Here is a 288,358-nt window from a genome sequence, read left to right as displayed (position 1 = left end):
TGAAATACCATAATATTATTATTTTTGATCACAGTCCGGTTGTCATGACATTGAAACTGTTGGGGTCGGGGGCAAACCATAAAGCCTGGAGATTAGATCCTCAACTTCTTGCAAACTCCAAATTTTGTGAATACCTGGAAGGTGAAACTAAGTTATTTTTTGAGACAAAGGACAAAGTATCCCCTCTTCCGCTATGGGAGACATTTAAGGCTTACAGTGGGAGGAAAAAGTAAGTGAACGCTTTGGAATTTCTCACACTTCTGCCTACATTGGCCACTGTGGTCTGATCTTCATCAAAATCATTAGTATGAATAAACAGTATCTGCTTAAACTAATACCACCCAAACATTTCCATTTGATCATATTTTTATTGGCCATAACATGTAAACATTCACAAGAGAGGGTGGAAAAAAGTAAGTGAACACCCAGAAATCTGAACTGCAACAGTTTTATAAAGAAGAATGGAAGATTTGTCCTGATCATTGTGAGCGTCTAATCTGCAACTACAAAAAAGCAGTTATTGCTGCAAAAGAAGAGTCAGCCAGCTATGTATGTTTCTTTCTCAGGTATCTTGATAAACTTGTGAATTAATTCTTCTTTGGATGATAGCAAGTTGTCCAGACCCTGAGGCAACAAAACAGCCCCACATCATAATGTTCCCTGCACCGCACTTCAAAGTGAGCATGGTGTTTTGATGTTGGTGTGCTGTTCCACTTTTTCTCCACACATGGCATTGTGTGTTTCTCTCAAACTATTCACTTTTGTTTGTGAAAGAGCACTTGGATACTCTACACCACAACTGGAAAAATATTCAGTAGACTGTTGGACCCAAAGTACTAGCCCGCAAATACCGGGTGCTAGGAATGTCTACCATATGTATCTGCACATAGCCCATAGCCAATCGTATCAATTGTACCCGATGACATATGACATGTCAAGTACACTGTTCTCCTTTTAAAATAAACTTTCGAGCTTAACTGTTTAGAACACGGTCTAAAGCTTGATCGAAAGTTGGCTTTGCGTCTGCTGCAGTCATGTTGGATCCATGCTGGAACAAACTACAAGCTTCTGTCTGTCGAATAGTGCGTCATCGTCTTGAAGATTTTGGCCTTGGTCTCCAGGCTCAACGCAGCATGGGTATTCCCAGACTAGCTTCGTCTCTGATAAACATAAGACAATCACTTGGGCTGTTGTCAAAGCTCTGAAGTCTGAGGTGCGAATGACGCCTTTTGTGACTTATGAAAACAGTAGATCACATAACAATATTGTTTTGAAGACCTTCTCTTGTAAACTCAGGAGGGAATAAGCTGTATAAAATGTCAAAGTAATGTCAGATGTGGGTGAAATGCTGACATGTTATTATTAGGATTGCTCATGGGAAAGCATGCAGCTGCATTACTATAAAATGATGCATGAGTCGCGTAGGCCTATTGACTGTTGAATATGGAGTCCGCGCACATAAGTATAATTGTGTAAAATCTTACAGAAAATCAGAATGTAAGCAGCTCAAACAATGTAAGCTGAAACAAAACTTAAATACAGTATTTTCAAATGTCTAAAGAGCTTAGGCTTTAAAGGAATAGGCCACCGATTTTACATACTAAGATATGCTCCTACTTCACTTTAGCCGAGTTAATATATCCCCGTCTGGTCTTTGTCCGTGCGCTCTGTCACGCAAACGGAGCACATACGCAGCCTCTCCCACATGTCATATAGCTCCAAAAAAGCTCACGATAGAAGCTACCAAGCACTTCCACGTGTTCCCTATTTAAATAAAGTTACGTGAAGTGTTTTCATGCGAAGTATATTTACACAGAAATGTAGCATGTCGATTTTATAAGCAGATAAAAAGGGGGACTATATTGTGAGGCGTAATGATACGAGGAGTAAAACATCCGCGCAGTAACTCCTAAAGGTTATTGACGGAAGTGAGCGGGGGAAGTCTTTAGGAGTTACTGCGCGGACGTTTTGCTCCTCGTATCATTACGCCTCACAATATAGTCCCCCTTTTTATCTGCTTATAAAATCGACATGCTACATTTCTGTGTAAATATACTTCGCATGAAAACACTTCACGTAACTTTATTTAAATAGGGAACACGTGGAAGAGCTTGGTAGCTTCTATCGTGAGCTTTTTTGGAGCTATATGACATGTGGGAGAGGCTGCGTATGTGCTCCGTTTGCCTGGCAGAGCGCACAGACGGGTATTAACTCGGCTAAAGTGAGGTAAGAGCATATCTCAGTATGTAAAAACGGTGGCCTATTCCTTTAAGGAATTTTTGCTTGTCAGCAAAATCTTATTTAAAAAAAAAATATTTTGAGTGCATTAAATGTATCAAATTGAATCGAAATCATGACTTTCATATCGAAATACGAATCGCATCATGACAAAAGTGAATTGTGGCATCCCTAGTTTTTATCTATTGAAAATAAAAAGTGGAAGCCTGGATCTATGATTGACAGGCTCTGGAGCTCTGGAGGCTCGTAGCCAGTCACAGGGTGGGGCTTGCCACCTTTTCGCCCTTCTAAGGAACAGGCTTCATAGCAAGCGAGCCATGTTCATTTGATAGTCCACTTGAGATCATTACTATGAAAGGGGCTGAAAGGGACCCGCAGATCTCTATTATTTAGATCCACAGGTTTCATCAGTTTGTGGCACGAATCGAAATGCAACATATTAGAAAGTCAGATCGAGACTAGATGTTAAATAGATTACTGCCGATACACTTTATAGGATTGCCACTTTTAAGCATAAGCATAGTTTCTAGAACATGGTACAAATGAATTCCTCCAATGACATCTTATTCCGTGTCCCACTGGCGTCCTAGTTAGTCATGTACAGTACACATTTCTTGTTCCTTGTTTCCCACACCCTCCCAGGTTGCCCTTGACGTGGTATTTCACCTCTTTTCTCAGATCCACACACCGCTATGAAATCAAATGTGCTTTCAGGCTGACACCTTTTCATAACATCTTTATCCCAACAATGGCGTCTGATGTTTGAAACCTGCTGACAGATAGGCCCATGCTAAGTGGTCCAAAACACAAAGGCACCGCTTGTTTGGTAGTGTTATGTTTTTATAATTACACCACAAGCTTCTGCAGAAGGCTGTATTGATGCGTTTGCCGCCAGGGCGAAAGTGGACTCCATGGTAATTATACTGTTTCCCTTCCAGACATAGCTGTCAATAGTCCTTTTTACACAATGGATGTTTACCATTGCGGGCAAAAACGTTATTCCATTAGTTGCGGTGATTACAAATGGCCTATTGGGGTCGACTGTTTTGGACTAAAAACAATCGAGCGCATAAAAAGAGGATGCTAAGAGGATTAGAAACCCCCAAACTGCTAATTCATTCCTATTTAAATTCACTTGTGCCTTTGACTGCGTTGGTTTGGTGTTTGGAGCGCTGTGAAAGGGGAAGAAGTTTAAGCAAATGGATACATTATGATCCTTAATGCAAACGGCTAAGAGAAAAGACTGTGAAGATAATGGGTGACAATGGCTCAGTTGGTGGAGCATCCTTTACTCCACAATACTAACAATTACTAACAATAGCTGAGAGGTTGGCAGTTCGAATCCTGTCAGGTGCAGATTGTCGCTGTGTCCTTGGACAAGACACGTCACTTTGAAAGGGTAATGTGTGCCAGCTTGGCATTGGTGAGCTCTTAAGACCAAAAGTAGAATTAAAAAAAACACCTGATGCCAGCTCGGCACTGGTGAGCTCTTAAAACCAAAAGTAGAATTAAAAAAAACACTTGCTGAGAGTAATGTCCAATGCTGACTGATTTATGTAAACCAATGGACGTCGCTAGGCTAGACTAACCCATCGAAATGAGTGAGCGCTAAGCTAACACACATATTCGTAAGTTTCTATAAAAACGCCTGCTCCTTTCGACCTGGCACAGCACCAGTGATCAGATCCCACACTTCCACAATGAATGCATTTAGTTTAGCAATTTTATTCTGGGTTTAAGGGAGTACTTTTAACTCTAGTTTGACGTTTGGACGCAGCCAGTTTCCTCCTTGGCTGCGCTCTGGGAGCTCACGATCTGATTGGCTGTCCATCAGCTGTTTTTCGCAGCTTTTTTACAGCAGCGGAAAAAAATGCACTGAATTTTTTAAAATATGGTGGTGAAATGCAGATGCAAAAAATTCAGTTGCATAAATTCAGTGTATAAAAAACACTTTGATAATAAAAACACATATTAACCTTCATACTCAGTACAGTACTTCTTTCACTCTGGATAATGACAAACTCTTGCCAGGTTCAGCATCTTCACCAGGTCTTTTGCATTTGTTTTTGGGGGTGATATGCATTTTCATCTCTGGGACACAGAACCCGCCTTCTTTTTGATCTGTATGATGGCTGGTCATTTTCATCATTGTTATAACCTATGAAACTGGCACCTCAAGGATGAACCAGACTTGTGCTTCCAAGGACATGACATTGTCATTTGTGCTTTCCCAAATTGTTTAAAGGTATGGTAATCTTAGTGTATGTAAACTACTGACTTTCAAATAGAAATAAGTAACACGCAGGTAAAATGCGAATGTGTCTTTTTATAAAGTGTATGTAACCGACCGAATAAGGACGGCACTGACCACAGCTGTTACCAAGAAGCCTATGATGATCCTGGATCATCAAGTGGAAGAACCTGTCCACAAGACCACTATTAATCATACACTGCACAAATCTGGCCTTTTTTGGAAGAGTGGCTAGAAGAAAAAGGAAAAAAGAAACCATAAGAAGTCCTGTTAGCTGTTTGCCAGAGGAAACATGGAAGATACAGCAAACATATTTAATGGAAGAAAGTGCTTTGGTCAGATGAAATGCAGAACGATATGTTTGGCGTAAAAGTAAAACTGCACATCACCCTGAAAACACCATTCCCACTGTCAAACATGGTGGTGGTAGCATCATGCTCAGGGGGTGCTTTTCTTCAGTGGGGACAGGGACGATGGTATGAGTTGATGGGAAGATGGATGGGGCCAAATATAGGGTATAGTGATGCGCGGGTCAGGGTTTTTTTCAACACGCGGGTCCCGCATTTGGAGCAGGTTCTAACCCGCCCCGCCCCGGCCCGCCCCGCGACGTTGTTCTATTTTTACAGCCCGCCCCGCCCCCGCAACCATTAATAATTACGTGTTACAAATATGATCTGTATGAACAGTAGGCCTGTCGGCGTGTCAGCCCCTCGTGCTCTTTCTCTCCCTCTCCCTCTCTCTCCCTCCGAAGAGCACTGGGCAAGAGGGAAAGAAGAAGAGAGCAGAGGAAGCCTAATGCAAAGTCACACACAGTCGCACATACTGTGGAAAATGGGAGAAATGAGCTCCACAAAAGCGTTCTCTGGATCACAAGCTGCAAAACGTTGCTTGTTTTATGAAAATCCGACGTATATTTACGCTAAAAACCTGCTTTTAAGATTACAGAATAAGTTGTGACTGAATTCAATTAATGCGTTTACGGAGGCATAGAGTGCTCGCGACCAGCATTTTTTGATCCGCCCCAACACACCCCGCCATCAAGGGAGAATTTCATGACCTGACCCGACCCGAACCGCGGGCTGACCCTGGGGTCCGTGGTGGAACCCGCAACCCGCGCATCACTAATAGGGTAGCCTGGCCCTAGCCATCCACAAACTCCGGTCAGTTATCATTTCCCTCCATGATATGTCTGGGTCTGATCTCAGTGGCCGCGCTACATCGATTTAATTTCAACCTACCATTCAGCGAGCGGGGGAGGCGGGTGTTGAAGGTGACGTCAAGCATTTGTGCCAGATTTGCTAGTTGTAGTTTGGCAATGGCGGCAGATATGAAAGTAAAGGAAGCTGTCAATATTTACATTTGTATCTGCTTGCTTTAAACATGATAAAAGACTGTTCGGAGAAGAATTACATGACCACTGGGTAAGGATTTTGCTGCCTAATGCTGATATCAGTGTTCTGTGGTCGTAACCTTGCAACGCTGCTCTATGTAATAATTCCTGACCTTGTTTTTCATTTTTGACCTTGTTACTATCTTGTTTTTCATGCAAACTCTTGGAAAACATCTATTGAAGGACAGTCCGTACGTAAGAGCTAGATGCTTAACTTAAGTATAAAAGGTTGGACAGAGACTTCCAATGTCAAATACTTGCTTTAGGTTTTGTGTCATTTTTGCTCTGACATTGGTCAAATAAAGACTTCTTCGAATGGATGCATTCTTCTGAGTTTTTTATGTTCCGGAGCGGAGAGGAACTCATGAAGCTCTTCAATCCGTTCTTTTTTGGCTCCCAAACATCCAGGAATTGAAATTGAAAGCTGCTTCAGTCACTCGGGCGCACTACATACATCAAGACCAAACACTAGCGATTGGGTAAAGTCAGATCAAATTGTTTCAAACTTTAAAAGGAGTTCACCCCTCCAACCTGAGAACGGACCTCAATTTTGAAGATCCAGATCCTCAGTACGAAATGAGTACGAGGGTATGGTAGGACCAGGCTAAATACAGGGCAATCTTGGACGAAACATGTTGGAGTCTACAAAAGACTTGAGGTTCTCCTTCAAGCAACATCCCTAAACATATAGCCAGGGCAACAATGTGTTACAAAGGCAAAACTCAAAGTCCAGACCTCTTACTAAGCTTGAGTTGTTTTGCAAAGAAGAATAGGCAAAAAATCCTGTCTCAAGATGTGCAGGACTAGCAGAGACATACCCCAACAGACTTGCAGCTATAATTGCAGCAAAAGGTGGTTCAACAAAGTTATTAACTCAGGGGGGTAGATACTTTTGCAAATTATTTATAAAAAGAAAAAAATCAAAATCATGTAAATATTTCACTTCACGATTGTGTGTCACTTAGTGTGTGTCTTTTACATAAAATTTCAATTAAATATTCATGTTTGTGGCCCATAGTGTGACAAAGTGTCACCTCATTACGTCCAAATCGGGAATGTGCATGTACGCTCTATTGGGAATGTGCACATGCGTGCCATCTGGTCCATTCCAACAAAGTCTGTGAAGGATACCGTCTTTCCCTTCCTGCTGCAGTGAAACTTTCCTCTTCATGAGCCACTCTCCTTGCTTCGCGTATATCAGCCTCACTGTATTTAACCACGAAGATGGTTAAATACATCGGTTTTAAGCTTGAGTGCTTCGTTATACCTTTTCAGCAAGGTGCACGTGTTCTCCAGCTCCATTAATTGACCTTGCATATCATTAATGGACGTTTCAATCTCCTGAATTGTCTTGTCGTGACTGTTAATCCGCGCTCAATCTGCTGAAAAGTGTGCCTGTAAAGTTGATTAGTTCTTCGGCTCTTGGTTGCAAGCAGTTGTTTTTTCGCCTAGAGAGATGATAACCCTTCTGAAGCTTGAGGGTTCTTCAGTTTTGGTTGACCCATGTTCGCAAATTTGTTGGGTAAGGGCTAACTACCAGATATTTAAATCTACTGCTGAAGGATTTCAACTGAGCTCTCTTTATTGGGGGAATAAACTTGATATTGTGAAAAGTTATCACATTTGTTATAATCTGTTATAATAAAGTCCTTTCAGAGGGTATTTACATGGGAAATCGGGATGTTGTCTTTCTGGTGGGCAATATGAACTGTAGGGCCAGACTCTGACGAAGCAGAAAATAAACTTGCAACGGAGCGGCAGGTGTTGACCGAAGCTGTGGAACAGACAAGAGGATGGAGCCATTCGCGTGAACTAAATAGAAAACTAAACTGAAGGATGTGGAATCTGGGGCCAAGGGGTGAAGAGTATGGATGGTTATCGTTTTGGATCTGTCAATACTTCTATTCTTACAGACATTTCTAATTCATCCGGTCCGTACAACAATTTATACATTTTTTTGCACATCTGGAAATTATTTAAATGAAAATACTTGCAAAATACTAATATCAACTTAAAAAGAGTTGTAAATATTATTAATGTGAACAACCAGATCCTAGATTAGGTTTGTAAAGGTCAGCACACACTACATGACTTTTATGAGATGACGTGCTCAGTGAATGTCTCGGACAATGGGGACCAGAAGATGAGGTGCTGGAGGTCCCGCCATTGGAGGACAAGCCCCTACACGGGATGTACCACCGAAACATAACTGAAGTGGCGGATATCAAGAAATCCTACCAATGGCTAGACAGAGCCGGACTAAAGGACAGCACAGAGGCACTCATCATGGCTGCACAGGAGCAGGCCTTGAGCACCAGAGCAATAGAGGCCCAGATCTATCACACCAGACAAGACCCCAGGTGTAGACTGTGCAAAGAGGCCAATGAGACAATCCAGCACATAACTGCAGGGTGTAAGATGCTGCAGGGAAAGCTTACATGGAGTGCCAGAACCAAGTGGCTGGTATAGTGTACAGGAACATCTGTGCAGAGTATGGGCTGGAAACCCCAAGGTCAAAGTGGGAAACACCTCCAAAGGTGGTCGAGAATGACCGAGCCAAGATCCTGTGGGACTTCCAGATACAGACAGACAGAATGGTAGTGGCGAACCAACCGGACATTGTGGTGGTGGACAAAGAGCAGAGGAAAGCCGTTGTGGTCGACATAGCAAATCCAAGCGACTTCAACATCAGGAAAAAGGAACACGAGAAACTAGAGAAATACCAGGGGCTCAGAGAAGAGCTGGAGAAAACCTGGAGGGTGAAGGCATCAGTGGTGCCGGTGGTCGTTGGGGCATTCACAGGAAATACATCAGACATCTCGGTCCAGAAAAGTGCAGTTCTAGGAACAGCAAAGATACTGTGCAGAACCCTCAAGCTCCCAGGCCTCTGGTAGAGGACCCGAGCTTGGAGGAAAAAGAGACCGCCCGCGGAGGGTGAGGAAGAGTTTTATATATATATATATATATATATATATATATATATATATACACTTTTTTTTATTTATTCGTTGACTACGGACATCACATGTACATTGGGAAAACCAGATGTGTTTTTAGCAAAGCAACAACAGTACATATTAAAACATGACATGCATGACACGCCAGTCATGACAACAGAAGAAATCATACATTTTAATCAGTTTTGTTATGAGAACAATGTTGAGTGGATTTTAAGTAGTGTTTTAATTTCATCTTAAATTTGGTATAGTTTGTTTTTTGTTTTGAGTCTGTTAGTAAATTATTCCAGAGCCTGGCTGCGACAGCTCCTTCTCAGCTGTCGCAGCCAGGCCCTGGAACAAGAGACAGACCAAAGCTCGATCTAAACATTGGAACAATACGATTACCATTGGTTACGCCTCTTGTGGTTACGCCTCTCGAAAGTATTCATACACCTTGAACTTTTGCACATTTTGTCATGTTTACAACCCTAAACATAAAGATTTTATTTTGATTTCTTACCAGTGCGCTCCCCGTTCGATCTAATATTTTAGGTGGACGGCCGTGTCTTGGTAAGTTTGCAGTGGTGCTATACTCTTTCCATTTCTGAATGATGGATTGAACAGTGCCCCGAGAGATGTTTAAATCTTGGGAAATCTTTGTATAACTTAACACTGCTTTAAACTTCTCCACAGCTTTATCCCTGGCCTCTCTGGTGCTCCTTGGCCTTCATGATGTTGTTTAGTGATCAATACACTCTGACCATAGCTCTGAGGGCCTAAAAGAACAGCTGAAATTATACTGAGAGTAGATTACGCACAGGTGGCCTCTATTTAATGGTTAGGGCATGGAGTGAACATTCTGCCATCATTAGGAATGTTTTAAAGGCAATTTAATGCACTCAGAAAAATGCTGTTTGAATACTTATGCACGCCCCACTTTCACTTTTCTATTTTTTGAAAAAAAAGAAAACAGAATCATGTATCATTTTTCTTTCATTTCACAGTTGTCTGTTACTTGTGTGCCGCACTACGGGGCGACTCGTTACATTCTCCCTCAACCCAAAGTCCCACATCAGCATTTCAGCTGAAACGCTAACGTTAACTTACTGCAATAGAGCTGTGGGAGACGGTCACGCAGGTGAGTGAAGAGGTTCGAAGTATTGCTACCTTTAGAGACACTTTTTCCTGCACGTTCCGCAAACAGGAAAACTGTCTTCTATCAACTGTCCTTCGGCTTTCTCAAAATACCCAAAACATGCCCAGACTTCAGGCTTGGTCTCTGAAGGCTGATAGATCCTGTGCACTGTCGTCTCGGACATGATTCCAGCTTTGAGAAAGTTTTGTTTTGGTTGTGAGCTACACGCGCGGCAACTTGAGAGACGGCAGCTCATGAGGCTCATTTTGCCTAAACCGCGGGCGTGGTAATCCACCGTGGTAAAATATTTTTTCAAAAACAAGACGGTAATTATTATTGTCAACATTTTCACCGGGGTTTACCGCTACACCGATAACCGTGACATCTCTAGGCCAAAGTCGCCTCCACCTTCTGAGGAGACTGAGGTCCTTTGGAGTTAGCAGACCTCTGCTCAGGACTTTTTATGACTCTGTGGTGGCCTCTGCTCTCCACTACGCTGCCGTGTGCTGGGCCCCGGGCAGCACAGAGCGGGACAAGAACAGACTGAACAAGCTGGTCAGGAGGGCCAGCTCCGTCCTGGGCTGCCCCCTGGACTCTGTGGAGGAGGTGAGTGACAGGAGAGTATTAGCCAAGCTCACCTCCATGGACAACACCTCCCACCCACTGCACGGGACTGGAGACGAGCTGCTCTCAGCAGCTCGTCTCCAGTCCCGTGCTTTCAGTCCTGTGCTTTCAGTGGAAGACTGAGACACCCTCAGTGCAAGAAGGAGTGCTACCGCAAAGCCTTCATCCCCACTGCTGTCAGACTGTACAATAAGACTGTAAAGTACTTTATTCCCTGTACCAGCATCACTTATTGACAACCTGCACTAGGACTGTAACTTTACACCCAGATCCTATTTTTATTTATTATTATTCCCCTATTGTTATAACTCTGCCCCCTAAGATTTTTGCTTTACTTATTGTACATAAGATACCTTGTTTTCTACTATTTAACTGGTTGCACATTTTCCTGTCTGTAACTCTGAGTTATCTTCTTGAATGCCGACTGTAACAAGTGAATTTCTCCATTGTGAGATCAATAAAGGAATATCTTATCTTATCTTATCTTACTTTGTTCCGCAGACTAATGTAGAGTTGATGGTCACTATTGGTTTTAGTCACCAAGGAACGTTTTAAGGCTAGGTCACCCATCCATCCATCCATTTTCTTCCGCTTTATCCGGGGCCGGGTCGAGGGGGCGCGAGAGGCGACCAGGAGGCATCCGAAACAGATGCCCTAGCCACCTCAGCTGGCTCCTTTTGACGTGAAGGAGCAGCGACTCTACTCCGAGCTCCTCCCGAGTAACTGAGCTCCTCACCCAATCTTGAAGGGTCCGCCAGTAAAACAGATTTTTGGGCATTTTATTCAAATTATGCAGTTTCTTGTCACTGCATTTATGATCAGCGGCTCGTTCGTACAGCAGGATCTGAGCGGTAAGCACAGGTTCATGAATGCCACGTGCCCTCTGGCGTGTATCGCAAATACACCTACACATACACCATTTTTGTGTGCAATATTGGCTGGTGGCTGGAAAGAAGAATCAAACAAGCCACTGTGTAGCCACGTCTGCAATGTGTTTTTGTGTAGTCATCTCTTTGATATTGAAATTAACCAAAGCTAAAAAGAGCAACAGGTGCATCGTGCACAAGCTGTGGAGGTTTTCTTGGCACCTGTGTCGTGAAATAAATGAACATACTAATTAAGCAATCATAGAAACAAATAAACACATGCGTACAATAAAACTAGCACTACAAGTACAATCAAAGTTGCACATTTTATGCTTTATTATGTATATAACCAATTGAATGTAAAAAACAAAAAACAAACAATCTTTCATTCTCAGCAAAAATATCTACAATAAATAAACAAATATAATAGACCTAATCTCAAACCTTGCAGAAAACAGGGTATGAAACTGTCCTCTCTCAACCGTTATTACTGTGTGTACTTAGGGGGATTAGCTCCGGAGGCACCACTATTTTATTATGCCCATTAAACGGCCAATGAATTATCTGCAAATGTCACTAAGTGAACCCTGCAGCCATGAGCCGATCAGGACTTTCCAAGGAGTGCTGTCTCCAAATTAAAACACATGCTTTCCTCGCTCTGATCTCAGTGAAAATTACAAATGACTAGAATGTAACGTTTGTGACATTAAATGAGCCGTTCTTAGGAAAAGGTATTGCCAGGTTGTGACTTTGTTGAATATATTTTAAGAGTTCTTCATATAAACTACTAGGTCACACCATCCATGCTATTCATATACAGTTTGTTTTTTATGAGTAGACGTCTAACGGCACTGCTAACACGTTTGCATAAAAAACCTTTGATTCTTTAGGGAATGCGCAAGATCCATGAAATTATTCCAGTGACGATATTTCCTATTAAAGTTTTTCCGTCCTAATATATATTTTTTCTTCGAATGTCTCTCTCTCAGTTTAGAAGTGTGGAGCAGGACTAGAAATGCATGGATACAGCATTTTGCCTCCAATACCAATTCTGGGGGTTTGAGTATCTGCCACTATCCGATATTATCTGATCCAAAGTCTTAGAGACTTTCTTAAAAGTGGCTCTTTACTTCATTGTGAGATCAATAGAGTCTTATCTTTTCTTGCAAACGAGATGTTACATATCAATGAATAATTACATCTATTAATAAACAAATGGAAAAACATTACACAAGGATCACTGGACCTTTCTGCTAATTACCCATGGGGATGTGTCAGACTATTAAGATACATAACTCACAGCTTAACGTGATCAGATCATTACAATATGTGCTTTACAAATGGAATATAAGTTATACTTTAACAGCATTTCAAGAACTAAAATGCAAATTCTTGGCCACTCCAGGTATCCGATGCCAGTATTGGATAAATGTGATTAATCTGTGGTTTAGTAAGAAAGGAAAATCTTTTTTCTGAGTGAGTTCTGCATGTAACAGTAAGAGCAGAAGTCACGTAAATGACTTTCATAAACAGAAAGTAACATTTACATTAAACTCTTTAGGAAAATAACATTTACATTAAACTCTTTAGTTAACAAACACAATACAACAATAGGCACTGCAAACAGGAAATGGATGAATAACTTATGTGGTCATATTGCTGTGTCATGTGGTCCTCTGGAACTGGGGGAAATGTTTCTGCCAGTTGGAAAATGCACATGAAAGCTCACTCAACTGGGGGAAAACAACTGGAGAACATGGCATCGATGGATGATGGCCAGAATCTTCCCTTGGAGCCCAGACACTGGTGGTGGTAGGACAAGACCCGGGGCGGCCGGTCAATCCGATGAGCAGCCTGAGGAGAGGCCAGGCGGAGGAGGATTGACCGGCTGGCTTAAGAAGGGGACCCTGGCCAATGAATGGCTGAAGCAGGAAGAAGCAGCTGCGATGATTGGCTGACGTGAAAATGCGGCTTGAGCAGGTTGAATTTGCGCTGAAGCTTCATTTATTATCTGTTGTGAGCTTTTTAGTTAAGCTCTTCTACTTTCTTGACTCTAGTGTGAGCTAAATAAATGAATACAAATTTAAATGATCGGCTCATTTTCCCGTCACATATCAGCCACTCCATGGCCAATGCAGAAGATTTTTTTTTCTTTTTAAAAAAACAAAACAACAAAGGATTTTATTGCCAAATTCAGTCAAAATGTTGGCATGAATCTTAAATGTAATTGTGTTAACTATGTTTTTGTGAAATGGGTAGTTTAACCTGGCATATGCACTTCAGGGCTGGCAGCGCAGGGAAAAATTACCTATAATTATGCGCAACTATAAACTAGGGCCTTTTATACAGAGTGTTTCAAGTTTACAGCGCAACCTTAGTCAGTCACAGAACGTAAGCCTTTGAAACTCAGGTGGACTTTATTGCCCTCATTTTTTTTTTTACAATGATTTTCTGTCTGACAGTAAAAGTCCAGGATGTGAATTACCCCAGGGTAGTTATTTGGGACCTCTTTTCTTCTCTGTTTTAATTAATGATTTACCTTTGACTGTGAAAAGTGCATTCGTGACATTGTATGCAGATAATGCCACGGTTTCTTACACTGGTAATTCATGAGACAAAATTAATGATGTTCTATAAACAGAACTGGACCTGGTGTGCATATGGGTTATAGGCAACAAGCTAGTCCTGAATATTAGTAAAACTAGTTAGAATATGTGAATTTAAGAAATAAGGCAGGCTATTAGTTAAAAATAATCTGAAGCATCATGTTTGTGCATGGACTCTGATATGAGTTTGTTTGCTCCTAAAAGTATTATGAATGCTTTATTCTATGAACATCTATGTACATTTTAAGTCAAATACATATACATATGTTGTTATATATATATTTTTTCAAATACTGCATATTTATATATAAAAAAAAACTCTTCTTCACCCTACGCGGGCGGTCTCTTTTTCCTCCAAGCTTGGGTCCTCTACCGGAGGCCTGGGAGCTTGAGGGTTCTGCGCAGTATCTTTGCAGTTCCTAGAACTGCACTTTTCTGGATTGAGATGTCTGATGTATTTCCTGGGATCTGCTGGAGCCACTCCTCCAGTTTGGGGGTCACTGCCCTGAGTGCCCCAACGACCACGGGCACCACCCTCCAGGCGCCTTCACCCTCCAGGTTTTCTCCAGCTCTTCTCTGAGCCCCTGGTATTTCTCTTGTTTCTCGTGTTCCTTTTTCCTGATGTTGAAGTTGCTTGGTATTGCTATGTCGACCACAACGGCTTCCCTCTGCTCTTTGTCCATCACCACAATGTCCGGTTGGCTCATTACCATTCTGTCCGTCTGTATCTGGAAGTCCCACAGGATCTTGGCTCGGTCATTCTCGACCACCTTTGGAGGTGTTTCCCACTTTGACCTCGTGGTTTCCAGCCCATACTCTGCACCGATGTTCCTGTACACTATACCAGCCACTTGGTTATGGCGCTCCATGTAGGCTTTGCCTGCCAGCATCTTGCACCCTGCAGTTATGTTCTGGATTGTCTCATTGGCCTCTTTGCACAGTCTACACCTGGAGTCTTGTCTGGTGTGATAGATCTGGGCCTCTATTGCTCTGGTGCTCAAGGCCTGCTCCTGTGCAGCCATGATGAGCCTCTGTGCTGCCCTTTAGTCCGGCTCTGTCTAGCCATTGGTAGGATTTCTTGATATCCGCCACTTCAGTTATGTTTCGGTGGTACATCCCGTGTGGACGACCTTCCCTCTCTTAGTCACCATCCGACCACACTTCTCTAGTCCGAATGACATCCCAATGTCTGCACTGTATATCCGGGTGGTATGGATCAGTGAGTCGATGTCTCGCTCATTCTTAGCGTCCAGCTTGATGTCATCCATGTAGAGGAGGTGACTGATGGTGGCCCTGTTCCTGAGTCGGCATCCATAGCCAGTCTTGTTGATTATTTGGCTGAGGGGTTCAGACCTATTTCCTATTTTCATCGAGTTTGCAATGAAGGCTCTTAGAGTCCTGTTGATGTTGTATAGCTCCAGGCATTCAATGATCCAAGTATGTGGCATTGAGTCGTAGGCCTTCTTGTAATCAATCCAGGCAGTGCTCAGGTTAGTGTGTCAGGTTCTGCAGTCTCGAGCGACTGTTCTTTCTACCAGGAGCTGGTGTTTGGCACCTCTGGTGTCTTTACCGATTCCTTTCTGAGCTGTGCTCATGTATTGATCCATGTGCCCGCTTATCTTAGCCGCTATGGTGCCGGACATGAGCTTCCACGTTGTGGAGAGGCAGGTTATTGGGCGGTAGTTGGATGGGACTGTACCCTTTGAGGGATCCTTCAGGATGAGGATTGTGCGCCCTTCGGTTAACCATTCAGGATGATTTGTCCAGGGTGCATTTGTGCTGCCAAGCGCTCATGGAGGGCCGTGAGTTTCTTAAGCCAGTAGGCGTGTATCATGTCAGGGCCTGGTGCTGTCCAGTTTTTCATACCTGAAGCTCTTTCTTGGACGTCTGCCACTGTGATGGTAACTGGATTCTGTTCAGGGAGGTTGCTGTGGTCCTCTCTCAGAGCCACCAGCCACTGTGCATCACTGTTGTGTGCTGCCTCCTTCTCCCATATGCCTTTCCAGTTTCAGTTTCCAACCTTGATGGGTCTGCTCTGTTATTGTTACCCTGCCACTGAGCGTACACCTTCGCTGGTTGAGCTGCGAACAGACGGTTTACTCGTCTGGCTTCGTTGTCTCTCGTGTACCTCTTTAGGCAGCTGGCCAAGGCTTGGAGCCTTTGTTTGGCAGTTTCCAATGCTTCAGGTATGGGCATCTGGCTGTACCTTTTGGGTACTTGATTTTTCATTGCACCTTTCAAGGCCTCTGTCAATTGACTCACTCACTCATTACATTCGCTAGGCTTCCTGGTGACCCCAAACGGTCTCCCATCCAAGTACCGACCAGGCCCTTCCCTGCTTAGCTTCCAAGGTCTGACGGGATTGGGCATAGCAAAGGCGGTATGGCCGTCTCTAGGATCACTGCTGCTGTGGAGTATATCAGCTCGTTGGTTTCAGTGATGGTTGATGTAGGAATTGCTCTCAGAGCTGCATTAACATCTTCTAGGAGACTTTCTGACAGTACTTCTCTTAGCCTCTGTAATTGGCTTCGGGGTTGCCTGCTGGACATTTTTACCATGATCTTATTTTTCAGGTCAGTCGCTGCCTTGTTCAGCGTGATGGCATTTATTGGGGCTTCGTACCCAATCTCCATTGGGGGGGGCTGGTGTTAACTCCCCTCTGACCTGGTGTCCTGGCTCCCCGTTGCCGGAGCATTGGTGTTGTACATCGTCAAGCTCAAGTTCTGATAGCAGTTGCCGTTTGTGGATGTTGGAACACTGAGCTACTAGTTGTTTCGCTGTTAGTTTGGACTGTGGGTTTTGAAGAAACCATTTCTCCCACATCCTCTGCATGTCGCCCCTCTAGACTAGGGTTACTGGAGTAGTAGCATTCCATCAGAGCCCTGTTCTCGCATCTCGCCCATTTCCGCCTTGTTCCAGTAGCCCATATATATATATATATATATATATATATATATATATATATATATATATATATATATATATATATATATATGAACATGTAAATGCTGCTTGGAATGGACCCAGGAAGACTGCTTATTGCGTTCAGCTAATGGTATCCATATAAGTAAACGAAATAAACAAATATTGAAATTTGCCCCATTATTCAATGCTTTTGGGGCAATCTGCCAGGAGCAGTGGGAAAACACAGCAGCCAGTACACATGCATATGCAACATAGGCCATCAACAAACAGGGACAAAATTTGAAGAAATAATATAAACAAACAACACAGACTCACGTCGCAGGGCCATCGGGGGATTCAGAGACAGAATACAACAGACATGAAGGAAAAGCACATCAATACAAACGCCCAAACATCTTTCATTCTGAGACATCCAAAGTGCCCCCACGGGAAGCCACACACCAAACTGACAGTCACAGCTGAAATACAGGCAAGTGAGACATTGCATTTGTCCTTGCGATTATTTAGAAGGACTTTGTGACAGGGGTTTAGATAAAAGCTTAAAATAATTGATATTGAACTATTATTCTAAACTGCCAAATAAAATAAAAAGTTGTCTAGCTTACTTTTTCCTAAATTCTGTGTTATATGTTTTATGTTGCATGATTGTGCTGAGAAAAAATCCAAGTTTGTGAGCCTGTTCTCCAATTCTTCTAAAAGTACCTTTTTATGTTTAACTCTCTCAAAGCAGTATTCATGTTTATAACGACTTAAAATGTGTTTTTCGTGGATATGTCTAGTTTCTAGTAGGGATGGGCACCGTTAAACGGTATCTATTTGGTACCGACCGGCTCGGGGGGTGGTATCGAAAAAATGTAATTCTTTCTGTACCAGTTTTAGGTTCTTTTTCTCTCCGACCCGCTTTGAGTCTAAAAAATGCACGTATGCGCAGATAATGAGCCACTTCAACGCAAATGGAGCGAAGAAAAGCTACACCTTATAGCTATAACTTGCAGGCCTCTTCATACTTCACAAGAAGCGAGAACTGGAGTATGAATTTGCCTTAAAGCGAAGCAAAGCTACAACGTACTAAACTTTTGTAATAGAGATGGCAGAGCCGCGGTCTGCGTCCGGACTGAACCAGGTCTAAACCAGGACTACACCAGGACTGAATAAGAAACTTTAGTTTTTAGGCAAATTGAAAAGCAAAACCAAGCAGTGACAACAAGAAAGACATCTCTACCTTTAGCGACAGATCTGGAGGCTGAGCTTATTTACGTGCTCTTGTTTACAACTTTACAAGCAGCTGCAGTGAGGGGAATATCCAAGATGGTTTATAGAAAAGTGAGTGCTCACTCTGTATTAGACATTGTTGGTACAGTTTTAGTAAATTATTAGTGGCAGAGTGAGCGCTCACACCATGTAAGGATCTTTGACGTGTGAAGTTGCTTTCACTTCGTCAAAGTGCAGTGTGTTTAGAAAAGTTTAGCTGAAAGAAACCGTGTCCTGATGTGGATCTGACTCTGCAACTCAGGAGGTAATAATGTCCTTTCTTTCTTTTTATCACTGCTTAAGTGAAAATTGTGCTTGAAACATGAAGTTACAGGTGACGCTGCTGCGGCCTGAGTAGCCTCTGTTGTGCTGTTTTCGGTCTTTTTCTTGAATGATTTTTATACACGTTATTTTTATTTAATTTAAACAACATAGGTATCGACATCGGTACCCATCCCTAGTTTCTAGAATTAAGTCCTGGCTGTACGTTCTGTACTCCTTCTGTCCACTTTATTCCTACGGGCACCAGTTACCCTGTTTTCGCTTTTCTTGTGATTTGGCTGAGATTATTGTCGACATTTCCATTTGTCCGGTGCTGGCAGTGGCTCCTATAGCCCTGTATATACCTTTTGTTTCTGTTTGGCTGGCTCACCAGGTAAGTAAGTAAGTGCTTGTAGGTAAGTGGGGCAATGGTGGCGCACATGGTAGAACTGGTCGTCTCATGATCAGAAGGTCGAGGGTTCAAATCACGCCACCTGAAGAAGCACACTGCAAGACACTTCACACCCACCTTGCCTCGAGTGTCTGTGTACACTGGTGGGTGGATCCTTGCTGTGAAGCGCTTTGAGTGCCTAATACAGGTGGAAAATTGCTCTGTAAATTGAGTCATTGTACAAGCGTACAACAAAATTGTGTTCAGGTGTTAGTCCTGGCTGCCTTCAGTGGTTAGTCTCCTGAGTTTATCCCTGTTTCAGAGCGCGGTGTCCTGCACTGGTCAGCTCCTCTACCTCCTCCTTCCTCTTCCTTTTCTCACTCAACTCAAGGTCCACCTTTCAGTTGTTACTTTGGTTTTCTTTGGGCATGGGCTGGTCAGAGGGGTATACTATGAAGCTTGATTATAGGGTTAGCGGGATAAGTTTAGCGTTAAACCTGGTGCTACAAAGCAGAATATCTCTAGCAGGATAGATCTCCATGGTAACATGCCTTTGCGCATAACCTGCTCCGGATGCGGTTTAGTTCTCAGCAAGTTTCCGAGCTCAAATCAGAGGAGAGAATCTGCCGCTATGTCACCCAGACTCTGCACCTTGAGCAGCGGCGAGAGAAGTCCTTTTTTGAAAGCGCACATGGATTTTATATACAGTAGGAGAGATGAAGACCTACAGCGTCCGCTGTGACACGAATCGGCCCGTGCTTGGCGTGAACCTAAAACAAAACAAATGCCCATGTTCACCCCCCACAACCCCTCCCCAGGCTGCGGAGTCGATCTGGTTGGAAGAAAATGTGTGTCTCCACCCACTCAAATGAGCCTGGAGTGAGTCTGGAGTGGCAAGATCACAAAGTGCACTCCTACTGAACGCAAAATGTCACGCTATCGTCTGCGTTTTTAGATACAAGATCTATTGTGTTGTAACTTTAGTGGCTGAAGCAAATTGTAGATAATGACATGAAAAAGGCGTATTTCTCATTCACATAATACTATGAGTGTTGCTTTTAAGTTGAAATAAAGATTGTTAACAAATTGAACATTCTTCTTATGTACTGCTTGACTCAGACTCATGGCGTGGTGTAATATATTCATCATGAGTTTGGTGATGGATTTAGATTTTTCAGATGAACTGTGTTCTTTATCTCTCTGTGATTTATGCTGACACCTCCTGTTTAAAATGAATGCACACACAAACCAGACTATACGGAGTTTAAAAATGTTAATACCATGTACAGTATTTTCCTTCCCCTACATGTTCCAGCAATGTCCTAATGTGTAGAATGAGCCCTGACCTATACACCACAACTGCCTCTAAAATCCTGCACTCTCACTCAAAAGGTGTCAATTCAGGTCCGAAGTGCCGTCATGCACGAGCTTAAAGAGGGGGTATTATGCTTTTTTCAATCACATAGCACCAGTCTATGGCACACTACAATGATGACGAAACCTTCTGTTGGTCTGCAAATGCAGTAAATTTAAATAAAAATAAAATAAAAAACTGTCTTGTATAAAATTGCTCTCTCAAAATGGCTGTAGCGAAAGTCTTGAATTAGGCCTCTGTGTCTTTAAGAACCTCTGACCCTTTACGACACGCCCCCTCCACACACTGCGTGTGGCATCATCACAACACTCTACTCCACTCGTATTGAAACTATGAGCGATTTTCGGTGCATTTTAATTTTTATTGTTGGAAAGGAGCTACGCTTTATCACTTTGTGAACAATGGCCACACACTATATGATTTGATCCAGCGTCTGACCTGGAAAGTGACTTTGGAGACGGTGTGCACGCTTGGAAGGGGCTCTTGCCTGAAAAATAACTGCTGGCTATCTAGTCCCTCTTTTCTACTGCCATGCCTTATGGATGTTTAACTATGCCCCCATGGACTACACCAGGATCTTACCAGTATTTAAGTCTACATATATCCAGCCCATACGCCTCAAAAGACGGACATTATCTGTGCAGGTGGACAATGGTTATTCGAGGATACCCCCGTTAGCTTGTTATAATCAACTACAGCTCATTGTTGATGAAAAGTCTGCAATAACCCATACATGTGTGAAGCCAGGCTCATTGTGTGATCATCGTAAAGGCTGCTTCAAGGAGTTGCCTGCTTTATTGACGTTATTTGTGCATAATATGCTGCTTGTTTTCAATGAATTTTCCGAACTAGCCGCTAGCACCTCGCGACTAGCTTGTTTGCTCCAGGTATATGGTGGTTTTATTTACTTTATTCGTGCATATCTCTCGTTTTCACGTGATGACCCGAGGTTTAGCTTAGCATTAGCTTTCTCCGGAGGCTCTGTGCATCATCAATGCCCCAAGACATTCCCAGCGCAGAACCAGTCACTGAAATAAGTGTTCTTGTCACCAGTTTTAATCCTGGGTGTAGGTAACAGAAACACTGATGTGTGTCTTTGTAAAATTCTCAGAGCTGCTGTAGCTCCGGTTCACAACACATGAAGCTAATCCTCCATGATGACTCTGACTGTTTTACATCTTCGGGCTGGACACTGTGGGGAGGGGGTTTATGGAGTCCTTTGTTCCATTGGGTCCATTTAGAAACGAGAAAATTTCAACATTGGTTCCATCTGATCACACCTGAGACAGCTGGCTGGCAAACAAACTCTTGTCAGTGATTAAAAAAAAAGAATTTATTCTTAAATGTATTCTTTTAGGGGAAAAAGCATGACCATGGACTGTCATTACTAGTATTTGATGCCATCTTGTGGGCTAATACAGCAATAGCAAATTTGAATCTGATAAAAGTGTGAGCATTCTAAACTCTTTGTCATGCAAAGTAAGGATGCATGGGCGGTGACAATTAATAGCTCTAACTAAATGCTTGTGTCTTTCTTTTGATCTTCCTACACAATCCAGATATTTTTATATATTCTTTTTTACCAATATAACCATGCACAATACAACTGTTATGACTGTTTATTGTATTGTGGAATTGTTTGTTGAACTGTAACATTTCCAGCTCATAGCGTGTGGCCCCTAAATCGACATACACCTACATTTTATCAAATGGGCCTGTTAGTAGTTCTTAACTCCTGCTGCAGACTTGGACAACCAGTGTCTACTCACATTCCTGAGGGCTGACAGGGTAGAAGACGGCCGTAAAGAGAGGTTCTTCATGATGTTCGTGGTTTGTTGGTGTCACTGTAGCAAAAAACAAATAACAGACAATATGCATTGTACAGTACGACGCTGTACACAGCATACAAGCTTCATTATGTTCACTCACTTGAGCAACAGTTCAATCTTTCAGCTGTTCCTGATGAAGATCCTTGATATCTGAAGATGGGCTCCTGGATGCAGCAGTCACCTACAGGATCATCCATGCTGGGGCTAGTTGATTACCATGGCAGATTTTGCTATGTTGCAGTCATTAAACTGAAAATATGGAGCATGATTAAATCGGTTATATTGTGGTTAATCTTTGCCAAGTACTGTTATTTATTTATTTTTATTACTAGCTGAGACCCGGCCTTCGGCCGGGCCTCGCTAGTCTCCACATTTGATATTCTGAGATTGTGAGTGATTACAAAGAAATGTCCAACCCGTCACACAGTTCAGCTGTAGACCAGTGGTTCCCAACCCATTCCAAAAACTATGGCCACTACAAATGTGTAAAAGAATGAAGGCTAAGAAAAATTTCAAACAAACTGCAATTGGAGTGTTTGATGCACCCGTGCTCCTTTCTTATAAACTACAACGACAATATTTTCGCTAAACTCGGGGAACAGAATTCAAGAGACAGTGGGATAATTATGGAGAAATATTAGGGGTTCAGCTCTAACGGTTTGGTTCACGGTGCAGGACCCGTGGTTTGGTGCATCACGGTAGTGTACAATAAAAAAAAGTAATAAGTTGGTTTTGAACTGAAATAGCCTAATGATCGTTGTTAGACAGTATTTATAACCTTACAATGAAATTGGCAATGCTTTCAAAGCTGCTTTAGAATAAAATGTACCTCTGTGCTCACAATATGTGAAAGCAAAATAGAAAACAAATGGTACAGCAGCAAAGTAAAAAAAAAGAAAAAAAACTACGCAGTGCAGGCCATGCTGTCGTTAACTGGTAGTTTCATTTTCGCTTTTACTCACACGGAGGATAAATCAGTCGGAGCAGCGCGTGTGATTAGAGGCTCGTGTTTGAACAGGTTTTGGGCACGCACGCACACACATACACACACGCACACATCGCCCTGTTTGGATGCACGCGCACACATACATACACACACTCACGAACACACACGCGCGCGCACACACACATCGCCCTGTTTGGATGCGCGCACACGCACGGCAGTCAGATCTCGTGCACTCACGTTTTTGTGACAGCGGGTTGTCCTCGGACGGACCCGTCGTCAATGCCCGCGGCCGGTGTAACGGTCACGTGGGGCCGGCCGCGGATGTAATAATAATAATAAGAGTAATAATGCATTATAGCGCTTTTCCAGACGCTCAAAGTCGCCCAACAATTTGGTGCATTATTCATGGACAGGCAACCAGTCTGCGCACATCAGCCCCCAACACCAACCACGCACACACTCAGTACTGTCGCCAGGCTTCCTGGTGTTCCCAAACGGTCTCCCATCCCAGTCCTAACCAGGCCCTTCCCTGCTTAGCTTCCGAGGAACGGTCTCCCATCCCAGTTCTAACCAGGCACTTCCCTGCTTAGCTTCAAAGTCGGTATGGGAAATAAACATGGCGGCGCCCAGGCGGCGGCCATTGAGATTGCGTTTTCTATAATAGATTCAGCTTTAATATTTTCAATATTTTGAGTGATAGTGCAATATTTTTGGCGAGTTTGACAGGGTAGTGTTTATTACACTTCCAAACAACCATAAAGCTGTTGCTCCTTTGACACAGACAACTGTATGTGAGTGAATGACCCTAAAAACACATTAGCTGTCTGTCAATATTAGGCAGAAGCATTTTCTCTTATGCAATGTTTTGTCAAAAACGCAATTGATAAAGGTTAAAGGATCTATATCATGCTATTTTAGCCATTCCAAAGTTAAGTATAGGCATTTATATGATATATTGTACCTCTACCACTATGGAGCACTCATTTTTGTGATAAATATAAGTGTTTTCTGGAGGTATTTTTCGAACCCGGAAGACACGATTCGATTCAGTTTACTCCGCCCCTTTTCTCCGCACATACAACTTTACCGTAATATAAATAAACAGCAATAAGTGAAATTGCTTCACGATGCAGTTATACGGAGTTGACATCTGCAACACAGCTTCATAAATGGCTAACACACATGCTAATATGCTAACACACAAGCTAACACGCGTTTGGACTGACTCACCCTCTGCTCCATCGCTGTTACATTGTGGTTATAAAAGTGAATCCACTTTGGTTCTGGTGAAGGTTCACCAAGCATCCATCAGTGACAGTCACAGAAAAACAATATTTTGCTGATAGTCGCTGAATCCTGGAGAAAAAAACAGCTAGACGAGTGGCCTCTCCTTGAAAAAGGTTGAATAAACTCCCGTCCTCGTAGCCGAACGCGCTTCTTTTTCTCCGTGACATTATCGTTAGGTAAGAATAAAGAACAGGTGTGTCCAGAATAGATGACAACGAGCTCCATCTTCACAGCTGCAGCGCAAACATGACGTCTGTTCAGACGCTCAGGGATGTGTTTGCTTTGGCCACAGCTGACCTGGAAGCACCTCGGGCACATCCTTTTTCTTTTTTTAATTTTTTTTTTTTTCCTCTTTGTTTCTCTCCTACAGCAGAAATAATGAAAAAGCTATTTTACAAATTAAAATCACGCTGTAAGGCATTACATTACAGACGTCGAGCACTTCCGTTCCGCTGTTACGTCCCAACGGAGCAACTCAGTCGTTCACCAGGAGAGGGCGGCGCAGCTGCTCAGAGAGCAGGATTCAGGAGGATTGCGGAGAGCTGCGTGAATGAAGCCACAAACCACTCTGGGGGTGTTTTTGATAAGGAAATAGCATAACAACATGGCTAAAATTTGCATGATATAGGACCTTTAACTAGCCTTAAGCTATTGCTATCAAAAACAGACAACCCTTTGACCGATCAGAGCTAATGCTAATTGCCAACTAGCAATCCTATTCTACCCATGGATCTATATTAAACTGTCACACTGACACCTTCCCCAATGACAAATAAACGTTCAGTTCATAGTTACAGAGGAAGAGCACACCTCCTTTTATTTGTCAGTAGAAAATGACTGGCCTGAAACCAGGAGGATACTTTTGCTTCAGGTAAGAGACGATCGATGGTGCTGCTCTTGCCTTAGCAGAGAAGGGTTTGGCTTGTTCCTATTGGCTGCAAAACCATCCATTTTACTGGCGGTCCAAACTTCAGGGTGGAGATAATTAGCATATCTATTTAAATATAGTTTTGTCGTCCTCTGCAATCCAGCTTCAGAGCTTCAGAACAGGTCACCCAAACACAGCACATCAACCAGCCTGGCAGTCAAAACTGTGGGCGGTAAAAAGTTACGCACAAATCTCTGACATGGCAGGACTGTGTCAAAAAGATTTGTGAGACTCGTAAAAACAGAGGCTTGTGAGACTTGTGTGTGGGACTTTTTTTGTTTTCAGGGTTACATTTTTTTCACAACTTGGACATTTTACAGACACATTGTTCATTGACACTTGCAAAAAAAAATTACGCACGCACGCATTTTATAGCACACGCACGCATTTTATTACGCACACACACATTTGATTACACACGCATCTTACTACGCACGCAGTGTTGTGTGTAAAAGAAAGACTTGTGCGTAGGACTTAGACATTTTCCGTTGATCTTGTTTTACAACTTGGAAATTTACACACACATTGTTTTACTGCACATGCAAATCACATTTTACGAACGCAAAAAAAAATATGCACGCACACATCTGGCTACGAACGCACACATCTGTTTACACACACGCGCATCTGGTTTTGCACAGACGCATCTGATTACGCATGCACAAATCTAATTACACACAGATAAATGTTTTTGTCTTAATATGGTCTCCATAGGGGTTCTGCTGAGGAGCAGTGGTTGGTTACTAGGTTGGTGTAACGAAAGGTCGGAGGCGTCTCCAGGAGGTGGGGCATTCCTTGGAGGACTCAGGCAAAGCTAATCCAAAAATTGGAAAACATCAGAGTTTTTACAGATTACTCAAAAATACATGAATCTGCCAAGGCAACACTTCAGGCATGTTTTTAATGAGGGAATACCTCCACTTTAATATAGAAGGTGCAGTTACACGTATGACCTGAGATAGCAGAAGTGTGTATAAAATGGCCAACTTGCATCTAGTCCCTTCAAAGGTGTGTACACACCTAACTGGACGAATCGCGCTATGACTTCTATTAGGTCACTTGAAAAGCTTGCATATGTTCACTTCAGAAGTCACTGCTGCGCGATTCTGTCTGAACTCAACACTGTTGTAGCCACTCTCCTCACTCCTGCCTCTGCCGGATATTATCTCAATATGTGGGGGTTTGGGGTTTACCTGCCATGTCATGATAAAATCCCACTGAAAACATATTTGAAATCCTGTGCGTTCTACATTGCGTCCATGTCCATGTTCATCCATCCGAATGCCTGGGCCTTTTTTAAATTTTGGTTTTAAAGCCCCTGATGGTAGCATATTGAGGAAACCTCTGGCAGAAATGTTGTGTTTGGTATGTTGTAATATTAACCATTCAAGGTTGAAAGCCTTATATCAGGAAAATAAAATGGACGGTGTTCTTTTTATGCAACAGAGACATTCTGTTCAATATAACTTACTTAAAAAAACAAAACAAAGAACAAAAGCGTTCTCTCTGTCAGCTGCAGTGCTTGTTGCATGGAAAGCTAACTGGAATAGGCTCACCCCATCTGTGTGCTCTTCCTCAGGCCAAACTCTGAGCTCGATTAAACGCAGACAAATGGAGACTTCCCGTTACAGCAAGAAGCCATCCGCATGGCACAACCTAGTTTTAGCATGGACAAGATGATTTAAACATAATGGACCAGAGTCATTATTTGTGTTTCCCAGGGAAGAATAACAAATCAATCAATAACTAAATGCATAAATTCTGCCTTCTCTGTCTCTTTCCTTTTTTTGCATTGAAAAGTTCAAAATGTTGTCTTCTGTATTGGCCTTCTTTAAAAGTGCAGATGTGTCATCTCTCATCCAGGATCCCTCCTCAGTTCAAAGTATATATTATTCATATATATTAAGTAAAAGGGAACAAGCTGGGTAACTGTTTGAGTGTGGAAGTCTTATTCATGTTTTTTTGTGTTGACATAATTTGACATACAACAAAACAAACTCAAGAAAAGTGAATAAAAAATAAAATAAATATTATCTGATATAGCCGACCCACTTCGACAGCAATGTTATACTGTAAATGTGGGTGAAGTTTAGTCTTCAGTGCCACTTTAATAAATAAATAGATAATGCCAGTTCTTGCCGTCCATTGTCAGCAGTGGAAAATTTAACCACACATTAGCAAAACCACACAAATCTCATAAATCTCCATCTTCATCTTAACCTTCGACATCTGTAATTACTTTTGAGGATGTGTTTTCAATGTCGGAGCGGACTGCAGCATGCGCTTTGTTTGTCAGAAAGGGGAAATGAGACGGCAATTAGCGCTTGTTGCGGAGGATAAGCTGCGACTATTATATCCCGCCAAGTGTAAAATGAGGGTGATTATGCACAATAATACCCATCACGAGTGTGTCCGGACCTGCGTGCATTTTGGAGAGAAATTCAAATTGTAGTTTTTCAATCAGCTCTTGTGTGGAACCGGCAAACGCAACATGTCAGAGAAGTTAATTACCTGGGCTGCTGATTCCCGGCAGACCGTGAGATACAAGGGACAATTACCTATATTTTCTTGTGTGTGTGTTCTCCCATCCCTTTAATCTTATTGCAAACCACCAAATTGAAATAGAATAACCACACGTACAACATATGTGTATTTCAAAAGGTCTTCGTGTTATATTGAAGATATTATTTTTACGGTAACAGTGCATCCATCGGTAAATTACCAAGAGCAGAGCGCAGAATCATCATCAGCGCATATGCATTACATGTATGTATGGATGTTAAGTATGATTATTGGGGAAAAATGATTTCCAAATGTAATCAGAGTTATGCACAAGCTTTTGAGCCAAGACACCCATGTATTTCATCACCATAACACGCCACACCTCGCATTTCTCACGCTGAAAAAACTGCTGTAAGATTGGAGTTTTCCACTGCATTATAGTGGCAGACAGGTCATCATGTTCTTTTGTTGTCTTAAAGCTCATTAACTCCCACTGTGTGACTGAGTGTTATATGAGCTGAAACACGGAAGTAGACCTTTATATTTACAGCCAACAGTGTGAAATAATTAATGAAGTATAAACGTGAGCACGATGAGATTGATAGGCGAGACTCTCCCCACATTCATCTGACATCTGATATGTGTTGGCAGTGTTTACACTTTTGCTGATTCCGATGTTAGCAAAAGCCTACATCGAGGCCGATACATATTCACACCAGAGTCAGTGTGCGTTCACCAGCTGCCCAAGCTGAATTTCCCTGGAAATGCAACAGGATTCACCTTAAATTGAGCGCTGTTTAATCCACGCACTGCAGCAACTCCTTGTGCGATTTTTACATAGAAATACCATCAATGGGCTTGTTTTGGTTATATTTGCGATGAATTGGCTTTCGTACAAACAATGTATTTTCAAAATGCTTGTCAAAATCTTTTCAACTATTCCCTGTCCAGTTTCAAAAGTTTACTACATTGTACTTTGAAACATTTGTACAATGTAAATTCTATCAAGAAACTCAGACAAGGCACATTCACTATATGGGAATGAAAATCCTCTGAAATGCTCAGAGTTTGAAGGAGCAGCAAATGCCCGAGGAACAGAACATCTTTAAAGGCTTCTTCAAGGACACACGAAAAAAGAGGAGATTCAATAGAAAGCAATTGGACGGAAGAAGAGAACATTAAACAACAAGTCTGCAAACACACACACACACACACACACACACACACACACACACACACACACACACACACAAATCGAAACAAACGAAAGAAGCGGATTATTTAAGCGACTTAAGCTCAGCACACACTGCACAGTTTCTTTGCCCAATTTTGCTCTAATTCTCAGCACTGAGTCGTCTTGATTAGTCGAAGGAGGACGTCTTGATCCGATAAACTCTGGGTTAGGGTTAGGACCCTAACCCAGGTCTTTTCCCGGCTTGTAGCCAGCGAAGGTGCGTACTCCTCGGCTAGCTTTGAGCCGTGGCCCGCTTGAGTCCCACTGGAGGCTCGTACCACCGATTCCCGCTTCGGTTTGAAGAGACAACTTTTTATTATAGAGGTCAGGGGTGGGAGAAACAGTGTCTCGCTTGTCTATGTTAGAGATTTCATTCATAATCCTAAATTCCTTCACTATAGTTTTTTTATTTTTTATTATTGAAGCCACTTTAAGGGACTAGATGGAGATTGTCATTTTTATACTCACTTCTGCCACCTCAGGTCTTACGTGTAACTGCAGTTTCTATATTAAGCTTGCTGCATGACAGTCCCTCGGTCCGAAGAAACAACTTTTTGAGAGAGTGCAGGATTTCAGAGGCAGTTGTGGTGAATAGGCCTTGGATCATGTTACACATTAGGACATTGCTGGAGTAGTATGTAGGGGACAGAAATACTCAATTTTAACATTTTAAAACTCTGTTTAGTCCCTTTAAAGAAATAAATTGTCCAAACAAGTAAGCTTATCGTGTTTCCTTTCATTTCTTCTTGTCCTTTTTGATCAAAGAGCAGATTATAGTTATGTTTCCAGTTCCGTGCAGTTTTATGTCAAGTTGCAATTTGTAGTAATACCAGACTGTTATCCAACAAAACGATTGCTTTATATTCACACTGTTTAACTTTTGGCAGTAATTCTTGATCTATCAGAAAAGAGTCACCCCTAACCCTAACTCGAGCCCTAACTCCAATCCCTGCCTTAACTCTAATACCAACCCTAGATCTAACTCATAACTTCAACCCTAACCCTTACCCTAACCCCAACCCTAGGGCAAAAGCTTCTCAGGGCTAATCACAATTGTATGTGTATACCAAAGTCGAACCCTTACTTCAATCCGAGCCTTAACTATAATACCACCCCTAAATCTACTCCTAACCCAACCATAACTCCAACCCTCACCCTAACCCTAACCTTAACCTTATCACATGCAAATGAGGGCCATGGCTTTTCAAGGCCAAACTAAATTTTATGTCTATACCTAGCTCGAACCCTAACTCCAATCCATGACTTAACTCTAATACCAACCCTAAAACTAACTCTAATCCAACCATTATTCCAACCATAGCCCTAACCCTAACCCCAACCCTAGGGCAAAAGCTTCTCAGGGCTAATCGCAATTTTATGTGTATACCAAACTCGAACCCTTACTTCAATCCTAGCCTTAACTATAATACCAACCCTAAATCTATCTCTAATCCAACCATAACTCCAACCCTAACCCTAACCCCTAACTTTAAGATCCCAAACCTAGCCCTAACCTTAAAACCCTAACCCTAGCCCTTAACCTTCTCTGAACCCCACCTTCAAAATGAATCTTGGCTATGACCCTTAAAACTTCACCCTGACTCCTAATCTAATTTTAAAACTTTACCTCAACCCCCGTGTTACCTACCGGGAACATACCCTTAACCCCCGCCTTTATCTGTAATCCTGATTATAACCCTTTAAACTTGAAGCTGAACCTTACTCTTAAACTCTAAACCCCTTATCTCAACTCTTAACCTAAAACCTACTTGAAACCCCAACCCAACGTCGAAACCTGCTTTCAGCTTTAAAATTTCTCCTAACTTTCTAAGAAGATTGATCCTTTGGTGAGTATCTTCGCAATACACAGACTTTCTGGAGTTGTGCGGTGTATGGAACACAGAACGATCTGACACAAGGGCCCTGGCTTTTCAGGGCTAATCGCAATTTTATGTCTATACCTAACTCGAAACCTAACTCCAATCCCAAACTTAACTCTAATACCGACCCTAAATCAACCCCTTTGAAAATGGATTAACGGCGATATTTGTTTTATCGCCCGATAAGAGTCTTGCGTTAACGCAGCACGTTTTGTGATGTCATATCGCTAAGCATTATGGGATTAGCAGCAATTTGCGAGGAGTTTGCAGACCACTTCAGGGAGAAGATAGACACAATTAGATGCAACTTTTTATCCCCTCAGAATTGTATTGTTTCAAGTGTTTCTCAGTGTCTACCTCTATCAGTGGAAACATGGGACAGTTTTGTCCTGGTTAATGCTGAGACACTTTAAAGTTTTCTCCTCAGTGAGGCCCACCACATGTCTTTTAGACCCGGTTCCAACCCCGTTTTTTAAGTCTTTTTATGGATCTCTTAGAGACGAGCTTTTGAACATGATGAATTGCTCTCTTCAGACGGAGGTCTTACCTGCTGCCTTTAAAGGGCCGCGCAGTAACTCCTAAAGGTTATTGACGGAAGTGAGCGGGGGGAAGTCTTTAGGAGTTACTGCGCGGACGTTTTGCTCCTCGTATCATTACGCCTCACAATATAGTCCCCCTTTTTATTTGCTTATAAAATCGACATGCTACATTTCTGTGTAAATATACTTCGCATGAAAACACTTCACGTAACTTTATTTAAATAGGGAACACGTGGAAGAGCTTGGTAGCTTCTATCATGAGCTTTTTTGGAGCTATATGACATGTGGGAGAGGCTGCGTATGTGCTCCGTGTGCCTGGCAGAGCGCACGGACAAAGACCAGACGGGGATATATTAACTTGGCTAAAGTGAGGTAAGAGCATATCTCAGTATGTAAAAACGGTGGCCTATTCCTTTAAGAACCTCTGACCCTTTCCGACACGCCCCCTCCACTCCTCTGCTGAGGAGCAGTGGTTGGTTACTCGGCTGGTGATGAAAGCTCGGAGGCGTCTCCAGGAGGTGGGGGCGTTCCTAGGAGGACTCAGGCAAACGTATCCCTAAATGGCTGCCATCAGTGTTTTTACAGATTACTCAGAAATACGTGAATGTGCCAAGGCAACACTTCAGGCATGTTTTTAATGAGGGAATGACATAATAACATGATGTAAAGCTTTAAAAATAATAATACCCCCCTTTAAATATTCCTTGTGTGCTCTCAAAAGTAAAACTTCTCATCTCCATGAGCTCTGCTGTGATTGACCGCCATCTCCATGGAGACTCAAGGGGAAAGGGGCGGAGTTATAAATTGCAGAACCTCGGCCATGTGTCTCGGCACTAGTGGGATATTGGCTGAAAGGATCAGACCCGGGGAAACTTTGTTTTAGCGGAGAAAACGCCACACGTGCCCTTTGTGAAGCAGCAGACACTGGGCTCTCCGCTGGCGTCATTTTCGAAAACAGTCGCTATGGAGCGTCTGAAACGCTGCTAAACTGGCAGAACAGCACACGTGAGAGGGGCATGGAGCGGCGGACACGATTATACGATTTAGCCATTTTTCACATTGTCTGTTTTTAAAAGCATGAATTAATCAAATGAATTCGATTTATTGCCCAGCACTAGCTCACCTTTTGGTTAAGGATAAGGCATACTTTATTGATCCCTGTAGGGAAATGTGTCCTCTGCATTTGACCCATACTCAATGCCACTGGGGCAACCTGAGGACCAGTAGGCAGCTAGCATAGGCCGACGCCTGGGGACCCATCTCCAGATGTGGAGCCAGAGGATTGACCCCTTGTACATGTTTTTTTAGTGGTAGGGTACTAGAGAACCTGCTGGAAACCTACAGAGACACAGGGAGAACATACACACTCCACACAGAAAGGCCCCGAGCAGGGACCAGCTAAGCTCAGGCTGGGACCTCCTCCCAAAGGCTGTCCCTGAGTGCACTGCTACCCTGCCTGGCACAGCTGACGGCTGGAGCACGCGACCGAAGCCATTTGGCACCGCCACCGGATCATTCAAACGGACTGCGGCAGGACTGAAGCTGAGAGCAGTAATGAAATGGAGCTCGAGACTTAGTCAGGGCTATTTTCTGCATGCCCTTGAGCAATCGCATTCAGTTTTGACTTCATGTGGTTAGAGAGAGGCTCAGTGCTGGACTAAATACTTTCTGCAAGGTCAACAGTTTAGTTCGTACAGTATGCTACGTCAGTTTTATGACATCTAATAATAGACAGTGGCCAGATGGTTTAGGCTACCCCACGCTTTAATTGATATAGATCTACCAGAAGGTGCTGCGTTACACCATATTAATAAGGCAATTGGACTGCAAGATTAACAGCGAATTGAATAATTTGCTAGCTTGCTAAACCTTGCCAAACCTACTTCAGGAGCCAAGCAGCAAACACACAGCTCTGCCATTGACTGCAGTGGCTGCTCGCAGGCTGAAGACTACATTAGGCTGTAGGTGTGGTGTAACATTAAGCGTTGTCTCCACACCGTTACACATGGTTTGTGTGCGATGAATCTTCGAATACGCCACTTCTGACATAAATCAGCGGCTCGCCTCAAGCACTCTGGATGGATCACGAATGGTGCACGCCATTTTGGCTGATTAAATGTCAACTACTTGATTATTAAATTATCAACAACTATTTTACTAATAATCTTTCCAAAGAAGTACATCAAAATGTTGTATTTCGCTTCAAAAATAATATCCTTATATATAGGTTATGGGTCATTCTTTAAATGCGGTGCCATTTGCGTCCCCCGCTTAAATAAAACTGTATTTTCTGTAAAAAATAAAACATATATTTTCATTTTTCAGGGGAAAGGTGGAATATCAGCTATAATCTATTACATATCAAAGTATATAACACTTCGATTTAACACATTTATTTAAAGGGACTATACGGAGTTTAAAAATGTTAAAATTAAGTATTTTCATTACCCTACATGTTCCGGCCATGTCCTAATGTGTAGAATGAGCCCGGCCCTGTTTAGCACAACTGTCTTATCAACGAGCACAACAGTAAAAAACCTCGGAGTTCTGTTTGACCAAGACCTCTCTTTTAAAACACATATAAACCAGGCTTGTAAAATAGCATTCTTTCACCTGCGCAACATTACTAAAATACGAAATATCCTAACTAAGAGCGATGCAGAAAAACTTATTCACGCATTTGTCTCTTCAAGGCTGGATTACTGCAACAGCCTGCTGGCAGCGTGCCCTAAAAGCTCCCTGAAAAGTCTTCAATTAGTTCAAAATGCAGCTGCTAGATTGTTAACCCGGACAAAGAGCAGAGAACACATTACACCTGTGCTAAAGTCTCTCCATTGGCTTCCTGTTGAGTTTAGAATAAAATTTAAAATCCTGCTCCTCACATTTAAATCCATAAAGGGTTTAGCTCCGCTTTATCTCCAAGACGCTGTCATTCCATATCAGCCAACCAGAGCTCTCCATTCTCAAAACTCAGGGCAATTAGTGATTCCCCGAGTCTCCAAAATTACTGTAGGAGGCAGAGCCTTTAGCTACCAAGCTCCGGTCTTATGGAATAAACTCCCAGCCCACGTTAAAGAAGCAGACACAGTCCCTATATTTAAGACTAGGCTCAAAACGTACCTCTTTGAATTAGCTTATAATCAGGTCAGTTAGGTAAAGCTCTAACCCACAGCCTGAAGTAAAGCTGCCTTAGGAGAAACACTGCAGTGGGAAGTACGGTCCACTGAGTGCTATCCTCTTCTTCTTACTGCAGACTTTGTTTTATCATGATACAATATTTAATTTATCTGTAGTCTGTTCATCACTATTCACATGGTGTCTCCTGTCCCACTCCCCCTCGGGAGTGCCTGTCTAGATCGAACGGAGGAACCTGGGTGAACGGAGGAACCCTGCATTCTGGAATCTGAGGACTGGACAGTCTGTGATCTTGGCCCGTCTGCTGAGGGATCCTTCGGCCCTGGGTCTCTATAGCCTGTCCGTCCATGGGAATGGATCTCTCCTTCTGTGGTTTTCCCCAAGGTTTCTCTTTTCTCCTGCCGGGTTTTGAGTTTTTTCTTGCCGTGCTGGAGAGTCTAAGGACGGGGGACGCCCACGCCGCTTGTCGCTACCTCCTATTGGACATTATATTTGCCATTATATTTACCTGAACTTTTAATTGTCATATTTATTGTTTATTGTTTTATTGCCTTGATGTTTGTTGCAGCCCTGTGAGGCGACTTCTGTTGTGATATTGGGCTATACAAAACCATTAAACTTGAAACTTGAAACTTGTCACTAAAAGCCTGCACTGTCAATAAGAAAAGTGTACTTCGGGCCGAAGTTGCAGAGCGCGTGACGTCATGCGCGTGCCCGAGCAGCTGCCGCAGGTATCCATTTCTCCGCTCTAAGGAGGTAACTTTTGAACAGTGAAACTCCATCACAGACCCCGAGAAAACACAAGAAAGTGAAGCAAAAACCTTCGAGCGCAATTAAGCGAAGTAAACTGGAGTCAGACCGGCGCAGGTCAAAGACGAGAGTCAATATTGGAGCAGCTTTTCAGCGATGGCGAGCGCTAAGAGATGCTCTCGGTATGAAAAAAGACTCACCGTTAGCTTTCTTTTTACTCGATAGGTAAGACACAATTACAGGTTTACGTGAAAAATAATATCTAATGCTAATAAATGTACAAGCTATCAGCGTATCATTGCCTTTAGCCAGTAGTACGTTTTCAAAGCAAGTTTTTTGCAACTTCAGTGAATGTTCGTTCTTATCTTATCTGTTGAGTCATTGTTATGCTAGTTTGTTAGCTATAATTATTAGAGAAATGTATAGTAGCTATGTGGGTCTGCATTGTTTATTTTGCTTAGCATGTAGTGTATTGTGGCCTGGTGATTTATCAACTGGCTACATTATGCTCAAAATTTACAACGGTGATGAGAAATTGGCAATGTGACATACATCTTGGATTTTTTCTATTGTGATGTTTGTAAAATCAATAAATCAATTTGTAAAACTACGGGGTTAGTCAAATAAAGTGTATACTACTGTCGCTGTCTCTTGTAAATTTCCATCATTGTTACGTGTTTAGTAACTGTAACTGTACTTTGTAGTTATGAGAAGCTGACAAAGGAACAGAGCCCCCTCGCGTCAACATCCCATGGGCCATCTACATCAAAGGAAAAGGGCCCAGTCACATCGACACCCATTGGGCCAGCTACTGCCTAATATACCATGAATTATGCTCTGACCTGCTTTTGTAACTTTGTTTCAGCTGATGGAAGAATGGACTTTCCTGGTAAGTCACAAAGCTTATGGAATACTAGATCTTTTCCAAAATATTAATACAAATGTACTTATTTTCCTCAAAAGGTCACTCGGCTATGTGCTGCACTTACACAACAATGGAGCTCGACACCATGGACATCATCTCTGTTGTCAATGTGGACAAAAGATGGGTTGGACGTAAAAGTGTGGCAATGGAGAAGTAAGCTTTTATAAAAACATTTGATACACTGACAAAGGAGGTGAATATTACAGAGATTGTCACAGACGTGTAAGTATAAAACATGCGTAAGTATAAAATAAATATATGTATGACTTTGAATTTGAAGCAGATTGTATACACATACATTTCTTACTTTCTAAAAAGATCCAGAAAAGGGCAGATATAAGGATAACAGTATTATCCATTCCCTTGATGTCTGGCACGTTTCCAAAAACCTAACAAAGAAGCTTCATGCGGTATGTCTCTTTTTTACACTGTATCTATATGAAACCCAGGTATGAATTTCTGTATTATAATTTTATATATATCTTTTTAAAAGGCTGGAGTGGTCTCTCGTCAAAAGCAATTACTTGGATGGATCAAGGACATTGTCAATCACTTTTGGTATTGTTGCCAGCATACAAACACAAGAGAAGAGTTTATGGTTTGTACTTACATTACATATGCAATATACAGTAATATGCTAATATAATTCTTTCAAGCGTATTCCAATGTTCTTCTTTTTTTACTTTCTGTTACATAATCTGTAATTGATTCCCCAACATATTATTATGTAATTTTAGGCTATGTGGCGAGGTGTACTACATCATGTGAGTGGAGAACATGAATGGGCCCTTGGGAGGTGCCTCCATGCTCCTTTGGGTGAGGAACAAGACAAAGAGCCCATTCCACCGGGCTCCGCTGCACATGAGGCCCTGACACATTGTACTAAACACACGGTGTTTCTCACCTTTCGGTAAGGTGCATTAGTGACATATTTTTGAAATATATGTTTTGAACTGTGTCTTACCTATAAACCAATCACAATGATGTTGCACACAGATTTGTTTATTGATTTGAGATCTTTGTGTCTCTTTGGTCTCTTTGGGTCTTTGTGTGTGTGTCTGTAGGACAACTTCGAAGCTGGAGTCGTTCCAAAATCATATCTTGATGTATGCAGGCAAGCGGTTTGCATTTTCATTCTATGTCTATGAAGCCAGGACAATTCTCGCTGCATTAGACTATAACTACCATAGCCACCGCCCAGTTCATTTGAACAGCGTAGGACGCATTTTGTAAGTCATACCTGAAAACTTTATAATCTAAAACTATATTTTTTTTTCTTCTCTAACATCTACACCTATGGTCTGCAGGCATAAAAGAGTCTATAGCAAAAAGTCCCAGCGCTACAGTGTACACACAGCGAAGGAACCGAAAGACTACAGCTATATCCCGGAACTGCAGACCAGAATACGCTCAAAGCGTCTTAGCTCTGGCATAGGACTCCCAAAACGGAGAAGTATTCAGCCGGATGACCCCAGGGCACTGGGTCCTCTGTCCGGCATCGTTCCACCGCCGACAGCTGAATTGGTGCAGACACAACTCCGCAGAGGACAGGTATTACATGTTAGTCAAATGCACACACACAAACACACAAAAAGCGTATCTACCTATATGCTGCCAGTGGTGCTTCACCTAAAATTATACACAATATCTGTATATCACTTGTGTTTCTTAACGTAATGTAACTCTCAAAATAATAAATATTTTGCTTTTTGTAGGACTTGATATCTGGTCCTTAAACAGAGGGAGACACGGATCAACATGGACACAGCATTTTTATTTATACAAATATGTAAAATATACATGTGTAAACAACGTAAAAAGCTTTATAACAAATGTTTTATAATAATAATAATAACTGTATTGTAATAATAAACATGAAAACCTTGAAGAAACTCTGAAGTGTTTACTAGTTGCTAGTTGTTTACCCTGAAGGGGGCTTCTTTAAAACCAACATAAATTCCAAACGGGTCAGGATATTTGTCTCTAATCCTCCAGACGCAACAGCTCGGTATGACACGACGGTTTCCAGCGCCCAGACGTCCATGTTGCCAGATAATGAACTGGCGATACGCACAGTAGCGGTACTCTCGGTTATCTGACTCAGGGTCTTGACTGTCACCCAGAGCCAAAACATCATTCCAGGTCTGCCTAGCCAAACGCAGGATTCCTTCGTCCAAACAAAATAGATCCATGTGAGCCCGTCTGCCCAGACAACCAGCAGGATCTTGTCTGCAGCATTTACTTTCAAGATCTGTGGGCATCACTTTACAGTTCAGACAGGTGCACCAAACTGGATGACCCCTGTTTGGCAGAGCTGGTCCCGGAGTGGCATCTCTGTAGGCCATGACATCAAAAAGTACTCCTGGCAGACGTGTCACCACCAACTGAAGCACTTCTTCTCTCTCCTGCAGAGTCAGTTGTTGCAACTGTGCCTAAAAAAAGAATTTGTTTCATAAGTTGTTATATATTGTGTTTATGAATTTTATAGTATTGTAAACTGACCAACCTGCAACTCTGCTGTTCTGGCATCAGACAGCTGAGCAACCCTTACTCTGTCCTCCTCTCTGACTGCTCCAGATCTTGCTCCTCTGTTTCCTGTGCTTTGGCCTCCCCCCTGGCCTCTTGTACTCCCACCTCTGCCTCTTGGTCTACCTCTCGCTTTTCCTCCTGCTCTGTCTCCTGTTCTCCCTCCTGCTCTCCCTTCTGCTCTTCCACCTGCTTTTCCACCTGCTCTTCCTCCTGCTTTTCCACCTGCTCTTCCTCCTGCTCTTCCTCCTGCTCTTCCTCCTGCTCTCCCTTCTGCTCTTCCTCCTGCTCTTCCTCCTGCTCTTCCTCCTGCTCTCCCTTCTGCTCTTCCACCTGCTTTTCCACCTGCTCTTCCTCCTGCTCTTCCTCCTGCTCTTCCTCCTGCTCTTCCTCCTGCTCTTCCTCCTGCTCTTCCTCCTGCTCTTCCTCCTGCTCTTCCTCCTGCTCTTCCTCCTGCTCTTCCTCCTGCTCTTCCACCTGCTCTTCCTCCTGCTCTTCCTCCTGCTCTTCCTCCTGCTCTCCCTTCTGCTCTTCCACCTGCTTTTCCACCTGCTCTTCCTCCTGCTCTTCCTCCTGCTCTCCCTTCTGCTCTTCCTCCTGCTCTTCCTCCTGCTCTTCCACCTGCTCTTCCTCCTGCTCTTCCACCTGCTCTTCCTCCTGCTCTTCCTCCTGCTCTTCCTCCTGCTCTCCCTTCTGCTCTTCCTCCTGCTCTTCCTCCTGCTCTTCCACCTGCTCTTCCTCCTGCTCTTCCACCTGCTCTCCCTTCTGCTCTTCCTCCTGCTCTTCCTCCCTTGATTGGTCTCCCTCTCTCCCCAGAGTCACTGCTCTCCTCAGAAACCGGCTCACTTTCAAAACTGGAGTCCTACAACAAAAAGATTCACATTTTAATGTGCTGTCAGGCATGTTTAGCACAAATATCACAGAAAAAAATATTGTGATGATATAGAAGGTATTTTTTTGATCTGATGGTTGTACTAGCATTGCTAAAACTGTTCAACAGATGGTAGTAGTAGTAGTTGGTCGCTAATATTGAACAAACAATGAACGTAGCACAAGCAGCAGCTGCAGTACTGTAAGTAGGCTAATTACTATATCTACAAACGGAAGTAGTAGTTTATAAGGCTTTTCAGGACAAAAACATCTAGATAACCCTTTATATAAGCATTGGAGTACAAAACGTAAACAGGTGCTCTATTTCAAGTTTCTAATGCAATGCTAACTTTTGGGCCTTAGAGAAGATGCGACAGGTATTAGCTTTTTAAAATGTTTACTAGTGCATCGCTTATAATACACCTGTTGACTACGTTTTATTTATACTTTGTCTACGTTGACAAAACGCACAAATAATACTTTCTTACCTCAGTTGAAGTCATGTCTTCAAATCTGTGCAAAACGGGATGCAAATGCTGTTGTTTCGGTTTATCCGTGCGTGTACTTGGATGCGCGCGTCATGCACGCACTTAACACAGAGATTGCAGTTACGCATTACACCTGAGGTGGCAGTAGCGAGTATAAAACTGAGAACTTCCATACAGCCCCTTTAAAAATAACATTAAAACATTTTTATTCTAGATTGTCATGTCCCAGCTAGTGCAGTGTCCACCATTTCATATAAGAAAAGTTATTTTATTAAGCTGGATAATGTAATATAAAGAAAAATCTAGATTTAAAATTGCGATATAGGGCCCAATCTTATGTTTCAAAATGCAGACTTCAGCGTAACATTTTGCTCTGAGTAGGAGCACACTATGTGATCTTGCTGCTCCTGGACTTAGTGCAGTTCAGTGGGAAGCATGTGGCGTGGAGTAAACACTTCTCCAACCAGACTCCGCGGCCGGGAAGGGGCGAGGGAGAGTGGTTGTGGTGTTTCGCGTTTTTGGACAAGTCAGGGCCGATCTGCGCCACAGCGGGACCGGCATCGGCTACATCTCTTTCACTCAAAACACGAACATTGCTTAGCTCACGATGGGGTTAATAATGTTTTTCATTTGACCTGCGAGAGCCTATAACGCTTAAGGAAGAACACAAGGCAGTGCGATGTAAACGAGGAAATGAATGCGAGGCTGCCATCAGAGCACTGCTCTTAGTGCTGCTTGTAAACCACGCTTCAGTCGACCGATAAGCAACGCCCTCTCGCAAGTGTCAGTTAGAGTTTTGCGCACTCCTTCCGCCAGGCACAAGATCTGGCCCCTGAGGTTCGTCCCTGGATTTACTGTCCACTGTGTTGTCCTTAGTAATACCTTAGAAAGCTTCACTCATTTCACAATGACTCAAGCTATTGATGTGATGTCAAACCAGAGAAGGGAAATTAAGTAAGGTTTCTCACTTTGGATCTGTGAAAAGTACAATATTTTCTGTTTTTTGAAGATGTTTTAGTGTGGTCCAAAAACCTGTTTTATGAATAAAATGATCAAATACAATTATTTTAAAAAGGTTCATGGGTAAAAATTTTGATTTCTCATCAACTATCCATAATCTTGTTACCTACAATGCTTATGAAGCTAGGTTAAAATATATTATTGCTGTAAAATAATAAATGAACGCCTAAGAAAGTAGCCATTGTTTCGTCCACTCAGCCCACCATGTTATCCTGTTCACCGTGTAAAGTTGTATTTGTTTGTATTGGATTTAAATAACTTTTTTAATTATTAGAGAAGAACTTAAACTTTATTCTAAAATTATGCAATTTGAACACGTTTAAAATGGTATTCGTATGTGGTTTACACAGTGGACACATTCCTTTTGAATATATATTTAAAATATATTTCTGCTAAAATATATTTTAGCTGAAATATATTTTCTGCTAAAATATAGATTGAGCATGACCAATATGATTTTTGTTAAGTTTGTTAAGTCAACAGATAGTACACATTTTGCTAGGTTTAGCCAACAATAAAACAAACAAAAATGCAAAAATGACTTACAGTGTATTTGCAAACACACAAAATCGCAGTCACGCACTCAAACACAGGCCATACGCACAGAACTACAGTATTCAAGTCTATTTTGCTTGAATATAAGGCCAAACCGTTGTTCATCAAACCCAAAAAGTTACGGGTGCAGGACAAACCAAGCCGGAGCCTCGAGGGTGACCTCAAGCCAACCATGTCTCTACATAAAATCGTACCCCAGGACGTGCTCACTTCCGCCCGAATGGAGGAGACGCATTTTTAAAAAATTCAAAGATTTGGAACTTTCCAGACGGACTGATAGGACCAGCTGGTGATATTGTGGGTCTTGGATAACTTTTGCTACAATGTCAACAAAAACTCGCAAATTTATGCAGAAAACTATTCAGGCAACTTTGGCTAACCAGCTAGCTTCAAGAACCAGCTAATGCTAGCATCGACCAGGCAGTTGACATGATGGATGGGATGCGGATGGTTGGAGTGCAGACGGAGGACTGAGATTGTTTTTGGCGGAACTGGATGTACGTATTAAGACAAAGATTGGGGCCGTGCGTGAGGAGCTACATGGGGCTCTGGCCACGGCAGAGATGATCTGACTGCACGGATAGAGAAACTCGCAAGCAGCCACGAAGAGTCAAGAACACACAGCAGTGTTAAAAATGGATTGCTTCTTGGAGAAGATGGCATGAGCTTCTAAAACAGAGAATTTTGAGTTCTTGAGAAAGGCAAAACACAGCTCACAGGGGACAACACTGTAGCCTGGTAATAAACCTGAACTACAAGACTGCTAGCCGTGTGTTTAGTTTAGTTTAGTTTAGTTTAGTTTAGTTTAGTTTAGTTTATTTCACAACTTCGCACATACAATCAAGAAATTCAACTTATAACCCATCAAGCAAGTGTTTACATTGTGAAAATGGACACCCAAAAAGCTAAAAGCTTATCAACAGGGGTCCATAACCCACCACCCTGGGCAAAGATACTTAGCATAAAAATGGCTCAAATAAAACTAATTCCCACTGACATCTTCCAAAAGGTGAAGGCGGACAATATCACCACAAAACAGGTGGCCTGTCAACAATATATAATGTTCATTTATACATATGTTTACATATATATGTATACACTTTCTTTCTTTTTTTTTGGCCTTCACATGAAGGAATATGTAATCCTGCCGAAAGTATCAGCAGGGCTGTACTGTGTGGGCTTTTTGACAGTTCAACTTATTATTATAATTTTTTTTTTTTTACTGGAAAAGAAAATGTAATTAGAATACATTGCATTTGTTAACCAGTCCGGTCCTAGTTACAATCCAAACAATCAATTTCGTAACCTTGTATCAATGTAATACCTCGTGCCTCAAAAATGTTTCCATGCACAGCGAGAAACCAGTAGGACCCTGGGAGTCCTAGGCCGTAAGCAAACCAGAAGCATAGCTCTCCAGAAGTTGACTCTTTAGTCTCCTTTTAAATATAGTTAAAGTAGGAGATTGTTTTAAGTTGTCCTCCAACTCATTCCATAGGTTTGGACCACTGTGACTTATGCTGAAACTAGTACATTTTAATTTCCTGTATTTCCCTGTTAACAACAACTTTTTCCTAGTATCATGTTGGTGAACGGGTGAGTTTAGCGGAATGAGTTCGCACAATCTAGGATTTAACCTGTATACATTAACATTATACATAGTACATGCATTATGATAAAGATTATTTTCAGGAAGCTTTAGGAGGCAATATCTGTGGAAGAGAGCATTTGTGCGAGAATTTCTCATGGACCTTGAAATGGCTCTTATAGCTTTCTTTTGTAATACCAGAAGTTTAGTACTGTAGGTAGAGTAAGTTTTGTTCCAAATAAAGTTACAATAGTTCATGTGAGGCTCAAACAGAGATTTATACAAGGACAAGAGCGCTTCAAGTGGGAGCAATTGGCTCAACTTGAAAAACAGACCTACAATTTTGGAAATTTTTTAACTAACTCATCAATATGTTTTTTTTTAATTTAGAAACTGATCAATGTGGATTCCTAAGAATTTTATAGAATCAACTTTCTTATTATCTTTGCCATCTATTGAGATATTTATGACCTGATCACTCTACTTATGATTATTTAATCGGAAAATAATATAAAAAGTTTTACTAATGTTTGGCGATCATTTATTACATTTAAACCAATTATTTACCTTAACCAATTGCTCATTTATGTGTTTCTCAAGCTGATCCATGCGATTATGTGACACAAAAAAATTTGTGTCATCAGCAAAAAGTACTTTGTGGATATCACTAGAACAATGTACAAAATCATTAACGTAGACAATAAACAAATGAGGTCCCAGAATGGATCCCTGTGGAACCCCAAAATCAATGTTTGCCATATTAGAATTTACCCCATTTATGTTCACATATTGCTGTCTTCCATAAACTAGTCCCTGAACCACTGGAGAGCCACGCCTCTGACACCATAGTGAGAGAGCTTATAAAGCAAGATTTCAAAATCGATCGTATCAAATGCCTTTGAAAGGTCGAGAAATACACCAACACCGATTTCTCCCCTTTCAAAAGCATCATTTATTTTTTCAGCAAGATCTAAAATTGCCATACCTGAACTGCTATTTTTCTAAAGCCATATTGTGAAGATACCAGTATGTTCTGTTTATCTAAGTAGTTTGCAACTCTTGATTAGACCACTCTTTCAAGTACTTTTGACATTGTTGGTAGAATTGATATAGGTCTGTAGTTTTGTGTATCATTTTTGTCCCCAGACTTATATACTGGTATTATTTTGCCACTTTAGTCTGGTTAGGAACAATACCATGCAGTAAAGATAGATTAATTATATAAGCAAGTGGTTCAGCTATTACATTCACAATGGCTTTAAGAATCTGACCGCTGTTACGTTTCGGGCATTTGGATGCAAGGTGACACAAGGGGGCGCCCTTCCAACCTTCTCAGTGTAAATGTGAATTGCCTTTCTTCAGAGTGAGACTTTAGGTCAGACACCATGAGTGACAGTAACATGACCCTAAATACAGTGAGCTCTTTGTTTCCAGTAAAAAGGCTGAGGCCTCATTGCTCTTCAGTGACAGACTGAGAAGTGAAGAAGGAAGTCATGGAGCTTCTGCTTTAGACAGAACTTCAGACTTCTGCTGCATGTAAGAGTCATATCAAATTCTGAAACTCAAATATGTAGTAAAAACATCAACTACAAAAAGAAAAATATTTGAAAATCCTGTATCTAATCAAAAAAATATTTTTTTTTTTAAATTTACTCTCAGTCTAAAACAAACAAACAAACAAACAAACAAACAAACAAACAAACAAACAAACAAACAAACAAACACAGGTCATTCTTATCTGCTGTAAAGTCATGTTTGTCCCAGTTCCTCTGAGTCATGGTGGGTCCTGGTGGACCATGACAGATGTGGACAGGACTGTGGTAGATCTACTTTTACGTTGGAGAAAATAGTTACTATGTTCAAGAAATAACCTCACGAGCTTCTTCTGTAACATCTGTCCACATCAGTCCTGCTGCACCACGACTCAGAGGAACTGGGACAAACATGACCTACAGCAGATACAAATGACCTGGGTTTTTTTTTTTTTTTTTTTTAGAATGAGAGTAAATTAAAAAAAACTATTTTTTGTTTAGATACAGGATTTTCAAATATTTTTCTTTTTGTAGTTGTAATAATAATTTTCCATATATTATGTTTTTACTACATATTTGAGTTTCAGAATATGATATGACGCTTACATGCAGCAGAAGTCTGAAGTTCTGTCTAAAGCAGAAGCTCCATGACTTCCTTCTTCACTTCTCAGTCTGAGAGTCCCTTGTGTCACATTGCATCCAAATGCCCGGACCATACCAGCGGGTCAAAATGACCCGCGAAGGCCACACAAGGGTTCTATTTTACAGGTGGGTGTAAAATAGCAAGAGCTGGGATAGTTACCCTTTAATTTTTTTTTCTAATTGGCACCTGCTGGTGGACAAAGTTGTTGGGACAGGTTTTTTTCCAACAGAGGAAAAAAAAAAAAAAAAACAGTTGGTAAATTGTCTTCTTCATTTTGGCTATTGTCTTTGAATGTTTTTAAATTTCTTTTGAAGACCCATCTGTTTGCACTGGCCTTCAACACAAGCTGAGCCAGATTTTCTTTGGTGGTTATTGTTATTGTTTGTTATATAATGTATTTTAGCTTTGTTGAAACTGTGTATTGCCTGTGTACAGCACTTTGGGCAGCGATAGTGGTTGTGCTTTATAAATAAATTTGACCTTGACCTTGACCTATTGGACAAGGTCATCGCAATGGTGTCAGGGATTACTAATGGTTTACTATTTCGGCCCAATATCTCATTCAACACCTTCCAAGATTTCTTCTGGTCCCCAGATGCAGCTTTGAATTGGTTGGTGAAGTAGTTCTCTTTATTTGCTCTTATTAGACTAGTCAGTTTGTTCTTATATTTGGTGAACAGAGTTCTATTGATACTATTTGGATTATTTCTGTATTGGCTATAAAGTTTATCCTTTTTTCGGACAGAATTCCTTTTGTAGTCCATGGATTGTTTGTCTTATTGTGTTTAACCGTCCTTTCAGGAATAATGATATAAATAGAATCAGTTATTTCATCAACCAAGTAACCATATGCATAATTGGGATCTGTAGAATTGTATATTTCTTCCCAACTTTTAGTTTCCAGTTCGTACTAAACTCAACAGGATAATGGTCTTAAGTGTCCGAATATAATACACCTGATTTACAGCCAGTGTTTTGTATATTGGTTATTATATTATCGATGGTTGATTTACTACTTTCAGTAACACGTGTTATTTATCAATAGTTGGATAAAAAGATGAAGAGTGAAGGGTATTTTGGAAATCAACTCCTATTTTATCCTTCTTTGACAAGTCAATATTAAAGTCACCCATAATAATAAAGTTTTTGTTCATCTGGTTTAAACAGAGTAAGAGATTGTCAAAGTGGTCTCTGAACATTTCATATTTAGAGTCAGGAGGTCGATATATTACTATATTACTACTTACTATATTACTTTTTATCTCAAGAAATAATGAGTCAGAGCAACCATCATCTATAGTCAGATCATTTAGCTCCTTTACAGAGTAGTTTACATATAAACACACCCCTCCTCCAGTTTTACCCAATCTATTCTTAAAGTACACAGAGTATCCATCTATTTTGTAAATGTCTTGAAATGATTGTTCATTCATCCAAGTGTGCTCCAAGTGCGAGATCTAAATCTTCAGTCTTGCAACTAATCCATCTTGTAAGGCTCAGACTGATATGGTCAGGCTCAGATTTAATAATAATGGCTTACACTTATATTGCGCTTTATAAACCGGTGTTACTAAGTTTCCCAAAGCGCCACACTAGTCATGATTCATTCACGCCATACTCAGTGGCGGCGTGAACTCATTCATTCTGGCTTTGATGTACAAGATTTTAGTGGTAGGGAAAACCGGAGTACCCAAAGGGAAACCTATGCCGACACAGGAAGAACATGCAAACTTCACACTAAAAGGCTTGTCTGGCCGGGAATTGACCCCAGCAACTTTCCAGCTGTGAAGGACGAGCGTTAACCGATGAGCAAGCGTGCGCCAGATTTACTGATGGATCAGAGACTTATTACGTGGCAGTATTGCCATGAGTGGGTGGGTTTTAAATTTGCCGACCACACAGGTACTTTTATCCATGGGCGTAAGTTTGCGTGGGGACCATGGGTCAAAGGCCTATATTAAATGCTTGATGTCATCAAACAGAGTGGAATGAACATCTAAACTACATACGCAGGAAACAAATCCCAATCGAGACGGGTTAGTGAGTTTCATATTACTGACGCACTTGGATACACAAAAATATATCAACAAAATAAAAACATACATTTAAACCATGAATTAAACCATACATTTAAACCATGAATTAAACCATACATTTAATCTCCTTATATTAAAGTATTGATTTTTCACACAGTGGTTGAAGTGGAGATTTTCTTCCCATAACATTTTAGTTTTCAAGTATCAAATTTGTCAAAAGTTACACTGTATGATATTTATTTTGTGATGTTTTGAAGAAGCTGCAACATCTCTGTGGCTAATATTGACATATTTTATATCCACTTGTCCTGCGAAGGGGGTCCAAGATGACGCTGTAAACCAAATATGGAGTTTTTCCTTCTGTGAGGCACTTGGTTCAGAAGAGCGGAGAAATGTTACTAAACAGTTTGGGCTTTTTATGCACAAAATGCCTTATTCTTATATGAAAACCAATGGGTGAGGAAAGCTCATCTCTTTGGTCGTTTGCACTGCTTAAAAGCCTGGCGAATTTGCAGTTACGCTTAAGACCTGAGGTGGCAGTAGTGAGTATAAAATGACGAACTTGCATCTAGTCCCTTTAAGTATAATTGTCAGGGGAGTTTCAGCCTCAGAGGCGATCATATTGAACATTTATTGTTTAAAGCAGTACAAAGCAACTCATGCCCCTAGAGGCCATAAGCGCCACTGCAGATGTCGTAGCATGTTATGTTTTTTTTACTCATTAATTGTCCGTTAATACACTGACAAAAAGGACAAAGGGACAGAGGGATATTGTACATCCAATTATACAATGGAGATCATTTTTTCACTCAAACTTGGCTGTAAATACTTTCTATTACTATAGGCCAATGTAGCCCCTTATTTGAAAGGTAAGACCTACATGATTTAACCCCTGACCTTTAGAGCACAAATCACTGAGTATGTCAAAAAGAAAGAGTCTCTCGCCCATTCCTGTGTGGAGCTATGATTTTTTTTTAACTAAGTAACCAATATGCTCAGCCATTAGGGAGACACTTAAATAAATAAAAAAGATGTCTGCGTGTCCAGCAGAGGGCACTGACATAAGAGATCAGGATATAAACACATTATAGCCACGTGTTAAATGAAGTCTCTACTTCACAATGAGGCCTGCTGCATTTTGGCTTGGGCCATACAAGTCTATGTTATAGCCAACCTGGACCGGCCCGGCCCCCCATCACAGTCAGGAACCATAATGTGGCCCCCTCAAAAGTTTGAGGACCCCTGATCTATAGCCTGTCCGTCAATGGGAGTAGATCTCTCTTTCTGTGGTTCTACCCAAGGTTTCTCTTTTCTCCCAGGTTTTTTTTTAGTTTTTCCTTGCCATGGCGGAGAGTCTGAGGATGAGGGACGCCCGGGGGACGTTTCCATCTGTTGCTGACACTTATTTGGAAAGGACCTCTATCTGGACTTTAAGTCCCATAATGTAAACACCCGATGGAGCGGCCAGGACAGAGCGGTGAGTTAATCTAAACGTGTGTTAGCGTGTGTGTTAATGTGTATGTTAGCGTGTGTGTTAGTGTGTGTGTGTTAGCGTGTGTGTTAATGTGTGTTTGTGTGTGTGTTAATGTGTGTGTTAGTGTGTGTGTGTGTGTGTGTTAGTTTGTGTGTTAATGTGTGTGTTAGCGTGTGTGTTAATGTGTGTGTTAGTGTGTGTGTTAGTGTGTGTGTTAGCGTGTGTGTGAGCGTGTGTGTGTTAGCGTGTGTGTTAGTGTGTGTGTTAGTGTGTGTGTTAGCGTGTGTGTGAGCGTGTGTGTGTTAGCGTGTGTGCTAGCGTGTGTGTTAATGTGTGTGTTAATGTGTGTGTTAGCGTGTGTGTGAGCGTGTGTGTTAGCATGTGTGTGAGCGTGTGTGTTAGCGTGTGTGTTAATGTGTGTGTTAGCGTGTGTGCTAGCAGGTATGTTAGCGTGTGTGTTAATGTGTGTGTTAGCGTGTGTGTTAATGTGTGTGTTAGCGTGTGTTAGTGAGTGTGTTAATGTGTGTGTTAGCGTGTGTGTGAGTGTGTGTGTGAGTGTGTGTGTTAGCGTGTGTGTTAGCGTGTGTGTTAATGTGTGTGTTAGCGTGTGTGTTAGCGTGTGTGTTAGCATGTGTGTTAATGTGTGTGTTAGCGTTTGTGTGAGCGAGTGTGCGAGCGTGTGGACTTTTGTGTCGTCTTCAGAATTTTCTCGCTCCTTGAGTCCAAGGTAAAACTAGTACACAGCAAAAAGTCATCTAGAACTAAGTGCAATTTTTGATACACTTTATTATACACTAACTTTGACACATTCACTAAAATAAATCCAGTACAGTGTAATCTGCTTTGTAACAACCTGTAATAATGTATTGTACATTCACAATGGAATCATAGATACAGACGGCATCTCTGGAATCGCCCATATATGGTCATGTTTGAAAACAGTTAAGGGGGAAAACAATTTGGAGAAAAATCTAGACTTTCTTTAATTATTCAAAAACTACTTTAACAAATGCTGAATTATGAATATAGTTTTCAACTAAATAAAGATACAAAGACATGGGGAGGAGAAAAGTGGTTCAACAGCCCATAAATACATAAATAACAGAGAATGCTAACCTGATGCTACATGTTAGCATCGGGCTAATGCTAACAGTTAGCTAGCGCTAGCTACAACTGCCGTTTTTTCACTTTTACTGAACAATCTGCATTGAGAAAATATCCATATGGGCCCGATTTACACTTGACTTTATGTGTGATAAATCTATTATAGAAAACGCTATCTCAATGGCCGACGCCTGGGCGCCGCCATGTTTATTTCCCATACCGACTTTGAAGCTAAGCAGGGAAGGGCCTGGTTAGAACTGGGATGGGAGACCGTTTGGGAAGACCAGGAAGCCTGGCGACAGTACTGAGTGTGTGCGTGGTTGGTGGTGCTGCTGTCCGAGGACAACCCGCTGTCACACACACGCGAGTGCACGAGATCTGACTGCCGTGCGTGTATCCAAACAGGGCGATGTGTGTGTGTTCGTGCGTGTGTGTCTGTATGTGTGCGCGCGCATCCAAACGGGGCGATGTGTGCGTGTGTGGGCGTGTGTGTATGTGTGTGCGTGCGTGCCCAAAACCTGCTCAAACACGAGCCTCTAATCAAACGCGCTGCTCCGACTGATTTATCCTCCGTGTGAGTCAAAGCGACAACTTCACGAGCGCATGGCCTGCACTGCGTAGTTTTTTTTTCTTTTTTTTTTTTCCTTTGCTGCTGTACCATTTGTTTTCTATTTTGCTTTCACGTATTGTGAGCCCAGAGGTACATTTTATTCTAAAGCAGCTTTGAACGCATTGCCCATTTTATTGTAAGGTTATAAATACTGTCTAACAACGATCATTAGGCTATTTCAGTTCAAAACCTACTCATTATTTTTTTTATTGTACACTACCGTGATGCACCACACCACGGGTCCTGCACCGTGAACCAAACCGTTAAAGCTGAACCCCTAATATTTATCCATAATTTTTCCACTGTCTCTTGAATCCTGTTCCCCGAGTTTAGCCCTATATTGTCGTAGTTTATAAGAAAGGAGCACGGGTGCATCAAACACTCCAATTGCAGTTTGTCTGACATTGTTTTTTGCCTTCATTCTTTTACTTATTTGTAGTGGCCATAGTTTTTGGAATGGTTTGGGAACCACTGGTCTACAGCTGAACTGTGTGACGGGTTGGACATTTCTTTGTCATCACTCACAATCTCAGAATATCAAATGTGGAGACTAGCGAGGCCCGGCCAAAGGCCGGGTCTCAGCTAGTAAGTTCATATTCCACCAGAAAATGGCTAAAAAGAGTGGAAAATTGTGTTTCTCTATAGATTCTATTTTCCCCCTCGGCGAAGCCACGCCCCCTTCTATGACGAGATGCCGTCTGTATCTATACGTTACCACTTAATGTAAGACATGCATAAGTGCAGTTGTGCATAAGACCTGAGGTGGCAGTAGTGAGTATAAAAATCACAACTTGCATATAGTCCCTTTCTTCATTCTCCCTTTCAGTTGAATGTATTTTTGGAAGGAACATGAAAAAACATCCAAATGGACCTTATTTTGGCTTGACTTTATTGATGTGTGATAAATATGTTAAAAGTACAAAAGAGTGAAAAATTGTGATTCCCATGAGAGTTTTTCAGCCCCCTAGGCCACTCCCCCTTGTATTGTATTGTATTGTATTGTATTACTGTAGATCTATATGGGTTCCAATGGATTACCATGGCAATGCCCTAGCGTTCTATGACAGCTGTGTGGAATGTTTACAGCTGTTCTAAATGTGATGTCATCATCTCTGTATGACCTCATACCTCAGTCAGTCATTCCTTCACACACCCACAAGCCTTTTGACGCATTTGACACATTCTGACGTATCTCCACGCATTTTGACAGTTTTCGACGCATTGAACTGCATTTTGTAGCATTTCAACGCATCTGCCACATTCTCCGACACATCTTGTCGTGCATTAACGCATTTTTCCGCTTTTTTTCACTAAAGCATTTGTGAAAAAAGCCATGAAAATGTTTGGGAAGAAGCGTTCTTCCGACGCCGCGCTCATTCAGGAGCTCCGGCTTGCGCTCTGTTCAGCGGAGAGGATCAATCTCTCTTTGCAGGAGCAGGTTCAGAGCGAGCGTCAAGTAAACTCCTCGTTAGCGAGGGACCTCGCCGACAAAACCCTTCGTTCACAGGACGCGCTGTACGTGGCCAAAGAAGCCCTGAGGCAGAGTAGAGCCGATGTCCAGTCTCTAAACGCCCAAAACCAGGGTCTGAACGAGGAGAACTTAAGGCTTCAAGTCTCCGTGTCGGAGAAAGATGCCCAAATTCTCCTCCTTCAACAGGAAAACAATAATCAGACAGACAGTATGATGCTGGTTATCAACGCCCTGAAGACGAACTACGGACAGCTCAAAGTAGCAGACGTGAGTCTTCGTAAGAAGATTAAAGACCTGGAAAACCAGGTCGGACAGAAATCGCTTTTGCTACAGCGGCAGGACGAGGAGCTGGCAGAGAATCGTCTCAAGGTTGAACAGATTATGCTGCTTGAGATGAAACACGTCGCCCTGAACGAGGACATCCACCAGATGGAGGAGGAAATGAAGACTCTTCGAGAGGAGCAGCTGTCCATGAAGGAGGCCAATAAAACCGCTGCAGAGGAAGCTCAGGAGACCATTTCTGCCTTGAGGAAAGAGGTTGAAGTCCTCAGTAAAGATCTGGACTCACAGCAGAGAGCGAACCAGACTCTGCAGCTGACTCTGGACAAAAAAACGGTCTCCTGCAAGAAGATACAAGACCAGGTCCATCAGACAAGTCAAAAACTGATAGAGGAGCAACAAAAGAACCTTGTGCTCCAAGATGAAGTCTCTAAACAGTACGACAACCTGGAAGAGAGTGTGAGAGACAGACTCCACGCTCTCCAAGAGTCTCATTGTATGTTCGAGACATTTCAACAAGAGAAATTAGCAATGAAGACGGACTGTGACAAGGCTAACGAAGAAATGGACAGGTTTAGGCAAGAAGCAAGCATTCTTCGTGGACAAGTTGAGAAACTGCGTGAGAATTTGAACTCTTCTGCAGCTGACCGAGAACTACAACAGATAAATCTTCAGGAAAAAGTTAAAATAATCAGCCACTTTGAAGAAATCAACAAGTCGCTTGTGTCTGAAAAATGCGTCCTCTCAGAAGAGCTAAAGACGTCGAAAATGCAAACATCAGGGACCATATTACAGCTGGAAACCCAGCTCCAGGAGGCCAAGATGGAGCTGGAAAAATCAAAGAACTTCCAACAGCAGCTGCAGCCGAATATGGAAACCAACCTGATCCTTAAGAAACTCGAAGAGGAGAAATTAGAAATGAAGGCGGACTGTGATAAGGCAGTGGAAGAGGCGGACAAGTTGAGAGAAGAAGCAAGGGTTCTCCAGATAAATAATAAGGTCATTTATGCGAATCTGGAACACGCCGCCAACGTCTATGTGGAAATGAAGGACGACATAGAGGCACTTCGGAAAGATAACATTAGCCTTTTACGCCAAAACATCGCTTATGAGAAGGCAGCGAAGGCAGCAACCGCACAGCAGGAGACGGACGAAAAACCACCAGATCTGCTGAAAACCGTGGAGCCAGAGAGGAGCACAGCACCTCAGGACACACGGGCCAACAGCTACGCCTCACAAGACATCAGGAACCGGAGACAGAACGAGCAGAGGAACGATTCAGACCATAACATGCCCAACAACTACGCCTCGCAAGACTACAGGAACCGGAGACAGAACGAGCAGAGGAACGATTCAGACCATAACATGCCCAATGTTCAAGGCCGGTGGAGGCAAAATGGCTTTAACAGGAGACGCCAGGAGGAGCAGGGTTAGAGGAGAAACAGTCACTGGATCTGAGGGGAACAGATCTCTCTCGAGGTCTGAGGAGGACAGATCTCTCTCGAGGTCTGAGGAGGACAGATCTCTCTCGAGGTCTGAGGAGGACAGATCTCTCTCGAGGTCTGAGGAGGACGGATCTTTATCACGAGGTCTGAGGAGGACAGATCTCCCACGAGATCTGAGAAGGACGGATCTTTCCGTCCTCCTCAGATCTCCCACGAGGTCTGAGGGAACAGATCTCTCTCGAGGTTTGAGGAGGACAGATCTCTCTTGGGCAAGACACTTCACCCGCCTTGCCTCCAGTGTCTGACGCTGGTGTATGAATGAGTGTGAATGGGTGAGTGGTTCCTTGATGTAAAGCCTTTTGAGTGCCTCAGAGCAAGTACAAAAGGTGATACATATATGGGACCATTTACCAGTTCCCCTTCTCTCTCTCCCCCTTCTCTCTCTTCTTTCATTTTTTTCTTTTTCTGGGGTGACAGCGGCGCTGGGTCGTCGCTTAAGCGGAATGTCCTGTAGGCGCACACTGTCGTTGTGTCCTTGGGCAAGACACTTCACCCGCCTTGCCTCCAGTGTCTGACGCTGGTGTATGAATGAGTGTGAATGTGTGATTTTCCCCCTCTTTTTCCCTTCTCTCTGTTCTTCCCCCTCTCTTCTCTCCATTCCTGTCTTCTCTCTTTCTCCCCCGTCCTCTCCTCTCTCCACTTCTGTCATCCATCCTCTCTTGAAAACCATCTCGTTTCTCATCCGCAGACCTCCTCTCTCCCACCAACAGATCCTGTAGTCTCTTTGTCCTCAAGCAGACCCTGTGTGTCACGCTCCTCAGATGTGGACAACTGGACGTTCTCTCACCGCGATCTTGGCCCCGCCTATAGAGGGACTCCCATCAGCCCCCGTAACTTCTCCCCTCCTCCCTTATTTGCGTTATATATAAAGAATACAAACTAATATGTCCCCCCTGCGGCAGCTGAGTAATCTTAACCTGCCAACCATCCTCATCTCCTCCATCACCGTGTGGTTCCCGGCGCCATAAACCGGGACTAGCATTGACTCTGCTGAGAAGGTGATTGACTGTGAGCTCCCACCTCTCCAGAACCTGTGTGGGTCGGATCACAGCTGACCCTTCTCACCCTGGACATGGACTATTCACCCTGCCTGTCAACATCAAACAGATGACCTCGGCTGAACGGTGGAACCCTGCATTCTGGAGTCTGAGGACTGCAGTCTTGGCCCGTCTTCTGGGGGTTCCTTCGGCCCTGGGTCTCTATGCCTGTCCGTCCATGGGAGTGGATCTCTCCTTCTGTGGTTCTCCCCAAGGTTTCTCTTTTGTCCCGCTGGGTTTTTGAGTTGTTGCTGTTTTATTGCCTTAATGTTCGGTGCAGCCCTGTGAGGCGACTTCTGTTGTGATATTGGGCGATATAAAACCATTAAACTTAAACCCCTAGGGTTTAAGGAGGCTACGGGCCACTCAGACCTATACCTCCCGCCACATGAACAGTTTATTCCCCTCCACCATCAGACTCATGAACGATAACAGGACCCAAACTCTGTATCAGACTCATGAAGATGAGTTTGCACTGCGCTATTGCACTATTGCACTATTTGTATATTTGTTTATTATTTATCTAAGTTATGTGTTAAATGTTTTATGTTTCATGCTGCATGATTGAACCAGAAAGAATTCCTGGTTGTGAACCTGTTCATTAACAATGGCAAATAAAACATTTCTGATTATGATTCTGATAAGTCTACGTCTGCTTTCTGGTCACATTAGCATCATTTTTCTTACCTGACGGCTTTACTTTTGTTTATTTCCTTTGAAACAGCTCGTCCTGGTAACAAAGGGGGACATGTCCCCACCAATATTTCAGGATGGCCAAGTTGTCCCCAACAACTTCATATGGAGATCTTGTGCGATCTTTCACAACGACTTGACTTAGATGTGGGCACTTTAGGCTTGGTAGAGGACGATCAGCATTACAACACTCTTTATTTTGCGTTTATTTGTCAAATATTTGTGAAGATATTCATATTTTCAGGTTGTTTATGGAGCCTTATTACATGAGCCACATTTACGTGTCCGACGGAAATATGCAATGTATCTCGTTTATTTATGTTGGATGTTTCACTCAACAACGATCAGAAAGTGGCTGGTATGCTGTGTTCATAACTTATTTTATTAACAAGTTAAGGGAGAGGAGAGGAGAGCAGCTTCTGTTCCATGTTCTCTGAGTGCATCAGAGACTGGTTTTCAGTTACAAAAACAAAACAACTAAAACAAAGAGTCATATAAATATGGCTAAGTGACAATGTTTGACAAGTCTGGGGGCATTATCTTTTTATTAAATAAATAGTATTACCGAACCCTATCCCTTGCTTTTATCAATACTATTGTATTACTATTATATAGGGCTGGGTGATAAATAAAATGTATTTGATTAAGTCATGCTTTTGAAAACAGACAAAGTAGAAAATGGCTAAATCGCGTCAGTCACTCATGTTACCCCTCATGTGTGCCATGCGGTCAACTTAGCAGCGTTTTAGACCGCTCCGCAGCGACTGTTTTTGCAAATGATGCCAGTGGAGAACTCCTAGCTTCCTGATGATCTCTGCTGCTTTTCAAAAACCACGTGTTGTGTTTTCGGGGTGCACGATGGAGTTTTTTTCCACTAAAACATTTTGGTTTCCCGCGGCTCTTCACTCCGTCTCTCACTCTGAACGGAGACACACATCTTTACTCCGCCCCCATTCCCCTTTCAGTCAATCAAAGCAGAACTCAAGGCATTAGGACGATAGAAGTTTCCCCTTTGTGTTTTTGTGGACTTTTGGAGCACATACTTATACCATAAAGGACTTTGAGGGACCGTTACTTAAATAAATACTTTATTGTTTTATGTAGCCAGATCATTACAGGTTGCATCAGATAATGAACCGATACCAGCTTTGGCTCTCAACGGCTTAAAAACACAACTTTAACCAACTAAATGTAAGTGAATATGGGTATGCTGCACCTCATTTTGCAGGGAGGAACCTGGAGAATGCAGTTGCTGAGTTATTTTTAACCTCCGCAAAGTTATTTTTGATCGCCGTGCAAAATGGTGCGCTAGCAACAGCATGCTAATGCTAGTGGAGCATGCTAATGCTATTGGCAACTGATCAAGGCTGGGTCAGAAACTATGATAGAAATACCTAAAGTGGCCTAATGAAATCATTGGTGTGAAGAAAGATTCGAGACCAGTAACGTGGAGTAGAGAATATTTACTGGGTAAAGAGTACAGAACATTTTCACAACGAACAACGATAGACATGGGTTTTTATCCTCGTATGTAAATGAGGTATGTACAGGGCGTATCCTTAAAGATGATAGGCTGGAGCCCAAATTCTAAGTAAAAGTTGTTATTTTCGGTGAGGCTAGTTGAGACAGACTGTCTGTCTGTGAGGCCCAGTATCAATCACTGTCACGGTGACAGGACAACCATATATGTGAGGCCATAAGATAGAAAAACACATTCCTTGTCCTATAGGTTACCAATACCTCCCACGTAGTGTAGGAAGAATACATGTGACACACTCATTACTGAACACACTGGCATGCTTATTTATTTAAAAAATAATTTGAATATAGAAATATTAAAATTGATTTCACCTGATTTCACCTAATAAAATAAAATCGACCACTGCTGGAGTGGCCAAGTGTTTATGTTTTATTTTTTGAAATGCTGATAAAGAATAACTGACCTTGCATATTAGTAATTCAAGTTTAATGATCTAGCAACGTGAAATGTTTTTCACATTTTCAACATTTTGGAGCACATAATTACAATAAAGTCAACAAAAACACAAAGGGAAACGTAGCATGCCAATGAGTGCACTGTTTAACCCACCTCTCTCCCTCTGTCACTCAAACTACTTTCAGCCAATGAGAAAGAACTATTCTAAAGCCCGCCTCCCTATCAGCTTTCCACCAAAAGCAAAAATTCATGAGTCAAAAGCAAAACTTTGAGAGTCAAATGCAAGAAAAAATCAAGAAGGCAAAAGAAGGGGGAAACAAAACCAACAAAATAAAAACTTACTTACTTACTTACTTTAAAATATAACTATTAACTTTCAAATGAAAACCTTTAAAACATGTTATGTTTTTTTATCTTTATGATGAAAATAATATATTTTATTGAAAAACAATTTTTATTCTTCATGTTTAGCATTTAAAAGTTTCTCATATTTTAATTGTTTATTTTTATGTTGAAATGAAAATAATATCTTATGAATTCCCCAAAATATATTGTAATTATTTTTTTTATTTGAGCTCCTTTTAAAAGTAATTTGAACAGTTTTGTCACAAATCTGATTCCATAGACAAGGCATATTTAAAACAGAAATAACAATTTAAATAATTGTATATTATTAATGTAAATATAAATGAGCTGGACCAGTTTTCTTCATATGAAAGATCAGGAGACCCTTTTAAGTTTAATTCCAATAAAATTTATTAAAATCGTAAATTGTCCAAACGGAGTAAAAAAAAAAAAAATCAAGGTTTTTTTGTCCAAATCGCCCAGCCCTATATTTAATCAATATTAATTAACGACACAGCAATGCCGGAAAAGCATTGCTCATTGCTGTAGTACTTTGTTGTTTAACTATTTTTTGAAACTTGGCTGTGATTAGCTGTGTGATTAGCTATAACATGTGTCAATATCTCTCCTCTTCCCAAATGGAAGCTTTCCTGATATTATTCTGCTAATGTAATTTGGACTGTAATCTGCCTTTTGCCAGGTTACAACACTGCATACAATCATAATTGTTTCCTCATATAGTGAGGCATTGGCCTTCAGTTATTGCTCTCCTTTCAAGGGAATGCATTGTGCTGTTCTTCGCACTGTGGCCCGTTGCACTGTGCGCTGCACTGCGGTTCAGACTTCATTATTTGGTTGACTAATGTAAAAGCCTTAAGCTAAAATTCGGCTCAATGCTCTTTGTCTTCCTCATTGGGGTGGGTGAGGCGCTGTAAGCCTCTGAATCAGCTCTTTGAGGGAGGATCAGGGCTTGAAAATCCCTGCAAGAAAAACACTATGCTAAGACTAAAGTGCCACATAGAAAGGCTTGTTTTACTTTGCTCAATTAACTGGTCTCTGTAATTCAAAAGGAAATATATGTACACATCACAAAGACAGGGCATTTGGTGTTAGTAGCTTCCAAAGCAGAGCAGCTGTAAAGTTGAATTGGAATGGTAAGGTAACAGAAGCAGAATCGGTTGTGTTCCCTCTGATTTTCATTCTTGTGTCCCTGTCTTATTATTGGTGTTGATTGTTTAATGTTGTTGTGAGAGGGTGCAACTCTAGAGATGTCTTTATTCAGATTTTAGAGATTTGTTGTGTTTTATTTCACTTCCATGTTTTAATATTCTAATGTTTAAACATCTGCATGTTTTGCACCCCTCTTGAGCTGGCTGCCAGAGACCCCAATCATGCAGGACCTGACCCAATCCGGAGCGGGACGTAATCAGGACACCTGTGCCCATTGGGGATACAAGAGGGGAGAGCCAGTTGGAAATTGAGGAGGATCCGTTCAGTGTAAAGCATTAAAAACAGAGGCCAAGTCAATGATTAATAAAACATGTTAAAAAAGTTGTGGCAAGAATGATCTAAAGACAGAGCTTTCAAAGGTTTTGTGGACTGATGAGATCAGAGTGACTCTGGTTGGACTTTGTCCTGTACCACCACTTGAACAAGCATCCTCTAAGAACAGGCAGGAGGTTTGGGAGTTATGTTCCAATGCCACGCCCAACTTCAAATGGTCCAACTAACTCCTCTAGGTGCTTGTACATCCCATCCCCTCCTCCAAATTGCTGGCCCCAAAATCGGAGTAGATTACTGATCCATTACTGATCCAGCCTGGAGCCCATTCATCAGTCAATGCAGTGTTACTCTGATCTCAACATTCCCTAAAAACCTTTGAAATCGCTTTAGATCATTCCAAACTCAGTTTAAACATTTCAATTTCTGTGTCTTGATCAATAGTGATTGGGTTTCTACTATTTTCACATTAGCATTGTCTCTGAGCACCTTGTACTTCTGGACACTTCAAGTCAGTTACAGCTGCGGGAAATGACACCACAGATAATGGATTCCTGAGGGCCAATAGTGGCACTTTTAACTGCATCTTAGATATCAAATTCTGGATGGCAGAAAACTTTCTCCAGCTTAACCAGGACAAAACTGAAATGTTAATCATCGGCCCTGAGGCCCAGAGAGAGAGACTTCTACCCAAACTTCAGTCACTGTCTATTAATTCTTCCTCACAGGTGAAGAACCTGTGTGTGATCTTTGACTCTGAGCTGGCGTTTATTCCACACATGAAGAATATCACAAAGATAGGTTTTCACCATCTAAAGAACATAGCCAGAGTCCGCCCCATTCTCTCTCGGGCCAACACGGAGACACTAGTGCATGCTCTTTCAGGTCTTCCCAAAAAGAGTATCTCAGGTCTACAACTTTTACGAAAATCAGCAGCTCGTGTCCTGACGAGGACCAGGAGGCGGGACCACATTACACCGGTTTTAGAATCGCTGCATTGGCTCCCCGTGTGTTTCAGGATTGATTTTAAAGTGCTTTTAATGGTTTTTAAATGTCTTAATGGTCTTGGTCTCTTTATATTTCAGAACTGCTTTTACCTTATGAACCTTCACGGCCCCTTCGCTCCTCTGGCAGGGGTCTCCTAGTTATTCCTAGAGTCAACAGAAAAACTCACGGTGAGGCGTCTTTCCAATATTACGGCCCTCACCTCTGGAACCACCTGAGGAGGAGCTCAGGGCTGCAGAGAACGTTCATGTTTTAAGAGCAGCTCAAGACCCACCTATTTAGCTAGCTTTTAACTGACTAATCTATTTATTTAATCCTAATATATAAAATATATATGGGAGGTTGTGCCAGGCGTACTGTTTTAACTGTTGTAATCTGAGCGTGGACCTGCTTCGGCCACACTTTTTCTCATTACAAACATCGCCCACTTCAATCTAACAGCCTTACAGTTTACTTTACTGGGAGTTCCAATTGTGCTTCAAAAACTCCCCAATGGGCAGGTCTTCACCAACCAGAAAGAACTTTGCCTCGCATCGCAAGAAAGTTTTCATCACTTCCGTGTCCGTCTTTTGCCTGAGGTTTACTGGAGGATGCAATCACTGGTCCGTGGTAGTTTATAGCGGAAGTATTTGTATTGTTTGTAATGTAACACTGATGAAACATAATCTAATTTTAACAGTTTATGGTGACAACAAAAACAATTGCTGAACAGTCAGTTGTTCAGTACATCGTAGCTAGCACCTATTGATAGTGCTAGTTTAGGTTTACCTCCACAGACACTCAAGCTAACAGCGGCGATCGGAGTTTAGAGTGGCCGTATTTCGGGTCTATTCCCTGGCTAGAAATGTTGAGAAGTGACACTGGTCTCAATCGTCATTTGCTGTAAATGCCTCAAAGGTAAACAACCAGTGTGTGTATTTGCTTTATTTGTTGGTGTAATGTTACGAGAGGCAGTAGTTTATAAAGCTCTAAAAGTAATAGTAAGTCAAGTTAGTATTATTTATTTATTTTATTTTATTGACCTTTATTTAACCAGGATAGTCCCACTGAGATTAAGAATCTCTTTTTCAGGGGAGTCCTGGCCCCAGAGGGGTAAAGTCACTTTTAAAGCTGTAAACTTGTTGTTTTGTATTAAGTTTGGAGGGGGTTTATTCTTAACAAGCAGAAATAAATAATACAATTATGCCTAATTAAAAAAATATTAAGTGGCAAGTCTTTGAACAAGACTAGCACAGTGGTCTGCAAAAGAGTTAATGCCAAGCTCTGGGCCTTGTTCATCCTACCCCTATTTGAAGTAAAAGTTTATACAAGCCCATAAACTCATGCCTTTCCTGCATGAGCTTTCACTTTTCATTTTGTTTTCATGGAGACATTTTCAAATAGTGCATTATATCTGAGCATCACGGAGGAAAAAAACAAAACTGTACATTACATGTACAGTTTTATTAGAAACCAATTCACTATAGAAACCAATGCACTTTAGACACGTTTAAAAACAACTTTAAAGCCTGTTTTCTAATTTTCCTAAACTTTCTACAGCTAGATATCCCTCCCGTGATAACGCTGGGTTAGTTTCAATTAAAAAAACCAGGCGGATTTTTGGAAGTAACATTTTGGAAATCTCCTATACTAATGAAGGCCGGACTTTGATTGACAGGCCGTTAGCATTAGAGCTAATGGCGCAGGCATGGCTACAACCGAACTACGTACCCCGTAAGGGCCGAGTCTACAGTGAAGATCCCGCCCTTATGCCCTAGTAAGGAACATGCTCCGTCACAGTAGGGTAGGAGTCTGTAAATCCGCCATGATTTCCCTCTCGAACGTAGTTGTTATGGCAAACGGAGTGAGGAGGAGTTGTCTGTTTTGTTTAACAGACTATGGTATAACAGTATAGTCCTAAACTTTATGCAGTGAACCTTAAAGAATTCAGTCAACTACGCTTTGATGATATTTTGAAAGTATCAGAATCAGTACAATCCGTAGCCTGATCATAACTCAACATAATTGAAGGAAATTACCTTTTTTAATTTCACAGAAAGAGTTGTCCATGATGTGGTAAAAGTTAAGCCTCGTGATAGGTTATGTTCCTTGTTTCCTGATAAGTCCATAAAGGTGTCCTCAGAGGCTCAAAACAACAAGCGCCTTTCTCCACTGTAAACGTGACGTGCTCCTGTTTAATGGTGTACAATGTACGATTTGTATGATCACTAGTCGTGAGAAAAATCTTAGGTCTTAGGTCGTACAGTGAGACAGGGACTAAGATTTTAAGGGGGAGTATTATGCAAAATTGACTTTTTCAAGCTTTACATTATGTTATTATGTCATTCCCTCATTAAAAACATGCCTGAAGTGTTGCCTTGGCACATTCACGTAGTTTTGAGTAATCTGTAAAAACTCTGATGGCGGCCATTTTAGGGATAGGTTTGCCTGAGTCCTCCTAGGAACGCCCCCACCTCCTGGAGCCGCCTCCGAGCTTTCGTCACCAGCCGAGTAACCAACCACTGCTCCTCAGCAGAGCCCCCTCCCCACTGATGCCACAGACAGCGTGTGGAGGGGGCGTGTCGGAAAGGGTCAGAGGTTCTTAAAGAGACAGAGGCCTATTTCAAGACATTCACTACAGCCATTTTGAGAGAGCAATTTTATACATGGCAGTTATTCTAATTTACTGCATTTACAGACCAACAGAAGGTTTCGTCATCATTGTAGTGTGATATAGACTGGTGCTATGTGATTGAAAAAAGCATAATACCCCCTCTTTAACCTTTCATGGGGTCAACTGTTAGATCTCTATTTTGCACTATCCATGTCGCCCCCTACTGTACAGTGTCCAACAACAACATAGTGTCCAAACAAAGACATTAAAGGAGAAAAAAAATCCAAATGATCCATACATTTCCCTTTAGTGTTGTTTTATGTCAACAGCTGTTTCATGAAGCTACAGTAGCAAATTAGCCACATGGCTTAAGTTTCTACTAAATGAAAACAAAAGCATTTAATCCGTTTCCTGAGGCGGCTCTTTAACACACTGACATGTGACTGAGCTGTGGTGACGACAACATGGATTTTGTCACTTTCATAAAGTTTAGCTTGTGCAGAATCTTTTTTTTATTTTTTTATTATTTTTATTATTAAATGTGCTCCTGTCAATCAACAGTGGTTGCGCATGAATCACTCGAGGGTGGGGGCGAGGGGAGTGGGGGGATTTGGCGCAGTGGCTTATGGGATGTAGCTCCTCAACACTGGTTAGTTGGCGCCAGAGGTCCCTATGCTAAAGTGACTATGATAGTTAGCATCGAGGCTCCTTTTCCTAACTACTTCCTAATTGAAAGACCAATTCGGAAGCATCTTGTCATGGCGGATGCTGACGCACATCCGGTTTGGCGTAAGGCCTCTTACCAATCTGCTCATTTCAGAAGTAGCCTTGCACAGTGGAGACGAGAGCAGCATCCCCACGTCGTGCAGTGCGACACCAGCCATAAGTGTCAGCCAGCTGCAGAGCGGCTCATGGGGCGTCTTTTTTTTCTTCAGGAATCTCTTATTTTTTAACCATGTCAACATGCAGCATCTATTTAATGTGTACGGGTTCAGGTTGGGTCCACAAATTGAGACACATTTTTTTCGGGTCAGGTTTGAATTTCAACGGGTCGGGTTGGGGACCGCGCGCCACCCTCGCATCTCCCTAACACTGGGGAATACAGGATCTCACGCAAGTTGTGTGGCCCATGCCTGAGGAGTCACACTAGTGTTACTGCAGCCAAATGCGTACATTACTACATTTTTCTCCTCTCATAAATCTGTTGCCAAGCCTGCATGCTCTCTGTTCCTCCCTGCTTTGACCACACGCTCTATAGGGCAAGGAAGAAGGAAAGTCTTACCTTCTATGCGTGTGCAGCTCTGAGCTGGGGGTGGGGCGGTGGTTTAGCTCGACACTCACAGACCACAGAGGCGGTGGGAAAAAGGCTATTCCACCTCTGAGCTACTTTACAGAAGAGTTGGAGAAGAGAAGATGGCTTTGCGACCTCCACAGTGTATAGCTGGAATACAGGACTCGTTGATGCTGGCACTTGTAAATTAATCTGAATCATCCATTTATTTATTTAGCTTGTATGAAACCAAATGCTGTTGTCTTTAATACTTTATTTATCCTATATGTAAATGCTTCATTTTTTATTTACTATTTTGGCCCTTGCCAAACAAATGGATTACTGAAAAGTGCAACGTAAACTGGACTCATTCTCATGGTGGTGTAAGGAGAGCTGTTTTAAATGTATCCAAGGCCAATTTTTTTTCATTTGTTTCCATGATGCCCACTCCAGCTCCACCTCATTCACTGTCAGTAATGAAGTTGTTGATAAGGTTAATTCATACAATACCTCGAGTCCATAACTCACAGTCCAACTCAACACAGAATACATCTTTTCAAAATGCCAACAGCTACTCTTTTTTTCTCCATGAGCTCCAAAAACTACAACTCCACCAATCCGGCGAGCATCCGCTTTCTTTAAATGTTTTATTGACTCCCACCTCACATTCAACGTTACCGCCTGGTTTTGTTCACTCACTCACCGCAACACACTCAATAAAAATCTAAATCAACAGCAAAATCATTGGTCAGGAGCAGCAGCCACCATCTAGAACTCCAAAGCTCTCACCCCTCACACACTCTGCACTCTCACTACACCCTGTTACCATCAGGGCGCAGGTTCGAGTCCCGCCCACTGGGGACAAAGAGGGCAACCACTTTCCTCCCTACCTTCATCTGCCTGTTGTCTAAATGACTGTGTGCACCTCGGACTATCACAGGGTTTTAATGTATTTATTATGCTGTTTTGTGCACAAAACAGCACCTAATGAATTGAAGTGAATTTGAATAATTTCTACATGTCAAAATAACATATGGGCCAAAGTTTTTTTTTGTATTGCTTTCAAAGTACTCATAATAGAATCGTTTCAACAATTGTATTTATAATCTGTATCAAAAAACATTTGATCTCCATCCCTAATAATATTGAACTTTAAATGGGAAAAAGATCATAGAGGAAAGCCCGTTTTATGACTTATCAAATAGTTATATTAACATAACCTCTCGTAATTATCTGCTCGCCCATGTGGCTTTTTTTTGTTTTAATGTGCTGTTCATTTACTCCGAAACGTGCCTTTCTGAAATCCCTCCACCACCATTTACCCACATCATCATTAGCCCCTAGCTGTCGAGGAGGGGCACCGTCCTCGGCAATAAACACTACAACATTTGGGATGGAAATTTTGTGTGGAGAAAAAAAATCGCTGCATGCACACAGTGACCCACTTCAATTAGCCGTCGTAATGAGAGACCTCGCTTCACCAAACAATCTGACAGCCTCCAGAGAGGCATTTTCAGCCGAAGCAAGATAATTTACTGTCAATATTACAATTGCTTGTGATCAAAAAGCCAGATAATTATATGTTTTGGGCCGTTGGTCAATTTGACAACCAAAAAGCTGCTTTTTGGTAGTCAAGTAAATACAATAAAATGCAAACATTTATTACCAATGAAAAATGCATCAGCGGCCACGCTTCTCCTCGGACTTGTCTCCAAACTTATACCAAACTTTTCTGCCAGCTTGTTTCCATGGAGATGTGGTTGCTTTAATTAAGTGGGTGCTCACATTTCACTGACACACCTTTTTTCAGGACGATGGCAGGCTAAAAAATAGCTCTTGACTAAAACAAATGGTAAATGGTCTCAACTTATATAGCGCCTTTATCCAAAGTGCTTTAAAACAAGGAACCACAACCCATGCACACTCTCGTTCATACACCAGTGTACACTGGAGGCAAAGTGGGTGAATGTCTTGCCAAAGGACACTACGACAGTGTAAACCTGCAGGAGCTGGGATTCGAACACGAGTCTTGTCCATAAGACAAGATGAAAATGTTGGAAATTAGTTTGTTAGATCAGGGACCGAGTGCGGCGCCGGAGCGGAGAACACAGCCGATCCACGCAAGCCCACCTTAATGTACCCATAGGGCTTAAACAGAATTGTAGGCCCCCACCCCCCCTCAGCGCAAACCCTAACCCGAATGCTAACCTATAACCATAACCCTAAATCCCACAAAAACCCTAACCCTGCTACTTACTATATGTATCCCTCTGGGCCAGGTAGGCCTACTCCAGGTACACACATACAAACCTCTCTACGTTTGTGATAACCAGCCATCATCGCTAGAGATTTGCTTGTTTGGGATTCTTGTCCTTGCAAGTTGTCCAGGACCTAAAGCAGCAAAGCAGTCTCAAACCTCCATGTTTGACTTTTGGCATGGCGTTCTTTTTATCAAATGCTGCATTGTTTTCACGCCAGATGTAACGAGTTGCAGACATGACAAAAAGTTCCACTTTGGTCTCGTCAGTTCACAGATCTCCAAAAGTCTTGGGAATCATCCAGATGTTTGTTTGGCAAATGAGAGATGAGCTGTTACTGTTTTTATTTGTCAGCAGTGGATTTTGCCTTCGAACTCTCCATGGAGGCCATTTTTGCTCAGTATCTTATAGTTGAGTCATGAACACTGACTTTGACTGAGCCCAGTGAAGCTGCAGATCTTCAGATGTCATTCTGGGTTCTTTGGTGACCTCCTGGATGAGTCGACGTTTCACTCACTCCTGGAGTCATTCCGTGGCAGAATAGGTTTTCTCATGACATTTTGTAGCCTACTTTATTTAGGTCTAACAGTGATATTTCCTTGATTCAACAAACTTGTAGGTAATGGGAGTGGCCAATGAAACTGAACTCAACTTTTCAAAAAATCTGGTTATTCACAGATAATCACAGAGTGGGCCGAGACGTTTGGATAAATGTGATCACCATTTGTAAACTGCATTTCATATTCACCGGAAACATTTAAGTGTGATAAATTTAAAAAATGTAAGAAATCAGGAAGGGGGCAAATGCTTTCTCACGGCACTGTATAAATAATTCTATTGGGCTGAGCGTCTGACGTAAAAGTGTTTTCAGTTAGATACCCTAGCGGTATGAACACAGAAAGCATGTTGATGTACAAACGGCGCCCTGTTAATACACAACTGTGAAACGATGATCAAAGGACAAGGAGTCGCTGTCAAGAAAAGCCATGTTCACAATAATGATACTTCAGCCTGTTGTGCGTGTCGTCGTTCTGTCCAAAGCTTGATGCAACCTGTCGACCGTCCTACCAATTTTCCCAGTAGTTTTCGATACTTATCCACAGTTTGTCCAAATGCCAATACTTCCCTTTTGATGCTTGGATATAACTAAATCTGTATAAGCTTGTAGATTGAAGTGTGACTCTGAAAGCAAAAGCACTTCAGGTTTTTGTTTCCTTCTGCGGAAACCGGACAAAAGCACAAAGGATGAGAGCCGAAAGGGCTTGATATCGGTGCACATATTTTCTCATGGGAAATGTCAAGCACCTGATGGAGGAGGGGTCAACAAAGGTCTCCGCAAATAGTTCAGTGTCTGCACTTTGGAGTTGGCTACTTTCGACTGAACCTGCCAGGTGAGGTTTTTTTTATAAAGGCCAAGCACAAAAAAGAAGGGAACAAAAAGCTTAAGGCAGCCACAAAGTAAAAGCCTCTTTCCAGTGCGGGATTGATTTTGGATTTTGTGGATGCAGCCCTGTTTGGCAAATCCGCTGAGATGTGTTAGTTTCATTGGTTTAGTTTTATTCATTCATTTGGTGGGCTCCTGAACTTTTGACCATTCATGCTCCTGTGAGAACCATGAGGTCTTTCTCCCAGTTCCTCCTGGATGTTCCCGGGGGTAAATTAAAGAGCCGGCCGGCCCTATGTAGAGGTGGGCGATATATCGTTTACACCTGTGTTTCTCAACCAGGAAAACAATTTGCAGTAAAATCTCTATTTAAACACGGTTACGTGAGTCGTTACACAATCTATATATAGTTGCCGATTTTCAAAGCTGATAAAGAGCACTTCAGTATCCGTGCAGAGAATTCTATAGGAGTGAAGACATTACTGCATGGACGTTGAAGTGCTCCTAAGGTGCTATTATGCCAGGCAGGTACGTATCAACTCAGCTAAGCTCAGGTAAGAACATATCTCAGTATGGAAAAACCATGACCTGTTCCTTTAACTAACGTATAGCCATTTTAGAAATGGAGCCAATCGCAATTATTACTATTTCACTCATGACCACATTTGCTATTTAAAGGATCTGTATCATGCTATTTTAGCCATCCCAAAGTAAAGTATAGGCATTTATGATATATTGTATCTCTACCGCTATGGAGAACTATTTTTTGTGAGAAATATAAGTATTTTCTGGGGGTATTTTGCAAACCCGGAAGACGCTTCGATTCAGTTAACTCCGCCCCCTCTCTCCGAGCGGATCTGCCCATGCATTATTAAAGTAAAGTAAAATAAATATAAATATCACAGCAATAAGTGAAGTTACTTCACAATACAGTTATAAGGAGTTGACATCTGCAACACAGCTTCATATATGGCTAACACACAAGCTAACACACAAGCTAACACACACGCTAACACACAAGCTAACACACAAGCTAACACACAAGCTAACACACACGCTAAAGGTGCGTACACACCAAAAGCGTCCGCGCCTCCAGCTTCCATGTTAACCCTATGTAGAGGCGCTTCAACGCGCTTCGAAATGCAAGCAAAGCTGTCCGCGCGTATTAAGCGTAGCAAACGCGAGCGGATGAGGAAGGACGCGCGTCAAAGCCAGAGAGAACAGCGCGGTGAGCGAACAGGGAGGCCACGCCCACTGCTTCATGCACTTAAGTAATCCAATCTACACGTGCGTTCATTTATGCCTTGTTAACCAATCAGGGATGCTGACTGGGCTCAGGCGTCACCTGTTACCTGCAACAAACCATGCCCGAGTCGGACTCGGTTCCGGACTTTGGCCGCTTGGAGGAGGGGGGCGGAGCGCGGCTCGCGTTTGCTCGTGTATGCGCACACGCACGGATACAAACGGCTGTTATATGGGCGGGTGCATTTGTCACGTAAAACAGTGAGAAAAGGCTGTATTTATCAAACCGTCTCCCCGGCCCCTACACCGCTTCACTCCCGGGCGGCTCCCCGGATCCCGGGCCACATACCGCTCGTCTCCCCGACCGCTCACTCCCGACGCCCTGGCCGCTTCACGCGCGTCTCGGGCTGACTTTACGGGAGCGGCTGCGCTTCTCCCGCCCTCTCTGCTGCTGTACCCGGTTTAGCCGCAGGCTTTAGTCTGACAGATAAAACCTGCGGGTGCTTTTATCGCTTGTGATTTTGGTGCGCGTTCGTGTTAAGTGCTTTGTTGTAACGTAAAGCGTAGACTTCCAGGAGTTCACCAACATAAAGCTGTTTAACCAGTGGCCGAAGCAGCAATGAATGACATAAACTGAGCGTCATATCTTCTGTTCTCGTAGCCTTTTTTGAAGGCTGTATATGACTCCCCCCCCCCCCCCCCCCCCCCGCCTCAGCTGAGCGGGACAGAGAGACGCGCACTTCTCTATTTCTCTGCTTTATTAAAATCGACTATTATATTCACCACAGCCCTTTTTGTTAAACTGTAGTAAAATGCAAAGAAAAGTGGAGTGAAGAGATTTGACAGGGCTCATAGTAGACATCATTTCACGCAGCTGTTTAGGTTGTTTTTTTCTTCTTCTGCATTATGTTGCGCTGCTGCTGCTCACGTGCACTTGTAAACAACTCCTCGTGCTCGGCCACGGCTCGGTTCGTTTGTGTAAGTGTGAGCGCGGGCCGTTCAGGGCATCCAGGCTTTTCCTCAAACGAGCTGGAGAGTGGCAGGTTCGGATATCAAGTGTGAGTGCGCCCTGAGTCAACAGACACACCTCCTATGTTTGACGCTTGCAAAACTTCACGCGCCAGCAAACAGGCGTTTGTCGTGAGTGTGAAGTATGTGAAGCTGCGTTGTTTGGCGTCCAACGAGAGGCAGATGGGGCGTGGACGCGCGTTTGGTCTGTACGCACCTTTACACACACGCTAACACGCGCTTTGACTCACCACCGCTCTGTTCTGGCCTCTCCATCACATTGGGAACTCGCGTTGGTTATAAAAGTTAATCCACTTTGAGAAGATTCACCAAACATCCCTCAGAGACAGTCACAGAAAACACTATTTTGGTGATAGTCGCTGAATCCCAGGAAGAAATTCCAACTTCTGGCGAGTGGCCTCTTCTTTAGGAAGGTTGAATAAAGTCCTGCACCTCTCGTAGCAAAATGCGACATTATCGTTAGGTAAGAATAAAGAACAGGCGTGTCCAGAATAGTTTAGAAAGAGCTCCATCTTCACATCCTTCAGTGCAAACATGACATCTGTTCAGACACTCAGGAGTGCGTTTGTTTTCAGCCCTGACCTGGAAGCGCTTCCTTTTTTTTTTTTTTTTTTTTTTAAGCTGTTTTATGAATTAAAATCAGGCTGTAAGGCATTACATTAGAGAAGTTGTGCTCTTCCTGTTTGACACTATGACGTAAAAAACGTCAGGGTCACAGCTCAGTGGTTTCCAGCAGAGGGCGGAGCAGCTGCTCAGAGAGCAGGATTCAGGAGGATTGCTCAGAACTAAGTGAATGAAGCCAAAAACCACTCTGGGGGTATTTTTGAGTAGTAAAGTAGGTAAAGAGCATAACAGCATAGCTAAAAGCTCCAAAAAGTCGATTTTGCATGATATAGGCTCTTTAAGACCAGATTCAGGCTCCATCCACACCAAGACAAATCAAAGTGTAATAAATAAACTGTAATAGATTTCCTGTTGTACACAGAGATACGATTCAATTAACATGTCATCCGATACTTTATTCTTGGACTTGGAATGTGCAGCATGTACAAAAAAATATTAAAATCTGTTTTCACAACATCTTAATAATTCATATTTCCATAAGATTGGAGCAAATAGAGGGACATCGATTACAAGTCTCAACCCTTTGGAGAGCAAGAGAAATGCCATTTAAAAACAGCTAATAACACAATTAAATAGGAAAAACAAAATATGTATGAGACCATCTACATTCTAGATGAACTGCTACAATTGGTCAAAAGGGACAAATCAGTAAAAGTGGTAAAGCTTCACATTGCATAGAAAGTCAGTGGGTCTTTCAGGACGTCGTATTTCTTCATATTATGTTTCTATATGTACAGAAGTATAATGCAAACTATCAGTGCTGCTGGTTTTACATTAAAGGACACATGTTACGCTTGTTTTTGGCTAATGCTTGGATCTCCCTTTGTTAGCACTTAGATTTGCCTTTCCTTTTGAATGCTTGGATTTGGTGTCTGAAACAGCAGGGAGAACAGCAACAACAGCATGGCAAATTGCGAACAATTTAAGAGCTGACGGGTATGGTATTTTGTTGCTCATCAGCTGCTTCGGAACAGCTCCACAAAAGATGACCGTCTTTACGAAATGGCTTGGGTCAAACCGTGAGTACAAGCACGAGAAAACTGTAGGTTGGAGACCCTCTGACAACTCCAGGTAAATTTGGATAAGGAATGAGCAATAAGATTAAGGCGAGACACTGCAGGTGAATAGGGGGAAAAGTACATTTAGAGATATCAATTTAAAACCTTGCTGGAGGTGACTGATACAATATGAGAAAGAACTATTACAACTTTTCTGTCATTTTCTGTTTTCATATTAAGAATAAATATTTTTTTCAGAGGGGATTTTGGATCTGAAAGAAGCAGGCAGGATTTAGAAAAAAAAAACATCTAAATATCGTCCCAGACTGGAAAGTTTGGAGTGGAGACTTTGTTGCAAGAGAGGAATGAAAACCTCATTTGAAGAAAATGGCCCTAAAGTAGTAACTACGCATGTGCGTGTACATTTCTGCTGTCCAGAGAGGAAATTACCATATTTGGACTACAGCGCCATCTCAGTTGCTTTTTGCATTGCACATGGATACAAACTAGGTCAATATTTGTGAATGAATATGCGTGGGAAAACAGCTGGTGTGCCTTAATGTTGTGGTCGCTTCCTGGAAATCGCAGTTGCGGACAAAACGTCATAAAATAATCATCACATCTTAGTTTGAATGTCAGAGTAAGGAAAAAGACAAAACCCATATCCTTATATGGGTTTTGTCTTTTTCCTTACTCTGACATTCAGATGTTAAGGGAGAAAACTAGCTAAAATCAAAACTAGGGATGCACCGATCTGTTACTGGTATAGGATATCGGAGCCGATACTGGAAAAAAATATGATATTGAGTATCAACTACAAATATCCGATACTGAACCGGTACCAGTTTTGGCCTTAAAAATACAACTTTCACCACCTACATCTAAGTGAATATGGGCATGCTGTAAATTGTAAAGCAGAGAATATGGGGAATTCAATCGCTGAGTTAGTTTTAACCCCCACAAATGTATTTTTGATCACTGCACAAGATTCTGCGGTTTCTAGCGCGAGCATTAGGGTGGTCCTTATCTCAATGAAAAAAATAAAAATGTTTTTTTTGTTGCTCCCACCATCCTATCAGGTACTACCCCATTAGAAACCAATTCCTACCAATTATTTTACAGATCAGAGTGTATTTAGGGTATGCTCAAGCCGGTTGAAGTTAGTAGAAACAGAGAAATGCAAGAAGACTGTGTTGTGGCGTCGTACGCGCTCAGTATACACAGCTGTCAAGGAATGCATTGAGGCTTTCTATCCGGAGAGACGAAGATGGGCCACGCGACATGCTCTGTATGAACAGGCCTTAAAATGAATGTCAAGTCTATGTGTGATCATTTAAATTTTACTTAATTATTATCCCTGCATATGTTGATCGTGGGATGCACCGATAACACTTTTTCTAAAACTGATATGAGTATGAGTACTTTGATATAAGTACTTGTCAATACCCATATGAGTACAAGGCATTTTCTTTTCTTCATACTTTTTGAAGTGAAAAGACGGTTTATAGTGCTTCTGGGAGGAGTACCATCACGTGGTATAACGTTCATGAAGCCAGGTGCCATACACCGTGCTCTTTCATGGCACGGCTGATTTACACACTAAAAATGTTTATATTCCGATATGCTGGCTTCAAACTGACCAACAGAGAAAGACAAGAACTTGGCAACTTCTGTGTGTTGGGAGTATCAGCATACGTCAAGTCATGGTTCCTATCCCATGGTTCCCCGCAGGTGACTTGCGTCTGTTGAAGCTCCTCATCGAAATCGGCTCATCATTGTCATTGGGTGCCTTCAAGAAACTTTGTGGTCACCTCTGGTACCTAAGCGAAGAGTTGGTGGCCCTTGCCTTTTTTGATCCAGAATTTGATGCAGCTGAGAAAAGGGCTATGATTAAGCAACTAAGTCACAGTGCACAAAAGGACCCTGCAAAACGAATTGCAATCAACCAGTCCACAATAGGCCATAAAAGGCTTGAGGGATTTTGGTACCAGCAACACATGCAATTTCTTTGAGATTCTTTACTCCCCAACTCTTTGCTGGCAACAAGTCCAGATTTGGGAATCAAACGCAGACTATCTGAAGAAGTGGTCCACGAACTTCGCGTTGTCAACGATACTGCCGAATGAGGAGTCGCACTGAAGCAGGAGTACGATGCCTTGATTAACAAGGATGAGAAACAGACACAGTTTGTCCTACAGGTCGTCACAAAACACCACACACTGTATCTCGATTCAATGAAGGCAACAGTGATCAAGGGTCTTGCTTCCACATCATCAAACGACACATAGAGCGGTGGAGCTATGAACATCTCGCAAGCAAACTATCACTGACATGACATTGCCAATTCTTGAGAACACTGCCTATAGCTCTTTAACTCATCGACTGCCAGTCATTTTCAAATCAGAGAGCTCCCCACTGCAAGGGGTTTGTCAGGATTTTGACTGTTTTTTCAAGACCCACAGAAAATGTAGGTCTGGGTCTATTTATTTATGGTTTATTTGGTAGGAACAGTGCAAGTTAATGAACAAGCCACACCGGATTGTAGCCTTAGGCTAGTTTTCATCCGTCGTCCCCCATGCACACTCTCAAACACACTCTCATACATCCTGGCCTATTGTACATGTTTTTAGTGGTAGGGGAAACCGGAGGAAACCTACGCAGACACGGGGAGAACATGCAAACTCCACACAGAAAGGCCCCGTCCTTGGTGGGAATCGAACACGGACCTTCTAGCTGTGAAGCACAAGCTCTAACCGCTTGTGCTTAGATGTGCTACCGTTTTGTGTCAACACAAAACCCACCAAAAGAAAGATTAGACTCTCTTCTTTCATCTAAAAAAAGATTTTGTTTGTACCTCTTTCCATTCTTTAGTAATCGTCCGTAGAAAATAGGTGAAATCACCCAAAATGCTGTTTTCTGACCAAAAAGCTGAGAAAACGAAAGAGCAATGCTGCCACCTGGTGACTCAATAAAAGAACTTGTAGTTCTTTTATTGAGTCACTAAGTGGCAGAATTAGGCAGCACAACTAAGATTTTAACTCCAGACATGCTCAAGGCTTTCCTGCAGCTTTTCCCATTGAAAAACCTAATTGACGTCTATAGACGTCACTGGCAGTCAGCGATTGGATTTCAATTGACGTCTATAGACGGCATTGGTTAATTACTGATGACTTTAACAAGCACTTTAATTGTCATTCTTGTGTTTAACAGCAATATATATTTTAACATGAAAACATGAAAATGTTTGTAATTTCGCCTATTATTGAAGCTTGAGTCGCTTTGAGCATACCCTAAATATTGACCAATCATGGAGATATTTGGTACCAACTAGTTTCTACTAAGGGAGAATCTATTGGGAGGGTGGGAGGATGAAATTTTGAAAGTCAGAATTTAAGGACCACCCTAGCGAGCATGCTAATGCTAATGAAAACTAATCAGGGTTAGAAACTATGATAGAAATACATAAAGTAGCCTAATAAAATAGAATCAGCCACTGCTGAAGCCAAGTGTTTGTATTTTAGTTTAAGAAATAACAGATCTGACATATTTGTAATGATCAGATCACTTGATGTGAGTTGTTAATATTAATGGAACATAAAGCCTGCCATATACCCAAAAGTCAACCTAATTAAATGTTTACCTTAAAATGGAGAAAAGGCACTCAGAAAGCCACTTTTAAGAAAGTCTCTTGGTATCAGTAAAGATCGGATATCGGCAGATACTCAAATAAAAAAATAAAATAAAAAAAGCTGGACCGGTGCATCTCAAATCTAAACATTGACCACTGTGTAAAAAAAATCAATGTTTTCATCTGCCACGTCTCGCCTCATTAGCAAAACACGGCATCTTTAAAATACATTTGCAATTTCCTGAACCAATTCTCAAAATATCTGGTCTTGCATAGTCTGCAAAATATTTCCAGCATTCCATCATGTTCCAGGAGTCATAAGAGAGTTTCCCATCTGCCGTGTGAGGGGATGGATGTGCAGAAGCCGCGGGTTTGACGTCCCGTGGGGGAAGGAGGTGGGAATGTCAGAACAAAACTGGCGCCTCTGGTTGGGGCTGAGCGGAGCTGTGGCGACCCCCCAGCACCAGCACACTGCCATCGCTGCAGTTTCTCAGAGCCGAGGAGGTGAGGTGTGTCCGGGACGGGCTACAACTCAGCGCAGGCTTCTGGAGAGGCAGCGGAGGGAGAAGACCTGCGGGCAAAAGTTTAAATGAAGTTACAGTTCAGCTGCTTAACACCGCACAAGCCGCACGTATCAGCATTAATATATTATTATCAAATATTATCAAGTTGTTTTGAGTAGCCAGAATATCACCAAATGGACCATTCAATAGACTCTTTTAATATATATTTGAATAATGCCAGCCAGATAAATTGATAAAAGGCACACTTTTTTAAAATGTAAATTATCTAAAATTACAATGGGACCGATATTTACGCTTAAAATAAAACATTTAAATAATAAAATTTTGCACAGCTAATAAAAAGAGGCTTCAACTGTATGACAGTTTTTTTTTGTGCATCTAGCTTTCACTTTAGTGCAAAAAGCTTTCACTTGTGTGGCCTGCTCCAATGTTGGGCTGGTTCTTGTGTTTGTTCAGTGGAGTTCTGGGTTAAACTGACTGAAAAAAAGATCCGTCTCTTTTCATAATTGAGAAGTGCCGTTCAAAAGTCACATCGCTACCATGCGTCTACTGGAGTAGACAGAATTATTTCAGGGGTGATCTCGTATACGTTCATAAACCTTATTAGTAAAAGTAAATATTGAAATCAAAAGTTTTCAATATAAGGAAAAATATATGAATTGTCCATCCTAGACAAAGATTCTTGAGTCATTATCTAAACCCTGCAGACAAAATGTAGGATGTTTCACCACCCATCCCAAAAAAATTCCCCAGAGACAGTAAAGGTTTCTGACTCTGACCACAGGCGGACTAAATAAATGAAGACCAACATCTGACACTTAAGAACCTTCGCCTCGGATGGACAACTCTTGAACGACTAAGAACTAAGAAGGACACGGTGCAAAAGTTCAGTTTAAGTCTAGTTTTCCAAATGCATGAATTCATTCAATTTTCATTTATTCCTGGAGAAGTTCTTGTTTAGCTTCTGAGCAGAGGCCATGCCCAGAACACCGCCCAAGGAAGGCGACCAGGAGGCATCCGAAACAGATGCCTGAGCCACCTCAGCTGGTGCCTTTCGGCGTGAAGGAGCAGCGACACTACTCCGAGCTCTTCCTGGGTTACCCAAAACGACTGATGACTGATTTTGTACTATATCAAGTCTTATTACAACTTTTGATGAAAAAATATATAGCTTACATTCCTATGATATCAACTAAATATGTTCACTCATTTGAAACAAAATCAAATTAATGAATATATTCAGTTGAAATGGTGCAGTGAAAGGTCTTGTGCTTTGGCTGCGAGACGCATGCTTTTCACCTCTCATTTCTAACGCGGCAAGACCTGCCCTATAATCTCCTTTATTGTGGAAAACGTAAAACAATTAGCATGTAGAGATTCTCCCTCTCTCTCCTATCTTGGTCTGTGTCGCTGTGATCAGAAGATGCGCGGGGGAGAGAGGAAACTGCAGTCGGCTCAGGCTTCACCAGCGCAGGCTCTGTGTCTGCCCAGTTTCAAGACCCACATGCATAAAAGGGATAAAGGACACATGTTTCATTTGTTTGGTCCCCGGAATGCTACAGATGTGGCGGCCTTGTGGAAATAAAATAAAAAGAGGCACGAACATTCAGACTCAGGACATGAACTGAAAGCCGGGATTGGACAATCGCACTCAGGGTTTGACTTCGTCTCTATCAAACTAAAAGCCCTACTCACCCTCGTTTTCTCCAGCCTGCGAGCACACGTCAACTGCGTCCCACTCGTAGTTCTCATCAACAGAAGCTTTCCTCTGAGAGTAGCTGCAGAAATAGCAAATTCGTTAAACAAATATAAGACCCTATGAGACGTAATGTTCCTGCCGTGTTTACTTCACCATCAGAATCAGTTGCTGATAATCTTAGAATAACTTTCTGTGTTGACTTTTCAAAACTTGCAGAGTACATCTCGTTCAGATGTGTTCTTTTCATGAGACTTTTTTCAACACTTGACAAAAATAAGATGTTGTCAACAGACGGCAGCAATTAATCTCTATAATCCTCTGCCTTTGAAACATATGCTCAAAATAACATTGTTGTTCTTTCTAAAAAACAAAAACATTCCAATTTAACTAACTGTATTTGTGGATAGAAACGTACCACATATTTGAAACTCAATTTACCATGAAAAGAAACATTTAAAGGGGATATAATGCAAAATCGACACTTTCTCGAATTTGATGATGCCATAACATCGAATGTAGGGCATGGGCCAATACAACGCTTTTACGTTTGAGTGGTGTCATGTCATGAACCGAGTTGCTGACTTGAGGGCAAAAGGAAAGAACAGTGCTTCAAACTTCTTTTTAAATTAGCCAAATAATGTGCCAAATAATGAAATCAAAGTGGCCAATACACACGTCGCTGTAGGCTCAACAAAATTGAGAATAGCATGAAGTTTCATAGATTTCTATCAGAGATCAATTTGCTCACTTCATGTCGAAGAGCAGAAGAAGAAAATAAGAAAATACTGGACTGGAAGCTGTGCTGTTTGGGTGCAAACGTTTCCATGAGCACATGTGCGGCAGAAGAGTGACAGAAGAATCCGACCACAAACCACAGGCAAAAATACACTTGCTGCCGCACCATCTCGACTTCAAAGGATGATACTACAACTTAAAAAGTATAACATCTTCATCACGCACAAGCCGGGAAAGGAAATACCGGTGGCGGATACTTTGTCACGAAAGTCAATTGAGTACTACTACGACGACAGCTTATGTGAAGGTATGGACACGCAAATACATACCCCCATGAGTAACCTACCAGTAAACGACAACAAACTACAGCAAATCAATATGGCTGCTGTTCAGGACGCTCAACTCCCAACACTGAAACAAGTCACAAAGACAGGGTGGCCCGACAGACGCAAACAATGGCCACCACTCATTAATGAATTTTGGAACCAAAGAGACCCATGACACAACTGGCCAGTCCCAACATGAGTCTAGCTATGTTACAAGATCCGGCCGAGCCATTAAGCCGAGACGAATACTTAAATGTTGTTTACTATGTTTAAAAGCCCATACTCAGACTGTAGATACAAGATCAAGGTCAACTGGATAATGCGTACATATATAGCTCCTGTCAAACTACATTCATTTGATGATAATATCCCAGATACATGTATAAAGTGCAATAATGCAAAAGGTACCCTGTACCACTGCATGTGGGAATGTGAGAAATTACAGGAATTCTGGAGGAGCATTGGACAGGCAATTAATACTATGCAAAACATTACAATACAAAGAAATCCCAAACTGTTCATATTAGGAATTTATCCAACAGATAATTTTAAATAAATTATAAGACTCTTGTCAATTTTGGTCTACTTCAGCTAAACATTTAATAGTGTCCAAAAGTAGGGCATTGGGTACGAGAAATGGCATCAGCTCTAGCATTAGAAAAAATAACCTATATTTTGAAAGGTAAAGGGAATCATTTGATCAGATTTGGCAACCTTTTATTACTTATTTGGAAAGGGTGGATCTGTCATATGTCTTGATGGAAAATGGAGATTTGTAACTTCATGATCATTGCATAGCATTTGGAGTTCTGGTGATTTTATTTCATTTTGTCTATTTTAATAAATATATTTATATATATATATATATATATATATATATATATATATATATATATATATATATATATATATTTCTTCTTATTATTATTATAATTTGTATTATTGCACCTTTGTGAAAATAGAAGATGGTGGACAAATACTCTATTTATTAACATTAGCGAGGTTGTGATGGCAACGGCACAAATTTTCTACGCAACCTTACATCCCTTCCCAGAGGCTTAGAGGGACATGGATGGGCCAAAGTCTCCTGCAGATGGTCCACTGTAATTGCACAACTGCCTGCCAAGTGGATAATTGTGACAATCCACATACTCAGCCTTTACGGGAAGAAGAGTGTGACAGTGGCTATTTGTAAATCTGGTGCAGATCAAAAGTATTTTTTCAAAAATAAATAAGAGATTTGTAAACCACTTTGTAGTTGTAATCATTTCACTATATGAAGCACACCTGATACTACAGAAAACAGTTGAAAAACCTTTTGTAGCAATTTTCTTTGGTCAAACCATATTTTCAGCCGGCTATACTAATGAATAATTTCCAACTTTTACCAAAAATAATTTACCTGTGATCCATTTGCCCATTCATCATTTTCCGCTCGTCCATCATGGCGGGTGATCCTCTGGGCGTGGGGGACATGTGACACTGGGACAGCCTATTACTGGGGGGGTCCATGCTCCCTCTGCCGCTGCTGGCGTAACTGCTGTAGCTGCCTGACCCTGGCACTTCCCTGTACCTGCCTGTTTCCCCTTCATATTCACCAAGTATGCCATCCTCCTCCAAAAATGGCTTCTTGATCGCTTCCAGGTATCGCCCGGCTGCCTTCATCGCCTCGTGGTAGTTATAATCATGGTGTGTGGTGATTGTGTCTCGCCTTGACTCGTAATGGAATGGGGAATGATTTGTCAGTCTCTCATGAGGAGAATGTGCGTGGATTTTGTGGAAATTTGCTGGAGATTTTGCCCTTTCTCGTGAACTTTGCGTCTCCCAAACAAGCGACTTTGGTCTTGGACACACTACGCTAGCACAGTTCTCCTGGCTTAACGAATGTATCCATGCATCAGGTGTTAAAAAGTTACACTCCTTCCGCCTTCGGGAGTCTAAACTTTGACTCCTTCGCTTTGATTCCTGGATTTTTGCCGTGTTTCCTGCTGAGTTGTTGCGCTGCGTCGCTGGCAGAGATGTTGGCCTTCTGGAATCCGGGCTGCGGCTGTTTAAACTTTTACTCCTCCTTATGGTGTGGAACTGCTCTTTGCGGGAAATTGCGCACCCGTTTTGCACATGTGAGGCGATTCTTTGGTGCAGCATTGGCTTGGAGGGTAGATCTAGATTTTCGGCCAAATCTGGCTCATCCACGCTCATCTCGACATCTTTAGGGACTTTTGACGAGACTGGCAATACGCCAATCACGGAATGGCATCTCTGTGGGTACTTCTCGCTTTGCAAAGACAACGTTGAAAATCTCTCATTGTTCTGTCTCCATGTCTCGTAGCATGAATCACCCAATTGCATTTTCGCTGTGGAATTCGCCGAATTACCAAAGCCCTCAGGCACCACTTCGACCCTTTCATGTCTCTTTGGGGGGAGACGTGGGAGAGTTAATCTTCCGTCTTTGCAAAAGCGCTCTTTCTCCTGACGGCTCGGAGGGGTTCGCGCCAGACGCTCTTTCTGGAAACACGATGGACTTACCGAGCCAAAACGGGTCATCTGTGGGATTGGAGTGGGAGGCATCGAGTCGAGACGGTAGGCTTCCCAATGGAGAGAGGCGGAGGAGAAGGAACCAGGCGTGTGCTGACAGCTCGCTTTGTGCGGTAAGGTGTTGCTCTTGAATTGCCATATAGCCTCTTCCTCATCTAAATCATCATCACGTGTGTATTTTCTCAACTCCCTTTCTAACTCCTCCCTCTCTTGAGCCAGTTTCAAACACTTGCTGAGATTCCCTTTTTCTCTTTCGTGCTCCATTTGCAGAACCAAAGTACTTGCTGTGGTCGTAGACTGCCCGATGCCTGATCGAATATGCGGAAGGACCGGGAAACACGGACTCGGATGTGGAATAGTTGCCAGGCTACTGTTCGAACAAAGGCTGCTAAAGTCTGGCAATGCTTCGAAAGTTGGTTTCTGGATTTGAACCAATGGGTAGATGTGGTTGTAAGGGGTGGACTGAATTGGCTTGCAAGGTGGAAGGTCAACAGAAAGAACATAAGCTGGTTCTTTTTTGTCATCGCAATCAGAATTAAGGGAAATCGACCTCCGTTCTTGGAAATCGTAGCCTCTTTTGCTATTGATGCTCAATGTGTCATACTCTGACAAAATAAATCGGCCATCGGAACCTCTGGAGATCATCTCGATGGTGTGAGAAATCGGAGAGGAAGCGGTTCGGTTGAGGCTGCTTTTGGAGAAGGATTGGTGCCCATTTTGAGCGCTGTAAGCGGAACAGTTGGTGGAGCAAGAGGAGTTGGAGGAGGTGGTGGGGTAGAGGTTGTTGGAGGGGAGAAGGGTTTTCTTCAGCACGCTGTCTGGACTGCCGCTGCCCGAGGTTCTTCTGTGAGAGGCGGAAGAGAGAGAGAGACATAGTAAGAGATAAGATCTAAACAGAAAGTAGATTTGAGTGAAGGACTGCTGCAGATAATGTAACACAGTAAAATATATTTGCTGTCTTTGATTGATTCTTTTGATTTAAAAGGGACTATACGGAGTTTAAAAATGTTAAAAGTATGTATTTTCCTCCCCCTACATGTTCCAGCAATGTTCTAAGGTGTAGAATGAGCCCATTCTACACCTTAGATCTCCTATTCACCACAACTGCCTCTAAAATCCTGCTCTGTCACTCAAAAAGTTGTTAATTTGAGTCCGAAGTGCCGTCATGCACAGGCTTTATATATAAGCTGCAGTTACGCATAAGACCTGAGGTGGCAGTAGTGAGTATAAAATGACAAACTTGCATCTTGCCCCTTTAAAAACAAATCATGTCATGAAAGACTTGCGTTACAGTCTTCTTCTACTCAGGAATCAATCTGATTTGCATTGAATAGTAATCAATAACACAGCCAGAACAAGAAAACATGTTTATAATTAAAGATATATAGATATATAGATATTTCTACATGCACCGGTTGTATTTGAGCGCAGTTCCTCTTAGCGATGCCAACTCTTTGAACTCATATAAAACCTGCAGACAGGAGCTGCTGCAGTGTCACACGTCAGCCCAGATGTCCCACACACCACTTTATGTTTTCTTTTACATTACATATAAAAGTCTCAGTTGTGGTGAAGCTTTAATCCGTGCTCCATGCAAGTCCTCTCTATTACAATAATACAGGTGCACCACTGCCTGGAATGAATGTAATGTCATTGTACATATAGGCTGGTAAAGTCACCTGTCCTTACCAGCCTATATGTACAATGACATTACATAATAGTACATAAAAGTGACTGATACGAAGTAGGTATTGAAATTAACAGATAACGTTAGGCCATTTAGAAACTGTTGACAAGGGTAGACCTACTAGCATATTAAATGCAATGTTTGTTGGTTCAGAAATAGTGTATCCAACATTAAAATACTCCTTAGAAAAAGTTCCAAAACCCAAAACTACTCATTTTTAGAATTGTATGTAAACAATTTTTAAAGGGACTATACAGAGTTTAAAAATGTTAAAACTATGTATTTTCCTCCGCCTACATGTTCCAGCACTGTCCTAATGTGTAGAATGAGCCCAGACCTGTTCACCACAACTGCCTCTAAAATCCTGCACTGTCACTTAATATAGAAGGTGCAGTTACATGTATGACCTGAGCAGTAGTGAGTATAAAATGGCAAACTTGCATCTTGTCCCTTTAAGAATGTCTGGCCATCTTTTTACAGTCAAATAAAATAAAAACAAAAAACAGATTTTTTTTTTTTTACATGGCTGACAGCTGCAATTTTGGATTTGAAGGTCAAAAGTTGATTAAATAATAAATCTGACATAAAAAATTATTTGTCAATCAAACCACTTGATTGTGGCCATTTTGGATTTAGGGCTCTCAAAAATTGAGTGGAATGGGGCTAAACTATTCATTCAAAATCTATAGATGACATAGCCACTGAGAAACAAACTTTCGCCCCCCACGGTCACAGAATTGCCATATATAACCCAACTATATTTCAATTCATCACAATACTTGCAAAGCATAAACAAATAAAAGTGCTTCTCGGGGTTGCTATCTACAGGTGCTCTTCAAGGATAGGGGCAAAAATGTTAAAGGTCCTATATCATGCAAAATCGACTTTTTGGAGCTTTTAACCATGTTGTTAAGCTATTTCCTTAGCCTCTGAGCAGCTGCTCCGCCCTCTCCTGGAAAACGACTGACCTGTGGCACTCACGTTTTTTAAGTCATGTGTAATGTAATGCCTTATGGCCTGATTTTGATGTGTAAAACAGCTTTTTCATTGTTTCTGCTATACCGTCAATGGGTGCAAGAAATAAATAAATAAAAAAATGTAAAAGGAAGGAAGAGATTGACGTGTCCGCGCCGCGTCACTTTAGCGTCTGAACAGATGCCGTGTTTGCACTGAAAGTTAGGAGCTCTTTCTAACCTACTCTGGACACGCCTCTTCTATTTCTTACCTAACGATAATGTCATGGTGAAAATTTGTGTTTGGGTATGGGAGGACAGGACTTTATTCAAGCATCCTAAAGAAGAGGCCACTCGCCAGAAGGTGGAATTTCCTTCCGGGATTCAGCGACTCTCAGCCAAAATAGTGTGTTTTTCTGTGACTGTCACTTCACTGATGGATGCTTGTCGAACCTTCGCTAGAACCAAAGTGGATTAAACTCTTATAAACACCGATGATGGAGCGGCCCGAACTGTGGTGAGTCAAAATGCGTGTGTTAGCGTGTGTGTTAGCCATTTATGAAGCTGTGTTGCAAATGTCAACTCCTTGTAACTGCATTGTGAAGTAATTTCACTTTTTGCTGTGATATTAGATTTCTCCTACTGCAAAAGTTCCATCGGCTGCATCAACTCGGGTAGAGGGGTGGAGTTAACTGAATCTAAGCGTCTTGTCTTCCGGGTTTGAAAAATACCTCCAGAAAACACTTATATTTATCAAACAAATGAGTACTCCATGGTATGGAGAAGTACAATAAATCATATAAATGCCAATACTTTATTTTGGAATGGCTAAAATAGCAGGATACAGGTCCTTTAATGCTTAACAGGACGGAGATTTGTTCAAAGCATTCTGCAGTGAAAAGGTTTGAGAAATGTGCAGAAGGAATCAGGAAAATGGACAGGTCGAGGATAGATCCAAGGCTAGTGGGCAGTATAAAATTTTCTGACGGGTACTTACATGGAGGGGGAGTGCTTGAAGACAGAAGGAGGGGGATCTGAAAGGGAAGGACAGGGACAAGGTTGGACTCTTTATTAAACGCTCACATACTGTGGACGACACGTATATTTAGCACCTGGCCACATAAAACAATATTACCGAGCCCAAGACTGTGCTCTGGTCCAAAATTCTAATCACATTTACATTAATCAGCCAACCAATGAAAAAGAAGCAACATTTAAATATAAATAACTAGGGATGCATTTATATTTAAATTCTATATGATGGCTATCCGATTGGTATCTGATACTAACCCAATACCAATACCGGTATCAGGGCCGATACTGGAAAAAATAGGATATCCGGTATTGGCCCCAAATATCCGATACTGAACCGATACCTGTTTTTTACTTGCTCTCACTTCTTAAAAAACACAACTTTCACCAACTAAATCTCAGTGAATTTGTGCATTTTGAGGCTCAGAATTAAATAGTTAGTTTTAACATATTTTTTCACCGTCGCGAGCAACAGCATGCTAATACTAGCGTAATGGCCAATTTATTTGTAGTCCTTGGATCCTTGTTTGATGCTTTTCCATTATTTTATAAATAGATAATTGATAAAATGAAAAAATGTATAATAATTTGCAAGAAAATAGAAGAATTTATTGGTCTGACTATTGAGAAAATAGGACCAATCACTTTCCCCCACAAAGTAAGCCACTTTTAAGTAAGTATGGTATCAGTTCATGTCAGCTATTGGCAGATACTCAACCCCCCAGTATCGGTATTGGTATCAGAAGCAAAAAAGTTGGATCGGCGCATCACTACGAAATAACACCAATAAATGTCATATGGTTTGTATTAGATTTTCATTCTTTTCATTTGATGGTGTTTTCAATGCACCTCATCAACGGGTGTATGATGTGGAAATTAAGCCGGAAAGACTGTAAACCATCTTGAGAATGCCCGAACTCATCTGATCTCAGAATCGAAGAGAGATCGGACATGAAAATATATGGGCTGCATAGTATCTTGCTAAGTTAGATTTAATGGAACGTACTATGTGGATATAGTGTAATATTGTCATCTGACCTCGACGAGGTTCTCAACATTGTGGGTCAGCACACAAAAGTGGAACGCAGAACCATTTTGGTGGTTTGGGCCTTGGCCAAAAACAGGGCTTGAAATTAACTTTTATTCTTGGTAGCGCAAACCAAAAAAATAACATGGAAGCTTTAACCAGGGAAGAAGGGAATTCAGCAATCTATATAACTCATTATATTTTAACACTAGGTGCTGTTAAAATGAAGTGCGCCTCGCCTCCCATGCGAAACCAGGCGGTGGCGGCCGAGGGCCGAGAAAGGCGTCTTGAACCGAGCCGTACACATCACGGCCCTGAGAACAGAGAGAAGCCTAAGATCACGCAGCGTCTCGCGTTTGTGAATAATTACAACTATTTTAAAAGTTTGTGAACGCATTTCTATTTCTCCCACTCACTAGACAGACCTCAGCACCAGAGCAAGCCCTCTTACACAAAAGCTCACTGGGAGGAATCACTGGATCCAGACAGGTGGGCGGTTGTATTCTTGGGCAAGACACTTCACCTTCCTTGCCTATGTATGAAAATGCTGTGTGAGTAAGTCATTGGTGAGGGTCAGGGGGAGGTGTTGGCGAAGAAGCTGCATAAACCTCCCTGCCCTAGCGTGAGGAGTGAATGAAAAGTGCAACATCAAATGTATACATATTAAACCAATAAGAATACATTTCTACCTGATTCCTACCTTCTGTCACCGTCAACCACAGCTGTTTACCAATCACAGTCTTCTATCTTTGCAGCTCAATTTGTGCATATGAATGCACAGTCTCTCCCCACTTTATTCTTGCCATTTAAGGTAAGTGCTGCAATCTTCCTAAAAACTGGAGATCTCTACTGCAGCAGCCTTGTCTCTACCCAATCTGGAAAGCTTCCCGATATATCCTGTCTGTCAATAAAATAATTCCTTTGAAAGACAAATGTCCATTATTTAGCGTAGGCCTCAGTAGATAACCGTGCGATTAAATGTTCTGACCATGGAAGAAGCAGAACGTCTGTAAAGTTGGCCAATCAGAGGCAGTGCTGGACATACGAAAAGAACGGTGGCCCCATCCATCGAGGCAGTCGACTCTATCTTGTTTGAGACACGGAAGAGACAAGAGAAACATGTGTGAATTATTCTAACTTGATGCCTTGTTTCGTTGGGAGAAAGATGGCAATGCGAGTAGAAGAGAGAAGCGGCCCGTGACGTCTAAAGACATCAGGGACTAAAATTACAGCAGCATTGATGAGTGCAAGGGGTTTAACATTTATTTTGAAGAAAACAGCATCATTTAGCTAATAGTGCTTGATAAAAGTGTTGTTTGGCACTTGTGTGTGGCTACAATCATCCTGCCAGTTGTTGCACTGCAGTGCATTGTGCACGTGCAGTTCTAAAGAGCTTAAGGAATGAGGGTAGTCTGAAACTAGCGCAGGTCCCTTTTGTATTTGGCGATTAGTGGCATAAACAGGCTAATTTCTTCCTCAAACAAGAAGCAGTGAATGCTTTCATTATGCATTAACTCAGTTGCTAATGCTGAAGAAATAATTAGAAACTGTGACCAGGGATGGGATACGTTGATACGTTTTTATTGATATCAGTGCCATTGATAATTTCTCTCATCGATCCGGTTCTTTATCTATTCTCTTATCCATTCCAATGAAGCAAAAAAAAAGAAAATAGGTAGGATAGGATAAAACATAAATCTTTGGAATGAATAGTGAATAATCAGATGAGTCTTGTCCAAAGACCAGGTGCCGTCCACCTCAGTCACAGCAGTAAACTGATTTATATGTGCATGCTTCTTATAGTTTTATTTTAAACAGGACTCATTTATTGGCCTATTTTGAGCGGCAGGAGACACTTGTTTCTCTAAAACGCTCGTTTGACTAATTCAACTTGCAACAACCAGTGTTGAAAATGACAGGCTGTTAGTGATTTTCCAAGCCATCTCTCTCCCTTCCTCTATGTTTATGAACGAGGGCCAATGGATATCCTTGTTAGCTCCTCTGTGTACTTTATGAATAATAACCAAACTTTAATTTGCTTTGAACTGAAAGTGGTGTGTGTATCTGCAGGTTTATAATATAAAGAGGCAATGGCACAACACTGCATCAATAAGAGGCATTGTTAATGAAGGAGACATACGATGGATTGCTCAAGTAGAACCGGTTCTCCATTCCCATCCCTAACTGTGACTAATTACATTTTAAAACACCAGTAACAAAAAGATTCTCCATCTTCTCCATCTCAGTGTTGATCCTTTTATCTTAACACTGATGTTTCGACCTGCCAAACGTTAGCCATTAAATGTACTAAATATGAATCGCACCTCTCTCACTTCTCAGTGTCTGCCACTATTAGTTGTGATGCTTTTGCATCATTTCTTGTATCACTGTAACGTCCTATGTTTGAGACAGTCATTGAATCAGTCAGCCTGTGATCCCTCCACTATAACAGTCTGTATAATCTTAAAACACCAAAGGGAACATCAAAGTGACATCGATGCAAGATTAATTCAACATTGATTTTACCTATTCACTTTATATGCTTTATATTATGAATGCATAACACGTATCAATGTCTATATTTAGTACTGTATGTTTAATTTTACCATCTCTCCTTCTGCCCTGGCGGCGGCGCTCCCTCTTGTGGCTGATCAGGCAGGCAACCCCCAGAAGAACAACAAGGGCCAGACACATGAAGGCCACACCCCCGAGAACTCCAGCCAATAGGGGCTCGGGGCCGAACTCCAGAAGGCGGGACGTGGACGGGTACATGTCCATACCTGAAAATGCAGTTATTGTTCAGATAGTGTCTGCCAGTGTTGTTTTATTTCCAAACTCATTCTATATATATATGTTTTTTTAGAATTACAACATGGGCATTTGGAGATTAAATTATTTCATAAGATGGTGAGTTTTTTAATTGTCAGTCGTAAGTCCAAGGAGCAATCCTGCCACATTACTGTAAACAACAACCAGCCTGCTAGTCCATATCCCAGATAAAAGGCTTTTCTATCGAGACGGACAACTGTTAAGATATACTGACATTTCATTCCACTACTAAACAAACACCTAAACAGACTTACTATATGTCTGTTCTGGGTGTTTGCAGTCTTATGGGTGTAGTTCAGTTTGCACGATGATGTTGCAAGAGTACATCTTAGATTTGTTTCCAGCATTGTTTATGGAGAGGGAATGACATCCTGAAAAAAAATCTGTGCATCCTCCACGGTTTGGAAGACTTTTGCTTCTTCATCAGCAATGACTCTTTGTGATCATGGAGAGTGAGATTTATTCCTGCAGCACAAATTTTTCTCTTTATGTCGGCAGCGTTTTTGGAGTTCTGCGCTGAATTCTGGGTAAATCAAGATGCGGCTGCCCTGGAATACGAGCGCTTTCTTCTCCCTGGCAAGATGTAGAATCTTGACTTTGTTTTGAAAATGCATAAACCTAGCCAGGATAGGACAAGAAGGTCTGGAGCTGGTTTTGGGGTTGGATTGGGAGAGAGCTGGGTAAGAAAGCCCACAGTGTCGGCCCCGTTGCTGTTCTCCGGGACATGGAGAAAGCGAAGATGGTTGGCCCTACTCCGATTTTCAGCGTCATCCACCTTATCTCTCAGGTATGAGTTCTCCTTTTCCAGTGCAGCAAAACATTTCGATAGGTCCTCAGCTCTGTGATTTAGAGTGGAGAGTGGTCCCTGTATAGTATTTAGGGCTGTCTGAACTGGTAATATCTTGGCATCAATATGAGCAGTCATTTCAGTTTTGCTCTTTTGTATGGCCTCCCAAATAGTTTGAAGGGAAAACTCACTTTGGGTCATCTTGTGGCTGTTTGTTTTGCGCAAATGTATCAATATTTGACCTGATTGCTTCCAAACTAAAAGAGGAAGCGTTGTAGGCTTACTCTATTTCACAAGTTGCGAGATGCTTCAGCTTTCAGGGTCAAAATTAATGCAGTAAAGCTGAGACTTTAGAAGAGCACTCAGTCAGCAGCAGCCATCTTGACTCTGATCCAAGATAGCAATGATTTTAAAATACAGACTGACTTTTACAACAAACTAAACCTCGAGAAACCTCAAACAATCCCCACACATCAGGCTTTTCCGGCCTGGCGCATGTGGTGACCTTTTGTGTCATACAATGTAAGAAAAAAACAACTAACACTTCTAGGAAAAACATGCAGCAATTTAAATTAAGGAGTATGGTTATAAAGATATCACACCTTGTAGAAGAATAACCTTTTATACGTGTGTGTGTGTGCGTGCGAACCAAAAGTTACTTTTAGCATTCTTGAGTCACAAAACTAAAGTTTAGTGTATGTTTAATTTTAACTTTGCTACTTTGCTGTCTTTTTTAATTGATAATGGTCTGCCTTTATCAACAGTGAGCTATGCATTTACTCAAGAGTGCCAAGATCAGTTGGCGCTACACTGTCTTAAAGGCACACTGCCTGACCCAAAAAAAAAATTGCCACCAAAAAAGGTCACGTGCATTCATCTTTCGTTGGACTGCCTTTAGCTTTGATTACAGCCCTGGCATGATTTCAATAAGCTTTGCAATTCTTGATTCAGGTTACAGTCAGTGTTGTTTTTGGCAGCCCTACTAAAACACCTCCTAGTTTCACGCTTTTGGACGAAAATGCTTCCAGTTTTAGTCAGTTTCATTAATATAAAAAAGGATAATTAAGTATTTGTACTGTATTTAAACAAAGTAGTTTTAATAAGAATTGTAAACGGAATTCTTTTGATAAGAATTGGAAATTAGGGTGAAGGTCATTGTGTATGGACAGACACACACATCCACACATTCTAAACCAGTGTGCTGGAGAAAATGACAAGTGGAATGAAAAAAAAAAATAGAAAAGATCCGCACAACAAGCCGTATATGCTCACCAGTTATTTGCTCACCACAGTGGTGTTTTGGGCTGAGCCCTTAGCAGCTTTTTTATTTGCTCACCACAGTGACTGAGCGTATGCAGTTGTGCGGATATTTTAGATAGATTTTTAAGTGTCATTGTGAACATGACCTTCCCCAAATGCGGCCGGCCGCTCTTCTCATCCTGTGATCATCGCTTCAAGATTTGCGTCGTCTGCACTTTAGTTCATAAACATTCTTTCTCCGTTCATACACTATCGTATTTATTTAGGGGAAAAAACTGTCCTGACAAAAGATAGATAAAAAAAATTAAAAACAACTAAAAATGCAGTACTACAGCATGAAACAATCTCTCTACTCAGGATATAAAAGAAAGATAACTGATTGACAGTGGCATTTTTATGTACTCGTAATCATTGCTTAAGAAGATAACAGTTAAAACACGGTCCCAGGGACGCACGTTTACGTGAAGAAACCCTTGAGTCAGTGTTTAAGATGCTAGCATGCTACCGGTTAGCTTTTAGCTTTAACAGCTCAGCTTCGACCTCTCCAGGAGAAAGCCCTGTACCACACTTCAGTAACAGCTCAGCTCTGATCTCTGTCACATGTTGTATCCAAGGCTGTTTGTAGGATTTCCTGTGTTCATAGATGTGAGTCACACATGTGTTTCATTATTGGGTTGAAGCCATTGAAAGTTGATTGAATCAACTGTTGCTAACGTCTGGATTAGCTTAAACACTGACTCAGACTGAAACTCTGTTGACATGACAAACTGTAAAAATCACAGAGAAAGGTTTTCTGTTTCCTCTTCGACGAGTTAATTTAGTCTGAGGAGTGAAGCAGAACTTTAGTGACAGAGCTGCTACGTCTGTGCCACATTTGCTGGTTATATTACATAAACGTGTTTTAACTGTTTACCTCTTGAGCAATGATCACGAGTACATAAAATGCCACTGTCAATCAGTCGTCTTTCATTTTCATCCTGAGCATAGATATTGTTACATGTTGTAGTACCGCATAATGCTACTTCGGTATTCAAAATGACCGGCGGAATTATGTGTGATGTCATGTGTTTCCACATGTATAAGCGCATGTGAGGCCGTGTGACCTGTTTCAGTGTCACGTGTCCGCGCACTAGCTCTTGGTGCAAACAGCCTGATGAACTACTGTCTTCCTTTTTCGTCTCGTCAAAGTACACTCATAAACGTTTGATCATGTTTCTCCAAAGAGCTATTTGTAGCTCGTCACCTTTACGTTATCATTAAAAACGTTATCTCATTATAGTCTTCGTTGACGAAAACAACACTGTGTACAATCATTACTAAAGTTCAGTCATTTTAGTCATACCATTGTATTTATTTATCAATCTATTAATTTCGGCCAATGCAACTAATTGAACCAACTTCAAATCTGATGTTACAATCTTATCTTACTATTACCCTTAACACCCCATATCTTACATTTCTAGACCAATGGACTTTGAGATGGGGGCAGTGCATGCGACAGCATTATCTGATGAAACATTCATGCTGCATTTACATAGAAAACACAAGCACAAATCTGTTCTCTTCATCCAAACGCACTCCCAGTTATTAGGGGAGCTATTTCTATCTCCCAGCCTCGTAACGGACAGCCCTCCCCAGGGGACTTGCTCTAATTCTGGTCTGGGGAAACAAAAGGACACAAGGAGAAGGAAAAAAAATAAAAAAAAGCACAAGACACAGAGAAAGTGAAGATAGATCGGGAAAGAAGGTAGGGACAAAGTGTGCCATTTGTCGAAACAAAGTGACAATGAATGTGACTATATTACTCTATGTGCATGATGGAAAATGGGGCTGGATGATGATAAGTAAGAAAACAGGAAAAGATCTCATTGCAATTTTTCTGTCTAATATCTATGTACCTTTTAGGTTGACAGCTTCACTAATGTATACAAAGAATGTAATATACAGTTTGTTTGTAGAGGTCTACACTAAAGGGTAAGCAATGGGGGTATTTAGTATTCCACCGAACATGACTGCTGCCTTATCTAACTTTATTAATTAGTAATGATAAATGCAAACACAAAAGAAGAAGGGGGAAAAAAAACACAGATCAAGAGTCATGACAAGTAAAACACAAAAAAGCAAGAAAAGGAGAACAGGAGAACAGGTTGGAGCAAGATTGCGCGGTAAGCCAATTCAAATCGATGACATCTGAAGTAAAACTACTTGAAGAGAAAAACAATGAAATCATACAAACCCACCCCTGTGGGTGTGGAAAATGAATAAATGTGAAATTAGTGTGAATAAATGACAATCCCAAAAATACACTCATATGACTCTGTAGTGTCGCAAAGAGAGAAAGAAAGAAAAAAAACACAAAAAATGTATAAAACAAAGCTGTACGAGAAGATAGTTTGGGACAGGAGGAGGGGGCAAGGTTGCACTGTATACCTACCCACAGTGGTGACATTGACGGATGGACTTGGCTCGCTCAGCATCTCCCCGCGTCGGGACAGCAGCCGCAGTCGGTACAAGCGGTCCTATACAACACACGCGTAATGAGAACCTGGAGGGAGGGTCCCGCATGAAACCACACTGTGTCAACACGCGCTATGCCTGCAATGCTAATAGGGAATATTTGAATTTGTGTAAAGTCTAAGCCATGCAGGTAGAGGGGCTCGCAGATTGGACGGAGACACAGAAGAGATGGCTGACATGCCGTTTGCATATTGGCGAAGAGCGATAAGGGAAAACGACTTTCAAGGACGATTTGTGGACGCTGTGAGGAGTATATAAATAAATAAATAAATGTAAAAATTGAAGGTTATTCTCATCATCATAAATAATAATGTTGTCAGAGCCCCAAAGATTTATGGAATTACTGGTGGATTCCATAATAATAAATATTTTTTGCTTACGATACCGATACCTATACTGGACGTTTGAGTATCTGCCGATGTCCGATATTAACCAACACCAACAGACTTCCTTAAAAGTGGCTGCTGTGAGTGAATGTCCCTCTTTTCTCCATTTCCTCTATTCCACCACAGAAGAGACCTTTTTCTAAAGGTTGTTTGAGGAGAGACAGACATCTGCCATGTTTCGTACATAATTGTGCCTTGACAGTTGGAAAGCAGTGAGCTGTAGCCCAGATGGAATCCATCGGGGCTCGCGGAGGACTGGGACTTCACAAGTCTCTGGGGGAGCCTTACCTTATGCAGACCAGGCACCACCATCTGACTGCTGTTAGAGCTGATATCTTCATCCACGTTCACCCACTCCTCCTCCTCTTCTGCGCGGGACTGCAGGACGTAAGCAGAGACTGGGGGGTACAGGTCCTGGGGTGGGGCCCAGCGCAGGAGGACTCCCGCTGGGTCCCGACTGGCCGACAGAGCGGAGGGAGGCAGCAGTGTGCTTATTCTCGGATGCGGATCTGATGGGGCAAGGTTCAGAGTGTGAAATGGGAGGGAATTAGAGGCCAGGATCCCCAAAAATACCGTGTGAACTATCCAGGACGGCCACCGCAAAAAACGATTATTAATACAGGTAATATGAAGAAAAATAATAATAGTAATAAAATCTTGTTTTGCGATTGATACATGTTTATTTACCTCAATTCACAAATCTATACTGTTTTGAATTCATAATTATATAAAATAAACAATATTTTTCTCTTTGATATCTTGAAATCATCTTGGACCCATCTCCCCCATTTATTAATTTCATATGAAAAGAAGGAATTTCATGTGTAAAAATGACCATAATTGCACATATTTTGGGAAACAAATCAGAACTGTGGATTTAAAATTTTCATTGGCATAATAGAGACAAACATTTTAACAAAGGGAAAGAAACAAGTTTATTGCAGGAATAAACAAGTCTTTGAGACACACTCAAAGAATAATAAATAACGCCACACTGCGTAGAATTTTACCGAATAAATAAAATTCAAATACAAGCATTTATTTTCATCAATGAAAAATACCTCATAAATGTACAAACAAACATTTATGAGGCTCACCTCTCCTACGATATGACTAAAATTTACTAGGAGTGGGTACGTCTCCAGCTCGTTTCCATGGAGATGTGTGAATTTGAGATTTAAACAGGTTAGCTTCTCATCCAAATCCATTCTTTTATTACCCACTGCATATATAGCATTTTCTGTGTTGAGCTAGTCATCAGGAGCATGTTTTGCTTTGCCACCAACAGTATAGTCCAAAATGTTGCGCAGTGTACCTTTAAGCACATAAACAAACATGCATGTGTGTGTGCGACGTTTAGTGGAGATGATGTCCCTAGAGCAGTAGTTCTCGAAGTGCTCTGCTCTTGGACACCACTACGCGTACACAAACCCTACAAAACATATGTATGTGATCACATTTATGTAACCCATTTCTACCTCAGTTAGGCTTTAACATCAAGGAACCATCTACCCATTCAAGTGGTATAGTGTCGGGACCAACCACCACGCCATCAGGTTAAATATTGAATTTCACCACAAACTAAATAAACTACATAAAGCTGAAATTATGATCCAAGCTACTCAGCAACAGTTATTAACAGATACAAGTTGTAAAGGCCACGTAGGTCCCTACATGTGTGTCACCCAGCAGGGGTGTACCGAGACATTTATGATGATCTATTGTGCAGAACATGGTCACAGAGGATCTTTTATAACTTGACAGGTGGATTATTGCTTCACAGAGCTGCTGGGATTGTCTGGTCCGACTTCGGGTGCATGGGAGGGCAGTCGTTCGTTTTTGTGAATAATTTGGTTTGCCGATGGCCGGATAGCCAGCTACCTGTTGCTCTAATCGTGTTTATTTTACACCTGAGTGTTATGTACCTATTTGCCTGTCTGGAATTACATGCCCAATAACTAAAGCATTTTGTTTGCTTGTTATTCACCCGTGCTGTTAAACAGATCTGATTACCTAAAAGTGTGTTGTAACTTTTTCGTCTAATAAAATACTGGTGAATTGATACAAAGTAGTGACTTTATTTTCTTATTCAGAAGATAAATATTGAAAGAAATGTTCCCAGGCAACTAAAGCTTACGACCCACTGAAAAGCATTATGCAACCCACGTGGCGGCACTCCTTTCCCTTCCGATGTTCTTGGTGGTGACATTTTTCAGCATATCTAATTTGGTCATCAAAGATTTACACTTAGAATAGAAGTCCAAGGACAACTATGAGAATAAATGAAGTCCCGAATCAACACAGGTACGATGCTTTCTTTTTTAGAAAGAAGCTTTGAGGAGTCACCTTGAAAAACAATCCCACCTGAGGGAGTTTATTAATGTACTTTCTGATAGAAGACGATGAAGGAGCAACCAGAGGCAGATAACCGAAATGACAAACATGACACCGAGCACATAATTCTTTGTATGCATCTTGCTCCATTTAAATGAAAGCACCAAGGAGACAAACAGGTTTGTATATCAGATGCAAAAGTCTCCACAAAGCAATTAATGTCACCCTGTGGGCCCAACAGCTACTGTACTGGGGGAAAATTAAGCAAAAGTGGCCTACGATGGAAAGAGAAGTTGTGTGAATTAGCAGCACAACAGCAGAGACGTTTCACTCGTTATAATCGGTGGATTTTTTTTTTTTACTACAAAGAGTCCATAATGGTCCTGAAGAAAACCCCTGCAAATGTGCTTCAACAGCCAAACCCATTTGAGACCTACACATTTCTTATTCTGAGACACTGAAGAGGCACCAAGAGCCCCCCACACCTGCAGAGGTGGGGCTGACCAGTGCAGGACACCATGCTCTGAAACAGGGACAAACCCAGTAGGTGTTGCACTGTTTCAGGGGAGCACTGAAGGCAGCCAACCAGGTTTCCTCTGGGTGCTACGGTTACCCCACCTCCAAAAGCATGCTGGTCAGGTTGACCCACAGTGGTGGCGTGGCTCAGTCGTAGCGGCTCAGGACTAACACCTGAACACTGTCATTGTACACTTGTACAATGACAAATAAAGCACTTACTTATAATTGATATAAGAGAAGCCCTATTCGCACCTTAGAATTCCTTAGACACCTCTACAACAATGAATTGACCTCAGGAAATGTGTTTTTTTTTTTTTATGAGCATTCACAGGAGATAAGGTTATTCACTAATTTTTACGGATTTTATTCTGAAAATGTAGTACATGTAGTTTCACTGAATGATGACAACAGTCCATTTATTCAGACATGGTGCGAGCGCGACCCATCTTCAAGGCTGACCATGGGTTTCTTTGTGTGAGCTTTACTTTGCTTACTTAACACTGCAACGAACTGCATCTTGTTTCTCCCATGTGGTTGTCCAACTTTGCCATGATTATGCAGCGCCTCTGAGTCACATCTGTAATATCACAGTTTTCCTCATATGGTTTTTCTCTTTTGTATCTTTTTAATGAATTAAAAACTAGGGCTGTGCAATTAATCGAAATTCGATTAAGATTTCGATTATTACACTAGACAATCACAAAAATAGCATAATCGAGAACAAACGATTGTTAAGGATGCCCTCCCGCTCGTCCATCCAAAGCGCAAAAAGTCCGTCCTGCGTGGTTTGTGTGAGGCGTCTGATCGGCTGAAATACCAGCGCAGCCTGACAGAACTGTAAATAATATCGTACTCATATTTTTTATACCTAACTCTTGAGATAACGCCACTGTTAAGAGCTCACTTTGTGCTGAAAGGAGAACAGCTGTTTTAGAAGCCTCGACATCCTTTGCTCAGGCACTTGTTTTGTTTAGTAGAAAAGTCTAAAACTCTTTTTCAGGAGCTCAAAGTAAACTCTTATTATTTCATTCTGCTGTGATGATTGTTTCTGTTCCCTTCGCATTTCACGAGCTAAAGGCTCAGGCTTTGGTTTGACATAAAAACATTAGCGCTGTGTGATGATGTGATGATGATCAGGCCGCATGGCTCTGTTGAACAGGTTTGAGGGCTGGCCAGCAGGGGGCAGGTATCCCTATAGGATTAGTTTAGAAACATGAGCATATAAAAAAAAATGCTTTTATTGTCCATAGTTGTTTTTTAAAATAATAAAAATGAATATATATATATTTTTTTAAGGCAACAAATAATCGTTTGAATAATCGTGATTCCAATTATTACTAAAATAATCGTGATTATTATGTTTTCTATAATCGAGCAGCCCTATTAAAAACAGCATATTAGTAATGCTTTGGGGGCGCAATGATATTAATGCAGCTTTCTTATGGCAAGTAAATGGACGGCATTTTGAGATAGTGCTGTCTTTAGTTCACTCGATAACGCCGGTTTAAAACCTTCAAAACTTTATTTTCCTGCTTTTTTTTTTTTTTACTTTTCCATCGCAGTATATATCTAAAATTGTAAAATGCTGTATCAGAGGGCTGTACAGTGGTCTCTCGCTATAAAGCGGCTCACCTACAGCATATGAACGCCATACGCGCATGCGTCCAGATTGACTGGTCACAGAGTGAGGCTCCTTTGTGTCTCGTCAACACATCAGCGCACACCGCAGAGTCACAGCAAAAGGCCGGGCATGAGCGGGTCCGACTCCACCTTCCCTGTACATTTCCGTGGAAATATACAACGCTTGCATGTGCGCTCGCTTAAGCAAAACACTTGCCTTCTGGTGCCGGAAACTGCTACGATAAAACTTTGGTCGTAGCTACGACAGCAGAGACGAGAGCAGCTCATGACGTTTCCATTCCCACGTCTATAATGTAAATCTAAAAATCTTATTAGACAAATAAAATCACACAGTGTACACCAGGCATAAGGGAGAACCCGTGTGAACTAGTGAGAAAAGTGTGTGGTGAGGGGTTTTACAGCCTTAAAATTTATACAATAATTGAAAAAAAAAAAGCTGACTACTTCATTTGGCACTTAAAGGTGGGTGTGTGGTGCCCAAGGACACAATGACAGTCTGCAACAGTGGGATTCAAACCGTTGACCTTTCATAAGGCCACCTTCTCTACTATCTGTGCCACTGCAATAGAGGAGAATGATACTGACCCAGCGTGCGAGCGGTGACAATCTCACTGAAAGGCCCGGTGCCCAGCTTGTTCTGTGACAGGACACTGAACTGGTAGGCGGTGGCAGGAGACAGAGACGTCACCTTCAGACTGGTCCCAGAGGAGGGGGGCACAGGGACAGAGAACCACTCCTGCTTCTCACTGTCCACTTGACCATCCACCGCTGTCAAACGCTTCACCCTGCAGGAAGGAGCCCGAGAATCAGCAATGTTACAATTAATACTGATTATATTTCACAGCATAAATGGTAGAAAGAGAAGCAGCTGATTGGGGAACATGGAGGAGCACTTCCTGGTAAAGGATGGCAGCATCTTATGACATAAACTGCTGGAACGGAGATCCTGGGAATAATTAAAAATGCAGGATCACTTTAAAAACATGAATGGCTGAAACAAAACAAATGCATTTTTCACGAGGAACATTAAAACATGGATAAACACTCGAGGAGCCGAGTGTAATGTGCGCCTTTAACACTACAGTTTGACTCCCTGCCATCCCTCCCCAGCAAAAACAGACATGAGCTCAGATTCCGGCGCTCAGAACAAAAGAGTACTCTGTCACACCACTTTTATCAAACATGACAGAAAAAGTAGGCTGCATTAAACATTCATTCTCATCACCGACTTCAGATTCTTGTGCCAGAGACAGCCTGGCCACTGAAACTCTTTTTATATGGGGTTTTCATGTTCTAACGAGAGCTGGCTCGCACAGACTTTGACCCAAGGCGGCACAAAGCTATGCACCTATCGAAAAGGTGATGCAAATTATTAATGGCGAGGAGAGAAAAGGGCTCTTTGAAAACTTTGAAGAAGATAGTTTGGACTTAATGGAGAGGCTCTGTTCTTTGTAAAATGGAACATATTTCACTTTTAGTTAGAGCACTTGGACGGGCATGTACCTTTTCTTTCATTAAGGTGAGACACTGCAGGTGATTAGGAGAGATATCATATAGAAACCTTTGCTGTAGATCAGTGTTTCCCAACCAGGGGTAAGGGGACCCACTTGAGCAATTAGCAGGGGGTACATGGAATGACCACAGATTAAAAAAGGTGAAACTAAGTAGCATTTAAAGATTACTTTAAAAGGCAAGAATACAACACTCCACTAAGCACTGTCCTCCCATAAAAACATACGCTTACGCACTGCTCGTCATGCAAATTCCGTGCATGTACACATGCATCAGAAAAATAAACATAGATATTATATATATATTGACCTTTTGCAAAAGTCCCACCCCCTTAGCAACTGTTAGCCAGCTTTGTCAAGAAGAAGAGCGTGTTAGTGACTCTTTTTGGTGAAATACCAGCACAATATCGAATCAAAATGGGTTGCTAAGGAATTAAAATATGCAAAGAAAGAGACACTACAACTATCGAGGCTTAAACATCAGTCTCTTTTGAAAAGTCCCTGGAGCCACCTTAAATCCAACAAGCACAGTCATGTGGACTAGTCATGCTCTTGTACTACCGGGTAAATTATCTTCTTATGTTAATCTTGAATTGAAAAAATATGAGTGTTATTGTTAAGTTAGTTAGCTAGCCACTGGCTGCAGTGGCTTTGTCTCCCCCGTGGCTTTAGTTCTTATTCAGCGATGTAATTAATATATCAGCTATGAGTCTCCAGTCGCGATGTCTCCTGCGCTAACAGCGCTGGAAACACCAAACCATCCGCAGCTGAAAAGAATCAGGGCTACTAAAAGCTTGTTGTAGCACTTAAAAAGTAAACGTGCCAGATATTTTAGTGGCAGACACAGCTTTTTTGTGACAATGCTCAGCAAGCTCATGATACTCATGAATAAGTTTTACAATGGCTTAAAAGTTAGCCGGTGCCGTTTCTGACTCTTTTCGGCTTGGAAAGAATAAAGTATGATTGGAAAATGACAGTTTTGGGTCAGGGTTTTGAGAATGGTCAGATAAAGTCAACAGTAGAGACCATGCATTTTGTTGTAGGCTGCTCACATCCAATGTATAAATCTCCGTCAAATAGAAGATCTCAGTGATTTTTCAGTGCCACGAGAAACCACCGCGAACAGCGTCAAATAATTATGGAAAATTCTCACACTGCACGGCCGAGTAGCTGACATCTCCACGGTGCGCTAAGTGCCAATGGCACACGCATCTGCTGCTTTGTCGATGTAATACTGCGCTTCCACTTCCTCCTTTGCTGGAAGTAATCAGGGAATGATAGGCTTATCAGATTGCTGTGTGCTCCTGATGTGAACCTCTACTCTTACACAACTTACCACCAAAAGAAATTCCAAACATTCCACTATATCAATTCAAAATACACTAGTTTAAACAAAAATGACAAAAAATGAAGTGGGAACAGCAGATACGCTAAAATACCATATATACAGTTTATCAGCAGGAAGAAGTTGCTCCAGCATCGACCCAGTTCTCTCTGCGGGATGAAGATCGCTCATCTCGTATCTGATAAGAGCTGCTAGGCTTTCAATGCGATTACAAAAGACAACTGCAGAACTTTATGCATTCAGAGTTTATGAGTTTTAACCTAATGCAATTTTACCCAAGCTCTAAATTGGACATATCTTATTACTGCCATGGAAACTTTTGCCATCTTTGCTCACAAGCAGCTTGTGTGGTTTGCCTGAGATGTGAAATTGCTCGTATAAAAGTTGACAATCATTAGTCATGTAGAGTTTTCCTCATGTGTGAGTGGTTTTCTCTGTATCTCAAGACTTCTCCCATTACTGAGGTGTCTGTGTTTTTCCAGTTTTGTAACAATAGCTTCTTACAGACTAATGAGGAACAGGGTTTTCACCAGGATCTTTTCACAGCGTAGGGCCAGCGCTCGCTGTCCAGTGCTTCCGTGAAGCGCCGTTTTACAGCCGTAAAACAATAAAACACTATTTCCTGAATCTTGAGGGCCAAACGTGTTAAAAAATAAATAAATAAATTAATTAATTAATTAATACCATGGTATCAATTCAAAAAGGAAAAAAAAAAACATAGAAAATCTCCCCGATTTCAGTTGAAACACAGCGTAGGGGGCGAAATCGCAGCATGGGGGAAGAAGTTCACAGGGGGCCCCTCAATTGCGCTGAGGAAAATATCAATTGCCTTCCAATAGGATATTTTCGTTTTTGGAGCAAGCAGGCTTCTGGTGTGAATCTGGATATGACAAATGGAAAAATATTACTCATTTACTTGTATTTTATTTGTATTTGTTTGTAAATCTAACCTGACAATGTTTCCCTTTTTTTTCTCTCAACAGTTCAACAGCTCTCAAAGGAGCTTTTCATGTCCCTCATTGCCCGTAATGGTAAACCTAAAACATGTACAACAGGCTAATCCTTGAGCTAGATAGTCCTGACCAAACCAAGCTCAAGCTTTGAAGAGGAGTCCCCAGACACTGTGGTTGAAAGATGAGTCAAATGCAGAGGACTAATTTCCCAATGAGAACAATAATATGAAACTGACTGCCATGCTGGCGACTGATGCATACACTAACGGTCAAAAGAGACGCTTTTTTTAGGCATTGTTTTTCTTTTATTTCAAGATCATTTACACTGTAGATTCTCACTGAGGCATTAATTTATGAATGAACACATATGCTATATTAAAATACATACTAAAACATTTGAAATACTTTCTTCAAAATAGGCTTTCGCTTTGATTCCTGCTTTGCACTTTTGACTTCATGATGTCGTCACCAGAAATGGTTTTCACTTCACAGACTATTTCAGGTGACTACCATATTAAATGAAGCTCATTGAGAAAATGGCAAGAATAAATGGTGGCAATTTTGAAGAATTAAAAATATAAAACATAGTTCACCCATTAATCATTCTATTCATAATTTCACCATTTATTGTTCCCGACATAATCCCATTTGTTTACTTATAGTTTCATGTCTTCAATGAGAATCACACCAGTAGTGTACATGTTTTAATATTTTTAACAAAAACCAACTGGTTAACCATGGCAACCCTGACTGACTAAAGTAGCCAAAAGAACTGTCTTGCAGTGCTGTGGAAGAGTTAACTACTTTGTCACTGTGCTGCCGTGGGATTTCATCATTGTGGCTTTAAACCTGCTTTTGGCCATCCCAGTATGAATCTTTTACCCTTTCAAACTTAAAATCAAGTGCATGGATTATAGCGTTTGGCATTTCAAAGCTGGTGTTCCCTCTGCAGACCGCACTGGGAGTTGTATGCGCTAAAAAGATTCTAAAAGGCGTAAATAAGGGGGCGCTCGTGAGCAGGACATGGAGTAAGACGCATCCTTCAGAGCTCCCGCAGAATCCGTAAATAATTTGTTATAAAACAGCTAAAATCCATGGCAGAGGCAGCATAGAGGTGACGTTCAATATCCCGTTCCAATCTGCGCATTGTCTGTGGGAGTTAATGGCGGAAAAACTGCAGAAGTACAAGTATCTCGGCAACGTTAGCAACGAAGCTAGCAGACCAGGGCCTGTCACAAGAAACACCACGAGGCAGACTACACCGAGCGAAGTGGACCAACCCTTATCTACACCAAGTGAAAACCCAGGTATGACTGCTGACAGCATCAAAGCAGACATCCTGGCATCACTAAGAGCGGACTTTAAAGAAGTAATAAGGGAAGAACTCAAAACGGCATTGGCCGAAGATTTCAGCGTCCTGAAGTCGGAAATACAAGGGCTCAAAGCTGATCTTGCTAATGATACCAAAACACTCCGAGAAGAAATGGAGCAGATGAGAACTGATATTCAAGACATGGATAGCGGCTTGTCATCATGGTCCGATGAGGTAACCTCGCTACGCGACACTGTAGCGAGCCTACAAAAAGATGTGAGTACGCTGAGAGACAAGTGTGAGGACATGGAGGGCCGAAGCAGACGCTGTAATATTAGGATCGCCGGAATTAAAGAGCAGCCTGATTCCAGCTCTCCCGCGGCTGTTGCTAACGTTCTCAAAACAATGCTACAACTCGACCGTGAGATCAAGGTGGATCGCTCTCATCGAGTGCTTGCTCGTGACAACCCAAAGGACAGCGAGAAGCCACGGGTGATAATAGCAAAACTACACTATGATGGAGATGTCGCGGTGATCTTACGGAAAGCGCGTGATAACGCCCCGCTGTCTTACAAAGGACAACGCGTCTCAATATTTCCCGACTACACTCCTAATGTGGCAAAGGCTAGAGCTGCATTCACAGATGTGCGGAATATCCTGAGAGGCCATAGAGAAATCCGCTATGGCCTATTCTTCCCTGCAAAGTTTCGGATCACATACCGAGAGGAGACCAAGGACTTCGTGGACCACAGAAAGGCCATGGCTTATGCGAAGAGCATTGTATCAGCTGGACAGCAACTGCAAGTTGAGTGAACTTATTCGCCTTTATGAAACAACCACGGACAACTGGACAATTGACAATTGGTAGCCTATTATGCAGGTTGGAGTTGTTATATTACTGTTATATTGTTTAGTGTAATAGGCTACTGCACTGATACCAGCTACCTCTATTTTATTATTTTTTTATCTTATTATTATTTTATTATTATTATTACTATTATTATTAATGTTTTTGAAGAGCTGTTTATATAAATATATATTTTTGTTGTGCGGGGGCCTGAACATTTTTTTTTTTAATTTTTTTTTATTTCATTTATCTGTTTTACTTTTGTCCTCCTCTACGCAGTCACTTCAATCCAGACTGCGCATTTTTGCCACTTGCTTAGTGGCTAGGGACTAGTTTCCCACTTTAACTAATGCCTTCTTTAAGTGTTCATGTTGGTTATAGGTTTAGTGTTTTTGTTTTGATCCCCCTGTTCCCCGGGGATCCTGAAACAAATGTGAAAGCAGCAGGGTTATTTTTTATTTTACTGTCACTCTATCTTTTACAGAGTAAAACATTCCTCTCCAAAGAGCCCAGTTACTATCTTAGTTATTTCTTTTATCATTACATATATAAATATGTCAGCACAGCATCTCCACTTCCTGTCTCACCAGCTCTTAGCTTGCAGTCAAATCATAATTATTAGTTTGTGAATATGGACATGTTAAGAATCATAAGTTACAATGTGAAGGGTCTACACAGCCCAATAAAGAAAAAGAAAATACTTCGTCAATTAAAACAAAATAACTGCCATATTGCATTTTTACAAGAAACTCACCTGTCAGATGTGGAACACGAAAAGTTAAAATCATGGGCGGACAAAATATATTACTCTTCCCACCCATCCGGGAGGAAGAAAGGAGTCTCCATACTCATCCACAGACAGATAAACTTCACCAAAACATCAATATTTAAGGACACTGAAGGGAGATATTTACTGGTAAATGGACTAATTGATGGGATTGAAGTGTCCCTTATTAATGTCTACGCACCCAATGAAGATGAGCCGAAATTTATTAGGACGCTGTTCAGTATGATTTTACAGCATAGCACTGGATTATTACTGATGGGAGGGGATTTCAACTGTGTAATGTCGCAGCTAACCGATAGACAACCACCCTCCAAGGCACCCTTAACCAGAATGAGCAAAGCCCTTAAACATTATGTTGCAGAAGCCGGCCTGGTAGACGTCTGGAGGACTACGTTTCCAAGACGAAGAGATTTCACGTTCTACTCAAGTAGACATGTATCCTACTCCAGAATAGATTATTTTTTCGCTCCCAAGGTTGATATACATCGAATAACAGACATTGAGATTATGCCTATAACTCTATCAGACCATGCACCTATTTTACTGCAATGGAACATAGGACAAAGACAAACGACTAAACAGTGGAGGTTTAATACATCTCTCCTCAATGACGAAGAATTTATATCTCTTGTCAGAACTGAGCTTAAAAACTACCTGGAATACAATAGTATACCAGAGATAAATCCCCTAATATTATGGGACTGTGCCAAAGCATATCTGAGGGGCCGCATTATTTCATATGCATCAGCAAAGAAAAAAGAAAGGAACTTCAAACAGCATGAGTTGGAAGAAACAATAAAAAATCTAGAAAATGCACACAAACGAGCAGCAACAGCTGCAATAACAAAGGAATTAAACGCGTCCCGTAGACAACTTAATAGCCTATTATCCGGAAAAATTGAAGGAAATTTAAGGTTTACAAATCAAAGGTACTATGAGGATGGAAATAGGGCAAGCAAACTATTGGCATTCAGGCTTAGGAGGCAACAATCTACAAATGTCATACAAAAAATAAAATCACAAGCAACTTTTGTCACAAAACCAAATGATATAGCTAATTCCTTTGCAGAGTTTTATAAATTATTGTACAAAAATACTGATACCTGCTTAGACGATTCAGAGCTAGCAGATTATTTGGCTCGTATTAAACTTCCAGAATTGACCGCCTCCTCTCTTGAGGAGTTAGATAAACCAATTGAAGAGTCAGAAGTGAAGGATGTTATCTCAACACTAAAGAATAATAAAAGCCCGGGTCCAGACGGATATGTTAGCGAATTCTATAAGGCTTTTAAAGATGTGTTGGCACCCTTACTATTAAAAACGTATAGATATGCCCTAGAGACAGGAACCATGGCTCCATCGTGGAATGAGGCTACCGTAGTTGTTATTCATAAAGAGGGTAAAGATCCCACCGATTGTCAGTCTTATAGGCCAATATCTTTGATAAACAAAGATTTAAGTATATTAACAACAATACTGGCCAGACGGGTTAATCGAATAATTACCCAAATTATACACCCTGACCAGACTGGGTTCATCACGGGGAGATACTATGGAGATAATGTAAGACGATTATTAAATATAATTTCTTATTTAAAAGACAAAAAATTGGAATCAGTGATTATATCCTTAGACGCACAGAAAGCATTTGACAGAGTTTCATGGCAATATTTGCTACAGACGCTAAAACGGTTTAATTTTGGACCCAATTTTCAGAAATGGATAAAAACACTCTATTCATCTCCACAGGCGGCAGTTAAGGTTAATGGATACAGATCCCAAAGTTTCACATTAGAACGTGGCTGTAGACAGGGCTGCTCCTTGTCCCCCCTGCTGTTTGCTATCAGTATAGAACCGCTAGCACAGCTCATTAGAGACGATAGCAATATTAAGGGTGTATTAATAGAAAATGAGATGCACAAGATATCACTTTACGCTGATGATGTTCTATTGTATTTAACAGAACCCTCGTCAACAATTCCTTATTTGAAAGACCTTATTGCTCAATATGGGTATTACTCTGGCTACAAAGTAAATGTAGGAAAAACTGAGGTCATGGATGTTAATAATCTTGTCTCAAACAACTTCAAACTTCAAAGTGAACTCAGATGGCCAACCGAAGGAATTAAATACTTGGGGATTTATATAACTTCACCTTTAAATAATTTATATAAGGCAAACTATGACAAAATTATTCGTAATATTAGCAGAGATCTAGAACGATGGTCCTCTCTTCCGCTCTCATTATTGGGTCGTGTTGAAAGTATACGCATGAATGTCCTGCCTCGTCTTCTCTACTTATTTCAGATGTTACCTGTGGAGATCCCAAAACAAACATTCGATCAACTCAACAAATTAATATCCTCATTCATATGGCAGAAGAAACGCCCTAGAATTAGACTTAAGACTTTACAGTTAGCCAAACCAGACGGTGGTCTTAAACTCCCAAACTTAAAATTTTATTTTTGGGCTGCCCAACTGAAAGCATTGATAGTATGGATTCAGAATGACACAACAACCCGCTGGCTTAATATAGAAAATTCTCAGTGTGTAGACCTTTTACAAAACATGCCCTTTTCAGATTCTCCTATAAAAGAAATGTCAATCTGGACAAAAAATACACTGAAGGTTTGGAACAAGATTCGATCTGTTTTTGGGTTGCCAAAGTCACTTTCATTGTTGACAAATATTGGATTAATGAAAACATTCGCACCAAACAAGTTAGATAATGCATTCAAGAAATGGTCCGATTATAGATTAACTTGTATATATCAGTTAGTTAAAGATGGGAATATTAAAACATTTGAGCAGTTAAGAAATGAATTTGGTCTTTCCAATACTGATTTTTTTAGGTATTTACAATTAAGATCATTTCTGACAACCCATAAAGACTGGAAACGGTGTATAAACCCTACTCCTATAGAACAGTTTCTTGTGAGACAATTAGTTAATACTGATAAGAAAATTATAGGCAAGCTATATACTATATTTTTAAGTATGTGCACAAATGACTCTCAGTACATAAGAACAAGATGGGAAGCGGAGATGACAATAGCTATACCAGAGGATATATGGGAGGAGATATGTACTGAGGCACATCTAACCACAAATTCGAACATTTGGAAAGAGTTTAAATGGAAAGTGATCACTAGATTTTTCAGGACACCAGAAATAACTGCCAAGATGGGTTTGCCCCACCTTGGCTCATGCTGGAGAAACTGTGGGGCAATCAATGCTAACCACAACCACATATTTTGGCAATGTCCCGCATTAATGTTATTCTGGAAAGAGGTCTTTGATGCGCTTAAAGTTATATTCAAACATGACATCCCACTTACTCCCACAGTAGCACTGCTGGGAGCAATACCTAAGGGGATTGTCAGCAGAGACCATAAGTACCTTTTAAATATATTACTTACAGTCGCATTGAAATGCATAACTATTAGATGGCTTAAACCAGAGCCACCGACTTACAATATATGGATTCAGAAAGTATGGAGTATATATCAAATGGAACAAATAACATATTCATTGAGGTTACAAAAGCCTATCTTTGATAAACGCTGGAAACCCGTTCTACCTCTACTGATACAATAAGATGTGATCTGGGTTGTTTTGCTTTATTTTATTTTAATTATTCTTGGCTTCATTTTCTCTTATATTATTCTCTTACAATTTATTTTATCTCACGTGGACAATGAGTACTTTTCTCGGATGCTAAGACCCTGCATTTAAGTGCTTGCTGGTTTGTTTGTTTTTTGTGTGTGTGTTTGTTCTTCGATGTAAAAAAAAAAAAGTGACTTAATGTTAATGTATCTTGTTTGAAAAACACAATAAAAATTAAGTTCTAAAAAAAAAAATAAAAGGCGTAAATAATCTAATAGTACTACAAATAGAAGGAAATACAGCTTGGACCACTTCTGCAGCGGAAGAGAAAATGACCAAAGCAAACAGGATCACTCAAAACTCTGTGAATGAAGCAAAAATACTACTCTTTTTTTTCCACGAGGGAACAAGGTGAAAATAATCTCCTTTTCAAATCACTGAGATAAAATGTCATCTATTAATCTCACTTGTTTGTTGTCTCTCGTGACCCTTGATCTTTTCCGTCAGATTTCAAAGGCAGCCACTTCAAACGAACCACTTGCCGTTACGGCCTTCTCCCTATAGTAGCGAGCGTGCCTTCCGAATTACATCCCTTAATCCTGGCTCTAGCATTCTATCTCTGCTGCCTGAGAGTGATAACAGACAAATGAATTTCACATCCTTGAGATCAATAGAGCAGTACATGTCCACTGTAAAGGGCTGCCATGGTTACCGGACATATTAGTTTTTTAAAAGTTTTTTTTTACACCCACCAAACTGAAAACGTCTGTTCGGATCCACCATCAAAGCCCGCCTCCCAGGACACGTTGGCCTCCTTCAGCCCGGCAGAGACGGAGAGGTCAGTAGCAGCGTGCGGACTGGTTCCTACAGGGCAGAATAGAAAGGAGCAGGTATGAAATTGGCAAACACTTCAACTAAAAGCTCCAGTGAAAGTCTAAAGGTTGGCTCAATAGTACTGCATTCATCCCATGGAGGAGGAGAGAGATGATTGCATGGAAGAAATGACGATACTGAATTCAGAATATTTGTTTGAGGAGTTTTAAGTTTTGATTTCCTATTCCTCTCTTATTTGGTTTTCAATTCACATTTCAGATTATTTTGGTCTCATTTCAACGGCAGTCATACAATCCGTGGCCTGAAGCTCACCAGTTTAATACCTTGTTTAATTATACAGCCCCGGGGCTCGGGAGTAACGTTAGCTATTCTACTCTATTGTGCACATACTGATAATGTCCTGTTATTTATTTTACTTACTTGCTCTTTTATTGCATATTAGAAGAACTGACAATGAAGCTGATGGAACTGAATTGAGTTTGTAGCGTGTGAGGGTGAACTATGGCCTATATAACACAAGACTTCCTCCCACCCTGTGACTTGCCATATTGAGTTATGACTGAATTGAGTGGTCGAGTACCGCAGAGACAAAGGGGCCGCCCCCCATATAAAGAACGGGGACATTAAGCAGTTCGGAGTTCGAGTTTTTTCCTTGTGAGTTGTCTTCTTCCAGTTCATCCAGACAGACGGAGGAAGGGGAGACGGCCGGAAGGGATAAGCACATGGCGACATCCCCCGCTGAACTCTGACCTCTCTTTGTCTCAGATGGACCACAAGAATCTTTAAGTTTGAGCCCGTCATTTGACGTGATTTGTAACTATCAGTTACTTGCATTTTTCCTACAAGACAACAACATTTTTGATCGCTGAGCTTTCAGCGCAACCATTTTGAGTCTTGCTTGTCAAGCTAAACGCCCATGGCCCAGAGGAGCTGGAGAGAGACCCCCCCCGCCTCGCCTGCATCAGCTTGAGATCGCCACCCGAGAGACCATGACAAAAGGCTGTCGGACACCAGGACTTTGGAACGCCGGACCACAGTTGGCGTGGAAAACCTTTCTCTCACGGTCGTAAGCGCATCTCACAGACCTGGCTCAATAAGACTCACTTAACTTCTCCGCAAACCACCTTACTGACTTTCAGATACAATTTTAGAACATTTTATCTGATTATTCATAATGTAAGCCTTCTAGGTTATCCTGTTTGCACTTTAATATTTAATGCCGTCTGTTAATTGATTTTGATCATTAAACCTCCATAAACCACAGTTTGCTTTGGTAATGTCTGTGTTTATTATTTCAGACTAAGGGTCAATGTGTACGTTAAAGACCTTACTTCCTTCAGATAAATCTGTAGTTCAGCCTCCTATTCTTACTTGTATTTTGTTCGCTTTTTCGAACTGGTGCCCTGTTCAATTTTAAGGCTAATCTACAACCTATTAATTAATTAATAAACAATTAATTGATTAATAAACCCTCATACCCTGCAAGTTTTTTGACGGTACTTTTTGTTAGGGATGCACGATCCCATACTGGTATCGGATATAGTAAAAAATATGATACCGTATTAAAAACCCAACTTTCACCTGTTAGGGAAATACTAAAGGAGTCCGGAGGAGATCTGGATGGAGAGACGGGACACGGTCTGGATGTCTTACATGGTAGAAGTTTATTACCGTATTACAGGCCTGGAGACATTTGAACAGTCAACACAATGTTCAGAGCATTGATCATTCAGAGTCTGGCGATACTTCCACATGAAGAGAGCTATATAGCCTTGGTTACACGTAGGCACTAACAGTCTACCTCTCGGACAATGTGCCACGTTGACTAGGCCACAAGTCATGTAGAAGGTCGGCGCCTGAATGTTCCCCTTTGACAGTACAATATGATAAGATTCGAAAGGAATGTGCCATGGCTGAATTAACTCTATAATTCTCCATCATCGCCAACTGAATCTAAGTTAATATAGGCGCTGTATGCCATTTCGAAGGGCAGAACCTGGAGTAGCTAGTTTTAATCTATGCCAACACACAAAATGCCGCAGCGAGCAACAGTATGCTATTGCTAGAGGCAACTTCAAGGCAAGGTCAGAAACTATGATAGAAATACCTAATGGAGCCTAATCAAATCAAATCGGCCACTGTCGTTTTTGAAACTTATATAACATTTTTGTTATATAGTTATTATTTTGTGTTAATAATCAACGCAAAACCCACCAAAAGAAAGATTAGACTCTCTTTTTTCATCTAAAAAAAAGTGTGTTTGTGCCTCTTTCCATTCTTTAGTAATCGTCCGTAGGTAATAGGTGAAATCACCCAAAATGCTGTTTTCTGACCAAAAAGCTAATGGCAGCATTAGGCAGCACAACTAAGATTTTAACACCAGACATGCTCAAGGCTTTGCTGCAGCTGTTCCCATTGAAAAACCTATTGACGTCTATAGATGTCATTGGCAGTCAATGAGTTAATGTAACTAAATGGATATTTAGTATAGGAAAGTTCAGTGATCATTGTTAAAAAAAAAAAGAATTTAGTTTATTAATAGATAGAATTGATAATTGATCTGTCACATCATGACAAGAAAAGATAATAGATAAAATGGAGAAAAGAGGACCATTCAATTATTCATTCAGTGACAGCTACTTTTAAGACAGTCTCTTGGTGTCGGTTAATATTGGCAGATACACAAACCCCCGTATTGGAAGCAAAAAAGGTGCATCTCTACTGTTCATGCATTAAACAATCTCTCGTCAGTCACACCTGGCCCCTGCACAGAAAGTGTGCAAATATGCGCCAACAGGTCAACTGAAGTCCAATCCCTCTTACAAGACATTCATAAACATGTATAGGTAGCATTTAGTCAAATTGCATGTTTTTAATGCCATTTTAATGGCCAAATACTTTATTTTTTATCCCATTCAAAACATTCATGCAGAAACTAAATGGTAGATTCGGTAATTCGGTAGTTGTGTACCTCTTATGTTCAAAATACAATAATCAATTGAGTCATTCTTTATTTCCCCCTCAAAAGACAGCCAGTTATCACATATCCTACAATGTGTAGCCATTGAGGAATACATTACTTAAATAAGATCAATACTTTCAAATTTCTCAGCTCATTGTGATTCTTTGCACTATAAGCACTATAATGTATGAAAGGGGCACAGAAAGGTGTGCCGCTGATGTGAAGAGCAGCAGAGGAGAGTAGGGACAGGCACATACCCAGCACATAGACCTGAGTGGTGGCGGACACGGAGGCGACCCGGTTGGCAGCGCTGCACTCCCATGAGCCCTGGTGCTCCTTGGTAAGAGGCTGCAGCAGTAAAGAGCCATTCGGAGTGATGGAGTAAGCCACACGGCGAGATACGTCCAACTGGAAAAGGCAAAGCAACATCCACACGAAAGAAATAAGTGATAATAATGTTAGATTCATCACAGGGGAATGGAGGTCTCAGTTTGAATGGTTGATGACGCGTACAGGATAGTAATGAGCAATAACTGTAGAGCTGTGTCCTTATTATTATTCAGAAAATAGATAGATGGCTTTGTGAACGCCCACAAACAGTCACGTCTGAACTATTGGGGGAAAACAATCTGCTCCACTCATACTGATGAACACATGATGAACTACATATGCATATATTAATAAAGACACAGACACCTGGAGAGGAACCAAGTGGTCAAACAGCCGAGCTTCACAAACTAAATAACAGAGAATGCTATAGCTGCATGCTATATGTAAATGTGGGTCTGAGGGTATTTTTCGAATGTTTCAGAGCCCTTACTAACCAAGGTGTTAAAGGGGCTAGACGCAAGTTTGTGATTTTATACTCACTACTGCCATCTCAGGCCTTATGCGTAACTGCAGCTTCTATATTAAGCACGTGCATGACGGCACTTCAGACCTGAATTAACACCTTTTTGAGTGACAGTGCAAGATTTTAGAGGCAGTTGTGGTGAACAGGTCTGGGCTCATTCTGCACATTAGGACATTGCTGGAACATGTAGGGGGAGGAAAATACATAATTTTAACGTTTTTAAACTCCGTATAGTCCCTTTAAGAAGAAATTACTAGCACATGCGATTCTAGAATGTGTTGCACCTGAATTGTCTTCAGCAACTGTTATATATCATCTTGGCCAGGACACTCTTGAAAAAGAGATTTTTAATCTCAATGAGTTTTATCCTGGATAAATAAAGGACAAAAAAAAATATATATGATAAGTGGCACAAATATGAAATGTGAATGAATTTGCGCTAAATCACCAAAAACAAACAAAATTCTTAAAAACTAGCACTCCTATCCACCTTCTTTTTCCACATATTGGATATTTTTAGTATTGTCTTTATTATTGTACAATTTGAAGTCTGTAGCCTTTATACTTTTTGAAATAATTGGAGTTAAAAACGCCAGTAGCGGCTAAAATGTCAATTTTTCCACAAACTTCTTTGCTTTAGGAGCCAATTTCTCATGAACTGCAGGGTGTCTGCGTGTGGAACTTTTTTGTGGAAGCAGTTTGTGTTCTAAGGACTCAGAGCTAGCCAATGGCCTTCTACTGACAATAAAAAAAAACAAAAGACAGAGCTGAGGGCAGCCTTAAGGTGCATTATTAGTGCTGTCTAACGATTAAAATATTCAATTGTGATTAATCGCATGAATGTCATAGTTAACTCACAATTAATCACTAATTAATCAGACATTTTTATCCAATGAAAAGAAACTGATATTTTATATTTTCGTATTTAAAAATCTTTTTAATACTTGAACTTGTAAACATTCACTGTTTCTAAAAAAATAAAAGGCTTTAATACTCCTTTGCATTAAAGAAATACATTGAATAATAATAACAAAACAATGTCAACTTTACTCAGGGTATCTGCAGAGTTGGACAAGTCAAATTTAAGACTTATAAGACCTTTTTAAGACCACAAAATCTAAAAAAAAGACCTGTTTTTAACGCGCAATATATAAATGGACTAAAGAAAATCACTGTCACAAATATCCAAGTGTCAAACTGTTGTTTTTGATATCACAGTGGGATGTACAAATGTAAGGACTTAATTTTTCACATTAGGCATTTTAACAACCATTTAAGTTTTAACAACCTTATCCCATAATAAGAATATTGAGATTGAATAATTACTCACAATTATCGACTGAATGAAAGAAAACAGATATTTAGTTTTTGTATTTAAAATGTAAACATTCACTGTTTCTAAAAATAAAAGCAGCTTTTCGACTCGTTTGCATAGAACATTTACAACTAATTAATTATAATAATTATTTTAATTATATTATTAGGTCAGAATCTAGTCTAGGTTTTTTGTCTTCTAAACTTCTTTGTCAGATGTTTTGATGAACAAACTGAGAAACATGTTTCTAAAGTAACAGGACTCGTGCTTGTGCTTTCACTTTCCTTCTGTCACTGAGCAGAGGAGTGTTCTGTTTACACCTGATCCAGTTATGGCGGGTGTTTCCGAACATTTGGACACACTTTATTGGGAATTATGCAGTTCATTACCTTGAGTTGGATATTTACAGCGAAGGATTAAATCCACGTTGTTTCATATTGGACGTATCAGTGCATTTTGCTGCAACTTTCCACCGACAGCAGCATTACGGACGTCCATCAGCGACACACCATGGTCATGTTTTGGATTCCTAAACACTGCTGACTTCAATCGTTTTTTTGGGCGGATAAAGCTCCGAAGGAGAGTCCTTCTGCCTCGCTCAACTAACGGTGAGTTTACGCGTTGTTTGTGGCAGCGGCCAGTGCGTCAGCGTCCCTTCGCCCTCTCGGACCATGTAAATGAGCGGCACCGGGCGGCTACTCATCAGTGCTTCTGTGCATTTATGTGTCTACTTTTTAAACAAAATTGTGCAAAAATAATTGGGTCGTTAAACGTTAATTTTTAAGACCAGTTTACCATGGATTTAAGACCAATTAGGCTGAATTTTAGACTTTTTAAGGCCTTAAATTTGGACTCTTGAATTTTTAAGACTTTTTAAGACTCCGCGGATACCCTGTTTACTACTTTATAATTATCATAATTATTTCATTATATATAATTATTAGGCCACAATCTAGGCTCGGTATGTTATCAAAACTTATGCTTCTCTGTTTAATTATTTGTCAGATGTTTTGATGAACAGACTGGGGAAAGGTGTTTCTAAAGTGCAGTAACGGGACTCGCTTGAACAGCTGATTTTCACATGTGTGTTTGCATTTTCACTTTCCTTTCTGTTATGCTGAGTAGAGTGGAGCGTGATAGCTTTTTTTTTGTATCCTGAGCCAGTTGTTTGTGGCAATTTCTGAACATTTGGACAAACTTTATAGGGAATTATGCAGTTGGTTACCTTGAGTAGTACATTTATAGTGAAGGATTATCTCCAAGAGGTTGTTTCACACACAAATCAGGTCCATAAATATTGAAACATCAACACAATTCTTATGTTTTAGGCTCTGTAAACCACCACAATCTATTCCAAATGAAACAAAACATATGTACGTAAACTGCAGACTTTAAGCTTCAATTTGAGGCTATTTACATAAAAATCAGATAAACGGTGTAGAAATAACAACCATTCTTTAGGTGAGCTTCCTACATTTTAAGGGACCAAAAGTAATGGGACCAGTGGCTTCTCAGCTGTTCCATGGCCCGGTGTTTGCTCTTCCCGCATTATCCCATTAAAAAGGAACAGATGAGACGTCCAGAGTTCATTTCAAGTGTGATATTTGCATTTTGGATATTGTTGCTATTATTTTCAATGTGAGATCCAAAGAGTTATCACTGTCAGCGAAGCAAGCCATTATTAGGCTGAAAAATCAAAACAAACCCATTACAGAGATAGCAAAAAAAATCTCTCTAATGGCTAAATCAACAGTTTGGAACATTATTAAAAAGAAAGAACACACCGGTGAGCACAACAACACCAAAAGACTCAGAGGACCACGGATGACAAATGTGGTGGATGACCAAAGAATTTGTTCCCTTGAAGCAAACCCCTTCACAACAATAGGTCAGATCAAAAACACTCTCCAGGAGGTGGGTGTATGTGTGCCAAAGTCAACAATTAAGAGAAGGCTTCACCAGAGAGAATTCAGACGATTAACCACAAGGTGTAAACCACTGGTGAGCCTCAAAAACAGGAGGCTGATTAGAGTTTGCCAAAAAAAAAAGCATCTAAAAAGCCTTTACAGTTCTGAAACAACATCCTAGGACTGATGAGACAGAGATCAACTTGTACCAGAGTGATGGGAATAGAAAAGTATGGAGAAAGAAAGGATCTGCTCATGATTCAAAACATGAGAAGATAAGATAAGACAATCCTTTATTGATCTCACAACGGAGAAATTCACTTGTTACAATCGGCATTCCATAAGATCACTCAGGTTGAGCAAAAACAGACAGGAAATGTGAAAACTGTAACATAGAAGAAAAAAGAGGTATCTTATATACAACAAGCAAAAATTTTAAGGGGTGCGGAATTATAGCAATAAGGAAATAAGAATAAATAAATAGGATACAAATTAGAACAGACTAATTTGTATCCTATTTATTCATTCTTATTTCCTTATTGCTATAATTCCGCCCCTTATGATTTTTGTTGCAGGTTGTCAATAAGTGACGCTGGTACAGAGAATAAAGTGGCACTAATACAGAGATTATTGCACGTAGTACCACCTCATCAGTGAAACATGGTGGTGCAGCATCATGGCATGGGCTTTTTATGGCGGCCAATGGAACTGGTTCCCTCGTATTTATGTGTTTTGGACAATATTATGTGCTCATATTGAGCCAAATGCTTGGACAATGCTTCAGTGCAGATGGACAATGACCCGAAGCTACTGCCAAAGCCATCAAAGAGCTTTTTGAGGCAAAGAAGTGGAATGTTATTCAATGGTCAAATCAATCACCTGGCATGAATCCAATTGAGTAGCATTTCCCTTGTTGAAGACCAAACTGAAGGAAAATGCCCCAAGAACAAGCTTTTACACAAGACAAGACATTTACAGTAGAGGCCTGGCAGAGCACCACCAGAGATGAAACCAAGCGTCTGTTGACTTCAGGATTTCAGGCCGTAATTAACAATAGATGCACTTTTTAACTGCATTTTAGAATCAAATTCTGAATGACAGAAAACTTTCTGCAGCTTAACCATAACAAAACTGAAATGTTAATCATCGGCCCTGAGGGTCAGAGAGAGAGACTTTTACCCAAACTACAGTCACTGTCTATTAATCCGTCCTCACAGGTGAAAAACCTGGGTGTGATTTTTGACTCTGAGCTGACTTTTATTCCGCACATTAATATCACAAAGATAGGTTTTTACCATCTAAAGAACATAGCCAGAGTCCGCCCCATTCTCTCTCGGGCCAACACGGAGACGCTAATGCATGCTTTTATCACCAGTTGTATTGACTACTGTAATGCCCTGCTTTCAGGTCTTCCCAAAAAGAGTATCTCAGGTTTACAACTTTTACAAAATTCAGCAGCTCGTGTCCTGACAAAGACCAGGAGGCGGGACCACATTACACCGGTTTTAGAATCGCTGCATTGGCTCCCCGTGTGTTTCAGGATCGATTTTAAAGTTATTTTAATGGTTTTTAAATGTCTTAATGGTCTTGGTCTCTTTATATTTCAGAACTGCTTTTACCTTATGAACCTTCACGGCCCCTTCGCTTCCGGCAGGGGTCTCCTAGTTATTCCTAAAGTCAACAAAAAGACTCATGGCGAGACGTCTTTCCAATATTACGGCCCTCGCCTCTGGAACCACCTGAGGAGGAGCTCAGGGTTGCAGAGAACGTTCATGTTTTTAAGAGCAGGCTCAAGACCCACCTTTTTAGCTTTGCTTTTAACTGACATCTATTCATTTAGTCCTAATATATAATATATATGGGAGGGTGATCACAACATGTACACCATGTTGTTATCTGTAAAGCACTTTGTGATACCTTTCAGTATAAAAAGCGCTTTATAAATAAAGTTTGATTGATTGATTTGCAAACAAATATTAAAAAGAAAAAAGTTACATTTATAATTGTGACTTTGTCCCATTACTTTTGGTCCCTTGAATTGTGGGAGGCACACATACAAATGCTTGTAATTCCTACACCGTTCATCCGATCAAAGCTGAAAGTCTGCAGTTTATGTACATCTTTTACATCGAATTGAGTATATATATATATATATATATATATATATATATATATATATATATATATATATTAGACCTGACTGTATCAGCGCCTTTAATGCAATTATCCGACGACAGGATTTACGTGCAGCGACAATAACACCTAAAGAGGTCCCACTCTGCTAACTTGAATAGTTTTTTGGGTGGATAGAGCTCTGGGGAAGAGCGTCCTTCTGCCTCGGTCAACTATCGGTGAGTTTACACAGTTTGTGGCGTGCAGCGGCTCGTTTCCTGTAAACGTGCAACTGAAATAAAGAAAAATTACAAAAAGATATTGCATTTTTGAGCCTGTTGCTCCGCTGTATGAGTGGTCAGCTCCAGGATCAATTGTTTTGAAGGGTTTCACTGCAGACCCTCTCACCAGAAAACCTACAAAACAATTTATCCTGGTGCGTTGTAGAGGGCACCATGATGGAAAGTAAAGGCGCCAGGCTGACCACTCATAAAGCTGTTGGGTCACTACAAGGTCAAATAAGCACAAATATATATATTTTTCCACATAAAAAAGTTGAACAACTGGAACGAACACAGTAAGTTGGAAAAAACCTTTTTGGGGTATCGGCCTTCAATGACCCAATGACGGTCCTGACAGTCCATCAGACTGGCCACGCCCCCTGCTGCCCAATGGTCTCAGGGCAGGGGGCGTAATCTCTGGGTAGTGTCTGACTAAATTAACTTTGAAAGTTATACTTATAACAAGTAGACACAATGAACGTTACTAAGATTTGTTTGGATCGTCTCCTTAGGTTTAACTACAAATTCTGCTGATTTGCCAACACAGTGGGCCAAGTCATTAGCACATTCAGACATTGTAGGATTGGAATAAAAGTGATTTATTCCAAAAGCTGTGTTGTGAAGAGCCCAGAACTCCCTGTTGGGTCATTTAGGTTGCTTTCACATTGAGTCACTTCGATTGGGGACCAAAATGACAACATTGTGACTTTTTAACTGGTACAATTTGCTTCAAAGGAAGATTTAGCCAAAGGAAAAGGACTCTGTGAACATGACACTTTGAAAGTGGTGGGATTTTAGTGCTGTTGGATTTTCTGTTGTTGATTGCCTTGCACAATTGTTTCCAACATGGCTCAGCGGAAGCTCGGACAATGTTGTTTCCTGTACTGCGTATCGCTCCAGCCATCGATAAACTGCCATTGTCCAACGTGTTAAACAGGCATTAAACAGTATGGCATGATTACGTTTTGTATATTGCTTATTACCAGTGAAATGGTTTGGTATCAACGTGTCCTGCCAATGGCAATGGCAGTGCGAGACACCATGCTCTGAAACAGGAATAAACACAGGAGGCTGTGCACTGTTTCAAAGGAGTGCGGAAGGCAGCCAGCCGGGATTCCTTCAGGTGCTCCAGTTTCCTCTACCTCCAAAAACATGCTGTTTAGGTTGTCGGCGCGCTCAGGTGCAGCAGCTCAGGACTAACCCTTACATCTGAACTACGCTATTCCGTTGTACAACTGCACAATGACAAATAAAGCACTTACTTACTTAATGTCTTTTCTTGAAATTGCTAATTGAGCCCCTCTTTACTGCCCCATTTTATTTATATTGCTCTGGCATTTCAGTAATCGTGCAATATTCTCTTATGCAATTCCGAAACCTCCCAGTCTTTACAAACTATCTTTAGACCGGGAAAGCTACATAGTTTATCCCTAGCTTAACTGTAACTAGTGCATTGTTAGCACGAGAGTTCCCGCTGCATGATTACCTTGCTCCATGTTACTTTCACGGTGGGGTCCTTATTTGCTTGACACGGCACCAGCAAACTCCTCCCCACCTCCTCTGTGTACTGCACTTCTGGCACCATGCTGAACCATGGGGGGTCCTGGGAACACACCAAAGAATTAACTAAAAGACAAGTTGAAGAAGGCCATGCAAGCATCACCACAAAGTGTAAAAGGTATCACATTATGTTTAATACATTACTTTTCAGACAGGAATACTGACATACCGAAAACATCATTCAGTCCATGAGGTACCATAGTGTTCAGTGTATCTGTCCAACACATTTTTTCTTTGTGAGGGAGAATATTGCCCCATCTTGTGGATACAGTGACCCTTTCAGTGCCAAAAAGTCTCAAAGAAGAGAGTGAACCATGGTTTAATTTTTTGTTTTGGCAAAAGGACAGTCTGTGTTGCCTTTTATAATGACAGCCATACGTTCCGAGATCCTTTGTTATCTGGTGTATGTTGGTCCAACTAAAAGACAATTGAAACAAAGACGAAGAATACCAAATGTGGATTTGGCATTCGTTGTGTTATCGCAACAAGCACAACTAACCACTCAGCCGCATCTGTACATCCCAGTTGATGTGGTCTGGACTTTGTACATAACAGAAGCACATACTATGTTGTTTGAGCATTTCTTGGATTTTGAAGCACAATTATTCCATTCTGTAGCGAAACAAATACTGTACACTTTGGACTTCTTGTTCTGGAGTTTGTCTATTATTGGCCTGTTCTATAGATGGGAGCAACATCCAGGAATGTTTGATGAGTCTGCGCCCCCTTTGGGTGAAACAAGAGTTCATAATTACATTAGTGCGTATGGGAGAACAGGGCTCATTTTATGTATAGCCTATGTTTTCCCTATTCAGATATATGAATTCATTCTCTGAATCACAGGCTGCATTTTACATCAAAAACCTGCTGTAAAGATGAAGCAGTTTATTACAATGCTACGCGCATGTGGCGATTGTCTTTATTTGACCACTCACAACCCACGCCATGAACAAATGATGATTCCATTACACAACCCGTGCTGCTGGTCACGAAACACTCGTCGCTTGTTTCGGACTGCGTGAGACACACATGGAGTTTGTTTTCCACGACTGCAGCGCAGACAAACAATTCTCCTGCAGCCAATTCTGATTGGCAGAAGCCAAAGGAAGTAAGGCTCGATAATTGTGATTGGCATTAGATTAGAATTGGAAAATCGTTAAAAAGTGCATTCATTTCTGTTATTCAACTGAAACTGTTAAACTAACATATGATGGACTTATTTTTATTTGTTAAAATTTTGATTATTATGACTCAGCTTGTAAAAAACAAATAAACAATCTCATACAATTAGAATATTTTGAAAATGGACTGTAAGCCATAATCATCAAAATTATAACAAATAAAGGCTTGACATATGTCACTTTGCACGTAATGCGTCTGTATCATATATTAGCTTCACATTTTAAGTTGAATTACAGAAATAAATGAACATTTGGACGATATTGTAATCATCCAAAATTCATCTGTATTTGAAATGATGTGTATTCTAGTAATAGGGCCACAAATATAATATGTAAATAAGTAGAGCACCAATGACTCTGCTGCTGCTCTACTTTTGCACGTGCTACTCGTTTTGCACATGAGCCGGGTGGGGGGTCTCCAACTGTACAACAAAATGTGTCCTCTGTGTCCAACCTGAGCCTGGTCGGGCTTCAAGTTATTATTATTTAAAATATTATTATTATTTTTTCGTTATTATTACTGTCATTATAATCTTAAAGAGGGGGTATTATGCTTTTTTCAATCACATAGCACCAGTCTATATCACACTACAATGATGACGCAACCTTATGTTGGTCTGTAAATGCAGTAAATTAAAATAACTGCCTTGTATAAAATTGCTCTTTCAAAATGGCAGTACTGAACGTCTTGAAATAGGCCCCTGTCTCTTTAAGAACCTCTGACCCTTTCCGACACGCCCCCTCCACACGCTGTCTGAGGCATCATCACAACACTCCGCTCGTTTTCTCCACAGTATTGAAACTACGATCGTTGCATTTTAATTTTTATTGTCAGAAAAGAGCTACTCTTTATCACTTTGTGAACAATGGCCACACAGGATATGATTTGGAGACGAACCTTCCACACCGGACGATTGGAAGGGGCTCTTGCCTGAAAAAAACTGCTGTTTGGTCGGTCTTGTCCCTCTTTGCTACTGTCATGCCCTATGGATCTCTAACTATACCCCCATGGACGACACTAGGATCTGCAGGAGCCCATACGATTCAAAAGACGGACATTATCTGTGCAGGTGGACAATGGTTATTCGAGGTTACCCCCGTTAGCTTGTTATAATCGACTACAGCTCATTGTTGATGAAAAGTCTGCAATAAACCACAAATGTGTAAAGCCAGGCTCAGTGTGTGATCAGCATAAAGGCTACTTCAAGTAGTTGCCTGCTTTATTGACGTTATTTGTGCATAATATGCTGCTTGTTTTCAATGAATGTTTCGAGCTGGTTGTTAGCTTGTCGCGGCTAATATTGCTTTATCTCCGGGAGAAAACCACTTGGCTTCCTGAAGGGGCCTTAAACAGAAAATAACTAAGCAACACCTCGAGACACAATTTTTTTTTTATTTGAGCAGTTTTTTCCCCACAGTTAAACCCAGATTATGCTAAACAATAAAACCACCAGTCAAAAATATGCGTTTCTAATATGTCAACAAAGAAAACACAAATTTAAACCTGGATCAATCAATTTTAAACATTTATTCTATATTCTATAAGCACAAATATATGTTTTCTCTCCCATTCACGTGCAGTGTCTTGCCGTATTGTAGCTTAAGACCATATTATCTAAGTAACAAAGAGATTAGCCCCACAATTACCCACCCAATTGAGCTGTCAATGTGGACAGCGGGAGTTCCAATAATGGCAAAGGGCTTACACGTCCATAGGAAAAGGTCAAAAAAGCGTAGTTGAGCATTGAGTCGACATGTCTACGAAATGCGTGTATAAATAAACATGCCTTGCCTTGCTTTCTGGTATTTTAATTTAGTGTGACAGATACAGGAGTGGCTAATTATAAAGTACAGAGAGATGGACAGTTGGGTACAGCAAGAAAGACAGGAGATAACTTTATAACACATCAAAAGTAAACCAGAGTTACTTTTAACCTTTTAAGTGAAGTATTTGTCAATTTTTAAAGTGTCTTTACTTGGGGTCCATCTCTCCACAGACCTGACTCGAAACTCCCTGTGGACATGTTGCTGCTTTGCTTTGTCTTCAAGTAGCCAAACACGAGGCTTGAATTCAAGTGGTCATCGACTCCTTACTCAGCTGTGAAAAGGGGACCATAAGGGCTGTTTGGATACTGGGTTTGAGCACCCATTACTTGTTTTGAGTCAATTTAGCAAAATTATATTCCCAAGTGCCTTTAAGAAGGATGAAAAATGAATTGAAGGATATTTTTGTCAGCTAAACAAACAAAAACAGAAGGTGTGGGGACAAGACTGAGCACTGAATTAAATGTATTTTCAATATAGTCTTTTTCCCCTCCTGGTCATGATCTTCATACCACACTGAATAAACTTTCAAACATTAACTTGAAACTAATTAAAAAGTGAGTTTAAGAATTTGTGACATATTGTACAATTATTCAAACTGTTGTAGGACAATTTCTTTTTGTCTCCTCAGAAATGTTTCCATCAAAAAGGTTCAACTTGAAGTCAAGGTTTTATCATAGTTTTACATACAATGACAGCAAGGTAGCCTTTACTTTAAAGTTAAAGGGACTATAGGGAGTTTAAATGTTAAAATTATGCATTTTTCCTCTCCCTATATGTTACAGCCATGTCCTAATGTGTAGAATGAGCTCAGACCTGTTCACCAAAACTGCCTCTAAAATCCTGCACTGTCACTGAAAAAGGTGTCACTTTGGGTCCGAAGTGCTGTTATGCTCGAGCTTAATATAGAAGGTACAGTTACACATATGGCCTGAGGTGGCAGTAGTGAGTATAAAATGGCAAACTTGCATCCAGCCCCTTTAAGGTAGAAATTATTTTTTTCATTCTAATAACAAGGACTATAACTCTGAGCTTTTTTAATCATGTTACTATGATATTTTCAAAATCATGTCAAAATCAGTTTTTGTTTTATCTTTTAGCCCGTATTCCTCTTCACAGCTTAAAACACTCATTCATTGTATTTTTACAAGGCACAGTTAAGCTAGGTGCGTTTGTAAGACTTTGTAACACTTCTGGCTCGAAGTAATAAAGTAAAAAGGAAATTAAATTAAAAGGAAATTCAGTATCTAATCCAAATGGTTTACAATGGTACAAAAAAAGTTTATTTTATAATCTGATCAAAGAGAGGTGTCGGCACAGAGTCGACACCAAACGATCGCACAAAAATGTAAGACGGTCTAATATGGCCATATGGATAACTGCAGATGAAACGTCGATTTGGAATTTCCTCTTGGAAAGTCGTGTTGGATTGACATACAATGTATCACTCAGCTCCTGCAGCAGCTGAGTTGAAATGGACTGTTAGCTCTGCAATGCTAATGTTGCTAACTTCCACCACAGGTTAATTTAAACCAGAGCACACTGCGTTCTCAAATGCATTATTATTTATAAGATCATTAATATAAACCAACTGTTCAGATTTTAAGGTGAGACACTGCAGGGAATGAAAATAATGATTTAGAAATATCAATTTGAACATTTTTGCTGTACACTATTAATGTAAATCAGACAAAATGTATTGCATTCTGTCATAATACATTTTCATGTAAGTCATTTTATGCATAAAACTGGCCAAAATTGTCAATATTTTCAGCAACAAAAACTAAATAATGGACACAGCCAGGTTTAAATTTATGGTTTTATTTTGTTGATATATTACTTACAAGTGATAAATCTGCATTCTTTTTTATTTTGCCTCGTTCATTGGGTTCAAAGCTCTATAGATCAGCCCGGGAAATAGATATTAAAAAATCTCTCTGAATAAAAAGTTCAAGACTGGAAAATTTAGTGTCTGTAGGAGCTACTAAAGTGGAGATGTTGTTTGAGTTTTCTCATTTTGAGAAAACGGTCTCTAAAGTTTAGTAAGTTTGGCGCATGTTCTGAGTACATTTCTCTTGGTTTAGCTGAGGCTGTATGGTGTTTACCATATCCGGTTATCAGCATCATTTCGGTTGCCTTTCGCAGTATACGTGGATACAAAATACTGTATGTCAATATTTGTGATTGTGATTTGCGCGTGGGAAAACAGCCTACGGCTTGCTAGCGGACAAATCATTATAAAATAAGCACTGTACAGGGTAAGTTGTGTCCTTTTTATACTCTGACCTTAGAACGAGAAGGAGATTAGAAGGAGAAACCTAGCTAACAATATCAAGTGTGGCGACTACGTGAAAAATCAATAATTTAATCTCCCGCCTCTTGCCTTAAATAGCTTAATTAATAATTAATTAAAAGTCCATATTGTGTCAAATTGTTTACCACCCCCGTAGCTTCATTTACATGACTGCATTCATTAAACTTTCCAACTTGACTATTGGAACACAACTTGGGGTGAAAAAAAAGCTTTCCCAGCTTGGAGTTACAACCCCTGAAGACAGAATCACATAGGTCAGTGAGAATTGTACCTGGAGCTTGACCGTGATTGGCCCGGATGGTCCCATAGTGCCGTAGCTGTTGAAAGGTGTGCAAGTGTAGACTCCCTCCACATCATCATTTACTGTGGCCATCACCAGAGAGCCTTCTGGAGTGAGAGTCCAACCTGGGAACTGCAAAAACACCTTCAGTCAGAGGAGAGTAGAAAAGGGTTCTCAGGAGTACTAATACAGAGGTAAAAGTAAAAAAAAGTAAAAAATTTCACGTAAACTACATAAAACTAGATTTCAGTCTGAACCAAAGACCCTTTGAGAGAGCAGCGTCGATATGGGGTGTATAAACCAAATTCAAACTCCACATAGTGAATTGGTTTACATTATTGCATTCCCAGCTTATGTCTTATTGAACTGCATATTTCTAAATTCCTTTTTCTATGCTTTTGCGTATGAACATTGGCAGTTTTTAAGCACCTGAAACCCACATAATCTCTGCGGCTGTTATGTTTGATGTTTCGTAGCCACAGTCATAAAGTGGTTAAGTTCATAGGACTCTGTGTAGAACATTAATTAGCAATGGCAGACCTAAAAATCCTGACCAGGCCATTGAATTATTTCAATTGTTTCTGCCTTTTCTTTACATTGACCTTCTTTCTAATTTTCAAGGAGGGTGTTATGTGAAATTGAATTCTTTCCTTTTTTCTATTTAAAAATTAAAACAGCTGCGCAGTGAGGGGGAACAGAGAGGCTCACTAGAAAATCAGGAAGTGAAACTACTGGATATTTTGTTTAAGCAGTTTGTGATCTAAAAATGATTGCATTTTCTAGCCAACAAAGTGTAAGGTGTCTATATAAAGATGTGTTTGAGACTATTACCGATTACCTGCGAAAGCATAATACTTCCATATAAAACATAAAACATGCTGGGATTATAAAATGTGAATAACAGTAAGTGTCAAAAGGCTTGTAGTGGAAGTAGTCTGTAGATACAATGGTTATGTGAAAGTGACTGGGAAAAGTGCATTTGATTAGAGAGCTGCGTCAAAAAAGAATAATAATTTAACTTTTATCATCAAATCAAATCATAAAATGAAATGAACAACCTGTGCATGATGAAATGCCATGTTTCACATTCCAGCATGTTAAAGCAGAACTAAGTAACTCATGCCCCTAGAGGCCACTGCAGGTGTCGTAGCATGTTGCGTTTTTTTTTTTACTCATTGTCTGTGAGAGTAAATACTACGCTGACAGAAAAGACAAAGGGAGAGAGGGATATTGTACATCCAATTCCACAATGGAGATCATTTTTGTCACTCAAACTTTATGGCTTTAAAAGGCTTTAAGTACTGCTAAAGTGGTGCTAGTCCGTAGTTAGCTTTGCCCATGAACCTGCTAGCTTCTTCTTCGTAATTCTATTATATTCATATATTCATTATGTGTATTGCACCTCCGACCCGGAGCAGGGAAAGTTGCAAGGGTGGTTTTCTGGCCAGACACAGCAGGGGGAGATGAAAGACCCCCCAATCATTCCATTAACACTTGTTTTACCCCAACATTGGATGTCGTGACTACGTAGTAACTAAAGGACTACTGGTCTGCGACCTAGATCTATGGTAGTTTGCTGTTGTCAGTCGCATTAGTGGCTGTTTGTAACATTCCTACCTGGGATCCCTGGCTTGGGATCCTTTGCTTCCCTCCAGGGAAACAATGTGGATCTACCAAATAACACGCTGGTTTACTGTCATCTGGCTCGTCGTGTCCCTCGTCCACTTGCAAACTAACGCTCTCCTCCAATATTCCGCTGTCGATCTTTTAAAACTTCGGCACCACGTCTCCGCTCCTCCTCTACCACCTGGGCTCGGGCGTGACATCCCCCCGGACATCGCTTTCCAGCCCCGACGGAGATAAGTTCACCGTGGATCTCGCCGTAAGTTCCAATACAATGACTCTAACCCAATAAAGTCAATCTGGTCTACACGCCGCCACTCCTGCAACGCTGCTCGAGATGTTGATCACAGTGTCCTGGCCAGCTTGGCTAGGTCGGCTAACTCCGCGGCGGCCAAGAACAGCTCCGCCAGTTTCGGTCTCCTTAACATCCGCTCTCTTAGCAGCAAGGGGCATCTGATCCACGATGTCCTTGTTGACTGTAAGCTCGACTTCTTGTGCCTGACCGAAACATGGCAGCAGCCAAATGACTTTGCGTCTCTCAAAGACTCCGTTCCACCATGGTTTGTTTACGTCTGCCAGCCCCGCACATGCGGCCGCCAGGGCAGAGGTCTCGCTATGCTACACATGCTTGAGAGTTGGAAAATTGTTCCGGTGCCTGCTGCTCCTGTGTTCTCCTCCTTCGAGTACTCCGACTCACTGCTGCCTGGACCCTCTCCTACAATTGTTGCCACCATCTGCCGCCCAGCAAAACACAACAAAGACTTAAACACATTTCTCATCCATATCTCAAAATGCAATTATTCTTGGTGACTTCAATGTTCATATGGACAACAACAGTAATGCTCTCACCAAAGACTTTTCATGCTGTTTAGATAGTTTTGGTTTGCAACAACACATCAATGTCTCTACTCACTGTAAAGGTCACATCCTGGATCTAGTCTGTTGCTCCGGTCCCACTCCCACTGACTGTAAACCTCATTCAATCCCATACTCCGACCATATGCTCATTACTTTCAACACCAACTCCACCCTCTCCAAAATCATCCTCCCCAGAGTCATTTCTTTCCGCAAGGTCAAAGATATATACACTGCCACCTTCTCCTCAGACATTAACAATCTCCCCAGTACTAATCATAATATCTCACCGCACGATCTGGTTTCCCACTACAATAGCAATCTCCATAACCTGTTGGAAATTCATGCTCCACTCAAAACCAGACATGTCTCTTTCTCCCACTCCGCACCCTGATTCACCCCCGCCCTCCATCAGCTCAAATCTCAAGGACGACAACTAGAACGACTTCACAATAAAACCGGACTCACTATACACAAAGAAATGTACAATAATCATATCGTGCAATACAAGGACAATCTCTCCTCTGCCAAATCCGCCTACTACTCCGGTTTAATTTACTCCAATCAACATAACTCTAAAACTCTCTTCTCTCTCCTCACCAATATCACAAACCCCCCTGACTCTCCCCCACTACATGCAATCCACTGACTTCTGTCACTCACTCATGTCCTGTCTCCAAGATCTCCAATATCCATCAACACCTGATCTCATGTGGAGCTCCAGTCTTTGGAGTGGACTCCTCAGCCCCCTACTCTTCTCTTACAACTACATTTTCCAGCTTCATCCTCCCCTCCGTTCAAGCCATTTCCGATCTCATCCTCAAATCCAAACTCTCAACCTGTCCGCTTGACCCCCTCCCTACAGCTCTTGTTAAATCCTGCCTCCCTTCACTTGCCCCCTTTATCACCAATATCATCCACTCATCTCTTATCTCTGGTACTGTCCCTCCCTCACTCAAGTCTACCACAGTCACACCAATCCTGAAAAAGCCCGGTCTGGATCCCACCAACTTCGACAACCTACGTCCCCTTTCAAACCTTCCCTTCATCTCTTAAATACTTGAAAAATCTGTTGCCGCTCAACTCCACAACCATCTCATCACTAACAATATCTACGAGAAGTTTCAATCCGGTTTCCGTCCCCTACACGACCTCCTCATAGCTTCTGACTCCGGTTTACTCTCCATCCTTATCCTCCTTGACCTCACTTCAGCTTTTGACACCATTTCTCATTCCACTCTCCTTGACAGACTCTCTTCCATTGGCATAACCCACACTCCCCTTGCTTGGTTCACTTCCTTTGTCTCTGGCCGCACACAGTTCATTCAACTCAAATCCCACAAGTCCTACACGTTCCCTGTCTCTGCTGGTGTGCCCCAGGGCTCTGTCCTGGGGCCCCTCCTCTTCATTATCTACATTCTCCCACTTGGTCACTTCCTTCATAAACACAACATTCATTTCCATTGCTATGCGGATGACATCCAGCTCTACCTCTCTACCAAAACCATCTTCATCTCTTCCTCCATCCTCCCTTGCCCTCTGTCTACAAGAAATGTATTCGTGGTTCTCCTCCAACTTCCTCATACTGAACAGCTCCAAAACAGAAGTCTTTCTCGTAGGCACCTCCTCCACTCTCTCCAAATCTAACAGTTTTCCTATTCCCTCCGACAACTCATCTGTCCTTCCCTCCCCTCAGGTTAAGAGTCTGGGTGTCATCCTCGACAGTACACTCTCCTTCCAGTCTCACATCAATAACATCACTCGGTCTGAATATTTCCACCGACGCAACATCTCTCGTCTCCGCCCCTCTCTCGCCCCCCACACCACCGCCATTCTCGTCCACAGCCTCGTTACCTCCCGCAATGATTACTGCAACTCACTTCTGTTCGCTCTTCCCAACAAATCCCTCCAGAAACTCCAACTCCTCCAAAACTCTGCAGCTTGAATCATCACACAGACCCCTACCTCTCATCACATCACCCCCGTCCTACAACAACTCCACTGGCTTCGCATAAAACAAAGAATCAACTTCAAAATGCTCATCACATTCAAAGCACTTCATAACCTGGCCCCTCCGTACATATCTGACCTCCGCCACATCGCAACTCCTGCCCGCACTCTCCGCTCCTCCTCCACACTCAAACTCTCCGTCCCACCAGCCAAACTCATCACCATGGGGCACAGAGCATTCAGCCGCTCTGCTCCCCAGCTCTGGAACTCTCTCCCCTCCGACCTCCGTACCATAGACTCCTTGCCACTCTTTAAATCCAAACTCAAAACTCACCTGTTCAGACAGTCCTACACCAGCTATGCGCTCACCTTCTCAATCATTTGTACTCTGTTTTATTCTGTTGCTCTTGTTTTTAATGTTTTTAATGTGTCCATTGTACAGTGTCCTTGGGTGTTCTGAAAGGCGCTTTTAAATAAAATGTATTATTATTATTATTAAGAGGGACTACGAAAAGGATTTATTAAAGGTGAGCAAGTTACTTCGTTGTTCTTTAAGAACAAAAAGAAAATGTGAGTCATCAAGTGTATGTAGACATGTAGAAAGTCAATCAGTGTATCACTGAGACTTGGCTCAACTGTAATATACAGGACAGAGCCATCCAGCTTGAGTAGCTATCCTGCTGCAGAGCGGACAGTGTGATCTCCAAGGGAGGAAAGACACACGGCGGACTCCCCTCGCCCAGGGAATTTCTCTTGGAGAAACTCAGGGGCTGCTTTCACACAATGGATTGGAATATGTTCAAGCAGGCTGCCACTCACAACGATATCACTGATGTGAGAAATTCCCATCATCCAAGGAGTCCCTGAACATCCACATAGATGGTGGATAAATCAAGCACACCTTCCCTGTTAACTCCGCCCTCCACCACCTGGTGATGATTACCAATCATCCACCTATATATGACCCTGCACTCCATTGTTCTGTCATTTCCCTGCCTTCATGCTGAGCATGCGTCCTGTAAGTTCATGTTCCTTTTTGTTACCTATATGCCTGTTTATCCATGTCTGGATCTTTTATGTTATGTTTTGACCAGACCTTATTTCTGTTACTTAATTCATGTTGGACTTATGTGATTTCTAATTGTTCCATCTCCTCTGTTTCAGAGATAAAACCATGTCTCATGCCCTAAAGGCAAAAAGAAATCAAAAGAAACTACGCTTCTTGCTCTGAAGGCAAAAAGAAACGTAAACGAACAAAGACTGGAAAAAATAAACTCACTAAAAACTGATCCTTTGCATCCTGCCTGTCTGTCCATCTAAGGGTTTTACATTTACCAGAGTCACAAAATTTACAACTGATCTCCAGGAGTATACAGAGACTGCCTACATCAAGACCATCATTATCAGGTCCAACCAGAAACTAGAATTACATGGCATGAGCTCAAAACACTGGAAAATACAGGGATTGTCCATCCCTAAACCGCAGCTGTCAGGAACTTCCATTACACTTCACATAGCAGCATCTCTGGAATCGCCCATATATGGTCATATATGAAAACAGTTAAGTTAAATAATTTTGAGAAAAGTCTAGAGTCTAGAGTTTTTTCATAAACTACTTTAACAAATGCTGAATTCTGAATATAGTTTTCTACTCCATAAAGATAGAAAGACATGAAGAGCAAAGTGGTTCAACAGCCCATAAATACCTACATAAATAACGAAGAATGCTAACATTATGCTACATGTTAGCATCGTGCTAATGCTACGACTGCCGTTTTCTCGCTTCTACTGAACAATCTGCTGTGAATAAACCATATGGACCTGATTTAGACTTGACTTTATTTGTATGTGATAAATAAGTTTATATTTCGCCAGAAAATCGCTAAAAAGACTGAAAACTTGTGTTTCCCAAAATATTCTATTTTCCAACTTGGCGCGATCACCCTCCTTCCATGACGCGTTGCTGTCTGTATCTATGTTAGATATTTCTGCCTTTGTCGTATAGCGGTTAAGTAAGTAGCTAAGTGCTTTATTTGTGATTGTACAGTTGTACAACAAAATTGCGGCTGGCTGCTCCTCTGAAACGGTGCAGCCGGGTTTGTCCCTGTTTCAGAGTGTGTTGTCCTACAATGGTCAGCTCCACCTCCTCCTTCCTTTTCTTCCTGCTAAGCTTCCTCCGTGCCACAACTGTCTTTCTCCACCTTCTGGGAAGAGCGTAGCAGATGAATATAATCCGTTTTAGTCCCCAGAACAATGGTAGTTTCCTGTAACCTCTTGTGATGCCTCCACTGTGCTGCAGGTGTGGAAGGCTCTCCTTGCCTCTTCAGTGTTTCAGAAGAAGAAATGTGTAGCTCTCAAATGTCTAACTCATAAGCTAGCTGTTTGGTTACTTTTAAAAAAGCTGGGCCCTTGATGACTCTGCAGTAAAAACAGTAGAACAAAATCTACTGAACCTCCCAAAAACACAGCAAAGATGTACAAAAGTATCTAGTAAAACAATGTGGAACACAGAAACTACAAATGCAGTTTGGGCAAAAAACACTGCTGTACCAAGAGAGAGGGAGGTCATTGTTTGTTTACGTGCCCATGACAAAGCTCCTAAAATGATGTGTGAACTTCTCTCATAGCATCTTCACCATTAATGCTGACAGATCTATTTTTCCCCCATGATTTGTATCAGGGTTTTGTCTATCTCCTCTCCGCCTCTTATCACATCTCAGGTTTGCACAAACATGCCACGGGAACACTTTGAAGAGCTTTTAACGTTGATTTAAAAAAAAAAAAATCCACATCTGAGTATCTGTCATATTTTGTACCTCGCCTTAAGCCAAAGCACAAAGCTCGTGTTGTGCTTTGACTGACTGCAAAAGCATCGGGGTTTAATGAAGTCAAAACTGCCATTATCCGGCACACACTGGCACAGGGAGAAAACGTTAGCTCGCAAGTGACATCTTTGCTGGAATCGGAATAATTGGCGGAATAAAACGCTCCACAATTTCCAGCTGCGCGTCCTGTCCCCGACACGTCAAAGCGGAGATGTTCAAAGACTCCAAAGAGCGAACAAAGATGAGGTAGGAAGAGTTTCATGGCGGAAAAATGAACAAATTAAACAGCTTTGGGGATGTCAGAGACAGATATGTTTGTTTGCTGAGTGCATATGCAAAGTGTTTGACCGCCTTTTGGGCTTGTAATGGTTTTATGAGCAAAACATGACCAGACTAACTGAAATGTTATGGAGGACAAAAATATTCTTTGGTGCAGTTGCGGTTCTGGCTGTTTGGTGCTCTGGACAAACAACTTTACGGCACCCCGGCCCTCCCCGGAAATGCTGAAGTGTGACAGCTTTGTTGTGCGTTAATGAAATTTGTCTCTTTTTATCATATTTTACTCAAGGCAAGGCAAATTTATTCTCATACACAAGAATTGCAAGAAAGCAGATCAAATCAATCCATGAAACATAAAAACATAAAAATATTTTTTTTATTTTACTTTCAACCTCTTACTTACCTCTTTTTGTTTAACTTTCATCCTCGTTTTCGTAGCTTTTTTGACGCTTTGTTCAAGAGGTTTTTAGATTTGGGTAAAGCCAAACCGGAGAAAATGTACTCTGTTCATGTGAGTTGCTTTAGGTCTTAAACAATTTTACAGAATAACTCTTTAGGTGTGCTCTTGTTTGAAATTCTCCCGGAATGTTGTGTGTAGCAAGTAATGTACAACAGGATCGTCCTGCAGGAAATGTTTTAATTGATCAGACGAAATTGTGCCCCTTTTTTTGTAGAATCTTTTAGTTGAGATCACGAAGAAGCCTCACCATGTTTTTGATAACAGTATTGGTATATTTAAATGCATGAAATCTCAGGGTGAAAAAGTCGGAGCGTAGGGGCGTGTCATTGTGTGTGTGTGTGACTTCATGATTATGCAACGCTTCCCCGTGTGTCTCACGGAGGCCGGCCACTGTTGCTAACGCTCTGAATAGCCGAATGCTAACGCTGGAATATTACTACAGAAGTTTGTTTTTCTGCGTGAAACCAGTGAACTTTTGCAGGCTAACTTTTCCAGTGCGCTTTACGGGGAAAATTGTGAGCTTGTTGGCCAGTGTTTGTAAGCATTATTGTGACAATTACCCTGAAAAGTGACCCTGAAAGTTGTGAAACATGGTTATAAACTCATCCCTGTAAAGGATACAATTGGTCAGAGATATTGGGAATGAGTCTGGACACAGAGAATTCCTTTTGTCAGACCGGAGTTTGTTTTTGAAACCTGTCATTTTTTAGTCTTTGCTGGTTGATTCATTCTATGGCTCTCCTGGAAAGGAAGACTGCGGCTTATGTATTTCAAAAACTCTCTACGGCATAAAGCAAAGCTCCGGCACACTGAGTCACTCTTTTTGTGATATTTTTTGCTAGCTGATGGAGGGGAGTGAGATCAAAACGTTGAATGAGACAGTGTGGGGGAGCTTCTCCTTATTTCTCATGCTGACCTGAGGTATGCAGACATCACTTAAAAAAAAAAAAAAAAAGTCTAATATGGTCATATTTCCTGGTTCTTGTCAGAACTGGAGGAGCAGCGTTCTGGATGTACTACAGCTGTCTGACAGCTCATTTAGAGAGGCGTTGTTCTCCTCGTGTCTGAGTAGGTTTCCTCTGGGTACTCCGGTTTGCCCTACCACTAAAAACATGTACAATAGGCCAAGATGAATGATGTGAGTGTGTGAATCAATGGTGGTGGTCAGATGTGTCCAGTCGCGCTAATTGCATAGCTGTACACAGACGATTCATATTATTACCAGCACAATAAAAAGTGGTATAACATGAGCATATATTGAATAAGTGCTCATGCTCGAAAGGGAGTAGGATGAGACAATAAAACAACCTATGTCCAAAGAGAGCAGATTTTCACGATAACCATTTACTCCAGATGAGCCTGAAGGCCTTGGAGACTCTTACTGTATGTGATTTTAGGGCACTTCAATTGTGACTCGCCTGGTTTTAGCTAAAAAAAACTCTGTGTATTGTATTTACCAAAGAGAGGTCGAGTGGTTCTCCGTCCTTGATCCATTCAACACGCAGTAACGGCGGCTGTGCGACAGAGGGGCAGTTGACCAGCCCGTCCTTTCCCGTGGGGAGGTAGGTCTCTTGGGGGCTCTGGGAAGACTTAGCAGGGTCTAAGAGAGAACAGAGAGAAGTGAGAAAACTGCTCTGCACATTTGGGTTAGGCCACTGTGTACGTAAACTGAGTGAGTCAGAGTTATTTCCCCCAATCTATGCCACTACCATTCTTGAACATTTACCTTTTTAGTTCAACTTTTCTCCATAAAATTGCCATGTCACTGGTGTGTTTAACTTTTTCATCAGCTTTTGACTAAAAATGCATGCTCCCTGCAGGGAGAACAGGTTGTTATCAGATTGGTTGGTGTCCCTCATGACCTTCTCGGCCCCTGCATCGGCATTTCTGGGTGTATATGTGTAAATTTAGGAAGACTGATCTGCAAGGTCCTCTCGTCCGAGTGGACCACTTTCCCGAGAGCCAGGCAATCCTGCTCAGTGCAGCCCCCCATTCACACTGTGATGCTGCCGGTCAGGATACTCTCAGTGGTGCAGCTGTAAAAGTGTTTTAGCATTTAGGGTGAGAGTTTAAAGTCTCTCATGATACAGGCGTTGGCAAGCCTTATGCACTAAATATTTAGTGCGTGTTGTTCAGCTCAGGTGCTGAGATACATGCACTTCCAGAAATTCAAAACTGTCCACTGATGTTCCCTCGATGTTGATAGGATGGTAGTGTCCCAGCATACTCTTGCAAAGGTCCACTGTGAGCTGCATTGTTTCGTTGATGTTGAGTTCCAGGTTGCTGTGATGATCTACCAAATGGTCTATCTCCAAGCGATAGGCTCTCGTCATCACCAGGGATCAGGCCAAGAGAACTTTATTATGCGAGTTTCTATCTAAAAGGGACAGATCGATTATCTACTTTCTGATTATGTCTTCAACCCATGATGAATCTTTTCCTGGCTTTTACTTGCCCGCTACAGTGCCCTCAGTCTTTATGTGATTTGGACATGCAGCTCACTACTGTCTCCTACTGCACGTGATTACCCAAGAGTCAACTGCAGTGCCAACAAAGCATCACTCCGATCCAAATGCTATTTTCTATCTATGTAGAAAGTATAAAAGAGAAAACAAACTATGATGTTACACAGATGTGAACCAGGAGCATGACCCCATTGTTTTGGCAACGTTAGACAGACCAACATGGAGGGTGTGAGGGAACGTTTGGAGGCGTTTGCTGCAAAGTTTAGATCAGGCCTTCTCAAACTCTGGACTCAGGTCAAGGTTATTTGCACTGGGGAATTTACTGCCATAGCAGCTAGCAGAGCATGTTGCATTCCCATAAGTGCAGTTGCAGCTTTGGCCTGTCGGGGTCCGTCCATCCTTCCATCCAATCGACCCGGAGGCATCCGAAACAGATGCCCGAGCCACCTCAGCGGGCTCCTTTTGACGTGAAGGAGCAGCAGCTCCACCTTGAGCTCCTCTCAGATAACTGCGCTCCTCATGCTATTTCTAAGGGTGCGCCCAGCCACCCTGCGAAGGAAACTAATTTTGGGCACCTGTCTATTAAAAAAAAATAGTTTCAAATGAATTTGAATTTTTTACTATTGACTTCTATTTGACTTTCGTGAATTTAATTTTTCTGACCTTTTGACTGTTTGAAGTTTGAGAACTCCTGGTTTAGATGGAGGAGGCTGAGTTGGAGCCAACAGATTAAAAGAGAAAGGTGACTGCTGTCTTAGGAGACGTGCAAAATCCCACAAACATGACGCGGATGTCATAGCTGCGAGTTAGCACTAGCTAAAAACTCTTTATGTGTTGCATTAGCTGCAACCTTAATTGTAATTATGCTGATTGACAAATAACAAAATAAATAAATATACATCAGCACATACAAGCAAACCTAGCCCTGAAGATAGTCAGCGCTCACAGCATAAATAAATAAAAGGATCATCAGTGTTATCTGCCCATCATTTGTGAAAAAAACCTGCAAATATGTGTGAACTGACTTGCTTATCCCATGAGAATGTCCATTAAAAATTACCCACATCCTGAGGTAAATTTAGTTTTACCGAGGTCCCCAGATAATTCTTATCCCATGCAAATAGGGCTTTAGTTTGCAGCATGAGCAGAGACAGAAACAAAATCTAAAAAGAAAACAATCAAGCTCCCTCCGATCCCCTCCTGTTTGGACCTGACAGGCCGTTCACCGTAAAGCTTGTCTCATTGGTCAAAGTTATGGGGATTTTGATAGTGTCTGAGATCAACAAAGGGAGAAGCATTGCAAAAAATAGAAATATTTAATATTACGTACGTTACGACAAATAGCAGGCCTTATTTATATGCAATCTATGAAATTTGTATAACATTTAAACTTGTAGACTGTATCTTATGCTTTTTATTAGAGATAATAATGATATTATTATTTGTAGTAGTAGTAAAAAAACGACTGTCATGTGCCGTCCTTGAGCATCTTAAGTGCTTGTGGGACAAACTACAAACTATTTCTCCCACTGTGAGTGAAACACTATCCATGTCCCAAGAGAGAGAGCACGGGGCAAACTCCACGCTGCAGAAACATGATCAAAACGGATCATATTCCAGGTTTGTTTACTGCAAGCTTTAACATCATGTAAAACGTTAGTTTGTTTTTAACGTTACCCTTGCCATTAGTAAATTCCAACATATATTTTGATCATGTTGACCTTGCAGATAGAGGAAGATATAGGGAATAACTATCAAAAATGCCTTTCATACCCTCCTTTAACCTGAGTGTTTTAATAGACTCAAAATTCAAAGGCAGAAATACAATTTTCTGTACATATTAAAGGCAGAAATACAATTCACAAAACAAACAGGAGACAGTTGAGACACCTACGCATCACAGTGAGGTTTGCCGAGGCGGTGGGCGGGGTCAGCAGGCCATTGGTGGGCACGCAGGTGTATCTCCCAGAATCCTCCGGGACCAGCCTGGAGATGAGCAGGGTCCCATCCACCATGATCTTAACGCGAGACTTCAAAGCGCTGCAAGAAAGCACAGTGGGACTGCTTCAAATGCGGCTAACAAAACGGCTATTAGAGTAAAAAAAAAAAAGATCCACATAGCACTTTCTAAATGCAATAAGTCTGGCAGCCGGTGCAGCGTGGGAGGAGGGACACATCTCCAGAGCAGTGCTCATGGAGGGCAAGGAGAGCCGAGTGGGTAGAGAAAGCCCACTCGATTTAGATACGCTAACGTTTGGGAGAAAGCAGAGGACGAAGACAGCATTACGTAACCGCTTACATATGCAGCTTGATTATGTGCAGAGAGCGATACTTTAGCATTAAGGTCAGAAGGGTCATTTACAGCGAGTGACACATCATTAAAAAACTCTGGTCAGTGTAACAATGGCTTTAATTATAGTGAATGCACCAAATGCTAAACAAAGCTAATGCTAGTACTGATCTTAATGCTGTTCTGACAGTTGGAAGCTCGCTCTTAATTACCCACACTATAATTGTAAATCATTATTTTAAATGAAGCCAAACTGGATGATGGTGAGATTGATCTTGCAGACTTGATTTCATACAATGTGTGTATTATCCAGTTTTTACAAAGACCAAAAAGATCATTTGCTCTTTGACCTGAACATTTTCAAAAACATTTGCCACTGCCAATTTTCACTTGTCGTTACAAAAGAGGCTGCACCTAACTTTAGAAAGAAGCGAGGTTTTGCTCACTTCAAAATGTAATCAAAATGAAGTTGCCATCTGAATGATTCTAATTAGCCAATACACACTCCACATACTTAGGTAATACACTGCCTGACCCAAACAAAAGTCGTAACTAACTTCTCTGAACTGAGGTTGCTGCAGTTGGTTAGGTCTTGGTTCAGCAACACTTAATGTGCCCAAAGAATCAGATTGGCTGACTACCTGAACATGCTGAATGACCAGGTTACTCCATCAGTGGATTTCTTCTTCCCTGATGGCGAAGGCATGCGACATAATTTTCAGATTGGAGTCACACAGAATCCAGATCTCAACCCCATTGAGAATCTTTGGGATGTGCTGGAAAAGGCTTTGGGCTGTGGTCACGCTCTCCCTTCATCAGTTAAAGATCTTGGTGAGAAATGATCGCAACACTGGATCTTTTGACATTGCAGAATCTTATTGAAACAATGCCATAGTGAATATGGGCTAAATGCAGTCCAGCCAAATATCAGAGCGTGTGACCTTTCTTTTATTGAGACGACTTTTTTTTTGGTCAGGGCAGTGTAAAATGTCGTCTGCAGGGATTTTTCTAAATCAAGGGACGACTTCTATTCTTAAAGTAGCACCACATTAAAAAAAGATATTTCAACGTTTTACTTTATTTCTAATATACAGAAGACTTTTTAATTTAATTTATTTTTATTTTTATTTTTATTTTTATTTTTATTTTTATTTTTATTTTTATTTTTATTTTTATTTTTATTTTTATTTTTATTTTTATTTTTATTTTTATTTTTATTTTTATTTGCTGCATCAGAGCAGGCCGGACAGGTGTTTATCAGTTCACAATCTTTTGTAAACTTCTGTCATAATGATAAACTCTGACTGCGTTAGCCGCTAACTGTTGCTGCATCTGATGCTTCCAACATTGCCATTCCTGCAGATGGGCAGGTGAGGGGTGTGTTGGGGTGAAGGGTGTGTTGGGGGTGCACTGTGAGGCGAGGGCGGTGTTGAGCTCATCTGCTTCTGAGGAACAAACTTAACTGTTTCTAAGGTGGTGCATCTAGTGATGCAATGCGGATATGCAACCATTCCAGGTCGCCAAAATGGAGTAGCTGAGGGCTGCTTTCAAATACATGGTAACTGTTTACATGTAAAATGCTATAGTTTCGGCAGAAAATATTTCAATATTTTAGAAACAAACGCAATTATGCAGCACATGAAATTGTTTTATTATGAACTTATTGTAACATATTCTGGAATTGTCGTATATTCCTGTTGTGATTAGTGATTTGTGATGGTGAAACAAATACTAATTTCCACTAATTTCAACATTTAAAAAAAAATTACCGATAGGTATTTTCAAAACCATAAACAAAAACTTGTAAAAATGTGTTCAGCACCGTTTGGACTGAACACACAGTGATTCTGATACACTTCATTGACTGTCAGTGGGATGATGAGAAACCAACAATCTCCATTTCCCATCATTCTCAAATCTTCTCCCAGATAAATAATCTCTGAGAGAAGTTTACAGAAGCCTTTCCTCACAAGAGGCTCCGTCTGTTCCTGGCTCCAATTCTGGACAATTTCAATGTTCTTTTTTAAAAGTGATTCTGAAATAGGATACGAATTCAATCTCAGCTCTTTAGGCTGGAACAATACTGTGTGCCTGATTTTATTAAAGGCAAAAAAAAAGAGAAGAATTGGACATAAATATGAGCTGCTAAAATAATACAAAAACTCCATGCATTTGAAAACATGTTTGCAGAAGTGTAAACTACAGGGTTTGGAACTGGATATCTTATTGTTTGAAAAATAGTACTAATAATTGCAGTGATTGTGATTCGCTATGATGCGCGGCCCTCAAAGAAATATGATAAAAATGTGCATCGGCTTATGCTGGTCAGGTTTTTTCAGCCCGCAGCGCCGCATTTGGAGCAGTTTCTAACCCACCCCGGCCCACTGCGCAACACTGTTCCTTCTTACAACCCACATCATCCCGCCCCACAACCATCTTTAATTGACATGGTGTGGCTGCCTTTCAATTTTCCTTGCCAGTCTTGCCGCATCACTTTGAACATATGTAAGGGATAATGCACGATGAGGTGTCCATTATCAGAAATAACTGGACGACGCGGAGGCGTGTAACTCTGATAATGGACGCCTCGCATTATCCCGCTTAAACCACGGTCCCACGAAACTGTTCTTTGGTGCCTGTTTGCTTATTTTTTGAAGTCCCTGGGCAGGAGTTATCTCACTCTTTATCTCACACGTCTGCATTGCTGCTGTGGGAGAGAAGTTTGAAGTTGTTGAGCATTCAAACTGTATTTTTGCAGATATTGGCTTACTATGGCCAAAATTAAAGTCAAATTAAAAAAACAACAACTTATTTTTATAGAATTGAGAACTTCAGATTTGTTTCAAGTTTGATTGAACCCAATTACATATACTTGAGCTGTACATTCAAACTTAAGCAATTTCAAGACATCTCTTTATATATAATCGACAATTTGCCTACACTGTTTCACCTCTGAAGTTTTCTCTTTGGAGAAAACTAAAGCTGCCTTATGCAACAGCCAGTTCTTTTTCTGTCTGTCAGTGATGTGATGCCATCCCACTTCAAAGACACAGGTTTGACTTTAACTAGCTCCAACAAACCTCAGCAAAAGATATTCAAGTCCACCACAGTTATAAAAGTTGCAACATTTCAACATTTTCGAAGTTGCTCATACTGGGTAAAACTTACTCGATGTGATGTACGTTTTCTTCCGCTTTGTGCCACACGTAGGTCATGTTGGGGGGGTCGGCGACAGCCTGGCACTGCAGCAAAGCATTCTGGGACATGTTGAGTGAGATGCTTTTGGGCGGGATGACGATCACAGGAGGGCCTGAGGAGAGGGAGGCAAGAATGAAAAAATGCACATGTGATAATCATACATTTGACCTGACTTGCGTTTGACCGTTTAGGAGCTGCAGATATTTCCCTTAAAACCATTTCATATACAGTTATATTTCACATAAATGAAAAACAGAGTTCTTTTGGATTCTTCTTGGATTTGATTCATAGTGTCAGTCGTCCAGTGTTGGCAATATGGTTGAAAAATTCTGAGAATGTTTAATGTGTGAAATCTTCTATGGGAATTAACAGGATTTTTTCATGGAATTAACACAACTGAAGGCTGCTTCTTCACAGACAGATATAAACTGAAGCATAAACATTGATTTGATAGTTATACACTGAAATATCACAGCAGAGAGGAAAAGTCAAATAAATATTTTTTGCAATATCTGACACCAGGGTTTAAAGAAGACAGTGTTTTAGGTTGGGAAGTAAATAATAGACTCATATAATAATAATATTTATCATTGTAAATTGTCAAGTTATGTGTTTTTGGTCATGCTGGTCTAACTTGAAAACCCAGAAGATACGCTTGGATCAACTCAGCTTCACACAACTTTTTTACGAGCGATCGCAATGTCGTCACATCCGTTGGCCGTGGTAGGCATTTTACATTATCATATTTGATAAACATTTTATTAAAATCCTATAATATGCAAAAACAATGTTCATAAACAGTGTATTGCTTCTCTTGCGCTGTAACAGATCTATCATTATATAAAACCGAGTTAGAGGCCTGTATGCATCAGCTGTTGCCTACCATTCACCAAAACATCCGGCGAAAAATTGCGGAAGTAAACAATAACAGCGATCGCTCGTATTGCAGCAGTGGTTGAAGCAGTAGTAGTTGGTTGCAGTAGTAGCAGAAGCAGCAGATTGAAAACCTTTCAACATACAGAAAACATAACTTAAAAGTTGTTTTAACATGCAGTTTTTAGCTTTTTACTCACAAATTATTCCAATGCATATATTTTAACAAAGTATATTTCAGCGGTTGATTCAGATTTTAACTGTACTTTAACAAATCGATTTTACCATTTTAATAGACGACTGGAGTAACACTAAACAGAGGACTAAAACTCACCGATGGCATCTCTGTTCTCCTATGCATTGACTGGGTGTGTGCCACAGCAGACACACCTGTGCTAAGTTACCACATCAATGCACCAGAAACATTAGTCTCAACTCCTGTCTTAGCGCCATCTAGTGTACAAACTAAAGAATTACAACCAAATCAACATAACAAAAGCAAAACATTGAGAAGATAACAAAGGAGGACGACAATTAGGGTTTAACCAAACAGTAATGAAGCTGTGCAGTGTTACAATATCATATTGTTTAAAAAGTTCAGTTTGCCCTGCCCACTCCTCGTAAAGTATCAGTCAGTGTCTGTCATGATCTGAGTTAGAGACAGGTGAAATTTCACCAACCACAGTGTGATAAAACAAAATCATGATATACAGTAAACCTTTACCACTTGTCCCGCCATTCAGAAAGAGGACGAAGCAGAATGTAAGTTCAGGAAACTTGTGTTATTTTTTGACCAGACGATATGATTCTCACACTTCTTGTACGGGTTGGCGGCGTGGCATCACTCAAATGCATGTTGTATGTAGGGCTGCCCCCTTTTGGTGGTTTAGTCGACTAATTGGTCGATGACGTCGTGGTCGACCAAGATTTTCATTGATCGACTAAATGCACGCACTTTTGCAACCATTAAGATGCTCTTTATTTACATAACAGAGGCCTGGAAGATCTATATTTGATATTTCATTATAAAAACACATATATCAAAGCTTTACAGACAGAGTGACGTTTGAATTGTTTGTGTGAAATGTTTTAGCAAAAACTCCAAGCAACTGAGATCAGCGGCTCTCTGTCTTGGCCAGATGTTGCCTTCAATAGGCCAGACTTCTACAGCTGTTTAAAACCACAAGTACCCTGATTCTACAGTGGAATAGCCGATATGTGAGTCTGACACCTGTCCTCTGTCTGCGGCTCTACTGACACACGGAAGAGCGAAATCGGAAGTAGCTATAACGTCACGCTCCGCAGCTCATGGACCTGCTGTGTCTTTCTCCGCATAATTCTGGCTTTTTCCGAGATAAATTAGACGAGGCGTAACGCTAACAGATTCATCACTACACCAATGCAGCGCAAAAGCTGAAGAAACGAAAGGGCTCATGGCTCATGTTTATATAACGGCAAAACAGAGAGTCACATGGAGACATCTGACCCGGAGGACATTTGAGAACAGGGACGATGATGGAAGAAAAAAATACCGCTTTATTTGGATTATATGGATGTATGGACAGCACATGTACAGCAACAGATGCAGGACTGAGGCAGGGACTGAGTCTGAGATTAAAGGTGAGATTAATGTGACTTTTTACACATAAATGCACGTTTACGTTGCTTCTATGTATAAACAATAGTTACAGCAAGATCTCCTGTAATTTTATCTTTGTCTTATGAGTGCTGTTTGGGTCAGAAAAGTTGTAGTTTGGTCAGCGTCATGCCACGCCCCCTTTAGTCAACTAATCGCTGCTCAGGGCACGTCTTTGGTCGACCATGAAAATCTTTGGTTGGGGACAGCCCTAGTTGCATGGTTCAAAAACATAATTAATGGGTAGCTAATAGTTCACCAATTGTTAATTCAACATAAAATGCAAAAATATCTTCCTATTTTTTTAGCATTTTTACCATTTTTATTTTTTTCCCCCTAATTTCTGAGTTTAAGTTCCCATTGAAAGTTTCTGGGACATTTCAAGACATTTTGGGGGAATTTTCCACCCCTTTGCAACCCAAGTTGGCACCATTTTGATTGCAGATATTGTGCTTTTCTCTGGTATTTTAGATCATTTCAAGCACTATCTTCATCATTTTGTTAGTTACAGAATTCTATATTGATCGAACACGGCCTGCAAATACAAATAAGTGTCAATAATTATGTAAATAAATGTTACATAAACATTTATAAAGCGCTTTTTCTCTCTACATTAGGCCCTCATAGTGCTTTACATCAAGGAGCCACCCACCCCTTCGCACTCTCATTCATACACCAATGGAGACAAGGTGGCAAGTGTCTTGCCCAAGGACACGACAGTGTCAGCTGGATTCAAAACGCCAACCCTCTGTCCTTTATTCTCTTATTCATTATGTAGGTTTAAGATGAATCAGTACATAAATAGTAGCAGGAGTCCTTCAAAGTCCACATGTAAATATGCCAGAGCTGGCCTGCAATGACGAATTTTAATCCAGTGGTTCCCAACCCTTTTTGTCTCGTGTACCGCTTGTGTCATTAAGCTACTCAATTTACCCCCTACCTAGAGGATCCTGCAAAACATTTTTACAAAGATTATTATTGATGAATAGAGAATAGATGTGTTCAAAATGAGGCTTAACACTAGCTAAAATGCTCTCAAATTGAAATTGTTTTACTGAATTCTATTAATTAATCGCTTGGCTCTGAAATTGAATGAAAATTGGATTTTTTTTCCCTCCTAACTTTTCATCACATGAAGTTGAAGTGACTCCGCTTGAGGGTGTGTTAATGGAGTAAACTTTATGTGAGTGTTTGTTGGAGGCCCTTAGTGCTTTAGAAAAGTCACTACTGCTGAACTTGCTCAAAGCTGCATATACAAGCAACAAGAATCTGGCAACAATAAGAGTGGAGCTCATGCTGCTTTCTAATTGGATAATTGTCCTGAGACACAGACAGGTGATATTTATTACATGTACAATGTCCAACAAACTCTACAAAGCCTAACTTTATATACCCTTTTTGCCTGTGTTTACCAGAAAACTCGATAATTACAATAGTTGTCTATTATTTCAATAACTAAATTAGTAGATTAGTTGATTAATCAACAAGTTGTTTCAGCTTCACAGAAACACATCCTTAATTTAAAGGTGCACTATGCAATATTTTATGTAAAGATAGAGTTGATATTGCACATTTGACCCTTCAGTGACCCTGCAGCTGTATGGTTAGCCTGACGTCTTTACTCTCCAGGATCAATTTGATTTCAGTTTTTAGTATTTCTGGTAGGTTTTCATAATGGAATGTATGTAACCGTGAATATAGATCAACCAGCTGTGAAAACTTAAAGGGGGGGTATTATGCAAAATGGACTTTTTCAAGCTTTACATCATGTTATTAAGTCATTCCCTCATTAAAAACATGCCTGAAGTGTTGCCTTAGCACATTCACGTATTTTCGAGTAATCTGTAGAAACTCTGATGGCGGCCATTTTAGGGATAAAACGCCTGATTCCTTCAGGAAACGCCATCGACCTCCAGGATACGCCTCCGACCTTTCGTCACCAGCCGAGTAACCAACCACTGCTCCTCAGCAGAACCCCCTCCCCGCAGTGTCTAGCCCTAAGATGTAAACAGAGTCATCATGGAGGATTAGCTTCATGTGTTGTGAACCGGAGTTACAGCAGTTCTGAAACTTTTACAAAGACACACATCAGTGTTTCTGTTACCGAAACACCCAGGATTAAAACCGGTGACAAGAACACTTATTTCAGTGTCTGGTTCTGCGCTGGGCCTTGATGATGCACAGAGCCTCCGGAGAAAGCTAATGCTAAACTAAACCTCGAGTCATCACGTGAAAACGAGAAATATGCACACATAAAGTCAATAAAACCACCACACACATAAAGAACCGTTTAACAATGATCACACACGGAGCCTGGCTTGTTGATTTGTAAGTTTATTGCTCACATTTCATCTACAATGGGTCATAGCCGAGTGGTTTTCTCCCGGAGCTAACAAGCTAGCCGCGACAAGCTAACGGGAAAATTCCCTGAATACAAGCAGCATATTATGCATTGAAAACGTCACTAAACAGGCAACTGCTTGAAGCAGCCTTTATGATGATCACACACTGAGCCGGGCTTGTTGATTGTGTAGTTTATTGCTCACATTTCATCTACAGTGAGTCGTAGCCAAGTGGTTTTCTCCCGGAGCTAACAAGCTAGCCGCGATAAGCTAACGGGAAAATTCACTGAATACAAGCAGCATATTATGCATCGAAAACGTCACTAAAACAGGCAACTGCTTGAAGCAGCCTTTATGATGATCACACACGGAGCCTGGCTTGTTGATTTCGTAGTTTATTGTTCACATTTCATCTACAGTGAGTCGTAGCCGAGTGGTTTTCTCCCGGAGCTAAGGCACTATTAGCCGCGACAAGCTAACAACCTTCACCTTCACAACATTCATTGAAAACAGGCAGCATATTATGCACAAATAACGTCAATAAAGCAGCAACTACTCGAAGCAGCCTTTACGATGATCACACAATGAGCCTGGCTTTACACATTTGTGGTTTATTGCAGACTTTTCATCAACAATGAGCTGTAGTCGATTATAACAAGCTAACGGGTAACCTCGAAAAACCATTGTCCACCTGCACAGATAATGTCCGTCTTTTGAATCGTATGGGCTCCTGCAGATCCTGGTGTCGTCCATGGGGGTATAGTTAGAGATCCACAGGGCATGGCAGATGCAAAGAGATAGCCTCCAAACAGCAGTTAGTTAGAGCCCCTTCCAAGCGTCCGGTGTGGAAGGTTCGTCTCCAAATAATATCCTGTGTGGCCATTGTTCACAAAGTGATAAACAGTAGCTCCTTTCCAACAATAAAAATTAAAATGCACCGATCGTAGTTTCAATACTGTTGAGACAAGCGGAGTGTTGTTGTGATGCCACAGACAGCGTGTGGAGGGGGCGTGTCGGAAAGGGTCAGAGGTTCTTAAAGAGACAGAGGCCTATTTCAAGTCATTTGCTACCGCCATTTTGAAAGAGCAATTTTATACAAGGCAGTTATTCTAATTTACTGCATTTACAGACCAACAGAAGGTTTGGTCATCATTGTAGTGTGCTATAGACTGGTGCTATGTGGCTGAAAAAAGCATAATACCCCCTCTTTAAAAAACTACTGATCCTGGAGGTTTTTTTTTTAAATTTCTACATAAAAACTTACCTTTAAAAAAAAAAGTGAAAATAGTATTGAAATAATACTCAATACTATTTTCACTTTTTTTTTTTTTATCTGAAATTATTCCAAGTACCCCCGGCTAAGTACCCCCGGGTCCTCGTACCCCTGGTTGGGAAACATTGCCCTGGCAGAATGATGTTATTAAACAAGGACAGAATGTTAATACGCCACTAAGTCAGTATGTGATATTTCTTTATGAATTAAATGAAATGACACATCTACATTTAGACCAGATTAGCTTTACTACTCTAAAAAGTGTATAACAAATGTTTTACAACATTATCCCAGCAAATGAACAAATACCACAAAGAAATAGTGCATCTCAAGGTAAGAAAAGCATGATACTTGGGGGAAATATTGACCTGTTTGGGTCCACAGATGTGAGATAAGCATATGCAAACCCTTTATTTGTTAGAGTCATTTCAACGTCAGTGTTGTCTTTTTAGTTCCTTAAAATGTGGAAAGGCGTTTTCCTAAATAAACTTCTGCTTATGTCTTTTTTTTTAACTTTTTACCCAAGTGACACTAAACATCCACTTGCCATTCTAAATAACGTCACACCACTGTGCTTTAGAAAGGTGCGAGCTGAGACCGGCACTTTGGATGCTTCGCACTTGTCACCCTTAACTACACTCCCAGCTTAGTCACTTTTCATCCAGACGAGCCATTAGCCTAATCCATGTGGCACCAAAACGCAGCCAAAGCCCAGATAACCTCGACGCATTTGGCCTCAATATAATACGATTTAACTCAATGTGGCCACTGTAACCGTTGGAAATGTGGAGGAGACAGCTTAAAGCCAATGATTTATGTTTTTTTTTTTTTTTCTCCCAGCGCGAGTGGGAGGAGCGGAGGATGGCAGAATGAAATCCCACGGCAGTATTATGCAGCAGTGTGTCGGTGTAATCCAATGACACACTCTGGCATTTGCATATTCTACATTCTTGTGCCTCCAAACTGGACGGAACACTTAGTAAGTTTATGTCTACAATGCGGGGGGGATTGTACTTTTTGTTTTTGCAGGTATTTGGTAGATCATTTCCAACACAATTACGGCCTAATTAAGGCTGTGTACCATTTGTCTAGTTTTTTTTGTTTTTTCAATGCCACAACTGTAATGATGCCTGCTTTCTGGTAACTGAATTAAAATAACATGGGTTTAAAAAGTATCATACAGGATGTCACAAAACAGCAAAACAGAAAGCAACAATTCCACTTAAGGCGCGACACTGCAGGTGAATAGGGGAAGAAAAAAAATGTAGAGATATCAATTTGAAACTGTTGCTGAACATTACAGATATAAATATGAGAAAAAAATGTATTGCACTTTTTTTCTGTCATTTTATGTTTTCACATAAAAATAAGGCATTTTGAGCATTAAAATGGCCAAAATTGCCTATATTTTGAGCAACGAAATCAAAATAATGAATTGAGCCAGATTAAAATTTATGGTTTTATTTTGACATATTAGTAACAAAGATTTTTTCAGAGGGGATTTTGGATATATTGTTTAGTTTTTCAATAAACTAATCATCAGTGAAAAAATCTGTAAAAACTGAAATTCCGCCTGTTTTTTTGGTTTCGAAGTTGAATAAATCAGGCTAGGAATTAGATATTAAAAAATCCCTCTGAAAAACCTTCAAAATATTGTTAGGAATCAGACAGGAAAGTTTGGAGTCTGTGGGAGCTACTATAAGGGCTGACCCGCTGCCCGAGTGGGGCTTCTCTCATTCAGAGAAAACCAGCCCTGAAGTTTTGTAGCGAGTGCGCATGCACGGCCCGTTCTCCGACTTTTCCGCACCAGGCCTGACCAGGCCTCTCGTAGGAGGAAAAATACCATATTTGGGTGATAGCGTCAACACGGGGCCCCTTAGCAGGACACGTGGATGTAAAATCTGTCAATATTTATGAATGAATACCCGCTTGAAAGACGGACTTTCTACGCAGCGCAGCAGCTACTTCCGAGTTAGCCCGCGCCTCGCAGGCGACAAAACATCATAAAATAAACATCATGCGGGGTGAGTTTTGTCATTTTTATATCTGACATGAAAACTGAGATGTAAAGGGAGGAAAATAGATAAAAATCTCCACTTCGACCACTACGTGAAAAATCAATACTTTCACCTGCCGTGTCTCGCCTTAAGTAGCGACAAAATGAGGGAAGGATCCACATCATGACACTGTTTTATTATGTTAAAGTTTGCACATTAGTTATGCGGTCATTTTCCCCAATTTATGAAACTATGCCCTTTATAAGGCATGCACATTTACATGAAGGCCAAAACATCTGCAACTACACCTTAAATGTACATCTTTGTTACACTTTGTACTCCTTCATTAAACCTTGCACTTTACCTGTACTTGCATGTGCTATTATTTTCGGGTTCCCTGTACCTACACATGGAACTCGCGGGCTGTAATCTTAAGTGTTACCGCAATCTTTCTTGTTTGTGGTGTTGTGCTCTTCTCTTTGCTAAGAACTCTGGTTTCTTATTCAGTCCTTGTTTAGTGCCGGTTTAGTAACTTCTGGTTTAGTCCTGGCTCAGACCTGTCACAGACCTGCTCTTTGCCATCTCCAATCATTGCAAACGTTTAAGTAAGTTATAGCTTTGCATTGCTTTAGCGTTTTTTTTTTTTTTAAAGAAAACAAGTCTGCATCTGTGCACACGGTCATGTTGCTTTTTTTTAGACACTACGGGTCATACATTGAGGTCTGGAGAGAACAAAGTATACCCGATACCGCCCCTTACAAGAGCTTTTTGGTCCTCACCCAGTCATAGTCCTGATCACTGTCTTACACTTTGTTGGTTAGAAAATACAATGTCGGCTTATTCAAAGTTCCCTATAAGTTCATCTTTCAGGTTCGACATGCGCCTTCAAAATATACAGCTCCGTGGATAGCCGTCGATCAACCTTCAGCAATGTTTTTGCCTGTTTTGTATTTGAAGGAGGGATGAGTTGTGCTTCGGATCAAGGTAAAGAATTGCTTCCTTCAGTGTTTTTAAATGACTAATTATTGGATTTAATTAATTCAATAATTACTAATCATGCGTATTATTTTTTTCTATAATCAAGACCAAGAAGCCCTAGCATGCCCCTTGAGTCTTTAACTACTCAAAGTGCCCCTTAAAGGGGCTAGATGCAAGTTGGTCATTTTAAACTCACTACCGCCACCTCAGGCCTTATGTGTAATTGCAGCTTCTATATTAAAGGGGCTGGAAGCAAGTTCGCCATTTTATACTCACTACTGCCACCTCAGGCCATATGTGTAACTGCACCTTCTATATTAAACTCGTGCATGACGGCAATTCGGGCCGAAGTGACACATTTTTGAGTGACCCTACAGGATTTTGGAGGCAGTTGTGGTGAACAGGTCTAAGCTCATTCTACACATTAGGACATGGCTGGAACATGTAGGGGGAGGAAAATACTTAATTTTAACATTTTCAAACTCCTTATAGTCCCTTTAAGCTCATGCATGACGGCACTTCGGACCTTTCTGAGTGACAGTGCAGGATGTAGAATAGGTCTGGGCTTATTCTACACATTAGGACATTAGGACATGGCTGGAACATGTTGGCGGGTGAAAATACATAATTTTACATCATGCAAAATTGACTTTTTAGAGCTTTTAGCCATGTTGTTATACAATTTCCTTATCAAAAACACCCCCAGAGTGTTTTTTGGCTTCTTTCACGCAGTTCTCAGAAATCCTCCTGAATCCTGCTCTCTGAGCAGCTGCTCCGCCCTCTCCTGGTGAACGACTGACGTGCTCAGTTGTGTCGTCACAGCGGAACAGAAGTGCTCGACGTCTGTAATGTAATGTCTTAATTCAATGCTTACGGCCTGATTTTTATTTGTAAAACAGCTTTTTCATTATTTCTGTTGTAAGTGAGAAACAAAGAGAGAGAGAAAAAAAAAAGGATGTGCCCAAGGTGCTTCCAGGTCAGCTTGGGCCAAAACAAACACATCCCTGAGCGTCTGAACAGACGTCATGTTTGCGCTGCAGCTGTGAAGATGGAGCTCGTTATAACCTATTCTGGACACACCTGTTCTTTTTTCTTACCTAACAATAATGTCACGGAGAAAATGAAGCGCGTTTGGCTACGAGAACTTTATTCAACCTTGCTAAAGAAGAGGCCACTCGTCAGAAGTTGTTTTTTTCTCCGGGATTCGGCGACTTTCACCAAAACAGTGTTTTTCTGTGACTGTCTCTGATGGATGTTTGGTGAATCTTCACCAGAATCAAAGTGGATCCCATAATGTAAACAGCAATGGACTAGAGCGGTGAGTTCATCAAAACACGTGTTAGCTTGTGTGTTAGCTTGTGTGTTAGCGTGTGTGTTAGCTTGTGTGTTAGCTTGTGTGTTAGCTTGTGTGTTAGCCTGTGTGTTAGCTTGTGTGTTAGCGTGTGTGTTAGCCATTTATGAAGCTGTGTTGCAGATGTCAACTCCTTATAACTGCATTGTGAAGTAACTTCACTTATTGCTGTTTATTTATATTACGGGAAAGTTGTATGTGCGGAGAGAGGGGGCGGGGCTAACTAAATCGAAGCGTTGTGTCTTCCGGGTTTGAAAAATACCTCCAGAAAACACTTTATCAATAGAATATCGAATGACTGACAGAGGGACAGAATAGTGGTAGAGGTACAATATATCATATAAATGCCTATACTTTACTTTGGAATGGCTAAAATAGCATGATACAGATCCTTTAACATGTTTAAACTCGTATAGTCAATTAAACTCTAAGGTGCAGCCAATTATTTAGAAAATGATCTGCTGAAACCTTTTACTGCAAATTATCACTAAAAAAGTTTTCTTTTAAAACAATATTGAAATACAGTTTAGTCACATTGTTCTTTTGCCACTTTTTCATTGCTTTTTAATTTATTTTTTTGTAGTCATATTTTCACTTTTATGTGGGTCTTTTGTGGCATTTTTGTCACTTATTCATCCATTTATTTTTTTGGTCACTTTTTATTCATATTTTTGTCGCTCTTTTGTCGTTTTTTTGTCTGTGTTTTGTCGCTGTTTTGGTGTTTGTTTGTTTGTTTTTCGGATAACTGCACAATGTTATTTGTATTACAGTCGGCTAGTCCAGTGCCTAAATGGAATAATTAACTTTTTTTTTTTTCTGTTATGGTTTTGTAATGTAACCATTATTATCTTTTTGTATATATATAAAAAAAAGAATAAAATATATATATATATGCACATATAAGTGTCCCCAGCAATAGCAAAACCAAACCTACGCCCTTGTATTTAGTCATGATTCTTTGTGTCAGTGTTTTCTGTTACTGTCATTAATGTAAATTATACGGTATATACACACACATATATCAAAATGATTTATTTGTCTTCTCAGTTATGCAGTGCTTATAATATACTTCAGACAATGACAATTGTGTAAGGCGGATACTGGCCGGGTAAAAACACTACTCGATCAAGTAAGCAAACTCTCCCCTCATCAGGTCAGAGGATTGTTCTGAAGTGATGGAGCGGCACTTACACAAACTTCAAAAGGAAACATATATTTAAAAATAAATAAATAAAACTATTTATAAGCATTGTGTAATTGGAAAGAAATGTCTGCATGTGTTATTTGTTGTATTTTTTTATTCAGTCAGTTATATCAGTCACAAATAAGTAAGAGCTTTATTTGTCATTGTACAACCGTACAACGGAATTGTGTTTCGGTGTTAGTCCTAAGCCGCTGCAACTGAACGCGCTGCCACTGTGGACCAACCTGACCAGCACCCGGAGGAAATCTTGCTGCCTGCCTTTATTGCTCCTCTGAAGCAGTGCACCGTCTCCTGGATGTTCCCTGTTCCAGAGTATGGTGTCCTGCACTGGTCAGCTCCTAAACCTCCTCTTTCCTCTTCCTCCGGCACAACTCCCTCTGCTCCACGACAGTCTGTCACAATCTCCTCGTTTGTCCATTTTTTTTGTTTCCTGTAGCTCCTCTTATGACGCCTCCACTGTGCTGCAGGTGTGGGGGGCCCTTGGTGCCTCTTCAGTGTTTCAGAAGAAGAAATTTGCAGGACCATTATGGACTCTTTGCAGTAAAAAATCCACAGAACCCCTCAAAAACACATCAAAGAAGTACAAAAGCATCCAGTAAAACAATGTGGAACACAGAAAACACAAATGCAGTTCACAGAAAAAGGCAAAAAACGCAGCTGTACCAAGATAGAGGGTTATCGGTTTCTCCATAAATAAAGATCTTCTTCTTCTTCTTCTTCCACATCAACAAAATGTAAGTAAGCCACTGCGACTGTATGACTGTGCGCGCTGCGACTGTGGACCAACCTGACCAGCATGTTTTTGGAGGAAGGGAAAACTGGAGCACCCAGAGGAAACCCAGCTGGCTGCCTTCAGTGCTCCTGTGAAACGGTGCTCCGACCTCCTGGGTTTGTCCCTGTTTCAGAGTGTGGGGTCCCGCACTGGGCAGCTCCGGCAGATTCTCCTTCATCTTCCTCCTGCACAAATCCCACCACACTTCGTCTGCTCCGCCTCCTCTCGCTCCTTCTCATCTTCATCTTTGTCCTCCTCAATAGTGATGGAAGGCTTATGTGGCTTAGCTGCCAGTCTTTCCTGGATACCTCCTCGTTTGCCCTTTTTTTTGTTTCCTGTAGCGCCTCTTGTGCCTCCATGGTGTCACATCAGTGTTTCAGAAGAAGACATTTAGACCCTACATTCCTAAAAAATGGATCCTTCCCTTTCAATCAATTTGATCACAATATTGGATCAGGGGAGGAGATTTCTCTATGGAAACAAATTAGTCCATGGCTCGTTCAAAAACAAGCATTAATACTGTAATGAAAACTAAAGAGCCATAAACTTCATTCACTTCCATGTCAGTTCAGCTCGTCCATAAAAATAAAAATGTTGTGGAAGGATATCAAACTCCAACAGCTTGTACTATGCTGTGATTGACAGAATGTGGCCAGCAAATGTGTTGAGACCCCAACGTTTTTGTCCGACGCATGCATTTATTCCATTGAAAATACTCAACAGATTTAGTTTTACGGAGCCGGCAGTATCATCATGACAGATCTGGAGTTGCAGATCCCAGTGGAGATTGGAATCATCATATTAGCGTTATCTTGGAGGCGACAGGCAAAGCGTTGGGCGATGTTTGGGTTTGTATTAGCTCTAGTCTCATGACGCAATGGGGAGAAACGGATTCAAATTGCGGAGGCTCCCAGTCAGTCAAACCACATTGGGTTCCCCAAAAAAATAACAAATAAAAAAGTAAGTGTCTGGAGCGGGTGAGAAAGGAGACGAGAGCTAAAATGAATGGTATCCGGCATACAGATAGAGGCAGTGTTGTGTGTAATCTTGATGGATAATACTCCCAACAGGGGTTTTGGCCCATCAATTGACTATTCATTTTGTTATAGATAGTAATACTTTTGCTGAATAAAACTGAACAATCTTCGAGTCTTAGTTAGTTTAATGGTGCTTGATTACAGGAAAAAACAATTAACAAAGCGCAGTCTTTTCAAGAGAATGGTGGCCTACATTTACTTTACATTTACTTTAATATATTATATTAAAGATTTATTCGATTTGATTTTTCTTTAAACCTGTGTGCGTTCAGTCAAACTAAAGTGCGGTTGCATTTTGCACCCAACGCCACATTACAGGCGCAGGAGGGCAACCTGCTGCTTCCACTCCAGTGTGCAGCAAAAGGTAAAGGACAACAGCGATAGGGTTCGCCACCTGTCCGAGTGGCTGTGCAGGTGAGTGGGGTACGTCCAAAAGGAACTGCATGAGCGCTCCATAGTCTCCATGCGTACTATTTGATGTTTTGTTATTGCTTCTTACTTATGTCGGAGTTCTTTTATTAGAAATAGCCTAGGGTTTTTCAATCAGTCAATCAGTTCATTTATATAGAACTTTACAACAACACCAGGAAGACCAAAGTGCTTTACAGAAAGACAAAACAACACATAAACACAAAATGATTACATCCTAGACATTAATCAGTGCGTTCTAGTTGTTCAAAGCTAATCTGGACTTAAAAAGGGACTGATCTGTGAGAACACGCAGACTGAGGGGCCGGATGTTCCACAGTTTAGGCGCTGCAACCATAAAGGTATGATTGCCCCACTGTGTGTACTGGGACCTGGGCTCATCCAGAACCTTTTGATCGGAGGACCGGTGAGCTCAAAATCTCCGTTAAATATAGCGGAGCGAGACCATGAAGAGCTTCAAAAACAAACATTAACATTTTAAAATCAATCCGGAAACGGACCAGGAGCAAGTGCAGGGTGGACAGGAGTGATATAGCTGTATGAGAATATAACTGGTGAGAAGACGGGCTGCTACATTCTGCACTAACTGTAACCAGTGGAGTGATGACTGTGGGAGGTCAGAGTAGAGAGCGTTGCAGTAATCGAACCGAGAACTGATTAACTAACCCTAGTTGCCTTCTCCTAGGTCTTGGCGCGAGGGAAAGGGCTTCCCCTTGGTCAAGAGGCGCAGCTGGAAAAAGCTGGCTTTGGCCACAGCATTTATTTCACAACAAAGCTCCAGTCAGTCAGGTAAGACCTGAACCACTGCAGGACCGTGCCCTGAACAGCAACATGCTCTGCCAGCCGGGAGAGGAGAACTGCGTGGTCCACGGTATCAAACGCCACAGTCAGGTCCAGCATCATCAGTAGCACTGACTGCTTTGAGTCCAAAGACAGCAGAATGTCATTGTACACTTTAAGCAGAGCTGACTCCGTACTGTGGCATGATCTGAAGCCCGATTGAAATTTCTCCAGTATTGAATTATGGTCCAAAAAAGTCTGCGATTGAATAGAAAATGCTTTTTCTCAAACCTTAGTTGAAAATTAATTGAAAATTTAACAAAACAACAGGATCAAGATTCGTTTTTTCTAACAGTGGCATAGCCACAGCATGCTTGAAGGCTGCAGAGACAGATCCAGTGCTGAGGCAGCTATTGAACAGAACAAGACGGTAGGGGCCCACAGTGCCAAAAAACTTGTTTGAGAACTTTGGATGGAATGACATACAGAGGACAATTTGTGAGTCTCATCCCCTACACCACCTCAGAGAGGAGAGTCAGTGTCACAGGCTCAAACTCTTCAAAAACAGCAGGGGGCAGTGGAGGAGTATAAAGTCAACAGAGTGAGCATTACAGCCAATGCTCATCCTCACTGACACCACTTTGTCCACAAAATGCTTTCACATGTGGATTCAGAAACATTCTTCAGCACGTTGTCAGATGGACTAATCACAGACTGTGTGGTGTTAAATAGCACCCTAGGGTTGCTAGAGCTGGAGAAGACAATATTTGAGAGATATTGGCATTTAGCCTCCCTGACTGCCTTTTGGTAGCTGGCAAGGCCCTCCCTTTTTAGACCCACACGTATTAAATGTCTTGTATAGTGTTCTTTCTATGATTAAATGTAGGTGCATTATTATAGATAACATGACACAATGATGATGGTACTCATTTTAGTCACTATTTAAATCATGAATATTTATTTTGTTTACTGTGATTAGAGTTGTCTGATGAGGGGTGTGTGGGGAGGATCAGGGCAGTCGCACCGGACAAATGTTCAGTCGAGCTAAATACTTTTGACACTTTTGAGTCCGAATACAACCCCTAAACAAATAATGCTTAAATGTGATTAATTGTGATTAATTAATTACAATGGCCATGATTAACCTCGATTCAAAAATGTAATAGATTCCCACCATTATTAAATACATTTGGTAGTCTTCCAAAGGCCTTATTTTTGATAGTCCACAGTGAAAAGCCGCATAGTCAGTGACCAGCCGAGCATTATGAGCACTTTTGATATCACTTCAGTGTTTATTTAATACTGTTTTGCGACTGTTGAGTTGCTTTTGTGACAAAAGATCAAACCTGAAATTCTGGAGTGTGCCCAAAAGTGCTTTAAATCTCTGAATGATAGGATAATAAATGACAGGCAAACAAATAGCCAGAGTAGACCTGCTCTGAAGTCAATAAAAGCCCTAGATAAAGACACACTCAGACTGACCTTTGATGTTGACTCGGGTGGATTGGCTCACATTTCCCTGGGAGTTGGAGGCGTGGCAGGTGTATTGTCCAGCAGACTCTGCGCTCACAAATGGAAGTGATAACACTCCGCCCTGTCAAAAATAACACACGGAAATAGAAGGCACATTATATCCCACAGAGCATGATATACGGTCAATTCCGGCCTATTGAGTGCACCTGATTATAAGCAGCACCAACAAAATATATATATATATTTTTTACATACACTGGTACACTGGTCTATGAGCCGCAGCAGCCTATGCTGTTCCAAGCGTTTTTTCCCAAGAAAATGGTGGCCTGCAGGTACATTTAATTTTATTAAAGTGTGTTAAGAACTGCAATTATATAAATGCGTGTGTGTTCAGTCAAGCCAAAGTACTGCCCGCACAGCAGTGACTCCTCAGGAGTGTGACCGTGTTTAAAGCCGCCCTCCATGGGATGTTTGCGCACACAGCCTTGGGAGCTCGGGAGTTTCCCAGTGTTCGAAGCTGCTCTGAGCCAGGTCCGTGGGGGTATGATATTCACATATCGCTGGGCCCTCCATAATATTTCAGCTGTTGAACGCATTTATTTTGCACTCGAAGCCACGTTAGCTATAGTGCAGGAAGGCATCCTGCTACCCCCGCCCCAGTGGGCAGTAAACACTGCGGACAGAGGCGGAGGAATACATCGATAGAGTGACTCATAATATTAGGTATGCTCACCTGCTTTTTTAATAATAGCTCACCACAGTGACGTTTTGGGCCATCCGAAGCCAAGACAAAGCTGAGTGGATCAAGACACAACTCTAAGCATATGGTTTTGATGAGAGAACGACATTGTAAAATGGTAAAAGGAATGGGCCACCATTTTTCCATACTGAGGTATGTTCTTACCTTAACTTAGACGAATTAATGCGTACTTGTCTGGTCTTTGTGTGTGCGCTCAGTAACGCTCTGTAAAAAGGGACACTATACTGTATTGTGAGGCGTAATAACAGTAACCTGGAACCTTTGATGATATTACTGTCCAAGTACTCCAGGTGTTTTTACGCCTCACAATATAGTGTCCCTTTCTATCCGCTTAGAAGTTTGACGTTTCATTTTGTGTAACTAGACTTGGATCGTGTAACGTTTCACGGAACTGTATTTAAATAGGGAAAACGTGGAACAGCTTGGTAGCTTCAAACTTCGCCTCAGTTTGGAGCTATACCTTTGCTGGGAGAGGCTAAATGCTAACATTTGCGTGACTGAGCGCACGCACACAGACCAGACAGGTAAACATCAACTCGAACATATCTCAGTATGGAAAAAAGGTGGCCTATTCCTTTAAGGTGAGACACTGCAGGTGAATAGCGGGAAAACATTTTGTGATATCCATTTGACACTTCTGCTGTAGATTACTGACATAAATATAAGAAAAAAAAGTTTTCTGTAATTTATGTTTTCATATAAAAATAAGAAATGTTATGCCGAAAAATGGCCTAAAATGCCTTTAGTCCCAGCGATGAAATCTAAATAATGGATAGACCCAGGTGTAAATGTATTGTATTATTTTGTTTGCATTTTAGTTACTAAGATTTTTGTCAGAGGGGATTTTGGATCTTGTTTAGTTTTTGTATAAGCTATTCATAAGTGAAAGAATCTGTAAAAAAACACAAAAAAATAATAATAATAATACTATTTTGCCTTGTTTTTTTTGGTGTTCAAACCTAAATAAATCAGGCTAGGAATTAGATATAAAAAAAATTCTGCTAAAAAACCTTCAAAACATTGTTAAGTCCAAGACTGGAATGTTTGGAGTCCGTAGGCTCTACTAAAGCGGTGAGGTTGTTGCATGAGCAAAGCAAAAAACGTAATTTTGAGAAAAGCAGCCCCGAAGTTATGCAACGTGTGTGCATGCGCTTTCACCTGCACTAGGACTGTAAACTTTGCACTGCCAATGCTGACATTTTGATATTCTACATTTTATAGTATGTTCTAATTCTTATTTTCTTATTATTTATACTTTTTGCCCCTTCAAGCTTTTTTACCCATTGTACATAAGACACCTCTATTTACTGTTTAATTGTTTGCACATTTCCTGTCTATTTTTGCACACCCTGAATGTTTCTTGAGAGCTGATGTAACAAATGAATTTCCCCGCTGTGAGATCAATACAGGATTATCTGATCTGATCTTATGGACGCACCACCAGCAGGGGGAGCCACAACAGGCTGGTGTAGATAGATCCTGAAGCCTGCCTCTGCGACGCAGCCCCGGATAATTCTGTAGATCCTGCTCTGTTTGTGTGAATGTGAGCAAGAGACTACTGCACAATTCCCATCGGGATCAATTAAGTATTTATGTATCTATCTAAGCTGAAAAAGATGGGTGAATGGAAGGGCGGCCATGGCGGCAGTGAATCTCGTCATTGCTGAGTGTGGGACTGAGTTTGTAGCGCAATTTTCTCAGACTCAAAAAGTGCTATTCAAAACTTATATATGTATTAATTCATTGCAGGAGTGAAACTAAGTTTAAAAAATCTAATCTCTATATCTTCACACCGCAGTGCACTGAGAGCTGTTGCAGCGTAGCATTTATCTGATCTTTGCCAGGTTTAGAGTGCTTTTGTGTGGGAGTCAGCCTTTATCTGGAAAGCTATTGAACTTCTCTGGCACTTTACTAATATAATTCATACATCTGTAGACGCGGTGATATCACTGAATGGAATAGAGAGCGCTGTGCTAAATTATAACATTTCTGCTTCTTTCTTTTGGCTTTAGCTGTGCATTGTTTTTGTCATCAGGTTCCATTTGCGATGGCGAGAGACATAATTAGAAATGTGACTGAAGATGTGCTAATAAGTGTGAAAAAGACAGCAATCAAGAGAGCCATCCAGTTTCTGTGTTCAAGTACAATTTTTACCAGCAAATTAGACACTGCACAATTGACTTTTTTATTTGTACTTTAAACCACATAATGAGCTGTTCCTTTATGAACAACATATCTGTGGGCTTATGTTGCAGTTAAGCTTTCTTTCTATGCGAACAGAAAAAGAACGTTTCACTGCTTTTAAAATAAACCAGTCCAGGGAGTGTATGGAAGTGACAGACAGGTGGCGCTGTGCGGCTATGTCCAAGCTGAAACTTGGAAACTGCTTCTTGTTAATCTTCTTTTTGCTTGCTTTGTAATAAAACGGAATATAACGCCAATGACAGTGCATTCTACCTTATCCAATAAATGCACAGCTGCACATAGCATGCTCCCTCCCACCCCTACATAAAAATGGTCCAATGAGCGAACAACGCTTTAGTCTCTTAACTAATCTAAGTTGTACAGATTGTATACACTACAATAAATTTAAGTGAACATAAAGGAAATTATAGATTTAGGTTCTTATCTGTGGCTGTGATTCAAAGCGCACATGTTGAAACTATTCTACTATTGGCACTGTTTACCATCTTGAAGAGTCTGCCATCTTTGTGCCATGTAATAACCGGAGCAGGGTTGCCGCTAGCAACACAGGTGAGAGACAGCGGCCGTCCTACCAGGACCTGAACAACCGGAGGCGGAGCTTTGGTGAGCATGGGAGGGGCTGAAACACAAAATGAAACACATGCAAGATTAACAAATGGCAGATTTTTTTCATTGGTTATGCTGTAATTGAGTTAATGTTACATAATATTTCATTGTAAATGTAGGCAAGAGTGTAAAAAAAGCATGTCTTGTTTCACTGGCATTATAAAGCATTATTGTGTTAAACACATGGATGTGTTTAATTAGGCCCGGAAGATAAGGTGCTCAAGGTCCTTCATGCGAAGCATAACTGAAGTGGAGGATATCAACAAATCCTATCAATGGCTAGACAGAGCTAGACAGAAGGACAGCACAGAGGCTCATCATGGCTGCACAGGAGCAGGCCTTGAGCACTAGAGCAATAGAGGCCCAGATCTACCACACCAGACAAGGACCCAGGTGTAAAGTGTTAACTGCAGGGTGTAAGATGCTGGCAGGGAAAGCATACATGGAGCACCATAACCAAGTGGCTCAGGCAGTGGCAGTTTTTGATATGGGCGACATGGGCGGTCGCCCATTGTCTGAGGGGCAGCATTTCTTTCAGTAGAATCACTGTGCGCCGCTGCAGCCTCTTTAAACCACGGCAATTATAAAAGCTGCAGATCCACAACAGCTGATCCAGCGGATACATGCCCCTCTCATTACAAAGGCTCCAGGTTTGCAAAGTTACGCCCGTACATATGCAGCGAGTTGGTGACATATGCGCCAAATAACCATAACAATGCTCACGTGCTGCTACACACATGCTTCTCTTTACGCCCACCGTGGATATCAGCACAGAAACTATAGGAGAGCAGCTGAGGAGCTTCCTCATAACAACGGGACAGTTGAGGAAGGAAAAGACAGGTAGGAATAACAAAATCAATAACTGGCCCTTCGCCTATTCAGTGGTGTCCCTCCTTTGTGCCTTTTGCCTGGTACAGACTTGGAGAAAAGCACTATGAGCACACCCCGCTGCTGTATATGATCCTGCCTTTTGAGCCTTTTATTTAATTAAATCGGTGTCTTCTGCTTCTCTGAAACACTTGAGCTTCAGCATAAGCATTTTTTTTTATTTGGTCATAATTTAGTTTACACTATCAAAGTGCAGAATATTTAAATGCTAAAAGTACATGCATTTGGCTATAGTATGATGCCAGAGATTTGACCTGTTTTAGACCCTATACCTGTTTTTGATTTGTCAAACAATGAAAGAGGAATTTACAAAACTTAAATGTTACACTGCGTTCCAAATTATTATGCAAATGATATTTCAGTGTCATAAAGGTAAAAAAAAAAAAAAAGTTTTTCAATGAAACTTATGGATGGTAATGTGTATCAGGGCTCTTTGAATCACTGACATCAATCTCAGACGTCTGTGAGGATTAGCTGTCAGGTAAGGCCAGTTACCAAAAAAAAATACTGACTACTTCCACATTATTAAGCAGACAACCATTTTCAAGCAATATGGGAAAGAAAAAGGATCTCTCTGCAGATGAAAAGCATGAAATAGTTGAATGCCTTGGACTAGGTATAGTAGTAGACTATAGTAGACTAGGTATGCCTTTGATATTCTCACAAAAGATAAAGCGTAATCATCGTGCTTTGTGGCTGATTCAGAGTATGCATGAGTTTGTGCAGATAAAGGCACAATGAGGACGGTTTCTGCCAGAAAATATATCAGATTACTGAAGAGAGAGAACTGCTGCTACAAAGCAGCAAACAAGTATTTGAAACTGCTGGTGCCTCTGGAGTCTCCCGAACATCAAGGAGCTTCTGGAGAAACCTTCTATCCGGCCTCCCCTAAACTGTTAATTGAAGCTGATGAACAGAAACCGCTGCAGTGGCTCAGAAATACATGAAGACTAATTTTCAAATAGTCTTGTTCACTGATGAGTAGGGCTGGGTACCGTTCGTTTTTTTTTTCAATACCACTACTTTAACGATACCTGCTCGGTACCTATGCCTTAACGGTACTTTTTCCGATACCTATGTTATTTTAATTGAGTTAAAATAATGTGTATAAAAAGTATTGTTCAGGAGAAAGTCCAAACACAAGCACAACAGAAAACAGGCTGCAGTAGCGTCACCTGTAACTTAATTTTTTGAGCAGAATTCCCACTAAAGCAATGATAAAAAGAGAGAAAGGACATTATTACCTTCTGAGCTGCAGGAACAGACCAGATCCACATCAGGCACCGTTTTCTTTCAGCTAAACTTTTCTAAACGCTGTTCGACAAAGTGAAAGCGCCTCACACGTCAAAGATCTGCTACATAGTGAGAGCGCTCACTCTGTCACTAAAAATGTTCCATAACTGTTCCAAAAATGGCTAATTCAGAGTGAGCGCTCACCTTTTCCAGAAACAATCATTGATCCCAAATGCTCCGGTGCTGCCATTTGGTGCAGCTGGAGTTTAGTAACAACAGCAGTAACTTCAGGCTCTGCGGGGCTTTTGCTAAAGGTAAAGCACATGTGTTTCTTGCTGTCACTGCTTTTCTCTTTGTCTAAGAGCTTTAGTTTCTTATTTAGTCCAGGTTTAGTCCTGGTTTTTAACCAGTTTACTGTAAGTCCTGGTTTAGTCCTGGCTCAGACCGCGGCTCTGCCATCTCTGATGAAGTGTTAAACTATGAGTTGCATAATAATTTGGAACAGTAGGTTTTGAGTTGTTTATTTTATATAATTTTAAATAAAATACTAGCATTGTGAGTTTTTTTCAATCACATTTATATTACCCTCTAACAGTTAAAGGATCTGTATCATGTTATTTTAGCCATCCTAAAGTAAACTCTAGGCATTTATATGATACAGTATATTGTACCTCTACCACTATGGAGTACTATTTCTTGTGAGAATTGTGTGCATTATTAGCAGCAAGAAATATAAATATCACAGCAATAAGTGAAGTTACTTCATAATGCAGTTATAAGGAGTTGACATCTGAAACACAGCTTCATAAATGGCTAACACACACGCTAACACACAAGCTAACACACACGCTTTGACTGACTCACCACTCTGTCCTGGCCTCTCCATTGGGTGTTTACATTATGGGACTCGTGTTGGTTATAAAAGTTAATCCACTTTGATTCTGGCGAAAGTTCACCAAGCATCCATCAAGAGACAGTCACAGAAAAACACCATTTTGGCTGATAGTTTCCGAATCCCGGAGAGAAATTTCTTCAGGAAGGTTGAATAAAGTCCTGTCCTCGAGCCAAACCCGCTTTTCTCTGTGACATTATCGTTCGGTAAGTAAAAGAACAGGCATGTACAGAGTAGGTTAGAAAGAGCTCATTCTTCACAACTTTAAGTGCAAACACAACATCTATTCAGACGCTCAGGGGGTGTGTTTGTTTTGTCCGGAGGGGCAGCGCTTTATTATTATTTTTTCCCCTTTATTTCTTTCCTAAAACAGAAATAATGAAAAAGCTATTTTATAAATTAAAATCAGGTCATAAGGCATTACATTACAGACGTGGGGCTCTTCCTGTTTGACACTATGATGTCAAGAGTGTTACAGGAGAGGGCGGAGCAGCTGCTCAGAGAGCAGGATTCAGGAGGATTGCTGAGAACTGCATGAATGAAGCCAAATACCACTCTGGGGGTGTTTTTGATAAGGAAATAACACAACAACATGGTTAAACGCTCCAAAAAGTCGATTTCGCATGATATAGATCATTTAAAGGCTTGAAAATTACGCTGACTGTCATTTGAGTTGATAATTTAGAAAACCTTAGAAAAATATAATTTGCATAATAATTTGGAACACGGTGTAGTTGTGTCCAAACTCTCTCCTAACTTTCCTGACATTAGCATCGCAATTTTTCACAGGGATGAGTTTATTGCTACATTTCACAAAAGGGTAACTTTTTAGGTTCAAGGGTCACTTTTCAGGTTCACTTTCACTGCAATGGCAGAAAACTCACTTGAAAGTTAATAATGTGTTTTATTATTGTATCTATTGTAACCTAAAATCCCCATTGACAGATATTGAAAATTAGCACAACACTTTAAACAATGCATATGGTTCATCCAACGCAATTGCTATGTCCATATTAAATAAATAAATAAAATGAAAGTTCATGAAATTGATATTTTTTTTCACAAATGCATAAGTTTGCAGTATACTAAAAGAGGACAAAACCAATTTGGGTCCATTACTAGAAAAATAATATACAGTGCCTTTAAGTAGGCTTCATGTGGATATGGAAGTGAATATGACAATTATAAAAGAAGGGAGTCAAATGAACTGTTAACAAAATTGTCATACTTTTGCCTCAGGGCTGGACAACATGCTAGAACTTTTTTTAAACAATATTGTGCAGAAAGACCTGAGATATTCACAACAGCATGGAAAAAGTAAGTGATAAGTAAGTAACTCCTGTAGGAGTAAGTAACTCCTGTAAATGTTAACATGTTATGGCCAATAAAAATATGTTGGGTGGTATTAGTTTAAGCAGACTCTGTTCAATCATTCCTGTGATCTAGATGAAGATCAGACCACATTTAGAGACCAATTAAGGCAGAAATGTGAGAAATCCTAGACAGTGTGCTTACTTTTTCTAGTCACGATAGACTCATTGCATGCAAATTGAGATATGTCAAGCATTTATTTGTTATAAGTTTGATCATTTGTCTTACATCTGTAAAAAACCCAAATTCAAATCTCAGAAGATTAGAATATGTCTTGAAATGAATAAAAAAAATAGTTTCAACTGAGAAATGCATATGTACTGAGTACTTGGTTTAGGCCCCTTTTACTTGAGTTACTTACCTTAATGCGGCGTGACATGGATTCTATCTAATTATAACAAACAAAGGCTTGACATATGTCACTTTGTGTACAAAGGGTCCGCGAGATGATTCAATATGGCCCCTAACTTGTAGAGCACAAATTCCTACGTATGTCAAAAAAAAGTCTCTCGCCCATTCCTGTGCAGAGTTATGATTGTTTAAAGGAATAACCAGAATGCTGACTCCAGCCACTAGGGGGCACTTAAATAAAGAAAGTAAAGAATTCTACAGGTGTCCAGCAGAGGTCACTGATAAACGATCAGGATACAAACAACACATTATTGCCATGTGGTAAATGGACAGTCTGCCCCAGGGCAGCTGTGGCAACATGAGTTACCACCACCGAGTGTGGAGTGAATAACTAACGCCAGTGTGCTACAGTGCAGCAGAAACTTGTGACACAGGCTTGTTAAGTGCAATTCAAGTGTAAGCCGTTTTTTTATGAAGCTACAGTCCGGATCATTCTTATACATTTATTGAAAAAAAAATTCTTCAGATTTTAATGGAGCTTTTGTTTATGGACTAATATATATATATATATATATATATATATATATATATATTGGCTCCTGGGGAAATTTACTTGGAGACCCCTTGTCTATATCATATATTAGTTTCACATTTTAAGTTGTATTACAGAATAAATTAACTTTTTCACAGTATTCTAATTTTACGAGTTTCACCTCTATATTTACAACACTTACTTCATTGCAACACAATTTTTCTTTCTTCTGTCTTGGCTGAGATTTTTGTCAGTAATGAGAAGTTATTTTTCTGATGACAAGGACAGAAAAACAGAAATTTTGAGGACCCACACTTGGGTTTCCTCTGGTTTCCCTCAACTTAAAATGAGCATCATCTAAGACCATACTCAGAGTACTGGCACTGCGCTGCGATTGCCCACTGCTCCTTAGAGATTACCCATGTGTCAATGGATCAATGCCAATGAACACTAATACAGTGTTGCAATGTAGTCCCATATTCAGGTTATGTGGTGCCAAAGGGAAAATCCAATAAATACTACTTTGCAACTTGTGACACTATGGAAAAGCCACCAAATAGCTTCATAAACTCCCATTTAGAGGCCAGCAATGCTCTCTCGAGATGTATCTGTGTAAATATGTATAGTCCAGGAAAATGGCTTTCTGTTGAGATGTCTGAGATCAATCCTTTGCACTGGCCTTTATTGAATCGCAAATCAATACTGCATTTTCATAAGAGAAAATCCATCCTAACTTTAGCTGTCGCCGAGTTTTTGAGCCGGCTGTGACCCAGTGAGACATCACAAAATATCTGCAACTTATTATAAGTACCAACATGTTTTCTCTTTGCTTGTTTTTTTTTTGTTTTTATATGGAGTAGCAGCAAGTCCAATTTAATCCTTTTAATGCCATTTTAATGCCCAAATACTATATTTTCAATAACAACATATTCAATAATGTGCATATTTCAGTTCTTAAAATTTGCACACAGTACTTCAAACAGAGAAACAAGGGGAATTGTCAATATTCAAAAGAAAAGCAGATACAATGGGAAACTTATGAGTTCCAAACAACAAACAATTTCAGCTAAAACTGCAGTTGAATGTGTTTTAGACCCTTTACCTGATTTTTTGTCAAGCATGTAGCAAAACAGTCCAGCAAAGTCAGTGTTTTTCCCCCAAAAAATGTAGATTGAAAGTACTTTTAGTGCCTTTTATTGTTGGAGGAAAATGAGTGACTTTATTACTTAATCATTTATAATTCCCCTTTATGTTTAGACACCTTAGCATTACATATCGCAAAAAGTCAAAATAATGATCTATATATAAAAACAATATTGTTTACAAAATAGTGATTTTTTCAGATTTCTACAAATCCGTCACCATATAAATAGTTTTATACCAAAGGACAAAAATGTTCTAGATTTGCCTATTTTGAAGATCTTCACTAAAGCATATGGGGCGGACTCAGGTCTTAAATTGATTTCTAGACTATATAAGGACTTTCAAGAGAGTAAAATGATGAACACTGACTATATAAAACAAAAATGGGAAAGAGAATCAAATAATTTGATACTGGATCATATTTGGCTAAAACATTGCGTTTTTCAGTGGAAAATCACTAGTTCAAACTTATGGAGATGTTTTGGATGGAAGAGCCTTTGTAGATTCTTTATTACTCCAGCTCAGAGTTCACATTATTCAGGCATTTCCAGTTGTTGGAGAAATTGTGGTGCCCGGGGTGTGTCACAGTACCACCTATTTTGGTCTTGCCCATTATTACAACACTTTTGGAATTCTGTTAAAATTGAATTGAAAATCATGCTAAAGCAACAAACAACTTTAAACTGGGACGAATTACTATTTGGCTCATTATATTCTATTGACACAGATAAAGAGACGCAACTATTGTTTGGTATGCTGAGTTTAGTAGCACGGAAATCGATTACAAAAAGATGGTTGAGTTCAATATCCCCGAACGTGGAAGATTGGTATAATCTAACATATGCAATATTTGTTATGGAACGAATTACATTTCATAAAAGACCCCAAATGGACAAGTTCGACAAAATATGGGCGAAGTGGAGAACTAATATCTTGCCCAGGAGACCTGACTTTGTATGATTCTCTATATCACATGTATAAATAGCACAGTCATATAATTGTTGTATGTACACCTCTTGTTTCTTGTTTTTCTGTATGGAAAAATTCTGAAAAAAATAAAATTATAAAAATAAAAAAAACAATATTGTTGTCAGCAAAAGGCAGATGGATTTGAGTGAAGCAGTTTAGATCCACCATTCTCAAACTGGGAAGTAGCCCAGAACTATGGACTATTCTGATTGAATGAAATTGTAAACGAGTGCAGTTGGTGGGATTATGGCAGACTGACTAGAGCGAGAAGAAGGTTCTAACATTAGAAGTGCTGTATTGTGGCCGCCTGTGTGAACTTTTGGACAGGACAAGAGTGAAACCATGGTTTTCTGTGCAAATCCTACTCATTTTCACCTCTGTTTCCTTCATCTCACTTTGTATCTCTCATCTATTCCTCTGTCCTTGTCTGTGGGTGACGGGCTTATTTCCTCTGTCTATGTGTGCGTATGTGTGACACTCAGTCCTCTGCTGCTGCTGAGGCTGATCAGAACGCTCTCTTGTCGGGATGCATTCCCAATGACTCCCCTGCATCTGCACGGACGTACTGTAAATGTGACACAAAATACTACATGGAAACGGCACATGTTACTCAATGAGGCCAAGTTGGTAAACTTTAAAGGCAGCTCTGTTGAAAGGTCTGTGCGGCTGTGAACAAAACCATGATGTGATGACCGATAAAAATGAATTGAATGGATGGGGGGCAACTGCACAAAATATGTCCTCTTCCCTCAACAGTGTGGTTGAAGGAAAACATCCAAGGCCTCCAGTGCACCACAGTTATCTATCAAGGTAAGGTAACGCAAGGCAAGGTAAGGCAAGGCAAGGCAAGGCAAGGCAAGGCAAGGCAAGGCAAGGCAAGGCAAGGTAATGGAAGTGTTACGTCTTATCATCCTCATAGGGACATTTGGCCTCTGTACTTTGCTATTCCTGGGCAAGTCAGAAGAAACAGATGTAGGGACAGATTTATAGTGATTCTCACCTGCCTGGAGGATAAACCTATTGTGCATGTTTTTAGTGTTAATGGGAACCAGGAAAAACAGGAGGTGACCTAGGCAAACACCGAGAGAACATGAAAACTCCACACAGAAAGGACCAACATGGCCCGGGACCTTCTTGCTGCACCCAAATATGACTATCATCTATTATGACTATCATCTAACGCTGGCACAGGAGCGAGGGGAAGAAAAACGTTTGATCTAAGGCCCACACGCACACTTTGCTCTGAATCATTCACAAGCCTTTCCAAATAGAGGTAAAACTTCAAAGCACAAACTTTCAATGTGATTCATAATTAAAAACTATCAATATGTGCAATGACAAAATATTTTGAAAAATATATAGGGACCTTTTAAAAAAGAAGTGCTACTTTGTGCATTTTGAACAGTTGCATGTCTAAGTCACATCAAAGCGAGGGCTTCAGAAGACAACTTTTGTTTTGAAAGCTGACTGCTCTTACTCTTGCAGCTGGCAGCTGTTTCTTTCATGTGGTGCGCTGATGGCCGCCACCTGCACATCGGTGGCAATGTGTACAAACCGCTGCTCTCACTTAAAAGGGAAATTCAAGTGCATCATTTTACGACTCGGAAAAACATTCTTAATTCAACATTAGGAAGTCTCTACAACAAGAAATGAAATTGGTTTGTTTTGCAAAACACAGTAGAGTTTTTCGTTTCCCCATTTTGATTATTCATAATGCTTGTGTGATCGCAAAGTTTATTGAGAATATAAAAATATACTTAGCTTTATTCTGGTTACAGTGTGAGATCCTTTGAAGTTTTCACTACTGTATACCTCTCTACCCGAAGGAAAAAACAAAACAAAACAAAAACAAATCTTTGATAAAATGAAATTGTTGTGCAGCCTTAATTTTCAAGCTTCATGGGTTCCCAGCACCGCCACTCTGCTGAATGTCTCTCCCTCCCACTCATGACCACCTTTCACCCTGAACCTTCGGGGCAAAACTTCCTTTGAAAAAATGAAATAAATGTGTGTGCTCCTGTTATATGATGGACAATTTATTTTCTCACTCTAATTTTGTAGATACATTATTATAAACCTGTTGGTTTTCCTATCGCAGTTTAAAAAGATGAAGGAAATCTTCTGAATACTAATACAAACAAATTATAGTCAAATAAAATAAAGGCTAATCTGAGATAAAAGTGTGTGTTTTTAGGATTTTGAAAATATTGAAATAGCAAAAAGAAAAATGTGACTGTTTCTGCCTTGTCTGTAACGTTTGCCATAGGGCAGTGGTTCAGGCTGGAGGCAGCTCTTTTGGGCTCCTAAAATATGTATCTAAAAGGAAGCTGAAGGCAGGCAGGATAGTTATTTGTTTATTTTCCTGGAGAAGGAAGGACGCCACCAGACACCTTACGCTTCCTTCGAATAAAATTTTGGGCAACAAAGATTTCATATTAAATTTGTAAGTTGTATTCATTAATTTACTATTAAAATGATAAATAAAATAAAATAAAATCATGTAAGTCGGCTGTGTATAAAAATACTGTTTATCCTTTACCAGGCCCAAGTGGCTCTTTGTAGACCCCTGCTCTAGTCTATTTAGCACAAAGCCTGTATACCTTTGAGAGCCTTGTCATATCAGCCTTTGCATATTGCCTCAGGGACTGCATGCGTTTGCATCGTGATTTAAATGTGACTGTGAGTTTCGCAACACACACTAGAAGCAGACGTACCAGCTTCACATTACCTATCATTTGTTTCACCAAGACGGTAATCAAATATGACTCATCAAGCCTACGTAGAAATGTTGGAAGGCTTTGGGGAGCTACTTGGAAAAGGGATAAGAGGTTGTAGACGTACAAGGTCTGGTCGGTCCTTGTGACACACAACCAGTACAACAATAATATGAGGGGAAAATAGAAGATTCAGTTCTTATTTGGGTCGTTTCTTGTCATTATAGGCTGATGGTGGGTCTCAAGACTGAACCAGACACAGAGCTGGGCTTAAAGAGACTAGATGCAAGTTAGTCATGTACTACTCACTACTGCCACCTCAACTGCAGCTTCTAATATTCTAATATTCTAATATTAACACATTCAGTGCCAAAAACGGAAAAACTTGTTTCTGCGTTTCTTGTTTTTAAATTGCAAAACTGGACACTCTAATACACCTTTTGTGTGATTTTGGTAGCTCTGTGATCAACAAAAGTGAAATAAATGACGATCAAAAACTTGTGAAGAGTCACAATTTGGACATTTCAGCTGTAAACCCGACACTTAGCTCTCGCTCAAAGCAGAGCGGCTTCCCATGGACAGATCGAAAATTGATCCAAGGATGGCTGAGAAACATCCTGTTAAAGTCTTCAATCTGAGAACCAGGCTGTTTAAATGCACACGCGATAGAAAAGCAATCGATCTGCAGCAACACGCTGTGTTTCAAAACGTGTCAACAATGTTGTTGTTGAAAATTGCCTTGAAACAAATATATTTAGGCATTTGCCTCTTCCCATAACGTTAGTGCCTGTCCAGAGAGGATAGAGGAGGAGAGGAGGGGAGATGAGAAAGTGTTTGATAAAACATTAATTATCTCAGAATCTAGAAAAAAATCTGTGATTTTGATAAAAATTAGCCTCTGTTTAGCTTAGATTTCTCAGGAATTAAACTGTTTTCATCTACGGAGAGCTTAGAGTCTCGTCTTTCAAACGAGCCACAGCATGTGTCCATAGCTATAACATAGAATACGCTGAGTGCTACAAATATCATAAAAAATGGTCTGGATTGTTGGCACTCAACAGCAAAATCCTCAAAACACTCAATATATTAAGCTCGTGCATGACGGCACTTTGGACCCGAAGTACCATCTTTTTGAGTGACAGAGCAGGATTTTAGAGGCAGTTGTGGTGAACAGGTCTGGGCTCATTCTACACATTAGAACATGGCTGGAACATGTAGGGGGAGTAAAATCCTGTCTGAACGGCATGCAGTTTGAACGTGTCGCGCTGGAGAGGGAACATAACAAGAGCATGAATTGTATTACCTGTCCACTTTAGTGCAGAATGCAACACATCTATGACGTACATCGGATAAGTGCGACCTGGCCACTCCGACTGAAGTCACATTGCAAAAGATTGGTTACGTATCGGATTTAGGACCACACATCCAAGTGGCCTGGGTATGATTTAAAAACATCGGGTCTGTGTCGTTCAACTGTCACGAAAAGAACTACTAAATTGCAAGTGGTACTTAAAATTAGTGAGTGGGCGTGTTGCTCCTGATTTACTATGAGTAACTGTGTATTTCTATTAGTGGCGCAAATGTGATATGCAAATGACTTCACTGCGCAAGCACAGTCTGTGCAAAACTGGAAAAAACGAAAAAAAAAAATAAATCTTTGTAAATGAGCCAGATGCAAACATGTGTAAAAGGACGCCACACTGGTGAGCAAACTGCATTATATTGTTCTGCGCAAAGGTTTACACCTGCTTCTCCAACGTACTCATTTCTTGCGCAGTTTTACTTCACATCTTTGAGATAAATACGACAGTGCTCGCTAAACGCTATTGTTTGCATTTTCCTTGTCTCAAACTTTGCGCATTGTGGCAAAATTGCCTTGGTTTGCATATTCCTGAGGACCCATGCACTAAGTTTGCTCTACGGTCTCTGTCGTTTTTCAGAAACGCAAATATCAACTGCACTTGCTTTCTGCTCCACTTTAGTACACTCTACCATGTTTGTACATGTTAAAAGGTAACTGACCCCCTTGGTTTGGAAGCTCTGCAGACAAACTAAAAATCACAGAAAAAATATCTTCATTGTGTGTTTAGAGTAGAAGCCACACTTTGGCGAAACATGCTGTTACTGGTCTCTGCTAAGTTAAAGTGGACATATCCTAGATTTATGCCTTTTTTGAGGAAAATACCATTAACTGTCCAACAATGGGAGAAATACAATTAAAACACAACAGAGTAGCATCTGAAATACATGTTTTCTTTGTTTTCTTAGCAGTTTTGTTGTAAATATTTTAATGTAAATAAAATGGGGAAAAATGGAAAAGAAAATTGTGGTAAAGGCATATCCTCTGGCCTGTCTTTTTAGCAAATAATAATAATAATAATAATAATAATAATAATAATAATAATAATAATAATAATTTCATTAAAATGCTACAATCAATGAATTGCACTTTTCTTCATTGACTGACCTGTTACAGAGAGCCTGGTCTGTGTGCCGTTCTGCAGCTCGCCTGTGGTCCTGTCCAGAGAAAGCACTCTGCACTCGTAAAGGCCCTGATCTTCCAGCCGCAGGGGCCCCAGTCTGAGCGCTGTGACCCGGACCAAAGACACTCTCCCTGGAAGACAGTAACCGCGGGACAGCGTGAGCTGAATGCTGATTTCAACTTGAAATTTTGGCTTGAAACAAGAAGAAATAAATAAATAACAGTGAGTTTCGGGGTTAGAGCTCTTGCAGGAAAAAGACAGAATACATTATCACGTAGGAGTAGAACTGAGATACAAAAGTTTCCGAACATTTGTAAAGATGTGAGGTCTAATGGGCTCGACAGACGCGATGCGGCAAACGACAGCGACCGGCGAAACTCATGGCCTCGACTGCAGCAGCTGTTCCAGCATGGATCACAAGTTTATACAGATCTGCTGAGCTATGAAAGTGGATGGTGTTTTAGCTACATAGTGTTAGAACATAAACTTATTAATGATTGTTTTAAACAGGGAAAACATTGAATTTGAAGATGATTTGGTTGGATAGTAAGTTTTCAGACTGACTAATGGTTGCAGGGACATTTCTTAACTTCCTCGTATCGCGTTGCAAGCCTGTGCGCACGTGTACGTGGACCAGCACGAAATTTCACATACATGAATGTCGCATGCACTCACTAATTTAATGTAATTTGTTGTTTGTCGTTGTTGTCGGGATGTTTTTTAATACAATAAAATAAATATTATTAAAATTATTATTTGTAGAATTTCTTTTTTTTTGAAGAGGTGGGGTGAGCCGAAGAACCTACATTTTATTGACAGTTTTTACCTGTTCATACAAGTGACAACACTTACTGTATTAGACTGATAATGAAGTCACAACCACAAGAGGACATGTTTATGAGGAAAATCTTTCTAACAAAATATTCTTTATTCATTTTGTTCAATGTATTTTCTACAGCAAATGGCTTATAAACTGAACAATAATGGGCCCGACACACGGGAGGTGAAGTCTCTCCTCTTCAATTAATTTCTAATGGAGCTAGCTTGACAAGGCAACAACGACAAACAACAAATTACATTAAATTAGTGAGTGCAATTTGAATGAAAAGGAGCAGAAAGAACTTACTTTACATGGTTGAAGTATTTAGTCTTTTTAACAATAGTTACCATTTCTACCAAACAAGTTCCAGACAATTTCACATTGTCAACTCTCTAAATGTTTACAGTATTTTATGTTATTTTCTAATTCTTAGGCTGTCTTTCTTGTTTCCTATAATGAGCCCACAGCCGCGGATACAGCTGTGTTTGGAACCAGTGGGGAATGTGATCCGCCTGTTGCCGGGTGCCTCTCCCTCAGGACCCACAGACTTCAGATCAGACCTGCAGCTTTTCCAGGCCACAGCCTACAGTCCCTGAGTGCATTTGTGCGGTCTCTGCGCACACACACACATGCTCAAACACACACACACACACGCAAACACCATTGTCCGCTGGCCTAGTGGTGTGGATGCTTCACTGAAGACATGTCAATATGTTTGACTGGATACGTCTATAGTAACACAGCCCTGTGCGCTGCTGCCATGGCAAAACCTGTGTAGGTCCATGGACGTATTATAAGGATAGCACCCATGGCCATTCTGCTCCATTCCAGTGAATTGTCCAATGGCATGTGTGAAATTAAAATGTCCTGCTACAGAGCATGTTCCTAAAAAGGGCATTGAGGTGGTTGGAAATATGTAAAGTCCCCATACAGAGTTCTTTCTGCGCAGCAATGTCAGCATCCCGCTGGGGGGAGGGCCTCAAAACTACTACACTGCACCGTATTCATGAATACGGTGCAGTGTAGTCGGATTGATTGAATGCTTATGGTTAAAAATGCTTATGTAGTCATGACATGAACAAATACATCAACTAAATTCAAACGTTTTGGAGATTGCGTCTATTCCAGATCTAAGAATATACAAGTAATGACAGAAAATGATGGAGAAAACACATTTCCTGAACCATTGGCCAGTCCAGTGGTTCCCAAACCGGGGGGGTTGCAACATGATTTTGAGACAATATTTTTTACCTTTCTTACATTTAATTGAACGGCCTATTTAGTGAAATGAAGCCAAATGTCAAAATACAGTATCCAAACTAATATCATTAAACCAGATTTTAAATGTTGTTGTAAATGCTATAATTTCACCAAAGGGCTGTTGGTTGAGTAATTTTGGGCCTCAACATTTTGGGAACTCCTGGGCTCCCTACTGAAGAGAATATCTAGGTGGACGACGCTCTTCGCAGTGGACTGTGAAAAACACTGGACAGGGCCTGTTTGACCAACTTTCCTGCTACTGAGCAGACAGGGTTATCTCAGAGCGAGGAACTCCTGAAAGATAATCGCCCACGCAATAATTATTCAATGGGGGCTCTTGCTACAGTATTTGCTTGGTTAAATTCAAACAAATACAATTCAGCGTAAATACAAAAGAAAAGCATTTGATGACAACATGCAGCACAATCAAAAAGGACAATTGTTGAAAATAGGAAATAGCTAGAAACATTTCAAAATTAATGGCCACAGGTAGATACCAAGCAAAACAACCATCTCTCGTGGTAATTATTGACCCCAGTGATTTCAGCTTGTGTGCAAAGTCAAGGGGTGTGGGGCCAGCTGAAGAGAAACCAGGAAGTTGGAGATGGGCATGTTGGCAGAGATAACACAGCCTATTTACTCTTCCAAAGGGGGCCAAATCCGCTGGGGGTTTAAAATAGAGCCAGCTCCACGCTGCCGTGGACTCTGGGGATTAGCACGTTTCAAAAAGAAGACCTTTGCCCTGATGTTTTTTTTTTTTTTTTTTCAATCTCTGTGTGATATAGGTCAGCGAGAAACATCCTGTGTGTGTGTGCGTGTGTGTGTGTGTGTGTCTGTCTGGCCTCTAGGGGCACAAGTTACTTAGTACTGCTTTAACAATCACATACATTTGTAAATTGACCGACACATGGAACACTACGTATAAAAATCATGCTTAGAGGGCAGATATAGCCCGTATTTGAGCTTTTTCCCATGGCCATGCACACCTTTGCACCCCATATGACCCAAGTAAAAAAATCCCATTGAGTCGACCTCATTTGGCTGTTGAGGAAGTCCATGTAAACTGAACCTCCATCTCTGATGTCAAAGCCCGGCCTGTTCCTGTTTATTTTAGTCGCAGATGTTGCTAAAAGTCTTGTCAATTATTGAGGTACAGGTGAAGCTGAGCCAATGACCTGAAGCCACCAGAGCCTCCATCTGAAAAATGCAGTCAATTGAGCGTGATCTGAGTTTCTTTTTTGTGGCTTAGATGAGTTCTCGGTGGGCAAACAAATCCGGAGCAGAACAGGCTTAGGAAAAAACCTTGGATTTTATGCTCCAAGTGATAAGGACATCATTTGCCACCGCTTTGTCAAACTCCACTGGCAGCTTGTCATCACAGAGACAAACAACCTGGAACACATACTTGCACATTGAAAAACTATGTATCCAAAGCCCCAGTGGAACGCCAAAGCTACATTTAAACAAACAAGTAGCCAAGCCAAATGTGCACTTACTGCTTTGTTCATTATTTATCCACAGCCGTTGTGAAACTTGTATCTAAGGGCCCTGATTTTGTTTGGCAAGACCTTGTGAGTGAAAGTACTGGGTTACACCACACAACTTTAGTTTTTACAAAACATTGTGCAACTAGGGAATTCATAATAAACTGTTCTTCCACACATTTCAGACTAGAGCCACATGTAGGAGTGGGAATTTATTTGAATTGTATGGCCAAATTGATTAAATCTAGGGTCAATCTGAATATTTAACTCAACTTGTTGTTGAGTTTGAACTTTGAAGAACAAACTAGTTTGTGTTATACGGTACTAAATTCTCATGAATGATGATCTCAAGAACCAAATTGATACAAGCCGTACTTAAATTGAAATTACAATTGAATATGAGGAAGAAAATCATGGTGTACTTTCATATCGGTAACATATCTAGCCCTGGTCAAAAGAAGAGCAGTCGTTCTTCACAAGTGTAATTTCAATCACCAGTATCCTTCAAAAAGAAAACTTTTACCAGTAACACTGCATCTTGGACACATTGTATCTGCCAAAGTTAGTACAATGTAAGGTGGTGTAATAATGTGTAATAAATGGTGCCTATGGGTTAGATACACAATGGAATAATCTGTATTTGTAGCTTGGACCTAATGAAATAAGACACAAGACCCTAACATCCCTAAGCCTTATGTACCTCCAAAGTACTAATACACGTTATCAGCATTCACAGCAAGAAGGTCCCAGGTTAGATCCCCGGACAAGGCCTTTCTGTGTGGAGTTTGCATGTTCTACCCATGTCTGCGTAGGTTTCCTTCGGGTACTCTGGTTTACCACTAAAACCATGTCCAATAGGCCAGGATGAATGATTAAATGTTAATTTAGGCGACCTACATGCTAAAAATAGTCCTACAGCACTTTTAATTAGTGTGTTTTCTATGTGTTTTCTATTTCTATGTATTCTAATCAAAATCTAGACAAGTTTTTAGTGGCTAACTTTGTCTGTAATTGCAATGCACTGTTGTTAGTATGAGCGCTGCGGCAAAGAGAGTGCATCGATGTTTGAGCTCCTGCACGTCTGGGCTATATTTTTGGGACAAGACAACTTGCAGAATTCTTCAGAATTCTTTAGTAGTGAAGATATTACTGTACAGACATAGAAGTGCTCTGAAGGTGTTATTACACCTAACAATATAGTACCCCTTTTTATCCGCTTAGAAAATCGACATGTTTCATTTTGTGTAACTATACTTAGATCATGTAACTACTTATATAACCGTATTTAAATCATAATGAAATAAGAAAGTTCCAAAATGACCCTGATCAAAAGTTTCCATACCCCAGTTCTTAATACCGTGTATTGACCCCTTTAACATCAAAGACAGCTTGGATTTTTTTTTTGGTAGTTGTGGATGATGTTCTTTATTTTTTCTGATGGCAAAACGCCTCTAGTTCCTGTAAATTCCTGGACTGTCTTGCATGAACTGCTTGTCTGAGATCTCCCCAGAGTGGTTCAATGATATTGAGGTCAGGAGACTGAGCTGGCCACTCCAGAACCTTCGCTTTCTTCTGCTGGAGCCAATGAGCCTGCATGGCTTGCAGGTTGTAAAAACCCCAAATTCAAAATGAAAAAAAAAAATAAAAAAATTCAAAGATTAGAATATTGCATGAAAACAATAAAAAATGCTGGTCCTCTGAAAACTATGATCATGTAGTACTTGGTTTGGGTCCCTTTTACTTGAATGACTGCCTTAATGCGGTTAGGGTTAGGATTAGCTTCAGCTCTTATGCATTGTTCGGTCTCATGTCCCAATTTTTTTTTTGCAATGCCTCATAGATTCACTATGGGGTTCAGGTCAGGTGAGTTTGCTGGCCAATCAAGCACAGTAATCCGATGGCCATTGAAGCAGGTTTTGGAACTTAAGGTTGTGGGGCAGGTGCTCTAAAAGTACTCTAAAATCTCCTGGTGCGGTAGTTGACTCGAGACTTAATAAAGCACAGTTGACCAACACCAGCAGAAGACATGTGTCAATGATAAGATAAGATAAGATAAACCTTTATCTTATCTTATCTTATGATGGTTTACTGCACAGGTCAGCAGTCTTCCCCATGATGATGGATTCTACTGAACCAGACTGAGAGACCATTTAAAGTCTCAGGGACCCTTTGCAGGTGTTTTGGATTCATAAGCTGATGAAAGGTTGACACTTTGAGCTTCAATATAGTCCCTTTTCACAATATTTAGAGATTTTGAATTTGGGTTTTTTACAAGCTGCAAGCCTTGATCATCAAAATTCTTACAAACAAAGACTTGACTTATGTCACTTTGCATACAATGAGTCTTTATAATATATTAGTGTCACATTTTAAGTTAAATTACAGAAATAAATAAACTTTTGAACAGTACTCTAATTTACCGAGTTTCACCTGTACATGACTTACTCATATCACACGGGACTTAAATGGCACTGGATGAATGATCGGGCGAGGGTGACACACACACATTGATGTATGGGATAAACCTTGGTGTATCCCATACATCAATGTGCACATCAGACTAATTTTTAAATCTTAGAATTTTTTGTGGACACCCACATTTATTGAGGCAAGGCAAGGCAAGGCATGTATATTTATACAGCGCATTTCATACGCGTACACAAGGCAAACTCAATGCGACAGAGCGGGTTTTAGTGAACACTTGGACCAGGTTTCATGCTTGTTTCACAAACTGAAATATTTTTCTACGTATTTGCTGTATTATCACTCCAGTAAAAAGGTCAGCTCCGCCAATAGTCATGTGTTCTTTTTATTCACTGGGTCAAACTATTGTAGTAAAGTCTACCAAAATGCACATTTTCGCTGATTTGCAAAAATCCAAAACCATCTCATGCAAGCAGATGAACGTTTTATGTCAATTAAGGGTTTTAATTGCGACATTTGGTGTTTAAAAATGTACATTAAAATGCAGTGACGGAAACGCAGTTCTGAAACGGTCCTCCTGACCCACTTTTGGGTCCAGGCCCAACAAGTTGTGAATGTGCGTGCCAAAAACCAGCTCCTCCCATAGAAATGGAAAGGAAAGTCCCTGCTCCTCCATGCCCTTCCCCTTCTACATTAAACCAGTCCAACACAAAGCTTTACAGCATCCTATACATCTGCGCCCAAAACTGCCACGCCCACGATACTCCACATGCCTCTCATACAATCAGCCCGAGCATTTGTTAGTCGGAGTGTTTCTCCCCAGGCCCTCTTCCCCTCAGTCATCCACTCTCAGGTGACAAAGAAACTGGATGCTGTTCACCCATCTGAAAAGCACCACTCTTCAATAAAGATCAGGCACATTGTTCTATAAGAAAGAACACATTTTTGCTTTGAACAGGTGGAAAATGTAGTCTTATTTCAATAGAAAGCTGGGGTGGAATATTTTAAGTAATGGAACGTGTGCTGCAGCTTTTTGTGTTTACAAAGGTGTTTATAAAGACCTTTATTGTGCCATTAGATAACTACTAGAAAAGTCACAAGACACATTTGCTTAGGCATATGTTATCTTAATGCCCAAATACCATATTTTAAATGCCACAATCGCAAAAAAATCTATGCATATTTAATTTCTTAAGATTTGCAAAGATTCCATCAACCCTAGGACTGAACAGAAATGTTGATGTGGACTATATGCTATAGTGAGCCCACTTGAGTCACACCTGGACTGTAACATCAGCGCTGTCCTTACTCTTTTATATTTACAATTAGCAGGGTCCCACACAAATGTGGCAATCTAAAAAAAGGAGGGCTCTTGAGTGAGGGCTTCCATGCTGTTACATGTTTGAAGTGTGAATTAAAGGCTCCCTATGTCACTAAGGGTTTAGATGAACCTGTGTAAATAATCCATGTTAGTATGCGAGCTCTGTGTGCCAAAGCAGACTCACAAGGGAAGCATCTATTCAGCTGTGTTTACTCTGGCGGACGCTGCAGCTTTATGGATGTTCACTCGGAGAGCACTAATCCGGGATCTTTACCACTCAATTACTACAATCACATATAAATCCAAGCGCTCCCTCAGAGGAATAATCTACGGAAATCAAATGTACGGTGCAGCCTTTTTAAAATCGGACAGTATGGAGTGAACAGCTGGCTGTCCATTGAAAACATCTAAAAAGATTGGTCTAATGCATGAAGTGTCCACTTTTAAGTGCTGTGTTCTGTGTGGTTATTAAGTGAAACGGGCAACAGCAGAGTTGGTGGATATTTTTACTTAGGTAATGTCATTGAACTGTTTTGCACATATAAATAAAGAACTGCACTGATGACCGAAATGTTGTCATGAAGCTGTAACAAGGCACAATAATTATTCTGGAAAGATATCACAATAGTTCGGCAATGCACATTTTGATAGTCGATGCTTTTAACCTTTGGCTGTGAATGTCAATATAAGGCTCTTTCAAATTGTGTAAATGAAGTTCAGGTGTTTTTATTCCCTTCACTTCTATTTAGTCTTGTAAAGTCAACAAAAATATCTAGAAATATATCTAATTTCAGTCATCATTAAGTACTTGAAATTTAGTTTAATTTAAGTCAGCAAAAATATTACTATATTATTTATTTATTCATTCATTTATTTGATAGGGACATGTGTGAGCAATGAACAAGTACCACACTGCAACATTTATAGCCAAGGCTAATTTGCAATGTCCGTCCCTGGAAGGGCTTTTCAAATGCACACAGAAAGTACAAAATATTAGACACACTGCTTGGTTGTAGAACTTTAGTGCCTGCCCCTATAACAATCTACGAAACGGCGCACGAGGGAGAGAAACAGCGTGTCTCCAATCGCCGATAAATGACCAAAAACACATCGAGAGCAGGTGAGTTTTGTGATTCATAATCCTGCGCAAATATTGACCTAAAACCGTTAATAACACGGCATCGACGGCCGATGCCTGCCCTTCGCTGATTGGTTGACTCTGCTTCCTGTTTGCTTGCGTATGTACGGCTGTGGGAAATGGAATCGATGCAGCAGTGACCAGACTCACCCGCTGGTGCAGTGGTGAGTCTGGTTCCCAGGCTACCTAAAGTCCCCGGTGCACTGGTGTCACATGCTTTCAGGCACAGTGTTCACTGCGTCTTAGCTGAGGGCGATAAATCACAAACTGTCAGGTGACTTCCTCTGCAGTAACGGCAGTTGGACTCAGGTCTTGACGCCGAACCGTTGAGACACCTGAGAATGGGCCGGAGGAGGTGACGAAAGCCTACACCTCAGCATTGGGTTCCCACTCTGCACCTGTTACTCTCACAGCAGACTGGAGCTGTGAGAAAGGCCAGGCAGACACACAACCCAAATGGACAGAGCTTCTTTGTAAAGGCCTTTGTGTATTTGAACAACTGTAGGTTTTCTGTTTGTCCCCGGAGAGCAATGTCATTAGTGCAGTCTTTTTTCAACAAGCTGCTTTTCTTTGGGATTTAAGGCTGAGGCTGAACCTGAGGGAGAACTGCCATATCAACACCAACTTTATTTATAAAGCCCTTTAAAACTTTACAGTTGGCCAAAGTGCCATTAATAAGACAACACAAGATGCAAAGTCGAGTAAATACAAAATACAGGCACATTTAGTTATGAAAACAACATAAGGATTCTGAAACCTGGGAATCAAACCTTCTGGCTGTGAAGTACGTGTGCTAACCACTGTGCCATCCACTTTACAGGAAACCCACTAATTACATAGGTTTCGTAAATTAGCCTAGTGTCATTTGAATGAATGTAAACACGAGCGCAGGAGATGGTTAACTGGAAAGGTCACTCAACAGTGTTAGTGTTCGAAGTGGGATTTTCCTGGTACTGCGTACTCTTAGGAGGGATTTAGCAATTTTCCTTAGTCCCTACATACCTTTTTATCCACTTAGAAAATCCACATGTTTAATTTTGTGTAACTATTTTTGGATCATGTCGCTACTCACCTAACTGTATTTAAACGTGGAAGAGCTTGGTCACTTCTAACTTCACGCCTGTTTGGGTCCATAGAGGAGAGGCTAAATTCTAACAACATCTTTGGTCTTTTTGCGTGACTGAGGGCACGCACAAAGACCAGACTGGTACACATTAACTCGTCTAAGCTCAGGTAAGAAGAAAAACGGTGGCCTGTTCTGTTGGGCAGCACAGTAGCGCAGGGGTTAGTGCTCTCGCTTCACAGCTAGAAGGTCCGGGTTCGATTCCCACCTGGACGGGGCCTTTCTGTGTGGAGTTTGCATGTTCTCCCCGTGTCTGCGTAGGTTTGCTCCGGGTACTCTGGTTTCCCCTACCACTAAAAACATGTTCAATAGGCCAGGAAGAATGATGTGTGTGGGTGAATGTATGGTGTTGGTCAGAGGGACCGTTGGCACAGACGTGTGGAGTCGCGACAGCACTTCTGTCAGTCTGTCAGCTACAAACATAGTTTACCACCACCGAGTATGGAGTGAACGTACAATTGTGTCATGTAAAGCGCTTTGTGACTATGTCTGTGAAAGGCGCTATATAAATAAAGATCTTCTTCTTTAAAAATCAACTGAAATGTATTCATTTTTGCGATATATTTAAACTAGCTATTTAAGTGGAGCATTGCTGCCTAAAAAGACAGCCCTCTGAAAACCCTGTGCATGTCACTGGTGTGTCACCGAGGAAAACTGGGACTGACGCTCACACAGCGAGAGCATAGTCGTGAAAAGGTGTTTTAAATGTCTGTGTGATCTGTGGGGCACAGTCAGATCCACTTTTAGGAAGCGACACAAATGGAAGTGTCTGATGTTTCTGGTCGGGGTGGTCAGCTTTCCAGTTTCTAAAGATGCACTTTTGTCTAGAAGATACACTTTCTGGCTGCAGTTGCTGCAAACAATACAACATGTTTCTAGTTGGGAGGTCATGTCCACTTGGACATGTTGAACAAAAACTGAAGTGTGTGATTATGGAGTCTCCAGTGCCAATTATGATTTCTGATTTGATGAGATACAGACAGATATTTATGACATTTTCAATGTACAAAACACTACATACCCTAACTTGAAAAACAAAGTAGGTTTCCATCAAAAATAAAAAATATGTCATGTCATTTTTGCTCAATTTAAGCCTGTGTTTACTAGAAAACAATACATCTAAAATAGTTGACAACTATTTCAATAATCGATAAGTTGCCAATTAATCGATTAGTTGCCCTACTAGTTTATACTAAAATGACAAAAAATGTTTATTTTTATTTATTTGTTTGGGACAGTGCATGTTAATGAATATACATGTAAACAAGCCACACCGGATTGTAGCCTTGGGTTCATTTCCATCCGTCGTCCCCCATGCACGATCACAAACATCCTGGCCTTTAGTGGTAGGGGAAACCTACGCAGACACGGGAAAAACACATAGAAAGCCCCCGTCCCTGGTGGGAATCGAACCCGGACCTTCTCGCTGTGAAGCACAAGCACTAGCCGCTGTGCTACCGTACCGCCATAACACGGTACATTCATTTTATTCATTTATTTGTCAGGGACGATGCAATGAACGTAATTACATTTCAGTTTGCGGCTGATGGGACAAATAGTGCTCATTCATAGCTCACAGCAGATAATACTGTAAAATCATCAGATATAGTTTATCAGCAGAAATAAGTTGGTTTGGTCTTTAGTTGCTCTTTAACCTTAACCTGCTTTTCCACCTTTTTTCCAGACACATTCATTAAAATAAAAAATACAGTAAAAAAAAAAAGGGTTACAGGTTGAAAATCATCTACATTTACCCTTTTGCCTTTAAAGATATATCACATTCCAGCGACAGTGCTATTGCACTATCTCTCCTAAAGAATAATATCACCTGCCCCTGTGTGACCTGTATTATGCGTGCGCTCTTAAACGAAGGTTGCGGCTGTAATGAAGTGTGACATCGCTGTGCTTTGAAGGATCACCTTTGGAAGGCGCGGCTGACAAAAAGGCCACTGTCTTTTTATGAGACCGAGCTGGAATTAAAGTCTACCCCGCACCCACTTCCAATAAGTCATCAAGCCAGAGCTGCGCCTTGACTTTATTGCTATGTAAATGTCGGTATCGTGTTTCCCGGTTGGCTCAGGCAGAACGAGGGCACTGACGGAGAGAGAGGAGATAGTAGCAAGTCATCACTGTTAAAGGAACAGGCCACCGTTTTACATACTGAGATATGTTCTTGCCTGAGCTTAGACGAGTTGATGTGTACCTGTCTGGTCTCTGTGTGTGCCCTCAGTCACGCAAAACGACCATAGATGTGTCAGCATTTGGCCTCTCCCAATGTATTCCTATAGCTCCAAACGGCAGTGAAGTTAGAAGCGACCAAGCTATTCCACGGGCACGCACAAAGACCAGACAGGTATCAACTCGTCTGTAATGTAAAAAACGGTATGTAAAACGGTGGCCTGTTCCTTTAACAGTGATGACTTTATCTCCTTTCTCTCCGTCAGTGCCCTCGTTCTGCCTGAGCCAACCGGGAAACATGATACCGAGATTTACATAGCAAATGGTGGCCTATTCCTTTAAAAATGCTCCCTCTGTTTCTTTAAAGTTTGTGTGTTCTAGTTTGTTTAGTCGAGTTACTATTATACTTTTAATTACTCTACTAGTATTATTAACTTCACATTGCTTCCGGCACCTGTACCATCCTGGGATGTTGAATTCGCATAGTTTATTGCATTGGTTCAACTTATTTTAAACCCGAGGACAGTAGTACAACCAGGCCTCGGTCACAATTAAATCTGCTCAGGCAGTGTTAAGAAGTGAACTAGGCTCTATGAACACGCGTGACACGTGACTTCCAAGTGCGATCTCCAAACAACGCAGTTCTTCCTCTCGATAATTGATAATGATTCTGATGATCCACCAGAAGATGAAAAAGACTAGACTTTAAAAGACTAGAGTGAAAATATCTAGAGTTTATTATTCATCGTTAATTACTTTTTAATTATTGCTTTCCTTAGCTTTAGTCAGCAAAAATATCACGCTGGCAAAAACTGAATTAAAACTGCTCGTATTCAGCCCTTGTCAAAGAGGCACGTGGTTATTAGGAGGGTTTTGTGTTGCATGTTGGTGCCACAATGAAATCTGCCAAATCAAACAGAGTCTGTGATTGAGCAGAAGTACTAAGCAGCCAATATTGCCTTCATCCTCATGTCAACAGGTAATATGAAAAGGGTAAAAGCAATTAACCAGGTCTGGGAGAGCTCGTCCTTTGAATGTGTGTAGGCGGAGACAGATTTATAAAAGTGAAGCTCGATAACTGAAAGATCAAGCAGCTGCATGTCTTGCTGCCGTTAATTGATTTGAGAATCTCAATTTAAAGTGAACGCTGGCGTGAGACTTTCATGGAGAGAGGGGAGAAATGCGCTAAAAATCAAGGGAGAAACGTTCATAGCAGTGTCATTTTGGTAGACATGGTCATAAAAAAAATCTGTCAAAAGCTTGAAAACATGTACCAATTATTTCAGTTTGGAAATAACAAAGATTATAGGTTGAAATATGATTTATGAATAGAACATCATCATGAATTTTGTAAACAAAAATGTGCTCAAACGTGTGCGTAAAAGTCTCAATCAATATTCATCGAGACTTTCCGATTTCACAAATGCAAATAGCTTATTTTTATTTCCTCAATTTTATTGTCATGTTTCAGAAACACAGTGGACACACTGGTCAATATTCAGCACTTAGCATCACCCAAAGTCTGTAAAAAACATCTCCAGACGCGCTCTGAGCATCTTTAAAGTGACATTGACTTATTGGCTTACCGTTTGCAAAAAAATATTTTCTTTATTTCTTTGAAACATGGATCAGCTGCTGCCATTGCATATTGATGGAATGTATATATTGAATTGGAACTTAAATGTGGCTATTTTTAATTTTTTTTGTTTGATTGCAGAAATCCATTATTACCTGAATTAGGTGAGTTTTGTTTTTACCCGAGAGCTATAAAGGGGTGAACGGTTGCGTGTCCGAATCACCAACAGAATACAGTTAAGATTTAAGAAGACAGTTAAGGGCCGAGGTGTCATGCATGACAGTCGGGTTTGGGTCGGGCTTCTTTTTTTTTTTTTATTGTTAATGTCATTATTATCTCTAAGCTATAGGCTTAGTCTATTGCAGGGGTCGGCAACCCGCGGCTCCGGAGCTGCATGCGGCTCTTCGGCCTCCTTGTAGTGGCTCTTTTGTCCCAATGGAGCAGCACCGAGTATATTTGTATTATATTTGCGCGCTCGCTCCTATCATTCAGAAACTATGACGCTGAAGGGCATAGAATATCCTTTGACCCTCGTTCATAAAAATAGAGTGTCTGCCCCACTGAAATAGCTTTAAATCCCGTTATTTTAATAACCATTCTACATTAGCTTTATAATAATTGCTTTGAGGAAGTTTATGTCAAAATAGGTCATTTCTTGTCATATTATAGCCTATTTTTTAATGAATTGATAAGTGAAATGATTAAGAACCGCATCAATAAGAGAAACTATCAATGGTATTATCGATTTTAAAAAAAATGGGGGGGGCTTACAATTCTGTTTAAGCCCCGGGGCCTATGGGTACATTAAGGTGGGCCTGGTGGCGACGCAGGGGCGGAGCTGGTGTCCCATTTACAGTGTTAGAATTTATGAGTTTTGTAGATCAATGCAAGCAGCAAAATATATTACATCTAAAATGCAACAGAATGCTGGAAGTGGCATTTTATTATTAAAAATAATTAAAAACATATTAATACTTTTTATAATTATTGGGAATTTTCTTGTATATTTCGAAACAGAACAACAACACTATTATTCAGTTTGTTGGGTTGTTTGAATGTTAAAACTATTGTGGCTCTTTGAGACTTTCGTTTGGTTTGAAATGGTCCAATAGAGAAGTCGTCCCATAGTTTCAGCCTGCTGTGTAGGGGGGGGGGGGGGGGGGGGGGGGGGGGGGGGGGGGGGGGGCACACGTGCTGACTGTGTTGGTCACGTTTCAGAAGCGGCGAGGAAAACTCTTTGATACCGGCACCGCAGAGAACATCACTATCGCTCTTTCTCTCAGGACAGCGTTTAATTTACAGTGGCGAAATAAGCGCTTTGGTTCCTGTTTGTGCGTTAAAAGTAGGCTTTTGTAAATGCAGCATGATGTTTATGAACAAGGAGGAAGAGGAGAAGACAGAGACGGCAAAGAGGGACGCTGACAGCCATAACCTACCCGCACCGCACACACCTGCGCTGGGCCTGCCCAGTTGTGTGAGCGACGCTGCTGCATGCAAGTGCACGTAACCTCTCACACACGGTGCTGCTGCTGAATGCACTTCACTCTGACCGTGCCTTAATACCTTAAATAAATTATTATTTACGTTTGTTTCAGGCTCGGGTTGACAATTTAGAGGCCTCCATATCCTTTTCCCAGGGCTGGTTGTTGCAGAAAAGTCTTAAACTCTTCTTCAGGATCAGATCTCACAAACGCAACTCAAAGCAAACTCGCATTATTTCATTCCACTGTGATCATTGTTTCTGTTCCCTTAGCATTCACGTGCTACTGGCATATGCTTTGGTCCAACATAAACAAACAGCGCTATGTGATGATGTCATCAGGCCACGCAGCTTGTTTGCTCATTGGGTTTGCCTAGGCAGGTGTGAGGGCTGGTCAGCAGGGGGCAGGTGAGCCAGGGATGTCTCTAAAAGAGGATTAGTTAGAAACGGTAGCATATTTAATATAATTTGGACACATTTTTAATATGCTGCATAGTTTTTTTTTTATTTAAAAAAAGAACAATTTTTTTAAAGGCAACCGATTATTGTTTTAATAATAATGATTTCAACTATTACTAATATAATTGTGATTATTATTTTTTCTATAATCGTGACCATCACTGTCTACTCCCTCTTCTTGTCATATGTAAATTAGAATTCAAAACCATTGTCTCTGTATTTGAGTAGGCTTTTACTCTCACTCACTCCAATCTCAGTCCCGAGCAAAAACAAGTCATGGACAGTTTTAAAAGTAATATCAAATCAGTGGAGTGCATAAACCGCTGAGTTGTTGTTCTGTGGTAATCGCCCAAGCTCCCAAAAACATTTAAAAAAAGTGAATATTCTTATAACCACATTCATAAGAGTCCGAGTGATTCAGGACTAGTCAAGTGAGAGTCCAAGTCACGGGTTATGACCATTTTTGACGAGTTTTACCTATTATTTCCCAAGCAGTGTCAATTCAGTGGACCCTCCGATGAATTTTGAAAGCCTATAACTATCTTTGCACTGTCGACATACAGTAACAACCTTTTTCTGCCCTAACTCCACAGCAGCAGCAGAACTGGGTCACTGAAAAGACTGGTCAGATCATAAACTTAGACCAGAGGCACATCCTATGGGTGATTTCACCTGCCTGTCCCGCCTATCCATCACTCTTTCTTCACCACTAATGTCAACGTCACATCTCTCCTCACTGAATTCTCTGTCAGTCTTCCCTGGTGTCATTTGGCGTGAAGACTCCTCTTAGAATCACACATGTACAGTGTAATACGTTCTGTGTAGAGCAAGACAAGATCTTAAAAGTCAGCTCTATGTGTCTATGTGGGAGGCATATTTCCAAGTGCAAATACCTCTTTGTTACTTTCAAAAATACACTCTTTTTCTGACAGCCCAAAAGATTAACTGTTCCACACGTGTTGAGTAGAAATGTAACAGCTGCACTCCAGAATTTCAATTTCAATGTGGATTGAACACAGTTTGATGCAACACCTGACGCAACTCCAACAGGAATGAAGAAATTGAATTATTTGGCAAGCACTAATTACTGGGGCTTGCAAGTGTTGCTGAAACACGTATTGAGATATTCCCTGCCAAGAAGGCGGTGAGGAAGGTGGACGCCTGGAGCAGCTCTCTATCTGCAGCTTCAACAACGGCATATTTGGATGTTACATTTGTCCGCCTCATTGTTTGATGTCAGCATCATTGCGGGTTTCCAAACTGTTTCTGTTTGGTCACATCAGTGATATTGGTGCAGCCCTGTGAGGCAGCTGCTGTTGTGAAAATAAGCTCTAAAATAAGCTCTCTCTCTCTCTCTCTCTCTCTCTCTATATATATATATATATATATATATATATATATATATATATATATATATATTAGGGCTGCAACTAACGATTATTTTGTAATCGATTAATCTATCGACCATTTTTACGATTAATCGATTAGTCGCTTGGCTATGAATGGTAAAGGAAAATTTAATTTTTTCCATTTTTTTATCACATAAAGCTAAAGTGGATCCGCTTGAGGACGTGTTGATGGAGTAAACGTAAAGTAAATGTTTGTTGGAGGCTCTTGGTGCTAATTCTGCTTCTGATTGGATGAGACACAAACAGATGTACAAAGTGTATTACATGTACTTGCTATAAAAACAAAGTAGGTTTTCATCAAAAATACTACATTTTCATGTCATTTTTGCTCTATTTGAGTCTGTGTGAACCAGAAAACGATTAATCGATTACTAAAATAGTTGCCGACTATTTCAATAATCGATTAGTCGTCGATTAATCGATTAGTTGTTTCAGCCCTAATATATATATATATATAATTTTATTTTTTTGATGAGATTTGAGCCAAGTAAATGCTTCTGAATCCAGGGACCTGAACCATTTTTTTTAAGTGCATTCGATAGGTTTACATTTTTTCACATTTTCAGTTTTTATTGATTAATAAGTATTGACCTTATTTTATACCAGTGAAATGACAATCTTTTAATAAAAGTAAATAAAACTCTTTGGAAAGCGACAATTAGCTAAAAAGTGTCTGCACAGCCAACTAATTCTGAGATAAAATTATGCTCCAGTTTTAATTGGACAAATATTCACAGATATAATCCGCTCTAAAGCTAGTCCAAAAAGTTATTACCAATTATACCATGGTCAGTGAGAATTCCAAGGCTAACAGGCGTGCATTATTTTCGTATAACCACACACGTAGTCTGGTAGTTAAATCACTGGGAAAACTAAAAAAAAAAAAAAAAGACTCTTATCGTGAGATTTGCATATTGGCTCAACCCACATCAAAAACCGAAAACCTTCAAAAAAGGTGCTGTATATAGAAAAAGTATGCTTAACACAGTGACAGCAGATATTTGAAACCCTTTCCTCCCTAGTATGAATGTCTTTGTATAAAAAGAACACAAATTTCCAGGCACTGGCCCCAAACCAAATTGTAGACTTTGGATTCATCTTCACCTGTGGCGACCAATCTATTTTACATTACTGTTATTTCAGTACATGCTGCGTTTTTTTTTTTTAAGGGTACGGCTTTGGCTCAATAAGTTGATTCTTTCTTTCTCCGTTTTAACAAAAGCGAGATGTGCACCACCCAGACATGCCTTGCCTTTGTGAGCGTTAGTCCCATTGTTCACTCCTGTTTTAAAAGATAACAGGAGTGGAGCGTCCATAGAGGATCTTCTCCCTACAGACTGCCTTTGTTCTGGGGGCTGTGGGCAGAAAATAAAATGAATGGTGATGCAACTTGAGAGCTGCCTCAGAAGAGACTCCCACTGTGGCAGCTTTGAAAAGGCTGTCAAGGTGTGGCGCCCCAATCCACTCTGGGAACAAGCTCTGTTCAGCTGCAGACCGCAGTCCTTTTCAGTATTCTTCTTTGTCATTATTTGTAAATCGGAACATTTGAAGGGTCAAGTTCTAAATAGTTGTAGTATCAGCAAACAAAAAAATATTGTTAATAAATAGTTTCGATAGGTTTTGATTTGATATAATCACTGCTTGAATCAGAAGAGTTATTTGAGGAAATTCATCATTTCTATACTACATAGATACAGATGGCAACGCGTCATACGAGGGGCGTGGCCTAGCCGAGGGGAAAGAAAATCTCTCACGGGAAAACCAATTTTTCACAATTTTTGGCCATTTTCTGGCGGAGTGTAAAGATATTTATCACACACCAATAAAGTCAAGCCAAAAGTTATATCCAGAATCCATATGGATGTTTTTTCACAGTAAATTGTTCAGTAGAAGCAAAAAATGGGCCTTGTTGCAATTACAGCATATGTAGCATGAAGCTAATATAGGGTCCTGGTTAGCATTATCCGTTTTTGAAGTGTTTATGGGCTGTTAAAAGACTTTGCTCCTCTCCGCGTTTCTGTATATTTATTTAGTTGAAAAAATATATTCATAATTGAGCAATTGTTAAAGTAATGTTGGAGAAATGGGAGCAAATTGTTTTTTACCCCCTAGTTCCCCCTCTGGCTGCTTTGAACACGACCATTCCGATTCTAAACATGTTGTCTGTATCTATACTACAACCCCTGACCCAAAAAAGAGAACCCCCTGGATTTAACTAAGCAAATAGGTAAGAGCCTCCTGTTAGATAATTGCTGCATAGGTGATTGTCTTTCACCTTGCACCACAGTAACTCACTCCTGAAACAAGTAGTCGGAAGACAAATTCCGAAAGACAAATCTGGAAAAAATGTCAAATCATTGGCATGCATCAAGCAGAGTAAACTGTATCTAAGAGATTGCAGAAACGACTCAAGTTGGTATAAAAACTGGAAGGACAGTGGGGAACCAATGTCTCTGAGGAAAAACTGCGGTCGGACAAAAACCCTGAATGATTGTGATCAGCGATCACTTAAATGTTTGACAAAATCAATTAGGAGAAAAATAACTGTACGAGTGCTCTGTCTAACAGTGACAGTAGTAAACAACGTAAAGAGGACTCAAGGGATTGGGAGTCGAGTGTGCCCATGAATAAGTAGCGAGAAGTGTTTGTGCCACGCTTCCACCTACACGAGTAGAGGCTAATGGAGCTCCTGTTTGTATGTCAGCAGCCCAATGACAGAATGTGTGATACATATAAACAGTTATTATAAAATACAGTGGATAAATAAGTCTTAGAACCAGACAATACATTTCCAAATTTGCTTTTAATATGACATTGTAATAGATTTGACACAATGTTCGCTGTAAAACGAAGCGTGGCTGTGTGAACCGTCGCAGCATATGCCCATATTTTTCTCCATGGCACTTACCTTCATACTGCGGATGGACATGAGGTGGGTAGGGTACGTAGCTGATGAGTACTGGGATGTCCAGGCCTTGTCGAACCCACTCCACCACAAACGGAGAGTCAGAGGAGAGCGTGGGGGGTGAGGGAGGGAAGGCACAGCTCAGCTCCACGGAGCTGCCAGCTTTACCCACCACATCTGGCGTTACACGTGGAACAAGCACTGGGGGAAAGAAACAAGGTTCAACAAGGTTCATTTTCAACATATTATTTCAGACTCTTTTCGGAGTGGCCATTAGCATCAGTCAACTACTCAAATAAAATTGCTACGTTCAAAGGGAAACCTCAAACCATTCAGAACAACATACAAATATAAAAGGATAGAGCAAAAGTGTGGGAACCTCACCGTTATAGAAACTTTGGAACCCCACTGTATGTGTGCACGGTTGCAACAAGCACCTTATAACAGCTGAAATGTTTCATCCCTTTTTGTACATTTTTGTTTAGTTTGGTAGAGGATAATTGTTCAAGTTCTCGCAGTGAACTTGACACAGGATGTCAATACTTCATTGAGGAGTCGTCTCCATTTATAAAGGTAGGCGTTGGAAACGCTTTTGTTATGTATTGTTTTTTTTCTGTAATTTCAAGACATTGTAAAACATTGAAAGAATTATTTTATTGAAATTGTGTTTTAAAGTATCAAACAAAATATCCAGCACTGCTTTGCACATTTTGACATTTTCTCAATGAGCTTCAGGATGTCGTCACCAGAAATGTTTTTTCCTTCACAGACACAGAATAACGCGACTTAAACGAGGTGAAAACACACAAAAAAAGCTCAGAAAAAAAGGCGATGTAAAAAAGCCACAAAACATGAAAAAACGTGACAAAAAACGTTACAAAAAAATTGACAAAGCAATAAAAACATGACAAAAAAGTGATTCAAAATAGCCGAAAACACGACCAAATGCTTAAAAAATGTGACAATAACACGACAAAATGCAATACTTGGAAACAGTCCAAAAACGCATCAGTGCCTTTTTTAAAGGAACAGGCCACCATTTTTCCATTCTGAGATATGTTCTTGCCTGAGCTTAGACAAGTTGATACGTACCTGTCCGGTCTGTGTGTGTGCCCGTGGAAGAGTGTGGTAGCTTCCAACTTCACCTTTGGAGCTATGGGAATATATTGGGAGAGGCCAAATGGGAACAACATCTTTGGTCGTTGTGCGGGATTGAGCGCACGCACAACGTCCAGACAGGTACACATCAACTCGTCTAAGCTCAGGTAAGAACATATCCCAGTATGTAAAAACGGTGGCCTATTCCTTTAATAATACAATTCTTTTTAAGTGTGTGAATTTCTTGTTCTCTAACATACACTATATTTTTGTAAATATGCTGAGTTGAATTAAAGATGTAAACAGTGAACAGACATTTTGTCACTACTGCATTCTTTTCTAATATTGTCAAAATATAAGAAAAGAGCACCATACTTCTCCCCCTGAGCTGACTTCTGCTCTGTTTTGGCTGAAAGGTGTTCCAGTGAAACATTGCTCGCTGTTCCCTGTGGGGAGAGTGCTGCAACTATTTACATCAAAGTCACTGCAACATTTCCACTGCGACAATATGTGAAAAACTCAATGCCGTTTGACGCGATCCACACAGCACTCAAATAAGTTAATTGTGCGAGCAGTGGTGTATTGTCTTTGAAAATCTGAAATAAGCAAAGTTACTGTCGAAGCATGAGGAGCAAGAATTTAGCCCTGACAAGAGGGAGGCTATCTCCTTGGCAACAGGGACCCACGGCGTTCACAGAGCCAGTGCAAAAGGCATGTTTTCAACATAGATTTTGAAGGAGCCATTTATGATTTACCCCCTGCCTCTATATGGCACTGTGTCTCTTTTTCCTCCCTGGGTCTATACAAGGTGTGGTCTGATGTAACCAGGTGCTGCTTAATTGGGGTCAATTCATCTTGACAGTGTCACAGGTGGATGTGGATATTGGGTTGTTGAGCCAAACAAATAAATCCTTTTAGCAGCCACAGTGTCAGCATGCTTGGTGTATACTGCCAGAACAGATTTGAAAACTACACAGGACTGTTGTGTTTTGGCTCAACAATGATCTGGACAGGGCCCTTTAAACTGACTTTCCTGGGGCAGGACAGGGTCATCTCAGACAGAGAGACCACACAACCATCTCACCATCTTTTCTGTTCTACCGCAGGGAAAAAACTATGGAGTCTCAGCCTGAAGGACAGCTTTATCTACCACATAATATTCTTGCTGTGAGGCACGAGCTGCACTGTTCCATGACAAAGCAAAAGTATACACGTCAAAGATCTTTACAGAGTGAGAACGCTCACTCTGTCACTAATCATTTACCAAAACTGTACCCAAAATGTTTCGTACATACATTGCAGCTAGAGTTTGGTAAACAACAGGCTCTGTGGGTCTGTCGCTAAAGGGAAAAATGTCTTGTTGTCAGTGCTGTGTTTTGCTCTTCTCTTTGTCTAAGGATTCAGGTTTCTTATTTCGTCCTGGTTTAGTCCTGGGTTTACAGCCGGTTTAGTAAGTCCCGGTTTACTCCTGGCACAGACCTGCCGCAGACCCAGTCCGCTCGCCAGACGTCAGTCTTAAGGGGGGCTCATGAACTCCACGAGGGGGCACAATTAGCCTGTCATTTTCTGTCCTTTTCTCGGTCGGTACCAAGTAGGTACCGTTTGAAGGTACCCAGCTCAAGGCATAAGTGCTAATCGCTGCACCGCATCATAAAATTATTGGTGTAATATTATGATTAGTATCAACCATAAGCATGACATAATCAAATTTAGGAAAATTAAAAAAAAAACAACATGATAATATGTGCACTTCAAGCTGTGTTTGACACATATCCTGTATTAATGGTTCCTGTCATTTGTGCTCCGCCACGGCACTCAGTGCCAGCTCCAGCAGTTTCCTTTCCACTTTGCAACCTGACACCGGGCTATGACACAGGCTGCAGACTAAACTAAAATCTGAAACCTTTGTCAGGACTCATGTTTTTCAGTGGATATAATGAGTCAATAGGGGTTCATTCACACTACACATAAGTGTGGCAGATTTTCAAAAGGTTAAAATGAAGGCTTGGGCTTTGGAGAGCCCCTTTATAGCCTCTAGTTCCTACAGTCATTATTTTGTTAGTATGTGCGGTTGAAGACCTGCACCAACATTTAGATGTGGCAGAGCATCTAGGGCGGAGCTCAGCTGCAGCATGCGTACTAGTGTCGGAAGAAGGTAGTGAAACTATTCTTCTGTCATCAAAACACAATCAAAGAATCAATAGACAATTTTTCATTCACAACTTTGTGCTCAGAATCGTGCTGCAGCAGCGGCTCCACATGTGACTGAAGCGACTCGAGCGACAGATTGCAACCTGTTCAAGCAACTAAGAAGCATCTCACAACGCAATTGGGCATGAACATAGCATTAGTCGATACGAATGTCTAACAAATGTGAACTTAAACAACTTGTCAAGTAAAATTGCCACTTCTGTGTAATACTGTACTTACTACCAGCATTAACCCATCAAACTAAATATTAAGTAGACAAACATGAAAACCTGTCATCCTCCTGGCACGGCTGCTTGATGCAGGTCGGGATGATCTATTTTGGTGTGGATGTTGTGTATACACTTACAGAAAAGAAGAGCGCTGACAGTTTGCAGATGCGACCTGGCTGATCCCATAGCTGTCACTCACACAACCTGCCGCATGCTCAATCTGCAAAAAAACACACACAGTTGTCATGATCACATTAGCTCTCTGGCTCGCAGACAGGAGGCAGCCATCTGTGTCACATTTCACAACTGAGAAGGAAACGTACGGGACAGTTGGCCCCTGCTTCTGTCCTCACACCATTCCAGACTGTGGAGGTAAGAAGGTGTGTGTCGGGAAGGGAGGAAGAGAAAGGAATAGAGAAAAGGAGAGGGGAATGAGGAAGAGAAGGAAAACGCACACCCATTCAAACTCACCCCAGCTCTATATGTTTACCTTAACACTTGTATTTTCACAATCAGCACTTAAATATTACAAAAGAAGAAAAAGAATAGTAAGAGTAAGCCATCGTCCCTCCCACTGGACCAGATTTTGGCCTGAGCAATTGTAGGGAAGAGAGATAGACAAATATCTATAGGGAAGAGAGGGCGCGTGAAAGAAGAGAGATAAGAGCAGAGGTAAGAAGAGAGAAACTGAGAAAAGCAGTTGGGGGAAATCTGGGGGAAATCGGAGAGGGACGAAGGGAGAGAAATATTGTAAAAGGTAGAGGGTAGAGACAGAGAAAAGGAGAAAACAGAGCAAGAAGGAAGAGAAACAAAAAAGAATTGGATTGTGAAAAAAAGAACATTCAACATGATCTCGATTTTGTGATTAAATTTATTTTATAAATTAAATATGCCATATCATGGCGCTGTACTTCTGGTTAAAGGCCGCTAAATACACACTATAATGTGCACGCACACTCCAGAGGATTTGTACTGGAATCAGGGGCAGACGGAAACCGCAGCTAATGCTACGCTTAGCTACATTCTGAGCCGCATAAACACTGACTGTACAGGCTTTCTATGCGTTTATATGAGGATAAGATGAAATCAATGAAATTTCTCTTTTGGCTTTGTCAGTAGTCTTGGATGAACTGAACATTCAAGATTATATGGCAGACAGAGTTTACTAGTGGACAAAGCATCTTGTTAATAATATCACATCAAGAGCAAATAATTCACTGGAGGAAACTACTGTGCTCATCACAGTGTTTTTGTCTTCAATCTAATGGCTAACACTAAATAAAAATGACTTTGAACGGGCCAGCTCAAAAATAATGGGTCTGTCTTTAGTATGAATACTGTTTTGTTTTTATTGTCTATTTTTATATTAGCCACTAGCTTTGAGATAAAAACTCATTCATTATACCTCAATAAACACAAACGTTTACTCCAGTCAATTATATCCAACATAATGTTTTTAAGTGTCTGTGAAGTTTATTATGTTTACAATCTGTTGATTTGGACAAGACATCACAAATCCTTATTGGGAAAATTATTATTATTGCGATCTCATAAAAGTCCCATGGCTCTCATCTAACTAACGTAAATTCATGAATTTATAAGCCACTACTTTTTTTTCTCCACGTTTTGAGCCTTGCAGCTTTTATAACGGTGTGCCTAATTTACAGATTTTTATTGTAATACTGTATGTTGTGTGCACCTACATTTAAAAATATTTAATTAATTAATACGAGTGGGGTCCTAAAACACTCTGACGTGTGAAAGATTTATAGCAGCTCTCAATCCAAACATACTGGTCCATCATCACTGCACACCGGGGCGGGGGCAACAGGATGCCCTCCTGTGCCATAATTGTAACATAGTGTACAGCTGCGGCTTATAGATCAGTGCGATTTACAATTTTTTCTTTATAAATCAAGTCGGTACTGCTCAGTTGCACTCAGTGGTCCAGAAACTATGGTACTTCTTCACTGTCTGCTCTGAAAGACCGCTACGCCCCAGTGCATTTCCGAACTAAGTCCACTCGTTTGTTGTTTTGGTTCCTGCTAAGAGACATAGGAAAAATAGGAGCAGCTTTGGAAACCACTGCAACAGGTTTTCATCACAAATGGGTTTATTATGACCCCTGCTGTCCCTATATCTTCTGTCTCATGACGGTTATAAAAACGTGTAAACTGCAAAGGAAGGCAATTTTGAGATTCAGGGGCTCAATTGTGGCAATAATGTTTATTGTATGCTATTGAGATATCATCTTCCAGGTCCGTCCAGCCACACATTACAGTCATAAAAAAGAATAAATTAGCCTTGAATGAAATTGCCCAATTAAGTAGGTAGTGTTTTTTTTGAAGTTTTTTGTCTGGTGTCATTTATATCGCCAAACATATTGTAATCGTATTTCACTTTTATATGATATAAATATTTGGCTAGAATTAATAAATTGCCCCAATTAATACCGTGTGCAAAATATACAAAATCATATACCTTTCTTTGTTCAAACAAAAAGAAGTCTTGAAACCCCACCAATCCTTGAAGACAACATATGAGAAAGGGAGAAACCTAAGAGGGCAATGGAGAAGATTAAAGAGAATGAAAGGAGAGTGTGAGAGAGCGGCGTTCCGATTTTTACACAGCTTTCCGATAATTGGAATTCATCCCATATCATTACAGAAATGGGCCGCGGCGACTGCGCTGCCAGCAAACTCCTCGGCCACAGATCCTTCCTCAAAGCAAATGTCATAAACGTCACATAAATCGCCTTGAGAGTCACGTGCCGCACTGCGTTTTAAGTGTCTGATATCAGGGGCATCGGTGGAAGAGGCTCGGCCGGAGTGCACGGACAGCTCAAGGACATGAATTAGCCAGGGGTCAAACATAAACCACGTCCAATAGCACACACATAATTTAGGCTTTTGGAAATACATTTGATGCATTTAAATTGGTAGTTCCCCTTTTATAACTTAAAGGAGACATGCAAAGATGATTTTTTTTGTAGTAGCAAGTAACAACGTTGTTCTTGTGTCAGAAACATATCTACAGTAGGCCTATTCTTTTTGCTTGTTTCTTCCTGGTTTCTTCTTTTACGGTTTGAGCGCTCTGATCTGGACTACCTGAGTTATATTGCGTCAAAACACAAAGAACAAAACAGTTCTTGTCATGTTCATAAGAAACAAGGCGCTCATGAAAACCCGGGCTTTGTTCACTCATTTTCATTGAAGAAATGCACATTTATCATTAAAATTACATTATAAAAACGTGAAGGAAATAAGAGAGCTTCTTCCCATTCCTTTCAAAGTCTAATTCTAAATAATTTGCAGTGTGAAGCTGCATGCGGCCTGCTGCCTTCACCCCCCGGCAAAAATAAAGCTGAAGAAAATTGATGAATTGATGAAACTTGCATGCTTCTGTGAACATGGATTAGTTCTTAGACATGTGAAGCATTTCTGTTTTGCATGGTAATTTAATTACTGGGAATAAATAAGATAAAAGTGAACACAGAGGGGTGCTTCCTGCAGAAGGAGGGTCCCACCGCATGACATCACCAAGTGGAATGGAGTGTTTTGAGCTTTTGTGAAGGAGTTTGATTAAGCAGGATTACAAAACACAACTCCAGGTAGTTTTTTCATGTGGGAACAACAGAATTTATGTCAAAAAGACCCAAAGATTTAGCATAATTTAATATTAGAAAGACAAAGTCAATACACTTTATAGGTCAAAGGTAGAGCAGCAATTCAGAGGAAAGTCCTGGATGAGTGTCTTTTTGTTGTTGTCAGTCACAAATTGACATTTATAGTGTTGACACTGCAGTACTATTAGTAGAATGCTGGATGTGCTGACCACTGCTGCTGGGGTTTTCAATTAGGCTCAACTGTAGAATCTTAAGAGATGTGCCATAAAAAAACATTTTTACAGGGCCACAATTTTTCAATCTGTCCGAGCATAACTGCCAGGCACCTATTTAGAAATTAAAATCCATTTTGTTGACCATCATAATTTGTCAGCTCAAGAACAATTGACTGAAACTTGTCCATATAAAGGATTGATATAAATTAATGTTTAACTATAGGCCAGGGCTGGTCAATTACATTTTATACTGGGCCAGATTTCTCAGAGGTCATTGGCCAATGGGCCGGTGATTTGGTGAGCCTCTTACCGCCACCAAAGTAGCGGCCAGAGGGCTGACCAGGCAGCTGCTCTCCTGTCCAGACCTAGCACTTTATGAAAAAACTCAGTGAATTAAGTGCTTATGAGAGATGTGCACTCATGTTTGCGTCCTCATTTATTCAGCTTCAGCCAATCTTTCACGCGTTAATAACTCCTACCATCGCAAAGCATCTCTGCGCTTGTATCTTCACATTTTCTAGAAACGTGGATTGAATGAAGTCAAGGGAGAAAGGAAGCATAAAGTAAAGGGACTATACAGAGTTTAAAAATGGTAAAATTAAGTATTTTCCTCCCCCTGCATGTTCCAGCAATGTCCTAAGGTGTAGAATGAGCCCAGACATATTTATCACAACTGCCTCTAAAATCCTGCACTTTTACTCAAAGCCAGCGAGTGACCAGCTGTTTATAAAACGCCCTTCAAAGAGCTTTTGATTGAGGAAAGTGTCAAGGAGTGCTGAGGAGCCTGTCGTCAAGCAGATGGAGCCACGGAGAAGAACACAGCAAAATACTGACACCTGCTCAAACAAGTATATTGCTTGGGCGAATGATTTAGCATCGATTTGTATCTGTTTTTTTTTCTTCTAACAATTCAACTGCATTAAAGGGAAAAATATCCAACCATTTTCTCCCACTCACCATGAGCCAGGTCACATAGGCAAGAGTCTCAGCAGAGAGGTAGATAACCCACCTCTTAAATCAATAACAAGCCATTCTATTCTAATTCCAGATTTATAGCTCCTCAAGCAAAAATCATTCAAAAGGGTTGGGATCAATATACTACCATCATAAAAGGGTAATGTATTATGGTGAAAAAAATCTAGTGATGGGCAAGTGAATCTGTGCAACACTTAGAGCGCTTACCTTGCGAAACTCTTGCAAAAGAATCGGGGCTTCAGAGCTGCTTCATTCGGTCTGAATAATGGATGTTTCAAACAGGCGTATGCTTTTGATACTGAACATGAATGATTAGACCAATAACAGGCCAATATGAGCAAGCATGTTTGTAGTGTGGTTCTGTGGGCTCCACGGAGCTCCAGTGGGCGGGGCATTCACCTGCCGTACTGCTGCTCCGAGACAGGCAGAATCTTTTTAATTCATTCAAATAGAACAGTGGAGCAATTTAGAGACTTTGACTCTCTGGACTGGACGGGCAGAGAAAAGAATACCTCTTCTTAGATTGTAGGTTCTACGAGGTGGTTCAAGCACATTCTAAGACAAACACTGTTAAGCCCCTTTTGACCCTTTTATTGCCTCTTTTAAGCAGATCCATATTACAATTTGTCATGTTTTTACAATTCTGTGCTGGAAAGTGTCATCAGGTAGGCGACGGCAGTCTGGTTTGGGTCTCTCACTGTTCAGAGCAGAGCTAACATTGAAATGAAAGTGATTGGAACAACAGAATATCCATCTTTAAAAAACATTTACGACAGATTAACTCTTGACCAGGCAATAAAAATCATCACAAATCCAGGTCACCTACTGAACGGGGAAAATGAGGTTCTCCCCTGTAGCAGGCGGCTCAGGGAGTTTATAAGAACAACCGCTTGAAGCTTTCTTTTGTCCCTACATCGGTGAGTCTTTTAAACAAGTGGGACATTACTTACTGCCACTGATGTCTTTTTATTCTAAGTTGTCTCTACATGTGTGTTGTGTTTTTGGCTGTACTTTCCATACATACATACATACATCCATGTATGTATTCGTGTTGCATTGCATGTAATGTTGTCTAATTCAGCAAGCAAATTTCCCGCAAGGGACAATGAAGTTTAATCTAATCTAAACACTGCTCAAAACTCAAATTAAGGCAACGCACTGAAACGCTCCTCTGAGTCATACTTGGTCACATGCCCAGCTGTTAGTGAGCGCCGGTATTATTTGCCCATCCCTAAAAAAAATCTCATCATTAGCTTTCAGAAGTCACATGTTTTCATTCATCTTAAACTCGAGTAAAGCATAACAGTTAAATGTAGAGGATAAAGGAGAGTCCTTTTTCACAGCAATTGTTTTTACGTACATTCCCTTTTGGTGAACAAAACAGGTTGAACCACAAAGCAAAGCAGATTTTAGCGACATTGACATGCATCTTAGCAAAACCGAATAAAAAAATATGGTGTGTCCTTTTGAGGCAGTTAGTTAGGGATACTATAGCATTCTGCACACACCACTCATAACCGACTTCGGCCATGTCTGCTCTCTCCGCTATTATGCCTTTATGGGCCTTTTTATTTCATGGCGGGGCAAAGTCCGGAGCCATGCAAAACAATTACGCCGATTGTCAGCATCTGCTGGGCTCTCCAATCACCCCGTAACTGCCTTCAAAACAGACATGCCCCCAAAAATAAAAGCAAAGAGAAAACAACTCGCCAGACAGCTGAGCGGCAGTGCCCTTCACAGTGTGGTACCATGCAAAGCAGCAGACCTGACTGAGCCAGGATTTGAATATGGCTTTCAGAGTTTGCTGTGATGGTGAACACAAGCTAAAGCCGTGTTTTTAGGCTGCGATAGCCACTGGTCTGAAGAAATACAAGGGTTATCTGCAAGAGAAATCTAAAATGGATACAACTTTAGGGAAGAAAATCTCTCATTTGCAAAAGCGACTCCATTGGCTGTGAATTTTTTAAAAATCCAAATCACCAGCAGTACAGTCTAGGCCATGACAAATACATCTCAAACAAATATATTGTACTTAAACATGTCTCAGAACTCTCTACTTGCCAAAGTCCAGGTATTGCCAGTAGATTATGAAACCTTGTGTTTCCAAATAAAGTTGTAGCCCCTGTCCAGGAATGTTCAAGAGTGTCAAGCCTGGTTTAAAACTTAGGGCACACTCAAAAAACACATCCTAAATGTCAATCTATTCGATTTTTCAGATGAAAATCTTTATTCATAGTGTAGGGCAATGTGTTGAGAGCAAAATAACATAAGAATGATAAATGGAAATCAATTTCTCAGCCCCTGGAGGTCTGGATCCAAAATTATAGTCAAAATCAAAGTGACAACTCAGGTCACTGGTCGATCCAAATTCTGTAGAAATTCCTCAAAACGAGTCTATATCATCCTCAGTAGTGTGTGTGGCCTCCACGTGCCTGAATGCACTCCCTACAACGCCTGGGCATGCTCCTGATGAGACCACGGATGTCCTCCTGAGGGATCTGCTCCCAAACCTGGATTAGAGCATCAGTCAGCTCCTGGACAGTCTGTGGTGCGACGTGGCGTTGATGGATGGACCGAGACATGATGTCCCAGATGTGCTCTATTGGATTTAAGTCTGGGGAACGGGCAGGTCAGTCCATAACATCAATGCCTTCATCATGCAGGACCTGCTGACACACTCTTGCCACATGTGGCCTGGCATTATCAGGCATCAGAAGGAACCCAGGGCCCACAGTACCAGAATATGGTCTTACAATAGGTCTGAGGATCTCATCCTGGTCCCCAATGCCAGTCAGGGAACCTCTGGCTCGCACATGGAGGGCTGTGCGGCCCTCCAATGAAATGCCTCCGCAGACCATCACTGACCCACCACCAAACCAGTCATGCTGGATGATGTTGCAGCAGCAGAACGTTCTCCAGGGCGTCTCCAAACTCTGTCCTGTCTGTCACATGTGCTCAGGGTGAACCTGCTCTCATCCGTGAAGAGCACAGGGCACCATTGGCCAATCTGCCAATCGCTGTGTTCTCGGGCAAATGCCAATCGGGCTGCACGGTGTTGGGCAGGAAGCACCGGCCCAACTTGTGGACGTCGGGCTCTCATACCACCCTCATGGAGTCGGTTTCTGACCGTTTGAGGACCAACATGCACATTTGTGGCCCTCTGGAGGTCATTTTGTAGGGCTCGGGCAGTGCTTCTCCTGTTTCTCCGTGCACAAATGAGCAGATAGCGGTCCTGCTGCTGGGTTGTTGGCCTCGGTCGCCCCCCCCCCCAGGTCTCCTGGTGTACTGGCCTGTCTCCTGGTATCTCCTCCATGCTCTGGACACTGCGCTGGGAGACACAGCAAACCTTCTTGCCACAGCACGAATGGACGTGCCATTTTGGATGAGCATCACTCCCTGAGCGACTTCTGTGGGTTGTAGATGCTCCTCATGATACCTCTAGTGGTGAGAACACTGGACAAATGCAAAAGTGTTCCAAAAATACGGTCCAAAGGATGAAGACAGGGAAATGGTCTGTGGTCACCACCTGCAAAACCATTCCTCTTTTGGAGTGATCTTGCTATTTGCCTCTCATTTCCACCTGTTGTCTGTTTAATTTCCACAACACCAAGTGAAACTGATTCACAATAAGTGTGGCTTCCTAACTGGACAGTCTGATATCCCAGAAATTTGACTGACTTGGAGTTACATTGTGTTTTTTGAGTGTGCCCTAAGTTTTTGTGAGCAGTGTACTTCAGCGACAGCTCCGCGTTTACGTGCTGGACGCACTTGGGAGCCAATCAGGGAATTCGCGACAGCTGCACCTGCCGCACAAGGTGACTCAGTGGCAAGTGCTGCAGAACGCAAAACAAGGAGACACACAACAAACTCCTTCACTCTCCTCTTGTATCATATATTGTTATTATTATATTATTATTACTTTCTTTTCATGAATATATTGTTCTATGATTTAGTGCTTTTGTGTTTTCACTTTTCATATTATCAAAAAAAAAAGGTCAAGGCAGAGGAGATACGCGGAAGTTCGAACGATTGTGGCTTGAGTCAAGTGGATGGGGCTGCGGTGGGTGCGACCGGTCGCCGAAGTATAAAAAGGCCTACCCGCTTTGCCACCGCACCACTGAGCTCAGCCCCTACCCTTCTGAATTACCATACAGCTACAATCTGTCACCAACAACAATTGAACAAATTGTGAAGGGTAGTTAAGGTCAATGTTATTGTCCCCGTAGGAGTGTCCTCTGCATTTGACCCATTCTTCAAGGAGCCGCGCAGCACACAGGGACTCAACTCCAGAGCCAGGCTAATGGCCTGGTTTGAGGATTAGCTTTTGTCCATGTTTTTGGGTAATGAGGGAACCGGATTACCCAGAGGAAACCCATCCAGAAATAGGGAGAGAGACATGCAAACTCGGGACATTCTTGCTGTACAGCAGGAGTGTTAACCATGCAGTCACTGTGCCACTCTGAAGCAGCAGGAGCTCTTAATCAACTTATTTATCCCAAGTTGGACAAGTGCTGATGTGCAGTCTTTGACAGATGAACAAAGTGGAGCAGTTGTCATGCAGCACCTCTGACTTGCCCCTAGAGTCTAACGAACACACACTGCTTCAGACGTGCTCTTGTTAAAACACACAGAGGCGAGCAAAGGGGCCTAATGAACCATTGTAATAAATCAGAAAGAGATTCTTGAGCGGCAGAAAGCTACACCTCTTTCAAGCATTACATGTTTTCCGCATTCGATTATGCATGACAAACACACTTGAGCGCAGAACGGCTCAGAACCGATATAATGTTGAAAATATGATTACATGCATTGCCACATTCATGTAATCATCAGTGGTGAATTAAACATGAAACAAGGCTACAGCATTAATATTTATGCACATACTTTGATTCAATGTTGCGATATATTGACATGCACCACTCCATGTCGCACAGGGTCCACTGATCGCACGCTCTCCTCTTGTCAGGGGAATGATCGGAGCACGTCCCGTGGCAGGGCTGTCTTTGGTCCGGACGGGTTATGTTAGGTTCCGGTCGGCTGACAGCTCTCCGCACACCTGTTCCCTCCTGGAGGAAAGCTCTGCTCAGGCTGAGAGATGCGTAGTTCTGCCCCCGGCTCCAGAGCCGACCACAGCTGCTTTTCCCTGGTTCAAATCATGGACTCTGTTCCGACTGCAGCGTTGTATCCACGCTTTCTTCTTTTTACCACACACATTTTTTGTAATGTTGTCTAATTTATATTTGTTGTGTTAAAGAGGGGGTATTATGCTTTTTTCAATCACATAGCACCAGTCTATAGCACACTACAATGATGACCAAACCTTCTGTTGGTCTGTAAATGCAGTAAATTAAAATAACTGCCTTGTATAAAATTGCTCTTTCAAAATGGCAGTACTGAACGTCTTGAAATAGGCCCCTGTCTCTTTAAGACGCCCCCCTGACCCTTTCCGACACGCTGTGTGTGGCATCACAACACTCTGCTCGTTTTCTCCACAGTATTGAAACTACGATCGATTTTTGGTGCATTTTGATGTTTATTGTTGGTAAGGAGCCACGCTTTATCACTTTGTGAACAATGGCCACACAGGATATGATTTGATCCAGCATCTGACCCGGAAAGTGACTTTGGAGACGAACCTTCCACACCGGACGCTTAGAAGGAGCTCTTGCCTGAAAAATAACTGCTGTTTGGTCGGTCTAGTCAGTCTTTGCTACTGCCATGCCCTATGGATCTCTAACTATACCCCCATGGACTACACCAGGATCTGCAGGCGCCCATATGACTCAAAAGACGGACATTATCTGTGCAGGTGGACAATGGTTATTCGAGGTTACCCCGTTAGCTTGTTATAATCGACTACAGCTCATTGTTGATGAAAAGTCTACAATAAACCACAAATGTGTAAAGCCAGGCTCAGTGTGTGATCATCGTAAAGGCTGCTTCAAGCAGTTGCCTGCTTTATTGACGTTATTTGTGCATAATATGCTGCTTGTTTTCAATGAATGTTCCGAGCTGGCTGCTAGCTTGACGTGGCTAACAGTGCCTTAGCTCCGGGAGAAAACCACCCGGCTACGACTCACTGTAGATGAAATGTGAGCAATAAACTTCCAAATCAACAAGCCAGGCTCAGTGTGTGATCATTGTTGAACGGTTCTTCATGTATGTGGTGGTTTTATTGACTTTATTCGTGCATATCTCTCGTTTTCACGTGATGACTCAAGGTTTAGCTTAGCATTAGCTTTCTCTTTCCTTCACATATACCATTTTTGTATGCAATGTTGACAAATGAGGGCCACTGTATGAGAAGAAACGGCTACATTAACAACTTTGCCCAAAGACTACTCAAAACTGCATGAATGGGTCCAGGTATGTCTTTGACAAGGGAACAAGTCCATTTTTCATATGTCCACTTTAAAAGATGAAAATCAAATAGTCCAAAAGATTAAAAGAAAAAAAAATCTGATTCTGGGCACCAGTAGAAGACATGTCCATGAGGTGCTTCACACTTAGAAGGTCCCGGGTTCGATTCCCACCTGGATGGGGCCTTTCTGTGTGAAGTTTGCATGTTCTCCCTGTGTCTGCGAAGGGTTCCACCAGGTAGGCCTACTCCGGTTTCCCCTACAACTAAAAACATGTACAATAGGCCAGGATGAATGATTGAGAGTGCACATGGGGGATGACGGATGGAAATTGGCCCAAGGCTACAATCCGGTGTGGCATGTTTACATGCATGAGACCCATGTATGTTCATTAACATGCACTGTCCCGACCAAATAAACTAATAAACATCTGGATACACTGTAGTCTTACAGCTTGTTTGGACAGGCCAGTGAGGAGTCCATTAATATAATTGAATCTCTCAACAGATAAATTCATGGATTAGTGACTCCAAGTCAAATTTGGTGGTCTGAAAAGGGGAGTGCATCGCTGGGTCCAAAATGTGAGGGCAGGTGCTCTTCAAGGATCAGGTATTAACTTTAGATATTAAAAAAGGAGAGGATCTGATAGGGTTGTTCCGATGGCCACCATTGTAATGCCACGCCCCCTTCTGTCAAAAACACACACTGTTCTTCTGTTGGCCCAGTAAACCTAAAAACTTTGCAGGGATTGCACTGTAAATTAAATCATGAATATAACTAATATGCATGGTAGTTCAAGTAGCCTGCCAGAGACATGATGTGTTACGCAGCGCTGCTCTTTTTCTGACCACACGGGGCTCTCTCTCTACAAGCAGCTTCACAGTTTAACACTGCATGATTTTGCTCTGCTTTTCGGTCGGCAACTAAAGAACTTTGTGCCGCGATGGATATCACATCAGAGCTAGCTGAGAGCGCATGGAGCAGCTTCAAAAACGTAGGCTACGATCAAACTGCTAAATATTGTCCCGTTCACCCACTGTTTCTTAAACATTATGTCAAAATTGAGAAAATGCTAATAATAAGCTCCGATTTACGATATCATCGTCCATCACAATGATTCCCTGTAAACATTGTCAACTGTCAATTAAGGGGACACCGCCCAACCCTAGAATCTGACTTAAACAGAAAAAGTCCTTTATTGGGTTTAAGATGCACATGCCAACACGTTTTGACCTGGAGTGGTCTTCTTCAGGGCATTCAAGATTTAAAACTGGACCAGATTCATCACTTCCAAAAACTGATACAGGTCCCCCTTTAACTGTTCAAACAGTTAACTGGACTACAATACATTGTTTTGATGGACTCACTAATGCATTTTGTAAAAATGTAATTCCCGTAACCTTCCACAAAATCTACTGTAAAAATAGCCAGATAAAACAAAATCACATGACTGTTAATGAAGAATATATCCAGTTACCTGCAGCAATGTCAGAGAAACTCTTTTGCAGTTTGGCAAGAAAAACTTTTAAGACCAAGACAATGAGGTCAGTTGAAAAAGAGACATCTGTTGCAAAGCGAAATAATGGTTAGAATGGACTCAGCGTGGGCCAAGATGTGAGGCTGGAAGAGTGTTGCTAACTGCGGGACATATTGGCCCATTAAATCGGAGCGGTGGGAGCGGGCAGGTCGTGAAGGTGCAAGCGAGTGGTAGAAACACAGATGGTCCTGGGACAGTTCCTGACTCTCACTTCCTCCCGACACGCCCTTCACTAATGCATAAACATGAGAAAGTGACAGTGGCACTCAGCTCCCTTTGGAACTAGGATAAACCAGGGCTCCGAAAGTCTGCTAGAATATTCAGTGGGATTCAGATTTAGCAGTCAGAAAACGCAGTTACAGTTTGTATTACATCATTTACTATTCAGCCAGAAGATTTCACCAACCAGCAACAGGAACATTGCTAATAAAAAAAATCACAAAAATCAATGAAGGGTTCCATCTGACTGACATTTTTTTCATCTATACAGGGGTCTCAAGCTCATTTGGACGGGGGGGGGGGGGGGCAAAAATGCAAACACAGTGTTGGTTGGGGGCTGCAACAGACTAAGCTTCTTTTATTCAGTCAATTATGATGTAGCTACTTTTTATTGTTTGCTATAATATACATAATATACCTGAACATAGGCTGTACATTAGGCCATTTTCTGGTTAGTGCTCGTGCTTCACAGCTAGAAGGTCCGGGTTTGATTCCCACCTGGACGGGGCCTTTCTGTGTGGAGTTTGCATGTTCTCCCCATGTCTGCGTAGGTTTCCTCTGGGTACTCCGGTTTCCCCTACCACTAAAAACATGTACAACAGGCCATGATGAATGAAAATGCATGGACATTTTGAAGCTTCCTGAGGTTTCCAATCGGCCAACCATTCGCTGTGCTTCTGAATTTTGAAATTACCTATTTAGAAAGAAATGCAAAATGTACTACAAATGTCATTTAAATGTAGTGCAGAAAGGCCCAACCAATGAGCACGAGCAGAACACTTTTTTTTGCATAGCATCAGCTACAAACATGTTTTGTCTGTGTTCATTTGCAATTACCTTGTCTGGTAAATAAACAAATAAATACATAAATTAATGTGTCCAAATGCCATTATAGAGATCAGCTCAGTGAGATTCACCTCAATAATGTGGAATCATTTGTGCTCATGCCTTTTTGTGACCTACAGTTAGAGAATTGATGGTTTTTGATGGATGTTATACATTTCCACATTCTCTATTTTTAATTTAACTATGGATCATGTGTTCGGACATGTGTCCTTAGTAAAGAATAAATGATTATAACATTATGACAATAGATCTTGTGCCTGGCTGAAGGAGTCTGCAAGCTCTAACTGACAAATATAGGTCACCCGCAAGATATGGTGGGTTCTATTTGTCAGTTAGAGCTTGCAGACTCCTTCAGCCAGGCACAAGATCTATTGTCATAATGGTGAGACCAGAATGATTCCCCTCTATATTCTTTTATCAGAGGGCAATTGGCCCATCAGAAAAATCAAAACGAGCCCGGTCGATCAAATTCGTTTATTTGCGTCATGTGTTGTTGACGAAGTCCCCTCAATACCCTTCTACGAACGGCGCACAAGAGAGAGAAAGAACGTGTCTCCAATCAGCGGTACATGACCAAAAACATGTCGACAGTAAGTTTCGTGATTCATAATTCTGCACAAATATTAATATGGTCGAAGGTTTCTTCAAATTTCCCATATAGCCTACATTCAGCTTTCAATCCACTACTTTAAAGTCACTGGTCTGTCTTCAGACTGTCCACATCTTTATTATTATTATGAATAATTTATTATTAGTAGTAGTAGTAATGTTAGTGTTAGTAGCAGTAACAGTTGTATGGCTTATTCCTTATGAAACATGCATGAGTAAATGGTAAATGGTCAAATTTATGCAGCGCCTTCCTACCTGCTTCAGGCACTCAAAGCAATTTACATCAAGGAATGTACAACTTTGGCTCCTATGCTACCAGCATGAAACGAAGAAATAGTTAGAAAGCATGTACTTTGGACTTAGGATTGAGGTTGAAAAGTCTTGCCCAAGAAGACAACAACGGTATGTCACTAGCAGACAGGGGTCTAAGCTTACCTTTAAAGAGAAAACCTAGTATATTTTAAGATTTATTTTCCGATTTCACTCACAAATGGAGCCATGTTGTCTCCCACTGTGAATACATACAGAGAGAGCTAAATGGTGTGTGCAAAGTCTTGTTTTGGCCTTGCCCACATCTCCCTCTTATCTGCTACAAATGAAACGAGACATTAACCTCTGGCCAGGCGTGCAGTAAAGCAAACAAATGTGTCAGCGCAGATTAAACAGGGAGACAGCAAACCACCACTTCGATAGACACAAGGGAACTCATTCAAATACTGTGTTGACTCACCGCCTCTAATTTACATTGATTAAGATTTGCAAAGCCTGAACAGAGTTAAAGCATCCAGACAATAAAAATGCTTTGTCTTTGAACAAAATAAGTACGAATGCCGGCTACCTTCGACCAATCACCTCTCGTCTCATCATTGAAATATCTACCAGCCACTTTGGAAGTGGCGAAGTTAAGCCTCGGGACGAGCACATCTACTTCTCTCTCTCCCTCACTCTTTCCCTCCTGAGTGTGTCTGTGCCTCTGACCCTACAATACATTTTGCTCATGTTGCTGGCAAACACCACTCACAAACACGTTATTAGTAGTAGGCGTAAACAGCACAGAGGCAGGAGCATTTAACTGTGATGGAGGTGAAGGTGCAGCAATATTATTTCATTATCTTCTGTGTTATTCCAGATGACGGTAGAGATGTAAGTGAATTTAGATGAATTGTCAGGTGTCATTATATCGGCAAATATCGTTATCGTGATATTTCTTTTTTACACCATGATATACATTTTTGTCTATATTGCCGTGCTCTACACTAAAGCAAAGGGTTTTGGCGTCAGAACCTACCATTAGAATTTAAAGGTGCGATCCGAATAGCCTTTTCCACTCTTACCAATAACTCTGCTCGGCCATACTTGACAACTTTTCAGGTGCTTTTATTTGTCATTTCTATGCTTTGGTTCCATGCATTTTACTCTCATGATTTCTGAATAAACACAAAAACCTTCTGTTGTACTCTTACAGGTGCTGTTACGACAGAATTGGCTGTAGACCAGCACCAACTGACCGACGTCCACTGTTACTTCTATTCTCAGTAAAGACTCCACAGACTATGGGCCTTTAATCAACCTGGCCCGAGGACACAACAGGGAAAATCTAGGACCGGGCACGATGTCAGATTTCATTGGGTTTCACTCGGGCCAATAATTAGAAAGTACCATTCAGGACTGATGACTCTGTGCTCTCTCAGTGGCAGAACATTCATTCAGATCCCTTTAAGATCCATATTTGGCAGTAAAAGTACGAGATATTGATATTTTCCAGTATAGTTTAGTTTCAGAACCACAAAAGACAGTCAAATTAAATATAATAAGAATTCTCAAGAATAGAGAATTATGATGAAATAAAAACAGCTCCTGCCTTCATCAGAAAGACACTGCATAACATTCTACTGTCTGACAGGAAAGAGTGATCTTTCTCAGGAAAAGTCCCACTGAGAATGAAGATACCAGCTGATCTGGGAAATGAACCCAGGACTGCACCTAGCAAGTCTTCTTACAGATGACTTTCCTGCTGCAACCGGCCACATTACTGTGACTAGAGTGGGCAATGGAGCTGATGTGTCTTATCCAAGGACATATCACTGTATGTGCTCAAGCAGCAATCAAACCGACCAGCCCAAAGGCAACTGTTTGAATGGTGTTTTTTACCTCAGAAAAACATAGTTTTGGCACTACAATACCCAATTGCATTTCCTAGGAGTATACAGCTTGTTTACAATGCTCTTTACATGCGCTGCACCTCCTGTTTACATCCCGATCTCAGCCGCAGCTCCTGGACACACCAAGCATTAAAATCAAGCAACAGGCACTGAACCGAATCCAAAGTGGCTCAAGACCGTATGGAGTGATCAAACCGGTGAGATTAAACTTTGTGGAGCGCGCCATAATAAATACTTTGTTGACTTAATTAGGGTTGGGAGAGCCATGATGCTAATGTTGCAGCCAAGTGAGGTGGAACTACAGACAAATGCTAATTGATTCTCTTGAAAAAGTGTCATAGAAACTAATAGGATTTGTAAAGGTTGAAGTTTGTTTGGGGAAAATGAATCGCTGTTTTCTATTTTGGGAATATTTTGCACTTCATCACTATAGTTTCCATATTAGTAATCAATTGCAAGTAGACTTCTTCAGCTGGCAACTGCTGCTTAAGTACATGTTGCTCTCTCACAGCAAAATGGTTCCAGATTTAAATCTCAGTCTTGATGGGCCCTTCAGTGTGGAGTTTACTGTCTCTTGTCTGCATCTGTATACTCATGTTTCCTCTGTCAATCCTCCAGCTAGGTACTCCTCACCCAGAACCAAGGCCGAAGATATATATTTTAAAAAAGCCCAGAGTACTTAACCAAAGCATAAGCTTCACTCTTCGTTCTCTTCCCACACTAAGTGGAGGTATGTTAATGGTACGTTCACACCGAGTGTGTCTGAAGCGTCAGAAGCCTGTCGTTGGACACATGTGCATTTTAATTCAGATGCCTCTGACACTCGGCAGATTCTCAGATGCGAGGCTGCACAAAGTGTGTTCAGATGCATCTTGGAAGAAGCTCTTGCTTGGAACATGTCCTATGTTTATTAGGACACTCATGGTCTTCACCAGGGTCTCCCCAGTATTCAAGCTCAAATTCAGCTGAAACGCATGAACAGAAGCCAATTATTTGTAGTGCCGCTGGTGGCAAAGGCTAGGCTACGGCTCATTGTTGATGAGGAGCATTACAATAAACTGCAATTTCAAGTAAGTAGGTAAGTAAAATGTATTTATATAGCGCCTTTCACAGACCAGGGTCACAAAGCGCTTCCCATAAAAACATACAGTGAATAGAAACACATACTGTACAAGTCACATTAAATTTCAACAAGCCAACCTCAGTGTGTAATCATTTTATAGACTGCTTTATGTAGTTGCTAGTTTCATTTACTTTATTAGAGCTTATTTCTAGGTTTTCACATGATCGATCAGAGCTAGTAGCTGTAGCTTTCTCCTAATGGATTCCTCTATGTATCATCAAGGCCCAAAGAAACATATTCCCAGCGCAGATCCAGCTAAAATTACATCTTGTTGTTGCTTTTAATTGTAGTTGATTGGGTAAAAGAAACACTGACGTGTGTCTTTGTAAAGTCACCGAGCTGATGTATTGCTAACGTCCAGTCCTTGCTGTAGCTTAATAATTTGATCAGTGAATTGGTCTAGATACTTACAAATTTGCTTTAGATGCAATGCCAGTATTGTATTGAATACTGCCATTTTATGATCCAGCCATTTAGGCTGGGTGATAAATTGTCATATAGTCAGTGTTCGTCTGCGTAATGGAGCTCTATGCTGAAATACAGACACTTTTCTACACTACTGCTCCAATTTGTCAGACCTTCTTGCCATGGTCCAAGTGAGTGCCACACTCACATCACCCATCACATTGAACGTGTGAAGTGCACATGAATTATGATAATAAAATAAAATAGGCTCTACAAAAAGTTTTAAGAAAAAAAAATCACCCCTCTTTCAACCCCCAATTTTTTTCTCTTCCCTCATTTTTGCTCATTCTTTAATACTAATATGTTCTCTATTTCCCCCATTTTTCCTCAATTTATTTTATTATTCATTTAATTTTTCCCCAAATTATTCCCAATATATATATATATATACATATATATAACCAAGTATCGTTAAAGTGCTGGTATCGGAAAAAAGGCACCCAGCCCCAATGATCATAGTTATGTAATATATATTTTTTACTTTTTCTTTTACATTTTTGACAATAAAAGGAGCTCAAAACACATTTTCTTTAATCATAAATAAAGCAGAACACAGGAAAGCCCATTTGGGATCAAGTAGCCTATTTTATTCATACGTGGCATCAGACTGGAATCAGCAATCAGGTATCGGATACCTCTTTGTCCACCCTACGTCCATTCCCAAGACCTTTGGAGATCAGACCATGCCTCTGCATGAAAATGTTTTTGGGCAGGATTCAAAGAATGCACCTTTTGTGGTGTGACTATTAAGATTTTCCACTGCATCTCTCCTCCCTCCTGCACTCCAACCTGTTGTGCACTTGAAAACTTGTGACACTGACAGCTTGTGTGCGGTTCCCTTGATAGCAGGCTGGCTGAAAATACTGTATGTGCCACGCTTTTTTAATGCTTTTCATTCACTCCGACAGAAACGGGAACTCGAGTCGAGAAGGTTGACAAGTTGACCTCTAGTCACAAAAGAACGCAACAACAGCGAGAATGCTAAGACAGAGTTTAGCATTATGAACAAGTTTACAAAAATGTGTCCATTTGTCCATCATTTACGGAATATTTTTAGCTATGACAAAAAATGTTGAAGGTCGTCCGTCATTATGATGAACTGAAAATCAAGCTAAAGTTAAACGCAGCTCTGCACACCACATTAGACACTCAAAGATGCATGATGCAAACGTCTAAATACTGCCCTTTTCAGCCACTGTTTCTTAAACAACATTCAAATTGAGAAAATGCACAGAAAAAGCTCCAATTTAATAGTGAAATATGAGTCTTAATATTGACAATTAGATGATGCTCTGAATAAGTGGTCCTCCTTTGAGACTTTTACACACGAGTTTGAACACATTTTTGTTGCAAATTTTCTGTTTCTGTTCAAAAATCATGTTTTGTCTAGCTCCATTTTTCCTGAAATATCAGATTTGTATCCTTACATAAACAATAGGTAGCCCATATACATTTCTTTCAAAGAATGCTTAGTATGAGAGAAACAAGCTCATGGCGGGTTTTTTACAGCCTTGCCTGGCCTGCCAGACACTCCTCCTTTCTGTTCAAAAGAAGAACTGTCTGGACAGCTCCTCGCAGCCTATCATTTCACCTTTTTACCCACATCCGAGAGGTGGGACTTCATTCCCCCATGAGGCGGAAGCCGTCACCACACTCTACCAAAACAATAGAGATGGCGTGCGCGGCGAGTGATACAATGTTTTCCTCTGCTCTTTCGTCTGTTTTAAATCATTAAAAAAAAATGTAATCCCTAAAACCAGAGCAAGAAACAGCGTTCGAAGCGTTCTTCGTAAATAAGGACGTTTCTGGAAAGGCTTCCTGACACTTGTTGCTGCGACGTATCTAGCGTTGCTCTGATTGGTTGATGCCGTCTGTCAATCACGCCCACCGGGAAATCGTTGAGATCATGCTGCTCCCAGACTATATGTCTTTGAAATATCTATGAAAAAGCATGTAGTTTGGCAGGCCAGGCAATTTACAACCCTGTCTGTCGCAATGACGTAGAGAAATGATCCCGAGCGTCACCACTGGCTTACAATTAGAGATGGGCAATATATCAAGATAATATCGTAGTTGCTGTTTGGAAGTCAAGAAATGTTGAAAAATTGTTGTTGCATATTATTCAAATATTTCTGCCAAATAAAAAATAAATAAAAAACGTTTTTAAAGTTAACAAAATCCACTATTTCTTATTGTCACTCTCACACTGCGACAGTCATTAGTTTCTGTTTGTTTCATCATGGAGCCCGCCGAGAAGGAAGAACTTATCCCAAAGCAATTACCCAAAATCATTATTTAGACATGCACACACCGAGTCTGTGAACGTCGGCGCTCACTTTGACATTCCAAACACTGACGATATGGTCTTTTAAGAGAATTATGCAGACAGTAATTTGCATCCACTTGAAGCAGCCTCCCGCGTCAGTTTGTCGCGTTCATTGAATCTGTATAATTCAAAGTAAGAGCCGTAGACGTCCCCACAAACACTCTAAATGAATTCTTCTGTTGAAAGTGTAAACTTTTGGGTGGAAAATATTGCATTATGGAGAGGTGCACCCACCCACCCGGAACTTTGGCAGAGTGGAAATATCATTGAAAACCATCATATGAGGCCTGTCTGGATGAAGAGAATCCCACAGAGAGAAAGGTAAAGTGAAGAGCAGAGCTGAGGCACGACAGGATCACGCTTAATATGTCAAAGACAGTCTGCTTTCAAGCTAAGTAATGGCAAATAGAAAAGTACTGCATGTAGTTAAAATGTAATCAGCAACTTTTTCTTTTTTTTTGCGATGGGTCAAATGCAAAGGACAAATTTCCCTCTGGGGGCAATAAAGTACACCATATAACAGACGTTTTATAGGCCTATTGCTCAGGTGGAGCAGCGAGTATCAGAGAGTTCCATTTCGGACTGGGACATGTGGGACAACACTGAAAGTGGAAATGCATATGAAAACAAATGTCAATTCTGAAACAAAATGGAGAAGAATGTCGTCAAAAATCACAAATGGCCTTTTGTTTTTTTAGCTTATGATAACCATCAATGCTGGTTCCATTGTGGACCGTGCATTGACAGTATGCATCAGACTCTACAACTTGGGAGTAGATTAAAAGATGGAGCCTCAAAGCTACTCTAAGCAATCACATTTTGCCAGATTGGCATGGTTGCATTCCCACGTTGCATCGTGAGATGTGCCACTGTCCCAAACAGCGTGGCAACACATACACGTGTAGAGATCGCAAATGTTTGAAGCAGCAGACGCGGTGACAGTTTAGCTTTATGACAGAAGTTAGCACAAGGAGGGTGAACTGACAAACATGTGAGCGACCTGCTCTGATGCAGCTGAAATCCTCGTGCCGTGTCCGTTTGTTTATTAATCCATCTACAGGAGCTGTCAGATCTGTTTCCTCCTTATGATCACAAAGCAGCGGGCTGTGAGGCGTTCAAGGATTGTGGGGAAAAAATCTCTGCACTGTAGACTTAGTTCTAAATGAAAGTATTATGTTCTAAATGCAAAAAAGACAGAATTACATGAACATTGCAGTTTAGCAAATACATGTAAGTCTCAAAATGTTTACTTTGCTACATATCTTATTTATGCTGATAAATGGTTGTTTCACACACGATCAGTGAGATTTCTGTCTCACTGAATGCATCAGAGCAGTATGTGGTCTATGGTGTGGAGGGGAGTGAGGGGCGTGGGTGAGGCTGAAAGCCAGGTGAGCAGGGTTCACTACTGACATCTACTGACAAAATAATTCAAAAAGACATAGCTTATGCAGCTTTAAACCTTACATTCTCAAATATTCTCCATAGTATATTAATGCTTCAATCGTGTGTGGGTCATTTGGATCATGTAGTGATGAGGATTCCAGGAATTTAGCCGCCTCCTTGGTGGAAACTCGGATTGAATAAACGCTCATTCACATACAGTATATTTGAGTTCTCAAAGGGTCCAAATACTCTGTCGCACTGCTGACATCATGAGGCGGTGCCGTTCCTACAGCTCAAGCGTAAATTACGTTCAAACAAATCATATTGATTGTAAGCAAATAGTGGGACCATCAAAAACTAATTAAATGATCATAATATTAACATTATTTACACCTGCTGCCTGACTGAATTGATGAATAAAAATTGTCACACACAAATGGCGTCAAAAATGTTTTGACAAATACCCAGCTATTTTGAGACACCAAAACTGATGAAAGGACATTCTATTTATGCAGTTTCCAGTGGCAACGCTGTCAAAATATCGTCTAAATACTGCACCGTCACAAAGCAAGGTTTTTTTCTGTGAGCTCATGCAAAGTACTGAATTCTTCTCACGGGACAATGACACCACTTCCACTGTGCCTCCTGTATGAGTCAGCGTATCAGGTTACTGTCAGGATTACGCATAGCCACCCTGAATGGTTTTAATGCACGTCATTTGACTCCATACAGCAGACATGATACATAATGCATTAGAGAACTACTCGATGTGATAAGCCAGAGAGAGTGAGAATGTTGACATAACTCATCACAACTCCTGTTCACCGACCTGGGAATGTACTGTAATCCCCATCACAATACAAAACATCTTCACAATATGGATAAAGCTCACAGTGCTCATTAAACATGTGAACCACTTGGATAAGTCTACAATATTACCAGCGAAACTGTTCATGATTGATCGGTTAATTAGTTAATTGCTATCATGAGTTTAATCGATTAACAGTTCATTGATTTGCTGTACAGTTAAGAAGCAAGGAAATAAGGTGGGATTATATTTGACACGTCCGCTAGCTCCGTGCAGAAAAAGACACGCTCCTTTTCAACATCGGTGTCTAATCAATTTCAGTCCGTGCGGAAAAAATGTCGGACAGTGACTTGTGGCAGAAATACGAAGGTATTGAGATTTAAATGATCCGGAACGCAAAGATCAACAAATAGTAAATGATTCTCGAAGAGAACGAGCTGAATAAATACGAGGTCAGTGTCAAAATGTGTTTTCTTTCTACATCTACTATCATCTTATGCATAGCGCAGATCAGTGTTTTTCAACCACTGTGCCGTGGCACACTAGTGTGCCGTGTGATATTGTCTGGTGTGCCTTGGGAAATTATCCAATTTCAAAGTTGTTGTTGTTTTTTTAAACAAATGCATTATTATCCACAAATAATGTACCGTTTTCGAGTGTCTATGCTGTCTAGTGATCGGCAGAGTAACCATACTCTTCCATATCAGGTAGTTAATTTCTTTGAGACAAGAGAATTAGTGATGCATTGAGGCATTGTGGCTAGCGAGACTATACGGTGTTCCTAGTCAAGACACTTTGATGAGAACATTTTCTGCTGGTGGTGTGCCTCGTGATTTTTTCAATGAAAAAAAATGTGCCTTGGTTCAAAAAAGGTTGAAAAACACTGCCCTAAGCAGCCGCCTAGGTCGCTTATGCCCAGGGCGCTGTGCTTTTGGATCAATGTGAATCCGACCGCAGCACTCGCACTCTGAGGCGAGTGGGTGTTGTGCGAGGGCCGCTGAACTCGGGTCAAACTAGTCTCAAGTTCATTCCTATTTTTTAAGCGAGAAAGGAACTTCTTTTTAAAGCTTTCCTCTTCATGAGCCGATTAAGAGCATTTCTCCTCGCTTTGCTTATACCAGCCTCACTGTATTTGATCATGAGAGAGAGGAGTGACCAGCGCGTAACATCAGGGAAGTGCACATGAAGAGGTTGATGCCCATGGGAATAAAATTAGCGAGCAAAGCTGATGGTGCGAGGTTTGTGAATGTGACTAAACTAACTTTGAAGTAAATGTAGTTGACAGTCGGGCGATCTCGGGTCGACCCACAAGGCGCTCCAACATTTGTGAAAATGCCCAGGGAATAAAAGTTGGAGAGCCTTAAGGCCTATTAATACTCCACAAGCTGCTCCAGAGCTGCGAGAACAAAATGCCGTCATTTTGTTCAGCTCAGCAGAACTTTGTTCGGCAAGGCTGCGAGATCTCTGGCTGCGATTGGCTGGATTTTTAGTGGGCGGGGTTATTTTGGCGGAAGCGAGAAGCGAGAATCCAATGTTTACTTCCAAGCACCAGTGCGGAAAACGGGAGACAACATGGATAGTTTTGAGGCACCGCTCGCGGTAGGAAAAGGACACGCAAATGGTAACAAAGTCCTGGGGAGAAACACTCGGACGTTTTGGGCGAGGACGAAGAGGAAAAGGAGCCTGGCGCTACCTGCATGAAAGAAGCGAGTGATAAAGAAAAAATTGGTTCAGGAATACCAAGCTTGTACATCTAAGACCTTCATCAAACACCGGGAAACGTCACCAACATGTTCAGTGAAGGTTCTTGCATGGACAAAACCTGTACTGAGCTACACAGAAAACAACATGGTTTTACCGAGTGACACGGAGGTGAGCTTTTAACGTTAACGTAATACACGTAATACACCAGCGGGAGATGTGCGCTAAACATGAAGTCAATCTTCAAAATGTTTACAATACCGTGACTGATACATTTTATAATAGTTTGAAGTAAAATGGCGTTTTATTTCGTTTTATTTCTGTAATTCCTTGTTTGTTTAGGCTGCTGAAAAAGGGGGCGTGGCAGTTCGGCAGCAACACGTCTTGTGGAGTATGAAATGTCAGAGGCCAGACGAACTTTGTTCTCGTTCCTTTTTGCCTCAAGAACAAGAACAAAGTTCTCGCGTCTTGTGGAGTATGAAGAGGCCTTTAGGCTAGTGCACGCTACAGCACACTCAATTAGATTATTACATCATTTTTAACTATTTTGTGGTCATTGTTGTTGTTATTACTAGGTATCATTCTGGCCCGTTGGTATCATCTCTGGAATTTGTGTTACTGCTATCAAAAGTAGGCCAACTGATTCTTTGATTGGAATCTATTCACACATCCTAGTTAAAAACTTTTCTTATGGGATAAATCTTACCTATTGAGCACAAATAAATAATCAATGAAACATAACCTTTGGGTCAATACTGTTGAATCGTAGCACGAGGTCAATCAAAATACAATTGGTTTGCAAACTATGTTGTATGTAACATGACAGCGCAAACTCTAAAAGCCACAATTTCCTTATATGTGGTAAATCATTGACACCTCCTGACCTGAGCTGATAGCACACAGTCGACACATCATTAGCTCATATTTGGCCGTGCCTGTTTCCACCAGTCTTATTTTTATATTTGGGTTTGCCTGTTTTGCAAATATGTCAAACAAATCACAATCCAGCTTCGACAACTGGGGGCAAAATATAAATTTATCGGCTTTGATATTTTACCAATGATTCTGAAACACAACAAATTGGCCCAACATTTAAAATGCATTATGACTAAATGTGTTTTAGTAGTTTTTCCTTTTCCAAGGAGCTCTAGTTTAGTTGAGTTCATTATTAGCTGTGCTTCACAGACAGCTAGTCTTCCTGGGGTCGTCTAGGCTTCGCTTGATGAGCCAGATGTATTATCATTTCAATCTGAATCTGAAGAGTGAATGTTCAAACATTTTTGTAAATTTAGGATGGCACAGAGAGGAAACTTAAGTCATTTTCTTCAATTGTGTTGAAATAGCCTATCGTCCCGTCCAGATTGTACTCTGCCATTTTCGTTGTGTAAATCCAACCTAGCTAGCTTAACCCACAAGTTTGTGTCTTTATTCATCAATAACTTTTGTGTCATGTTGTGTTTTCATGTTGTGTATTTGCTTCAGTTCTATCACTAAAGGCAGATGACATTATGACACGTTCTTTTGCTACTTACTTTGATGAAAAGGTTGGGTATTGTTCTCCGCGAGCACATTTTCAGAATCTAGTCCCCTTCAGCTTTTCCTCACTATATTGTGTCATTTCTACTGCTCTACGTAGTCGGCTACGGGCTCATTACAGACGTTTAAATGCATGACGCGGCTGGGGACGGATCGTTAGATTAGGGCACATTTGGTCTTTCAGAGCTGCCGGGAGCCGCAAACACTTCCAAAGCCATTAACAATCATACCTTTAACTAAGGATTGTTTTTGTATGTATTCATTTATTTGTACATGACCTGCTTGTCAGAGGTGGGTGTTACGCGTTACATTCACTCAAGTGGGCTATATATGTATTTGAGAACTTTGAAGCAGCCTTACTATCTGTGTTGGAGCACTTTTATTACACAGTACTTTAAATACACAGTAGGAGCTACTTCTCACTTCTCGAGTAGGCTGATATTGTTTTGAAGTAGCCTTAAGTACTTGTAATTGAATAAAAAATCTGTAAGGGCAAAAGCTTGAAGTTTTAAAAGTTGTTTGTTTTATCTCATTTCTGATTGTATTCTTATCAGGATTGTTGCATGACGTACAATTTATTTGTCAGATTACTACAACACTCAAACACTCTTTTATTCTTCAAAAGACGTAGAGCAGATACAGGGTTAGTATTAGCTATGAACAATATTCAGTTATCAGAGTATCCTCATAGGACTAAGACGTACCTTTACAAGAGAAGCTATTTGGCTCACTATGTTTTACTTCTAGTTTAGTAAAACTATTATAAAGAAACGTTGCTATTCTTACTTGAGTAGCCTCAGTATTTTTAGCTACTCTACCCACCTGATGGCTGATATTTTCCTTAATCTGGCTTTCACGAGGACAAAACCATCTAAACCAGTCCAGGACAACAACAAAAAATCGTATGATCACCAAACAAGGACAAACTAGCAAATTCATCTGCATGGTGGACCTCAGGTGGAGAGCCTCAAGCAGCTCGGAATTAGACTACACAGAATTCTCGTTTCAAGAGGCCTAAAAATACACTTTCAAATGCAATTACAGTCAGATTATCCCATGAAGAATGCATATTTTTACATCCTACCTTAACTTTGAACCCGTTTTCCGTCCTTGCAAGGCTCCTCAACGACGCATCCTCACGGCATGAAGTTAAAACCAAAAATCCAACTTGTTGCGCGCAGTGACGGGGCGAGGGAGGAGAAGCTTTTTGTTCCCCGCTCCAAACCACATGAAACACGAGAGTTTTCTTTTGTCGAGGCCCGCGGGCAACAGGTGTTCGTTTCACGTACAGGTGACACGGTGAAGCATCGACGTACCGCAGCGGGCAGCCCAGCCAGGGGGGAGCGGTGAGTCAGCCCCCTCCCTCCCGCGCGAGTGAGCGCCTCCTCCCGCAGAGTGCAGCGCTGATGCACCGCTGAGGCCGCTGCGTGTGCCGCTCGCCTCCCGACGTGTTGGGAGTCAAGAAGAGCTCGTGTAAATGGTCCCCCCCAGGAGCCCGCTGTGATGGTGTGGGGCCACCGGGGTTTTGTTGGAACAAGCCCGAGATGAAAAGAGGATTATTTTCTTTGGTGTTTAATGCTCGGATAGAATCTAGATTTGAGTTATAGCCACAAGGGGGTGTCCTTGCTTTAACATGCCTACACCGCAGGCACGGTATGGGTAAACTTTCTGATGAAAGGGCTACGCTGGGGTTTGAACTGGCCACGAGGGGCCTGGCCAGTTTCAGTAAGGTATAATATTCAAATAGACTGTCAAACAGTACTACACTTCTGTAAAGAAGCCTAACTCATGTGCAATGACTTCAGTTCACTTGATCAGTGTCAGTATCAGGTATTTTATTAACCACCTGCACTATGTAAACCTTGCATTGCATATTTCGATTTTTTTAATTCATTGTATATAAGATTCCTGTTATACTTACTTACATTACTATTACTTGAGTGAGTGTTCTTGCGAGCTCATGTAGCCACTGTGGCTACACAGTGATCAATAAGATCAATAAAGTCGCAGTTATGCATTATCTTCTAGTGCAGTGGTTCTCAACCTTTTGGAGCCGCGACCCCCATTATAACAGGTAAAGGGGTTCGTGACCCCCCGCCCGGGTTTTACCATGAAAAATTGGAACATTAGCCTACATAATTCTTTAAAAAACAAAGAAAAAAACAAATGGCTGAAATAAAATTCATCAAACTATGATCAAATAATGGTACCCTGGTAAAGTAGCAAACACATGCTACAACAAAACATTTGATTATATGCTAATGAAAATATGTATTTTTTATCTAAATGATCTGGCGACCCCCCAAATTTGTCTCGCGACTCCCTTGGGGGTCCCGACCCCCAGGTTGAGAACCACTGTTCTAGTGGATTCGGTCGGGACGGGTACCTCAAATATACGGCAAACTTTGGGTGCAGGTGGGTCAGGTTAGAAAGCACAATTTTTATATATTTTTTGTCCTTACATTGTTGGCTTACAACATACAGTGCATTCTTATCTGTAAAATGCCACACAAAGTCAGGTGCTTTGCTGAAGGTTCAGTTTTATGGGGTAGCTAAGCGTATCATTAGCATTTTTTGCTTGGGTGTCGCGTAATTATCCTATTGCTTTTGTATGACTTTTATCTGTGCACTGCACATGTGATGACAATAATGCAGCAGCAAAAAGAAAGGTAAAAATAAAATAACAATGCGACAGCTTCTTACTAAGCTGAGGAGAGCAAATTCTTGTAGCGTCAGATAATGGCTGCTCCACTTTTGACCAAACCGTTAACCGCTTCATGATTGTTTCTGCTCCTTGTTTCCTGATCCATGAGCAATTTCCTCAGTGGCGCAGTAGCAAAACAAAGAATCAAGCTTCACTGTAAACTTTTCTATTCAAAAGAAGAACCGTCTGGGCAGCTGCTCACAGCCAATCATTTCCCCATTCAACCCATATCGGTCTAATCATGGACCGAGAGGCAGGACTTGCTGCCGCACTCTTTAAAACATTAAAAATTCTGGGGTGGCGACTGATACACTGTTTCCTTCTGCTCTTTTGTTGGTTAATAATTTGGAAAATATTAAATCCCTAAAACCGGAGCAAAAAACAGCGTTGGAAGCGTTCCTCGTGAAAAGGTTTTTTAAGAGGCTTCCTACTGTTTGCTCCTGCATCATATCCAGCCTTTCTCTGATTGGTTGATCCCGTCTGTCAATCACGGAAGTGCAGACTTCGTGCTTGTGAACTCCTGGGTAACTTTATTCCGGACCTGTCTGGTGTGTTCTTGGACTTCATGATGCTTCTGCTCCACAATAGTCTCTGGACAGACCATCACAGAGCAGCTGTATCTGAACTGACATTAGATTACACACAGGTAGGCTCGATTTAGTCATTGGGTCAACATGTGATCCTTCAGAAATCATCTGGCAACTTCTGAAGGCAATTGGTTGCACTAAAAGGGAAGGGGGGCTGGCACATCCAGCTTTTCAGTTTTTTACTTACAATTATTTATTTATTTTAATTTCACTTCACGATTATGTGTCACTTAGTGTGTGTCTTCCACATAAAATTTCAATTTAATATATTTATGGTCCATAGTTTGGCAAAATGTTGTAAAGTTAAAGGGGGGCTGATACTTATGCAACCAACTGTAGTTTGGCAGGCCAGGCAATATACTCATGGTCACGTGACACACTCCCGTTTGAGTGACCGCCAGCAGCAGAGCGGCTCTTGCAGCGGCTTTCTAATGAGTTTAGGTCGGGTTGGCAAATTGAGACACATTTTTGCTGGTCGAGTTTGATTTACATTGAGTTGGAGCGGGTCAGAAAAAAAGCCGACCCGTGCATCTCTATAATCTTCCATTACGCCAGTGAAAACACTGGTGTGGTTTACCCTTTTTAGCCAATTATGGCCGGGCTTGGTCATGTTATGTGGGCTACAATGAAGGGTTAAGGGAGTGGCTTTTGGCATCTAGTGTGATCAGCTAGACTTACATTAGAATGTCTTCAAAAATAATTCTGAAAACGGTTAGAGAAAACATCTCTTTAGATGGTTTTCAATGAGTCCATTTGCACTTTTGCATTACTTTGAGGTAATGCATTCCATCTTATCTTGTGGTCATCGGTGAAGTGTGAAGCTACTTCTCACCTCAGCAGAAAGAAAACACTGACATTTGGAAGGCTTTATTTCGTCTCTAAAAGCATACAGTGTGCTCAAAACATGAATTTAAATGTCCTATTACAACCCATTCACTCTTTATTTCTTTCAAAAAAATATACTTTCTATAGCTGCTTATAAAATCAGATAGAAACATAGTCCTTGCAGCATGATAATATAAAATTGGTGTGAATACATGTTTTGGCGTCGCCTATTAAGCGTTTATCAGAGTGTACTGTATCTCGCTGCAGCGGTAAAAGGCCTTTCGTGCGCTCTCATCAATGTCTCACCCAGCCGCCGAGAGCTGTTATCATTTGCCGCATGAGAGGTGAGTAATTTGAGGAGCTGCTGTGCGCCTGTGGAAAAGTGTCCTGACATTTCTCGTTCATTAAATGCCTGCTTTACTGAAAGAGAGGAGGCAGAGTGGTAAGAAATAAAAACAACTTTCCATGCTATAACAATGACAGGCTTTTTTGTTGCTACAGTTATTGAAAAGAGTGTCTGGGACGCTGTAGATAAGGATCGACAGACAGTGACTTTACATGAAGCAATGGTGAGGTACTATACACACAGCCACATACCTACATACATAGTTATGTTTTTGACACCCATTAATTAAAAATAAATTAAGTGTGTGGCTGGGTTCCCTCCAGGTGCTCCGGTTTGCCCCATCAACCTAAAACATCCACTTACGGCACAAAAAACACAATGTAACTCCAAGTCAGTCAAATTTCTGGGATATCAGACTGTCCAGTTAGGAAGCCACACTTATTGTGAATCAATTTCACTTGGTGTTGTGGAAATTAAACAGACAACAGGTGGAAATGAGAGGCAAATAGCAAGATCACTCCAAAAGAGGAATGGTTTTGCAGGTTTCCCTGTCTTCATCCTTTGTACCGTATTTTTGGAACACTTTTGCATTTGTCCAGTGTTCCCACCACTAGAGGTATCATGAGGAGGCATCTACAACCCTCAGAAGTTGCTCAGGGATTGATGCTCATCCAAAATGGCACGTCCATTCGTGCTGTGGCAAGAAGGTTTGCTGTGTCTCCCAGCGCAGTGTCCAGAGCATGGAGGAGATACCAGGAGACAGGCCAGTACACCAGGAGACCTGGGGGGGGGCGACTGAGGTCAACAACCCAGCAGCTGGACCGCTATCTGCTCATTTGTGCACGGAGAAACAGGAGAAGCACTGCCCGAGCCCTACAAAATGACCTCCAGAGGGCCACAAATGTGCATGTTGGTACTCAAACGGTCAGAAACCGACTCCATGAGGGTGGTATGAGGGCCCGACGTCCACAAGTTGGGCCGGTGCTTACTGCCCAACACCGTGCAGCCCGATTGGCATTTGCCCGAGAACACAGCGATTGGCAGATTGGCCAATGGTGCCCTGTGCTCTTCACGGATGAGAGCAGGTTCACCCTGAGCACATGTGACAGACGTGACAGAGTCTGGAGACGCCCTGGAGAACGTTCTGCTGCTGCAACATCATCCAGCATGACCGGTTTGGTGGTGGGTCAGTGATGGTCTGGGGAGGCATTTCATTCAGCCCTCCATGTGCTATCCAGAGGTTCCCTGACTGGCACTGGGTACCGGGATGAGATCCTCAGACCTATTGTAAGACCATATGCTGGTGCTGTGGGCCCTGGGTTCCTTCTGATGCCTGATAATGCCAGGCCACATGTGGCAAGAGTGTGTCAGCAGTTCCTGCATGATGAAGGTATTGATGTTATGGACTGGCCTGCCGGTTCTCCAGACTTAAATCCAATAGAGCACGTCTCGGTCCATCCATCAACGCCACGTTGCACCACAGACTGTCCAGGAGCTGACTGATGCTCCATTCCAGGTCTGGGAGGAGATCGCTCAGGAGGACATCAGGAGGAAGTATTGTGCCCAAGTCAGAGCAAATTGAACAGCTGCAGACTGAATCAAATCTGGACTTTGTGGGACTTTCAGAGATATGGTTGAAACCCTCCATCTCAAATTCAGTTCTCCATGTCCCGGGGTATAATATATACAGGCGTGACCGTGGACATTGCAAAGGAGGCGGAGTAATGCTGTATGTTAAGGACTGTTTTCAGTGTTCTCAAATGGATACAGTAGGGGATGCCTTGGAATGGGTGGGAGTGAACATTCGACTGTCTCCTGAAATGTCATTTGTTGTCATTGTGTTGTATAGACCTCCTTCAACTAATAATGAATTTTTTGACCACTTAAGTAATATTAAAAAAAAATGTAACTCAAAAGAAGTCCTACTTTTGGGGGATTTAAATATTAATTGGTTAGATAAGCAAGGCAGAAGGAAATTAAAAGAAATGACCCATAAATTGAACTTTACACAAATTATTGCTGAAAAACCAACTCGGGTTACAAAGACGTCACAAACACTTATTGATTTAATCTTCACAAATAAAACCGACTGTATCACAAAGGTGTACTATCTTATAACAGGCCTATCTGACCATAATTTAACATTAGTTGCCAGGAAGCTGTCAAAAGCGCACTATAGAAAATTAAATAGTGCAGATTCAAATGATTGTGTATCCTACATTCCAAGAAAAAATATTGAATTATTTGATGATGAAATAAGACAGGTTAATTGGAACAAAAGTATTGAGTCTAAAGACTGTAACGTCTCATCTCTTGATTTGATGGAAGTTTTTCAGCAAATCATATCTAAATATACAAAAGTAACAAAGGTAAAGCATAATGGGAGAAGTCCCCTACCTTGGATGAATGATGTATTATGGAAATTAATGAGAGAAAGAGACTCAGCTCTAAAAAAAACCTTTTAGAACAAAACTTGTAGCCGATCGATTAATATTTACTGGGCTTCGAAATAAAGTTACACAGGTTTTTAGAAAAGCTAGGGCGACATTTATTCTTAATATAATTAAACAGGCACAGGGAAATTCTGAAAAAGCTGTGGCAAACAATAGATAAAATTACAGGAAGAGGGAAACCAAAATGCATGAGCTTAAAATAGATGAAACTTACAGTAATGATGGTACAGTTGCTGATCACTTCAGCAACTATTTTATAGACTCTGTGAACGAAATCACATCACAAACCTCTGGTTCCCTTCAATTGTTCTTACCACCTGCATTTCTGTCCAATACTGCACTAAAGTTCAAAAGTATTGATGATGCCAAAACAGATAAAATAATACAATCTTTATCAAATTCAAAGGCCAAAGACTACTGAGGACTTGACAACACACGTATCAAAAATCATAGGGAGACTCTAACAACAACAATAACCCAAATTATTAACAAATCTATTAATGAAAGTGTGTTCCCTAGTGTCTTCAAAGCAGCAGTTATAACCCCAATTCATAAATCTGGTAGTAAAAATGAGGTTAGTAACTATAGGCCCATTAGTATACTACCTGTAGTGTCAAAAATCTTAGAAAAAGCAATCATAGGGCAGTTAACAGAACATCTAAATGATAATAATGCTTTGCACCAAATGCAATTTGGTTTTCGCAGACATCATTCCACTGATGCTGCCTGCTGCTACCTAACGGAGAGCAGTAGGGCCGGCTTGGACAAGGGGGGCACGTTGGGTGCCGTGTTCTTGGACTTACGAAAGGCCTTCGACACGGTAAACCACTCTGTCCCGGCTTGCCCAGTGTAATCTGTCCAGTGAAGCACTGGAATGGTTACATTCATACCTTATTGACCGAACGCGGTGTGTGAGAACAAATAATGCTATGTCCTCCTTTAAGCCTTGCACAACCGGGGTCCCACAAGGATCAATCCTGGGGCCCTTGTTGTTCAGCATTTATATAAATGGCCTCCCTGATGTGTGCAAAGACCTGGATATAATTATGTATGCAGATGATGCCGTCATATTCACACATGGAAAGGATATGCAGACAGTGGCCTCAAAGTTGTCTTCAGCATTGCAATCCTCATGTCTGACATTAAACACTCGTAAAACAGTTGGCATGTATTTTCACAAAACAAATAATACAAAAGAGATGCCAAACATCTATGTGAATGGAGAGGCACTAAAAAATGTAACAGAAACAAAATACTTAGGGCTCTATTTAGACCAAACACTGACATTCAAAAAGCATATTAAAAAGGTAACCAACACAATTAAATATAATATTTCCTCTCTAAAACATATGAGGAACAGCCTGACAGTCGCGGCGGCTTTCACTTATTTCAACGCCATGATAATTCCTCACTTTACTTACTGTTTATCCAGCTGGTCACAGGCAAAGGAGACCACACTCAAACCACTAAGATCCGTGTATCATCAGGCTTTAAAGGCACTCGATAAAAAAACACTACATCATCATCATTGCAATATCCTGAGTAAGTACAAACTGCTCAGTTTTGACAATCTAATTTTATTCAATAATCTAAGAACTATATTCAAAATCACCAATAACGCAGCTCCACCACCACTGAAGAACTTTGTCAGACTTTGTTCTGAGCAAAATACAAGAACTACTCGATCCACTGCAAATAAAAACTGTGTCATACCAAAAAGATCGTCAGCCTTTGCACAATGTGCCTTCTCGTTTCGCTCCATTAAACAGTGGAACGAACTTCCAGACCGTCTGAAACTGTCCATGGATTTTAATAGTTTTACTCGAAATTTTAAAATGTACATTTTAGATCATCAGTCGTGTCAGCATTAATGAATGTACTGTAAACTATAGAGATTGTTTAGGTTTTTTTTGTGTGTACTCTTTTAGGAAAAGCAAAGAACGTATTTTATACAGTGATTTTTATTTTAGATTGGATTTATAGATTGTAATTGTAATGCTTTATGTTCACACCTGTCCAGGGACTGCGGATGGAAAATAGCTGCTGAGCTAAATCTGGTACAAACCATCTCCTCTTGTAAAGACTAATGGTTCTGTACATTGTCCCTGTTTCAATAAATAATGATAATAATAATAATGACAATTATCCGTGGTCTCATCAGGAGCATGCCCAGGCGTTGTAGGGAGTGCATTCAGGCACGTGGAGGCCACACACACTACTGAGGATGATACAGACTCATTTTGAGGAATTTCTGCAGAATTTGGATCAACCAGTGACCTGATTTGTCACTTTAATTTTTTTTACTATAATTTTGGATCCAGTATACAGGGGCTGAGAATTTGATTTCCATTTATCATTCTTATGTTATTTTGTTCTCAACACATTGCCCTACACTATGAATAAAGATTTTCATCCGAAAAATCGAATTGATTGACATCTAGGATGTGTTTTTTGAGTGTGCCCTAAGTTTTTGCGAGCAGTGTATTTCGCGCTAATTGTGGAATATTTTAAGATTTAAGCCGCCCTCAGCCAGCCTGAAATTGCTGCATTCCCATGTTGCATCGCTAGATGCGCCACCTTCAAAACAGTCTGTTAGCTTTGTCTGACAGAAGCAGAGATGAGTTCCGCACCCCCAATACATCCCTCACCTGCCCCAGAACCATGTAAACACAAAGCTGGAAGCAGCTGAAACTGCAACAGATTGGGGCTCATTTATCAAGGCAGGTGGTAAATAGTGGGTGCAAACTGAAAAATATAATCTGCTGTTATGTGTTGCACCTAATTTACCATTTGATGTTGGCTGTATTACAGTAACAGGCCCCAAATCTGATTTGTAAATAAGACAATGCTGCGTGAGTAAAAAATGAATAAATGAGCCTTTACACATGCTACTCACTTTACACATGAGCAAACGCTTGGTAAATGACCCCCTTAGTGCACTAACAGTTTAGCATTATGACAAAAGTTTACATGGGTTGTGGGAAATAAAAAGCAGGGTTCACCTCTGAGGGCAGCTTTGAGTACTTATCGAACAGAGATTAACTGTCATTTTTAAGCTTCAGAGTTAGTTTCTGTAGGTCTTCAATAAAATATATAGTTAATCATGATATTTTAATGCCTCAGTTTATCGAACCTTTGTTATTGTGACAGGACTGCATACAGGGACAATAAATTCGACAAGCTCAAAATACAAAACATTGTCATGTGAAATAGTGCCAATGTTTGGAAAAGGTAGTAAGGAGCAATAAGCCTGATGTACCATCTGCAGGCAGCAATAGGAATGTCATTTTATAGACCAGAAATAAAAAAGCTTTCAGTTTTAGCCTACAACATGCAAGCAAATCGATGATGCTGTGATAAATTTTGACGATGAATAATGGGCTTTAAAAAACAATGGACAATTTTGTCTGCCTGGCATAAAGCCAGACTGACTTTATCTATGTATTTATAAATATGGGAAATCCTAGCGCGGAAGATACAGATCAAAGTGCTTCTGCAGCAGAAGAAGAATCAACCAAAGTGTGAAGATGATCACTCAGCTGAAGTAAAATACTATTCGGGGTATGTTTGGTGAGGAAACAACGTTATAGCTTGGTTAAAAGCTCATAGACGTTGATTTTTGCGTGAGAATTTATTTATTAGCTGCTAACATGAAATAAAACAACCTGGAGTGAGGATAAGGACATTTTAAAGGAACAAAACAGCAAATTGATACAAATCTGAAAACTATGAATTTGGATGGTACTAAATGCAGGAGTTACGACTTGACCCGCCCTACAACCCCTGGGCCGCTGGGTCAGTCGCTGAACACCAAAGCCTAGTCCACATCCGTTTACGCAGTCTTTGGGCCGAGTAGCGTGATGGCTAATCCTCAAAATCCGGGATGTCCTCGAAGGAGTAACCGCGATAACCTTTGGAGGCGTAGTAGGCGATTCTCAAATGGTAAAACCCGGGGAGGAACACCAGAATGCCAATGATGATGACAGGGATGGTTCGGTCCGGATGCTGGGGAGACAAACATACACGACACAGTGAAACAGGGCCTGAGGAGGTTGGATCTGTAACATGATGTGCAAATGTGACAGGTGAGCTTGTTAGTTGAACAGACTTTAAAACAGTTGATTAACATGTGTGATTGAATTATATGACATGACTTTTAATACTGAATACCAAGCCACAATGTTTCTTTTTTATGTGTGCGGACCAATGGCCGAGGAAAGCCCTTCTCTTTGCTCCTCATGGCAGGGAGCTGACATTGACATAGTATAGTGACATCTACTGTAGTTTGGGCATTTGACCACTAGAGATCACTACATTACTGCTATTGATCGAGTCTGATTCAATTCAATGCACTGCTGCTCACCTCGTGCTGTGGCTAAACACATTTCTTACAAAGATTACAGCCGTGTCCTACCTCATTTCATGGCACTGATAATAACCGCCTCCTCCTACATTAGCTGTTTGCGTTGCATCGACACTCTCTCAACTCTAGATGTTTCTTAATTGGATGCATATATCAAACAATAATTCAAGGCCTTAAAAAATATTGGGAAGTAAAATAATTGTGCAGTATGTATACTGTATATCATTTTCAGAACCAAGGACCACATGTTAGCACATAAATACATAAAAAATATAAAATGCATAGCATGTATCCTACTGCTTGTTTAAGGTTAGAGTTCCACCACCTTCCAAATCCCACTTTACTGGCATCACTGCCTTTTGCTCAGAGAATAGAATTCAAAACCACTCTGCCTGTGTACAAGTCTTTAACACCAAAGTACATCTCTGCCATGTTTGAGCCAAACAATCAAACCTGGAAGTGTTCTCAGCACAGTAGCTCAGGGCCCTCGATTTTATCTCTTAGTTCTTTATAAACACAGTAATGTGTTTTTTTTTTTATCATTTAATCTTACTTCGGCAATAAGAAAACAGATTAAATACAATTTTCAAAACAAATATTAATCAAACATATGCACTTTAAAGGTTAAGGTTCGAGTAACCTTTATTGTCATTATGTATGACAAGGGGGACTAGTTAGAACTAAAACAGCAGTTCAGTCAAGAGCTCCTTCCTAGGCTTCAGAACACATTTTAAATCACTCGCCCCTGACGTCTAAATCAATCAGTGGTTTTGTAAAGCCCAATATTACAACAGGAGTCGCCTCACAGGGCTGCACAAACCATTAAGGCAATAAAACAGAACAGAAAAGTCTCCATCGCGTTCAGTCTGAATGCAGTATAATAGCAACAGGAAGTGCGCTAGGACACGAACGGTGTCATTTTTTATCACAGCGCCGCTCAGTGGATGAAATTTTGGGAGAGCAGAACGCCCAAATTGCTTTGTCTTCGTGGGGTTCATTTGTATGAGCAGTGTCAGCTTGCGCTTCAGTCTGGTGAAAGTTCAAATGACGGAGAGGGAAATCCTGCTGGCAGGTACACAGCTCTATCGGAGATTTAAAAGGAGTGAGTAGAAAGTGTTCACTTGGGCGCATGAAAGTGCAAACAGTCTGCTGAGCTCCACCTGCACAGAGCTGAACTGCCACAATGGAGAGTTGTAGTAAGTGAAGGATCTTTAAAGGCGATTACGACAGATTATACCTGTCCATATCGGGCTTTGTATCAAGAGGTTTGAGTCACATGACCTTTTCCTGCTCAGGTATTTACAGTATTTTTATTTTTTTGTAGCACTCAAATAGCCTGCCACCATTTGCTGCCAATAACTGTATTGTTTTTAGCTTTATTGTAACTCATGTCACAGTGACCTTAGGGCACAAGGTGGGACAGACCAAGCACTATGAACTGGTCATTTCTTGTAAAGACAGGAGCCCATTCACGGTTACTCCCCCAGGCCATGTGGGGGTCATTAATTCACCCATTTAGAGGAGGCTTGAGATGAGACAGATAAAGCACGGGTGTCAAATGACAAGGAAACTATTCATAAAGAGAAGGAAGTTTGTACCTTCTCATGGACACCGTCAAATAAAAACATCAATTATAACAAAATACTGTCTTTATAAAAATTTTTAGGACAGATGCATGTTTTTGTCTCCATCCCAGTCAATAAACCTAATAAATCTTAAGTGCTAGGCTCACAAAGGTCACACCATCACTAAACATGCTCGTCTAAAAAAAACTGGTAAAGCCTGAACATTTTGTTTCCAATAATTGCAACAGGAAGCTGTAAGCTACCCTAGCAAATATTTGTAGACTACTATATTGTGGACAATTTTATACCCGCCGTAAAACAAGTTTATAGGAAACAATAAAGTGACAATTGGGGGGAAACTGACCAGGGGACAGCCTGAGTGCAGCGCAATAGAGATCACATAGCACTTTCTGAATTCAGTGCCCTGCCATTCCTCATCTATTATTTTATGCCAGTCCAACAATATCTAAAAAGGTAACGATACAAGCTAAGTGGATTTCTCCTTCTGTGGTTCCCATCTTCTCTTTTCTCCCACTGGGTTTTTGAGTTTTTCCTTTTTCCTTGGCCCCGGGCTTGTCGACACCTGCTGCCGACGCTTATTTGGACATTATGTTTGCCTGGGTACTTCATTTGCCTGAACTTTACATGGCCTTATTTATTGTTTTGTTTCACTTTTTGTGCAGTCCTGTGAGGCAACCCCTGTTGTGATTGATTGATTGATTGATTGATTGCTTGATTGATTGACTGACTGACTGACTGACTGACTGACTGACTGACTGACTGACTGACTGACTGACTGACTGACTGACTGACTGACTGACTGACTGACTGACTGACTGACTGACTGATTGATTGATTGATATATGCAAAATTGGAGTAGAATGTAGAGATGGATGGGCACAGAGGGAGAGGCAAACGCAGCATCAGAGAAGCACGGAGGATGCTTGGAGGGAGTTACAGTCAACTTCATACTCCAGGTGAAAAAGATGCTGAGCGAGGTATGTGGATGACAAAAGTGATGGTCCCGTGAAAAGGTTGTCGGGATTAGCATCAGTGTTTGTTTTGTGAGGATGACAGAGACCTTACACTGAATGGTAATTGTATTTTTTGAGCCAGGATTTAGATCAGGATACTTAAAGGAACAGGCCACCGTTTTTCCATACTGAGATATGTTCTTACCTGAGCTTAGATGAGTTGATACATACCTGTCTGGTCTTTGTCACGCACAGCAACCAAAGATGTTGTTCGCATTTGGCCTCACCCAGCATGTTCCTATAGCTCCAAACGCGAGTGAAGTTGGAAGCTACCACACACTTCCACGTGCAGGCACACAGACCGGACAGGTACGTATCAACTCTAAGCGTCAGGTAAGAATATATCTCAGAATGGAAAATGGTGGCCAATTCCTTTAAGCTGGAAGTCTAAAAAGTTCTCAATCTGCCCAGACACAACGAGGACAAGCAAACTCCACACAGAAAGGCCAGAAACAAAACCTGGCACCTCCTGCAGGTGAGACTGCAGGTCCCTCAGCCGCCTTTAATCTGAGTAGAAAAAGGGTCTTTAAACCATAGAGACTGCATTAACAGCCAGCATGAGGTGAAGTATAGGCTAAGCCTGACTTCTATCACACTGGCGCCGTTTGGGGACACTTTTTTTGAATGTGATTCTTTTAAAATGTGCTTGTGTGGAGCCTCAGTCGCTCTCCCCAGGCTCCGAGGGTTGAGAGGCCGACTTCTCCTGCTGCAGGTGAACAACGCACAGACTTACAGAGGCAATATGAATCAAAAAGCACAAAGGATGCTCAGAAGCAGCCGCAGGTCAACACAATAATACCCCCAACCCACATAAAAGTGAAGACGGGAGCAAACACAGGTGCTAGAGTGCTGACGAGAGTGACATCGAACTAACTTAGAAAGAAGGCACAGCTCATTCTTCTGCCTTAAGGATAGAATGAAATGTTTAAAATTGATTTATTTATTTATTGGTTGCCGCCTCATTTAAAATCCTATAAGGGACACAAAATATATTGTCAAAATAATAAAATTGAAATTGAATGTACATTGAATATTTTTGAGACAAAATATAACAAATATAACATCTTGTGACCCCCACTTCAGTGTCTCACAAGCCCCACTTTGGGAACCACTGCACTAAGGTGAAGGTCTTAGTTTATTGAATGACCTTTTCACAGTGCTTTGGTTATCCCTGATGGGACAGCACGTCAGATATCATTCAAATAAAATGTGTTTGTTAATTTAACAATTGTTTGGTCACTATTCTGAGTAGGTCTAGCAGTCGGAACAATTCTGTCTAAGAAAGAAGGCACAAGTCCTTAGTCTAGAATGTGTTACCAAAACAAAACTGCATGAAAGCGCTACATAAAACAGAAAGCTTTGAAACTGCTCTCTGTAAGATCACAAATAAAACATTTTATATTGTGTGTGCTTAAAGTTGAATGAGTCACTTATGAAATCTGAGCAGTGTTGTCGTGTTGCGGAGGTAAATGTTTGTTTACAGCGAGGCGTGACCAGGCGATAACCGACTTATCTCAGCAGTGCAACCCGAGGCTCTGAACAGTCACTGCATTCTGACGACTTCATCACAGCACTCCTACTTCTCCTTTCCCATACTAATGTTACTACCGCAGATACACTTTGTCCACAAGGTGGCACTGTTGGGCATAGTTACACTTGCTCTCTATGGACATGGTCCCCTCCCTCATCCATGGTTACAGGAATCGCATCTTTCTCCATATAAAATGTTGTAGGAAAAGCATAATTGGCACATTCTCCAGACTGGGACTTTTGCAAACTTTAGCGATCTATAGGAAATGAATTAAATTACATAACACAATTCAATCCAAAAAAATGCATATAATAATTTTAAAAACCTGGTGAACTACAGAATAATACAAATAAAATAATGATATCCAAATAGGTACAAAAATCTATGAAAAATAAGCAAAAAATAAATAAAACGTTTGTACAAAATAGAAAATATAAATTGAGAAAGAATAAAGAAAATGAGAAAGTGTATAAAAACAGCTCTGTACGCTTCTTTTAAATCCAAAAACTAAATTACACGAATAGTATGCATAACTGCGGCAGACTTTGATAGTTACACTCAACCATGAACTTAAAAGAAGAGGAGCGTTAGTGACATCTAGTGGCAATGCGTTTTATTGGTTCAGATTATCTGCAAGGTAAAGGATTTGTCCTTTACACTTTTGTCCTGGTTTAGAAATTATCCTTGATTCAGCTCAGAGTTTAGTGCATAATTTACAGTAGATGTTGCTCTATCACAGTATCGCAATTACCCTGGCATGACAAGCCGCGACCCAAATACGACTTAGACTTGTAAAATATAATGTAAAATAAATGCAAAATAGTGTCTTTTCCTCAAATACTGTTGTTGAAAAAGCATTAAATAAGCCACAAAAGCTGAAATTATAATAAAACCCGATAACAGCAGGTCTGGGTAACAGTACTTCTTTTTTTTTACACCAGTACGCAATATCGATAACTGAACGATACTTTTTCCGATACCAATACTATCTATCTAGAACCAGAAAACAGAACAATAATGTCTGGAAGATTGGGCCCATCTCCAGTGTCAAGAAATGTGTGAAAATTTGGAATTAATTTTGGGGGAAACGGGGGGGAATTGGGAGAAATTGTGGAAAAAATATGGAAAAATTGTGTTAAAAAATTGGGCAAAAAAGGGGGGGAGGGGTAATTTATTTGAGCTGAAACTAACAAGTCACTTTGTGCAGTAGCTAGCTGCTTGTACCTCAAAGCAAGAAGGTCCCGGGTTCGATTCCCAGCTGGACGGGGCCTTTCTGTGTGGAGTTTGCATGTTCTCCTCGTGTCAATGTAGGTTTCCTCCAAGTACTCCGGTTTCCCCCACCACTAAAAACATGTACAATAGGTTGCCCTCTGGGGCCAGGACTCCCATGACAAAGAGATTCTTACTCTCAGAGACTTTTCTGGTTAAATAATGGTAAAAAAAAACAAAACTTGGATCTAAAGATACAAGATTTTCGGTACCTGCTTTCGATACTATATATATATATATTTTTCATAAACTTTTTCCGATGCAATATTGGTATTGTTTAACGGTACCCAGAAAAAAAATTCCATTAGGACAGAAATGAGACTAGCTCAGGGCCCCTTGGTACTGTACGGTTCCTTAACGAGAATGTGTCCCACCCTGTGCCTATTCCCAATGCCAACTAGGAACAATGTTTAACAAAATCACTGAAGCTCTAATACTTACTCATCTCAGATTTATCACAATTTAGTCGTGTGTGTGTTCTAAATGAAGTAAAAATGTGCTCAAACTCACATTTTGTAATGCGCTTGCAGTACTTACCCAGACAATAAAGTAACGATGAGGGAAGGTAATCTTATTTGCGTAGCGTTTTTCATACGACCAAAGTGCAGGTAAAATATTCTGCATCATTAAAATGAATGATACCTTGAAAATAACATTCAACTGAGAATCACAAGGTTTATACAAGTACTGGCAAGTCAAATTCAATGAGTTTAATGACATTTATTGGTCACTTACTGTATATTTAATGGCACAAAGGCAAAAACAAAACAAAAAACTGTGCATGATTTATTTCTTAAAGGAATTTGCCACCGTTTTTACATATTGACATATGTTCTTACCGTAGCTTATTCGAGTTGATGTGTACCTGATTGGTCTTTGTGTGTGTGCTCAGTCAGCATATTTTTCCTCTTCCAGCAAAGGTATAGCTCCAACCTGGGGTAAGTAAGAAGCTACCAAGCTGTAGTACTCCAGGTGTTATTACGCCTCACAATATAGTGCCCTTTTTTATCCACTTAGAAAATCGACATGTTTAATTTTGTGTAACTTGACTTGGATCATGTAAAGGCTTACATACCTGTATTTAAATAGGGAAAACGTGGAACAGCTCGGTAACTTCCAACTCACCCCAGTTTGGAGCTATACCTTTGCTGGGAGAGGCTAAAGGCACGCACAAAGACTGTGTGTTATGTGCCGCGAGTATTCTTTGAATCATCTCCACCGGCTGTTTGTGGTTAAAGCATTAAAAAAAAAGCTCATCCTGAGGTCCTACGTATCCGGGAGGAGCTTACAATGACTTCTACATGATATTTTAGCTGATTTAGATCAACATTGTGTTTTTTTAAGCAACAAAGTGAGAGATAGTGATAAAGATGTGTTTGAGACACCATGACCATAACACCCCCTTCTTTAAGATTTGCAAACATTCCATCAATGAGAGGAATAAAGAGACATTTTGATACTCCAAAACAAATTGAATAGAAACGGAAACTTTTGAGCAAAAAATCTTTGTACAATGTCAGTGAAAACTGGAGTTAAAGGTGCAATACACATCTTTATTTCAATCAATCAATCAATCAAACTTTATTTCTAAAGTGCTTTTCGTACCGAAAGGTATCACAAAGTGCTTTACAGATTACAACATTTAAAACAATGCGCCTGGCACAACCTCCCATATATTATATATTAGGACTAAATGAAAAGATGTCAGTTCAAGGCTAAGCTAAAAAGGTGGGTCTTGAGCTGCTCTTAAAAACAAGAACGTTCTCTGCAGCCCTGAGCTCCTCAGGTCGTTCCAGAGGCGAGGGCCGCAATATTGGAAAGACGCCTCACCATGAGTCTTTTTGTTTACTTTAGGAATAACTAGGAGACCCCTGCTGGCACAATGCTGACCACTCGTACAGCCGCTAAGGTCAATACAAGGTCAATTACACATAAACATCAACTTTTTTTTTCAATAGATGCACTTTTTAACTGCAACTTAGATATCAAATTTTGGGTGGCAGAAAACTCTCTCCAGTTATACCAGGACAAAACATAGCCAGAGCCTGCACAAATAAAAACTAGTATTTTTGTATTTGACTTACTTTAAACTGTTGTCTGCCATTGGGTTCGAGTCTCTTTCTTCCATTATGCATATCCAAATCTTAAAGCGTATTGACTGGAGAGCCTATCCCAATGTGATCCCTCAGTTGAAAGTCAAGACCTTTTAGTTTCTAAAAATATGTGCCATTTGCCGTTCCTAACCCTAATCCTAACTGTAACCCTAAACCTTACCCTATTACCCTGATCAGGGCAAGGAGTAAATGGTTTAGCGGTAAAGCAATGTCAAGATTTCACCTTGTTTTTATTCTGAAATAATTCCAAGTCTCCCTCCGCGGAGCATGGTATCGAGTTTATAGTTAAGCTACTACTGATGTTGAAAAAATGTAAGGTATCGAAAAACACAGTTGGGTACAGGGACAGCATTAATGGAAGTAAATGGGTTGTTTCAGCTCAAATAATAAAGTAAAAATACATTTTTTAATGGAATAAATTAAAAATAAAAGCTTGGTTTTCTGGTTTAAGTACAGGTATTGGAAAAAGTGTTGTTCGGGTATCGGCATCAATAACCCAAGTATCGTTAAAGTACCGGTATCGGAAAAATTAACAGTACCCAGCCCTACATACCACTGATTGTGTCATGGTTCTGTCTATTTGTGTTCTGTCCCCTGGTTTGGTTCTGTGTCTAGTCTTTTATTTTTGTCATGTCTGTTCTGTCCTTGTGGTTTTGCTTTGCTTCCCTTGTGTTGATTACCTGTCCCGCCCTAATGTGTTTCACCTGTTCCCTGTTCCTTCTGTGTAAATAGACCCCTGTGTTTTCCCTTGTCGGTTCATTTGTATTCTCATGGTGCGTTGTGTGTGTTTCCTGTTCCGTGTTCCTGCTAAGTGAGTTTTGCATTTTTTGTCTGTTCTTGGCCTTTGCCATGAAATTTACTTTGAACCTGTTTTGGCTGTTTTTGCTTTTGGGTCGAATCCCCACCGCACTCGTAACAGATTGTTTTGTCTTTACAGCGTTTTGTCTTATTGTTTTATACATTGTTGTGTCCATTCTGAGGATTGTGCGCTTTTAACTTGTCCAGCACTTGGCGGCAGTGCTGTGATGACTGTTTTGTAAATGTGTGTTATAAATAAACCTGACATTGACCTTGTTGTATAAACTTGAAGTTATCAAGTCTTTTTTCCGACACAAGCAGCCTTCCTTCTCCTCAGTCTTTCTCCTTTCCCTCCTCTCATATCGCGGAAGTGCGTGGGCTAATTGGAATGTATGTATATTTCCGTGCCACCTAAACGCCAGGCAACATTAAGGTAGGAGTAAATACAGAGGGAGGAAAAAAAACACATCCACACACATCTCAGAGCACATTATTAATCTGACATATGCTCGCCGCGGGAGCCGTGAGTTCGGAATGAGGAAAACTCAGCGGGAGATTGCGCCGCGCGGCAGAGCAACAAAATATCAATGTCATTAGTTGTAACCGCGCTGCCACATTAGAATGCAGCAGAGAAGGAGGGGAATGGCTGCAGAGCAGTGAAATGTCAGGACAACAGCTAAATTAGAGCTATTTAGACAGGCCGTTAAGAGCGGCGTGAGGGCCTATTACCACTCGCTTCACTGTTTGGAGGATTTTGGGGAGGTCGGTGTAATGAGCCTGTTGAAAAAAACTAAATAAAAGCAACAACTCCGACGAGGAGAGTCGCTGTTTGGCAACATTCCCTTGATGGCCTATTTTATGATCCCCAAAGGTTATAATGAGCAGGGAATAGATACTGTAGACTAGTGTATGGTTAAGTCTAATAATGACATTTTTTTCTCTCTCTCTCTCTCTTGGTTCTTTACGTTTTAAACTATTTATTGTTTTTGTATCTTGATTTAGTATGCAGAATTTTTCTATGAACGTGTATTTTGAGTTAAAGTTTAAAATGGGTAAACATTTAAGACATTTTTCTCTCGCTAGCATTCCTTGAGGGCACTTTTTTGCTATACCGGCACTTTAACAATACTTATATATATATATATATATACCTATATGAAAACATTTGTTATATTGAACCAGAAAACAGAACAATAATGTTCATTTTGCTCCATAATAAATAGAAATTTGTTTCATTTATTTGAGCTTAAACAAACAAAAATACATTTCTTGATGCTGTCCCTGGGCCAAACAGGCGTCAAAGTGTGGTCTCTAAAGATTTTTTTTGGTACCTTATTTTTGCAATACCAGTAGTACCGCAACCTTTTTTTCGATACCATACTAGTATAATATATGTAGCTTTTATAAGTGTAGGTGATTTCCCAATCCAATTTCACCTGATAAAAGTCGTAAGTAGAAAAAAGTCGTAACAAGAAAACATTTTAAATCTTTGATAACGATTTATTGGAACATCATTGCTAAACCATATCAATCTATTAGTTGAAAAATGATCACTCAAACTGGGCCTTTTGTGTTTTTTTACGTTACCATACGTTTGAGGCTGTGTTTGATGTTCATGTATTGTAAAGAGTAAATGTGTTTCCCCATCCATTGTGTGAAGCGCATTGAGTGACTTTGTATAGTGCTTTATGTGAAAAGCGCTATACAAACAAGATTCCCTTCTCTGTTGTGGCTGCTTGCGATATGGACATTGCGCCACTAGAAACAGTTCAAGAAACAATCTAGCTCAGTGGTTTTCCAATTGAGACATTTAAGCAAAGTTAAGCCATGCTTGGCCCCAACCCGAATGGAACAAGTAGGGCACGCTTTAATAACATCTCACTTGGACTACGGTAACTCCCTGTATAGCCTTGATCAGTCTTCGACTCGCGGCTGCATGTCTTTTCACAGGGACCAGATGCAGAGACCCAGTGCCTTCCTCTCAGCACTGGTCATCTGTTGCTTCAAGAATTCAGTTCAAGATTTTAATTCTTTGTTTTTAAGTCTCTTAATAATAAAGCACAGGGGTGTCAAACTCGATTTGGGTCGCGGGCCGAAATTCAGCTCCCTCAGTGGGACGCGGGCTGCATGTAAACATTTTTCCAATAAATTTAAAATAATAAGCTGTAATTGATCAAAGTCCCAACTTGACTGTAGCTTCATTAATAACAAGTACCACCGACCAGTCACTCCCTACATTCGCTAGGCTGCCTGGTGTTACCACACGGCCTCCCATCCTAAGTACCGACAAGGTCTTTCCCTGCTTAGCTTCCAAGGTTCCAAGGATCGGGCATAGCAAAGGCAATATGGTCATCTGGTATTCTGTAGCTCCAGCCTACATGATTTACCAATTCAATCAATCCATCACGCTTTACTTTTTTATCCGTCTGGTTGAGGTCAAATTGCCTAACAAATGGATTCCCTCTTCCATATTTTTAAATTTGTGCTGCACAGTTGAATCCCGTTTTAATTGAAATGGCTATTTGAATGATGGACAGAGTTGATCACAATGCTCACGGATTGTTGCAGCTTCTCAGCCCATGCTGCGCAAAGCGAGCGCTCCTCCCAGACCTGCACTCCTCCCAGACGGCGCTTCCAATAAGCCGCTTTGGGTGGAGTCCTTCTACCTTTAAAAGCATTTTTTATTCATTGTTTGTCTGTCTGTCTACAAGGATGTGTCCGCTAAAAGTATGTTAAAATAAAATAAAGTAAAAGACACTTTTGATTGTCCGTCCGTATTTGGGTTATACTGCAAAGGTTTGGTACCGAAGACCCGGGATATGGGAAAGAAGAATCATAGTTTGCAAGAGGACCACGCGGACGAACAAAGGACACAATGGCAGAACACCTGGAGCGTCTGCGGAAAAAGAGGTTGTCAATCCGAGCCTCCATCAGCAAAGTAATAAGCAAAGTTGAAGAAGAAATTGGCAAAGAAAGGCCAGACATTGCTAAATTGGAGGAAATGTTTGAACTAATGATTGACAAAGAACAAATGTTAACAAAAATCGACGCTGACATTGAAGAAGTAACAAAGACGGATGATTTGGAAAACGAAATATCACGAGCACTTGAGTACAAAGAGCAAATAATACGCATAAAAACGAAGATTAAACGGGCGCTCAAAGCAGCGCCACCAGAAGAAGGACATTCGATGTATTATGAAGGAGAACCAATGTATCACAACGTAAAACTACCCAGACTCGTAATTGACAAGTTCTTTGGAGATGTGAGTAAATGGCAATATTTTTGGGAACAATACGAGAGTGCAGTCCACAAAAATCAAAGTTTAACAAAGACCGACAAATTCAGCTATTTAAGGTCATACCTTTCAGGTGCTGCGGCAAATACCATCGCTGGGCTGGCTCTGTCAGATATAAATTATGATAACGCAATCCAACTGCTTCAAAATAGATTTGGCAGAAAAGATTGAATTATTAATGCCCACATGACCAAATTGCTCAATCTGAATCCTGTTAAAAATGTAAACGATGTCAAAGCGCTCAGACAACTCTATGATGATTGTGAAATCCAAATCCGTAGCCTTACCTCCTTGGGCGTTGTCTCTGAAACCTACAGTAATTTGCTGTGTCCAATTTTAATGAAACTAATCCCTGACGACATGATTTTAGAATTTAGTAAAGGTGTTGAAAATGATGACGTTTGGAAAGTTGATGCACTAATGGATTTTCTGAAAAAAGAAGTGGACAGCCACAGTGAACATGACAAGAAACACAAGAGAGCGCACGAACAAAGAATGGGAAAATGACTCTCAAAGTCACTTGGAAATGCGCAAAAAACCTAATCAAATGATGACTGCATCTGCACCTTATGCATCGCACAATTATGAACGAAATTATGAACGAAAAATGTGCCTTTTCTGCGACAAAAATGATCATGTGTCCAGAGAATGTGATGCAATAAGTGTGCAGGAAAAACGCGAACAATTAAAGAGACAAGGAAGATGTTTTGTTTGCTTTGGATCGAGACACTTAGCCAAAGACTGTCGCACTAAAAATATCAGTTGTGAAAAATGCAATCGACGTCACTTTAAATCAATGTGCACAAATGACGAAAATCGAAATTCCAATGATCCCAATGACACTGTCACCTCTGTCTCCCCGAGTGAATCGAAGCGAGAAACAGTATTGCTCCAAACCGCCACTGTTTGGATTGAAACACCTGCCAAAAGACAATTAACTCGCTGCCTTTTCGACGGAGGGAGTCAACGTAGTTTCGTGCGTAGACACGCTAAACCTGCCCAAAATCGGGGAAGAGACTCTGAAATTGCACACTTTTAGCTCTGATGGCCCGAAGCAAGTGACATGTAGTGTTGTAAGCATGAAGAGGAAATGAACTGTACGCTGCGCTCTTTTTGGGAGCTGGAATCGATTGGCATTGCAATTTAAAAGGACGATAAAACGGACAATAACGCAATGCTGTATTTCGACAAAACTGTGCACTTTCAGGATGGATGATATGTGGTGAGCCTCCCATGGAAAGTCAAAAAAGATGAATTGTCTTCAAATTACGATGTTGCAAAAAGACGTTTTGACCTACTGTTAAAGAGGTTCAAACATTATGTGTGCCTTTACGAAGATTACAATGCAGTCGTTCAGGACTATGTAAAACATGGAATCGTTGAGCTGGTTGAAAATGACAAAACTACGTATTACATGCCACATCGTGCAGTAATCAGAGAAGAGCGATTAACCACGAGACTCCGGGTTGTGTTTGACGCTTCCTCCCATGCGCCCGGCTGCGTTTCGCTATTATGATTGTCTTTTAACTGGCCCTAATTTGAATCCCGACTTGCTTAGTGTCCTGTTAAAATTTCGACAACATCCCATATAGCCTTCATGTCTGACATTTCCAAAGCATTTCTACAAATTTCGATTGACAAAGATGATCGAGATGTTTTGAGATTTCTATGGGTAAATGAAATTACAGACACAAATCTGTGCGTAATGCGTATGACCAGAGTCCTGTTTGGTGCATCTCCTAGTCCATTTTTGTTGGCAGCTACATACATCACCATCTCAAAAAATCAGAACAAACAAATCCAGAAATAACAACTATTTTGAATCAATGTTTGTACGTCGATGATTTGATCTGCAGCGCCCCGAGTGTAGCTGATGCCACAGACTTTTCCTTGCGCGCTAAAATGATTTTGGACTCCGCTGGGATGAGTTTGTGCAAATGGAGTAACTCAAACGAACTAAAATTAAAATGGAACGAATCAATGCAAATCTCGGTAAACGAAAGTGCTGAAGTAAAGGGTACTGGACTAAAGGTACTGGGACTGAATTGGCAACCGAAAAATGACGTATTCACGTTTGATCTGAGTAATCTGATGGAGTTTTTACAAGAAACCAAAAACACTAAAGGAGGCGTGTTGCAAGCGGCTGCGCGAATCTTTGATCCCCTCGGGTTTTTATCGCCTTTCACGATTAGAGTAAAATGTCTCTTTCAACAAATGTGGGAGCGCGGTTTAGAGTGGGATTGCGAGCTGTCTAACGACCTCTTAAATATTTGGCAACAATGGTGTTCAGAATTACCAGACACAAGATGTTTGAAAATACCCAGATACTATCAGTCATCAAGCAAAACTCAAGATCTACCGGTGCTTAAGGAGGTACATGTATTTACTGATGCGAGTGAATCCGCCTACTGTGCCGCTGCGTATTTACCCACCATCGACAACAAGCGCAACTGTACAGTTTCTCTTATAACTGCTAAAACGAGAGTTGCGCCCTTAAAAAAAGTCACACTGCCGAGGCTCGAACTCCTTGGTGCTGTCATTGGTGCCAGGCTCAGTAAATATGTCACTCAGCATCTTGATCTAAATTTGAGTCAAGTAAAATTGTGGACGCACTCTATGATAACTTTGCATTGGATCAAGAGTTCTGCAAAACAATGGAAACCATTTGTCCAAAATCGAGTGCGAGAAATACAAAGTTTGACTGAACCTTCACAATGGAATCATTGCAGTGGTATTCAAAATCCTGCAGATGTTGCTACTAGAGGTGTTTCTGTCAAAAGATTAAATGAAAGCGCTCTCTGGTGAACCGGTCCAGAATGGCTACAAAACCACACTGGAAGTTGCAACGTTCGCGATGTTGATGATGAAAAGATAAATGAAAAGGAAATGGACTTGGAAATCAACGAAAGTGTAAATCTGACCGGTGCTGAAAATGATTGTGAACAACTGATGGATCGGAACAAATACAGTAACATCAGTCGTGTACTGCGTGTTACAGCTTGGATTAAACGATTCTGTGACAATCTTAGAGGGGGAAAAGGAGCTGGCCCTCTTACTGCGGACGATCTCTCTCAAGCTGAAAGTTACTGGATTCGCTCAACACAAACTTAACAATTTTCTGAAGAAATTGCATGCTTGAAAAAGGGACAAGAAGTTAACGCACAGTCAAAACTACACTCGTTTCGTCCTTTTTTGGACCAGGACAATGTTTTGCGTGTAGGTGGTAGACTACAAATGTCCAATTTAAGTTTTGATCAAAAACACCCAATTATTCTACCATCCGATGGCAATCTCTCTGTTTTGATTGTGAAGAGATGTCACCAACAAGTAATGCACTCGGGTCTAACAAAACAAAAGAAACATTTTGGATTATCAAAGGAAGGCAACTAACCAAACGATTGATACACGCATGTCTAATTTGTCGCAAATATAAAGTTAAACATGGTCAACAAGTTACAGCACCTCTACCTGGACAGCGCCTAAATGAAGCGCCCCCTTTCAAAATAACTGGAGTCGATTTTGCAGGTCCACTTTACTGCAAATCGCAAGACAAAGTGTTTATAGCTCTTTTTACCTATGCAGTTACTCGAGCTATTCATTTAGAATTATTTTCTGATTTAACTACTGATAAGTTTTTAATGGATTTTAGACGTTTTGTATCTCGACGTGGACTTTGTGAGATTATTTATTCCGACAATGCAAAAACCTTTAAAAGGGCAAACAAAGAATTAGCATTGCTATGGAACACGCTCTCTTCAAAGGACGTTCAAGACTTTTTCTCTCTTGGAAATTCATAGTGGAAAGGGGCGCCTGGTGGGGTGGCATGCGGGAGAGACTCGTGCGCTCAGTGAAAACCTGTTTGATGAAGATGAGATTGAAACGCTTCTCACAGAAGTAGAGGCTGTCGTGAATTCACGGCCCCTTACCTTTACGCACATTGACAGCGAAGAGCCGAGCCCCCTCACGCCGTCACATTTTCTCCTAGGCCAACGCCTCACCGCTCTTTCTTCGGCTGGAAACGCGCTATTCGTCCCTCACATAGACACGGACCAAATGAGGAAGCGATGGAAATACAGACAACGACTTGTAAACCAATTTTGGACTCGTTGGAGAAAGGATTATTTGTTGGAGCTGGGTTCAGCACATTCCTGTTCTCAAGCTAAAATGTCCAAAGACTTTCAAATCGGAGATGTCGTTTTAATGAATGAAGATAAGATGCCACGACACATGTGGAAAATGGCAAGAGTCACTGAAATTTATTATGGAAGAGATGGAAAGGTTCGTTCATGTTTGATAATGCTGCCCTCAAGGATTTGTTTGAGAAGACCCATACAACTTTTGTATTCTCTTGAACTGTAGCCCTTTCAGTGATGAGCTGACCGGAGCAGGCTCATCGGTGGGGAGTCTGTTGCAGCTTCTCAGCCCATGCTCCTCCCAGACGGCGCTTCCAATGAGCCGCTCTGGGTGGAGTCCTTCTACCTTTAAAAGCATTTTTTATTCATTGTTTGTCTGTCTGTCTGTCTACAAGGATGTGTCCGCTAAAAGTATGTTAAAATAAAAGAAAGTAAAAGACACTTTTGATTGTCCGTCCGTATTTGGGTTATACTGCAAAACGGATAATGCGGATGTAATAGGCAATTTACAGATTTTCTGGCCAATGGGCATTTCTACTCTGAGCTATGGCCATGAATTGTGAGTCGTGACCGAAAGGAATCGGTCTAGATTTCAGTCTTGAACTAAATATTGTACCAAACTGATGCAGCCCTATTAAAAATGTCAAAATTTGAACAGAAACCTCTACTAATCCTTCAAAACAAACTTAGGAAAAGCGTGTCTTGTCACTCCTCACTGTGTAAACACTAAATAATAAACCCCCGTCATTAGGCTGACAGCGGAAAAAACTATTTCAAAGCCGCTTTTCTCCACCTCGACAATGTAAACACAACGAATCTTCAGAAGAGGGATTAGAGGAGAAACAGGCAGAGGAGGCACAAGCCGCTTGTCGCCAATGGGTTTTAGGACGAGCTCTTTAGAACGTGCCAGAGAAACGACCTCCTGCAGCGTTGCAGACAGCAGATAACAGAGAAAGTGACAATTCACATTATGTAACTTTCTAAACTACACTTCAGAGAGGCGTTCGCAGAAAACAGTGGAAGTGGAAGGGACACAGATGTGCATGTTTGGTAGTTTCCATCATCACTATATGGCTGTCATGATAAGTACGATCGACTTATCGTTCAATCAAAAACTGATAAACTATACTTTTTGAACTCAATATTTATCGTGTGTACATTTCTTTGCATTTTACCCTTGTTTCTGTCATTGTAAAACTTGATTCTTAACTGAAGCAAATTAGGTTATTATATTTCATGTTTAGGATATGATCGTGCACTTTCAGAACTGCTTTTCAGAATTCATGCTTCAGAGTTGACAGTATTTAGTATCTTTAGAGTCAAGAATATTGTTTATGGTGATATTTTTCTGCTCGGGACAGTGTAATGTGCTGTTGTGTCGCCTCGACTTCAATGGTGCCGGAGAGGAGAAGAGCCCCGAAGAGGATGAGCAGCGAGCCAATCAGGAAGAGGAAGACGGCCAGGACGATGGCCTTGTAAGGGACTTTCGGTGGGCTCCGCTTGAACTGGAAAACCAAGATAAAACAAGGCATTTAAAATGATTTGCAAACATTTCACAAAATAGAGGAGGTGAAATTTTGACGTAAATCCTGGTGCCTAATTTTGTTCAACATTCTGCAGCTAGATATTCCTCCTGTGATAACGCTGGGTTAGGCACAATGAATGCAACCAGGCGGGTTTTCGTGAGGTTCATTTTAGAAATTTTGTATATTAATGAGGGCCTGACTTTGATTGACAGGCCATTAGCATTAGAGCTAATGGCGCAGGCGTGGCTTCAACCGAACAACACGCCATGCGAGAGTCTACAATGAAGATCCCGCCCTTAGGCCCTTTTTAGGAACATGCCCGGTCGGACATGGGTTGGAGGAGTCTGTAAATCCAGCATTTATTCCCTTTCAAACGTGGTCATTAACGTAAACGGGGAGGCGTGAGCAGACGCTGTCTATTATTTTTTATAGTATATGAGTAAAACTGACAATTTCAGCAAAAACTGCTGTTTCGGGAGTTTGGGATTTTATATTTTGGTATTTTCTATGAACTTATGAAGTAATAAAGTCAAGTCATTTCAATATTCTGAAAGAAATTAAGATTTAATGCCTGATGGAATTCAAGGTAATGCTTTCTAAAAGGACTGAGACAGTTTTATTACTTTTTTAAATTCTTTGCAGAAACCCCGGATAAGATAAGATAGCTATCGTTTACCTGATTACGCGTTTATTCAGGGTTTCTATAGGCAGCAGCAAGTCAAAGAATTTATAATGCCATTTAAGTGCCAAAATATAATGTTTTTAAAGGCACAAACGTAAAAATCTGTGCAAATTTTATTTCTTAAGATATTTAAATATTCTGTCAAACAGAGAAAAGAGGGACAGCAAAAATAGTTGAACATTTGATTTAATGCCAGTGTGAATCCAATGTAATGTTCATGACATTTAAGGCTTTTATTTTAGCACAATGAATGAGTTTCAATACTTTTTAATGCCCCGCGGGAACCTTGTTATGTAAAAAGCTGTCTAGTTACAATTAATCTAACTATTTTTTGCACCCCTAGTTTGACATTTAAAAAAGAGCATAAATACCCATTGACCAGTCGTTAAAAACTGCATTTTGAAACAATAATGGTCCTGAAAGCTCTGAAAATAATCCTGCTTTGGCTCACCACTAAAGTTAGTGAAGGAAGGCTCTTCAAAGTATCCGAGCAAACAAAATGCTATGTTCAGTGGAATCCTGCCACATCCTGATGCCAAAGAGGTTATCAGAGGTCAATAATTATGATAATAACCAACGACAAGCGTAAATCTGGCACAGAAAAGAATGTCTGTTGTTAGTGCCTCGCCCAATGAATACTGAATTAAGCTTCATTTCTTTTCAATTTGTCAACACTCGGAAGTTGTTTGTTCTCTGCAACCCGTTCAGCTCAAATCAGGCATATGTCGTAACAAACAGAGGACTCCTGTGCAGACAGCTGTTCAGGCACTCGTGGGGTGTCGGCACGCTGCTACGGCATGGGTAATGGGATTTCCCTCATTATTCGGGAGAAACATAGAGGTTGGATACTAATTAGCAGCTGCCAAACGAGCGGAGAAGATGGAAGGAAGTCCCAAATAATTCATGCACAGATTTCCTCAGAGCTTGTAATTCTAATAATCCTAATTTGTAATAAGCAGTTTGTCCTAGGCCTGTCGCGATAATTACTATTTAGAAACTTTTTAAATCACTGTTCAAAAACTAGCGTTAAGAAAAATACTGCAGCAGTTTGACAAGAGTTTTCCAAAATAAGCTGCATCTTACAGGCACTCAAGCGGAAGAGGGTATGATATCTGCTCTGATTTTACATTTATATTATCTCTGTATTTAAGGCGAGACACGGCAGGTGAAAATATTTTTACACAGAGGTCAATGTTGAGATTTTTAGCTAGTTTTCTCCCTTAACATCATAGTTTTCATGTCAGAGTATGAAAAAGACAAATCTCACCCGGTATGATGCGAGGCAGAGATATCCCGTAAATTGCTACAACATTGCTTCGCAAAGCCGGTTTTCCCACGCGCCGCGCATTCATTCACAAATATTTACAGATATTTACATAAGGTTTTTGCTTCACTCATGCAACGGCCTCCCCACTTTAGTAGCTCCTACGGACTCCAAACTTTCTTATTTTGGACTTGACAATATTTTGAACGTTTTTTCAGAGAGATTTCACAATATCTATTTCCGAGCTTGATTTGTTGAGATTTGAACACTAAAAAATAAGGCGAAATTAGATTTTTTTTACAGATTTTTTTACTTATGAGTACCGAAATCCCCTCTGAAAAAATCTTAGTAACTAATATGCCAACAAAATAATACAATGAATTTAAACCTGCATCTATAATAGAAAACGCTATCTCAATGGCCGACGCCTGGGCGCCGCCATGTTTATTTCCCATACCGACTTTGAAGCTAAGCAGGGACGGGCCTGGTTAGAACTGGGATGGGAGACCGTTTGGGAACACCAGGAAGCCTGGCGACAGTAGTGACTGTGTGCGTGGTTGGTGGTGGGGGCTGAGGTGCGCAGTGGACTGAATGAATACTGCAACCAATTGTACACCGACAAGCGTCTGGAACAGCGCTATATAAGACTTCCCATGTTCATTTCCCAAAAATCCGCGGCCGGCCCCCACGTGGCGGTCCCTCCGCTCGCGGGCATTGGCCAGAGGCCACCACGTGACCGTCCCACCGGCCGCGGGCATTGGACACGGGTCCATATGGACCGCGGTGCTGCTGGCCGAGGACAACCCGCCGTCACAACAACGCGAGTGCACGAGATCTGACTGCCGTGCCTGTGTGCACGCATCCAAACACGGCGATGTGTGTCATCGTCACTCACCGCTAAACTGCAGCTGCAGACGCTCCGCACAGGTACAGTTACCTCCTCCAAAACACATCGGCGTCTCTTTGTTCACGTCTCTCCTGCAGTGACCGAGGCTGTGGTTCATTATAGATCCAGTGCTGCGTCATGTCAGAGCGCACACAAATGCGTAAGATCCAATCCTGGCCATATTCGGTCTCCAAAGTTATGTCTCCGAACAAAAGTACACGCAGAAACACGAGCTTCAAATGAAACGCGCTGCTCCGAGAGCTTCAGCCTCCGTGTGCAGAAAGCGAAAGTGAAACTACCACTTAACGAGCGCATGGCCTGCACTGTAGCGTTTATTTTTATTTTTTTTATTTTTTTTTTCACTTTGCTGCTGTACCATTTCATTTCTATTTTTCCTTCCCTCCTTTACATTCTATACAGCGGCTTTGAAAGCATTGCCTGTTGTATTCTAAGGATATAAATACTGTCTAATAAAAAACAACGTATTCTTTTTTAGATTGCACTTACACCGTGATGCACCAAACCACGTCTCCTGCACCGTCAACCGAACCGTAACAGCTGAACCCCTAATATTAATCCATAGGCCTACATGTTCCACTGTCTCTTGAATTCTATTCCCTGAGTTTATGGAACATATTGTCGTTGTAGTATATACGAAAGGAGTACAGGTGCATCAAACACTCCAATTGCAGTTTGTTTGAAATTATTTTTAGCATTCATTATTTTACACATTTGTAGTGGCCATAGTTTTAGGAATGGCTTGGGAACCACTGGTCTACTTACTGCGGGTCTACAGCTATTCTGACTGACGGGTTATAGGGACTATACTGGACATTTCTGTGTAATAACTGTGTAATCTCTGAATATCACATGTGGAGACTAGCGAGGCCCGGCCGAAGGCCGGGTCTCAGCTAGTTGTTTAGATTTTGTTGCCGTCTTCATATGAAAACAGAAAGTGACAGAAAACTTGCGATACGACCGGGTCAGTGTACTTTTGGGTATTTGGATTTTCTTTATTGGAATGAAAATAAAAAATGGAAAAACAAGTTGTTTTTCAATTTTGGTTTGCAAATCAAAAAACGAAACATGAAAAAAACAGCCATTTTTCAAGTGAATGAAGCGTTGTTTTTAAATAATGAAGCTGATTTTCATGTTTGTATTGTATATTTAATAAACAAAAAACAAATTAAGACGAAAACGAAAAACAACCCAATTTTCGTTTATGTAATCGGAAGCCTCTGCTCCCCACTAACTGCGTTTGTTTTACAAGTGCCTCTAGTGCATCAAGACGCAGCATTGCCTTACGTGGCCAAGCTGCTCCCGGACTGCAAACAGGCTACGTACAAGGGTCATTTCTGCAGATAATGCAGCGGTCTGGAACTGTACTGGCACGGGGGTCGTTGTAAACTTTGAGGACAGAAACCAGGGCTGCAAGAAAGAACTCCAAATCACCAAATCTTTCTCTCTTTAATAAAACAGATGCACTGCCTTATTTGAGACTCGCGCCAACAACGCGTGTGGACGCCTTGCCAGTCTGCTTAGTGCGCATCTGGGCTGTGCGTAAAAGTTACCAAGTGCGCCACAGAGCGCACGGAGCCCCGAGTCAAAGAGCGGTTTTGATTGGGCGCCGAGTTAAAGCGAGACGTTGACCACACTGGTTTAGATCAAGAGCCTGATCTACTGAAGGACACAATCGTAGAGAGACAGTTGTGCGTAAAACTGACTAGATCAATCCTATAGCTATCTAAAATATATTTTTCGTGTCTCTCCAGCACTTTTCATTAGACTTTTGCTAACTTGAGATAATAATAATAATAATAAATTTTATTTATATTGCACTTTACATTTCAGCGAAACCTCAAAGTGCTAGATGAAAGTGAATGTGTTCCTCCCCTTGATTTGCTAATAGGCCATTGATGACAGAGAAAATCCTGCGCTCTTCAGTTCACACCAGTGCCCCACTGTGCACAAAGGAGACCCCAGACTCCGGCCTCATATAAATATTTTTTTTATTGCCATCATTCCTATTATAGTATCTATAGTGTCTGCTGGCCACTAACCAAAGGAATGGCCTAAATGTGCCACTTCGAGCACACTTCGAGCCGCAGGCTGCCAATCACAAGGCGGATGTTTTTGCACAAACAGCACCTTCATATAAGAGGCGTTCATATTCAGCGCTCTTGGAGCAGAAATATGACAACTTCCGATTACATAAACGAAAATTGGGTTGTTTTTCGTTTTCGTCTTAATTTGTTTTTTGTTTATTAAATATACAGTGAAAACATGAAAATCAGCTTCATTTTTTAAAAACAAATTGAAAAACAACTTCTTTTTCCATTTTTTATTTTCATTCCAATAAAGAAAATCCAAATACCCAAAAGTACACTGACCCAGCAGAATTAATATCACTAAATATTTCTTTTTCCCTATTCACCTGCAGTGTCTCACCTTAATTATAACCAGGTTTATATTAATTATGTTAATCATATTAATTCAAGAAAGAATTTTTTCTTATTTTTTGTCTAGAATAATTGCAACAGCATTATAAAATGTTTTGGTCGATAATATAATTTATCGCAATATTTTCAGAAACGATTGATCATCCTTAAAAAAAAAATGATATCGTGACAGGCCACGTTTGTTGTAATCAGCCTAAGGATTTAGCGAGGGGACACAGATGTTATGCGTGTAATGTCATAACAGCGGCAAATTCAGAGTATTCAAAGTTATAATTAGATTTGACACTCAATTTGCGATGTTGAATGTTTTATTTCTATTTAAAATGTGGATTCCCTCTATCACATCAACATTGCATGTCTTGAATAAATTAAGGACTATGTTGCCTGTAGGTCTATGTACCCGTCATCGTCAGCAGCCAGCCGGGAGTACTTGACCTTATTGTTGGATGCCCCAGCAGACAGCATGTTGCTGCGAGCGGACTTTAGCATAGTCCAGTCTGCAACAAGAGAAAATAAAGTTAACCGAATATATTTGGTTATTTAAAAGTGAAGGAGTCTCTGGACATGTTCTCGTGAAGTTCAATAGGTCTAGAGACAGTAAATCATTAGTACACAGATCAATGATGACCTGACTCCAGGCAATGAATTAATATGGCTGCTAATTAGCATATTTCTTGAGATGCAGAACCAGACGACCTTGTCTTTCCATGTTTACAAATGTACTGCACACATTGACTGGCCTAGAGTTTGTGAATATCAAGATATACAAGTACCTGAACATAAGCAGTTAGTTTGTGCATTAAAATGGTAGATTATCAACACCTAAACCTGGATTAAAATTGAGTCAGCAATAATAACACGTTTTCTGGAGATACCAGTGGAAGGACAGTCACAAGGTGGCAGTACAATCTGTTCTAAACAATGTCTTTTTGTTACAATAACAATGACAGTTGTGCATTACTTAGAATGTAAAAAAATATTGTATGCATTTAATATTACTTTCAAACAAATACACACATTGATGTCACCAACTAGGCCTCGGGGTCTTTGAGCGCGGTTCACTCCTGTGGGAGCTTATGACTCCAAAGCTAAAAATGTGCTACACCATATTTTTTGCAGATTTCAGTCTTAAAATGATAGGCGGTATTTCAAAGTGAGGAAAGAGTGAGAGTGAAATTTAAAAATACAATCAAACAATCAAGTGCCACCCCTACTGATTGGACCAGAAAACCACTCCTAGTTTGCAAAATGAGGAGAGCAAGAAACTTTCAAAAGTAAACGATCGAGCGCCCTCCCCTCTTCCCCTTGATTGGCTCGAATTTCGGCAAATCAGCAAAAGGGGGTACTTTAGAAAAAACATTATACAGTATTACTTACATTACGTCAAACTGTACGCCAGGGCCTTACAGACTATCACTTTAATATAACATATTATCAATTAATTTAGGGCAAATGAACCAAAAACATACTTTTATGTTCTTTCTCCATGTAATGGATTCACATTTTCATCACATCTTGATCATCATTTTACATGGCGTTTATAAAAAATATATATATATTGACCTAAAACGGATTAAGTGATGTGCCCTGTCCCTGAGCCCCTCCGAGCCTCACTCCCCTTCACAACAAACCACAGGCAATAACAGCGTGGTATAGAGTGAAGAGTGTGTGAAAATTCTAGAGTTTGGAACTCAATTACACAATGGAGATATTTTTTCCACTCAAACTTGAATGTAAATACTGCTGAAGTAGCGCTAGCCCACAGTTAGCTTTGCCCGTTAACCTCCTAACTTCTTTTGATCGTGATTTAATTAGAGTGTATTGGTGCTTCGGGTCACAGCAAGGAAAGCTGTAAGCATGCTATTCTGGCCAGAGACACTAGGGGGAGATGAAAGACCCCCCCAATCATCCCATATTAACACTTGTATTACCCCCAGTGGGACTACGAAAAGGATTTAATAAGGTAAACAAGTTACTTAGTTCTGCTTTAAATTTTACATGATATTTTGTCTACTAGTGTGCTTTAGTTTCCTTACCATTGTTGGTATACAATGAAGATGTAACAGTAAGCTGAGTGAAAATATGAATGGCAAATTAGCATATGATTAAATACATTTTCTTCTTCCCACCCCTTTTCAAGCAAATCGGAGCTTGCTTTTTATGTTGAAATTAATGTTGCTGTTTTTATTGTTTTTCCTAATTATGTGCCTGAAATAAACAAAAGTAAAATAAAAGTAAAATAAATTGTAAAAATATAATATAATATAATATAATATTCTCCCCCCATTACATACTCACTATCTTAGCATACAGCAACCTAAACACCAGGACTCAGGGACGGCCCACAGTCTGTCATGTCTCAGGGCTCAGAGGACATGATGTGACATGATCCAGCGTCTGCTTACTCTGCCAACCAGACCAGGCCGTGGCGAGGAAAAAGCTTCTTGGTAGATTTTCTCACAGAGAAGCACTTGTTTAGCTCGCAGTATTCGGCACACGCTGGGCTCTGCACACAGGGAAAAGTCCAGGTCACAGCAATTGGATATTACTGCAGTGGACAAAGAGGGATTAAGTTGAGAAAGGGCTTATATCATATGTCATATTTTTGGTGTCCTGAAACTTCCCTAAACAATCCAGAAAAACAAAAGGAAAAAGTGGAGAAATACTTGAAGTGTATGTACTTGTGCAAGTTGCTAATCCAATTGAGGGGGTGTCTTAATGACAAAGTGCACTTATTAGTCCATGGGCCAGACCAAATATCGGTACCGAAAAGGTGGCAAAGGCTATCGTATATTTTTAAGTAGGTCCATGTCTGAGGTTTATATTTTTGTATGATAGCCTTTTCAGAGTTACAGCTTTATCATAGTTTTCAGCTGTTGAAGTGAACCACCCCCATGTCAAAAAAGTCGCTTTTGACACTGGTCCATATTTTGGTTGAGGCCATTTCCAGCACATTAGATACTGATTTACACCATTGTATTTGGTATCATTGTAAAGAAGACATTTTCATGTTTCATTTGAGCCCAAATGTACTACACTGTGACTATTACCATGGTAACCATAGCTCCTCAAACTCAAACCTGAGGACAATTTTTCACCATTTTCATAAAAACAGTTTTACTATGTTTAACGCTGTTTCTTCAAGGAACATCATAGAGACAAATGTTTGATACTGGGGAACTCTCTAGACTCTGAGGATTCAGGAAATGTATAACATGTCAGTACTTTCTCAGCTTAAGGCCTCACAGTGAGCCACAAAGTAAAAGAATGTCCACCTCACATGAGCCTCTCACATTGAAATAAGCCTATATCTGCCATTCTAAGGTTGGAACAGCTGGTGAGACTTTCTGTCCAGGACAGGCCAATGCAACTTGAAATTAAATTTGTGGAGAAGAACAGTTCTGTATTTTTAGCAAAAAGTTGTTCTATCTATATCTATTTTATATATTATAGATATTTATCATATTATATGCTATATACACACAATGCCATTCTGTTTCTTTCACTACAATACATAGTCCTGTACATTTGTCTAAAATGTCTCAATAATCCAAGATAATTCCAAAAGTTTGTCTTTGTAGACACCACATGGTTATGCCAAAAATATCATATTTTACACTAGATACAAAATTAGTTGTTAATTTATTTGCTGTAGAAAGTTTTTCTGAAGCTGAATTTGCCATAAACCACACGTTTGAACAACACCCTGTGTTGTGTGAAGAGTACTCCTTATACTCCTTATACTCATATTCTATCCTTTCTGCCCTCACGTATGAACTAGATCTCAAGATATTTTAACTTGACCACTTAAAGCATACCTCCTCTAAGACCCCAGACCGCAAACTTGCCGATGCCAATTGGTACAGTAACACAGTAAATCCTTGGTGCCGTGTACAAAGTTCAAGACTGAAGCGACAATTGTGGTCTTCTACGGCACATGCCACACTCCACTGTGCATCAAGGCTGTAACCACTGGGGACATGAGGAAATATATGGCCTTCAGGCCACCCTTGTGAGGTCTGTTTCTGATGTTTTAGTCAGGCACACTCACCAGAGGTCACTTCATGTTCATTCTGTTGGGCTATGGCAGCACTTGTGTCATCCTGCTTTCAAAACATAGCTTATAACAAACCGGTTGATGATTGTGGAGGTTTAAATGTAGAGTTGTGCCCATGTCCTGAATTATTCTTCATGCTCTTCAGAATATGCTGGGAACAAATCTTTTGGCGATGGCACTTAGTGGACTGTGCCACCTCTGCAGGGCTCAGCATCACCTCAGGCTGACAATAGTTATATCGAGCCCAGTCAAATGCAACTAGAAAACTGTCTCTCAGAAGCTCAGCTGGTTCCGCCTCTGAAACCATTCCTGTTTGGGATTATCTCTTATTGCCTCTTGTGCACATTTTATCTCAACACCAGCGTCTTTTATATTAATGGAAGAAACCAAAGCACCCAAAGAAAATCTGTCCTGACACAGACAGAGGATGTAAACTCCACACAAAAACACCTAAATTGAGCTTCAGGCTGAGAGGCAAGAGAACGCTAAGCACTAAGACTAACCACTAAGGGCATGCAATCTCTCCTGTGCATTCAACACTTTTTGGGCCACCTGGCGCAAGGACAGTGTTGCTCCAAACAAGACAAGACCCACATTCTTTTCCTTGTTTACATCGTGCTGCCTCATGTTCTTCCTTTAGTGTTAAGGGCTTCTACAAGCTCTATCAGGTCAAACTAAAAACTTGAGTTAACCACTGTCCGTGTCTGAGAGAAAAAGATGTGAAGCCGGTCCTGTTGTGGTTCCAGTCTGTACTCAGCCGTAGTTCACCCCCACTCTTACACCACTTTTCTCCCTCGCCCCTTCACAGTCGCAGAGTCTGGTTGGAAGAAAACATAACATTGCCATTGGCCACGGGTCGCTATTGTCAACTGTTGAAGGAAAAGCTTGGTTCTTGCATAACCAACTGTCTAACCAACTACAGTTCGTGTCTCTGGGAGACAGCTCTCCCAGATCTCCTACAGCTGCAGGAGTGATGCAGGACAATTTCTTACAATTTCCACAACTTCTCGTACATAAAGAGGTATTCCCTTCACCCTTTTCTATCAGCATAATGGTTTTTGTACAAGGGGTTTCAAGAGTGACTGAATGTCTAGCTGTCACCTCACAGCAAGAAGTTCCTGATATCCCAGGCCATGTGTGACCTTTCTGCGCAGAATTTGCATGTTCTTCTTTTTGTTTCATGTCCCCTGAGTCAATTTTCTGTACAATCTAGTTCTAGTAAGGTATAACACCTTGGTACTTCTAACCTAGCTTTTGGCTCAAAATCTAGTGATAGTTAACCCCCTTTTGTCTCTGTCCCCAGGGCCATTCGACGGCACAACTCTCTAGATGTTATATCGCTAGAAACTTTATTTATTTACCAATTACCAATGTAAAATTATGTGGTTTCAGTAGTGAATGAGTTAAAGTGAATGAGACTGTCAGTGAGTGTTGCAGTGTATAGGCTACATAATGTTTTAGTTTATATAATTCAGAATAATTGTAATTTTTATGAATTTAATTTCAAGTTGCATTGGCCTGTCCTGGACAGAAAGTCTCACCAGCTGTTCCAACCTTAGAATGGCAGATATAGGCTTATTTCAATGGGAGAGGCTCATGTGAGGTGGACATTCTTTTACTTTGTGGCTCACTGTGAGGCCTTAAGCTGAGAAAGTACTGACATGTTATACATTTCCTGAATCCTCAGAGTCTAGAGAGTTCCCCAGTATCAAACATTTGTCTCTGTGATGTTCCTTGAAGAAACAGCGTTAAACATAGTAAAACTGTTTTTATGAAAATGGTGAAAAAATGTCCTCAGGTTTGAGTTTGAGGAGCTATGGTTACCATGGTAATAGTCACAGTGTAGTACATTTGGGCTCAAATGAAACATGAAAATGTCTTCTTTACAATGATACCAAATACAATGGTGTAAATCAGTATCTAATGTGCTGGAAATGGCCTCAACCAAAATATGGACCAGTGTCAAAAGCGACTTTTTTGACATGGGGGTGGTTCACAGCTGAAAACTATGATAAAGCTGTAAGTCTGCAAGGGCTATCATACAAAAATATAAACCTCAGACATGGACCTACTTAAAAATATACGATAGCCTTTGCCACCTTTTTGGTACCGATATGCCAGATTTTGGGGTTTGGCCCATGGACTATATGAAGAGATAATACGGCATAATGACATTGTATTGCCTCTGTTATGATTTTTTTTGTTTTGTTTTTTGCATTCTTCCAATCTCTGCGTTGAGTTTCAATGCTAGCCCTGTGACACGGTGCACACTTTCAACAGTCCAGGAATGTTAATATTTGAGAGATTGAAATGTGAACTCCAAAAACTGACACAAGCATCACCTAGCATTTCAGAACATGTTTGCGGAGGTCTTAACTACAGGGTTAGCAGCTCTTAGACAGAATAAGTCCTCCCAAATTATTTCTTCTTTTTTTTGGCTGTTTACAAAAGCTCAACCTGCCTGAATAACTGCAGCCTTTTGCGTTTAGACAGTTGCACACTAAAACCATACTGTTTATTTACAACTACTGCTAAGTACTTCTACGACTACTGCTAGTACTACTTTCACAACAAAATAGAAAATGGATGAGACAGCAAAAACAAATAATAAGCATACATTATCCGGTGAAAATGCAACTATCTTAGTGTTTGTGTGAATTTAATTGTGTTGATGATGCAGAATTAACAGTTGGATGAATACATCCAGAGAAGTGCTGCCTCTTCTGTTCTGTTTGAGTTTGCATTTAGTACATAAAAGCATTTGGACTCAGTGTGTTAGGATCCGCAGTGACACAGTGGCTAATGGAGTTGTTTATAAAATTGTTTTTCCTAAACTGTATATGGTAACTTTCATATATAACATTTGATCTTCTCTGTTTCCGCACCCCTCCAAACTGTTTAACCCTTCTTTACATTCTTTACACACTTATAGCCAAATATATTTCACATGTCACTTGGAACTTTTTCTGTAGTATCTCTATCTCTTAAATATAATTCTGTTAACTATGTTTTAGCAAAACATTTATCTAATGTGTCATTTGCACTTAAAGTCGTTCTGCATAAAGTTGATCCTCAAAGTAGTCCTCAGCCGTTAAAAGGTTGGTGACCCCTATATTCCAGTTATGGGCCAGCTGGCTTGTGATGTCAAGCCTAAACACAGCACAAAATTATCCAGTATTTTTGCCAAAACAACTACAATTATGCAGTAATAATACCACTAATTAGATCACATACTGCCAGCAGAAACAGTAGCAAGCTAATTTATGCAATACATTGTGTTAAACAACTGTTAATCCGCTTGTTATGAAGCTAATCACTGACAAAGTCCACAGCTCATGACCATCATGTCTGCATGGACTGTTGCACGCAGAGAATGACACATTTTAGCTGTGTAGATTTGCAATAATAACGAGCTGACAATTTAAGAAAGAAATATTCTTACCACGCCAGTCGAAAGCATCAAACTTTTGACATTTAGCTAACTTACATGGGAATTAGGCTAGCTCATCATGTGCTACAAACTAGTCTTAGCTAAAACAAACCTTTGCGGTGTTATAAAAGGTTATTTAGTGTCCCTGTAAAGTCGTGTCTCGTAGTCCGGAGGCAGGAAGGGTCACTGTAAATTCTGTCGAATGGAAGCAGTGACAGAATAAAGCCTGCGTTGTTGTGTTTTTGGACATAGTTCAAAGTTCAGTTCACAAATTTCAAAATGAACTAGTTCGTTCATAGTTCATAATTGTTCATGCTTAATAGTTCGTTCATGGTTCCAAAAATGAACTAGTTCATAGTTCTTTTTTTTCTTTTTTCTTTTTTTTTTCTGCGAGCTATTATTCAGGCATGAAAAAGGTGAGAAGTACAGTATATTTCCTCTCTCAGGGAAATATTTTAAAATCCATATCTTAAAGCAACAATCTGAAGTATTTTGAGATGCATTTTTGCCAACCTTGGGAGAGCTGGAGAAAGTTGACTTTAGCCATGAGTCAAAAATATCATGGCCTCCTAACTTAGTGTTAAAGCTATTTCATGTCAGCCTGTCACGGTTTTCAGAGTGGATTTTGGAAATCTTTTCTAATCATATTTTGTTTGGTTTTAATTTTTTTTAAGTTTAATTTTTAAATTCTTAGTGGAAAATGAAGCTACAGATATTCAATTGCATTTGTGTTAATTTGTTAATTTATCATGTGAAAAAAAAAATGTTTTAGCTAATTTGTAGTTTAAAAAACTACGCATTGTGACTTTATGCAAATGAGTGGCACCGCGGAGCAGAGAGGAGTTTAGAGCGACATACGTTACACAAGGGAAACTCGCTTCGTAACCTTAAACTGTGGCTGCTCGCGGGCAGCGTGCAGACCCGCTGGTTACCGGTGTGCCAGGGCATGTGCCAGCGCCATAAACAGCAGAGCTCAGCGCCACAGAACTGGACACAGTCGGGCCGTTGGCGCGGGGGCGGAGCGGAGCTAGCGCGAGCGGAGCTAGCGCGAGCGGAGCGGAGCTAGCGCGAGCTACACCGTGGACCCGCCGGAGTTTAGAACCGCTGGTAAACTCTGACGGCGGGTTTTACATTCACTGATCCGCGGTCTTAAACCACAGATATAAGAAATCTGGCACCATAATGAACGAACGTAAAAAGAACGGGAAATGCCGTTCACAGACACCAGAATGAACGCGTTCATGGTTTCGTTCATCAGGCAGTAATCCAGTGCGTTCAGTTCACGTTCGCCCAAAATATGAACGCGTTCATGAACTTTCGTTCAATGAACGCGTTCAGGTACATCACTGGCTGTTTGAACGTAAAATGCATGAATTTGAGAATATTTCAGCTTTATTTTGAACACAAAACATTGTCTTTTTATTGATTACTAGTCGTTTTAATTCGTCACATCCTGTAGTTACAAGGGGTAGAGATGTAAGAGAATTGCACCATGCAAAAAACACTCAGAAGAATCAGTCAACTTATTTGAAACTGCCCAGACACAAAGATTTTTTTTTTTTTTTTTTAAAGGTTGCTTGCGATTAAATATTATATTGATTTAACGGTTATCCGGATGACAAAACTTGACTGGATTTACATATATTGTATTGGGTAATGAAGAAAAATTTGAAATCTTTTTAGAGCTATGGCTATCTACTAGTTTTGATACTACAACTTTTAATTTTAATAACTGGTTGTTTAATTTAAGCTTCAGTAATGCATTTTAGTTGTTTGTTTATGGTTTACATAGTTTAGTACAGTTTAGGTTACCTTTAGACATCGTTTAGTCCTGATTTGATGTTGACTCATAGACCTGGAGGTACTTGGAAGGTCAAATATTTTATGAGGTAGTACTTGGTGTGAAAATGTGAAAAACATTGTTTTTGGCGCATCATAAATCACAGTACACTTGTCAGTCATTTCCACAATTCCCATGCCTTCAATAAATCTGCTCATTCTTGTTTCATTTCATTTCTACATTGTCTCCAGTAAGCCGTGCCCCGCATTTGTTAGAATCTATTATTGCACAGAGGGCCTTAGACTGCGGACAAGTGTCCCTGAAGGTTAAAGCTATTCTCGTTTTCATCTCTCTCTTCCATCATAAATTCCGCTCAGCTTGCCTTTATAGCAAATGCCGCTTGCATTGAAGTTAGTGTCTTGGTTTAAGTGGTTTCCTGTCATGGAAATTAGAGACGGAGCTTTCTGAAGTGACTTGACCTTCTACATCAAGATAACATTGCACACTGTATTTTCCAGGAGGGACCACTATGTTGTGTGGAATAACAGTCCATGCTCAGGCCAACCTTCACAGAGCACTGGCAAAAGACTCATGCACCTTGGGGTTAAGGAAAGCTTATGAGTGGACGTCTGTGTGATATGTTCCTGCAGAGAGAAGGTGGAGCTTTGTGTGATCTGGGGCCAAAGGAACAGCTCTACAAAACTTAAGAGTTAATGACTATTTCAGGAAGAAACAGCCCACACCTGAGCCAATGTAACTCCAAGATCCTAGGTGTTCAAGAGGCTGACAGTCTGTCCTGGAACTGCACACACCTAATCTCTGGTGGAAAAACAGGGCACCAGAGACTACATTTAATGTGGTGGCTCAGGGGGGCTCAACACATCCCCATTATCCTCACAACCTTCAGGAGCATCGAGAGTGTGTTGACAAGCAGCGTCTCTCCGGTATGAAAGCACGATCCATGGATTAGAAATGTCTAAGTTGTCCATGTTCACCAATTAGTGAACATTTCATTCACTTATCTTAAAAAAAAAACTGCGATGAGTTTAGCAATAATAACTTTACACAATGGTAATTTGCACACCTTCAGCAAGCCTAAAGGAGACGACAAGCTCTCCCCCCATGATTCTGGCCCAAGACATGACTCCGCCACCTCCTTGTTGACGTCACAGCCTTGTTGGGACATTGTGGCCTTTCACCAACTATCCACTACTCCATTGATCTGACAATCCAGGGTTACATGGCCCTAATCAGTGAACAAGACAAGAAACAAGAACATTATTTTTTTCTGGGTCCACTGCAGCCGTTTCTGCTTGTCAGCATTCAATTAACAGTTTAGGGGAGGCCGGATAGAAGGTTTATACACCTTGATGTTCGGGAGACTCCAGAGGCACCATCAGCTTCAAATACCTGTCTGCTGCTTTGTAGAAACCATGCTCATTGTGCCTTTATCTGCACAAACCTGTGTGTGCTCTGAATCATGCACAAATCTCTTATCAGTACGATGATTACGCTTAATCTTTCATGAAATATCAAAGGTTTTCATACCTAGTCCAAGGCATTCAACTATTTCACAGAGAGAGAGAGATCCTTTTTCACAGAGAGAGAGAGATCCTTTTTCTTTCCCATATTGCTTGAAAATGGTGGTCTGCTTAATATTGTGGAATGTCCTTTTTCAGAAGTTTTTCCCTTATCTGAGCTTACCTGACAACTAATCATCACAGGTGTCTGAGATTGATGCCACTGATTCAAAGAGCCTTGAGACACAACACCATCCATGAGTTTCATTGAAAAACATTTTTTTCTTTTTTTACCTTTATGACACTGAAATACAATTTGCATACTAATTGTTAACGGTTTAAGGACAAAAGTCAAGTAAGGCAAGGCAAGGCAAGGCAAGGCAAGTTTATTTGTAGAGCTCAATTCATACACAAGGCAATTCAAAGTGCTTCACAGTTGCATAAATACAAGAAAACAAATAGAATCAATAAAAACATCAACATAAAATTAATCAATTACAGTAAAAGGCGAGAGTGCAGATAAAATACTTTCAGTCATATGCATCGATAAAAAGAACTGTTTTCAGCCTGGATTTGAATATTGTCAGAGTTGAGGCCTGTCTCACATCCTCATGAAGACTGTTCCAGATTTTAGCTGCATGAAACTGAAACGCAGCCTCACCGTGTTTATTATTGACTCTGGGAACCACCAGGAGGCCCCTCCCTGAAGTTCTCAGGGCCCGAGATGGTTCATACGGCTCTAACATATCAGAGATGTACTTTGGAGCTAAACCATGAAAAGACTTGTAGACAAGCAGAGCTCTTTTAAAGTCTATTCTCTGAGCGACAGGAAGCCAGTGCAGAGACCGGAGCACTGGACTAATATGGTCGTATTTCCTGGTTCTTGTCAGGACTCGAGCAGCAGCGTTCTGGATGTACTGTAGCTGTCTGATAGCTCGTTTAGAGAGGCCAGTGAGTAGGCCCGTTACAGTAGTCTAACCTGCTGGAGACAAATGCATGGATAAGTCTCTCTAAGTCTGGTTTTGACACTATTCCTCTGATCTTAGCAATGTTTTTCAGATGGTAAAAAGCTGCTGATGTTATTGCTTTGATGTGGCTGTTTAAGTTCCGGTCTGAGTCCATGATTACTCCTAGATTTCTAACCTGATTTTTTGGTTTTAGAGAGAGAGACTCAAGGTGACTGACAACACTTTGTCTTTGTGCCTGTGGGCCAAAAACAATTATCTCAGTTTTGTCTGAGTTTAGTTGGAGAAAGTTGTTTTGCATCCACAAACTGATCTGTTGGATGCAGTGACAGAGAGTATCTACAGGCCCATGTTCACCAGCCGTCAGTGACATGTAGATTTGAGTGTCATCTGCATAGTTGTGGTACGACAGTAAGTTTTTTGGAAATATCATCTCGGCTTCACGATCAAAGTACTACTTCGATCCCCACAAACCTCCTCTGTTAAATGTTTTTTGTTGGGATTTGTGTGGATTATGCAGACTAAGGACATTTTTACACAGGCTCTAGTTAAGTCAACCTACGTAAAGGGACTTTCCACCCGAGAGCGGCACTTGTGAATCCAACCGCAGCACTTGAAGCCTCTTTTAAGGCCCTTTATTACTTCAGTGACAACTCCTCGCTTACGTGCTGGACGCACGTGGGAGCCAATCAGTAAGTTTGCGACAGCTGCGGCTACATGGAGGAGCCGCAGACGTGCACCTGCTGCAAAAGCTGACTCCGTGTCAAAGGCTGCAGAACGCAAGCGCCGTGATTGGCTGATCCTTTCGCAAAATGAATTCTTTCAGTCTCCCTCTTCCAAGTTTTTTCATTAAAACCCTTAATAACACCCAAGCACATTTTTGTGCTTTTGGACTTTTGTTTTTTGCATAACTCCTACATTTTTAAAGCCAGTTGAGTGAAACTTCCCCGGGGGGTGTATTTTTTGGTGATCTAAAATAATTTGATGTCATTTGGATGTTTATCCCATTGTAAACACTCATAAATAAAATACTCACGTTAAGGGAGCTTCGACACAAAAATGTGCTTGAAACTTTAGAGAGCTATAAGTCCATGAAGGAACAATATTTCTTTTTACTTTTTTTTATTGTGAAGGTCTCTTTGCATACATATAAAAATATTATAACTTTCATAATGTTTTAACCCTTTCATTGCCAACTTTCTGACCCAAAGTTGCTACAGTGCATGCTCCAAAAACTGATGTGGCCTGATGTCTGTGTGAAATGACCCGAAGGACTTGTTTCTAAGTTGAAATTTGTTTATGTAGCGGAAATTTTAGTATAACATGTTGCGTTGTGGGAGCTTCCACACAAAAATGTGCTTTTCACTTTAGAGAGCTATAAAAAAAATGAAGGAACAATATTTTTAAAAACTTTTTGGACGTGGGGGTGTGGGGCAAGATGGCCGCTTGAACTGAGAGCTCCTGATTACCTCAGTGCGTAAATCTACTTTTACTTGCTTTCACCCCACAATTTGAAACTCAGATCTGCCGGACAGTGTGGATAAAGGTGATAAGAACAATGCCTGATGACGGAAAAAACAGAAGTAGAAGCAAAGACCCCAAAATGTCAAAGAGTAAGAACAAAGGGCCCGAGGAAGAGGGTGATGAAGGCCCAGACCTGTCAGATATTATGGCAGAACTAAAATCCCAAGGCCAAGACATCATTACTCGACTGGATGGCATTGATAGCCGACTTGATACAGTTACTACTGATGTTTCGGGGATAAAGGATACATTGACAAAAACAAACGAAACGCTGAACGATCATCAGCTACGTCTGGATACCGTGGAACAAAGGATCTCGGACTTGGAGGATGACCTGCTCACTACCAGACGTGAGTTGCACAGAGCCCAAACTCAAGTTAAAACTCTCGAAGCTAAAGCTGACGGCTTGGAAAACAGGGGGAGAAGAAAGAACTTGGTTTTGATGGGGTTGCCAGAAAAAAAACGAAGGGCAAAACATGTTAAAGCTTTTGCAACAGCGACTACCCAAATGGCTAAACTTGTCACTGGATTCACCGCTGGAGATCTAGCGAGCACATGGTTCATTACAACCGCTACCGGAGCCCGGTAAACCATCGAGACCTGTACTGATCCGCTTTTTAAAGTTCAGGGACAAAGAAATGATCCTCCAAGCCTCTAAGAAGACAACGCTACGTGAAGGGGATGTGAAGCTTACCCTGCGCCAGTATCTTTCAGCAGAAGTCCGCCGCAAACGCAAAGAATTCTCCGAAGTCATCGAACAACTCATCCAGAAGGGCATCTTCAGAGGTTTTGCATACCCGCACCGGCTACGTGTCCTCCATGGTGATTCTATCCAACTTTTTGACTGTCCCACGGATGCACAAGTCTTTATCAGAAAGTTGGAGGAGCAACAGGTTTCCACACGGTAGATTTGGGATAATTCCGTTTTCGTTATTAACGGAGTGAGAGAAGGTAAGATCTTCCGTTTTATATCTCTGGACCACTTCCCGTATGATACTCGGATGACTCTATACTTTTTGTTGCCTTAATATGTCATTATGTGCGAAAAGGCAACAACAGAAAACGTGTGCCACAGCACTTCCTTAAACAAACTATGACGTCAACGGGCAGTCGAAACCAACGTAACGACGGGAAGGGACTGCATATGGATTGTGTGATAGAACACTATAAATATTTAGTTTGTTTAAAGTTTGACGGAATAGTGAAGTGTCAGCACCAACTCTCCCTCAAAATGAGGTATTTTCTTGTTATTATTTTTTTTAATGGGGTGAGGACTAATCGGACCATTTCGTGTAAAAACGGAGGGGAGGGGTAAGGGTGAGGTGGAGTTATGTAAGGTGAGCATATTGAGAAGCAAATAAATACAATAAAGACTTAACCTTTTAATTTCTTTTGGCTTTTTCTCCCCACACGCCACCATACATCTCCCCGCTAATATCATTTCAGTAGTAATTGTAAAGTTTATTTGTTAAATTTTGAAGATTAAAATTTTAGTTTAGGGTCCAAAACTGATTTGAAATTGAAAAAGTGATTTGTTAGCACTGAGGAGGGACGCTCCAAGTTGCCAAAACTATGGGCCAGATCTTGTGGCGGCGCACGGGGCGGCGCAGGCTCTTGGCGAATTATTTTCCGAGTGGCGGCGCTATATGTGCCATTCGCCTCCGCCATCTGTGAGGGGGCGTGACAAGAGGAGGTGACTGCACTGATGGAAACACGGCTGACATTCACTTCCTCGTTTACATTGCGCTGTCTTGCGTTCTTTCTTAAGCCTTAGGCTCTCACAGGTCAAACTAAAAACTTTATTTACCCCATCGTGAGCTAAACGATGTTCACGTCTCGAGAGAAAAAGAGCTACAGTGTCCGCTGTGGCGCGGATCAGCCCGCGCTTGGCGTGAATGCGAAGCAAAACAAAAGCACATGTTCACCCCCCACTCCCACACAACCACTCTCCTGGACGTGGAGTCGATCTGGTTGGAGGAAAATGTGTGTGTCTCAACCCACTTAAATGCGCCAAGTCTGGAGTGGCAAGATCACAAAGTGCGCTCCTACTGAGCACAAAATGTCACGCTATCGTCTCCGTTTTGATGCACAAGATCGGGCCCATAATGCAGATTTGATGCAGATTATTTTATTTACCTTTCTGTGTCATGCTTATTTCTGTTCTATAGGCTTGTCACTCAGTGATCATTGTCCCCTCAGACCTATTAAGAAAAGGGTGTTGTGGTCGCTACAACAGAAATGGGTGGGTTTATTTTATTTTATTTTATCTTCACTTCCTAATGGTCTTTTGAACAATTTGGGGTTACACTTACTAATTAAAGCAGCAACATCATTTATGTACATTATATATAATGTCATTTATGTGATACAAAGTATACCATGTGTGATATGAATATTATTTCTTGGAATACAAAGGGTCTGAGCAAGAAAATTGTATCTGTACTTAAGCGAGACAAGGCAGATGTAATCTTTCTACAAGATCAGATATTGAACATGCCAGATTAAAAAACTATTGGATAAACCAAGTCTACTTCTCTTCATACAAATCACACAGCAGAGGGACATGCATTTTGCTAAATAAGAATTTACCATTCTTTCTAGATAAGCTGATCTCAGATCCAAATGGCAGATTTGTGCTGATCGTGGGCACAATTAATGGAATTCAAGTTACTTTTCTAAATATCTATGCTCCAAATATAGACGAACCATCATTCATATCAGATATGATACTACTTTTTAATGAACACTGCAAAGGGTTAGGTATATCAGGAGGAAACTTTAACTTGACGATGTCTGAAAAAGACAAATCCAATCAGCTAAAAAGTTCAAATCCAAAAGCTGCTAAGACTCTGAATGAGTTGTGTGTTGACAGTGGTGTAATGGCGGCACGGTAGCACAGCGGTTAGTGCTTGTGCTTCACAGCTAGAAGGTCCGGGTTCGATTCCCACCAAGGACGGGGCCTTTCTGTGTGGAGTTTGCATGTTCTCCCCGTGTCTGCGTAGGTTTCCTCCGGGTACTCCGGTTTCCCCTACCACTAAAAACATGTACAATAGGCCAGGATGTATGAGAGTGTGCTTGAGAGTGCGCATGGGGGACGACGGATGAAAATTAGCCTAAGGCTACAATCCGGTGTGGCTTGTTCATTAACTTGCACTGTCCCTACCAAATAAACCATAAAACCATTGATGCATGGAGGGAATTAAATCCAGAAACTAGGGATTATACCTTTTTTTCAAATGTGCATAAATCCTACTCTCGGTTAGATTATTTTTTTGTACCTTCCAGATACATACATGCAATAAGTAAATGTATTTTACCCTATTATCCTCTCAGATCACTCAAGAATTCAATTATCAATGAAGCTAACTCGTGAAAAATTCACCCATAGAAGATGGAAATTCAACTCCTTTATGCTTCAGGACAGTGAATTTAAGACAAAAATGAGAGAGTGGATAACTATCAAAGAAAATAAAAATCCATCTTTAGATCCTAACATTGTTTGGGAAGCAGCAAAAGCTACACTTAGAGGTCTTATCATATCGTATACTTCTTTTCAGAACCATGTTAAACAAATTAAAAGAAAATAATTAGAAAATGAACTATTAAAATATGAAAGACTTCATAAGAGTGCTCAAACAGAGGATAATTGGAGGTTATTAACAATTGCCAAACCTCAGCTAAACCTAAATACGATCAAATAATGAGATCACCCATAAAATGCATTATATTAAGCAAAAAGAGTATGAATTTGGAAATAAGCCAGATAAACTTCTGGCACACCAATTAAAAAAAGAACAAGCACAAAAGACAATTAAGACTATTCAACTTGAAGATAACAAAATCACACATCACCCAAAAGAGATAAATGACACTTTTTTGAAATTTTAACAATCTCTATACTTCCCAGTCGGAGCACTCTCAGGAAGCATTAAATACCTATTTAAAAACTACTGATCTTCCAGAGGTATCTGACCAGGACCGTCAACTGTTACACACCCCAATCACGGAAGCTGAAATTATTAATACCATTAATTCAATGTCTTCAAATAAAAGTCCAGGCCCTGATGGTTTCACAACAGATTTCTATAAAGAGTTTTGGTTAGAGATCAAACCTATTTTCATGGATATGATCAACAATACCTTCCAAAATAAGTCACTCCCACAGTCAATGAGTCAAGCTCATATCAGTGTCATATATAAAAGCGGAAAAGATGCCTCTCACTGTTCATCTTATAGGCCTATAAGCCTTTTAAACCACGACTACAAGATTATTACTAAATCAATAGCAAGGAGACTAGAACCCGTTCTGCCGAAGCTCATCAGTCCTGATCAGTCCGGTTTTATAAAAGGTCGCTATGCTGCCGATAATATAAGAAGAGTCATAAATGTAATAAACTGTCTTAATAATCGTCAGGAACCTTCTCTGCTTCTTTCTTTGGATGCGGAGAAGGCTTTTGACAGGGTTGAGTGGAGGTTTGTTTTTTCTGTGTTGCATAAATTTAAATTAGGCAATGACTTTTTAGAATGGGTCAAAATTATTTATACATGTCCAAAAGCTGCAGTCATAACTAATAACATCTGCTCTGATTTCTTCCCTCTGACTAGAGGTACAAGACAGGGCTGCCCTTTATCACCACTATTATTTGCAATGGTGATTGAACCGTTGGCATCAAGTGTTAGGGACAATATAAATATTAATGGTTTAAAAGTGGGTGACCACGAACACAAAATTTCACTGTATGCTGATGATATTCTTTTATACATAACAGACCCAAAACATTCAATCTCACACTTACAAAGTACAATTAATGAATTTTCACGTTACTCTGGGTACAAAATTAATTATACTAAATGAAATGCGTCTCTTCTACACATGATGCCAACGGAAAAACTGCTCTCATCCTGCTCCTTTAATTGGACACCGAAGGGTTTCAAATACCTGGGTGTTAATATTACACCAAATTTAGATAATTTGTATAAAGAAAACTACCTACCTCTTATGGAAAAGGTTAAACTGGACTTAGCAAAATGGAATACACTCCCTATTTCATTAATAGGGCGTATAAATGTCATTAGAATGAACACTCTTCCACGATTTAATTTCTTATTCCAAATGGTACCATGTTTTCTATCTGAAATATTTTTCAAATCATTAAATACACAGCTTACAACATTTACTTGGAGTAATAAAAAACCCAGAATTAAGCTTGCTACGTTGATGAAACCACAATCCATGGGAGGATTAGAACTTCCTAATTTCCAGTATTATTTCTGGTCGGCTCAAGTACGAAATTTAGCCTCATGGGTATTGGAGAGACAAGAATCTCAGTGGTTGCAAATAGAAAAACATGCATCTGAACATCTGTCATTGAGCTCCCTCATATTTATAAATCATTTTGAAAAGATCAAAAATATACAGAAAAGTTTTACCTTTTTGAATACCTTGCAAACATGGAAAGAATGTAGAAAGAAATGTGGAAAGAACACAGGTTTAACAATATACGGTCCTATCCACTTGAACCCTGACATAAAAACTGAGTCTTCATTGACAAGTATAAGTGTATGGACAAACTATGGTGTAAACCAACTGAAAGATCTATTTAAAGAAAACATGCAATGGAAATCATTCATTGACCTAAGATTGCAATACAATATTTCAAATAAACATTTCTTCACATATTTACAAACACGGAGTGCTGTCCAGTCACTTATAAAAACAAAAAAACTAAGATTGGAACTTTTGGAAATTGAAGATCGGTTACTAAAACCGGACACAATTAAGGGGAAGATTAGTGATTTTACAATATTCTTGCAAATGGAGGACAGTCATCATTCCAGACGTTAAAGACCACCTGGGAGAAGGATTTAGGGTTGACTTTTGATGAAAATGTATGGTCAAACATATGTGAATGCACATATTTCCCATTTACAAGCAATAAAATTAAAGAATCACATTTTAAATTTATATACAGATTGTACCTTACACCAGTAAAAATGAACAAAATTTCAAAAGACATTTCTGTAAAATGTCCCCGATGCAAAACGGAGGATGGAACATTTCTGCATATGTTTTGGGAATGTGACAATCTGAACATTTTCTGGAAGTCAATTCACTCCTTTACACAAAAAACATTACAAACGGTATTTGAAATGAAACCTAACTTGTACCTGCTCAATGATACACAAGAGCTCCCTCTAAACAGAAAAAAAATGCAGATTACTCATTACTATAATGTATTTTGCAAAAAAATGCATACTCACACGCTGGAAGGATGAATCTCCTCCAAATTTCAAAACATTTTTGTCTCAGTTGTCAGAATTTTTACCACTGGAAAAGCTGACTTTTGAAAAATATAACCAGACCCAAACCTTTCATGAACTATGAGACCCATTACTTTCAAGCATGGAAGATTCCTTTAGAAAAGTGACTATGGCCTAAGACCCTTATCATTTGTAACAAAATTGTGTCATCTGCTCAGGAATCATGTGTGTAAATGTACCTTTGGATGTTACTTAAGTAGAAATTAGATGGCATAAAATGATGGTTGCTGCTTTATACCTGTATTAGTACTGTTGCAGTACACGTTTCATATCGATGTCATGATGACCAAAACTCTCTAAGTTGATCTCCGTTAAATTAAATTTCAATTAGGATGCAGACAAAAAAAATCCCATTTTGCATTTAAGATTTTAAAAATAATGCACTTTTTGTGTTTTTGGAACATGTATTATAGTGGCTTTGCGACAGAGAGTTGGCATTTAAAGGGTTAACAATGTTAAAAATATATAATAGTTTTACATAAATGGAAAGAAGAGAGTCAGCCCTTCCAAATAAAAAAAAAAGTTTTAAAAAATATTGTTCATTGAGTTATAGCTCTCTAAATCTCTAAAGCACATTTTTTGTGTCGAAGCTCCCTTGACGTGAGTTTTTTACTAAAATCGTATGGAAAGAAGAGAGTCAGCCCTTTAAAATAAAAAAAAGTTTGAAAAAATATTGTTCCATAATTTTTTTTATAGCTCTCTAAAGTTTCAAGCACATTTTTGTGTCGAAGCTCCCTTAACGTGAGTTTTTTACTAAAATCGCTGCTACATAAACAAATTTTAACTTAGAAACAAATCCTTTGGGTCATATGTCACAGACATCAGGCCACATCAGCCAGAACATAAATTTACCATTTTGCTCAGGAACATTTTAAGATATTTCATTTTTTGGGTTTTTTGAACATGCACTATTGTAACTTTGGGTCAGACAGTTGGCATTTGAAGGGTTAACATATTTATAAAGTTATAATATGTTTATATGTATGAAAAGATGAGTCACACCTTCAAAATAAAAGAAAAAGTTTAAAAAAATATTGTTCCGTCATTGAGTTATAGCTCTTTAAAGTTGCAAGCACATTTTTGTGTCGAAGCTCCCTTAACGCATGTTTTTTAAAGGTGTTATTAAGGGTTAATATATTATTGTCACTTGTTGTTTGTTGTTGTTTATTAAAAAAATGTTTAAATATACATCACAGTGTAAACACAGAGGAGCAACCATACCCCTTGTAACTTTTATTCTATAAAAGAGGCTTTATACTGTAGTCGAGTGGCCGGTTTTCCCACTGCATCGTAGATGTTTTGCAAAATTAAGAAGCAGTGGGTTACTTATAGTGACGAAAGGTCGTTGGCATCTCCAGAAGGTGGGGTGTTTACAGATTACTCAAAAATACGTGAATGTGCCAAGGCAACACTTCAGGCATGTTTTTTTTAATGAGGGAATGAGATAATAACATGATATATAGCTTGAAAAAGTCGATTTTGCATCAGAAGATCATTTAGATCAGAAAACTTTGTTTTGCCAACCAGTTTGGCAGTATGCTTGGTGTCATTGTCCATTTGGAAGACCCATTTGCGTCCACGCTTTAACTTCCTGTCTGATGTCTTGAGATGTTGCTCCACTATTTCCACATGATGTTCTTTCTTCATGATGGCATCTATTTTGTGAAGTCCCTCCCAAGCAAAACAACCCCACAGCATGATGCTGCCACCCCCGTATTTCACAGTTAGGATGGAGTTCTCAGGCTTGCAAGATTCCCCCTTTTTCCTCCAAATGTGATGATGTTCATTATTGCCAAATAATAATAAAAAAATTCCCGTCAGACCACAGGATATCTCTCCAGAAATTAGACTCTTTATCCTTGTGTGCATTTGCAAACTCCAATCTGACTTTTGGAGTAAGGGCTTCTTCCTGGCAGAGTTCCCTCTCAGCCCATGTTGGTACAGTACTTGTTTCACTCTGGATGATGACAAACTCTTACCAGTTTCAGCATCTTTACCAGGGCTTTGGCATTTGTTCTTGGGTTGGTATTCACATTTCTGACCACAGCACGTTCATCTCTAGGACACAGAACCCGTCTTCTTTCTGATCTTTGAGCACTTTGAGGTTTCTTTGAAATGTAAAGTGCAATATAAATAAAATGTATTATTATTATTATCTGTATGATGACTGGACATTTCCATCTTTTTTTATACTTATAAATATAATTGTATAATTGTTTGAACCAATAAACGTGGCACCTTAATAATGCAAACATACATACACTTATAAAGTGTATGTATACATCTGGTTCCTACTGTACTGTGCTTAAATACTTTTGATATTATAAGCCTACAATAAAAGGGTCAGATTGCACAATGTTTAGTTTTAAATTGGAATGTCTTGAAGCTACAAAACATAATACAGACATTAACTTTATAAAATATTCTCCATACTTCAGACGCCAGAAGAGAGAGATGATTCAGCAATCCATCATTCCTTAGCACTTTACCTCTTCTAATGGTAGTATGCGACTAACTTCATGAAAATTGTATATTTTTTTATCTTCTAAATTATTGTGGGCTTGTGTAGTTCGATTGTATTGTATAATTCATCATCGTGCAAGCAATTTATTCTGAGATGAGTTCTTCCGCCGTCTTCTAATCAAACTGTGGGATTACATATGCTTTTGCAGGGAAGCAAACACTCTGCCTGCGCACTGAAACTTAATGGAATTTCTTCATCACCTATTGTTATCACAGAAATTATTCCTGTTTTCAAGATTTGTCCTTTTTCTTTTACCCAAATGTGAGATGTACCTGTCACAGTTGGCATGGAAACTCCATATTGAAATGCCAAAGCCTATGAATACTCTCTATTCATTTGTAATATAGGGATGGAATGTTCAATTTAAATCTGGTCCGGGAGCCAACAAGCTAACAAATGTGCGCATCTTTAGAAATCTTTATGAGTGAAGATATTACACGACGTCAAAGGGTGTTTTTATGCCCTACAGTATAGTACCCCTTTTTATCCGCTTAGAAAATCGACATGTTTAATTTTGTGTAACTACTCACGTAACCGTATTTAAACAGGGAAAACGTGGTCACCTCTAATTTCACCCCATTTTGGGTCCATAGGAATATGCTGGGAGAGGCTAAATGCTAACAACATCTTTGGTATTTTTGTGTGACTGAGTACAGGTCGGTGGGGAGTCCTTACCTCAAGTGGAGGAGTTCAAGTATCTCGGGATCTTGTTCACGAGTGAGGGACGGAAGGAGCGTGAGATCGACAGACGGATCGGTGCGGCGTCAGCAGTGATGCGGTCGCTGTATCGGTCTGTCGTGGTGAAGAGGGAGCTGAGTCGGGAGGCAAAGCTCTCGATTTACCGATCGATCTACGTTCCAACCCTCACCTATGGTCATGAGATTTGGGTCATGACCGAAAGGACAAGATCGCGAATACAAGCGGCCGAAATGAGTTTCCTTCGCAGGGTGGCTGGGCGCACCCTCCGAGATCGGGTGAGGAGCTCAGTTACCTGGGAGGAGCTCGGAGTAGAGTCGCTGCTCCTTCACGTCGAAAGGAGCCAGCTGAGGTGGCTCGGGCATCTGTTCCGGATGCCTCCTGGTCGCCTCCCGCGGGAGGTGTTCCAGGCATGTCCTAGTGGGACAAGGCCTCGTGGAAGACCCAGGACACGGTGGTGGGACTATGTCTCCGAGCTGGCCTGGTGTCGCCTCGGGGTCCCCCCAGAACAGCTGGAGGAGGTGTGTGTGGATCGGGAAGTTTGGGCATCTCTGCTGAGACTGCTGCCCCCGCGACCCGGCCCCGGATAAAGCGGAAGAAAATGGATGCATGGATGGATGGAGTACAGGCGTAAAGACCAGACAGGTCAACTCGTCTAATCTCAGGTAAGAACATATCTCAGTATGGAAAAATGGTGGCCTGTTCATTTCAGGTCAAATACGGTCTAATATCAACTTATTTCTTTTTCATAAAAAGTTTAATAGTGCACCTTTAAGTATTGAGAAGATATGACTCAATAATTCTAAAAGCATTGTGATTTTATAGTACTGTATGCAATGAATAGAACTCATAATTTAAGTAAGTGCTTTATTTGTCATTGTACAATTGTACTATGGAATTGCATCCAGGTGTTGGGTTAGTCCTGAGTGTCCAACCATACCAGCATGTTTTTTGGAATAGGGGAAACCTGAGGAGCCGGAGGAAACCTGGCTGTCTGTTTTCAGTGCTCCTCTGAAACAGTGCACTGCCTCCTGGGTTTGTCCCTGTTTTAGAGCGTGGTGTCCTGCAATAGTCTTTCACCATCTTCTCCTCATTTGTCCCTTTTTTGTTTCCTGTAGCGCCTCTTGTGCTGCAGATGTGGGTGCCTCTTCAGTGTTTCAGAAGAAGTGTGTAGGTCTCAAATGTGTCTAGCTCATAAGCTTTTTACTTTTAAATAACCTGGGTCCTTCATGGCTAGTGAAGTAAAAAATCCACCGAACCTCACAAAATCACAGCATAGCACAAGTAAAAAGCATCCTGTATTAAAGGGATATTTCAGGATTTTTGACATAGGGCCTCATTTCCTAGTTATCCAGAGTGTTGCTGATTTCTGGAGATATTTTTGTTTTGTAATTCATGCAGTCCTTATATTTGAAGAGTAGCTAGGCTAGTGCAAGCTAACGCATTTCTATGGCATCAGCTTGCCTGCATCAAAAACAGTCTGACCCGCTCCACCTGAGGCAAATCACTTATAACGCCAGACTAACGATAAAAATGTTTGTGTCGATACAATATTTTTTGAAATATAACTGACCTTGCATCACATGAATGATCGCATTTTGAGGGACTATTTTCCAGCAGATCACTCCGCCGCTGCGCAGCTTATACAACCACAAAGTCTGGTGTTATAAGAGATTTGCCTCACGTGCACACATCGTAGAAATGTGCTAGCCTTGCATTAGCCTAGCACCACGAAACTCTTCAAATATAAGAACTGCATGAATTACACAAAAAATATCTCCAGAAATCAGCAACACTGGATAACTAGGAAATGAGGCCCTATGTCAAAAATCCTGAAATATCCCTTTAACATAACTCAGTCAATATGATATCATGTGATTTACCAACATGTTACATTATGCACTTTTAATCTTCTTGGTAAATGGTTCTACAAGCGCTTTTCTACCTACATTATAGACCTCAAAACCACTCACCCGTTCACACTTTCGTCTCATTCAAACAGACAAACATCGACAATGTGTGCATTTGAACTGCCAACCCTCCAGTCACAAGACAACCATTTGTATTCCTCAATATGCATAGTTTTATGGAAATATTACTACACACTCCAGACTGCAACCATTGACCAGTTAGCATCTGTTTGTGTGTCCAGATGGATGTTGGAGGTAGAGCCAATTCATAAAATAACCAATTAACCGTATCTGGAAAACCCAACCGTCAGAAACAGCTTTGCTTGGCTTAGAATGAAAGAGACATGGAATATTTTTTATTTAGTTCAATAAAAGGATATTTATGTATTTGAATTGAATATCTCCTTTAAATGTTTTGCATTGGAAATACACAGGAAAGAATTTACAATATGTTCCAGCGCATCAATTCATTGAATTCATCAACATTTGACACAAAGTGTTTTCCAGTAAAATCAAGCTGTAAAAGTAGAAAGAGCAATTTAGGCAAGGCAAGAAAGCAATTTAAATCTAATGATAGAAAACACTTGACGTGAAAATGAGCGGTACATTATAATGCCCGACCGAAAGGATTTAAGCTCATTGTGACACTACGACCAAAGATGACACATAATATGACAGTTATTCAACTATATGGTAGTACAAAAAACACAAACAAAAAAATCGAAAATCGAAAATGACAAAAGGAAAAGTATTTCTAGTTGTATACTAAACGTTTGACTTCATTTTATTTTCCTTTTTTATTACATTTATTCAAGTGTTCTATTCTTTTTTAATTCACTGATTATTTTGAAATGTATTTTGATTGTTATGGCCCTTAGGTTGATCATCTATTCTAAACTGTTCCACAGACCCTTTGACAAACATGCACCGACTCTTTGTACATATTACTCCACACATTGGATTTTGGGGAAATACCAGTTCCTCTGAGGTTAGATCTAAATTCATTTGATCGAAACACACAGTAAAGAAGCATGTGGCCTTGAACATCACAACTGCTGTGTTCGGATCAACAAGATTATGCAAGTTTACATGTGCCTTTTTATGTGCGTATTTGACCTTGTTGCAGTGTTGGTCTGTAAAAACTCCAACACCATATCACTGTTTTCAATTGATGTTTATTTTCATGTTTGTGTTTGTCCGCGCCGCAGCTCGTCTGCTCTTAGCATGTGTGTGTATGTGAGAGCGTTCCTCTTGCGCTATTGGTTGTTCCGGCGTCTGCCCCGCCCCTCTTCCCCTCACATGTGCTGCTGCCGCTGCAGCCGCGCGCTCTCTGCGTCATCAGTCAACAAAACAAGCGTGTCCAAATGGCGCGGTGATAAAAAAACAAGGTTTGATTTGGAGCTACTTTAGCCAAACAGCAAAGGGACACGATGCAGAGCGAGTGAAGACACAGTCCAATGTTCTGTGTCCAGTTAGATCTGTGGACTGATGAGTAGGGAGTAGAGAATTCCGCTGGATCAAATACAGCCTGTCATTATGCAACAATAGACAATGGTGGTGAAGGTAGCTCCATGGTGAGTGTAAAGACACCATTACATATGGAAGTGTTTGCTCATGTGCAAAACAAGTCACAAACAAAAGTAGATTCGCAGCAGAGTCATTTGTGTATATTTTTAAATTTAGCATAGAGATGTATTGCTTTTTTTCTAGTTTATTGCTGTTTTAGTTTATACAGCGTTCTTTTTGTGACTCTGATGGCTATTAAAAGGAATAATTATATTCAAAGTTTAATCAAACATGCTATAAAAATATTCCAGAAGATTCTCTTAATTATAGGCTGCTTGCTTTTTGTTGGTAATAAGAAGTAGAATGACTGACATAAGGCAGAGAAACAGGAGGGACATGACTTAAAACACTGAAGGATAATCCAAACAACGCCTAACAAATGTTTTTAAAAGTGATATACACGTGGTTCTGACCTTCATGTGACTGACTCAAAAGCTCAAAGGCCTTCCGCGCGTCATGAAGGCGCTTTTTCTGGGGCTGGATGGCACCACAATGGGGGCATTTTTTGCATGCCACCCCTATTTTTTGGTGGCATTCGGGATTCATGCAGGTTTTTTTAGTAGACCCAGGCATCTATTGAGACAAGAGAGACAACAAATTAATATAACATTAGCACGGACAATTGCAAAATGACGCTACTTAGACATAGGCAAATGTTTTGATGTAACTGCATTTACATAAACATACCTATGGGTATATAAGGGATTAATAGATATCCGCTGTGTTTTGTGAGCAACAGGCGAAAACACAAAACTTCACGAATACGATTTTGCGTTCGGCCAGTTTGCAGGAATTTTTTAACAGAACGCGTAGAATCTAGGATTAATGAACTCAAACAATCCACTTTTTAGTAGCGCAAATATATTAATTCAACTGTAGACTTAGTAGGCTTTTATTTTCTTTTATAACTGTTGTTCTAATAATGGCTTCAGTTTCACCACAGAGTGGACAGAGACAGTAAAGGATTTGTACATAATGTGGTATTCCAAATCAGGTTCTGCACATTAGAAGATACTGTTTTCTATTTGAATCTATAATAGAAAACGCAATCTCAATGGCCGCCGCCATGTTTATTTCCCATACCGACTTTGAAGCTAAGCAGGGAAGGGCCTGGTTAGGACTGGGATGGGAGACCGTTTGGGAACACCAGGAAGCCTGGCGACAGTAGTGAGTGTGTGCGTGGTTGGTGGTGGGGGCTGATGTGCGCAGTGGACTGAATGAATACTGCAACAAATTGTACACCGACGAGCGTCTGGAAAAGCGCTATAAGACTTGCCATGTTCATTTCCCGAAAATCCGCGGCCGGCCCTCACGTGGCGGTCCCTCCGCTCGCGGGCATTGGCCACGGGTCCATATGGCCCGCGGTGCTCCGGACGATGACAACCCGCCGTCACAACAACGCAAGTGCACGAGATCTGACTGCCGTGCGTGTGTGCGCATCCAAACATGGCGATGTGTTCGCGTGTGTGTGTATGCGCGCGCATCCAAACAGGGCGATGTGTGTCATCATCACTCACGCTAAACTGCAGCTGTAGACGCTCCGCACAGGTACAGCTACATCCTCCAAAACACATCTGCGCGTTTTTGTTTCAGTCTCTCCTGCAGTGACCGAGGCTGTGGTTCATTATGGATCCAGTGCTGCGTCATGTCAGAGGTGCAGACACATGCGTAAGATCCAATTCTGGCCGTATTCTGTCTCCAAAGCTTTGTCTCAGAAAAAAAGTACACACAGAAACACGAGCTTCAAATGAAACGCGCTGCTCCGAGTGCTTCAGCCTCCGTGTGCGGAAAGCGAAAATGAAACTACCACTTAACGAGCGCATGGGCTGCACTGTAGCTTTTTTTTTTAAATTTATGTATTTTTTAACTTTGCTGCTGTACCATTTCTTTTCTATTTTTTCTTTACATTCTATAAAGCGGCTTTGAAAGCATTGCCAATTCTATTCTAAGGATATAAATACTGTCTAATAAAAAACAACTTATTCTTTTTTAGATTGCACTTACACCGTGATGCACCAAACCACGTGTCCTGCACCGTGAACCGAACCGTGAGAGCTGAACCCCTAATATTTATCCATAGGCCTACATGTTCCACTGTCTCTTGAATTAGTTAATAGTTTATAAGAAAGGAGTACAGGTGCATCAAACACTCCAATTGCAGTTTGTTTGAAATTATTTTTAGCATTCATTATTTTACACATTTGTAGTGGCCATAGTTTTAGGAATGGGTTGGGAACCACTGGTCTACTTACTGCGGGTCTACAGCTATTCTGAGTGACGGGTTATAGGGACTATACTGGACATTTCTGTGTAATAACTCATACTCTCTGAATATCAAATGTGGAGACTAGCGAGGCCCGGCCGAAGGCCGGGTCTCAGCTAGTAAAATCATAAAAGGATTACAAATATTCTTTATTCTGGCTAGAGTGGGCTAAAAGCTGAAAGGTTTGGCATATTTGAATGGTTACAAGTCCAAAGAGGTGTTTGATCTTTAGTTCAATTTTAGTAAACTTGCCAACGTCAACATCTCTGATTAGCAGAAGCCACATCAGCTCATGACTGTGAGCACCCAATGACCACACCTGGTCCACCTGGGGTGGTCAGCCCTCTCCCCAATGACCACACGCTCCACCTGGAGTGGTCAGCCCTCCCCTCGCTGACCGCAACTGCGCATCAAACGACCTCTGGGCGAGCACAGAGACATTGGACAGCTGCCCATTCAATTTATCAGCACAGTAAATACTATCCGTATTAGCTGTATAGGTTGGCTTGTAGATGCTCTCACGTTTCACGCAGCAATATGAAAGTTACAGTCTTCACAAAACTTTACTGTATTTCTGTGCTCAATCTCATGCACAGTTGCGCGCTGTTTTGGCGTAACTTTGATGTGCCGACTGATGGATTAGCGCGCTGCCGCTAGCTACTAAGTAAAAGCAGTTAAAGTTCATATTTGGTACCAACCAGCGGTATAAGTGGGCAAGTGTGGGACACAGGGGCGTCGGACTGGGGGGGTAAAGGATACTGAGTACCCAGAGCAGGGGAGGGGCCCTCAAAAATGCTGCAAAAAGCGTTCTGTATTGTACTTTCTAAGTCTCCTCATAATTGACACTATAAGAACTGAACAACCGGGCTAAAATACAATGGTTGCTACACAGAATTTTGCACAAACAATGATTGATAATATCTCAGGGCCCTGACACCCCTTTAAAAATGTGCCGAATGGTTCAGCCCACACACCGGTGTTCAGCACCGTGCGCTTCAGCTCAGCAGTGACTTGATGAGGTGGATTCTGTAATGTAATGACACAGAGCTATGAGGAAAGACAGATATAAGTCTTGCCTCGCTCTAATGTGCTTTTATTTAACACTAGCCTGTTCTAGCGGACTTTAGAGGCAACTTTCTTTTCATAAATGACACTTAAACATGAGGCGAGTCCTGCTTCTGCCTGCGCTGAGAAGATGGTTCAGAGACAGAGACAGAGCTCCTTCTCTCCTCGTTTTAACCTCCAAAGTTTCTCTTTCCTCATATTTATTATAGTTAACTGTCATCAGGCCAATACAGTGACAAAAGCCACAGGTCGCGCACGCCATTTTCGCCGATTTAATTATGCTAATTAGCCGCGCGCATTTGGATTCACGCATTATAAATGCGCAGCTTTGGAGACGAGTCAACGTGGTTCTAGTGAAAGGTGGAGCTCGTGCCATTTAGACTCTTCCAACGTAACTTTTAACAACAACAATTTACTGACAATAAACTTAAAGGTATAGGCTTCAAATATGGCGAGACTAAATCAGACTGAATCCCTTGAGTTTTTGTTCAGGCCCGTGGACCACAGAGACATCATATAGTAATAATTTTATGTAAAATAGCATTTTAAAAGTCACACATGTGTTATTCTCAGCACAAATATCCCATGTGCAGTCCTCCTGTTTAATGTGGTCTGCTAATAATCATTATGCTCTACCTAAAACTAGCCATTTCAATTGGCCCAATGAAAGTAGAATATTCCATTAAAGGTTATTCCATTTCTGTAACTGAAGCCAAATCAGATGCCATTACAAGTCAAACATTAACTTGAAGCAAACAAACAAACAAACAAACAAACAAACAAACAAACAAACAAACAAACAAACAAACAAACCATGAACAAAGAATCCGTGTACCCTTCGATCATTACTTATTCTGTTTCAAAATAAAATGAGAAAAACTAATTATGTGGTTGTTTTATTGTATTTCCATTTTCTAAATTAAATTGGAAAGGCACAAAATTCTAAATAAAATATTGACCCATTTCTTTGCTATGCAGTGGAAACAAACACTGCTAAAACAACTTCCGTTATTTTGTTCACTTCTGCTTCGGTTTGATTTGCTACTTGAAATGATGAGTAACTTTTTCTCTGCCTCTCTCTCCCTCGCGCAAGAGGGAAACAAAACAAACTTAAGCAAAAGAGGTCGAGCTTCAACGCGATCTCCTCTGTAACTGTTGTTTATTATTTCATTAGGACTTTTATTTCTCAAACTCGTTGCTGCTCACTTTGAGCTCCTCATGGAGCTGCAGCAGCAGCAGCCGAGGTGACCGGGGCGGAGGAGGAGGAGGCAGTGGGCGGTGATATTCGATATTCGTGGCTCACAGTCCCGTCGCCAGACGTCAGTCTTAAGGGGGGCATATGAAATCCACTGGGGGGCACATTTACTATTAAATACATATTTTTCATATGGTATTCACGTAGCCCTGGCGCACACTGATCATTACATTAAACATAATCAACAGCAAATATGACCAGACGAAAACACGTTTCTGAGTGTGGAAAACGACCGGACTCTGGGGCTGTAGAACGAGCGCCTGCACCCCCACACTCCCCCCCACACTCGCGCCACACTCCCCCCACACTCGTGCCACCGTTTTTGGACCATGAATCTGGCTCGGTCAGTGCTGTGGCCGCATCCACTCTTCAGTCTCTCTCAGCCTTCACTAAAGCTCC

At 40.9% G+C, this 288,358-nt stretch overlaps 1 protein-coding gene and 1 long non-coding RNA gene across 2 annotated transcripts; both read right to left on the bottom strand.

Moving 5' to 3' along the window:
- Positions 1-75,689: 75,689 nt before the first annotated feature.
- On the bottom strand, positions 75,690-199,203 carry igsf9a (immunoglobulin superfamily, member 9a; the record flags this gene model as incomplete). The annotated part of the gene is made up of 20 exons (XM_079552236.1): positions 75,690-76,018; positions 77,667-77,749; positions 80,134-82,107; positions 84,904-84,940; positions 88,572-88,745; positions 93,276-93,360; positions 94,033-94,253; positions 98,824-99,023; positions 109,352-109,463; positions 112,653-112,803; positions 120,350-120,466; positions 126,014-126,154; positions 135,472-135,614; positions 138,374-138,519; positions 141,938-142,079; positions 158,122-158,233; positions 161,560-161,696; positions 174,244-174,390; positions 193,840-194,037; positions 199,110-199,203. The coding sequence occupies 20 exons, from the start codon at positions 199,201-199,203 to the stop codon at positions 75,852-75,854; spliced, it is 4,581 nt and encodes a 1,526-aa protein (XP_079408362.1). The 3' UTR covers positions 75,690-75,851.
- Positions 199,204-257,457: 58,254 nt separating this feature from the next.
- Positions 257,458-264,699, bottom strand: LOC306983104. Its single transcript, XR_013794256.1, has 3 exons — positions 264,583-264,699; positions 259,382-259,589; positions 257,458-257,580 (listed from the first exon to the last, which is right to left on the bottom strand). It is a non-coding gene; the product is annotated as an uncharacterized lncRNA (long non-coding RNA).
- Between the last annotated feature and the right edge of the window lie 23,659 nt (positions 264,700-288,358).

The sequence above is a fragment of the Gobius niger genome, assembly GCF_951799975.1.
Source record: "Gobius niger genome assembly, chromosome: 2".
In the NCBI taxonomy this organism is placed as follows: Eukaryota; Metazoa; Chordata; class Actinopteri; order Gobiiformes; family Gobiidae; genus Gobius; species Gobius niger.
This window is presented reverse-complemented; position numbering and strand designations above follow the sequence as displayed.